Consider the following 288,358-nt stretch of genomic DNA (forward strand, 5'->3'; position numbering starts at 1 on the left):
GGCTGCTGTGCCACTCACCCTTGTCAAACGTGCAGAGAAACTCCCAGATACTTTCTCTTGCATCAGAGTGCATTAGGTAAGCAGCAGGACACAGCACGGTGGTGCAATTTTTTGTCTTGGCGTGGTGCTAGGCACAAGGTTGTTGACACTTTGTTAAAATGCCTCAATTTCAGACCTTAGCTTCTGCCTCGAGTGCAGATGCTTTGAAGAGATTATGAGAAGAACGAGTACTGATCTTGTTTCACTGTATGGAAAGTATCTCTTTCCAGCTTCAGGCACAGCAGGGTAAAACTGTAAACAGAGCTTCACATTAATTTCCATTTCATTTCAGTGAGCAGGACTTAGTATAATTAAACAAATAGCTCTGTCCTGCTTCTTTTGAAATCAAAAGGACTTTTGTCATTTGTGGAAATTAAAAATAGAAAATTCTTCACTGTGCTTCTGCCTTTTGATGGGCACCCTGATATCAGAGGGGTCATGTCTCTGTGGAACTTAACAAGATGCAGGCAGCTTACACTGGAGGCAAACACACCAACTGTGAGCCGTCATCTGTCAGGCTAATTACAAGCTCGTCAGTTCAGGGGTTCTTCTGAGTTCACTTCTGGGGACCAGTGTGGTCAATGCTCCAAAGCCTAATTTTTACCATTGCCATGCCATACCTCACGACCTATGTTTAACTTCTGAATTACCCCTCCTTTGGGCTGGGAGGCTGGTGACAATTAGATGAGTTGTCCCCAGTTCAGCACTGGCCTGATCTGTTACCCACCCTGCTGTACCCTATTGTTTAATCATACCTCACTCCTCCTAATGAGACTCGTTTATCTTTCTTTCAAGTTTCATACTATTTCCTGCTTTAATGAGATTTATGATGAAAGAAAGAGAAATGCTTCTAATTGATCCTCTTCTGGTGACATTATCTCTTGAAAAAGCAATGACCAGTGGTGGTAAACATCAGTTAGACATGAATTTTCCTTTTTATATGCCACCTTGGAAATTTTAAGAACAGCTGAAGCTCTGCTGCTAAAGGATGAGCAAAACGAGGATGAGAAATAACAAGTACAGGGAGCAAGGCAATAGAAATCTCTCAGATCTCTGACAGCTCGGTGTGATTATAAGGTCTAGTTGGCCGGGCTGGCAAAACCTCTTCATCAAGAGCTGCCCTTCGCAGTTAGCCTACATGCGCACAAGCCTCTGGGCACAGAGTGGTTCGGGCAGTCTGCAGCAGCTTGAGTGCGTGGCCGTGTCAGCCCAAGGAAGACAAAAGTTCCCATTTTCAGCTATTTACTGAAAAGAGCAAGAAAGGAGCAATTACCTGAGCCCTTGGCCCACCCCAGAGCACAGCAGCTGCTTGGCAGACACAAAAACACAGGGAAAAGCCCTGAAGCTGACTGACTGTGGCCTCAATGTCCATGCTTGTGCAGAAGTGACCATTTGGGTCCTTAAATCAAAGCAGGTCCTGCTGCTCTCTTTGCCCAGGTGGAAAATGACGGTGGCTGTCACACACAGAGGTCTGTCTCTTAACAGTTCTCTGTGGGTTCAGGCCCATCAGCAGGCCTCAGCTGCCCCCACAGCCTCCTGACTGGCCAGACCCTGGGCCTGGCTCATCCAGGAAATAAATGAAAATAAATGTCAGATTAAAAAAGCTTAAAAGTCTCTGTAATACATTAGGGATCCTTTTTTGTCAGGTTGGATGAGCACTTGTCAGGAGTTATGCAGATATACCTGGTCTGCTCTAGGGCTCAGGAACTGACTCAATAGCCTCTCAAGGACTTCCCTCCCTCCGTTTTGCTATCTTTCTCTGATGTACTGGCCTCACATTCACCATCAAGATCAGTTGTCTTTCACCACAAATACTGAATTCTTAGGAGTCTTCCAAGGTGTCTGCTGGAGGAGCCCAGATTATGCAGCTCTGTAGTTCAACTAGCTAATATGCATATAAGGATATTGCATCCAAAGGAAGAAGAACCCATAAAAGCCAGAAATGTTGACTGACTAGTTAACATCTTCTAAAAGTTGTAAAACCCTTGACTGAAAGGATAATTACTCATATTTTCAAATTCACCAACCTCAGCTGCTGTGCCAGCAGCATTAACCTATCTCTTGTAATATCTCACAACTCAGAACAAAACAACAACAAAAAACAAACCAACACCAAAAATCCCAAACCTGTGGAAATGATTTCTGGCTGTGCAGTCTCAGCAGACAAAGATTTTTAGCTCTTCTCAAGTAAACCATCTTATGGATTCTGATTCTTCATCACCTTGAAATCCATGAAGGTTATTTATCACCTGAGCGAGGGGATTTCAGAAGGTTACTGAGGGAGCATTTTCTGCTCCCATGTGATTATGGTTTTCGTTCACAGGTTGCACTGTGACAAACAAATATGCCAGGTGCAAGAAAAAGAAAAATGAGGTTGCTCAACTGTTCAGCCATTATTTCATCCCCACAATTGCCTGAAAATCTCATTGACCTATTCTGCCTGATTCATACTTTTTGCATTGTATATGTTAAAGAGAAAAGCACAAAGATACAGCTGTCAACAGCTGTCAACTTCCTTTTGCCTGCTGGCAATGAAAAAGGTGATTAACTGCTTTTGGATGCAGCTAATTTATTGAATTAGGAAACGGCACACCTTTGCCTAAACTTTCAGAAGTACATGGGCTGCGTGGTTATTTGGTTGTACTGTTTAATGAACCCAGATCTTATTGACCGTTCAGCTCACGCTTCTGGAAAATCAAATTTGTTAAATATCACAAACTAGGCATACAGAAATCAAGATGCTTCAGTGACACAGAAGCTTTCTGTATATTCTGAAGATCCATTTAGACCATACTAAGGGAAGCAAACATAATTACCTCAACCGTCTGGAAGAGACTGGAGTTTACCCAGCAGAGAGGAGTTTAATTGTACTGCTGACTTCATTAGGCCCAAGACTTCAACCAGATTCCAGTTTTGTGAAGAATGTATTAAAAACAACATCAACAACACAGTAACAACAAACAAAGAACAGAAAAAAAATCTGCCTAGATTGAGTCAAAAGGGGAATCAACCAGCGAGTCAGTGGTAATAGGTTCCTACCCTGAAATCAGTGTAACATTTCATTTAAAACTAACTTCAGAGTATTTGAGGAGCAGAAGTGGAGGTATTACAGCCTGGTCTCTAAATCCATTCTTATAATAATATAACATTTTGACCCCACTTGCCAGGGAAATGGCACCTGCATGAACTGGTCTTTATCACAAATTCACCACAAAAACATATGGAGAACATGACTCAGTGCTGTTGGTCAGCTGGTGATTTTTGGGTTGTCTGGTTTAAATTATCCTGCATTCAGCAAAGGATATTTGAAATCACTCATCATACTTTTCATTGGAAAGAAAGGTTTGGGGATTGTAGCTCATAGCACAGGAGGAGGGACTGAGGGAACCAGGTTTCTTCAGCCTGGAGAAGAGAAAGCTAAGGCAAGGGACATGATTGCCTCTACATGGGGGATGAAGACTGAACCAGTCTTCTCCAGGGTGCAAAAGCGAAATAAGAGGCAACTGTCAGAAGTCAAATTTCTGAGAGGATCTAGGAAAAATTTCTTTACCAGGAGGGAGGAAAAGCACAGGAAGAGGTTGCCTAGTGAGGTTGCTGGAGATACTCAAAACTTGACTGCACACAGCCCTGAGCAACCTGATCTAGCCCCGAGGCTTGGAGCAGTATGTTGAACTAGGTAAGCTTCAGAAGTCCCTTCAAACAGCCTATGACACTGGAAATTCGATAACCAGGAGATTAATTAGAAGTTGTTCAACATTAGTAGCTCTGAAAACAGCTTCATATGAATGAATTCACATAAATACCATCATACTAATTTTTTAATCTTACCAAGTTGGTATTGTATTACAATGTATTTTGGGGCTCATTAGCTGAAAAAACAATTTGTAATGTAAAGGGAATCTCAGTGAAGTCCCCATCAACGTAGTATGGCAAGACTTGTGTCCATGCAGCTTTATTTTCAGAGATAAATGAGAAATAGCTGGAAGTTGGAGGGGAGACCTCACTTATTAAGGCAGCATCTCCCCATTACCTGAGTTCATTCATGACTTTGTAGCTGCATTTCCAGATGGATTCCTGGGCTCATGGCTCCTATTGCCCTAAGGGCACCAGAGAGTCACAATCTCTTGTTCTACTGACAGATTTTTAAGAGGATTCATCTTCTCTGCCATTCATGATCACATATCCTCTTTTTGACAGCCCCAGTTATTACTTCCACTGGAAAATCCAGGTTAAGAAAGGCTGAGTATATATCAAAATAACGCCAACATCAAGAGGTCAAAAATCATGATATTTCTGAACCAGAAACTCTTGCTACAGCTGAAAAGCTTTTCAGCTTTTCATTGCAAGATTAAGAGCCAGAAGTTTTCTTTTTTTTCCGAGAAAAAGTGTTTCACTTCATAAGATCTCTCTGTCCCAATCTTGTATCCAGAAATGATTTTAAGGCCTATGATTTTAAACTTTAGTTTGTTGTGTAACTGCTTTGGTCAGTAGCTTTATCACCACGTCCATATCCACAGAATCCTAGAATGATTCCCAGCCTGACCTTTCCCTGTCCCAGCTCCATGCCGTTCCCTCGGGTCCTGTTGTTGTCCCCAGCGAGCAGAGCTCAGCGCCTGCCCCTCTGCTCCTCTCATAAGGAAGCTGCAGGCTGCTACGAGTAAATTTTCAAGAATTAGCTGACAATAACTAACATGATTTCAGTGACCTTTATCCAGGGTCCAGTAGTTAGTGGGCTGCAATACCAAGAATTGGTAGGATGAACTATGATAAGAAGCTTCATAAACCTAGAAGTTGTTTTTGTTTATATTAATGCATTGTACCATACTTATATAGTTTTATTATTCACTTGTATTTTTGATATTCTTTCTAAACCCAATTTTGATGGTTTTTACCTACAGAGAATGTTGGGGGCAGAAAAAAAAATATCCATTATTTTACTGTGTTCCAGCACTTGCTGTCTGATGCCGCTTTGCTTTTCTGTCTCTACCTGCTCCTTGTGACATGAAACTCATCATCAGAGACCTCAGAAAATAGCCATACAAACATAGGAAAATCTCCTAATATGGGCAGTTTCTGAGAGATACATGCATGTGTGTGTGCACTAAGGGAATTGCCTTCCAGCGTGCATTCCTCTTCACAGATAACATAGTGACTGACTCTATACATCCCCCTCTAACCGCTGAATCACTCTTGGTTTTCTTCTGTTTGACTAATGTCACAGCCATTTTTCCAACTGATTGATTGTGTAACACCACTGTAAGGCTAACTTGTAGTCTTCAAACTCAGAAAGCTGTGTATTGTTGTGGCCTTTTCAAAGCAAAATTCCTCTTACAAAGTAGGAATTATAATTTAAGAAAATATTTTGCCTATCAGTATTTTGGGGCTGATAACAAGAATAAAATAGAAGAAATACAACAGGCTATAGAATGACCCTCCCAGTCCAACTGTTCTTATTTGAATAATATTTCTCTAATATAAGTGCAGATAAATATGCTAATTGTAATACCCGATGATCTCATTTATATGATACATCACTTCTTAAATACATGGTTGCTCGCCTGTATTGTTTTTACACTTTGCAACAAAGGCCTAGTAGGAATCCACTTGCATTTTTCATAATGTTTCAGGCAAGCTGCTGATGCACACAACCCTCAGTCTTGCTTGACTGATGCAACCAATTGTTTCAGGTTACCCACTCAATGAAATGTCAGCTTCTCTCTTCCTCGACATATTCCTCACTTTGCCGGTAAATAGTTCCAAATTACCACGCTGTGGCAGTGGGAAAGGCATGTGAGATTGAATGAATACCAAATGGATCCATTACACCACTACAAGACATAAAATAGCATGTTAACTTGACAAAGTACTTCCCTAACATAAAACCATGAACTAGCTAACTAGAAACCTTCTGAGCTTAGCAAGCTAAATTAGCAATGTTTTTTGGCTTTTAATGGCTTTTAATTGCTCTAATTGTCTCTGGCCATGACATACAACCCAGGTGCTACGGCAGGAGCTGGCAGTGGCTGTTTTCAGACTGTGTTCCTGGTACACATTTTGAGTGGGGCACAGTGGGTCAGTGTCTGGAGAGGGGCACGGGCCCCTGGTCCTGCGGTCTCCCTGGAGATGCTCAGGTTTCAGCCAGCTATCTGCTGTAAGCTGCTCCATGGTGTTTGATGAAAAAGAGAGGGTATAAAGCTGCATTACAGAACTTTATTCTGCAGTTTTACATGTCTGAGGACTCCTTCTGCCTACACGGATGTCACCCTTTTTTGCCTAGCTAGAGTCCCAACTGTGGGTCCGATACAAGACATGGGCTGCCACATCCTGTGCTCCCTTGGAAAAACGTGTGTGCTTTTTTTCAGAGGTGACTTTCCAAGACTAAAAATAAAATGGTTTAGACTGTTCTGCTTCTTGTGCTTGAAAATAGATAGATGAGCAGCGTAAACTCTTCCAGAACATGAGTGTTCGCAATCCATGCTCCACTCCTGTAGCTTAGCTCTTTTTTCTAATTTCCTAGAGAGCCGTGGTGAATTACTGAGGAACATCACAGCTTCTTACAAGTACTGACTGACAAATGAACCAACACATTATGAGAGCTTTTTCTTTTCAAGTGCATTAAATCATTACAGTGAGCTTTGGCTATCAAGTCAAATACACAAACTGTGCATTCTGGTTCCTTAAAACAGAATAAAGGCAAACACTTGATGCAAGAAAAATTCAATTTCATTTCATTATTGAAGAGTTCGCTAAAAGAAACTTATTTAATATGGCACTAAATACAAAGGCTCTGAGGATAAGCCACAGTCCATAGCATTTGGCTAAATCAGTGAAATTACAAATATCTAATACACAACCCACAGGAAATTACACCCATGAAAACAATGATGGATACCTCAGAGACTCTTTCATTTGTGGAAATGAGCAGGGTCCAGCAGTGTAGGGCCTTCTATCATCTTCTAGATTTGGTTTGGTTTGAGAAATAGTAACTTGTGAACTTTCAACAACTTTATCTGATCCATCCCTTGTAAGTACCAGAAAACAACAGATTTGACATTAGATCATGCCTGGCATTTCAAACACATCCTCATGGAAAAACACAGGCCCTTCAGAAACTGAAAGCTGATCTCACTCCTGGACCGAGAAGCCATCTCTGCATTATAAATTCCAGCCAGGGTACTTGAATCCAGATGGGACACTTACCTCTGAGAAGCAGCAGAAAGCATGAGACGGGCTTAAAGATGGAATATGCTGGTCATCTGGGATAAGCTGATGTTGACATCCAGATTTTCACTGTGCTGACAATCTTTGGTTGCCGATCTGGAATAGATTGGCTCACACCAGAAACTGGGATTAACATAGAAATGCACCTAATTACAGGCTGTGCGTGTGCAAGTGGCTCTCCATTTTCAGCATAATTTCAAATTTGCCATGAGGCGGCTGTACTCAGATCACACCAACAACCTTCGCCAGTACTTTCATCTGTCTATTCATTAGCTAGCAAACAGCAAAAGGAGTACATCAGTGACAAAATAACAGCAGCACTGCACCAGACACTTCTTTTGTGTCTTCTAAATCAAACTTCCCTTGTTTCTCATATTGCGTCAGACTTGGTGGGTATTTGAGAAACCCTTGAACAATTCTTGGTCAGAAATGCCACCACATGCATTTTTTTTTCTTTTTTTCATTTGTTCACTTTCCCCATCCTGCTCTTGCCGTGATCTGTTCTCTACGATCACAGCTCCTGATTACCATCCTTCCAGGAAGACTTAATAGCAGAGCAGATAAATGACTAACTAGCTCTGTGACATGTATTGCTGTGATTATTACAGAGGTTCCCAGTGTGTCTCTGCACATGGCAGTGATGCTCATGGACGGATGCCTCACGTGAAACCTCCCTAAGATCTCTCTCTGCAGCCCTGAGTGAGTCACGTCCTAGCGCAGGGCACCTGCCTATTTTCTTTTCCACCAAGAGGGACCCACAGTAGCCATTCGACTGAGTTGACATGAAAGGGAGGGAACAGAGGCATCTTAAATGGCACCTTGCTTAAGAGGTACCTCTCTGTTGATGATTCTGAGTCCTCTGAATCCGATTTGTAGGCCTGAGGGTACCTAAGTCCTTTCTTTCATAAAAAAAAATTACAAACTCTGTGAAGGAGAGATGCGTATTACTACTTCCTTTTAAAATTTGACTTCAGGGGATGCCGCTTTTCTTTCCCTCCCCTATTTTTTCTCTTCTTTTCGCTCTGGCCTCCAGGCTGGTGCACCTAGCAGGCAGTCAGAAACGTGGGTTTGTTTCCTGTTTCTGTCTGAGAGGCCTCAGCTCACATTTGCTGTGGTTGCCTATTCCAAAACCCATTCGGGGTGTTCCCATCTGGTCTTGTTTTAGTTCCACGTTGCTCTGAAGTGCTGACAGCCTGAGGAAGGAAGGACAGAAGCCTCCGTAGCCCACTGGCTCATGCGCCCAGGGGAGAGGAGGAGTGCCCTGCCTTCTCCTCCCATCTGCAGGGGCCGTGTCTATGTTTTGTCTGAGTAGCTGCCTCATGACAGCTGTGTAATCACAGGGACGGGGACATACGCACATCTTTCAACTCCATCGGAGCCACCTACCTGCTGGCTCACAGTCATTCTTCCCCTCCCATCTTCAGTGAGTCCAAAAGAGCGTGAATGGGTAGTTCAGAGTCATGCTTGGATCCTGTCTCATTGTGTCCGTGTCCCTCTCTCTCTGGCCCGGTGAATCACGGATCATTTCCGCGCAAACCTGGTGAGAAGGGAGTGACAGGCCTTCCCTGTGATTCCCACACACACCCAGCCCTGTTAAGTCCCCAGTCACGCCTACTGCCTGTGGTTTATGCAGGGGGAAAAGGTGGTTCTGGGTCCCTCCAGGCAAAGGAGCTGAACCTGCTCTTCTCCAGCACCCTTGGTGAGGGGCTCCGACCTCTAACCTCCGGATAGCAGAGGTCGCTCCAACAGGAGTGCCCCTGGAAATATTTTACAGGAAACCAGTGATTATTACTGCATTTTGTGCAGGGCTTGAACCGAGTATGCAACTGATTGGCATGCTGACTCGGCAGAGGCTGTCAGCATGATAGCTGGAGGAACACCTCACCTGTGAATCCCAGCAGCGATGAGACATCCTGCCAGTCAGCCACAAGTTCGCCCAGTGAGCCCGGCAATGCCTCGAAGCAGAACTTAGCATCTCCCGAGCTCAAAGTTCAGGAATGCAAACACCACCACTAGACATGTCGAGTACAATATGTATTTTATTGACCTCATTTCCAAGAAAGTTAAAAAACAGACTGAAGAAGAAATGCATAGCATAATTTCCATAATTTGTGAACAACAATCAAGTTATTATGCAGTCTTTCCTTTTGATTTGTACATGATTTTGACAGAACAATGACCAAAATTTTTGACCACATTTTGAAAGATGCCATTGAAAATGTATAAACACAATGTGTCTGAATTATCTTAGTCATATCAGTGAACACAGTTCAGAGGCTTCTCCTAAAAATGCTGATTTATGTTCTGTGATTCCAGCCTCTTGGCTATTATTGGAGCTTGTAATAATCATAATTTTTGCCTTGAGATTTGAGAAGGAGTTAAGTCCCATGGAAAATAGAATGTGTCTGAATAATTTATCGTAAGGAAATATAGACTTAGTTTTCAAATATGTAGAGGACTTTCTACACACAGCACTCTGGAAATGTTGTATTAAATACATTTTTTATCCATAGAAAGTAAATATATATCTGTAATTAGTCCAAAGATTTAATTTTGCAGCAATGAGAGTACTTAGATGAAAGAGTCTGCATTCATATGAAATTGTATTTTTTCTATATACTCAGAACATTGAGAAGTGACCCCTTTATAAAGCACTTAATCTTTCTACGTAATATACATAGTGTTTTGAAGTTTTTATGTCCTTTTCGCTCATGCCATACCTCATTTTGTATTATGCTCGGTTTCTCCATTCTTTGAATTTTTTATCACATTATGGGAAGGATGTTCTTTCTACAAAACTTACAGTGCATGATGTTTAAGCATGAATCCTCCTGCTTCAAGACTTTCCACAAAGTATTGTCATTGAGAAGAATCTGTCTTCATTGATGGGAAGACATCTCAATACTGCTGGTGACACTCCACTTACTATAAGGGAAATATTATTCCTTGTTGAGATGAAAGATTCCTTGTGTCTCTTACATCAATCTGAAGCATTGTGACATTTCCTATCGCTACAGCGCAAAGATGTTCCTTGTGGGAAATGCACAGAATATACTAATGAGCATGTTCATACATCAGAGAAACTGTTTTTCCCCCCTGTAAAATGACAAAATTATTCTTGATGCAATATTACTAGGCCACAGGAGAGAGAAAGTGTAATTGCCTGTAAATAATAGGTCAGAATGACCAAGCATGACATTTTTAAAGTTCAAATCCTCTCATCCTTAGTTATCATACATTGCATTAAGGCTATTTACAAACAGTATTTGTCAAGCTACTGTGTACCAAAGTGACTTATTTGGCAGTAAATCCAATAACAAGTAAAACAGAGCTTGCTGAGGTTTGCTTTCAATTTCCTCTTCTAACTTCTGTGCCATTTTAAACAAATGACATACCGGTGAGGTGAAGAGGACAGAGTAAAGCGCCAGAGATCACCTGAAGGTCAGCATACAGCAGGTCTCTTCATATTAAATTTGCCAGCGCTGTGCTGGCTTTCTATCCAACAAAGCGATGTTCTGCATAACAGAAAGGCAAAGAGTGAAACAGCAAAAGAGATTTAAAAACCAGGAAACTGCTTTTCAAGGTTCCAAAAAGCCTGCTCATTACAACATCAGATAATTGACTATTAGACAGAGAAAACCGCTGGCTTTCAAAGCAGACATCAAGGAGCATTGCTTGTGCTCTGAAGTGGAAGATACAACTCACAAAATCCTCAAAAACCTGATCCTCAGTTTACATACATATAAAACACCTCTCTCTATCCACGTATTTTATGGCAGGTTGTAAGAAACAGATAGTGTCTCTCCTTATTTCCATTACAAAGCTCTGCTGAGAGACTAATAACAGTCTGTTCCAGCTGAAGTGAGTAAAACCAGTTCTTCAAAAGAACAAAAAAGAGAAAGGAAAGAAAAGACTACCTATCTACTGAATTCTGATTCACACACCGGGTGATGCACTTCCCTTTTCCCACCGAATGCTGCTCTGGGGTAATCACTCCCTTTTCAGAAGGACTGTTTGACCAATTCTTTCACAAAGCTGCCTGCTCCCCTCGAAGGCTGCGCTCAAACAACTCAAGCATTGATTCAGCCAGAAGCCCTTTCACACAGTTTGAGCCAAAACTACTCCAAGGAAGGCCTAAATCATGCTAGATGAGAGTTCAGACAGTGCTTTTAATGGGGTCAAAATTTCCCTTCCCAACTGGCAATAAAGCAGCCAGTCTAGGAGAATTTCCTTTTCCAGGAGGACTTCCTGGAAGTATGAAATTGCCTTGTGGCTGGTTGAACACATGTTGGCAGTCATAAAACACCTGGCTACAGTACATTCAATCTTGTTTTATAGTGACTTCCCAAGCTTTCTGTTTCTTTCTTTTTCCCTCTCTCCCTCCCTCTCTCTCTCTCTCTCTCTCAATGTGTGGCTTTATTTATTTACTTATTTTTGCAAGAATTCATGTATCAGTTAAGTCCTAGGTTTCAGATAATCAGAAAGCATGAGTCGTTTATGGCAGTCAAGAACTTAAAAGCCTTCCAAGAAGGACATTATCAAATGCTCAGGAACTACCACAATGAGTAAGAAAAAAGAATGCTTTGACCTTTTCAGGATGGAGAAGTATTCTTGACTTTCAAGAATTCCCTCAAGTGGATGTTTCAACATCTTGGCCATTTGAGATTGCTAAGCATAAGCAAAGTTGGTATAGAAATTACGACTGGATTAGTTGAGAAATCTCTAATTAGAAATAATATGTCAACAGTCTCAAATATGTACGGAAACGTGTGGGAAGTCGTCACATAAAATGGATCAGATGGAAAAGTGGCAAGTGGGAATGAGAAAAAGACATTGAGAACAAATGGATGAAATTGCTTCATAGGAATGTCTTTTTGTAAAGGCATACTGAATCTTCATTGATCTTTGCGCCTTTTTGGCATCCTCAGACATCTTTTCCCAAGAGGATGACACACATTTTCCAATGCCAACTCACTCTTCTTCTGTGCTTCAGACTGTCTGTACGTCACCTGCAGTTTCACTTTTGAAAAGCTGAAAGGACTGCTACTCTCTTGTCACTCTTCCACTATCCCCTTCCCACCTATGTTGTCTCTAAAGCACGTCCTGCGTCCTCTCTCCCAAATGTGGTTTTAACAAAGCAGCATAAGGAAGTAGTTCATTGCTATGTTTACTTTCCTTCATTGAGATGTAGGTTTCTGACAGCAACATTGGGCTTGTTTTGGGAGTCATCCACTAGTAAAACTTGATCAAACCTGTTGCATCCTGAAGCAATTGAACAAAATAAGAGTTATGGCTGCTGTAATTTAATCGCAAGCAAAAACATGTAGGTGAGGTATAATTATCAAGGGTACTGCCATCTGATAACGTTTACTGCAAACAGAAAACTAAAAAACTCAAAGCAGAAGCAAATGAGCGGAAGATTTTTTTTTTTTTGAATAACTGGCTACTGACTTCTCCCTAGAGTTGCATGTAAGTCTCATCTTCTATCCTGAACATTTTTCTTCACTGGATGTTGGGCGTTGAATTTCTGTATTCTCCTTCAACACTGGAAGTACTTGAGACCCAACAGATAACATATCTGGAAAGGATGAACACAAGGGCTGGTTCATCAGGTATACACCAAAGTTTGTCTGAAAAAAAAAAAAAAACACAACAAAATATTCATTGAGATGCGACTCATGGTAAAGTAATCAGATCTATGGAGGATCTCACAACCCAGATATGCTTAGAAAAACAATTTTGCTTTAAGAATAAGGATGTATGTGTGATCTCAATGTAATTAAGAATATTTTCACTAATTAACTATAATAGACTGGTAAACAAGAGCTAACCCCATGCTATTTAAGAAGAATACCTTAAGTAAGTGGATAAATAACGCAGTATTTCATCATGAGTTCCATAGTATCATATATGTAATTTACACTCGCTCACAGTCTTGTCATTTAATGACTCTTCTGGCTTCTTGACAAATACAGTTAATACATTTTCACACATAAAGGCTAGGCAGCACCAGAATGCATGTATGTTCCAACAGCGAGGAAAAGTCTTGGGTCTTCTACCATGAATTGTTTGCTTTCTTAACAGAACTTTGTTCTGTCTAGCCTTGGTGAATTTCCCTTCATATGTTTTTATTAATATTTTAGTATATTTTACAGAAAATATTCAGAAAGTTTGTTTGATTACGATTAACGCTTGTTATCTGTCATTAGCTGTGAAGCCACACTAGGTAAATATTACAAATATTTAGACGTGTCCTTGTATTACTGGATAATAAAGAAACAAAAAGGAGGATAACCACTTCACCTACTATGTAAATGCTCACAGGCACTGAAAATCTGGTCTGAGTGTCTGCACTCCTATGTATGGTATTAATTTTAAGGACATTAGACTTTACAGTTACAGCTATGAACAGCTGGGTGTGATGTGGAAATGTCACATTAAAGACTGGTGTGCTTCTCTGGTTTTATTTTCCACCTGTGGAGAACATAGAAATGTGCATCAAGAAACAGATTTGCAACCTTAGGATAATATTTTCCAAGCAATTAGAAAACAGCTAAAAAAAATACATAAGAAAGAAAGAAACAAATACTGAAGATTAAATTAATTAATTAATTAATTAATTAAATGTTAAATTGATAATTGTAGACTTCAGAATGTCTTTGCTCTTCAAACCGAAGGACTTGGAAAGCCAACATTAATTTTCTTGTCAATTTTTTACAGGTTTCAATAAAAAGTATTTGATTTTGGTAGGCTACAAATGAACAGTCATTCAAAAGTGTAATATAAATAAATAAGCAAATGTAATTCATTTGGTATGTCTGAACAAACACATTTTTTAAATAAAACTCTGCGCTCCTTCTCCATTTCCTGATGACATTTTTTGCCATTGTTCAGATCAATGATCCTGAAACGGAGAGAATTACATTTACAGCAGGTTTAGAAAAATATACTAAAGGAATTGCAATAAATTAAAAATAACCAAATGTGTTGGTTGAATTTAAGGGAGCATGTTTGATAGATTTAAAATGCAGGATGTTTACTCAAATTCCTGCACTATATAATTACATAAAAATACAGTAACGAGGTAACATGAAACAGCTTTTAGTCTTCAAAGAATTAGTGAGATTTAAGGCTGAGACCTACTCTCAAGCAACTGTGATGCTGTAAAGCAGAGATCTATCCAACCATTGCCCCAGTGTGGCTCCGAATTGGGGTCTTTCTGCTTCATTTGTAATCCTACACATTACAAAGAAAAATAGCTCCCAAGTACATCTTTTTGGTTATTTCTGTTATTTCTTCATCTCACAGGCATTCCACCTAAATGGACCTGATCAGGCTTATCCTACTTATGATACTTTTTGGGTACCAGTGACCACAATGGTGCCAACACCAGTGGATGTAGTAGGGTAGATCCTTCTGGTGAGTGTTTGAGTATGAAATGCAGAGCAGTGACCACAGTGCAGCAGGATCCCAATCCGCTAGCACAGTGACTGTGTTGGGTAAACCGTAATGGCAAAATGGTAAGTCAGTAACTGCTTCATTTAAAATATTAGAGTACATAATATTAATACCCTGTTCTTGTTTTTCTCTTATTTGTTGACAAGCTGTGGTTTCTCCACTGGCATAAATAATGTCTTTTTCAGCCTTGAACTTAATATCCTGCATTTAATTCCTGCACCCTAATGTAAAAATGACAGTTGCCATAATTTGTTTAAAAAAATCAGGCAATCATAAAACAAGTATTATAAAATGAATATTAGTCCACGCCACCCTGTACTTCACATAGGAAGGCATTTTATAACTCATCTGTGTGAGTCAACTAATTTGATACGTGAGAATTTTTAACATATATTCACTGTATTGACAACTTGACTTACTTTAAAAAGACTAATATAAATCTAGGCAGATTGTTCAGTGTGGGTAACTTAATTTACCTTATTTCTATTGCTTTGAATCATCCAGCCACATTTTTTTTTCTTAAAGCACTTTAAACACTCCATGATTATTTCAGAAAAGGCGTGTGTGAGTATATCTTATTTGCAGGAGTTCTTAAATACTATTTTAATGCATTGTTATTCCTCTACTCTGACTGGGCATCTAGGTCTCAATATTTTTTTGAGTTCTGAGCCTGGATGATGCCTGAGGAGTTTTCAAGGTGATATTATACTGATGGTATACATATTTCAGTATTAATGCCTGCTTGGATGAGTGTTTTCCTGTAAAATCACTTTCATTGCTGACATCTTGCTCTTCTGAATGACCAGAATTTTGCTTGTGATTACCAGAAATGAATTTAGTATCTTTTAAGTAAATTTCCTTGCTTTTCTAGTAATTACAAATATTGACTCAACAAAAATACTACCAAACAACCACAAAAGCTGTGCATCCTGTCATTCTATCTCTGTTTCAAAAGAAATAGAAAATGTGGCAAATTGTCCCTTCTCACATTTCAGTGTTGAAAAATGAGGCTTTCAGACACAGAGATTACAGCCTGCAGAGTCATTACAATGAACTGCATAATCTCTTTCTGCTGTTGCTACCCTTTCCAAACTTCAAGGGCATTTTATTTGGCATATAAACTCTCCAGAGCACACCCAGAACAGAGCAAAGGGCTGGATTGTGACACAGGTGGCAGTAGGGACTCTTCATATAACTCTCAAACTTCATGTAAAGCTTCTTGATCAGTAAAACTACAATGTTGACTGCTGGGATAAACGGATAAAATGTACTCTTGCCAAGTGGGAATCACACGATAGTCATCACACTCACTGAAACGAGGAGCTATAAAATGCTGTCATCCTTGCATGTTGTTTCAAATACTTTTACTGGATCAACAACAATATGCACTTCTTGGATATTTACTGACAGAAATATCCTGGGTACCCTATCTCCTTTTGTTAGACAGAAATGGGAGGTGCTACATCTGACAAAGGCTGAGATGAGCGGCCTTTAAGATACTGCTCCTAAACAGTTGGTTAATTCAAACTAGCACTTGGTAGGGAAAGTGCCCTGCTAGAATGTGTAACAAGCACACAAAGAATACTGCACGCTAACACTGAGCGTTGGATAGAGGAGCTCTGGATTTTGCCCCTGGATGTAGCTCTCAGCTGCCTTCTATCAACAGATAAATTCACCTGCTCACTTTATTCATATAACATAACCTCCCTCCCATGCAAAGGTTTGGAAGATGAAATTATTAAATCTGAATTATTTTTATTATTATTTTTTTAATGCAAGGATGTTTTATTAGCTCTGATTGCACCAAAACTTTTCAGTAAAGCCTTACAAAATAAATCAGTTAAGCGCTCTATTAACTACTTGAAGGGAGATTGTGGGGAGCTGGGGGTCGGCCTCTTCTCACAGGTAACTAGTGATAGAACTAGAGGGAATGGCCTCAAGTTGTGCCAGGGGAGGTTCAGGTTGGAAATGAGGAGACATTTCTTCTCAGAGAGAGAGCAGTCAGGCATTGGGATGGGTTGCCCAGGGAGGTGGTGGAGTCACCGTCCCTGGGGGTGTTCAAGGAAAGGTTGGACGTGGTGCTTAGGGACATGGTTTAGTGGGTGACATTGGTGGCAGGGGGATGGTTGGACCAGGAGATCTTGGGGGTCTTTTCCAACCTTAATGATTCTGTGATTCTATGAAAATAGAACAGTGGAAGCACTTGCTTTTGATATGTTAGTTTTTCACATTGGAAAGAAAGAAAAGTTTTAACTTGATGTCAAAAAACCACCAAACATTTTTTGTTGAAAATGACTGGACAGCAATGTGTTTTATTAAGAACTGATTTTCCTTTGCTCTCTACCTTAAATAAATGCATTTCCCACTTCAGCCACGAACAAGAAAAGAGAACCATATTATTTCAGGGGTCTATTAATTATACCAGTCAGTGTTTGCAAGTGTTCCAGATCTTTGAATGAAAAGCAGTGCACAGTGCAAAGCCCTGCATTACTATGAAAATGATGATAATGATGCATCAGATAAGAGAAGTCATTTGCTATCCCTGCTAACGTTTCAGTAAGCAGTCCAAAGGCGTGGCGTCTAATTCCACAGGAAAGGGAGCTCTCCCAGGCACAATGAGAGACATAAAAGAGGATCAACAGCCCACAGGAAAAAAACCCCACAACCTTTTTAGTGTAGAAGGGCATGTGCAAACACAATGGATTTCCCTTGATGTACCGCTACCCATACATTCCATACATACAGGCCGCTGGGGCAGGCTGCTAATGCAATTCCCCTTGCTACCTTGACAGCAAGTCCCAGCTCATAGCACTGCTGCAAATCCACCGCAGGGCTTCCGCTATTGTTAGCGTTAAACTGCATCTGCAAAGCCCAGAAGATGGGCAAGAATTCAATGTTATCTCCTTTCTGTCCATGTGCCTTTTGCATCAGGTGGTGACGCATGTGGAACAGCATGTGGCTATTTTTATGCTATTTGCTTAATGTAGTTATCTAGTCTTTCGTAGTCTCCTGCAGTAACACAGAGAGCTCTGTCACAGAAGGAGAGCTCATTTTTTCCTTTTCAGTCAAAAATTACAGAAGGAATTCTTAATGAGTATTTTTTCAGAACTTGTGGCAGTAGAACTGAAGTTCGCTTTGTAGAGGTGTTTGCATTTTATTTCAAACAACGTGAAAAAAGGTTTCATAAGAAGTAGCTGGCTGGGCTTCATCACCCTTCCGTACATTTATAGGGAAACATGCAAATTGCTTGTGTGGCTAATAACAGTAGCTGGTTCTGACTTTCAGTAGTAATCCATGTATTCAAAGCCTCAGTCTTTCAGCTTGGTGCACCGGGATCTCAGAGGAATGGAGAAAAATATGATTTCAGAAATAAATATTGAACCACCTCTTACAAGCCTTACTTTATTTAGGTCATTATTGAAGTTCATTGGCAGTGCTTTAGTTAGGGCTACCGGCTTGACAGAGTACAATATATTTTTCTGGGTTGGTATTCTTGGAAAAAAAACAAAACAAAATGTTAAATACTGACATGTGGCATGCAGGATTTGCTGGCCATTCACATGTGCGGTGTCTTTAACGTTTTGCAAATTGAGCAACAACAATGGCCTTTCAAAAATATCAGTTCCCCTTGTACTGAGAAATTAGCTTAAATCATATTTGCTGCATTTGTTGTACTTCAAATTGTGTTACTGACATCTGGGAACAAACACAGCTAGATTCCTTCACTGAATCTGTATTTGATAAAAATAATAAAGTGCTGTCTATTATATGACTCCTCAACAGAAAAGCACATGCTACAGACGTGAGTCACCAAAGGATTAGCTCTGCAATTTAGCACAGCCACATGAACTCAGTGTAGTGTTGCTTCCCCCTCCTCGCTATGAAAGGTTTGGATGAGTGTCCTCTGCCAGGTCTGTTGAGCACAAGGAAGATGCCAAAGTCCTCAGGTGCTACTCACTGATAAGCAGCTGGTGACCCTCACCCCACAGATGACTTGCAGGAGGGATGGGCTGAGAGGTCTTCACAGACCAACTCAGGCAAGCTATCAGTTCAAATTATCTCCTTTGGCTGTCAAGCTTACCAGAAGACTTGGCCTTAGGCAGAGCAGGGCATGCTCACAAGCCTCCTTCTGCCAGCAACGCTGAGAGTAATCTTTGGCTGAAGGCTGGGAAAAATAAAAAAAGCTGAAGGCCCTGTTCTTTGCAGCATGAGTATCTTTGCACAGCTGAGGGAGGCAGAGCACTCCCCTGCTGTGAACAGAAACACTGTGCTCTGCAGCGCCTTGCCTTGCCCTGCTCCTTTTATCTGACGCCAGGCTCCCAAGAGGCGGGATGGCTCTCTCTGCCTTAATTCTGTAGGAATGAGTCACGTGGTCCTAGGAGTGTTCGCATCAAGAAAGCCTTTGCATTGCCAGGGTTAATCAAAACCAAAGAGAAGCTCATTTTAATTTTGCTGTGAGAAGTGTGCAGGAGATGCTTTGCCTCTCCTGAGAAGCTGTGTCCCAGGGAAGGTGTTCTTGCCACCTGAGAAGGTCCCCAAATACAGATTGCTGTCCCTCTGCAGAGGCTTTAAGTCATAATCCAGCAAAATACATGAGGATTGTGGGTAGAGAGAGCCCTCCATGCCCCACGTGGAAACAGGGCAGCACCCCTACCCAGAATATGCTCGGCTGTGCCCCAGATGTCCCAGCCGTGGCTCACCATTACCTGGAGAAGGCTCTTGTCCTCAGGCTACCCGCCATGGCCAGGAGCTCCTCTCACAACCCCACACGTACTGCAGCAATCTGGATGCCAGAGCCTGCTGTGCAACCCCAAGTCATCTCAGGTCAGCAGGAAGCCGTGCCTGGGCAGCCAGCCCCTGCCTGCTCGCCTCCTCCCTGCACCAGGCAGCTGGCTCCGAGATGGAGCCAGCCGGCGGGGCTATTCCCCCAGGATAACACTCATTGGAAATGGAGCTCTTTGTTTGCTTAATGAGTCACTGAGACAAATTGATTTTTTTTTTTTTTTTTTTAAACAAAGAGGGCATTATTTGTAACTTGGTTGTGCATTGTTTGGGTGAACAATTTGCAACCTGTTTGTTATTGCTCTGCCTCCGTGCCGTGCCCAGTCTCTGGTGTTTGGCTGTTATTGGCGAGGCTTCTGAGCCCAGAGTGGCCGACGAACTTTTACAAGAGAAGCTTAACAGTAAAGAGTGAATTCAGAGTAAGGATTTTCAGCTAAATAAATACTTCTGAGGAGATTTGTGAAGCTTTTGGGATGCCAATCTGTCTAGCCATCGTCTGAGTACTCTCAGTTCCAAGAAGTAATGCAACCTGAGCAAGCAGAAAGACTCGAAGCAACGCCTGTGTTTCAAACCTATTCCCCAGTCACTTTCCTAATCAATTACTCTCAGCTTTGTCTATATTCATGTCTGCTCTGCATTTCCTGCTAAGTAGTTTCTCTCAGCAACAGTAAGGTTGAGTCTTAGGAGCTAACTGGATCATCACAAACACTTTGTGATTTTTCTGCACATTTCTCTTCTTGAATGACATCAACACATTGGCTCATGTTTGTCAAGACCAAAATAAACACATTGTAAAGTGGTACATGCTGAACAATAGCTAGAACAGTTAAAAAATAACTCATAGTAATAGTCAATTTCTGAATTAAAAATGTGTTGAACACTTTATGGAAATAAAAGATATCATATCTGGGTTGTAAGTGCATCCTCTTTTGACTGAAAAAACAAATAGTAATGATTAGCATAAGAACGTAATTGTAAATATTCTCTCAGCAGGTATTTCTCTATGCATGCAATGCACTACATCTTTCTGTACAGCTATTTTTGAGTAACTTACTGACCTTTCTACCTCTTGCAGCAGACAGAGACTGTAGAACTTCTTTGTTTCGTTCCCCAGACTGTTGATCAATGCAGATTATTTGACACCTGCTACACGGACCCACAACCTGAAATTTCAGTTAAAGAAGGTCACTGCTATATGTCAAAACAGTACAACATGGAACAGTACAAGCTTCTGACTAGCATAATATCATAAAAAATACGTTTTCTACATACTTTTCTTATGTTCTTTAATGCTTTCATTGTGTACAAGATCAGTCCTGTTCACCTAATGTAGGTACATTTTCCAAGGGTCCACTTGGAAAGGTATCACTGCATTTTTAGTTCTTTTTTTTTTTTTTTTAAAGAAAACTTTCCCAGAGACAGAATATGAGAAATACCAAGCATTTACATATTTATATTTCCTGATTGCTTCACTTTGTCTGTGGGCTGGCAGGGCTACTCGCTCAAAGGAGAACTGAAGATAAAATTAAGCCAAGGCCTCAGGATTTAACCAAAGCAGGACTCTCTTGGAGCTAAACTAACAGGTTTTGGGTAACATTTTTTTCTGTGCAATTTCTGTGGGATACAGTATCCCAAATTCTTTCTTACAGGCATGGCACTTGTAGATAATCAGAATGCAAAATGTGAATTTCCACAAGTCTATGTAGGTAGAAGGAATAATGAGATCCTCTAGTTTAACATCATATATAATATAAAGCATGGTTCCTAAAGATAATTCTTGTTTGAAATAAGGTGTGTTTTTAGGAAAAAAAAAAACAGCTATGAATTTTTTCTTACCTTTTAAAGCATTAAAATGAAGAAGGCAAATTCCAGTTTTGCTTGCTATGGCATCCTCACCTTTAGCAAAGCTCTACATTTTACAAAATAACTCTTCTTTAAAATGTCTCAGTATAAACTTTCTACTGTTGTAAAATTTGTCATAATTTCAAATAGGTCAATTAATTAAACCTTACACTGCAAATATTTCTATATGCTGTTCTGAAGAGCTATTTTATTTCTTTGAGATACATCTAGAACTGTTTGTACAACTCTTCAGTGTAACCATCAAAACTGTATATTTGGCTCAGCTTTTTCAGAAGACGATTTTCCACTGCTTTAATATTTTATTAAAAGAAAAACAAGACAAAAGAAGGAAGTATTTTCGCCTACTTTTCTTTGTTCAACAGCATCTTCTATTGTTTTTCTGGCATCAAGCACCACTAACATAATTTCTACTGTTACTACATCAGTATCTGGATAGCAGAGACTGGAAAAGAGAATGCGAATTGCATAAGCCTTTCTATTTTTGGCTTGCATTCCTAAGGTATTTCAATGCCAGAAACAGGAAAGCAGTTTTATCCTGAATATACTGTTGTTTTACAGTATATTCCACAACTGGATCCTGAGCTGAGTTCCTTACTGCAAATCTGCACTTCAAGAAACTATACTTCAAGGTTTTGTCTTCTATATTCCTTGTCTCCTCCCTGCAGAATTTTTCCTCATTTTTTTAAACTCCTATTACAGCTTGCTGTTCAAAATATGCTGAAGAAGAGAGAAGATAGGTCATATTTTCTACCTTTACTGAAAATACAGCATTTCCATTTCTTAGGATATGCTGACCAGAAACAATTAGGAGCGATTTCTATCATGGCTTCTAGATCTGACATCATTAACACTTCTCTTATTCACACCTTTCACTATCATCCACAAGCAAACAATGAATAAACCCCTTTCACATCCTGGGCAATGCATTTACAAATACACATTTCATAGCTAAGGACCAGACCAATCCAATACAGCACGTAATGCATATATTCATCTTTCCCTTTGGTTTCATGTGTTGCTTCATGGAACTTTTTTTGAAGTTCTTCTAAAAAGAATTTCTTTGCCAACAAAGTCTGACTTGATAGCATTTTCCTTACAGTACAAAGCACATTATGTTGTTAGATATGACATGAAGAATAATGTATGAAACAGCCCTACCTAAGGCTAGACTAAGAAACATGTCTTGAATGAAGATTAGAATGCATACACCAGAGAGCAATAGACAGTGATCATTCACTGGTATTCATGTCCAGGCTTTTGGCAATCATTTTCTTAATGTGCAGCAATCTGAGACTGCGTTTGGACTATCATACTTAAAAGCTGCTCATATTCTCTTGTTACAAGCTGGTTCAATATTTGCCGCAAACTCAGCCTCAAAACAGTGATTATTTTTCACCTCAGTTGGATGGAGGTGGGAAATGTTATGAATTATGAAATAAAAAAAGGGGTGGAGAAATATGTCAAAACCTCTCAATTACATTGCAGCATGTTTGTCACAGGTCACATCATGTTTTTTTTTTTTACACACTTCATAAATTGCATCTGCACATACTGTGCCACCCATATTCCAGTCAAAGCCTTACAAAAATTCTCTGTCTCCAAGTTTAAAATGCTTTGCGCTAGAGGACAACATCCTGTAGGAGTAGGATAAGGGAGATAAGTTCATACCTGGAATCGCAGAGCACCTATTGAAATCTCAGCCCACTCTTCTTCTTCAAAGGACTCTGGTGCACTGATGACAATATTGGCACGGAAACGCTGGATTAATTCCTCTATTTCCAATGGGTCTTCCAATCTGTACCACAGAGTTCACAACAGAAAAGAAAGAATAGGCTTTATTAGCGAGTTCTGCACTAGTTTTTTGTGCTGTAAGAAGCTAGCGGCTAATAGGATTCATCAAACAGATGAATCTCCATAATAACTTGGACCAATTTTTATTACAAAGGCTATAAAAAAGGCACACAGTATTTGACTAGAATTTGTAATGATCTAGGTGGCTTCTTCAGGGTTGTAACCAGGAAAGCATGCGGAGTGGCAATTATAAATAATGCATATGAGAAAATTTCCTCATTAGTTATATGTAAGGATAATGGTAGCAAATAAAAAGATCATTTGACTAAGCTGGTTTAAATTTGACTGGTTAAATGCTTCTAAAAAGAAAGCAAAATACAAGCATATTCTGCATATGCTGCAGTAGCAAAAGGGACAAAAATTACAGATGCTGAAGGTGAAAAAGGCCAGTAAGGCATCTTATGAGAAATGTATTCCTTATATTATTATTTGCCTTTAGGTTGCAACAGATTGCACCAAATGACAGGTGTTTTGAAAAAAATTAATCTCTGTGTGGAGATATCTCCACCTCTTTACAAGCATTTGAACTGCCAGGGTGTAGATTTGTGTCAGTGCTGAGAACATACATGAGGGAGAGAGAACAGCAGACTGCATACAAATATCAGAAAGCTGGCTGCACCTTTGAATTGTTGTCTTCACTGTCCTCCTAAAGGAGAATCCTACCAGTACCATAAAAAAGGACAGCCCTAAAATCTGTAACGGAGGTTCTCTGAAGTGAGGAAGAACAATTCATTTTGCATTAGCTATGATGGACGTGAACAACTTCCAAAGCTCCATCAGCTGTAGTTGGACAACTTTTGGATAAGACACCCTCCAGCAGAGACAAAAACCTGGGTTAAGTAGTGAAAAGAGGTTTCTGTTTTGGAAAAAAAAAATATATTAATAAAGTAAGGGCAAAAAGTTTAAAATGTGTTTTAATTAAAATATGGAAAAACATGTAAAATCAAAGCACAGGGAAAACTGTTCACATCAAACAGCCTTGGCAGAATAGGTCTGTTAGGTGAAAAAAGGGCTTGATTTTATTTAAAATAGTCTGGAAGATCTTCTTTAGCAGACAAATGTGCATAAGGATAAATCAACTTTCAGTCAAACCACACAACCCTGGCTCCGACAAGCTTTCGCTGTTCACAAGGATTCAGGAGCCTGGGGGTAGAAAGTGGGGTGGGAAGCTGAAGGGCTCCAACTTTTCCCTAGAGATCCCACAAGCATGTCTCAATCCACGGCTGAGGCAGAGCTTATCATGATCGGAGCAGACAGGAGCCAAAGGAAAGTGTAGACTATGCTGATGCTGAAAGTGACAGGGAAAAAAATAGCAGTTACTCATGAACAAATTCAGTTCCACTGTTTTGCTTCCTTCCTTTGCTGTGGACTGTGTGGAGGGAGACCTGGCTGAAAGGAGTGTGGGCGCTGTGCAGAGGGAGCTTTGAATAAATTTTGTGACATGCGAGCATTGGCTACCCAAGCTGGTATTAATGGGGGCATCAAAAGCCCCAATAACCTCAGAGCTGGGCTCACAATGCCCTGAACCAGCTCCTAAAAAACACTTCTAGTTTCTACTTTCAGCCCGTGCTGCTGCTCATCCGAGACTGCAATGCCCACACTCCTACTCTCCCTCTACCTGCTCAGGCTCACCTCCAAAGTACCTCAGCTCTCCCACACCTATCCCCAACCCTCAGAACTGCTTTTAACTACTTGGCAGCATTTATCGGAGTAAATTCGCATTATTTCCTCTCCCTCAAAACATCAATCAATTGGATAGAGGCACCTTCATCCTGCAAATCTCAACAAGGATCTGTTGTGAAAATCAATGTCATTTGCCAAAGCTAGCTTGAGTACTTAGGATTTTCCACAGCAGTGGGCCCTGCAATGCAGAAAGCATTCCATATATTTAACAGGCAAACCTGAAAATGATTATTTTCACCTTCAGGGGAGTATTTGTATTGAGAACATTTGGGCATGAGGCCAGGCCACGGGGATTTTCAAGGGGGTGGCATATAACGGCAACAGCAGAGATGATTGTCTCATTATACATGTAGTTCTCCATCCGTATGTTACATTCTAATTTTTAATTAAATTGCTGTTACTGTTTTAGATCACCTCTCAAGACCCAAATGTAAAGGGGAAGATTAATTTTACTAACTATAGAAGATGCAAAGAAAGAGAAACTATTAAAACTCAACTGAAGATTGAAAGGGTCATATAAATCTTAGCAGGTTTCCATTAAACAAAACCAAACCCACATGCCAAGAAATTAACTAATACTTTCTAAAAAATACAGCCGTTTAATAAAGACCACTATGTGCAGATTCTTAAATGTTTATTGCATAGTTCAATATTTTGAAAGTTTATAAACGGTGATTCAGTAGCAGTGCAGAACAATGATGCAGTATATAATAAATTAAATATTAGATTAGATATTAGGAAGAAATTCTTTATTCTGGGGGTGGTGACACACTGGCACAGGTTGCCCGGAGTAGCTGTGGGTACCCCATCCCTGGAAGTGTTCAAGGCCAGAACGGATGGGGCTTTGGGCAACCTGGTCTGGTGGGAGGTGTCCCTGCCCATGGCAGGGGGGTTGGAACCACATGAACCTTAAGGTCCCTTCCAACCCAAACCATTCTATGCCTCTATGATTGTATGATGCTGAATTAATTTTCTCAGCACTCTGAGAAAGCACTGCATGGCAAGCACTCTTGTGCTGCAGAGTGGGAAGTGAGATGCTTCTCAGGCATAATGGCAGCTCCAGTCACATCTGGAGCTTCCTTTGAGAAAAAAGAAATTACAAACTGGGTTGTACTGGGGGGAACACTGGAAGATGTTAGGTGCAAAAATAGTGTATCATCTGACGTTGTATATTTCAAAGTTCCCTGTCCTCCTTCATCGTCACACATTGCTTCATCTGGTCCCTTCGCTTTTTCTTTGTACTCAAATCCCATGTCTGGTAGGCTTCTCGCTGGATCTCACCATGGAAAATGCCCATTGTGAGTAAGGGATGCCTGCAAGCATTGTTTGGCCAAGGAGATGTAAACCAGACAGTCAAGCCTCAAAAGAAGGCATTAATTATCACTGAGAAAAGGTAGTCAAAAAAGAAAGAGATGGAAAGATTCAAACTTTTGCCAGGCATTTTTCCCAGGATACTGCTGTCACATGCTGAAATTGCCCAACTGCTTCTTCCTAAAGAAAGAAAACCCTCAGGCAATGCAAGTTGATCTGTAGCAGTGCTTAATGCAGTCAGTGGTTTTAAACCCTAAAGCTATATACCTATTTTCCTACAGCTATACATATATATGTATATATGAATAACTCTAAACAGGAGTTTCATTGCAGGGCAACATGTTTGGTGGGTGACCTAAAGGAGAGAAGGTGTTTCCAAGCAGAGGCAGGATAGTTTGGTGAGACAAGAAAAGGGGAGTATGAGCTCAGAAACAAACACATGGGTTGTGGGGCGGCACAGCTATGATGGAGGCCTTGAGGAAGGATTTTCTATGGAATTTAGGCCAGTTCTCAGTTCAAGAAAGAACAACTCTCCATGGTCAGCTTACGAAAATTTAGTTAATATTGGGTTCCTTATCTTTGAACTCTGGGACAACTCAAATGTTTCATTTGTTGCCTGTATCTCCCACTTTGGTACAAGTAATGCAGAACTAATTAATTAATTAAATATAGTCCTGCAAATAGTTAATATTTCTGTTGTGAATGTTTGCTCTAACCTGAACCCTTTCCATGGGGAAAAAATATTTCAGTAAGTAGGAAGACCTTAAATTTTCATCTAATAAATTATATCGAGGAAAACTAATTATCTGAGTTCTTCCCACAAATAGAAATTGGTTGATTCCTGACAGTCTCCTACCACCAGATCAATTGACAAGAATTTTGTTTAAGTTCTCATAAAGATGACTGGCAGGTGGGTTATGTTCAGGCATTTAACCCAAGTTTTCAGAAGTAATTCAGGAATGGGTAATTATAGCAGTTTAGTACCTATATATTTGTTGATCATTGAAAAGTAAGTATATCTCATTTTCTAGAAAAAACAATTACATTGGTATCTTCTGGCAAGATGCTGGAATCTAAGATGGCTGAGAGACATTTGAGGACAGAAGGACCTTACCTTGCAGAAATATGTTCTTTCAGCTGCAGAATGCTTGCTACATTTATCAGGAGGTATTGTGCTTCATTCACAAGAGAGAGTGAGATGCTTGTAGCACAGGTCGGACCTAAAAAAAATCAGTCCGACATTATAAAATCATTGTTAAAAATCAGGAAGATTATACTAATAATTTCACCTCATCTTTCCCTTGACCTCTTATTCTTTCTCATTACATTTTTTTTTCATTGGGCTCAGACACTAAGGAAAGACTCCAAGAATCCCCTCAGAACTGTAAATCATAATTATATAATGCATTCAGAAAGCAAGATAGAGCTGAGATTTTAACAGTTTTGTAAAATAACTTACAAAAGCAATAACTATGGATTTTCAATGTTAATTTGATTGCTTTTATAATGAAATTTAGTATAAAAATAAATTCTTTGTTTATAGATTTTTCATGACCATTTTTCAAAATGATCATTAAATTTCCAGACAAAATCATTGTAGTTATGATAAAAAAAAAAAAGAAGAAAAAAGAAAAAAAAAGACTGAGGTATTTGTACATTTTCACCAAACATAAAAAAGCACATAAGCACAGTTTGGGTATAAATGAACCCTTAGAAACCTGCTAGGTCAATATTGTGTGACTCTTTCACTCTTTATCAGGGTAATTTTAAACTCATTGTGACTCCATGTTTACTAATTGAGGAACCACAATTTTTTTAAGAATGACAACAAACCTTTTGTATTTTTATGTTGCACACTGTTTTTCCTGTCTGGACTTTGTCTTATCAAGCGGCATGGACGACCAAGAAACATAGAGAACCAGCCAGCAGTTTTTTCTCCACAGTCATACGTTTTTACCCTATCATGAGAAAGAAAGGACTTAACAAAATTTGATTGCCAAAACATTGATTTGCAAAACTGAAGACAAATTACAAAGATGTTTCTTCTGTTTCTTTCCATATAAAAAATACTGAATCTGTATTGTCTGATGAGTGATAAAACAGACGTGAAGTTCTGCATAATTTTATTTCCCAATTTCCTCAACTTTACTCTGTTGGTCTTGAAGTTAATATTCATGAGATCTAATTTAGTATTATACAATTATTGTGGAATAAAGGATTATGTAGCTTTAGTGCTCAGGCACTGACTCTGAAGTACAGTAACTGGTAGTTTGTATTACAACATTACAATGCAGTATTATGAAAAAGTTACTTTCCAGTCTGTGCTTTTTACTAAGACAAAGAGGATTAATCTCAGTTGAATTTAAGATTGTCCCACTGTGCCACACCATATATAATTTTTAATGATCCCATCAGGTACAATGATGTTCATTCCCTAATCTAACTCATGTTAATACAGACGCTCCACATTAAAACAAGTCTCCACTAGTAAAGCCCAAGCAGCAGTTTTTCTCTACGTAAAGATGGTTCCCATTACTAGTAACTTGTCTATTGAGTTATGCAAGGCTGGCAATAGATTTGCCATCTTTATCTGTATCTAAGCTCTACTAGAAGGATTTTCATCGTTCTCTCATTTCAGGAAGGACATAGATCAGACCTATTTGCCATTAGCATCCTCAGCACAGATGAAACTTAACTTCAATATACTAAAACCTGGGCTTCTCATTTTAGTTAGTTGTCTGGTTCCCCTCAATGAAAATGGAAAAAGATAAGTATTTTTCATCTATATTAGACCTCAGGATGGGATGACTCTCACTCTAGGAATGTCTAACTCTCTTCATTGACTACAAAAGGAGATTTGGCTGATATCTAACTTTTAAATGGCATAAACAGGTAAGAGGAATGCAAATTCTCACAATGATCTAGGCAGGATTCTTGTAGAAAGGAAAGCGAGGTCAGTCCTGTGCTCACCTCTGCTCACCTCTGCTGTTCCCACAAAGAAGCTGCTTTGTACGGTGACCCTCTGCTCTTTGATACAAGAAAACAGTTCCTTGTGGTAAAAGATACTAAGCCCTAGGATAGAGAGAGGAAGTGGCCTGGCTTTATGAAATGTTCAATTGAATTTCACAGGTAGAAAGCGAGGAGAAGAGAAATAAAGAGATTTTATAATTCTACATGGATAAGATATATCTTCAGCTGCTGTTCTCACTTGTGAATTTGGTGAAGCTTGGCATCCCTCTTCCCACTTTGAGACTGGACAGATGCCCACCAAGCTGCTTCTAGTCAGTGACGTCCTAGAGCTGAAATGAAACACTGGTACCATGAGATGCAGGCACTGTGGCAAGAAACAGTGGCCAAAACATTAATCTCCACATAAGATTTCATAATTTGAGGTGAGCACTTCTTGTGTCCTTGGTGGTCACTGTGTTAGGGAGAAGGCAGATGATAAGAGGGCATGAATCCTTCATGGTGACAGTACAGGTAAAACAAATTCCCCATATAATTTTTCCCAACCTAACAGAGGTGATAGGGGTACTTCAATTTTCTGCTGAGCCAACTGCCTCTAGCTGCCTGCCAGGGCTTAGTACAGGATAAGTCAGGATGAAAATTTGGACATCTTTTTTATTTGTTTACTCCTTTGAGTCACAGTGGCTGAGTTAGAGACGCACAGCATTCTAAATATTTCATCAAATGCCACTGTGTGTTTCTGTATTGCAGGACTCCTAGGTTTTCAAATTGCCTTCCCTTATTGTCAGACCATTTTCTGAGCAAGGACCATCGTCTCTTCAAGGTCTTTTTCAAAGTTCTTCTCCTGTAGCTCAATGCTATTCATTTTCTGTTTGTGTTTATTTCTGACAAGTATTCCTTTACATCTGTCAATATTACATTTCATTTGGCACACGCCAGACAAGTTATAAAGGAGGTCATAGTCCTCTCCGATTTTACTTGCTGTCCACCTTGAGTTCCCCACTCATCTCACTGTTAATGCCATTTAGCTTTGGTGCCTAACAGCTGGTCCCTCTAGCTAGGTAATTTACAGAACAAGATTAAAGGACAGCTGAAGTCTGAATATTGATCTCAAGGGATGTAATACATACCTTCACCCACAACAGGATCAGTTCACCTTGTTTTTAACTATTCCTTTGTCTTCTTCTACCACTGATGTCATTCCCTTGACCCCTTTGATATTGTGGCCTGTCAAAGAGCAGGCTGTGTCCCTGCCTGTTTCAGCAGAGCACTAACCCTGAGCATTTAGGGCTTTCTACAACTTCAACAACATTAATGCTAGCTTCTACTTTCATCTGCCCAGTGTTAGAAGTTATACTAAAAAGCCTTGTCCCACCAACGTGAGCAGCACCTGCTGATGGACGGCCCCTGCTGAGATGAATACTACCACTGATGAATTACCTCACAAGGGAAATGGGGCCTCGCTAAACTTCTGTGGCTGCTGTCAAGTTAAACTCCCCCTTGTGCCTGCCTGCAGATTTTATGTCATGTACTACCTCAGCATAAATTCAGAGTAACCACTTACACCAACAGAACTGGTGAAATTAGAGGCAGAATTAATACGCGGAGAATACCCTGAGTAGCACTTTCTTTTGAATAAAAGCCTATAAGGTTTTGGGCCCACTGCTCACCTCAGACACTTTGCAGAAGAGACTCTGGACCACAAATCACCTCCTGTCTGTGCTACTGCAAAGCACTGTTTTGTTCCTATTCTCATTTCTTGGCCCCAAATTTGGCAACAAATTATATACACGCGGAGAGAAAGAGAACCTAGGCTATTTCAGAGCAGGGCCTGTAATAGATGGGCTAACCATGGGGAGGCTGAGTCAACACTAAAGGAAGTGGGACAGATGGTTGAAACAAATGACTCTTGGGTGAATTCCACTACCTGAGGAAAATACACTTCTGAGGAGAAGATCCCCTTTATCATCTGAATAGCTAGTAGAAAAGAAGGAGAAGATCATTTCCTCCATGGCTCCATGGGGAAAATGGCCAGGATTTCTGCTGGTTTGTTCATATTACCCTCAGAGGAGCAAATGTAAAGCATTACAAAGAATTGGTTAAACGAATAAATAAATCTGTCTCTTTTAGTTGGACTTACCAAGGGACCTGGTGAAAAGAAATGTAGTAGATAATGCAAATGTACTTTAGGAAGGCACTTGATACACTGCCACTCAGAAAAATTAATGAGACAGGGAAGTACTTAGAAAATATGATGGATAAACACTTAAGTTCACTGATAGGAAATTAATTTATTCATAATGTTATATTTCACTGAAGTGCTATGTCTTTTGATCTAGAGTTAATGTTATTTCACATAGTCACCTGCAATCTTCCCAAGCTTGTTAAAGGGACACTGATCAACATGGGTGGTCAAAACAAATTAAAAAGGGTTGCAAATATAGAAAGCTGTTTATAACTTCAGTGGGTTCTAGCAAATTTGAATCAGTGCAGTGTGAAACAGGCAAAGCTGACAGCATCATTACTATCAAATGAATGAACTGAATTTCTAGAGTCTTGATGAAGCCTCTGGTTGGCATTTGGAAGTAACTGGGAATACCTTTCCCTTTTCGCATCCTTGGAGCAAGTAAAACAAAGATCTCTCTTATTCTAGTTAGTGTCAAGTCATCACAGTCTCTTGTAATGTCCCCTCCCACCCCTCCTTTTTATTTTTATCATTATTTGTTGTTTTTTACCAGACACGCTGCACATGCCAAATTACCTACCTAAATCTTTCTTCTCCTGGCCCCCTGAATCATTGAACATTTATTGCTTTCCACCTTCCCTCTCTTCTTTTTAAAGTAGTTTGCCCCTGAGTGTCTATCTGATCATGTCCTGAGTGACACTGCGGCGATTTTGAGCTCGGATTCCCCTCTGCTCTCACTCACCTGTGTGAACAGACTTTACTCTCGCAGATCACGGCCTCTTTTCCAGTATTTTCTTCTAGTGATACAGATATTGTGTCCATGCCTACATGGTCAGACAGGAAACAAAATTAAAAATCAACATTTATGCAGAATCACAGAATTTTGACTAAAATGCCTATATCTTGCACTTGTTCATAATCACAGCAGCCACCCAAACATTGTGTGACAAAAATTCTCTTCCTTTTTGCTAGAATTATATTCTCTGCCTGCAGGTGGCTCCAAAGGACAATGCAAAGAGGAAAGGCTGCAGATGACCTTGGTAACCAAGCCACACTGAGGAATATACAATTTCAGCTTTGAGTAAATTAATTCTCCGTGTATCTCAGGCAATGGAACTGGCACAGAACTACTGCCTCAATCATGATTTCTGTTAAAAGGATGAGTTTATTGCTGTTGTGCTCCTTCTAGCAAACTGGGAGATGAGATAATTACTGTTGTGTTTTTCTTTTGGAGTGGTGGGATGGACTGAACATAAAGACGGGGGCATGGAAGAGACAAAATTAACACAGACTGTTCAAGAAAAGAAATATGTGTCATAAAATTATAATAATTTAAGTAAAGATAAAATGTATAGAAACCACAAATGAAGGAACTATTTTGTTTTCATGTATCTATCTCTAAGTTTAAACCCGATGCTGAATCCCTGACAACGATCTATTTTATTAGTTTCTTCCATGATTTTCATATCTTGAACAGAATGAGCCAAAGGAATGGAAAGGCTGTTGTGGTTTATTAGAAGGAAAAAGAAAAGCTGGACAGTATTGCTTTCTGTTAATTGAAAGCAATAATCTTAAATTATGAACAAAGTGTGGCTGTATGGCTGCAATGAATCCAACTCTTTCATTATACTGCAACATAAACCAACAAAGAGTCTGATCTCCTCTACTCCAGTTTTATATCAGCACATCTTGATTTCACTCACTACTTCCTGCTTCTTGCTTGTCCTACAAACAAGAACTAAGCTCTACTAGCTCTGCGGTATGGTGAAATCAAATAATTTTTTTCTTCTTGGAAAAGGAATGAAATGTAATGCAGATTTGTGATAGCCCGCCACCAGCTCTGGTCCATGCAAGTTTTCACTACAGAAAGGCTTCCATTCTTTATTTAGCCGGTGATGTTAGTATGCTTCAGAAGCAAAAACAAAGGAAGAAAAGCTGGGTTTATTTAGCAAAAATAAAACATATAAGTAATAAATGCATTGAAGTCGCTTGCAACAACCTGAAAAAGAAGACAATTTTGTCATCTTAAAGACCAGAACAAATGCTCTTATACTTTGAAACATTTAAACATTAGCATCATTCCTTCTGGAAGAGAAAATTTTGAAAGTTTTTGTACTGTGTGTGCCCTTAGCTGTCACTATTTTTTAAAAATAATTTCTAAATAAGGCATAATCACAAAATTTCTTAAAATAGAGTCTTGGGGCTTTAAAAAGCCCCGCTTTTACACACCAGCAAGTGTATCACATTTTTATTGAACAATATACATTTTACAGTGATGTTTAGGTCAGTTAAACATTGTTAATTACAATTTTATTCTATCTTAAGGCAAAAAAATAAAGCAGAATGTTGCCAGTTACTAAAATGTAAGAGCTGGCATTCTCCATGGTCATTTGCTTGATAATAAAATTCACAGATGTGCTCACAGTATTAATATATATATATAAAATTATTCTTGTCTTTATAGCTCCTATTTTCAGTCAATGAGAAAAATTAGAGGTCTGTCATTTCAATAGACTGAAATATAAACTATTCATGTACATTCTTTCATCAGTGTATGCACATAATTCCCATTATTTTTATTGGCAGTAACACATGACCATTTGAAGGCAGAATAAACTCCATAAAGCGTAATTAGTTGCTCAGTTTTGCAAGCATCTTTCTATTCCAATATTTTAAAGGGCCTTCACAACACTTAAAATTTCTCACTCTGCAGTGGCAAACTAAATCACAACTTGCCAGAATAACGCTGAGCGTTAGCTAAAATGTAAAGAGAGAAATTAGTCTTGTACAGAAATATATTCTCATGCACATTCCATTTGGCTTACTTTTGTGTGGGTCAGGAAGTAGCACAGCGCTATCTGTGTCCCCACATATTTGATGGAGCAGGACAACAAGATTTTCCTTGATTCTCATTCAAGCAATACGTCTTTTAGAAATAAAGACTCTTTCTCTAAGCTGCTGGGAGTTTAACTATTAACTACTTCAGAGGAGGCAAGCTGTCAAGATAAAAGTTATTTTTCTGCATGGGAGCTTTATTTAAAATGATACCAGTTTTCTTGAAGTGGGTCCTGTGATAGCCAGGGTTTGGTGTATTCTTCACGTCAAAAAGAATAGGAAATGCCTCCTAACAACTACATAGCCTAAGAAAATAATCGACAAAATCCAGAAATGCAGTTTCTCAAAATTAAAAACTCCTTCCCTCTACCAAAGTAAGGCACAGCCAATGGCAAAACAAACACAGGCCCTTCCTCTTCCTCTGCTGTCACTTATCCCCTTCGTCAGGAGCCAGGTGAATGCCTGGAGCTTCCCAGCTGCCATGCAGGCCAAATAATTTTGCAGGCATGCCAGACCTTACCTAAACCTTTGAGAAGTTTTGGCCTTGTCTAGAGCCCCAGTGTGACTGTCCTTGCTACCCAACAGCAGGACCATGCCGCTAGGTTTGTCAGACGGTGAGTCCATCCATCCAAGGCTGGTTGTTAGACAGGCTGCAGAGATACCCTACACACAGGGGCTAAAGAAAGCACCTGACGTAGTGTCTCAGCACGGGCAGGATTCAGCAAAAAGGTATTAAAGCAGTTACTGTCGCGCTAAATCATACCCACAGATTAATTTTGTTGGACAGAGAGGACAGGGAATATTAAACCACATTGAAATAAAATAGCTATAAACAAGTTTTTCCACTAATGAAAATTTCTAGAGGGAGAGGAACACACTTGCCTGGAGGGGGAGAGAGGACAGATTCATTGTGTTTTAGAAGCAGAACAGAGGAACTCTTTGCCATAATCTAATAGTATTAACAGCAAGATGTTCTTCAGAAGAGTACGTATTTCAGCTAGGGCAAGTTGGCTTTGGGCACTTACCCGAGGAACCTAATCCAGGAGCACAGTTGCCTTAGGCTCTCTCTGTTGGAGAGACATCTCCAGATAGCAAAGCACGCTTTAGATGTAGATCATTGCCACAGTCTGCTCTCACAATGACAAAAGCACAGATGATAGCAGAGAAACTGGTAGAGAAAGCAGAGTAGTTGAAGTCTCCAAGCAGAAAGAAGGCAGGTAACTTGGCTGTAGCTGTCACCTGGTCAGCTGGAAGCAGATGCATTTTCACATTCAGCAGAGCAAGAGGTGCAGTGAAGGTGCAGCTCAAAGTATCTGCCTCCTCTTTTTTTTTTTTTTTTTTTCCACCACCTCCCTCAGCCACTCCTCACCACAAGTGTCCCCATCACCATGCCCTCACCCTGGTCCCCCACCTCAGGCTGGGAAAAGTCAAAACGTGGTTCTGTTTGGTCAGAGAAACAGGACTGAAAGAAAGGAGATGGCAGAGAAATGAGAATTAGAGATCCAAGTGTTTTCCACCTACCAACACCTTCATAACCTTTTGCCTCATTAATGCAATGAAGTATGTAATGAAGATAAGGACAATAACATCTACCCACGGTTACAACCACAGTGGAGTCACATAAGTGGAAAAAAAATATGAGAAACACTGCACAGGGACTGTGCAGGCCGGGGGAGGAGAGGAGGAACTGAAGGAATCAAAGCTCCTCTTGGAAAGATGCATACTGCTACAGCTGGGGAAAGGCAGCTCGGGGTGGTAGCAATCCCCTGGGAGAAAGAAACTCGCAAAGCAATAAAGCTGGAAGAGACCCTGAGGTGCCTGTAGTCAGCAGGCTAAGTGCTACAAATCTGAGGTACTGTTAGCCAGGGAAGGCTCTCTGAGTGGCAGAACAGCCATCCTGGCTCATCAGGGGGCTCCTGCTCCTCACCCTGACCACTGCTGCTCCAGCTACGCACACGGCATTCGGCCTCTCGTGCTCCACCAGCAACACACTACCGACAGGCTGGGGAGACTTGTGAACAGCCAGCAGTGATTAACATGAGACTTTCAAGTAAGGAGTCAACTAATTAAATTAAATGTCACAGCATCACAGACTGGCTGAGGTTGGCAGGGACCTGTGGAGGTCATCTGGTCCACCCCCCTGGTCAAGCAGGGACACCCAGAGCAGGGTGCCCAGGAGCATCTGCGATGCAGTGCCTAGCATGAAATGACTTGAGTGGGCAATATAGCAATGACCCACGTATCTGAAGGGATAAAAGAAAATAATAAAAATTTAATATATACAAACAAGTCATGAGTTTAGACTGCAGGTGAGTGGAAAGAGAACAGAATAAATATTGCAACAACTTTCTACAGATATATCTGCTCAGTATTACCCTGCCCTTTCATGTGTGCCCATCACTGTGCTACCTTATGAGCAGTAACCTCTGGAATAGTCTCTCCAAGCAAATGAAAGCTATTCTCTCACTGCTAAGCTTAAAAATAAATAAATAAATAAATACTACAGGTTGCAAGTACACTACAAGAGTAAAAAATAGCAGAACTACTCTAAAAAGAGGGCCCAGACCACCTTATGCGCTAGGCTTACAGTTATCTGGAGTCATTATACACAGAATAAAACATACCAATAGATCATAGAATCATAGAATCAAGAATTATTAAGGTTGGAAGAGACCTTCAAGATCATCTGGTCCAACCATCACCCTACTACCAATGTCACCCACTAAACCAGGTCCAACCTGTGTTTGTCTAGAGATAATGCATTTGTCTACAGAATGTGATGCTAGTAAGAAAAAAAAAAAACGAAACCCAAAAAACATAATCAAGAGTGGAATGAAAAAATCTAAAGGTCCAGCAGAGCTGAACTTCTGAAAACGTGAAGGATAAATAAAGAAGGTTTGGACAAGACTCCACATTGTGTCTACAAGCAGGAGGCACCGGCAGAAAGGAAGTGAGATGGAGAGGAAGTGAATTTCTAGAAATTATTATTTCTGAAACACTTTGTAATTTACAAGTTGTCAGAGAAGGCTGCATATGCAACCGTACTACAAAAATGTGCAACATGCTCCATATCAAATGATATTGAAATGAATTGACAATACCTTTACAAAAAATAATATAGAGGGAAGAGCAGAAAATAGCAGACTTTGGGATAGTGACCCAGACTGGAATTCCTAGGAATATACAAGATTGTGCTTGGGATTTGAAACATGCAAAAAGTATTCAAAAGACTAGTGGAAATACCCAAATGTACATTTGGCCAACCTGACAGACAAAATAAATCAACTGGTCAGACTTGATATGATGATGAGTATTCAGATAGTTGAAGGGGACGACAACTGTACTGTATAAACAGAAAAGCAGCTGCAGTTACAGAAGCACCCATATGGAGTTCTAATTAGGGGTGAAAAATCTGAATATAACTTCCCTTGTTTTGCTCTAGCTGTGGAAAATGTGAGCACATGTATTATTGACGGTTAAGACATAACAGGGTGAGTAAATGTTAGACCGCAGGGAAGTGATAAATGCCATTCAGCCACATGCAAACTTGGCATTAGTAATGACTTTTGTGGAACACAAACCTATTGCACCGTTTAGTGCTAACAGCACTGTTAGGAAAATAAATAATTCCTACCCCCAAGTAGCAAAGGGCTTTCCATAATGCTTTCCATACGGTTTTCTCTTTTTTTTTTCCTCCCCTCAGCAGAGACTAAAAAGTGTTTTGATGAATCCAAAGCCCAAATATCATGCTTTTTTTCTGCCTCCTAGTGCAAGTATTTAACTGAGCTAAATAAATACAGTTTGGTCCTTATCTTAATTCATATTAATTCCCACTGAAGACTCTACCCCTCTAGTCACACAGCTGCTGGAAGGAGAAGAGTTATAAAATGGGAAGGTCTTTGGCCAGGGTGTTTGATGTTAGACTCCTGTTCCTTCACCTTCACAGAAGTAACAGTCCCTTCAGGCTGACGGACTCCCTTTTATGATGTGGAGGGACAGATTAGTCAGTAAATTCCCACACTTATCAATTCACGGTTCCTTCCTGGAGTATCCACTTTATGACTGCACATATGGAGTCACTATCTACTTTCTGCCTGTCCCAACAATATGCTAGGAAACTACCCAGGGCTATTACAGCCTCAGCTTTTTTTTGCCTACATTTGGTAGCAGAATTTGTCCCTTAAGTCAGTATGCATATACAGCATTCAGTTCTTTGGTCCCTGCATATAGGTGGTCTCTGGGTGTGAGTTTGACACCAGTAACAAAGGGGAAAAAAGAATATTGTTTACCTACCTTCTGCCTGAATGACCATAATCTTTTGCTTCAGATCAATTGAGGGATTTACAAGACACAACCTTGGCTCCTGCTTCTGAGTCAAGCAAACTCCATTCTGATTTACAACCATCCAGTTACGGTCATACAGCAAGCCCTGGTTTCCTACTGGCCATTCTGTAACCTGGAAAAGCAGCAGGAGGGGATGCAAAGGTTTAGAAAATGCTGGCTGCATAATACGTTCATGCTGAGAAGAAAAGAGAGGGAAAACGAACCATTAATGAAATTCCTTGAAATCAGGAAAGCTTGTGGAAGCCACTGTCAGCCGTTATAACAGAAACCTTAATTGCAAGTCAAAGATAAAGATCTCACTGGAAGCAACTGACAGAACAGAATGGAGTTACTATAATTCGTTGCATATTATCATACACTTTGATTTAACAGAGCCATGAGAATACAGCAAACAATCACTGAAACACTCTGAAAGCTGTTTTCAGTTTTATACTCAGCCATTTTTAGGACCACTCCCCTCAACAATTTTCTTTTAATTCACAAAACATGAGGATTGCATGTGAGTTTTATGAATTAGGGCAAAACCAAAGAAAAAGAAAGCAAGGAAAATGTGAAATTCAGAATTCTGAATAAACTTCCACATTTTTCATAAAGCTAAACCCTCTTTATCAATGAATCTATCTGAGAAAACATCCACTGCTGAGGTTTCTGGTTTAGCAAGTACATAACAGTTTTTCCAAATCCCCTTGCAACAAAACACGTGGTCGTCTTTGCTAGCTGTCCTTCCATTGCTTTTATAATGCTCTTTACTTCCAATAGCCTATACAGGCATATTGTCCTTGCCTTCATGGACGTTTTTCTGGTGAAAAGAACAGATGTTACTGACGCTACACAGATGGTAATTTTGAAATCAAAAAAGGGAACAATTTTAGTAATGCCTTTGGGTAATATTAATAACTGCTTTCTCCTTCAGAACATTAAAATATTAATACCATTATTTTAACATAAAGCTGGGCATTTAAACATACTGTTTCAACTCTCATATGCTTTCTAGTCATAGCTGAATACGGAGAAAAGTTCACCACAGGTGAACGTTGTTGAATTCTTCTAGAGAAGCTTAGCAGAGCTCACATGAATTAACTGGCCAAAAGCTTTAGCAAAAGGTGTTGAGAGAAAGGTATGTCAGGCACACCTGATACTCTGAAGAAAGCATGCCTTCAAGCACTGATTGGATTAATTAAAAATCACCATTTTGTTTAGCTCTGTCCAAAACCCCACAGAACCCACAAAATCCCGTTCTTACAATTTTTTCCAGGCTTTGGAAGAGGCCTCAGCAACAGATTGACACCTAGGGCCCAACGAGAGGAAGCTGAGGGCAGGCACTCTGAATGTCCAGAAAGCGGAAACTGAAAGCATTACAGCTGAACTAGTCCCTCTAAATATTTTGGCCACTATCAACTATGTGAGCTATCAACTATATGACATACAGAAAATAATGGAAAAAATAGAGTAGATATGTATTTTATCTACCTACTTGATTTATAATACCTTTTGGCAATTTTTGAAGTGAGCATGGAAAAAAAATGCCAGTCAAAATTGGAATCCTTATGTCTGATACTGTCATCTAAAAACGTGTTGTCCAAGCACCTCAAACCATTGGTACCTAAAGGATGTGAACCTCTGCCCTGTCTTTTAGGAGCATACTCATAGGTCAAAGACTGCAATATCAGCTGAAGTGCAGACTTTTGTCCTTGCTAGAAATTATCCTTCAGAGATGCCAGTGTTGTTTGGTTATCCTGTATAATTAGATTTCAAAATGCATTTTGAACAGCTGGTGATCATCTAAGAGCTGCAAGAATTTCCTGCTAACAAATCTCCTTTCCAAAACAGAAGATCACTAATCAATAATATGTCCTCCCATGGATCCAACAGATCATTACAGGATTTGCAAGACACAACGAACAGAATAAACAAAAAGAGCAGAAAAATACAGAAAGAGCCCAAACACAGTGATTCCTAGCTCCCAATTACAACGTTCAATTGTTTTGCTTCCACTTTAGGACAGCAATTTTATTCAGGAGACAGTTTAGGTGTATGCTCACCCTTCACTGAAGACAAGGGTTTTTATGAACAAAATAAAACTTTCTGTTTAATCAGATATTTGGATAATTCTTACAAGCTCGTAGGCATTATGGGGAAAGCTTAGCTAACAAGGTAACAGATATTTGGAAATAATCAGCACCTTCCATTTAAAATACCTCTGGTATGTCCAAAATACTGGCTAGTAACTCCAAGCTCCACTCTGAGATTCAGCACACAACTATAGATGTTGAGTCCATTTTTCCCCTTCCTCTGGGTGTCTACTGTTGTAAAAAGAATAATACCTAAATGTGCCCAGCATTAAGTTCCTTTCCTCTCATGGATATCCCTAGTACACAGTCTAGCGCCCCACTTTCTCCCCACATTTCAACTTACTGTACTGCATGTTTGCTCCAATAAATAAAGTTGCAACAACCAAATAACTGTGTGCCCTGCCTTGGACAGAGAGTCACAGTTGATCATGAAATAATCAGAGCTGTTTTGCTGCTAATACAGATACTGGAGATAAGTGCAGAAGAAAATAAAAATTTCTATTCTCATTAGCATTTAAGCTCGCGACCTCTGAGGACCCTCTCCCACCAGTGTTTGAAAGAGGCTGAGGAGATTGTTCAAGGATTGCAAGCAACTTAGAGCAGTTCAGTCTGCCTGCTCTGCTTTCATCTGAGACATGAGAAGAGTGATTTGATTCAGCTCCCTTGGATTACGTCTGAGATGTCTGCCCCAGGCCAGCAGATATGACACAGGCTGCAAAGAAGATCCGCATCCTGGTGGACCAGCAGCAGGAGGAAAGGCAGGGCACTCAAACAGCACTAAACATCTACATTCAGGCAATAGTGAAGCAAAGCAGCCAGTAAAGCTTACTGCAAAGTAAAATAAAACAGGGTAGCTTCCATCACAGTGAGCAATAATACTGTATTGCACTGATTCCTTAAAGCTGTCTGACCATCTCCTACTACAGAGACAAGTTAGAAGGGGGAGGACAGACAGAAAGCAGGGACACCATGATTTTACTGACAGATGCTTGCGTACACCTTCTTTCCCAGCAGGACGGGTAGGCTAATCATCCAACGTAAGGTCTTCTCTACCTGTCATCAGCAAGGACCACTGCATAGAGCACAACCAGTACATGCTGTTCTACCTTCTTTAGCAATTTTTCGTCTTGTAATGTAAAAACATCCATTGCAAAACCATGGTTTTGTTTTTTTGGGGGGGGATTTTTCTTTGAAATACTTTGGGCTGCATTTTTCCATAGTTCCCTGTAATGTCATCATGAAGGCTAATACAATTTTCGAACACATTAAAGCAATCACTGAACCGCTTTTAAATTATGCAAGTTTAAAAATGTTAGTGGTCTTACACATAATTTAACTACTGATCACTAAGAATTTGCATTGTATTTTGAATTAAAAGCTAATTTGTCTTCTGTGTTGAGCTGCAATTTTTATCCTCTGAAATCTACTGCAAGAGTAATAAAGTTATTAATGTTTAAAATCCTAACCTCTTTCACTGGGCACAGTGCACTAAGTAATTATGCAAAATTCATTGACATAAGAGATGTTCATGTTTAAAAATGCATGTTTAAAACATGTTTTTATGCTGGAAAAGAAGAAAAATGTGGTCAGGGACACAGGCTACTCCTCTTTTCTGCTTCTCCCCGTTTAATAAAATAATTGTAGGGAAATTAAAGCACATTTAAGATATTCAGCTAGAATATTCTACCCTCTGCTTCCTGAGCCATATGTAGAAAATCTATGTAACATCACTGAACAGACAGTTCCGTGGCCATGACCACTTGGTGAAACATACATGCTGTAGGAGCTAACCAACCTGCAGTAAGCTGAAGACCTTAATGCTTCATCCTCCCAGCTGCCAAAGCACACTCGTCACTCTCATTTTCTCGGGAAGTCAAGTACCTCCTGCACTAAAACACTTGGAATAGACTAGAGAAATCAGAGTTTAGGTAAAGAGGAGATTATGTGACTCTAAAGTGAAGATCAAACAGCTGTGAGCTTGTACTCATGTACTCATCAAGTCTGTCCTCCTGCCACTAATCAAGTCATCTGCCCTGCAGCCACCAAGTCAATGGGTAGACTTCACTGGCAGATGGACGAGGTCCTGCACACACGGTTAGGTGAAATCTTCCACTCCACATTTTATTTTAGGCAAATGCAAGTGATCATGTACTTCCCGATAAAGCTCATTTGCTACACACGCGGAAGGTCTGACTTACCATATGAGCCGGAGGCCTGCACTTGAACTTACAAATCTATGAGATTCTGATCTCAAGAATCCAAGTACAAGATGAGTGAATTTATTGCAGCCTAATACCTAAACCACTTTCAAATTTTCACATCAACTAGCTTACAGCTACCTTCTAACTGATAAAAATGGAGATAAAAGTTTAATAGGGAAAATATTTTTCTTAGCTTTCCAACAGCTACAAAGCATTTAAACGTATTTTATATTAAAACCATGAAACTGAATTTTAATTCTTGGTTTCTAACTGAACACCATGGGAACCACAAGTGACGTGATTATTACTTCAGAAGTTTATGAGTTTACCAAAGTAAGGGGGTAATAGAATATTAAGTGTGAAGTCTGTATGACAAGGATGCCTAAGAGAGTGACAAAGAAATATTCTTCTGTTGGAATCAGTCTTTTCATGATAAAGCCTAGAGATGCCGGGATAATCAACTACATAGTGCTGTGGATGGTGACGCACTCTGCAGTTAGTGGATTTGTGTTCTGGTAGTAGTAGCTTTCTGTTCTACTCTTAGATGCTGAGAAGAGACCAACACACTTCTTGACTGAGAATGAGACTAACTGCCTTTGAGTTTTAGTGCTCATTACAAATGGTGGGCTGTGAGTTGCCATATTTACCTCTTTTATGGGCAAACAATGAGAATGACAGATCTTTCACAGGCTGGTTCTAGACATATGACAGGTCTAGAAGTGCCACTCAAACATCTGGGAACAGAAGTTGAAGAATGCCTGATGGACAGGAAGAAGATCACATAACCAAACACATTTGCATCGAGGATTTACTTCAATATTGAAAATCGTATAATGTTCCAATATTCTTTTGACTGCACTTCCTGGCCTGCTCTCTTTATGCATTGAAAGCCCATTTTTCACCATATCTATTAGGTCAACTTTCATTGTTCTTTCACATGCAGTCATGTATCTTCTATGGACTAAGTGAAAACGCACAAAACATGTTCTTTACTGAATGTTATTTACAGTGAAGTTACAGTCCCTTCCAATATCATACGCTAAAACTAATATATATTTCATTGTCTATTACTCTTTGGTTGTACAGGCTCTGACAGTGCTTAGCTATTGGGTTCTGACATGGTTGATGCTTTGTTATCAGAAAGTATCAAACCAGAATACAGTAGACTCCAAAAATGTTTCTAGGCATGCAAAACTAAATCTCACAATATAGTTGCAATTTTAATGTCCGTATTTTAGTTATTGAAATCATCCACTGTTAACTGTTGCCTTTTCAATCCAATTTACCTTTGATTCACAGAATCATATAATCATAGAATTATGGCTGGAAAAGACCTCTAAGATCATCTAGTCCAACCTTTAACCTAGTATTAAAGTCCAAGACTAAACCATGCTACTAACTTCTATATCTACATGTTTCTTGAAGACCTCCAGGGATGGTGACTCAACCACTTCCCTGGGAGGCCTGTTCCAATGCTGCAAAGCCCTTTCAGTAAAGAAATTTCTCGTAATATCCAACCTTAACCTCCCGTTTATCCAACCCATTCCTTTTGTTTTATCCAACCTATTCCTCCTGTAGTAAATGGAAAGAGACAGAAATATCCAGCAACAACTCATTTTCCTACTGCAGATGCCTATTTTATGATAAGATGAATTAGCAGGTATCCATCTCTCACTTCTTAAAGAATAATATCTACCTTCAGAGCGATAAGGTCAGGTAAGATGAACTCTGCTTTCACCATGGGTCCATTAACTGGGACAAGAAGTATGCATGAAGAATGGGGATTTCCCCCTCCATATAAAACTCCAGTTCTGTCTGCCAGTGAGTGCCAGGTTTATATGCATTTATCAACTAGGGTCGTTTACCCACAGAGCTTGAAGAGAGGAAAACTAGCTTAGTTTGTGGGAAAACATAAGCTGTCTTTCATGCTGAAGTATGTCTTACCTGCTCCTGGGTACAATCACTTCAAAGCCTTCCTAGCACTGAATGTTGTGGTATGTATCTCGTAACATTGGCCTGCATGTTAAAAATAGAATTTAACCCCAAAGGGACCTGAATACTGCTAGAGTATATTTCAGCAGCTTCTGTAGAGAGCTTCTGTGATAAAACTATAATAACTGGAACACTTAAACAGAGGTTAAAACATTCTCACAAGAAAAGTGGGATTACTTTGATTTTCTAAACAGTTTCATTTAGTGGGAGGTTAATAAGGGATGAAAAGTTATTTGTTCAGGTCTCATGTAATGCTCGAGATTGTGCCTCTGAATTAAAAACATTATAAGCAAAACCAAGTTTAAAAATGTAGATGTTTTGTTGACCATGCAATAATACTCTTTGCTTCAACTCCCCAGATACTTTTTGCATTAAGAAAAATAAATAAATAAATCACAACCAAATCAGCTGAGAAACAATATTTTAAATGCAGGTGATTTGTCACTGGATTTGACCCCAATTTTCATTCAGATGTGAGAGAGTGACCTAGACCAGCAAGTTTTCATAGGGAAAGTTATACTGTTATTGACATTCATTAAATCACTTCCCAGTATGGTACTAAGCAGAGTCACATTCTAGGTCATGTGTGGACCATACACCTATTTCATCATGCATTATTAAAAAAAAAAAAAGTCACAGCTAAGGTGACGATATTATTAGCTTGGCAAAAAAGCAATTAAAATCTTCAAAGAGTGAACTTTCAAACAGTGCAGCAACACTTAAATGTCATATTTCTGTTGCAAATGTATTTTTAATGATAACATTTCTTTGTAATGTAAATCAGCCTCCTCTCAATTATAACATGTTAATCAAGTTATTTCTCAATTGCTGCCTACCCATCAATGCCTTCAAGTCCATCACATGTCATTCTGTGAAAGCATACTAATTACTTGATTATATTTTAGTCAAGTTTTGCAAATCCAACTGTTTTATTTTTTTATTTTTTTTTCAAGACTGCATATTATGTGCAGATTTGTCTGTTGGGGGGGGAGGGGAGAGCTGAAGACACATCTCATTCCTGTAACTTCAGTCTAACTGAAAAACTTTCAAAGTGCCTTACCATGTAAGACTTGATCCTAGGAATTGGAGTAAAGGAAAAAATGGTTATCCATATACTATTTCCTAATATCTAATATACATGTTATTCCTGGTTGACATCTTCAACAGGGATAAGCAAAAAAAACAAACAAGGTTGGGATGAATATTTAAGAATATATTAAAACATATACCTCAAATGCAGAGCAGGATTTGATTGGGTAGAGGTAAATGTTGGTGACAGTAATGGGGTTCCCATCTCTTCTATACGTTGGCACCGCAGTCTCAGAAATAGTTGCCCTTATGCTTTCTGACTCAGACTCCGATGGCTGCCAGTCAACAGTCTTCATTGTCACAGATGAATTATTTCCAAGTTCTCTGTCTGAGATGTGTGTTCTTGAAGGCAATTCATCTGCATTCTTAAAGTAAGTGCGATCATCTGGGACAGGCTCTGTCGTCAGCTTTGTAACAGAGGACTGGAAGGGAATCTCAGTGTCTGACTTGGACAACCTGGTGGCTACGATGAATTTCAAAAAAGTCTGTGCATCTTCAAAAGAAGACATGTAGCCAAAGGATATTCTCACAGAACCAGTGGGACGTCCATCAATTAGGTCTATATCATCTCCACAGACATGCCCAGCCTAGTTTGAAATAGGAAGAAAAACAGAGCTCTTATGACGGACCTTCTTACTTTACATAGTTATTCAAGAGTCTGTTAATTCTAACCGAAAAACTGTTTTCAGAAATACACATTTAACCCATGAATATGAAGAAAGAATGGAGAAAAAAATCCCAACTGTCTTATTACCTTCTCAAGCGGGGAAGAAGATTGTTTTGAGATGCTTGCCCCAATCTACCTTAAGGCAAGAGAGACCTTTCAAAAACTTACGTTAAGAATCAGAAAAAGTTTGCACATGCCAGAACAGCCTATTAGCAAGGGCAGTCCCTAGGTATATTCCGGTCTCAACTGCATTAGTTCAGTGAGATTTAAAATCGGATATTACATTCAGATAGGTGAACAAACCACTAGACTTCTTGATATTTGCTGTCAGAACAGTTCCATTTTATACAAACAATGGCTTACTCATGGTTTGTGTTAAACAGTCCAATGGATAGCTGTACGGCTAAGAATTGGTCTGGGACATTTAGCAAAGCAGAGACTTGAATATAGAACTTGAACATCCAAAGTGAATTCCCTCATCACTGTGATATCCAGTAAATCTGTCTTGCTGATCCAGTCAACTTGATGCTTTCAGGACAGACGGAAGTAGCCTTCCCCCTAACATCTCTTCCTTTGAAAAACACAGGTTTCAGCTCATGGTAAAGCTTTGTTGAAAAATTTGTCCCTCAAATACCCTAACAGTGGCCTCCAATACCCTTATATTTGATGTATCTTTCATACAGCACTCCCCAGAAAACTCCCCGGAGTTGGAGCAGAAGCTTCTCCTTCAATTGAGTAGGTCAGTGAGTGCTGCCACTCACCTCTAGCGAGATAAGCCAGAAACTCCCTTTGATCACCTACCTAACATTAGCTCACCAATGGACATGAGATTTAGTTCTAAGTCAGCACCCTTATTCCTTTAAATACAGCAGCTGTTTTTTTTCCCCTCAGAATTTCATTTATTTATGCATTTCTGTTAAATAAAAATGGAAGTGTGAATAGATTATTTACATGAGGGCTTTTTAAAGCAAGAAATGTCACAGTTCAGTGAACACAGGTCCCATTTTTTCCAGGAGAAATAAAAAAAAACTATGTCAAAGCATGCAATGCAGTAGCAAATATTGTAATGCACTGGAACATAGCTTTTATTCGTGACAATAGAGCAGAAGCAACATTTACAAAATTAGGTTGCATCTGTTAATATACATGGAACACTTCCGCCAAGTATTGATTGATTAACTGATGAGAGAGGTTCCTGCTGTGCAAATAAGTAAATGAGTTCCTACCTAACATCCTAAGAAAACTAACCACAATTCTCCAGTGACCCTTGACGATAGAAGGTCCTCCCTCACAAGCACTTTGAACATGGAAATCTTCATCAGGGAAGGAAGAATACAGTCAGCACACTGGCAAACACAAAGTACATATGCAAGTAATATGAAAAAAGATGTCTTCCCCCTGCAAAGTAATGTTGTCAATAACTCATCTAGATCTTTCCAAAGGACTGGCAAGAACGTCTCAAAATAGAAACTGGTTGAATGTACTACTACATCATACCATTTGTGGCAGATGAAATGTCTGTAATTTTGGCTTTTGTGTTTAGCCTATTCTGGTTAAAATGTCGAGCTTTATTAACATGATACAGACCTATATGAGGCCACCCACTCCTTAGCAAAATCTTCCTCACGTGAGAAGATTAGTGTACCTGGCCATTTGGTATTTTGTGCTTTAAGAGAAGGGAAAAGCTTTTTTCCTTTCTCTAATTATCCTGGGGAACCTGCACCCCCTTGAAAATTCAAGCATCACTCACCTGCTCTTAAGCAGACTATTCATGAGTAAACTATGGACACAGAGCTTTACATAGTAAATGAAACCACCATTTTGCCATGGAAGGTATTAAAGAGCTCTCCCCCTTTAAGATCTTGTGCTATCAGTCTTGCATATAAATGTGCTTGCGAAAGTTATCTAAATACCTTTGTGAAATTACAAGGGAGCTATAATATCTATACAGCCATTGTATTTTGTTCTCTTTTGAGGAATACCATTAATAAAGTTTTTAATTGTTCTGTATTCATTTAGTGTAATTTCAAAATCTGACAAATATGCAGATGCGAAGCCTCCCCCACCTCACTGTAATACATCCTGCTACACATCGTTTAATAAAATGATTTATGGAAAATATTAGTCACCTAGAAAGCAGTCTTTACGTTCATGTTCTACCAGTCTAACACACCAATAATCTAAGTAGAAGTCATCTAAATTTACTTCACTGTCAGAGATTCACTGTGTATTCTCATTTATTGTTACTTGTCCAGTTTGTGTATGCCTTTTAAACTGTAATGTCCAAAAGTAATAATTAATAAGTACAATTAAAGATACTTAAGGAACAACATGAGATGAATTGTCTGGGAACTTCTGTTCTGCAGGAAGGCTGGATTTCATGTAATCCCAAATTAGACCAAGAAGCCACAATTTCATATTTTCCAATGAAATAAAAACAACCTACTCTGCTTTGGGTCCATCGAATGATTTTGTTTCAACACCTCATTTCTATGTATTGAATTTAAATTCAATTATTTCTTTACCATGGTAATTAAGTTGAAAAATCAGGGAAAGGAAATTAAACCTACCTTCATTTATGATACACCTACTTTATTCTTTACTATTTAGCTTTTTTGTTGTTGTTGGATATAGGTAGGACCAGATTTTCTTTTCTCCCCTTCAAACCTCCCATCCCCCAGGAAATTCAGAATTGATAGCCAGAAGGTGTCTTCTGGGTCATGGAATCTAGATATTTTCCATGGTCAATATAACACATAATCTCATTCAGAAACTAACCTGCAGGTTCCTTTGGATGTCCTCATCGCTTATACCCAAATGCATCTGGCAGGCTCCTGTGTTACAGAAGCAACCTGTGCGCACATGTATGTTGTGGAGGCTGGCCATCTTTTCCACCTTTCCGATTCACAGACATAAGAGAAGAACAAAAGGCAGACATTAAGTTGTGGTGAAAAACATACAGTATTTTAAAGGTACAAATCAATTGGAGGTAAATTACCTCTCTAAATTATTAACGACTGACTGTAGCTTTCAGCATTCTCATTCACACTGAGGATTTTCCAGCCTTGTTATTTCAGCTGAAAGAAAACAGTAAAGGAAGCAGATAATTATATTGGCGTTGAGAGAGGGCACAGAGTACACACAGTAACACACACACACACGGAGAGTTGTTCAGTTTAGGCCCTGATCCTGTTAATGCCAGCCCATGTGCTTACTTTTAAACTTGTGCTCTTACACCAGTAGTGCTAATTATAGGCTTGTAGTTAAGTGCAATCCAGGGTCTGGACTGAACCGTCACCTACAACCATCACCTACAAGGTGAAGAGAGAGGCCTGGGACATCTCTTCAGCTAGCTGAAGGAAACCTCATCCACTTGTTTTCCTGGTGTTGTGCTTTTCTGTATTATACCATTTCTTTATCATTCACTAAATAATGAATGGGCATAAATACAGTAATTGATGACAAGCTGGCATGAATGAATTTATGTGAACGAACAAAATGGCTGTGCAAAGAATGGAGTCATGCGTCTATACACGTCTCGGAAGGAGATGCAGATATGCGTGCACTGGGAGGGCGGCACTGGCTGGGTGGCCCTGCAGAGAAGAGATGCAGATTGTCACGGTTTCATAGCACAGCTAGGAAACAAGGGAAGCACACCGTGGGGATCCTCTTAGCACAGCTCAGAAACCATGGAAGCACACTGCAGGGATATGAACACTCTTTATGTTGATTTGAAAAAGCAACAACAGATGGTGCTAAGGATAACTGAGCAGGTATAGATACAACCCGTTATTTCTTTCACGATAAATGATGAACAAGCCTGGTCAAGACTGGGAGAAAGGACAGAAGGTCAGAAAGGTAGCACAAAACCTGGTACATCCTATCCCTACTGCAGACTTTCAGAACAACCTCACACATACAGCGGTAATCTCTCTGTGCTTTACCTCCTCTTCTGCAAAATGGGGAACCTGGAGCTCTGAAAATACACACCTTACAATTTGAGAGAACTCAGGTATGCCAGCAACGCTGTCCTCCTCTCAGGGAGCTAAGACTCAGCTACGTGCAGAATAACAGCTCAGTCCAAAGGTCCAGGAACAGAAGTGCTGATCATTTCTAAACCAGTCATTTCCCTAGTTGTGAGACCAAGCTTTTCCTGCCTGAGCTGTTGATGGAAACATTCAACCTAGTGTTAAACTGTTGGCTTTCATTTTTTTAAACATAAATTCTCTTTGTATTGGATACTAGCAAGCACTTTCTGTATCATCCCGATCTCAGCCCACCTTCTGTCTCACATCTTCTGACATCCTCAGACATCTGGTGTCAGCCTTCTGAGTTTGCTTGTGTGAGCTACCAAACACCTTTAATTTCATTATCTCAGCTGCTTGGTTTAGCTCTGCTAAAAGAAGTTCAAAGAGCATTCACTTTTTTTTTTCTTTTCTTTTTTTTTCCTCCCTGTGCTGGACACAAGGTACTCCACACAAAAATGTGCTGTATACAACAGAAGAAATCCCACACTGTTACAGTGCACAAGTTACCAAAGTTCATACTTAAATGTGTCCTGCCCCATTAGTTCAAAATGGTTCACCACTCAAATGGAGATACAACCAAAATAACTATATATCCAGACTTGGAAAGAAGAGAAACGAATCCGACCCAAGATGCCTATTCATGACTAATGCTTTGGAGAATAAACCGTGCTCAAAGCATGTTTCTCACATCAAAGTTATAGTTAAAGGCATCTGTTGAGAAAGATTGTTGTGGTGTCATTAACTTTGTGTTGTCAGAAGACTTCAGTCTGGGAACAGTGACATTTTCTTGACTTCTTTTTTCATTTAGATGAGAAAAGTTGTCATCCTGACATAACACGGTTTGTCATGGTGCTTGTGACTCGTGGGTGGATCTATCGTTCTGTTAATGATGACAAGCAAGGCTAATATCATGACAGATATTTCACTACTGAATTTGTACAGTGTTTGGATTTGTTTACTCAGTATACAAAAAGCTTTAACATATATCTTTTTATTACTATTATTTTTTTAAGAAAGATTGCTGGGCAGCCTTGATTATCCAAGTGTATGCAATGTAATGAAGTTTCCATGACTCAGCTTCAAGGAATTGTTAACAGGATTTTTTTTTTAATCTTTTACATTTCGTCAAATAAATTATTACTGTGCTTTAATGAAGGCCCTGAAATTTCATTCTAGCCTTGCCTAGCGTTAAGAAGTGAAATATGTGACATGACCCAATACCCTTTCTTCAATAACACTTTTAACTGTGATATATATTAATCTGTACAGTAGACAAAGATTATTAATACATAAAAATGCATGAACATTAGGGTAATATAAGGAAATACGGTTCAGAAGAACAAAGATAAATTAGCCATAAGCTTTAGAATTAATCAATTTCCGTTATCACCACTCTGAAGCTTAAAAAAGCATAGTAGGCGCCCTGCCGATCTCAGTGATGTGATGCACACTTTTGCACTGAAAGCAATGAAACCATGTAAAGCATCAGTATATGCAGCACTGCCAATCTATCCATCCCTTGAATGCACGCTTGACTTTCCCTTGGACATATGCTTCTCTGTCTTCTTTAGCTTCACCCTAGAAATATGCTGCTTGGGGAGTTAATTTAATCTCTCTCCACAGTGTTACCACATAGCTAAACAAATAGAACATAAAACATCTGTTGCAGTTATTTCAATGAAGAGAAGCTTATTTAAATAAAGCACATCTTTAAAACTGCCGTAAGGAGCAATAATGGGAATGGAGCTCAGGGTTATGAAATACAGCGTGCCGCTTGCAGCTCTGTCTGGGGCTGACTTTTGGGAGCCAGGAACATGTTCATCAATGAAGGCAGAGAAGCATGAATGGTACTAATGGTAAGTACACAGCTTTGTGTACTCAGATCATCAGCTTTGGTGGTTCCCTGGGTCTGACATTGGGAACCATTGTGCCTTGGACTTTCAGAGCTTAAAGACTACAATTAAAATGCAAAATGCATACGAAGAAATCTTACAGCATTTTTACCTATTTCAGTCAGTGAGGACATGGTAATTAAGCCATCACAACATCTTGGAGTCTCTTCTGTCCCTCAGAGTCCCTTGGTATTCATTACTTTTTCTGAAGCTGTCTACAGCGGGCCAAGCCCTGCAGGCTGCTTCACACCCCAACACCTCTCATGTCAGATCATCCTGACTTCTGACAAGCAAAAGGTGCTTTTCACACTTCCAGGCTTTGGTCTTTGAGTTTAATAAACACACATGAATAAAGTCCATCTAAAAAAATGTTCTAAAGTACTTCTTTTTTTCAGACAGAATTCATTTTTTAAGCACAGTTGCCATCCTCAGCAAGTCAGCCTTTAGTGTTGCCAGATTGACCAAACACCTTGTTTACTTATTTATTTATTTATTTATTTATTTATTTATTTATTTATTTTATAGTGCTCTATTTAATAAATACTATTAGGTTTTATTATTATTATTGTTATTATTTTAAAAATATTGAGGCGGGGATAGTTTTATTTATTTATTTATTTTTAATGCATTGCCCTACAACAGTTTCCTGTTGGATAGCTGGTATTTTAATTCATACTCAGAAGGCAGACAGAAATGAGACTCTCACATGTTCTGATTTCCTGTTCTCTGTCACACTGCTGCACTGGTGACTCTTCTGCCTTTACTAAACGACTGACTTCTGCTATCCATTCACTTCAGGAGCTCTGCAGAGGTCAGCTGCAGGGCATAAGCTTCTCTCTGGCTTCAGATTCCATTGAAATAAGTCTGAGAACAATGATGTTAATGCAGGTAGATCTAGACTAAGTAAAGATTTACAAATAGCACATAGTTTTGCATTATTTCTAACCAACTAAGTCCAAGATTTTCACCAAAAATGATGGATTCTTTAGGAATCCCTGCTGAAGTCATTCCTGTAAGATCAAATTCTGTAGCTGTTATTCAAGCAACTACTTCTTATATGTGCAAGTTATTTTACCGAGTATTGCAAGAATTATTTTTATGAATAAAGGACCTTTTTATAATAGGTCATGAAGTGTCCAGAAGAAAAATAATCTTAAAGTCAGTACTGGCAGGTACTGTCCTTCAGGAATTGGGGCTGGAAATTCCCATTCTACTTTCTACAATGACCAAATTTCAGAGCAGTTTGTCTATCTGACACATTTGCTCATTAGAAGAATTTCACTGCACACCACTGATGGTTGCTTATAAAACGGGCTTCATGACACTATGCTCCACATCCACTGGTAAATTAATTCACTGATTCATGGCATGGAATTGGAAAGAAAGTAAGCTAGCTCTTTCTGTCATCCAGCATTTGACTGTGAAATGTTGTTGCTGATGCAAATGCATACTTAATCTTGTTTAATATAATTTATAAGAAGTAGGTCAGAATTAAAAAAAAAAAAAGAAAGAAATATATATATATATATATCAGCATTTGTTTCCAAATGATTTAGTAGGGGGGAAAAGTATTTTAGCTGAGTTACAGTACCATTAAACTTATTTAATAACATGGTTTACTGCAAGAGAGGCATTTTTTTACTATCTCAAGGAAATAATTTCTACCTGGGCAGGTTTCCACAATGCTGATGAAGCTTATCCTCTGTTGCTTATTGCATCCCTAGTTGTTGACAATAGTTAAAATTAATTGGTGAGTGGATGTAAATCTCTCTTGACTTTACACACATTCATCACTCACTCCAACCAAAAACTGCTTGGCAAATGGCAGTGGCGTATTAGACCGAGAAACTGAAATTTACTGAAATTGCCCAACCTGGTGCCCTGATAGTGGAAATGCTAACTTTCCAGTAACTTTGTTGTCAATGCGATAATTTTATCTGCTGGTTTCAAGGACAGGAAGATGCAAGCAAGGTAATACAGAAGGTGGAGCCAGGCTCTCCTTGTCTTCAGAAATTCAATGATGGACTGTAACTGGACACTGCATGCATTCAAAGGCAGCTGATTTGCTTTTACCAAGATCTAGATAAAAAGGAATGCAGCTGAGGCCATCAAAACTGCAGTCCTCTAGCGGCTACCATGGGGTTTCTTTTCACATTTCTCCCCTGTGTAACGAGGCCTGCAGTTTATAGCCACAGTTTAGCCCTGTGACTACAGAGGAAATACTTAGCCTCCCTCATTCATCTTAGAGTCTGTCACCTGAACAACTATGAGCATCTTTCTTTTATCTCCTTTGCAGTTTCCTTAGCAACATGCAAGGACACTCCAGAGAAAGTGGTGTCAGGCAAAATCTTCAGCCTAGGCTTTCACGGAGCTTTCTAACCTTGACCAGCTCTGATGAGCAGCTTAACAGGACGCAATTTCAAGCATACCACCTCACAAGCGTCTTCATCCCCCGCAATGACATATTACAAAAAGCAACTCGACTACTACTCTGCCATGACTTCCTCAACAAGACAAGCTACATCATCTGTTAACTAGGTTTGCAGTTCCCACACTGAATCTCTCAAGTGTGGCATCTCCTTACAACCAGCCAGTGATCCCCTACCTAGATCAATGAAAATGTCCCCGGTACCGTGATCCCCTTGCTGTAAGAGCTGTCTTTGGGTGCCCAGTGCTACATAACTGTTATCTTATAAACAAACATAAGCAAAGATCCAGATTTTACTGGCATTTCTTGCCAGTTTGAAGTAACACGGTGCCATATATCGACAAGCCAATGTGGTTTACTGCATCCCTGCTGTCTCCCTGCATAGGAAACATCCACAGCACAATTGGAAACTAATTAGAACCAAGGAAATTAGTGGAGGTTCAACACGAATCTTCACAGCAATCTTTTTCTCCTTGTAATCCTGTTTGCATTCTATTGCTCTGGTCCATCCGCTGCCCCTGGCTTCCTGAAATCAATGGCTAAATCCATAATGAAAATCAATAGTGAGCAATCACCCCAGTAATTTTTTAGGTAGCTATTGGGAAGATGGCCAAAAATCCCATTAGGCCTGTTAAGAACACTTTTCTTTCCCTGAGTCATCAGAATTAATATAATGAGTGGATATGCTTCTGAAAGCATTAGTGTAGCTAACTCAGGGTCATCTGACCATCTCTGCACAGACGTTCTTAGCTGGAATTAACAAATGCTGAATTTCCATTTTTTCTGGCCCCCAAGAAAAAAAGTCTGAACCTCTCCAAGCTGCAAACCTGAATGATTCTTTTATATGAAAGTAAAAAGTAACAGTAGGAAAAAACATTAAAAAAAAAAGATTAAATTTTAAAGAACAACGAAGATCTCCTGCTTAATAACTTCCTACAAAGACTCATTTCACATAAATTAAATACAGTAAAAAGCGCCTCTCCTCCTTGCTTAACAGCAACCCACTTTCTCCTGCAGGGATGTGGTATGAACGTCCAGACGTACCAGACACCAGTCACTAGTCAGATCAAACTGACCTGGTGTCACAGCTTTCTGTTCATGTGTAATACTGTAGCTCCTTTTTTTTTTTTTTTCCATTCCCCCCCCCCCCCCCCTCCTCTAATGCCCATGTTCTCATTGCTCTAATTCTGTATCTATATAACAGATGCACAACACAGTGCACCCAGTCCACCAGTGAAACAGAGGGTGCTGCCTAAGACACAAAGCGCAGTATTTCAGGAAATCTACCCTCTTCGGGTATTGCTTGGTTCCTTTTATTGTGTAAAAATAAGTAATGATATGAATATCTATCCATCCAGCTGTGCTTACATACAAATGTGTCTATCTGCCGCGTTACATCTGAGGGTATTAACTTATTTTCTCTCCATTTCTGAGAGGTTAGGAAGTGCTACTGAGATAATTTTATAAGTGGGAAAGACAGGCATTGAATCCCTCAAGGTGGCACAGAAGGACTATAGCAGAAGCAGGGGATATCACCAGCACATTGTCAGGTTCCTGGCTACTGATGCAGGTCCAGTTAATCAGGCTTTTAAAACATCATTTATTTACCTTTAGCAACTGTTACGTGCATTTCCCATCCTCTCACACTACTTTGTCCCATATTAATTCTGTTTGCAGGCCTGTCTAAATGCAGACAGACAGAATAACTTCTACATGCTCATATTGCTGTTTCTTCCCTAAGTCACCTCTCTCCTGTACAACACCATTTCTGACTGCTTGTCCAAATCTTCTCTGCCTCAGACGGCTGGAATCTCCTATTTTTTTGCTTTCCTGCCCAAACTTGTCTCTCTTTCTTTGCCCAATCCTTGTAATAATAAACACTTTGGCTGCTTTGCGGGAAATTTAGGTTCATCACTCGGATATATTTTGTAGTAGTGAATATAGCTAAGTTCCAGAACAAACTGGTTCCTAAGGCTGTGGAAAGGTTCAGATTAGGATGATCCTATCCCAGCACACAGTGATGGTGGTACCCCCTCACAGTCCCTACAGTCCTAATACCTGTTTTGCCCCCTTTACATCTTCTTAAATCACAGGCATGAGTTTGGCTTGGCTGCTAAGTCACTTAAAAGATAATTTGCTGCCACAATATGATTTGGATACAGAAGAATAAATGGGGCTAAAAAGAAAGTAAAAATGCTTAGGTTTCTAGTGTGAGTCTCGTTCTGTTTTTGCCCTCCTCTTATACTCCTAGCATGTGAACAATGGAAGGAAGACGCTACGAGGGTAGAGATGGTGCCATGGTGAGATGCTCTGCGGCTGTTCTTATGTCTAAGTGATCTGGGGCCACGTGTTCGGATGGACGACCCTGATCTGCACTTCAAGATGATAGAAAACAGAGGCAGGACGTAAAAAAAACCAACATGTCCGTCATTGAATCTACCCTGACATTAACTCAAGGAAGGTGGAGATAGAAGAAAGGTGGGTGAGACAGTGGGCTGATGCCATAAAAAGAGCAGTCATCAGATTGTATTATAGATTTGTACTGAAGGGACACACACTGGAAGTTATCCGCTGAGAAGCATTGATAGGGTTTTCTTGAGAAATGGATAAAGAGAGGTAAGTTCAAACTCCAGCCCTCCCCTCAATCTATCTGGGCTGATGAGAGTGAGCCAGGACATGCTAATGCAAGCTCCTAGACAAAGCTGATCATAATCTAGTTGAGCAGGATTCTCAATCCTGAGAGGCAAAACTCATCCATATGCAACAGTACAGAAGAGCCTTCCCTAGGCAAACCAAAGTGTTTACATTCTCTGTCTCTGGCAGCTGATTCCTGTTATAGCAGTTTGTCTATCAAACACAAGTGAGATGGCAGGCAAGAAGGCTGGGACTGCTAATGGACTGATGCTCAATCCCTTCCTGACAGGATTTTTAGGAGGCACGGCAGGCATGTATGGATGCCAAGGAAACTTTTGCAGGTGAGGCAATCATTGCAAAATACATCTGCTTAGCTTCTGGCTTCAGGCAAAGCAGGTAGTGTGAAAAAGAAGAGCTATGATGGTTTGGTCACTTTTTAAGCTCATTACACACAGGAAAAAACAAGAGGAAAACAAATGTCTCAGCAGTGTAGGTAAGAGCCCTCCACGGCACAAAACTCAACAGATGTTTTAGGTGAAATTCCATCTGCCCAGCTCTGCCCTTACCCCTTTCCACTCTTCCAGCTCCCAAACTGACTTTACAGAATGAAATGTGAAAGGCTATTAAAATCAATCTGCAACCACCTACTAAATTTACAAAGAACATTTATCAGATCTCTCCTCCCTATGAGAACACGGAGAAAAACTTAATATTATCATAAAATACCCCTCATGGCAGAGGTGGTGTTTTCTTTCAAACCTGCAAATAAAAGGGAACATACAGCTTCACACTTTGACCTGATTCGTAAGAAATCCACTTTTTCGTGTCCATGATTGTTGTTTCAAATCAATATTGTTCCCTTACAGCTGTTCCATCTCCTTTTTAGCAGTCAAAACAGGCTGGAGCCTCTGCACGCATCATGGAGTAATACGCAAGACTTTGATAAATATGATGGGAAGGATGCAAACTGAAGCTGAGTCATCGCTGTCAAACAGTGTTTCAAAGGCTGGAAGGACTTGGGGATGTGTAAGCACATGACATTTGTATATGCTGAAGATTGCAAATATTCACTATTAATAAATGAGCCAATGGTGATTCGCTGCACGAAGAGTCTCAGTATTAGCTCAGCGCTGAATATATACATGACCCCATTTTCATGACATCATAAAATCCCTTTAATGTCTAGGGCTAATTGCTTCTTATTCTGGAAGCTTTACAAGGAAAGAGAAGATTGGCAGCTTGCTGATTTAATGTCAGCTCTGTTGCTTCCATCCTGCACCACTGACTTAAGGGAGGTCCTTTGTCTCTACCTCTATATTTTATCACCTTTCCAAAGCACCAGCTTGTCACCTATCCACACTTCATTAACAGCAAAAACTACAATGCAGGAGAATTATCCATTCATAAGTTGGTGAGTATACATGATGAAGCTGTTTGGTAAAAAGGCCATCTTCATGTCCTCAACTTGACATGTATTCATTATAGTTTAACCCCTGTTGATAACTGGCCCTTTTTGGTGCTGCAGTGCAAATGAACACATAACGTAAAACAACAGACGTGCTACTTCAGAGGATGGGCAGCCCGCATTAAAAGAATGCAGATATCTTCCCACCTCATTTCAAGAATAAATTACTACAAATACTAGTCTACAGAGACAGATGTTTATTGGAGGAAATCATTTTAATGGGAAATATTTGGTGCAGATCAAAGAAGGAAATTTAATGTAGTTTCAGTGTCAAAAGACAAGAGGCTTATAGAGATTTCAGAACTTTAGTAGTTTTATCCCTAGATAAGGAAATGTTTCTTCATGAAAAATTTGAAGAAAAAAAAAAGCACAGAGCTTTTGAGTGTTTGAAGCCTCCCAGTCCCTCTTCTTCAATTGTTTCAATTACCATTTAGAGGAAAAAACTAAACCAGTAATGAAACTGTCCATTAAACCAATGATACATATAGTATTCAAAGCAAGTTCTTTCAGATATAATACTCTAAAACAGTGATAGCCTTTTGACAGCCTTCAGTGATAGCAATCACAAAGAGCCATTTGAAAGAAAAACTACTAACAATTCAACCTCCCTAATTATTTCACTCCCACCTTACCCCTTCTTAACATCTAGGTGTTCTGTGTCATATATATTGGGACAGGAGGCTGTCAAAAACAATGCCATCACTGAGATTGCAATCACGGTGTAGTCTCATTTGTGTGTCTCACTTTAATGAAATGGTTTCATTTGATCTTGAGTGATGCAATGAAGATTTTATTCAAGGATGAATCTGAGACTGCGCTTATTTCCTATTGGTGCTGTTGTTCCCATGTATGTAATTCAAGCATGCTTGTGTTCAGTGGCACAGTCATGTTAACTGGGGTCAGCTATACTCTGATAACAGTGAGAAATGGATTTCAATAATAGTAGTAAGTAAGAACAGCTTTCCTCCCAAATGCTACACAAATGAAGGACATGATTTTTTCCCTGCTTTCGTTTTTAGTGGCACTGCGAAATGTCATGTATTTCACTGCATGCCTTTCACATCCTAAATATCTTGGACTTAGCTCAGACTTCTGAGCATCATGCAAATTATGTAAATCTTGAGGCTTAAACGTAAGCTCTGTATCCCCTGAAGACACTGTCTACTGCTAAGGCATTTCTTGCCAATCTCAAACATTCAGAATGGAATGGAATGGAATGGAACAGTCCAGTTGGAAGGGGCCTACAAAGGTCATCGAGTCCAACCGCCTGACCACTTCAGGGCTCACCAGCAGTTAAAGCACATCCATGAGGGCATTGTCCAAACGCCTCTTGAGACCTGCCAGGCCTGGGGCATCAGCTGCCTCGCTAGGAGCCCGTGCCAGTGTTTCACCACCTCCTGGTGGGGACATTTCCCTGATGCTCGGTCTGACCGTCCCCCCTCACAGGACAGGCCTTCCAGACCTTTCACTGGCTGTCTTGCCCTCCTCTGGCCACTTTCAAGCACCTTAACGTCCTTGTTATGTCGTGGAGCCCAGAACTGCACACAGGACTCCAGGTGAGGTTGTGCCAACACTAAATGTATCGGGAAAATAAACTGCTCCAAAGCTCAGCATAGTATTTTCTCTGGTATCAGTTAGTCAGCTTGTCCTTTTCAGGCTACCAGACGCTGATGTCCAGCCACACTGTGACTGTGCTCTCTACAATGAGGCACATAACAATTGCCTGTCAGGAAGACAAACAGAATTGGTTGGATGCCTGGTTATAGTAATTAATTATAGATGAGATATCATCCATAAAAGAATAGGACATTCTGTCTTTTCTCTTTTCATATACGAGCTGAAATACAATCGGAGTCATTAGTTGGTATCCACTAGTAGGTATGTAAAATAGAAATGTCATCCAATTTTCCCTTCATTAAAAATTCCCCAAAATGTTTTCTGAAACTGTGTTCTCCTAACTCCACTAGATGACATTATGACACTTGGACTGACCAGTGAATCCATGTGAATATGCAGATCATGGACATGATCAAACTAGGGTACACCATTTCATTTCTATACACTTAATAGAAGTATTAGATTAAGCTTCGATTTGAATAAGCCTATCTAATTTTAGACATGCATACAAGTAGTGCCTCAGATATGAATGAAGATGAGATTACACTGTCAGTATGATGAAGCTTGCTCTCTATTGTATGAGTTTTCTTTGTCATCACAGAGAGGGAGCAAATATTTTTCTCCTCCATAACTGCTGTAAAAAGTCTGTAAAATAATTTAATTCCATAAAGAAGCCAACTATATATATCACACATTGTACAGCTTTGGAACTAATACTGATGTTGCTTGTTAATTTCTAAAAGTTGTTAAATTGCACATTATTTTAATTAAACAAAGTAATCTAGCAGGCACTGCAGATGTGACTGGTATGTATTTGAAAACTTTACAGTTCCTCATTCAATATACTCGTGCCAGAAATGATGACAATGCGGTGAATAGAGCAATCCAGATGATACAGATCAATAAAGAAGCTTTTTATGAGCAGCCACTGCAGCAAACAGGCACAATGGAGGCATAAGACTATAAAATCATTTTTTCTTTGAGGGTACAGTTGAGTTTAAAAAAGTGAAACAGGCAGGGGCCATTTTTACTGAAAAATGGTGAAAATTAGAAGTGCAAATAAAGACTGGTTTTAACCAAGGAACAGAAGCAAAACCAGGGTGTTTGCAGAGTGTTTTACTAACTCAGTGGTGTTAACATCACTGCTTTTTCCTAAACATTGTAACGCATATTCAAGACTGTATAAATGACTAATTGACTCCTAAAACGTGGACTTCTTGGAAACAAAACTTGACGAATCTTTGAGATTGGTAACATAGCCCAGTGATTTTTAAAAGAGGTATAGGAAGAAGAGCTTCTCTATACATTTGCCCTTCTCACGTTCATCAGTGTGGCAAGTACCTTAAAAATTTACACAACTCCATATTGGCAGGCTGCCAAGTAACTGTTTCACCTCTGTCCTTCCTTGTGTATAAATTCATCTTCCTGTGTGTTCTCGTAGACGTTTCTCTGTGTTTCCCTCCAAAAGCAATGCACCTATGCAACTAGCTGGCAGAGCAAGGCAGTTGCTGAGATAGCTGCTGCCAGTTATTGACAGCTTTGAAAAATCAAGGTCATGAACTTGACCTGTGGACTTATTCAATAGGCAGCCAATAAACAGAATAATTAAGCTGAACCACAGCACTGTGTCTTTTCTGGCTTCTGTTGTTGAGCAAGTGAGCTACGTTACCCTATGTTACCCACTGCCTGCATTTCCTGAAATGCACAGTCATGTATGATTATGGCCGGCTTCTCACTGATAAACAGGATGCTGAAAGGCGGAAAAGATTCAGAAAATTTAATGTTGCCAATACTCAGAACATCTGATACTCAGATACTCAGAAAGAGTGAAGATAATTCAGATACTCAGAAATCGATAAAGACTAGAGACAGCTACTGTGAAATACAGAATTTATGGAATTTTTGAGCTTGAATCTCACTTATAGTCCTTACACTGAACATTCAAATTTTAAATAAAAATACCCTAGTGGTAATTTGTTGCTTGCTCAGGAATATTATAAGAATGTAATTCTTAGAACCAAAGGGAGAAGTGAAATCCTCTTTCATGGGTGACTGCAATACTTTGGGATCTGATTTCATCTGTACATCAAAGCTCCCAAGGCAATCTCTTATATCACCTTTTCTAGATCTGCCCTTCATTCCCAATTTTGAGTACTCTGAAGAAGGAAGTCAACAAGAAACCAAACTACCTTGTCTGTTTACATCCTGTTAAAACAGCCCACTTTCAAACTTTGTATGCGTAGAATATTAAATCTGTAAGAGATTGTCTTTGGTTATCAAGAACTTTGCATTATGCTAGCATTATTTATTGGATTCTCTCTCTACAACTTTAAAAACAGTTTGTTAATATTGTGCAGAACAATGAAGAATGAAAACCAAAACCTCAGAAGGGACTATGACAGAGAAAATACTTCCTTTAGGATAAAGAACGCATTGTAGATATGCTTAAGATACAAGCAGAACACTCAATTAAGGCAAAAGAAAAACATACCTGTGAAAAGCCGATCACCTCTCCATTTTCATCGAGCACATTGAAATTAATGATTGGACCCTGGACATCAGGATTGCTGAAATCTGTGTCACTGTAAATACGTACTACAGGTGCCCCATTGGCATATTTTAAGGTAGACAGCACATTATAGGTATAATGAGCTAATGCAAAGGTGTGTTGTTTTATTTTCTCCATTCCACCTACAAAAGAAAAGTGCACATACATATCAGATACCTTATTTTTATGGAAAAGTAAAAAGAGGTAGATTTTTCAGAATGGTATAGTTGGGAGCTAAGAAGCACAAAATTGGTAGGTTTTGGTTCCTTTAAGTGAAGATACAGTTTCCAAATATTTCTTTCCTCATACAGAAACTTCAGAAGTACTGTTACACCAAGTATTTACCTGCAATTAATCTACTGGAGAATCTAAAGTTACACTGAAATGGATTCATGTGCATTGATAGTTCCAGTCTATACATAACACTAAGATGTTCTGGCACAATTCGAAAAACAGGTTTTGCTCCAGATTTGGCTCTGCAGATCATAGGAATGAGGCATCAATCCTAGCACACCACAGAGAACAAACTGCTATGTCTAAAATAAAATAAAAATACTAAAATTCTAAATAAAATGATAAAATACTGAAATACAGGTCTCAGTCTACAAGGAATTAACTTGAATATTGAAGAAATATTCCTCTAAGCCTGTTTTTTTTTTTTTTTTTTTTTTTCCCCCCAGGAGAAAAAGAATGAGGATGTTGTGAACACCTCATAGACTGCATCCATGCAATTTATTTGCTTGAGAGAAGTTCTGCAGAGAAGTTTTTACAGACCTTGGCCTGGAAAAAAGCATAAAGAGGGGATATGTTGTTGTTCTTTGCTTTTTTTTTCTTGCTACACTGAGCAGTTTGGAAAAGAGGACTGCACAGATTTCCTGGCAGATGGAGACCTCTGCTACATCTCTGCTTTCTGAGAGAAGGTTGTGTTTCTGTTAGATGCCCCTATCGAAACGGTTTCTCATTCTCGTGCTCAGAGGATATACCATAGGATGATGAACTATGCTCATGTATGGCCTCCGGGATATTTCAGTTCTCTGCAGGAAGCTAAAACATAAGCCAATGAAGCAGGTTGCGATATTCACTAGAATAAGCCACTGAAAGGAGACCAGCTACTGGGTATGATACTAAATACCATATAAAACAAGGAATAAGAGCATGATTTAACAGACAGCAGTTTGTCCATGGAACAAGAAAAGTACAAGTAAAGTAAAAACTGAAACCCAATGAATTTGCATCTTTATGGAAGATAAGTAGATTAGGACAATATATTTTAAGAAACAAAATATTTTAAGCAACACAAGGAGATGCGTGGAAAGCTAACATGTTTAAACACAATCAAATCTCCACTGAAGACAGTTGAAGTTTTGGCTGAAAACCCAAAGTGGTTTCCATTGCTCATACTATATATTGCAGTATGATAGCCCTACATCTTGTGAAAAAAAAAAAAAAAATTCTTCAAAAGCCTTGTGAGGCAGAATAGTGTTTTTCTTCCTCAGCTTTAGACCCAAAGTATTTTCTGTAATGGTATCACATTTGAGGTATGTGAACATTTCTGAAACTTAAAAAGATGCTTGACATCTTCTTTTACTTTCTTTTTTAAACTGCATATCTATGAATCTCACACAAACGTATGTGCTTACAATTGTTATATCAGAATACCATTTTTGTATCTGAATTTCTGGAAACTTCTACAGGCTGATATAATTCCTCTTCCTTGGACAGAAATCTGGTCGTTGACTTTTATACATTTACTTGTAAAAGTCATTTATAGATGTATAAAAAGGAAAGAAAAAAAAAAGATATCTTTCTGCTGACATATAGAAGAATTACAGAAACTTCTGTTATTTCACTCTTCTTGAAGCTTCTATATTGTGTGCTATCTCCTTTAGATAAGTAAGGAGAACAGACAGTGAAAGCATACAAACAGATTAGATACAAGGTGGAAGGATATATTTTTGTTGCTAAAGAATAATAAAGAGGAATAAGGTATTTAATGAGATTCTAACATATGAAGCACTTTCAAGGAATGTTGCCAGAAGCTAATCAGTACAATTTCTAGATGTTAGCCACAGTAAACTTGGCAGGCATCTCTAGAACACTTTGGTCCAAAAGACAGTTTGTATTTTCAGAGTCTTTGAGAAGATTGCCTAGTAAGAGATGTTCTAGTCATTGTTTGGTAGAAGTTAAGAGTATTGAAATTTAAAAAATGACTATTTCTCAGCAATTGCCAGAAAGTAGCTGTCTTAAGAGAAGTGACTGCCTTGTCAGCTTCTGTGATGTCTGTAATCTCCTGATTCAGAGCTTTTCCAAATTGGCAGGAATCTTTTAATGGAAGATTAAACTACTGTCGTCGTGTCATGTTGAAGAAATCTCTTATTCAGAAATTTCAGTCTCTCATTCACAGCAATCATCCTGCTATCATTTCTATATTGTTTTCAGCCATTCTCTTTTAAAGTTGCTTAATCACATTTCCTTGTTCATTAGTGAGAGGCTGATGAGCCTCTTCATTATTTATTCTGACAAATCCAAATGCAATACCCTGCAGTTGCTTTGCTGCCCCATGATTGGAGAGAGGAAGCAGTGTTGCCAGGGTCCCATATTTTTAAGCAGCAGAATAGGTTGTGATTAGGTCTGATGTCAAAAACCCTGTGAAACAAATGCCAGCAATATGAAGTTTGTTCTGGCAGAAAAAAAAAAAAAAGGGTGTATTCGGAAAATAGTTGTGATTTATTTTTATTTTGCTAAACAAAATGATCTGTACCGTCTCCTGCATAAATCCTGTGTGCTTACCTCATCTCCCTCTACCCACTAGGGAAAAGAATAAAGAGGAGAGAAAATAAAAAATATCAGAACAAATCTTTGGCCTCTAACATGATCTAAGGACTTGCATTATTGCATATAGTCTCACATTTGGGGTGACAGAAGTTAAACTCATTGCTTGACTGAGCCTGTCTGAGGTAAACGAGAAGATAATATTATGGTTGACTTGACATCGATTAGCACACTGCATTCCTGCATTTTGTCTCCTGTCTATACAGAAACCTGTCCTTATACCCAATGCTCTAGCTCTTGGAGAATACTTGGAGAATCTTCCCTAACTGCCTGTTTTGGGGCTAAAAGCAGAAGCACACCTTAAGCCTTTCGGAAGACTTACATCTTGGAAAATCCATCAGAACTTCAACTTGAGAAGGTGCTGGGAAGGACTCAAGTGCCCTGACTCCCTGTCACTTTATGGATGCTACCCTTTAACGCTGCATTGTTTCATTAGGATGAAGTGCATCTAGTTGCTCCTAAAAATAACTTTAAGTGAGGAACAATTAATGTGCTTGTTATTTTGGATCAGAACGAATCTGATGTAGCCTAAAGGACACCAGATGAAGTCTATCTAATATTACTTACTGTATTTATGTGTTTAGTGACACGTCCAGCATCATGGATGCTCACAGTGCACAATTTGCACTTATTAATGGCTTCTTCCTACTGTATAACTGTCAGGGCTTCCCTGCATAAATAGAAACTCCTTCATTTCTATGGATTAATATGCCTCTTATTACTTTGTCCCTGTGTGTATGTTCTGAATTTATATCAAGCCAGACACAATTGTATCATTAATTCTTCTCCTAGTTCACACATCAGTTTACACACCATTTGTTGCCACAATGAACACCATATACTTTTGCAGCGGCAAATTATTGAGCAGAAGAGATTGAAAAAGAAAGCTTTCACTTTTGCGTGCAAATCTCCTTGCCAAAGTACTGTACTTAACCTACAAAGATGTTGTTAAACGTCATATTACTGATGCACACTTGCACACTACAGCATCCTGAGAGGTTAGCGCCATCTCAGCCCTAGGGTCCCATCTTGCACTTCAGTTTAGGTACTGTTACAGAAACTGATACTGCTCCAGTATGGAAAATTCAGAGCACCAGTGACCCTCTTCTGCATGATGGTGCACATTTTTGCACACTGTGGGATACTTCTCATGTTAGCTAGTCACAAGTACTAGTGTAGCAGGTGTTAGTTATTTGTGGAGAGCACATAATAGTTGCTGGTGCTCATCGTGCTTTTTTCATAGACTGTACTTCTTCATATGGATTTACTCCCTGGGATCCTGATCAGAAATACACCTATACTAATGTGTCTTCATTACCACCTTGGTGGACTTTTCACCAGAGCTTGCTGCCTATGAAAGCTTTTGGCCCTTTTTAGAAGGCAAATAAAAATGTTCCCTTTCTTCTAATTACAATCAGAGAACAGATATAATATATATTTCTTTTGGAGTTGCATGACTTTAGAGGCGCTGCCCAAGGATCTGTTGCTATTATATTCTGAAGCCAGGTCAGTTCATTCAAATCAGTAAAGCCCTATTTCTTGGAAATGGCCAAGTGTGGCAACTGCTGAGGATCTACTTGGTCAAAACTCAGCAAGACAGGAGACAAGAACCTATTAAATTGCTTTTCCTCACTTTTTTTTTTTTTTTTTTAACCTGAACAAACCCAAAAGGAGAAGTCCCCAGGTCTCATTCATGTAGCTGATATCTGTGTGATACCCCGAATTCAGTAGTGGCATGTCAGTAGACCTGCTAGCCACAACTCAGAGCTCAAGGTGAGGCCTAACACCCCAAAAAGGATTAATTCTAGCTTATAGTGAAAGTATTTGAAGCCCCAGGAAAGAAATCCAAAGAATATTATATTTCATTCAGAAACAAGAACATGTGCAGAGCAGTAAAAGTTCTGTTCCCTGTTCAGTGCAACAAACTATTATACCTAAATAAATTCCCAGTATTCACAGCAGGGAAACAGTTACCATTTTATTTCCAAGCAAATATGGCACAAAACATGGAAGTCGATAGGAATTCCTGCTTGCTTCCTCTATTGAGCTGTTTTCCTGTCACCCTTACACACTGTAAGCTCCCATCCATCCAGCAGTGATGAGCAGCAAGTTTGCAAAGCAACGAAATCGACTGAGAGAGAATGTTGTTCCCTAAATTTTTGGGTATGCATACATGAGCAACCTATTACTGGATAACCCACAGATAAATTTACAATGTCAGCCTTTTCATAGTAGTTGCATGTGTGCATACTCCTTTTACAGAGACTGTGGGACAGTTTAATTCTCAGGAAGAGACGAGCGAGTTACCACTCATTTACAAGTGGGTAAGAACAGTGCATTCAAGCTGTGCAAGATGCATGATCGGCACCAAGGTACTCTAAACCCACTGCCTGGTTTCTGCTGATAAATTCTTGTATTTGTATGGCCTCTGTCTTATTATCTGTTTATTATCTTCAAAATAGAGTAAGATTTTATTTTTCCAGTGGAAATTTATCTATGTCATTTTATCCAATCAGAGAAATATGAGATACAGATGTCCACTAAGTATTCAGTGTAGAATGCTTTTGAGTTAGTATAGCCCTTGTTTTGCATTATGTAAGTGGCAAACATGTAATGGCATACATTACAAAATGGCAATCTCCTCTCTGAAACAACCAGAATTTCAGTAGCTCCAATGTTCAAATGTTAGCTCTTCCTGAAAGACCAGTAGACAGACAGGCATATGTCAACATCTGTAAAAGATTTTGAATACAGAGATTAAGATAAAGCAGAGACTGAAATTGAGCCTCTAGAATGAAAGCTCTGGTGCTTAAGAGTTTTCAAGCTGCACTCAGGAACCTCTGTGATCTGCATCCAAATACATTTCTCTCTTATTATGAGAAATTAAATACTGGAGATAAAGAAGAAGGGAGCCATAAATCACATATACTGTTATTTTTCTAACTTACTGGGAAAAAAAAAAACAGTTGAAGCTTAAGTGAACAAATTCTCTGTTATTCCAGTACATCCAAACTCACATATATCTTTGGATAAGAAAGAGATCAGCGTGATTCATTATTCTTCAGCATAACCTAACAGATAGCAATGAGGCAGAGAAATGATGAGCTGAAATCTCATCAAACCAACGAGCAGGGAGTGAAACAAAGATGTAGCCACCTCCTAATAAATCCCAAACAAGACAGATCACCATGTGGGACCCATGAGTCAGTGTGCTAATGAAGCCATGGACCCTGCAAATCCTGTCAAGCATTTGGACTACTTCCTCCCCTTCCTCCAAGAAGCGTACATCAAGATTCATTTCTGAGCCTTTTTTTTGGTGTTCTTTTATGTGTAGCACTGAATGTCTCTGCCTGAAGTCTGTCACCTATTTAGCGTTATTCTCCCAGAGAACATTGCTTGAGGATGAACTTGGGAATGGTAGTTTCATATATCTCCTTTGCAAATTTGAGTGCTTTGGCTTAAAACCGTATTAAACAATATATTCTAACCACTGCTGTTTTTCAGCAATCCCATTTCAAACAGAACACTGCAAACTGGAAAATTAAATACCCGTATGATGAACCAACCCCCTACACTCAAAGTGCAACCCTGAAATGTGATAAATACAGCACTATAAGAGTAAATAATAACCAAATATCAAGAAACTTAAGAAACCTTGATCACTTGTTTTTTAGTAGAGCTTCTACATCCGTTAATAAAACTATTAATTATACACATTCCTGATTTTTTTTTTCTGAACTATGAGAACAGCTGTCCTAGGTCAGGCCAAATCTAGCTACCACCTGTCTCTCAGAGTGAGGAGTAGCAGATGCCTAGGGAAAAGATATATGAACAACAACAACAACAAATGTAACTTCTAAGCAGACACTATTGATGGATTAAATAAACAGAATATAAACACAAAAATACATGACAATGAGCTTACAGATGGGCTAACAGCAACTAAAAATTACTTTTGTAAACATACTAAGGACATAAAAGCCCCTGATGGAACTTAAAAATTAAAATGGATACATTGACATTTCCTTGGAGTCAACAGAAATGAGCTCTTCTAATTTAACACCATTTCAATATTGGTCATAACAGTTAGCAAATTTAGTTCATTAAAACTCAACATAAAACACTATAACTGGCGTATCAGCAAATTCATAAAACCATCCATCATTCACCCTCACAGAAAATGTATAAGGCCTGGACAGATTGCAAAACCCTTATTCACACTGACTCACAGGAACAGTCCAATCAACTTGATCTATAAAATATGTGTAATAAAAATTGATTTCAGGAGTGCAAAGTGGGGTGGATCATGACCACTTCTGCAACTGAGGTGACTGCACTGTGAGCAAGAAGGGAAAAATCTGTGTCCCCAGATGTAGCTGGCAGGTCAAAAGGAGGCAATTCTCCCCCTCTACTCCACCCCTTGTGACTGAGACCCTACCTGGAGCATTGTACTCAGCTCTGGGGCCCTCAGCACAAGAAGGACATGGGCCTGTTGGAGCAATTCCAGAGGAGGGCCATGAGGATGGTCAGAGGGCTGGAGCACCTCTGCTGTGGAGACAGGCTGAGGGAGTTGGGGTTGTTCAGCCTGGAGAAGAGAGCCTTACACAGGTACAGACTTTATCGGGGAGTGTAGTAACAGGACAAGGGGTAGTGGCATAAACTGAAAATGGGTAGGTTTACATTAGATATAAGAAAGAAATTCTTCACTCAGAGGGTGGTGAGGCACTGGCACAGGCTGCCAGAGAAGCTGTGGATGCCCCATCCCTGGAGGTGCTCAAGGCCAGGCTGGATGGGGCTTTGGGCAACCTGGTCTGGTGGGAGGTGTCCCTGCCCATGGCAGGGGGTTGGAACTGGATGATCTTTAAGGTCCCTTCCAACCCACACTATTCTATGATTCTATGATCTTGTTTCCATAAAAACCCTTTATTTTACCATGCAGATATTATAGCAGGGTTTTTTCTCTTTTCCTGAAATTATAATGTAACAAAAAGATCACAGAAAAATTAAATTTTAGCTATGAAACTATTGTCTTTCTTGCAAAATCAGTGTCCAAGCTGAAATTTTAGATGGACTCTTGTAACTCAGTCACATACTTACAGTGCATCCAAAATGGAGAGCCATATTACACTTTCAACACTACTAAATCCATGGAGAATTCAATGAGTAATAAGGGGACCTTTCACTCTCTCAACACTAATTCTTTGCATAATAGCTTAAATCCTTTTATTCTCCTCCTTCTCCCACACCATCTCAATAGTTTAAGACTGTAGGACGCAACTGCTTAATCCTCTATTCAGAATGTTATTCTGAAACCAAACATGAAACACATTTTCGGTGTTTATCTTAATGAACAGAAGGCTCTTTGATGCCCCATCTCCCACTTCTTTCAAGCAGCTAATTCATGCTCTGTTTTTATATGGTAAGGGAAGCTAGAAGTCTTTGTTCCAAATAAAATGAGCAGAACATTCTGAAAGAAGCAGCTCCTCATTTTCAAGCATATTCATCATAATGAGGAATATTTTTCCTTTTTAAAAAAATTTCTTCGTAGTAGTATGGGAGAGGAGATGTACATGCCAGCTGGGTGGCTTGCTTTTAGTCTGTTTTAATTACAGGTACAATTCAATTTGAGTTAACTGCTTGTTAGACTGCAAACTAATAATTCAAATCTGCTCCAGGTAAGAGACATTTGATTTACTGTTCGCTTTTGTTATGAGATTACTTTTTTGAGTGTGTGCGCGTGTGTGTGGCGGGGGGGGTGTGTCCATTTTATTCCCCCCTTCTGTGAGCCTAAGCTATACTCTCAGCAGATGAAATCATTTCAGGGTAACTTTTCAAACCAAAAAGCCAGCAACATAAAAGATGAGAGGACTGGGGAGGCTTTCTTAAAAAGGCAGAGTGTTTAGCACACCTCATGGAAGCCACATTCAAACTAGATCTCCAGCGTGCTGGATGACATGAGCCCACAGAGGTTTTGGCGAGAACGACAGAACCATCCCTGAAAGCACTGATTTATGTGATACTTGTGCTTTACCTCTAAAGGCTTTATATCCCAAGGTTTTTCTCAGTCCAATAGAACAACATGTGCATGTGATCGTCATCTTAAGGACGAAGTGCAAAAGAAGCTTGTACTATAAAAGCACATAAATACTGCTGGTAGCCGTTGAATGTAGCATACAGGCCTGTTTTCTGTTGTATTATAAAAGTGGCTCTGTCCTTTGCTTAATGGAGCCTGCTACACAAAATTCCTTGAAGTCAGCAGAAGCAAGCTTTACTACTGCTTCTCGCCGGATGTTTTCAACACTAAACATCTGGACTGCTAATATAAGGCAAGGCTACAGTCTTGGGGATTTAGAAAACATAAGATGGGGCAGTGAGTTGTATGTTTTAAGGCCAATAAGACTAATTCTGCACTGACTTCACATGAAATAGTATCTACTTATTTACTTGAGTCAGCCACAACTTTCTATTCACTTGAACGTGGTAGGAGGAAGAGTTTTCTCATCTTGTGCTCAGCCAGAAGCTATGGTACCATCAGGTCCGCAGCTAAATGCAATTGTTCCCTCAGATAACTGTTCTAGAAGACCCAGTCACCAGCACTGCTTGAAGGTGTCATGAATTTCTAATGGCCCAGCAGTTTTGTTTTTTGATTTTTTTTTTCTCCTGAGGGGAGCTGCAGACCAACGGAGACAAACAGCTTGCATCAAAATTAAGCTGAATATAAAGAAATGACAAAATGTATTTTCATAGGAGGAAATATCTTGCTCTGTGTCAAAACAACTCTTTACAATAGTCCAGAAACCCAGCCAGCTTCTGTCTTTTTCTTCCTAAGATGGCAGATCCCAATCAAAAGCCTTGCTGGGATACAAATCAGTTCTGTTTCAAAGCGCACCATGCCTGCATTAGGTGAAGAAGTATGGGTCATCATGTGCTCAAACTATCCTACTGGTTTGACTCTTACCTTCCTACAGGTTTTACATTAGTGATCCTTTTAACATCACATTTCTGGAATCTCTTTGTGGGTGAAACACTTTGATGCCCAAGGCAGCATATTGATTTCCATTCCACATTTTTCCCTGTCTGATAACATTGGTTGGACATCTTCCCTCTTTTGCTGTGGCAATCTCCAGTGCGGGGCTGTGGCTGCCAGTGTAGGAAGGAGTGCAGATGCTATATGTCTGCTCTTGTGCAGATTTGCATCCCACACTTAGGCTCCTCAGAGCTCACCCATGACAGTAATACAGGAAATACCACAAGTTTATTTAATTAAAGCAAGAAATTATACACAGAAAAAGAAAAGTTCCCAGTCAATAAATTCTAAGGTATGATTTTCACTAGTGATGAAGTAAGGAAAAAATATATTCTTTTTTTTCCATTTTGTATCTGTAACCGTCAGAAATATTTAAAGTCGGCAAAATAACCTCTAGCCTTTATTATTAATATATCAGGCTTTTCCTTAATGAAATTTTGGATTTTTTCTTGTTAATTATTTTCTGATGCTTTGCCTTCTATTTGGCATTTTCAGACTAGGTCTCTGCTGTGTAATGTTATTACAATAATAACTACCATGGAGGAAACAGACAATGTCATTCATGAAATAGAGGCCATACAACAGCTACAACAAATTCTAAAAACTGCTTTGACATTCTCATGATTAGATGCCTTAATCATCAGGAAGCACATAGTCAATATTGAAAAGCTCCGAGGATTCTTGGGCCTCATCCTAAACTGAATCATATCAAGACCTGCCTGAAGCTTTTTGAACAGGCAAATGCTGTTTTAATAAATATCTGGATTAACATCACGAGCTAAGCAGTTCAAGAAACTCTGAATTCTTTAATTTTTTACTGCCACTTCTGTCGACTCACCCCCAGGTCACAGCACTAATTCCTCTTCACATCACTCGCTGTTCTTGTGGGGACCAGAGGGTGAGCTGGTGGTACAATTTTGTTTATGTGGCCATTTTTTTTTGCCAGGCTCGTTCAGATCTCTTGAAGTTTATTGGCAAGGTTTGTGAGATAGTGAGATGTGTGAACACGCATAATATTTCACAGATCGTGAAAGGAAAAACTGAGAAAAAATGGTTACTTTGCCATAACTTTGCACACTCAACAGATTTGAGCAATGATGTTACAGTCCCAACCTCACTTCTCAAGGGTTTGTTCAAGAAAAGTGAGATGCCAGTACTTCTTAGAGCACAGCCACTGCTGTGGGACACTCAGCAATAACCTCTGTGAGCCTGCACCTCTGCTTTTATAAGGAGAATGTCCTACAGCGTTAGCTAGCATCAATTAACTTTTGACAGGTTGTCATCACATTGCTCATTCCTATGAGCTTCTGAAATCCACTGCACCTAAAATGCTGTGTGCTCTCCAAGTGGGTTGATAAATAATAACACAGTGTGCTAGAAAAAGAGTGGACAATGTAATTCTGTAAGAACAGGGTAGGTATTTTAATCAATTGCAAGTTTAGTGTGCAGATGCTACAAAGAAGATGAAGAGAAACCTGAGGCAGAAAATATGAATATTATAAAGTAATTTATTTTAGTTTTTGCTTCTGTCCAAAGACTGTGAATAGTGTTCTTCATAAAGAATTAGCCACTCTTGGTATTACATCAGCTGTGATAAACTGTAACACCATAAATCACTCAGAATCCGTGCTTCAGACTCAGCTCAGAAGAGCTGAAGTATTTCTAGACATGAGTAATTCTTATGTGTACCACTTGCTGTCTCGTTGTAAATCAAGATCTGCAGCCAACTGGGGAACTGCCTCTAAAGGCAGAATTACTGCAGACAGGGTTAAAAGAAAACACTGAGCCAAGGCAGGCATCAGTGAAGGACAAAAACTCTGAGGGGAGCGCTGACAAGGAGGAGAAGGCAGGCCGTAGGCCCTCAGGAAAGCCTGGCCTTCTGGCACAGTGACTCCTTACACCTCAGCTCGGCAGGAGCCAGGGAAAAAGTGTGGGCTGCTGCTGGTATGTCAAGTGGGGGCCTTCCCCGGTATGGTGTGAACACATTAGAAATGGCTTAAATACAGGCATTTCCTCCATTGTTTCCATTCAGGATATTTTTAACAATAGCAAGGCTATAGAAAGGAGGGTCCAGATCGAGGCATCATTCAAGAACTTCCCTTTCCAGTGAGGAAGAGAAGACAAGATGGCAGCCATTCCCGTCCCACCAAGCAGGGGTGAAGCTACCGCCCCGATGAGGGGCATGGGGGTCACAGACTCACTTCTCTCTTCCCTTGAGAGGCTTCAAACTTTAGTTTGTCACCAGATATAACAATAAGACAACACATTTCACTTCCCTGGTTTCCTTGGAGCTCTCAAGTTTTGGAATGTTTTTTGGTACGTCCTGACACTATATTACTATATGGTACGATGGGATACTGCTAGTCAGGCTGTTCTATGAAATCCACTCAGGCTGGTCAACAATATTTAAGATGTTACAGATCACCCTCAGGGATACTGAAGGGAAAACTTGGAAATACAGGTCCTATTACATTTTCTGTCTGTTTAGTGTTTTCTGCTACACAGTTCTTTCTTTTTTGATGCATCGTATTTGCCAAAGACATCTAGAATGCAGAAAAAGGTCCCTTTTATTTTTTGATAAATGCAAATATGCAGAGTATAGACTGGGCTCTACTACAGAACAAATGAATTTAAGGAAATAAACACAGATAATCCTTGCTACTTTCTTTTTCATTCTTGCCCCACCAATGAAAAGTGCAGTCCTACTACTATAAATGAAAAGTATGGCCATGAAAAGAGCTTCATATTTAAAGCATTATGAAATGATGATCTTTAGAAATGAACCATAAATGTATATGGCTACTATGCCTAACAGACACCGAGTGTTATTACTGTCAGCAAAGAAGGTTGACACAGGCTTAGCTGCATGACCTTTTGCTGCACAGAGATGCTGCACAACATGAGATGCAAATTTCATAACATAAAGCAAAGAATCTTTTTTATTACCTCGGCTTTTATGCAAAAGCAAATTTATTGAATTACAAAAACTTACTGTTAAGATACGTTTTTAAAATTTTCATTTACCCAACAGTCTAATACCAAAAGATCCAAATTAATAATATCACTGGATATTTACAATTAGCCAAGACACTTCCTGAGGCAGTCTGAAATATTAACAACAGGTACTGTTAGTCAGAGCATATACTGGATACCGACACTCAGTTCTCCTAGTTTATACAGCTATGGAGTCTTTAGCACATTTCAGTACCTTATAGCCATTCACAGAATGTGAACATGACAGTTCTCATGGTATTATTTATCACTTAGAAAGAAGCAATTGACTCGTACCCTTAAAAAAAATGTGATTAGCCTCCTATGTCTATAAAACTTCCTAAAATAAAAAATAACCAAGTAATTTCAAAATATCTGCAACCAATAAATGTTCATCTAATACTTCTTTTTTTCTATCTTGAAGGATGCTTAGATCAGTACATGAGACAAATTGAATATTTTCCATCACTCGTGAGACTCCATCTTAGATAACCTTGCCCGGGCTTAGCCTCTTAACCAAGCAGTCGAGAGCCCTGTTTCGCAGTTTAAATGACTCAGTCATTTTAAAGATTATTATTTAGCCTATTTCATTTATTAGGTGGCTTTATGAAATAGTTATTCTCTTTTGAATTGAACTAACCTAGAGGGACTATTTCAGGCTGTTCATGCTTCTAATATTTTTAGAATCAATCTTTCTGGTCTGACAAGACCTCTGGTGGTCTTAACTCTATACAAGATGATCCTACAGGAACCGTATCACCCTACTGTGGTAGTTCTTTAAAAATCTAAGACACTTAATTCAAACCAGCAGCTAGCTTCAGACCAATTAGGACTGCAGTGATTAATCAAACTGTTCAAACATTTGACTGCAAACCCAAGAGGAAAAATTTGATAATTATTAAGTGTGAATTTAAATGCATAGGAATGCATTTAAACACTGCAGGTATCAGATATTCATGTGAGTGCATTTCGTGCAGAACTAGCATATTCATTTACCTCCTTGAAACTCGTCTACCTTCTTGCATATCGCAAGATATAAGGGAAAAGCAATATGCAAAGGATTTGTCCTGCTTCATTTTATGAACAAAGTAACAGTACAACAATATTGTGTGGGTTCCAACTCACAAAATCTTTTACTGGAACTCAGTGCAATTTTCCAAGGACCTCTGCAATCATTTTTAAGAGTTCAAGAACATCTTCCATGTTTACTGTGATGGTTTGAATTTACTGAGCAGTTTTCAACACAGGAATTTTACTAAATCATTGAGACAAAAAGGAAACTGCTAGCCCATCAACCTCGGCGTGTCATTCTATTTTAGGGTGTCCTGAAGTGGCACCATGCTCTCAGATGAAGCATTTATCAGATAAAGTTAGACCGGATGGTGACATTGCATCTCTTCATGTTTTCTATTCATTATATTTGCCACTATGACACCCACTGGAGAGCTTTCTCTAATAAGAAGGCATCAATACAACAATAAAGAGAGATCAGGGAGATGCAGGATAAGCTGGTATTTCTGGCCATGCCAGGCAGTCAACTTGAGCTCCCTAGGAGTGACAGAAGAGTACCGATAGCTACATAACAAGTCCGGCACATTGCTGCAAGTTCAATGGTCTAGAACTGTTCTGGCAGTTCTTTTGCACTGGTCACCAATTTTGCTTTTTCTTGTTTTCTCACCTACTTTTAAGACCATGCTCTCTTGACAGTGTATGAGGAGGCTTAGCACATGGCGTAGCTCTCTCTCTGTATTCTTTCTAACCATACTGTGTTCTACCGTTATTATTATTTTTAATTCTTCCTAACTACTCTAACATCACAACCTTCACATGTCGTGAAAAGTTATAGAAAACCTAGCTTTTGCCCTTGAGAGACTCTCTAGCAGCCCAGAGAGTTCTGCTGTCTCACATGCCATCTCAAGACATATGTTTCACAGGAATAAGACACCCCTCATAAAACTTGAGAATAAATAGATAGATAAATAAATGTTGGCTCAAGCCCTTCTTTCCTTCTCAGTCTCTAAACTTTCAAGAGATGATTAATATACTCATGTTATGATTTTTGTAGGATAGTGGAAATGGCAAAGTTGGAACACTTTGTCTGTCTTAAACACAGAACAGTAAAGGTAAAAGGAAGGTATTACAATTTAAATGGTCAGAAACATTACAACTTTATGGTCCTGCCCAGACTTGGCTCATCCATTAGGTCAAATCAATCAATCAATAAATCCAAAAAAAAAAAAAGTTTACTTTTTGAGGCCTTGACAATGCAGGTCTTGTCATATATACTTGTTACGGTCCTTTTTCCCTTTCTTTACCACAATGATGTTGTCAAGTTCAGTATGTGATTTACTGCAAACCCCTAGATCCTTCTCTATCAAAGCAGATAACAAGATGTGTTGGAAGCAAGACAGCATGTTGATTATTTCTGACTAAAAGTTGAATCTTGAAAGCTTGCTTTGTTCAACAGCCAGACAGCAATCACAGTCTTCATTTTCTTCTGCAACCAACCAAACTTTGACCCAACTCATACCTGCATTTGCTTGTAACATATGATGAGTTCCAACATCATAGATTGTTTCCCACATCTTAGCCAGCTCTTCCTCTTCCCTCATATCCACTACTCTTTATGGATAATACGGAAATTGAATATATATGATTTGTTTATAATTTTATCCAAAGACATTCTGTAAGACAGAAGCTAAACACATTACTATATTTCTCTGCTACTTTTGCTTTTTGACTTCACCAAGTTTCCTCCACAGATTTTTTCCCTTGATCTATGCATACAGAAGAGACAAATGTGTGTGTCAAGGGCATCAGGCAGCTTAACATCAGCTGCTTGTAAGTCAGGTTCATCAGTAATGTATTCAGAGCTTATTAAAGCTGACAGGATCCTCCGCAGCTGTAAAGCTCTCCTGCAGTAATCAGCAAGAACATCTTTCAATACTCTACATGTTGCTGAGACGAGGACCCACCTTTTCAAAATGTTCTGAAATTCTGCCATCCTAACTGAATGTGCCCCATCTGATTTATTTTATTTTTCATTTTATTTTGCAGAGGCAACAGTGAGTATTTGACCCAAAGACAGAGGCCAGATCTGCCAGTTTCACACAGCTGCGTGTTGAGCGGACATTTATTTAAAACTCTTCCTGTCAGAACAGAATGATCTATTAGTACCACAAAATGGCATGATGCCCAGAGACAGACTTTGAGAATTTCTGCTTTCATGAACAGGAAGACATTTTCAAGACTGATTTATGAAAAAGAGAGCAAAATATACCATACAAACCTCTTACCACAGCCATAAAAATATATTGCTTTTAAACACCTATGATTCCCTTCAATTAGTGGATTGGTATTGCTACTCTCAATTTATAAATTTCAATTTATAAAACTCTCAGACTCTTTCTTCTACTCTTAGTTTACCCCCTTTCTTATTCTCATGCTCCCTCTCTTATTAGCCTCCAGCTTTTAAAGATTATTAAAGATAATCAGGAATGTTCTCTTGCAGTTACACAGAATTGTATTTTAAGTAATGTACTAGCTTTATCCCTTAGAGCTAAATTGTAGATATATGGAAATTGGAACAATCGAAAGGCATGCCTGTTTTTGTATAAGCAATGAAATAAAATATGCTACAATTATAAAATACGTCATTAATTAGTCTCAGACAGTGATTTATCCCTTATTGTTATATAGAATTATCTCTTTTGGTTAATACAGTTGGAAGATGGCATTCAGCTTAGCAATAAACTACGACTGATATTTTCCAAATACCGTATCAGGAAGATAGTTGGAGTATCCAGATCTCCCAGCTAATAAAACCTCAAAGAAATGTTTGTTTCAAAGACACTGAAATATTTCATTTCCATGCAGTCAAGCCTTTTCTGAATACTGAAATGCAGGATGTTTTAAGCTGTGCATATAAAACACAATAAAATAAATACTAAGTAGCATGTCTAGATGGCCTGATAGAATAATGTTTAAACTTTTTCCTATAAAATGTTATATCAAAATAAACAGATTTCAGTAAGACAGATGTACACTGACAGAACCCTCCAGTGAAAATTACTACCAGCTCTAGTTTCTTCCTCCCTCCCAGTCCATTTGCTTATTCCAAAGATTGAGTAAATCAAAGGGAGGAAATTTATTTTTATTATTCCTATTATATTTAGAAACCTTTACTTTTAGGAAAAAAGGACTAGAATGTGAGACTTAGACATCTGGAATAGCATTTCCACTGTTTTTGTTTAATTTTCTATTTTAAGGAGATGACCAGACCATTTAAAATTACTTCTTTTCCAGATATAGCTCAAATTTGGCTTCATTTTATGATATTTGTCTGTCTTCCTCTCACTCAAAAAATGACTCTTGAGTTTATTAAGAGATCTACTCTTGTCTCCATGTCTAAGATAAATTAACTAACTCTTAGAAAATGAAAAGCAGCAGCCTTAAAGGAAAACTAGAGACGAGAGGTGATCTGATGGCTGGTCCATATACACACACTCCCATGCAAAAACTCAGTAGTCGTGATCAATACAACACCATCTGTTCAAAACACTAATGAAATTCTTAAGGAAGGCCTAATGAGCAAAAAAATTAAAAAACAATATTCTTTGTGAGCTTTAGTAAAGAGAAAGTCATGTAAAAAATTCACTTTCTGGTGTCAAGATTAAGAGGGGAGCTGCCACAGTCTGGAGAGGTTTACATTGCATCCTTTAGCTTTTCTGCCGTACAAATTTTTTGTGTTGAGGAAGGACTTTTTGTCCTTTTGCCAAGCCTCCCTTCCTACCTCTCAAGCATTTTAATGTTTTTCCCAATTGATTCTGTTCTCTTACTGTTCTTGTCCAGACCTTTTATGCACCAGCAGTGGTGAAACTACTGCTGCTGCTAATGCAGACTATGTGATAAATATCCACAGATCACCTCTCTCTGAACCTCACAAGCAGTTTTTGCACAAACACAGACAAAAACAGAGTTGCAGATTTTGCAAAAACAACTCTGCTCATGTAACTGCCAATATATTTATTCTTCTAGTGGGGTCAGGAACCCTGAAGAGGTCCCTCATAGGACTCTTGGTCAACATCTGAAACAGAGGTGTGTCAGCAAAATGCATACATATTTTTTCTGGCTAAACTTTCAAAAGTTTGAAAGGATGGAAAAAACAGTATTATTTACCTTATGTATTCCAAATACAACTCGATTCTAAAATAAAAAATCTAGAACTGGCTTTCAAGAAGACAGATGTTAAAAATAACAAACATAGGGGTTCAAAAATCACATTTTTCAAGTTAGTTTCTAAAATCACAAGAACAAGAAACGTATTGTTGTTAATATAATGAAATAAATTATCATTTATAACCACAAGAGCCTATGAGTTTGACGTTTAAGAAAGATACCACACAACATGAGACTATGAGAACAGTGGAAGAGTCAGGAATGCCAAGCATCAATCTGTACTTTACCTTAACTGGTTTGCCCCATATTTTTCAAAATGGCAGTTACTAACAATAATAAGCATTAGTCTTTTTAAAAGCAAAACCAGTCCATATCCATCTCATTTAAAGTGGCATCAATCTATGAGAAATCCATCAGTAAAATTTAACCTTCCCCTATTTTCTGCTGCACTTATAATAATTTCTTAATACACATACAACTACTCTAAATTCACTCCAAATGCAGGCCATTAATTTTCTAACTTATTTATCGAGTTTTGGTTGTATTCATTTATTAGTTTTCCCTTATCTACATTTCCAAATTATACATAGGTTTTATTTTTTCTTCACTGCTATAGCTATGTATTTTCACAATGCAGAAATTTTCAAGTGGCAAAGTGATACATAGGCTACTTGGGAAGTTTCTTTTTGGATGCTTATCTTGTGGGGGAATACACAGGAAAGGTAAATAATATTCCAAATCTGGAGTAATTTCAGGTTTTAGTTTATATATGATCACAATGCTTCTGGGAGTGGATGGAAAACAACAGTGGACAATTCATTAAAAAAAGGTGGGGGGGGTGTAATCAGGAAATGTAAGTTCCAGTGTGGTTGTACAAGAAATTAGATAAATACAAATGTAAAGCAGAATTCATAAATTTTAGTCCTCAGGGCTTGCTGTAAAATCTTGTCTTCTGCTTTCTGAATATCGACAGCTCATGTTTTCAAGCTTTTCTTTAAAACAATGAACTAGAAAGCCAAACTTTCAAAAAATATATGATATTCTTAATCAGTCACGTGAGGATAAAATAAAGCTTTAAGGAAAATGTTATCACAAGTGAAAAAATCGGAATTGCTAAGATCACTAAACCTGCAATGATTTTGAAAGCACTCTTAAACCGTTGGTCCATTAACTCAAATGTATAAATACATTTATTACAATTTCCCAGCTTATGCTGTATTAGTTCCATGGAGTAATCTGAAGCAAAGTAGCACAGAAGTACTCCCATTAAACATACAGACACAACCGTTGTTTCAGAATACCCTCTTTTGCATGGGCTGAGTGCAAACGAAAGGGTGAAGGGATAGCCTGAAAGGATGGGTTGGTTTCCTAGACTTACACAGATGCTCTACAGATACACTGAAACAGCCACAGCACACAGACACTATTCAGGTAAGTTGCGCATCAAAAGCAAACTTTCTTTAGCTGCAAAACAGTTGTTCTTTGCTTCCTAAGACATAAATGCATATCTGAATAAACAACAAAAAAAACCACCCAAGACCAAAACGCACAAGCAGTGACTTCCAGCCTGCCACTGGATATCAACTCTTCCAACAAAGGAAGTTCGGGTGCCCCCGAGAGCAATGTATGCCCTCCTGGGATGAGCTCCTGGGAGCTGACCCAGCAGAGCTCACCCAGCTGTCCCAGCACCATATATTGCATGATACATAACACCAACAATTTTTATTTTTATTTTTAGAAATGTGACACTGAAGTCATAAAAAGTCGTATTTCTCTTAATGTATAAAGCATTTTGTTTTACGAAATATTTCCTGATTTCTACTCTAAACAATATGGCTTTCAAGTCAAGACTACTTGAGCCAAATCTCCTCTTCACCTCACTAAAACAATTGTGGTGAATCAGATCACAGTGACACTTTACATCTTCCTACCCAGGCATGTAAATCCCACTGACCGCCGTAGGAATTGGATGGGCCATACTCAGCTTCTTCAGCTCAAGTATGACTACAGCCGCACTGTGTATCTTGGACAAGCATGAAAATCTCAAGGAGAACAAGGCTTCTTTTGCACGGCCTCTAATTTCCATGACTCACAGGTAAATCAGCTTCCCTATGCTTTTCTTCAAAGAGTGCAAGCTCTGTAGCTTCCCATTTCCTGCATGCTCATTTGTTTGGCTGCGCATCTGTTAAACTGTTTCTAAAACCAAAGGCATCCGATGCCTAAAACTAGTACTCTTCATGATGAATAAATATAAAAATGGAGGTCAAAAAAACAAACAATTTTTTATAACATGCTCGAAATACATGTGGGAAAAGTCCTTCGTCAAATCAGTTAGCAGTAGCTGTGTTTCTGACAGGCTGCTGTACTCTGCTGCAGAAACTCATCTTGCTCGGCTTCTGTCATCAGAAACCAGAAGAATGTGATGGGGACCAGTAAAAAGGGTCTGTCCTGCACTGCTTTTTGGAAAGCCACTTGATCTGTATCAGATGGGATGCACTCTGCGCTCTAAAACTAGTTTGCAGTGCGAGTTCCTATTCAAGATGGCATCTCTCACACCCTGACAAACACCGAACTTCAGAGCTTTAGGTGGACCATGGGTTAGAAACTTTTTTTTCCTAGTTAAAAAAAGATGTTCAGAATAAATAGTATTATAAAAAGAGAGAAGAGCTGAAGATGTATCCAGTGTCCCACAGACTATACCCGAAGGAATGCTCTTCTTTTGCTGTCTTGCAAACAAACAGAAGCAATGCTGAAAAGGGAAATTAAACATTTATGATGAAAAGATGAATGAGTTTTCAAAAAATTATACTAAAGCTGTGCCATTTGCCAGGGTTTTGAAGGAATCCTGAGCGCATAAGTGCTTGGTAGCTTTGAATATCTTGTTACATAGGCTTCCCTCCCATATTGGTGGGGTAGCTTATATTTTGCAGCTAACTTTCTTCAGACAGTTTTGTCAATCCTGGACTTTGTTCTTCTTCTTAGAAAAGTTTAATTCAAACACTGTTGCAGGTGGTTGTCACTTAAGAATAAAAACAAGAAACAGAAAACACAAATTACACAAAAAGATCAGCTCTAGATTGTATTCTTACCACGAATATTTTGACAATATTTTGTACTGTTTCCATAACAGAACAGGCAATTTAGCCCAATTAACTGAGTGGTCACAACATAAAAAACTGGATCCAAGTAAAAAAAAGTTTGTGGGTACCTAAGCTGAGATAAAGTGCAATTTTAAATTTCAGAGGATATTTTTATTATCTCTAAGCAGGTGACAGCTTCTGCCAGGTATAAGTACTATCTTTCTTCCTCCACTCCAGTCTTCAGTCTTCTTTAACTTCCCTAAGCTTTGAAATGAAGACGTTCTTAATACCACAGAAAGAGGCTTTGCATATGAAACGAATGATTAAACTCACATGAGATGCATCCATTTTGAAGATGAGGGATTTCATGAAAGAAAGATACACTGTGCTCTTTTCCTTCTTGTCACTTTCATATTAAAACAAACGCTGTATCAGTATTGGAAACTGTTTGGCCAAGGTCACTCAATAGTTCAGCACTCGCAAGCTGGCAGCCCATCACAGGCAGAAATGGCACGTATAATCAGTATTGATGCTGGCAGTCTCCGCCCTTGCTAATGCTACTTGCTCCGTCAGTCAGTCCCTGGCTTGTCACAGGCAGACCTAATTATTCTTTGAGCAGCGCCTCAGATCTGCATTTGAAGGGAGCTGTTTGAAGCTAGACCACAACTAAGCACCAAATGGTGTCATGCCTATTACAGAATATGCAAGTCAACAGCCACGGTTTAATTAGGCTTAAATCCTCCCATCCACAGGAGTGCCAAGCGATGTGCTGGGGATCTCTGAAGAAAAATACCTCAACTCCTCCCACGTGTGAAATGGCTGAAAGGCTGCCTTCTCCATGCCATGGCAGCCCCCAAACAGGGCTCCCTCTTGGATGATGCTGATCCCATCCTTGGAGTATGAGTGAATTATTCAGCTTCTGCTCCTACAGTGAAGGAGAACTACACAAGCTCAGGATGTCCCAGCTGTAGAAGATCCCTGTGCTCTGCAAACATGAAAAACATTCCCCTTTCCTTTTTTTTTTTTTTTTAATTATTCCTTTTCCATATCTGTAGTTGTAACTGAAACCCCTTAAAATTGACACTATTGAAATGGGATTTATAAACATGAAACTAAGTATTTGAGTTTTCAGTCGAGTATGAGGCTGGTTCCCATATTCTTTCTTGCCCATATATTTCATAACTTTCAACCACAAATGTTTTAGTTTTGAAAAAGAACTCCGGTTAAAAGAGACTCAAACTTTACACTGACTATAATTTTAACCTGAACTATCGAAATACATACCAATTAATACATTCCAAAACAGGAGAAGAAAACAAGTCTTTTACAAGCTGCAATGCTCTGAAGAAGTTGTGCCCAGACTTTCAGTAACAATTATAACATTCCATATTTTCAAAGGAAAAATCTCCTGTTACTAGAAAATTCTAGAGATACGGTGCTTTAATACTGTTTTTAAAATCACTGAATGTTCTTCTAGTTAATGTGTACAATATCGAATATGCCAAATTGATACAGCTGGAATACTACACACATTTGCTATAGAGAGAACAAAGTTTGCACCGCTGGGGTTGTTTGTGATGCAGGAACTGTAGTCTGGTCAAAAAGCCCATACAGGAACACCTGCTCTGTGATACTGGTAGAAAACACAAAGCTTTCAACTACTAACATCTTATAGTTATTCTGCTCAAAAGCTTGACAATTCGTAATTAGCATTGATTTAAAACTCTCCTTCTGGCAAGGATCAATACGTAAAACATATCTCTGTAAGTATTGTTTGCTGAGGAAATCGCTGAAAAACAGTAACAAAGATGAAAGTTCACTTGCTTTGTAAAGATGTGTTTGGCAACTTTTAGCAAGGGACTTCTTTTAAAAGACTGCGTGTACTCATAAAAGAAGTATAGAGGGCATATTAATGCAGATACCTTCATGCTTTGCAATTATATCCATTTCATCAAATATGAAAGATTACTTAGTCTGAGCAAAACTCACTGTCTCCAGACTGCTCATTTTTTACCTTTATTATGATCTATATAATGAATTTTTAGTTTGATGTATAAAAAGTTGTATTTTCCAGAAAAAAAAAAAGGTTTAATAAGTGTGCTCCGAAATGAAGGTATCCTGCTCAAAGACTTGCTGCATCTACACCTCCCCCTTAAATAGCTTGAAAGTACAAACTTCATTAAGACCTCAGACCTAGAGGTAATTGTCATTAACAGTTATATTCCTGTAAGAGACTCTTCACAGAAAAGTCTGATAAAATCAAATCCATTGGGCTGCCTAGCAATTACTGTGAAAGCCCAGACTGTTTAACAGAGATTTTTTTTTCTTTTTAGAGGCTGGGGGATTTTCTTGCTTTTCATATGGGGTTCTATATCCAGCTTATAATTCTCTTCTAACTGCTAGCACATAGTTAAAAACATAACTGAAAATCTTTTATTTTCTATTAAATCCTTGATAGCTGTTTCAGGAAGGGCTAAACCTTAAATATTTAAGATTAGTTTCAATCACCATTTTTTACTGTGCCTATAAAAAGCTTATAGACACCGTTTTCTTCCCTTGCTGCCATTCACATACGTGAAGGACAGACTGATTCTTCCCTCAAATGTTGTACTGACCTCATGAACAACAGAAATAACACACTTCCTGATTTCGTGCTCAGGACAATAAATGAGAATTTTTTGCAGTCATTTAAAATAATCCAGAACCTGATACATAGCCTACACACTTGAATGGCCATTCTCCACCAACTGCTGATAACCCTGTCTGGCTTTTCAGAAATGCTTCAAATGATAGTATTTGAGTTAGAATTAGGTATTAAGAAATGGAATGGGTACAAAATAATGAAATACATCTACTGTTGAGGGACAAATACAGGTACATAGTTCAAGCTGGTCAGGTCTTCCAGACTGATTAGAGGTCTATCAGAAGTAAATTTGGTTTTACTCTGAAAAGAAAATTTCATTTTCAGGTCAAACAAAATGTTTCAAGGATGATCTTCTCCTAGCTTAAGAACGGTCCACCACAGTGAGCTGGAAACCAAGCACAGGCAGCAGGATACTTGCATGGCTGAAGAAGTAGCTCCTGAATAAACCAAAATGTAAAAAGGGGAAAGGTGGAAACATGGCCAGGTGACCCAGGAAGAATACAAAGCCATGGTCTAAGCATGCACAGATGCATGCACAGGGAAAGCCAAAGCCCACTTGAAGTTGAATTTGGTGAGAGACATAATGGGCAGCAAGAAGGGCTTCTACAAGCAGATGCCCTGATGAGAAAGGACCCAGGATAGACCAAGGTTCAATGCATTCTTTGCCTCAGTCTCTACAGTTGACCCTTGCCTTGAGGAATCCCAAGCCCTGATACTTCAGGTAAATACTGTATCAAGGAAGACTTACCCTTGGTGGAATAAGATCAAGGTAGGGATCCTTAAAATAAACTTTCCATAAATGAGTCCATAGACTCTGATGGGATGCACCCACAAGCACCGAGGGAGCTGTTTGATGTCAGTGCAAGGCCACGTTTGAAAATCTTCAAAAGATCACGGTGACGGGGGGATGTTCCCAAGGACTGGAAGAAAGCAAACATTCCTATCTTCAAGAATGGCAAGAAGGAGCACTCAGGGAAATACAGGCTGCTTGGCCTTGCCTCAGTCCCTTGAAAGGTGATAGAGCAATTGATTCAGGAAACTATTCCTAGACATATGAAGGAGAAGAAGGTGATCTGGAGGAGTCAGTAGGGATTTACAAAGGAATAATCATGCTTTAACAGTCTCTAGCTTTCTTCAATGAGATGATCAATTTGATGAATGTGGGCAGACTAGTAGGCCGTTTACCTCAACTTCAGTAAGGTTTTCAACTCTGTCTCCCATAACAATCTCACAGACAAGCCAATGAAGTATGGGCTAGATAAGTGGACAGTGAGGTGGACTGAAAACTGGCTAAACCTGCCAGTCTTAGGGGCTGTGATCAACGACACCAAGTCCAGCTGGAACTTGTTGCATACTCCAGGTGTTGCTGAGTCCTGTGCTAACAGCTTCATTAGCAACCTGGACAATGGGACACCATGTGCACTGGACAATTTTGCAGCTGATACAACATATGGTTGTGCTGCCATCTAGAGGGACCTCGACAAGGTGGAGAACTGGACAGAGGAACTCCATGAAGATCAGCAACGAGAAACGCAGTCCTGAACCTGGGTAGGACTAACCCCAGGCACCAGTACAGCTCAGTGTCTGTCTAACTGCAAAACAGCTTTGTAGAAAAAGATCTGGAGGTCCTGAAGGACACCATGTTGAACATGAGCTAGAAATGCGACCTAATGGCAAAGGTGGTCAGTGGTATCCAGGGCTGTGTTACACCAATGGAGGTGATCCTTATTTGCTATTCAGGGCTGGTGAATGCTGTGTCAAATTTTGGGCTCCCCAGTGTGAGAGACATGGTAAATCTATTGAAGGGCCATAAAGGTGATTAAGGGACTGGATTACCTCTGATAGGAGGCTAGGCTGTGAGAACTAGGATTGTTTAGCCTGGAGAAGTGATGGCTCTGGTGATCTTCTCACTGGGTGTAAATACCTGCTGGGAGAGTTTAACGAAGGCGGAGCTGGGCTCTTCTCAGTGGTGCCCACTGTGAGGGTGGTTGAACACTGGAACAGATTGCTCAGAGAAGTTGTGGAGTCTCCATCCATGGAGATATTAAAAAAATGTGACTCACAACAGCCCTGGACAACATGCTGTAACTGACTCTGCCTGAGTAGGGAGGTTGTATTAGACAATCTCCAGAGATGCCTTCCAACCTCAATTATTCTATGATTCTATGATTTCCTTTGACCAAAATGAGGATTGCAATTCATCTGTCTCCAATTTTCAATTCTTCATTTTCCTTAGAAAAACTTGAGACAAATCTCTAAAGCAAATGTTGTCGTTACACAAATAAATCAAAATGTTTTGGAGTATTATTTCCAGGTTTTGTTGCTGTAAGGGTATTTTTTCTCCCACATGAAACTACTAGTGAAAGAGTTTTAGCCAAAAGAAAAAATCCATCTCTAACACACTCCTTCAGAGCAGCTAGAAATGTCTGGAGGGATTGTCAGAAAGACCTCTGCCTCTACCTGAACTGGGAGGTTCTTTGTCATCATCCCACTGAGCAACACGTTTAGTCCCCGTGTGGGTTTAGAAAAAAATGTTACAGACTCATTCATCAATGCAAGCAAAAGGAAAGAAAAACAAAAAGCCTCCTTATTTATACTGCTAGCCCTTATTTATACTGCTGGTTTAGTTTTTTAATGATATATCCGTTGTTCTTTCATATGGTCATGGTGACTAACAGCTTTAATAACATGTGAGCAACCAGACTTGATTAGAACACCATTGTATTATAAAATTCAGCCTCTTTTAAGAGAAAACAGCATTTCTACACAGCTGATCAGGAACCAGAATTCCTGTTATATATGAAATTCCAACATATTAAAAAGACATTCTGATCTGAATTGCAAATATAAAACAATGACATTCCTGTGAAGTTAAAATTAAAAAACCCCACACAGTTCCTGTACATAAACATGCATCTTCTCAATAACTTATAAACAAGCTTTAAGGAAGTAGTTCCTGGGGTCACTGAAGAGGTTGCACTCACCAGCCTAATAAATTGTCTTTCCAACCGTAAGGACTTTCTTAGTGACGAAACTCAAAAAAAAAAAAAAAAAAAATCACCATGCTGCTTTGTTCTGATTCTTGTAAACTTCTAAAGTTATTAAAATACCACATCTCACTAATTACATTTCTTGCTTTGCACACCTTGGACCATTATTGCTGAGTTAAAGGGAAAAAAAAAAGGCTTTTCAGCAGGAAAATGCTTGCAGCTCAGTTAAAGCAATGAAAACAAACAAAAAAGACTCATAAAGATTCTTCCTTTATAGAAGAAATGTATACAGACTATACAGAATAACATACCTATTTCCCATCTCATAAAGATCCATGGATAGCTAGACATAAGCTATGCTAGCTATAAGTTGTAATAAGCTCTGTACAGCTTCAAAATTATTATACAGATATCTTCAGACATCCTAATACCATTTTTACCTCTCCTCTTTTACTTTTGTGTGCTCTAAGCTCAGTACTAAGCACAGGTCATCCAGACTTGGGATTCACCAGCAACTGTTCACATAAGCCAACCTGAGGTTTGATAATTTAATTATCTAATTATTTATCTGATTATTAATTATCTAATAATATAATTAATTAATTATAATTAATAATTGATATATTCATTTGCTAAAATAAATATTACAATATTCAAAGTACTGCAAGACCTTGGAATTGAGAAGGCTTGATAAAGATAATAACAGTGCATAAAACTGTCCCATTGTTTTGGAACAGGGTGTTATAATTGCCCTGCAGCATAACACTGTGGTATGGCAAATCCAATGATTTCTCCTAGTTAAGTCACACTGAGATACTAAAAATTAAAATGACCAAAAAAAGCAGCAGTAAATACAGCCACAACAAATTATCCATAAAGGTAGTCTCTGGGGTCCTGGCAAGGGGGATTTGAATCTCAGCACTTCTCACTGCTCAGAAGTGATGCCAACTGACATGACTTCCATCACATACTGCAAGTTGAGCCTGGTATTCCCCTCAGCACCCGCTGCTTGGGCATGTCCTCCAAGGTCCTTACAAAATGCACGTTTCATTCCACACCACCAGCTGATGCACACAGAAAACTGATGAAACCCACTAAGCAATCCCCTGATGACAGACTGCTGATGCACACCTCCACAAAATCTTCCCAGTAAAGAACCACAGGCATAAACATCAATACGTATCTCACAATTGATGCTTACTCCTATTCTTTTTCCCCTTCAGCAGCAGAAATACATAGGACCTAAAGAATTATCAAAACCTTCCAGTTCATACAATATATGCTGCTCCTTTCTAACCTCTCACAAACACAGTTCTAACCCAGGTATTTCAGATTATATCCATTACACGTTAAGGACGCTGACCTCCAGCAGCTCCTTTGGGCTCAAGACCAGCAGCATCTTACAGAGCACTTCTGACAGGTCAGTAGTGTTGGGAAAGTTGAGATAATGAGTTAAGAGCAGCACTTTTGCCAGACATAGGGGCATACCAGCCTTCCCTACTCTGTTGTTTTTGTTGTTCTTATAGAAGTATGTTGTGTTACACTGTCTTTGGGGTTGAAGGAAAGTATCAATGAAGTCGCCCATCTTCCCATTTTTTCCCCTTGTCATCCCAGGCTTCAGTTCCTCAGAGCTCAGGAGAAGTCTGTAAAAATCACTCCTGATTCTCTCCTGACACAAATATAAGCCACAAGCAACGGAAAGGTAGTCAGTGATGTTAGCAGGGAAGAATAGAAAGCTGTCCCTGAGTGTCTCCTCCACCCCATGCTGTAAAGCAGATATGAATGTTTTCCTTAAATCTCAAGGCATTAACACTGCTTCACAGCTATTCTGCCAGTTTCATTAATTGCACTTCTATTCCAATCATTTCATAAGCAGACTGTACTTATAATCTGGCTATTTATCCTAATGTTTGATGTTTCTGACTCATATAAATACATTACGTTTGAATGCAGAAAAGTACTTTGCATGACAAATTTGAGATTTCTGCCGGAAACATTTGACTGAAATTTATTTTTGCTATCCATAGGGAATAAGCCTCAACATTATTTGATTGTTATTCACATTTTGGTAATCGCATTATGAACCTCTACTAAGAAATGAAATGGCAACGTGCCTTTTTTCCTCTAAAAGCAAACGTCTTCCTCCCAAAAGCACAGACCTTGAAAAAGCATTATAAAATTAAAAAGCCAACAAAAATAAAATGATGGATCTGTGCTTGAATATTCATTAAAACATGACATTGCTTAGTCACTGCTCGCCATTTAGATGATATATTGTGCTTAGGCAAGCTTAATGCAACAAGGGGAATTCAGTCTTGTTTTTATGGGATGGGGTTAGATTTTAATGGACAGATTCCTAACAGTGCTCAGCCATCCTAATTGCATTTATATTGCTAGGCCATAAACCACTTTGCATCAGTTGACAATCTGACTTTATGTGGTAAGTAAGATCACAGAGAAATAGCAACTGATTTCATTTCTGGGCTTTATTCAGATCTATCTTGATAGTCTTCATTCTGTCCAGCAGCTGCTCTACCTACAATCCTTTATACTAAACAGCACATGCCCGAGTTGTCTACTGGAGTTATTTGCCCTTGGCATTGCTTGCCCTTTGTTTAAATGTTGTTATACTCATCTCTCCCAGAGACTTCCTCTAGCATTTCCCATCTTGGCAGAAAATTTACCACAGTTTATCTCTTCTTGTAGAGCTATCATCAAACACCACAAGCACAAGAGAAGATGACATAAAAATAAGTTTGGGCTACTAAAACCCAAGGGTTAAGTTCAACTTGTTTCGCCTCACAGATCTAGGGATCTTTTAATTGTGTCCCTCTCTGCCTTTAGACTTTATGAGCACCACATCACAGCAGGTTTCTCTCCAGAATTTGCTGAAAAAAACACAAAACTAAAACTAAACAAAGAATGCTGCCTCTACTCTTACCCTTTTTAACGTCAGTTTTTTAAATCCAAACACCTGATCTATTTCCTACCCTCTGACCATTTGGCAGTAGCTGAGTATCTCCTTTGCTTTGTTACACTGGCCCCAAACTCCCACTGATTGCGTTTCCACCAAATAACTAGAAGGACACCTTCCTTTTTTGTACTTGGGAAAGATATGAACGCAGAGCCATGGTCAAAATGGACACCCATAGGAACAGACAGACTCGTGCACCAAGCACAGCAGCTCCACTGAACCAGGTGTGCCTCCATTCAGAGTGTGGGGAGGAGAGGTTGTTGAACCTCACAACACTATGGGCACCTTCCCCAGCCCCGGTCCAAGACCTCAGGCTCAGCCCCATCATAAGAAAGCAGGACAGAGGCTTCTCCCTAGCTCTTTCCATTTGCAACTCAAGGAGCCAGCCACGTACTCTTCTCACAACCCTTTATGCTATATGTTCACTTACAGCATGGCTTGAAATCTTTTGTGTTGGAGAGTGAAGCAATCACAAATAATTAGGAGACCTGTCAAAACCAAGACTTTGAAAAATCATGTTAGATTTTAGCTTGTTGTAGTGTAAAAATATTATGTGCAGTTCGCAACTGTTTTATCTATATATATAAAAATGTTACTTTATAAAATGTCTGTATGTGCTGAAAAAGTCATGGTTTGCTCTAGAAAATTCATTAAGTTGGGTCAAATCCTGCTGAACTTAACAAAGATACTTGCCCTAGTCACAGCAAAGCCAGTTCAGCCTTTTGCATGATCACTGTATGATGGATGCACAGAGCGATGTAGTTTGCTTAGCTGATGCTTCTTGAAAGGGGTAAAAATTCCTTCTAGATTTGTTATCACTGTAATGTCCACTAGTCAAGTAGTGTGCGTTAGTGCTAAAGATAGATAAGTGGCTTAATAATTTAATAAGTGTGATTAATAGAAACATGCCACCCCATTTAACTGGATAATAATTATCTTTGCATTACGTTTCTCACAATTAAACTAGCACAATCCAAACATCCACATGAATTACACACATCAAGAAAAAGATATTCTGGAGTTTGAACTTCATTTGTTTTCCTTAATAATTGGATGTACCCAGCAGTCTGACTGCCCAGATCAACAGTGCATATTGGCTAGCTCAAGGCCCCCTCATTGATCCTTCGCATGCATGGCAAATTAGCCAGTAGGATAGCAGCTTGCAGCCCCTTAATCCTTTTAATGGTTTTGTTCTTATTGAATCAAGTGGCATAGGAACAATTGGATTGTCCTCACAGTTTCTTTTCCTATTTTTTTCTCCCTCCTTTTCTTGAACACTGCTTTAATTCCCCTTCCTTGTGGTGACTTGCTTCTAAGAATAGCAATGGCCTGGTGGAACAGCAGGAAGAGGAAGCACCACGGGAACACTTTATACACAGCAAACACTGCAAAAAGAAACATGGGAAAACACACATTTTGTGATGTTTTGCCAAACACGGTTCTAAATGGATGCAAGCATCCATTGATCTTTCTTTCTTTATTTATTTATTTTTGGATAAGCAAAGACACGTCCCTAAAGTATGCAATCCATTTTCAGTCTCTGTTCCTGTAAGCACTCTTTTGTTCCTCTGAACACTCATTCTGCCCATCTCTGAGCACCCTCCAAATCTGTGGACTTACTTGTGCGATGAGGTGATCAGGAATGAATTTCAGATTATAAGAAACAACTGGTTCATACGGTGGCACTTGAGTATTTTCCACATTATTCTCCAAGCCAATGCAGCTTCTATTCTCTACCTGTATCATTTTAATGTAAAATTATGGAAGATTTTTATGTCTCAAATACCTTTGGGCCTGACTGACGTTTTTTTAAATGATATTGATATTCAAACCTCTCTAGCAGCTTCTGTCAGGCTGTGCAGCGCACTGGCACAAGAGGCTATAATCCAGAGGTTTCAAACTCTTTCACTGTCACCCATAACCCTAGTAAGGACTGGAATCGGAACATTCAGCCAAAGCATTTTGTGATTTTTATTTATGGAGGCAGAGGTAAGTGTAACTTAGGTTAGTAAGCTGGGCTGCCAACTCTCAGAGCACAGAAGTAGGTACACTTACTACTCAGCCTCTAGGCATCAACTCTGGCCAAGATTTGGAGTGGATGTCTGGAAACAGAAATCACTTAATCACTTAATCAGCCAAGATGAATTAGCAGATCTCGTGAACCACAGCTTAAGCAAACTCCAGCCAGTTTTCATGTCTCTTTCAAAGACCATCTTATTTATCTCAAAATAAAAAAATAAGAAAGCCTCAAACCAAATCAATAAAAATGGCTGAGAACAAAGAAATTACAACAACAAAAAATCTAATGATACTTTTCCTAAAAGAAATCAGGTGCCTGGAACCATTCTGAAAAGGCAGTGGTCTGTTGCTTTTGGTTGCCGTTTGCCAGTTACATGGAGAAAGTATTTCAGAGAGATTGCATCATGATGGTGAATAGAATGGCAACCCTCCCACATTTACTCACACAACAATACTTTTGTTATTCTTTAAGAACACAACTTATTCACGCTTGGGCCCAGACTCTCTGCTAGTTGGGAGCTGGGTTTTATTGTTTAACGCCTACTCACAAGAAGGAAAATAAACTATTGTTGTGATTATGGGATCTATATTGAAAAAAGAAACCGTTCAAAACAAACATCCTCCTCTGTCCCAAAACATGCTTAAACATAACCTATCCTGTTGTCTATTCACTCTTCTAGATCAGTTCGCTCCAATTCATCTTTACATAGTATAGAAAGAAAATCATACCACTCTATAGGGTTGCCAAAATTTATGAAAATGTGTTTATATAAAGAGTAAGTCCAATAATTCTGACCCTAAGCCTTGCCCTTTAATTTCTGTAATCAAGTTATTTTATGGTATGAACTTCTAGCAATGTCCAAGGAGTGAAACTAGCTAGATTGTTTTAGGTCATTATTTTGAAGGCACATCTAAAACCCACCAATAAATGGCAGCTTTGCAAACAGCATCCACAAGATCTTGGCCAAATGTTTAGGGGGCAGATGGTGTCAACTACCATACCTCTACTATTCATAGAATCACAGAACATCCTGAGTTGGAAGGGACCCACAAGGATCATTGAGTCCAACTCCTGGGTCTGCACAGGACCACCCAAAAATCAGACCATATGCCTGAGAACACTGTCCAAACACTTCTTGAACTCCGATAGCTTGGTGCTGTGACCACTGCCCTGGGGAGCCTGTCCCAGTGCCTGACCACCCTCTCAGAAAGGAACATCAACACACACTGACAGTTTATAACAGGTAAAGACTCCCCATAGGATCGTGAACATTTGCTGCTTTGTGCAGTGCAATCATTACTTAGGTCGTTAGAAAAGGGGTGTAGAATGATGCCATACGAGAAATGTGGCATTTTCCCTGACTTGGAGTATCATGCCTTAAACATGGAACTGCGGCGGTAGACTCTCAGAAGCCTAGCTTTTTATTCCTTAAGGGTTTTTCCAGTGTGGTTATGCCATCAAAATCTTTCTAGTATCAAGAGGTTTAAACCAGCTCTTTTGACTATAGCTCCGTCTAGTTTGCTTAGTGAAATAGCTACATATAACTGAACAGACTTCATGCCAGCGTCACTCTGTTGTATAAAACGACTGGCCTCTGACTGACATACATAGTTAAGCTGAGAAAATGTCTTGGATATCTTATCCCCTAAATCCTTGTGATTTTTGTGATTAATGGTAAAATTAATTGAAAATAAAAATCTGCTGATTCAGTCCATATTTTTCAAGAGACTACTGAATTTGTCTCATGGACTTGATAATCCAAGTTTTTATTTTATCTATGCACCCTCAGTTTATAAAACTTAATGTAGCTTTTATTCAAATACTATCTTAGAGCAGTATTCTCCCTGCTCAGCACCATGTTGTTTTTTTTGTTGATACTTGTCAGAATATCATTGACATTAACGTAATACTTACAAAATACTGATTTTTATAGCTGCCTTAAAATCTTATGAAGCATTCAGTAGGAAGGTAGCCAAAGTTCACGCTGATTTGAAAGTTTTGTTTTAAAGGAGAAACTAGGATAAAATTTTAGTGTCCTGGAGTTTCAATTAATAATACGAATAGAATATCAGAAGTAGCATTTCTTCATCAAAACAATAATAAATCTGAAATATTAGCATAAACCTGAGACAACACAGTCAAGCTAAAAGATCATAAGCAACAAGCAAGATTAACCAACCCATGTCAAAGCTTTGTATTACATTAGTATAGTAGAGCACAATTTGTAAGATGCTTTAACAAAATACTTGCAAGCTCTTTAAAGTAAAAAAGTAACAAGAAAAAAGAAAAGAGAATAGAGAGGAGGAGAGGGGGGGAAAGTTATAAAAAATATTCTTCCCACTGTCATAGAAATGCAACATTTGAGATTAAAGAAATATACAAGTGGAGATCCTTTGCCCAGTGAAGTCTTCTTTTCATGGAAATAACGATGTGAATAAAAGTGGGTGAGTAGGGGATGTGATATTGGTAAACAGATGTGTGGGTCTTAATTTTACAGTTTGGCTGAGTTGTACACATAGACCTGAAAGTGTAACAGACCTGAAATGACCATTACAAATGCATGTAAACTTAGAGTAAAATAAAATGAATACGTTTAGGGACAGAGCACACAAACTGAGCAAGAATATGTTCAGTGAACGTTTACTTCAGAGAACAGTGACATTTTACTTGAATAAAGCTGGTCTGAAAAATTTCACTGCTGTAGCAGGCCTGCTTATAAGAAAGATTCATCTCTTTTAAAACAATTCAACTGTTGCCTGAAAAACAATCATTAGAAGACAGGTACTTTAAAAATATATTTCACTGGTAGAAACTGTGAGAAAATATGCCCACTTCAAACAGATGGATGAGCTGCCAAGATGAGTCTTGAATCCATAGGTGACCCAAGCCTGCAACAATTTATTTTTAAAATATTGTATGCCCTTTGGTTGGGGAGGGTGTAATCATCTGTGATGTTTTAGTGTTATTTCCCACCTCCACAAAGCTCCCACGGCACAAGGAGGGGTGTCTCCTGGGAGGGTGCCGAGGTTTAGGAAGAGGCTGGGACATTTGGCCTACACCTGGGGGTCCTGCAGATGTTGGAGCCCAAGGCAGGCTTGGTGCCTTCCCCAGCATGAGGCATTTGCTCTTTCCACCACCTCTAAGTGTTTAAACCTCAACTAGCAGGTAACTTTTAACCCGGATCCACAACAGCTCCGCTGAGAGCCATTAAAAACTCAAAAGTGACAGCTGAGGCAGATGTTTGTCAAAAAAATAAACTGCAAGCATGGAGCAAGCATCAGGCATGAAACCAGACACTGTAGGCTGTATAGCTCCTCTGATTATATCCCACAGTTTATTTCTTTTCACTCTATATTGATTGTATCAAAAATCAGTGGAGACTAGCTAGGGTTTTTATGTAATTTGCAATTAGTCCTGTTTGTCTATAATGGATCATACATTCCTTTATTCTCTTCTTCTCTGTTATACACAACTGCCCTAAAAGTAGTGGAGTAGTACTATATGAAGTAACCTTAGTGAGGCAATAGGAAGAAATTTGCCTTATTGATTTTGTATCATACTAGTTAATGCTTCTTCTCAAATAACAGATTTAATGTCTAAAAGTTGCGAAGTACTCATTTGAATATCAGAACATCTCCCTTAAGAGGTTTAAGAAATTGCCTCATAGGACATGAAGAAGAGAATGCTAGTTAAAATTTTGCCAGTAGATGTCTCTGCTAAACTCACTGAAGGGAACACACTAAAATTATAAACTAAGCTACAACAAAATGCAAGTGGCAGTTTGTGCCTTTAAACTGAAGAGTAGGGGTAAGAGCAACTAGGTCACTAGCAATTCTGAAGACTATTCTGTCATAGTCACAATAAAAGTGGGTTTTACTCAAAACTCAGTGACACCCAAGTTAATTAAATATTAATTTTGTCTTCTGTTATTATCTCACTGACTAAGAAGAATTCATGAAAGGCTAAACTTATGTATTAATATTCTTGACAGAAGTTAAGAATGTAGAGTCTTGAGGGGAAAATATTTTTATCATTTAAATTCCAGCTTTTGCAAAAACTAATAGTCCATTTTTCCTTCCAGCAGAGAATTTACTTAATGTTTTCTCTCAAAGAAAAAAATTGGTATATGGGAGAATAAATTTTAGTTTTAGGCTGAAATAGAGCAGTACATGGTAGAATAATTATGCCCCTGATGGATAACATTCAGAGATTCTTACATTTTCTTTACATCTATATGTTGTTTGGCAATGGTCTTATTTGGAAAAGCACAGCTTCTAAGCAAAGAAACTAATATTAGTTTCTCATAATTGGCACTTGTCGTTAACATACAGCATGATTTTCTGATTAATAATGAAGAAAAGATCTCAAAAGGCATAGATCAGCTGGAAAAGCATCTGCTTAAAATACACACACGTAATTAGGAGAGGACGTCAAACAGACTTGATTACATATTTCATGGGTATATGTCAAAGAGTGTAAAGCGGTTGACTTAACCCCAGGGTGACTTCAAGAGGATTTTCTCTATCTAGTGTTTGTGATTAGCACCATATAATCTGGATCTGCTGAACAAGTAGAGTTTTACACAATATGCAAATTTCCTTTCACTTTAATTTAGCCCCTTTGGATTTAGCATAAAATCTCTGTGTTGCATGATGGGCTGAAAAAGCTGGATCCAGTTAGCTAGGAAATTAGAAATGTAGTAAACGAAATAAAGTAATCCTTGCCACGGTAACCAACGTGCATTGGAATGGGACCCTGACATCTGCAGAGGGATGGCTGAAGTGCACACCCCAGGACCAGACAGACCTTCTTGCGAATGCCAAAACATTGATCCCTTCTTCTGTCACACAGTGCTCTAGTACTTCATATAATTAAATTTATTTCACTGCCCTATCAAGATTCATTTTCTAGGTGTATATTGGTAAGAAATCTGTTCACGTATCTGTCAAGTAAATTAGTATCCACAAGGTAACATTTTATTTCCTTGTTAGCATATCAAGACATGGCGAAATTAATTAGCAATATATTATATTGTTTAAGATTTAATGGAATTAATTCAAGTCTAATTTTATTTTCCATTTCTGTTTCAGCTCTGGTTTTCAGCTAGTACTATAGAGGGTACTTGACTATTTCTTGTACAGGCTTAAGAATACAGCTGCAAAATTTTTTGGTTATTTTTTTCCCCATTTAAAAATGGCATTCCAGGAATAACCAAGACCTTGACCCACCAATCAATTTAGGCAGCAAAAAATCTTTGGAAGTTCTACACCCAAGGCTAACTATAAAAACCCTCACCTCTGAAAAATGTGGTTCCACAGCCTTTATAGGTTCTCTATTTCTTAGCAAAGATAATGGCAACTTTGTAGTGAAACTGACAATTCCGTCATCTCCTAACTACATCTGACACAGAAAATGATCTTCTAGGGAGGAAGATATTAAAGACAGAAAGCGTTTTTCCAAGATTTCCTTTAGCCATGCATCGGCAGTGCTGGGTCAGTATATGAGCCAGCAGATCAGAGTTTCATTACTCTTGACTGCTGTTAATATTCCTACAACCTTTATTGAAGAGTAGGGTCTTATACCCATTCTCCCTTGATGTAGGCTACAATAATTTCTCCCACTTTGTTTATTGAAAGTGACAGATTTCACAACACTACCTCAGGCAGAACTTGGAATAGACTATCTACAGAAAGAAAAAAGAAGTCATCCATTATTTCAGACTTGCCTTCCAAATACATGATGTGTGCTTGGCGGTGTTTTCAGATAGTTGCACAAGACTATCTCACCTACTTGCTCATTTTGTAATACTGAGTCTGTAATTGTTTTAATTCTATCTACACCCATTAGCAAATATGTGCTCCGCTGAGCATGACTTTCCTAATAAATTAACAACAGTCCCAACAACAGCTTCTTTTGATGCAAAAGAACCAATTGAGCTTTCTTCCTAATCTGCTTTAACTAGTAAGTTGGAAATGAAAATGATCACAGACTTCTGAAGTCAGCTGTACATATTCTTTTTTCTAACCTGACTGATTCGATGATTTTTTTTTAAATAACAGGGACATTCTCTCCCTGGAGATAGATTTTTTTTTTTTTTTTTTTTTTGCCTTTGCAAAATAGTTTGTCTGCTGTCAGAATGTAAGCCTTTCCCTCAAAGAGAAAGCAATATCTACCTGAATAAGCTTGGATTTGAAGCATGAAATATATGTTGCAAATCAGAAATCACTTTGAGTAACAGACGGATGAGGGTTTCACAAATAAGAAAACTTATGTGAAGACTTCACACTCCTCAGGATTTTTCCAACATATTCCCTGTTCTGCTTTATCAGTTGATTTCAGCCAATAGAAACGGAGAGTCTGTTATGCCGAACACTAACCACAAATCCTAAGGACAGGCTAAAAAAAACCAAAATACTCAGGAACACTACTTCCACCTCAATTAATCTGACAGTTCAGATTTCTAGTCCCACATGACCATTAAGCAGGAAGGTTCTTTAAAAGTCAAAAAATTTCTTATGCCATGCTAAGCTAATCATCTAAGCTCCCTTAATAGACAATGAGAAGAACTGGCATTGCTGGCTATAACTCACTTCATCCCAAATATTCAAAATACGTCAGAGAAATCAAGGTGGTGAAGTACTGTCTCTTTCCATGGATTGCAATGGAAATCTAGATAGTCAGATCAGACATTGCTTCTGAGAACAACATAAGGTAAATCCCACACAGAGTCCAAATCCAGATCTAGAAACTCTTTCAGGAAGCAATTCTTCACCAAGTGGGTAAATGAGCGCTGACTGGCATATGTTGCCCATAGAGGCTGGGGAGTCTCCTGCTCGGACATGGTCCCAGGCAACCTGCTCTGGGTATCCCTGCTTGAGTAGAGGGTTGGACAAGGTGGCCTCCAGAAGTCCCCTATCAACCTCAACCATTCTGTGAGTCTGTGAACACAGTTACCTAACTCACTGCTCCCCTGAATATTAGTATGTACATGATTCAATAAAAGTCAAGTAAACTTTGTGAGTGAGAAAAGGAGCTCAAGCCTCAGAAGTCCTCATCCTCACCCTATCCATTGTAATTAGCCTTCTTTTCATGGCCCCATTGACTTCATAAGAGTGTACACACAAATGAGGTCTGTCTCACTTCCATGCTTGACAAGATCATGGAGCAGATCCTCCTGAAAACTATGCTAAGGCCTATGGAAAATAAGGAGGTGACTGATGACAGCCAACATGGCTTCATTATGGGTAGATCGTGCCTGAAAAATCTGGTGGCCTTCTACAATGGGGTTACAGCTTTGGTGGATGGGGAAGAGCAACTGACATCACCTACCTGGACTTGTGCAAAGCATTTGACACTGTCTTGAATGATATCCTTGACTCTAAATTGGGGAATGTGAATTTGATGGATGGACCAGCTGGTAGGTAAGGAACTGGCGGGATGGTCGCACTCAAAGAGTTGCAGTCAATGCCTCAGTGTCCAAGTGGAGATCAGCAATGAGTGCTGTACCTCAGAGGTTGGTATTGGGACTGGGGCTGTTAGAACGAGTCCAGAGGAGGGCCATGAGAATGATTAAGGGGATGGAGCACCTCTCCTAGGAAGGGAGGCTGAGGGAGTTGGGGTTGTTCAGCCTGGAGAAGAGAAGGCTCTGGGGAGACCTTACAGCAGCCTTCCAGTACTTAAAAGGAGCATACGAGAAAGTTTGAGAGGCACTCTTTATCTGAGAGTATAGTGATAGGACAAAGGGATTGAATGGTTTTAAACTAAAAGAGGGTTGATTTAGATTAACTATAAGAAGAAATTCTTCACTCAGAGGGTGGTGAGGCACTGGCACAGGTTGCCCAGAGAAGCTGTGGATGCCCCATCCCTGGAAATAGGGAAGGCCAGGCTGGATGGGGCTTTGGTCTAGTGGAAGTATACCTACCCGCGGCAGGGGGATTGGAATTAGATGATCTTTAAGGTCCCTTCTAATCCAAACCATTCTGTGATTCTATGATTATACTGTAGAGGTTCTGATACATCAATAGGTCACAGAATCACAGAATCGTCTAGGTTGGAAGAGACCTCCACGATCACCTAGCCCAACCTCTGACCTAACACTAACAAGTCCTCCACTAGACCATATCACTAAGTTCAACATCTAAATGTCTCTTAAAGACCTCCAGGGATGGTGACTCAACCTCAACTCAGGTCAGGGCTTAGTTTCACAGAAGCCATCTGATGCAAAGCAGGTAAGTCACCTCTCCTGTATTAACCCATGTACATACACTAAGGTACTCAGAACTGCAAGAACATCAGAATTCAGTTAGTGTTCACATTGGTAAAACCTTGTTCAAAAGATAATCTGAATAGGAATGAGGCTCCACAGTTTAAGTCAAGGATAAACAGCATTCACATACAATGTGATCAAAAAATATACTGATTGATTAGTAATTTGCTCTACTATGGTAAAATAAATAAATAAATAAAAAGTAACTTCTTTGATTAGAAACACAATGGTTTATTTTGAACTACATAAATAGAGTTGGTATAGAGATAGATTAATCACTACAATTTATTAAATGTCCTCCCATCTTGCTTTCCTGGTTGTTCACTACTATATACTTCTCTTGATTTCAGTGATAGGGAGAGAAGAGGCCTGGGATTTTATCATTCTTGTTAAATCACCAACCACTACCTTGAAGAAACTGAACTAGCACATGGAGAAACTTTACTTTTATCAGCTCATTAACAACTCTGATTTATAGCTACCGCAGCTCAAGGAAGGCCTCCAAATTCTTATGTTAACAATCAGGGCTGGAAAAAAAATGATTAGCAGAGAGAGAAAGCAGACAAGAATGCACAACTAATGACAACACTCCTGTCTTAAAGCCTGTATCTGGGAATGACAAGTGCAAGAGCGCACTTTATCACTCCTCAGGATTCAGAGCAACAGTTCTTCTAAATCACTGGTTCTTTGTAAGACAGTGGCATTTCTGCTGGTTTTAGTAAAGACAGCAACCCATAACACAGTATCACTGAGGGTACTAACAAGTTCAGCAGCTGCCATATTCCTCATGACAATGCTGTTCTTTCTATTTCTTCCCCATGTGCTTTTATTTTATTTTTAAACCAACAGTTAGATGAAGGTGTATAAATCATACCAAAAACCAAAGGGCATACTGCTATCTTACTTAAAGCAGTTTTACACCAGGGTGCTTCCAGTAACTACAAAAGTAAATCCTGATCTGCAGTATGGAAGTGCAACTAGTAGGACACCCAATACATGTATGTAATTTCTTCGTCATCCAGGGATTAAACTATGCACGTAAAGATGGATGGAGGAGGGAAGGCAGACATGGGTCATACTAACTGGTATACACGAGACTCTCTGGTGTTAATAGTGTATGGTTAAACATTACTTGGTGAGAAAACTGAGATCAGTGAATCCAGCATCCTTTTATACGGTAACACATGAAGCTCCCTCAAAGCAAAAATGCCTCAAGTTTCTTACACTCATTAATATCTGGGGAGCTGCAATGCACATAGCCCTGCCAAAGGAGAAGTTCTCAGTAACTGCAGACTTCAAGAGCTCAGTTGTCACTGCACGAGCGAAAAGCCCGTCAGCAATGCTTCCTGCCAGCACTGGCCTTGGCAAGCCAGTGCCACAGCACCTGCGCTGATCCCCCAGGTATTAGTTGCTTTGGCTTCCTCCTTCCAGATGTCTCCCAAGCACGAGAAGACTCTGCTACAAATCCCTCCCCTGCAATAATACTGCTTGCCACCAAATGCCTTCAACACAGAAGTCTTACTAGCTGCTTTGTTTGAACATAGAACAATTACCTCTTGCCAAGTGTATATCTTCTGTCAGCTGTGCAGCACTTTTTCTTCATCAGCTCAGCTTATAACAAAGACATTTTTCTTCTTATTTTAGTTCCTAAGAAGTGTATTTTTCTCTTCAGCTGTATTATGCAAAAACACCCAAGACATTTCTGTACTGTACTACCTCTCCCTGTGTTATCTCTACAAGTCTGAGGAAAGGCTGACATTTTTAGTCCTTGCCTAGCCCTCTTCACAGATTAGGCAGCTTGCAAATACAATCCACATCAATATTAGTAAATGTGCATTAGAACAAAACCAAAAACATAAAAGCAGTTTTCATTTCTAGAAATAAACCTTATATACAGATTAAACCCTCCAAAAGCAGCCTTGGCAGGATTTTTTCCTGCTAACTCACTTTTTCATAGCTTCTGAAATCAAGCCCTAGCTGTTCTGCTCTGCTTTCAAGGGTATAAATTATGTGTAGTTTGCATTAGTCAAGTCACAAAAGAAAACTAAGAAACCTAGACTGACATAACATGCTAGCAGCAAGAGCTGGTAGCAGTACATAAATAACTTTCTTTCTAGTTTGTTCTCTAAACCAAGTTCATGCAGGGATAGAAAATAGAAAACAGAAACAGTCACCTCACTAACCATGAAAGGAAAGGAGAGATTTTTGTCTTTTGACGTACCTAGTAGTGTCATTATCTGGGAATCAGAATACCTTTTGGCTTTAAGCATTTATTTTTTTTTTTTTTTTTTTTTACAATCCTTTCATATTTATAAGTCTTACTTTTCTTTCTGAAGCCAGATTTTAAAATGTCCTCTCTTTAGTGTACCCGTATTTTCATATTTAGAGTGTGGATAGAACATCTTCTCCCCAGTGTCAACTTGTTGAACATTTTTTTTTTCTCATGAAAAAAGACATCAACAAACCCTATTGATCTTCCAAGTGCAGTTACAGAAGGTGTTAATTGTGAGCAGTGAAGTGAGGAGACTTGTACAAATTGCTCAGGTTTCTTTTACATTACAGTTCCTTGTGGCAAATGGTTGGCAGAGGGAAAGTAAAAATTTCCATCAGTGATTCATCCTCTCTCAAACCAAGGGGAGGGTTTCCTCAAAAGTGAAGAATTTTATATATTTTGGCCAAAATGGAGCATCCACTTCCAACACGCCTATCACATGCCAGAAGACACGTATTAATGCCATCTTTAATCTTAAAATAAAAGAAAAAAACCCAATCCATTAAAAATATGAATGAAAGCAGCACCAAGGATGAAAGCAGTAAAAAATCACAGGTATTACACCAACTGTCCAAGTGAAAAGCCAAGATGATGGCAGGAAGCAGTCACAAATCTCTACACAGATGAAATTCCAGTGATCCTTGCCAATCTGATCAAGGAAAGAAAAATATTTTCTGACCCTGAACTGGATAATTTGTGAAACCATAAGTATTTAAACATGACACACATGAGAGTCTGTACAGTACCATCATCAGGAGGCTGTCCAATATCCCACCACTAGCTGCAACCAGTCCTTGATATATGAGACGATGGCAAAAACTAAAACATGGCAGAAAACAACTCAGAAGCCCCAACTTTCAAAGGCCAAGGTAAAAATAAAAATTAGCCTTACCATTTAGCATCCTGCACTGTATTTTTTTTTCAGCTGTTATGTGGTATAATTGACTCTACGAAAGCCAGCACAACCTTTACTTTCCAACAACCAATCAACAACCAAATGGCTTTAAAAAGGACTTTAAATTCATCATGCTTAGGAGACTTAGTCTGCATTTCACTATTCCTTCCAATACATATTACATTTTACTGTGAAAAGGATTAATGTTTCCTGACTGAATAGACATCATAATTAAAGTAGCACTTCCAAAATAATTGCCAATGATGTACATTAGCTTCATTTGTAAAACTGATAAATATTTACTAATAAGAGTGCATAGCAGCTAAGGTCAAGTTTAAAGATCCTAATATACAAGATGTCTGAAAATGCCTTAAATACTCACACACATCATGATATAACTTTGGCACGAACTATGCCTTCTTGATAAATGGAAGTTGAGACAGGTCAAGGACTTAGTTGGGATGATATCAGACTTGGAAACAGACCTCTACTTATCTCAGCACAGCCTAATGATGAAACCTTCCATTAGTGATCTCCCTCTCTATCTTCAATAATTACACCGGTCAATCCAACTACCTTACATCCCAAGAGAACTTCAGCAGTGCTTTCATTACACAGAAGAGAACGCTTAATAACAAAATCACTTTGTTTATCTTGCTTGTTTCTGCTCCACGCTATTTCCAACCCAGAATGAGAAGCACTTTTTGTAGTGGGTGAATGCAACCAGGAGCTACAAGAAAGCATCATTCAGAAGTGATTCCCATCTGACAGTGCATTTTGCCACTGGAAACTCTGACAGTTGAAGTGGAAGAAATATACATAAAGTGGATAAGAACAAATCTGCAATCCTGGATTGCAGAGCATTCCTACAGCATGTGATAGCTTTATTGCATACATGCAAACGCCAATAATCTATGTTCAAAAGGAACAGAGTTCCTTCAACAGAAATTAAGGAACCTGCAAAGCTTCAATACTCTCAATGATGTCCAGGAGGCACGGTGAGGGGAAAATGGCAATACCAAATCACTAAATCACTATAACAAATCACTAAATCCCTTGCTGCATTGGTTGTGCCCATCTGTGCACAGATATATTCAATGCCTACAGATAATGAAGAGCTAAACATTTGGAAAGGTAAACAAACCGTTCTGGACAGCACCTACCGCTTCGTAGGCTGTGGTTTGTGATGGAAAAATCCAAATGTGACCACAGCTGTACAACTTTGTCCTACCACCTTTTAAAGGTAGTTACTTGATTTCTCTTCTGTATGAACAAATTTTAATTAAAAAAACATACCACGTGGAAATGTATGTACACACACCCATAATCACGTTTTAGTATGAAGGGAGACAATGAACATTCCTACTTATGTGGAGCAAGTTTTAATTCATCTGGGGTTACATATAATGGTATAGGACTAACCTGACTTTGGGAAAAATTCAGGGATCAACTGGTGTCTAAAATCCTTTGCAGAATTAAATTTCTTCTTTCACCATAGATTCCTGTAACTTTCACTGGTCTCTTATAGATGTTAAGAGGCAGTGCTGTCACTTCTGCTTTTCAGTGTGGCACTCCAGAGTTTGTCTAGAGACCACCAAAGTACCTAAGCTACACCAGCAGTGATGAAGTTTCTAAATCCAAAGATGTCACAAACATTGTTTATTTAGTTTCTCAATTTTCTCCTCAGAGTAGGTTTCTTCTCACTCAGTCCTTCAGCCTATATATATATATATTTAATCTCACCTCCCTTTGCCTTTCTTCTATTAAGCAGTGTGACAAGTTAATTTTTCCAAGGAAAATAGAAATATTCCTATTTTTTATTTTTATTTTAAATGAAAGGATTATTAGTCTGAAAACTTGTAACAACCTCCATGTTTTTGACCTAGCTATTTTTAGCTTTAAGAAACCTTGCTTTCTAGCAAAAACATAAGCTGTTGCAATAAGCAATATCAGGAAAAACAGAGGTTATTATACCTGTTAGAATACAATAATTAGAATATAGTAAGAAAAAAAAAACAAAAACCCAACACTAAAAAATCTCTGTGAAGCTAATTTAATATAGATGTTGTTATGCCTCAGAAAACTGAAATCATTGCTTTGGAAGACTTACGAAACTTTTTACCACATCCACAGAAATGTTCCAGCATCCAGAAGACAGCAGTCCATAGCTACTCTCAAAGTGACAGAGCGCCATAAAAAGCTTTGTAATGATTTCATTCAGGCAAACTGCTAAAGAATATGGTGCTGATATAGTTGAGTGCATTTTTTATTAATGAACAAATACAACAGTTCACCTTGTTCCCTTCAGCATAGTATAAATGCATCTGCTTTGCTATTTGAACCAGTTAAACCTGGGTATTGATGAGTGTTGGAGCAAATAAAATTTTATATACTTCAGATACTGGAGACAGAAAGTTATTATTAAAGCCAGACTTAAAAAATATATATATCTTAAAACAAATAAACAAACAAAACCAAAACTCAACAAGCAATAAATGAATCAAGCTTAGAATTAAAGCCAACTGACTCACCCTCATAACATTTTTGTGGATAAACCCTTTGACAGACAGGTCTCCAAGTCACTTCAGCTACCCTAGATCTTCATCACTGCTATCCGTGAGAAGGCAAATTAAAAGCAATAGTAAAGACTGAAAGGTCTCAACAGACTCTGTTCTCGCATGTATTCTACCCTTTTATCAACTGCTTCACACTTTGTTCAGGGTCAAATATCCCCCTCTGCCTAGTACCAGGAGATTTTTTCAGTAGTTTAGCTGAAATGGGTACCAAGAGGAGGCTGAGATGGATGAGGAATGCAATGGAAGAGATACTCCCATTACATCAGGCATGCCAGGCGATGCTCCTACACATTAAACCAAAGCAATTAGCCCCCTTTACAAAGGAATGTGTTTGCTTAAGATTGTACATTCTTCTGAACCATTTTGTAGTGCAAGAAGGTATGTATAGTAAAAGCTTATTTTGGATCCCTGGTTTCCATGCAGAGCCCCATAAAGCAAACCATCCTTTTTTGTTGGGGCTCAGTCAGACTCCCATTAAAGTCAATGAAAACTCTTCTATTGACTTCCACATGAGCAAGTATATACGAGAATATCCTTCACAAAAATCTCTGTGAGGAAGAAGAAACTAGAAACCTTCAGATAACTCCTGACAAGAAACCTCCACAGACACAAGTAGAAATTATGCAAGCCTGAAAAGCTCATGGTCAGTGTCTCTCTCGACTCAGATCATGATGCACTTTATGCCTTAATATATGAAATTGAAGGGTGCACTGGAGAAGGGAGGTCCAGAAATTTCACATTAACTGTGCATGCACCTGACTATGAGACATATTCCAGGAGCATATTTTGTTAACTTTGCGCACACCACATGTGGAAGCACGCCACAGTGCCAGGCTCCTGCACAGCCAGTGCTGCATGCTTCTCTGGCTAGGTGCAATCTCCTGCACCTTTCAGGAGAATCACTGACCTACAGCAGCAATCACAGACAGGCTGTGTGTTTGGGGTGCAGAGCCAGACAAGCAGAAGGGTATCCTGGAGTCAACACGGCACGATGAGTGTCACCCCTCACATACAGCATCTGGTTTGAAGACTATGATCCAGCTCAAAGTTGTATCTGGGACTGCAGTGTTAGCTCCCTGGTAAGGACTTCAAAGATACTCAAACAGGGGGAGCTCAGGAAAGAGTTTCAAAGTCAAAAGGCTCCCTAGCAAGCCAGCAAGCCTGCTCTTCCCTTTCCTTGGGAAGATAAAGTCATGGCAGTAAATGTACCATGGAAATGATGGTTACCAGGGAAATCCACTGCAAAGGGACCTTTGCCAGGTTTACGCTGGCTTCCCAAACTTAGTATGACTGGGGAACGTCAATTCCATAAACCACAGGATAGACGAAGATGGCAGGATATGAGCTTGTTTAGAAATCTCAAGTGTAGTTATACATAGCCACAGGCTCTGATTGTTCAGGGCCAAGTCCAGCCAAATTCTGAATATACCCAAGGATGGAGATTTGGCAGACTTCTCTGGGCACTTGTTCCAGTGTTTGACTACCCTCATCCTGAAAAAGAATACTTCTTTATATCCAGTCAGAACTTCCCCTGCAGCAAGCTGTGACTTGTCTCTTTGCCTTTCACCTTGCACCTCAGGGAACAGGAACTGTACTACAATTTCACAGCCATGTGCTTCTCTGAGGGAGAAACCGGAGAATTTCATTAAGATTTACAGTGGTAAGTTATCTCATATCAAAAACAGAATGAGGAAAAAAAAAACAACAACAAACACATAATGCTGCTTTCCACTACAGTGTTTCAAAGTACAGACATAAATTAACTGCTGTGAGAAATCATAGTTTGGAAATTTTGCTGCATGAAGATAACTACCCGCACAGTGGAACTGGATTTCCTATCTAACAAAAAAGCTTTTGGCTGCACTTTAAACTCTCTTTCTTGGTTTCTCTCTAAATCTGTATTACCAAATAGCTTTTCTGCACCAGGTCAAGTTGCCTGGTCCTCATGCACAGCAGGAACTCTTACTGCTTCAAGTATGAATAGGATGTAGCTCAGCTACTTTCTACTATTATTTTCCTATTGCACCTTTCTGAGTGTGAGGCAGACTAGAAGTGCTTGATGTACTCAAGCCTTACATGTGTGTTAGGTTAAAACAGGCTGGATACTTCATTTTTTCCAAAGGAGGTTGGAATAATATGATGTGTAAGGCCTTAATAAAGCAGATACCCTGAAGAATCTGTTCTTCACATTGATGAATATGGTCTGTAAATACAGAAAGGAAAACTAAGCTACAGCCATAGGAAATATGACCAGATTTGTGCCCCAAGTATAAATCTAGAACTTCAGTCTTCATTATTAAAGTCATGTTAACTGACCTGTGAGTTTTTCCAGAACATCAAATCCATGTTTCAGAGCAATGATATCAAGAAAAGAGACTGTGCCGTCTTCAAACCTGAAGAATGGAACAAAGCATCACAGTAAACAAATCACGCAGCTTCGGTACAGACTTTAAATCTATTTTGAGAGGCACTATTTTATGTCCATTGAATCTAACGTGCAGACTATGAACTCTTCCCTTCATGATTCCTCTTCCAGTCTTGTAATGTCCTGTGAAGTCAAAATATATTCTTTAAAGCTAGAGGTTCATATGAGCAATTGTTTGTACACAAAAGTTATTTTTTCCCCTTTTGGGCTACTTATGGATTTTGGATTTTTGGTGTAACAGGTAACAGTTGTGTCTTGTGCCCTAATCACAGAATCATCTAGGTTGGAAGAGACCTCCAAGATCACCTAGCCCAACCTCTGACCTAACACTAACAAGTCCTCCACTAAACCATATCACCAAGCTCTACATCTAAACGTCTCTTAAAGACCTCCAGGGATGGTGACTCAACCACTTCCCTGGGCAGCCCATTTCTAATAACCCTTTTGGAAAAGAAGTTTTTCCTAATATCCAACCTAAACCTCCCTTGGCGCAACTTTGGCTCATTCCCTACCCCCTACCCCCTCCCAAAAAAAGAAGCACTCACATAACCCCTGAGAATCGGCAAGAGCTGTTTATTGCCAGGACATCTTGCAGGCAAGCCTGCGAGATGTCTGTGGTGTTTGGTGGCTCCACGCTAATGCTTGCGATGGAGCCTGAGCAACGAGTAGGGGGCTCGCTGGGCGCTCCTGCGATGCTGTTGGTGCTCTCGGATGGCAGAGCACAAAGACATGCCACGGTAGTCCCAGGTCTTTTCTGGCCGAGGTGGATCCACTTCCATCTGTTCTTCCACATCTGGTGGATCCAGCTCCACGGGCTCCACAGTGTTGGGCAGAAGGCTAAGCCAGTCCTTGCCCAGGACTGCCCACATGGGATGCCTTCCGTTCGGAACGTTCTCAGGCCAGGGTGCCGAACCAGGGGGCCGTCCAGTTCTGTGCCTAGGTCCCATGGCACCGTCGGCTTGATTTTCATGCATGGGTCCAATTCTGCCATCTGGTTTACGGTCATGGCTGGGTCCCACACTGTGTCCCGGACTATGGGCACGCCTCTGCTCCCTGTGGCTGCCTGCCTGATGTTCCTGCCTTCGCCCCACATCACCGTTACTCCCATGGCAAGGCCCAGGCCCCCTGTCGCTGGGTGTTTCAGGGGCTGGCCCGTTCCCCGTGTCGTTGCTGTGCCAATGATACCGCCTATATCTGTCTGTGGGCTGGGCGCCAGAGGTCCCTTGGGCACTGGTGTCTCTTGTGCCGCCGGCGCCATCCCTCCGCCCATGACACCTCTCCTTCTGGTCAGGTGCACTCCTTCTTGGTGCTTCACCGGACTGCATCACAGTCCTCGCACACCAAGGAGGCCTGCCGCTCGCCTTGCTCTTCTAGTCTCCTTCCTGCCGCACAAGCTGGCAGTCAGAGTGCCTAGATGCTCAGCGAATGGTGGGCCAGCTGCAGGGGGCCTGTTTTATAGGGCCCGAGTCAGTGGTGGCCGCTGTGACCTCAGCAAGCCTCTGTAACGGACCGGCCCACGCGTGCCCAAAGGCGGCTGTGTTGGGAGCTGCCTGGAAGATGCCTTCACGTGGACAAGGAGGAGGGTTGGGGGGGCTGAGGGCCCCTTTTCTGGGGCTGGCCCCCCCAAGGCCATTTGGCTTGCCAGAGAGAAAGGCTGCCCCTTGGCCACAGGGACTGCCCTGTATCTCCCATCCTGTGCCCTGGGTTTATTTTTAACGCTGTTTTTTAAAGTAATTTCATTCTATTCTTTACGGAAAAAAACAGAAGCAAAGTGCATCTTCAGCCCTAATTTCCATGTGTGCTTTGTGCTCTAAGTGAAAAATTTCTTCGTCACGTCACATCTAAACTAAATCTCCCCTCCATTTGTTCAAAGCCATTATTCCTGGTTCCATGGCTACACTCCCTGGTAGAGTCCCTCTCCAGCTTCCTTCTAGGCTACTTTTATGGGTAAGGCTAGGTGGCAAAAATGAAGGACCTAGCAAATTGCAGCCTTATTTGTTCTCCTTCCAATGTTGGAAGTTGTCAGGAATAGGCGAGGAAACATGTGGAGACTTTGTGTTTGCTCCACTTCAAGTGATTACATCTAGTACAGTTAAGTTAGAAGGCAAGAAGAGACCTTCTTTCCTGGAGCAAAGAGGATGATCACTAATAAATCTCCCTCCAAACTCTCCTACTGGAAATTAAAAATAACTGACCTATAACAAGAGTGTTACAGAAGGATAGGGAAAAATGTGCATCCACTACCAACAGGGTAAACACCAAATGGAGACAAAAATGCTGGATTTGATGAACAACTGCAGCCATTCCCACAGATCAGGGAAGATACAGCTTTGAGATGGGGATGTATTCAAGAATTAGCGCCCAAGAGAATTTCAAGGGGGCAGAAGGGAAGGGACATTATATTAGGCATTAAAGTATATTTTCTTTAGACTCTGTATATGTATTTTTTAGACTCCACGTGCACCACAGTCCACATGCAATTTTAAGAAGCGACCATTCATCTTGCTTTACAACAAAGTCAAAACTATACAGAATTAACTACTGCGTAAGGCTGAAACAGATCACAGTTGGTCTCTAAGAAGTAGGTAGCTACCTCCAATGCTTTAACGGCTAATGCTGGAAATTAACCCACCAGCAACAACCCCAAATCTCATGGTTCAAGTTTAAAATTAGACTCTGACCATGAGGATGAGACATTTCCAGGGATTTGGTGTTCCTTGAACCTGCCTTAGAAGGGGCTGATGATGTCCACATTGAAAAATTTCTGGACAATGTGGAGCACAACAGAGGCATTCTTGGGCAAAAACGTTTAACATGCACGCATAGTATACAAGAAAAATAGGGTATTTTTTTCTAGATGTATATTTTTTTCTTAATGCATGTAGAAAGCTTTTGGTGCTGTAATTAAACATTTATTGTAAAAAGACTCAAGGGTTAGAAATATCTGACTACAAATACTTTTTAAAAATAAAATAGATCTCAACAGAATAGCATAATAGCTCTCACTTCTACAGTGATTTTTCTTACTCATCTTCTATTTCATTTGTCTATAGTTATTGACTAATTGAAACAACACAAGTTACGCTGACAGGAGAGTCAGCTGAAGAACATATAACGCTCCCAAAAATAGTTGGTAAAGTTCCATATAAGTGTAATGCATGAGTATTGTATAGGTCAGGTTGGTGGTTGGACTCAACTGATCTTGAAGGTCTTTTCCAACCTTAATCATTCTGTGATTCTATATAGTAATATGTTTAGTTGTGACTAAATTCAGATAGAAGCACTAAATAATTACAAGTAAAATTATAAGAGAGAAGTGGTGGACTGCTATAGGGAAGAATAGTCCAAAAGAGATCATTCATGTGCACATATTCCAACACAACATAGGTCAAAGAATCCTTAAGAATTTTTGAATCTTGTCTAGTAATAATTTATAGCAAAGTCTTTTGCTCCTGAACCTCAGGAGCAATTGTTTTCAGTGATGAAATTTAAAATGGCCAGTTGCCATTTCAAGGAGATCTAACACCAGGAGCACTTTCATATTATGTGAAATGGCAACACAGATCTGTGGATCAATGTCTGATGGAAGCAGTATTTCCACAAATACAGAAAAAATGGTGGGAGGAGGAGGGAGAAGAGAGAAGGCAGCAGCTATCAATAGTTTTGAAACTGAATGGGGAAAAATGCTAAAAATTTGCATAGGCTGCAGGAAATGTCACAGTGGTCCTGCACAGTTGCCAAGGAGAGATTACAGAAAGGATCCTTAAGGAGGAGCTGACCTGCCCTGCTCAGATATTGGCAATGCCTAGGAAAGCAAATAAAGCACTGGGATTTGAAGACCAGAGCAGAGACACTGGCACCAAGCCCATCGAGCAGAGTTCATAACCCTCAATAGAAATAAAAAGGTATTTGAAAGGGCTACAAAGGTGGCAGCAGAAATCTTCAAGGGCCTCTATATATTAATAGGAGAAGAGAAAACTGGATTTCTCTTTATTAGGTATGGTTATTAAGTAAGGAGACAACTGCAGTATATCCATCATGAAGCAACAGAGAATATGTGAACCATGATACTGTTTTAAAATCTTAAAGATTTTCACTGAAGTAGTCCAGAGCTTAGGAACCCCTTTCTGTCCAGAAAAAAAAAAATAAAGCAAATACAATTGTGACTTTTCTGGTCAAACATTACACACCAGAACAGTACAATCACTGTGGCATTCTGCTTTCTTTTGTCAGGCCTGCGTTACTTATTCTTTCTGAATTGAAAAAAAATTGACCACCGGCAGCAACATTACAAGAACCAGAAGCCATAAAATAATTAAAAATAATGATAAAAATATTTGCCCAAATAAAGATACAGGCAAGTCTCTTTTTACAATTCAAATATGGACTACTTTGCAACATTCCTCTCTTGTATTTATATGTTCATATGGCCCACTTTATTTCTATATTACCAGCTTTCCACTTCTGATAAAGAAAGCACTAATATTCTGTTATTCCTACAATGTGCATATTTGCACTACTGCCATTGCACTTCACTCTCCATATTCTCCAGATTTACTGAGCACCCTACGTGCAATTTCACGTAAAGCTGTCATTTCCCCCTTATTTCCAGTTATAGGATTGATAATTTTGCTTTATCCCCTAAGAAATTCCCATGAATCATCTACAAATTCTGGTATTCATCAAATGAAACCTTAAGTAATACAGCAATTTTACTTAGTACCAAAGCAAACCATGATGACATAAAGGGCAGCTATTTCCCTCTTAGAACATGGAGAGCTCTCTCCCAGAATATTTAACTGTATTTAGGACTGAGAGTAAACATATTCCTTTCCACTGCAAAACACTGACTTCAATGGCTACTTTTCTGTTTGATGTAATTGATGCTTCAAATAAATTGTTCTCCTACTCAGTGGCAACTCCAATGTTAGAATAATCTGTTTAGGATGAAGTTCATTTGAATGGAAGTCCAACAACCATTTCCTAAAGTAATAAAGTCTCTGCAGCTGATGATGTATAAAGGATACTTACAAGAATAATAGTGCAGAGTACCAACCTAAGAAAAAGCAAGCTTACCCCTCTCCTAGCTGGTTCTTATTACAATTAATCCCACTTAATCACAGCTGGGATGAGCTCAATTGCTTAGCTAATTGTGTTTGTGAAAACCTGATAACATTTCACACCAACCTGCTATCTGGCAAACTCATTAAACAGCTCATGGCATAACAAAAACACAGAGCAGTCTGCCTAAATCTATCAAGGAGTTATGAAGTTGATGAGTTGCTCTTTTTTCTTTTTTTTTTTTTTTTTAGCAAGTCACACACAAGACCTCTACTATTAGAAGCGCTAATTCTTCCTTTGAGTCATGACAGAAAACTCCTGCTTACAGAGAGAGGTTGCACTGTTACGATCTTCCTAGGGATGGAGAGAGCTAGTTTTTCTTTGAATACTGTCAGTTAGCTGTTGTGACACTTCTCTGCTAGGCTTCTGCATACAAATGCTATTTTCTAGAGCTGCTAACCTGCTCTTCAGGGCAATTGAATTAGGGAATAAAACTGTGACTTCCTGGGCAGTTTGAACTCATTGTCTTAGCCAGGTCACCTTTATGTGGAACTATGATGACAAGAATCATGCCCTGGACAGATGTGATTGGAAATAAAGTGCTTAAGGCTTACACAAACAATTCCTGCTTAGAGAGGAGTAAAAATGGATGAAAGACCTGGAGTTGGACAGCACTGACTTAAGTAAGGAGTCCGAAAGGGCCCTTGAGACCAATCAGCCAATGCTCAGGTTGTGAAATACGTTGCATAACACTAGTTATTGAGTACATGGACAAAGCACAGTTTTTAGGCGTTTTGGGTGGGAGCGACAGCCTCTGTATTCTGGGAAGGCTGACTTGCCTAGCAGGCAGATGAGCCATTCAGCTGTTTCTTTCCCCAATTCATTTACCCAGAGTAAACCCAGACACAGAACTACTGCACATGTACAATTTCTCTGTCCAAAACATAGCCCACAGCTTTGAAACTTTAATAAAAATTCTTCCACAAGGTCAAAAATAATCCAGCTCATTCGAGAGCACTGCTGAGTCAATACAAAGCACAATGAACGAGCGCAGAGGGAATGTCACTGTCAGCCAGACTGCACTCTCCCTTACACCAGGGTAACGACTGCATTAGGTCAAATGAGCAAGAGTCATCCCTTAGTGTCTAAGGCAGGTAAAAGTGAAGCCAAATCCACAAAAAAAGCATATTTCTTGAATAAGCTGATTTTCTTTTCTTTCCTTTCTTTCCTTTTTTTTTTTTTTTTTTTTTAAACACTCCTCAAGAGTGGAGCTGTCCTTTGAAGTGAGATGTTACACAAGTTCCTTTCATCTTTTCAATTCATTTATTTTCATCTAATTAAAAAGTACAACAATACAGAGAGGTTCTTGGCACGCATTTAAAAGTAGTTCATTCAGAACCTATTTTTCACCTCTGAGAGATATTTCATACCACCTCCACATGAAACAACTGTCTTGGTAAATTTCATTTTTACACTTTGTAGAAATACACCTGTTTATTCTAAATTGACATTTGCTGGAATTACAATAGCACCAAGGGTGTACAGTGTCAAGTTTATGGCTGTAGGAACAGGCTCTTTTCAGTCATATTAGGTTTTTAAGTTTGTAATTGCCATCTCTGATATTAGCAGGGGAACAGGTCTTAATTAGTCTCACTGCTTTCTGACATCAAAAACTAACATTTCCAAAGGAGCTATATTTGTTTGCTTTTCTTTAACTTAAAATATATCTTTACTGGTGTATTGGCTTTATGTGGCATGGGTTTGGTAGTGGGGGGCTGTAGGGGTGGCCTCTGTGAGCAGAGCCCAGCAGCTGCCCCATGTCAGATCAGAGCCAGCTCCAGACGGCTCCAAAGGGGACCTGCTGCTGGCCAGAGCTGAGCCAGGGAGCAAGGCTGGGTGGGACTCTGGGAGAGCAGAGTTAAGAAAGGGAAAAAATAAAACAACTGCTGTGCAGCTCAGTGCAGAAGGAGGACAGGAGGTGCTCCAGGCACACAGCAGCAGTTCCCCTGCGGCCTGTGCAGAGGCCCCTGGCGGAGCAGGCTGTCCCCCTGCAGCCCATGGGTCCCACACGGAGCAGATCTCCACGCTGCAGCCCGTGGAGGAGCCCACGTGGAGCAGGTGGATGTGGCCTGGAGGAGGCTGCGGCCCATGGAGAGCCCCCGCAGGAGCAGGCCCCGGGCCGGAGCTGCAGCCCGTGGAGAGGAGCCCACGCAGGAGCAGGGGGTCTGGGGGGAGCTGCCGCCCGTGGGGGACCCGTGCTGGAGCAGTTTGCTCCTGGGGGATGGATGGAGCCCGTGGTAAGGACCCATATCTGGAGCAGTCCTTGAAGAGCTGCTGCCTGTGGGAAGCCCATGCCGGATCAGTTTGGGAAGGACGGCATCCCGTGGGAGGGACCCCAGGTGGAGCAGGGGCAGGGAGTGACCGTGAAGGAGCAGCGGAGAGGAAGCATCAGGATCTGACCGCAGCCCCCATTCCCCCCCTGTTCCTCTGCGCTGCTTGGGGAGAGGAGGTAGAAGAGGGTGCATGGGGGGAAGGTGTTTGTAGTTTGAGTTTCTCACTGCTCTAGCTTGTTAGTAATAGGTAATAAATTAATCTCCCTATGCTGAGTCTGTTTTGTCCATGATGACAATTGTTGAATGATCTCCCTGTCCTTATCTCAATACCTGATCCCTTTCCATCATATTTTCTCCCCCTCTTCCTTTGGGGAGGCAGAGTGAGAGAGAAGCTATGATGGAGGTCATCTGCCCGGCAGGGTAAAACCACAACTGCTCTGTTAAACCTTTATGGCTCTGTTCGGCTCTTTAGCACAGCTATCAGTCCACACTGAAACAAACTTCTCAGGTACCTTTCCAGGGTGCTTGTAGCTCTCCAGAGGGTGCACTCCCCTTTCCCTGGCTATGTCTCTCTGCAGATGATGCTATTTTACTATTTGCAATTTGCCAGTTAGTCACCTTCTTAACTGGATGAAACCTTGGTCATGCTAGCACCAACAGCTGAGTTTATGACAGCATCCCACAAGGCAAAGCATCTTGCTGTGGCCTTTCTGATCTTCTAGTAAAATCTGTGGAACAGGATCTGATCCCCAGACCACTAACCTCTGGTACACACTCCCTTTGGAGCGAGTGTCTTTGTTTTACATGGTGCATCCCACTGAGGCAAGTACATAAAATTAGGAGATAGCCTGCTGTAATGGGCATGTATGCTATCATTAAACTATGCTATTGCAATAAGCCAACTCTGCATAACTGCCTACACAGGAGTGTGCTCCAGTAAGCCAAGAATTTAAATGTAAGGAGGGCAGCAATAAATTACAGACTTGTTAATACAACACCTACTCTCACCACTTCACCAACTCATTTTTACCTCTGTTAGAGGCACGTTACATGTTCATGGGTGATGATTGTTTCTCACACAGCAAAAGGAGAATGCTTACCCAGTGCCCGAACAACCACCATTTGTGGAGTTGGAAACAGAACGAATAAATCAATACATTTTTATTTCTCAAATATCTCCGTGCATCTTTCCCTTATGTACATTTTCTAAATGGCAACTCTGCTCATTACCTGTATCTAGAAGAATCTTCCCTTTTTGCACATAAAGATTAGCAATCCTTGAGTCTGATACTCAAATCAGTCTGAAAGACACACTCTGATTTTACAGGTTATCAGCTCCTCAGGGCTCTGGCTTTGAGTAAAAATAACACCTCTGAGAACTATGCAACACAATTACATTCAGCAGTATGCAAATTTTTAATAAAATTAGATTTCTCTGACAAATACTATTTTTACAATTAATAGTTTACAGAATATTTTTAAAAAGAAATTTGAACAAATACTGCACCCATAGGCATTTAAATCATGCAACCACTAATAAGCTATATCTCAGGGACAACATACTTCCCCAACCAAGCCCTTCATGGACTCTGTAAAGTAATAGAACTTTTTTTAACATAAAACTACTACCCCCTCCCCCCCAAAGAAAGATCCATCAATCACAAAAACTCCTGTACTGCATTTATTGCTAGCCAAAGGTTCCCCTCCATCTTCAAAGTACAGGGCAATGTGTTTTCTTTGCTTTAATTGGGGGAGAAGATGCAAAATAGTCTTTTTTTTTTTTTTGTATATTCCATTGTGCAAAGGGACATTCCCCTACAGTATATAAAACACTGTAGAAGGGGATATTTCCTTAATGTATATTGAACATAAATGTCTTTGGGAACATGAGATCTACTGGTTAAACACTGGCCTCAAAGAATACTATGTTCAACTATTAGCTAGCTGGCTTGTGATTTACTCATTCATCTTAAATCATAACTTAATGTCAACGAGAACTCCGTTAAGATGCAATTTAGTGTAACCAAGTATACTGCAAATGATTTCTGTATCTGAGTATTTAACATTTGATATGCATTTATTCTCCCATGATTAAATATCAATAATCCAAATGTTCATACCTTTGCTTCCCATGGGAAGGTAATATTCAGATATAACCCCAAGTAACAGTTAAAGTGAGCAATTTGCAAAGTGTATTTGCATAAACTGTTCACTGATAAATTATGAGTAATGAATCATTAATAAAAATTCAAAGCCCTGTCTTTGATTTTCTCCCTAGAAGGAAAGAAAGGATGAAAGACATTCTAGAGATAAATTTTTCATAGGCAATAACCTGACCAGCTGTAATAATTTGTCCGTATCCAGTATAAACAGATTTGTTTATTTCCTCATGAAGATTGAGATGCAATCTTTCATTCTTAAGGTGCATTTGGTGATAAAGAATAACTTCGTAGAGACAAATCAATTCAAAATTAGGCGGACAAAAAAGGCTCCACTCGAACACAAGTTTATTCTGGAGAATCCACACGTAACAATACAGCCGTCTAATCATGTGTGACAGTGAGACAGACTCAGATCAATGACCTTGGATAATGTTAGTAGTAACTTATCCTTAGATAACAGAGAAAAGTCCCTATAACTGCTTTCCAACATGTGGGCTCATTTCTACAGAAAGGTCTGTACCTCAGAGCAGGGGTTACCGCAATGCACAAGCCTTATTTCCACCACAGACAAAAGTGAATCCGAGCACTTTATTTCTTCAGTTGTGGGGTGAAAAGAATTCTCATATCATCCAGAAAGCCTCTTTTTCTAGCAACAGAAGTGCTTTCAGGACCTAATTTTCAGAGGCAACGTAAACCCAACAAGCAGAATCCATTGGGAACTGTGAATGCCCAGACTTCTGAAAGCAAGTTCTTCACTATTAAACTCACCATGTTAAACCAGCCCCATTTTAAAGTCACCATTTGGGACAGATTTGCTCTTCCTTCATGGCAACCTGAAATCTAACTTAAAAAACTTGAAATGGTGGTATCATAATGCGTTCATGATACTATTGTCATAAAAAACAGAATAGGTTTAGGAATAGAATAGAACAGAAGGAGCAAGGCTTCTTAACAAAAATGAATATTTTGGCTCTATGTCAGGAAGTTAAAAAAAAAAAAAAGAAAAAAGAAAGAAAAAGAGAGACTTTTCATCTTCCCCTAGCTCTGCCCGTTCTACGACTTCTCCATCTTAATAGAAATAGAGAAAATTGAGGAGACAAATATGAGGGATACTTCAGCTAATAAGGCATTCCCAAGGCGTACATTCAACTTTTTTAGGCATAGGAGGTACAGCCGATTGAGACTTTCATAAGGAAGAAACAAACCCTTCCTATTCTACTCTCATGCTTGACAAAATAATTATTGGTAGCTACACCAAGCCAGGGGCATCCTGCAATCAAATGCCCTACTGAAAAAACCTGCAAAGCCTACTTTGGGATCTCAGAACTACTATAAGATGCCGACCTCTGCTCACGTTTTGTTCACTTTTCAGCATCGTGACAAGGCTTGCTAAGACTTCACACAACCCCTCATTCAACAGATGAGGACAGGGAAGTAGAAACAGCAAGAGACTTTGCCAAGGAACTACTCTGACCTCTGTTTTGAGAGGTCTGCAGCTAGTGAAGAAAGCCGAGAACCACTTCTACGAAAGTGGCTCTCCTTTTCAAAGAGGAGGAGAAGTGATGGAGACGCCAGAAAGATTGTGTGCTGATGCTATAAACCAAGGTAGCTGCTCTAGCCTTCACAGCTGTTCTAGACCAGCACTGATTATGTCAGTTAACTGGAAGAAGTTTTGGAGGGCTTCCAGTCATCAGAGCCCAGAGGAAAGGATCACCTCAACAAACAATTCCTTCAAGAACCCAGGAAGATTAAGGCATTTTATCTGGCATTGCTGATGCTCAAATTAGAGAGCACTAAGAGATGACTCCTATCACTGGCTTTGACAGAAAACAGTAGGAAGTCAGGTAGATAAGGAGATGGCAAGGTAAAGAAACAGCAGAGGGTTACAAGTATGTGTGTTAATAAAAAAAAAAAAAAAGTATGTGTTTAATATCATCCCAGCAATCATCCAGATAGAAAAAGAGACAGAGAGTGGAAAAAGCAGAGATGTTTATGAAATAACACAGGGTGCATGGACTACAAAATGGAGGGATTAGAGCCTCTGTAGGATGCTTGACTTAAGTATATGGTAGAAAAATAATCAGAAAATGTGCTAAAGACATTTAGCACATTTACTTCTAAAACACAGACATTTAATTTTAAAACACAGAAATAAGGGAGAGTTGGTGAAGACAATAGAACTGGTCTAAACTGAAATGTCTTTGGTGAGATGTTCAAAACAAGCAGGACTAACTGCTGAGATCCTCTAAAAGGCTATGTAGCTACATGGGAGAAAAGGTTTTGGATAATATCAGATACTTTTCTCTCATTGAAATAAGTACTGTCTTAACTGCCTACACATAATTGAGAAAACACAAGATGACAAAAATTGCTGAGTTCAATCTTTAACATCAGAGGCAACAAAAAACAAAACTGGCTACAAATAAAATAATTATCTGAAAATTGGCTTTTGTGAGTAGTTGTACAATGTGTGATGGAAGACACTGACTGATGGAAACCCTGGTCTGAAGGATTATAAATTAGTGTGGCATAGATAGTTAAACAATCCTAAATGAGGTTTTCAATTTGAAAGAAGCAAATTGAGACATTCATGAAATTACTTGGTCAGGAAAACTGGATTGAAGACATCAGGGTCTTAGACATAGAGGAGACCTAGTTACTTGAAGTTGAGGTTCAAAAATGCATGGAATTTACATCTCAAAAATTGGAAAAAGAGAGAAAACATTTAGTGAAAGTCTTCAGAAACATCCTGCACTTAAAAAAAAAAAAAAAAGTCTTAAGGAGATTTTAGCACTCTTATAAAAGCTGACATGAAATCAGAAAAAGAACTGCTAAGCAAAGGAAGCTACTTTTGGAAAGACAGAAAGCAGAAGGATAAAGTGAGAATTCCCAAGAGCCAAGCAGCGTTAGACCTTGACAAAGAAAATTACATCAAACAGCAAAATATTTAAATAAAAGGAAAATATAAATAACTTGTTACACATATAATGTATGACATATAATAAAATAAATAATATAAATACAAAGAAAGGGAGAATTATTATTATTAAAGAGCTAAGAGATGGGAGGGGAAAAAGGACCTGAAAACTGAATGAATATTTGGCTACAGTTTTTAACAAGGACTCTGATGAAAAACATAGGTCAGGACAGGGTGACTCATGGCTGAAAGTGTGTAGAAAGTGTGAAAATTGAAGTTATTGCAACTGATGTGGAAACTAACCTCAGAGGTTTTAATGTACATGAACAGAGGGAGACAGAAAAATGATGCCCCAAAATAGTAAGAGATTGGCATGAAAAAATCCCAAGTCCAGCAACACAGACCAGATGCAGACAAACAAATTTGTCAAATCTGGAATCAAAAACAATAAATAATACTTCTCTTGAAGAAAGGGCAACAGGAGTGATCCAGGCAATGACGCATCTGCTAGCGTGCCCTCAGTGTTATGTACGTGTTGAAAACAAGTTCTGAAGGAAACGACAATTAAATGAGTAAATAAAAGCAGGTTCCAATGCACCGTGGATTGTGTCCATGGAAAACACAGTGCAGAGAGGCTGCCCTTTTCAGAGCACACTGGTTTTCTATGCAAAGGAAATGCAGAAGAACTAATCTATCTGGATTTCAGTAATACAGTACCTCTAGTTCCATATAAGAAGCTATTACAGAATACGGATTATTAGAAGAGTGCTACAGTAGGCTAAGAAATTGTGCTGAAAGGGGAACTATTAAGCTAGGAAATGGTTACCTCTTTAGTTTCAAGGACTTGGTTTGGGACAAGTGTCTCTTTTTGTAGTCTTAGTAATGAACCCAGAATAAAAGGTAGGATTGTGAACATAAGACAGGCTCATGAAGTAAAATCTGGAGATTGTCAATGCAGAAGAGGGGGCTGTATACTGGACACAGTAAGAAACAGACCTTTTTGAAAACCCTAAAAATAGAAACAAGATGAAATATCCGATGCTCTATAATGTACATTAAGTAGAATACCATGTGTAAACCATTATGCAATTCAGGATCATTGACATTAACTTCTGCCATGTACTGGAGGAGCATCATCTGGAACAACAGACCTAATAATTGATCAGATCAGCTATCGGCCAGCATGACAGTCAAGAAAACACTCCGGGATTTACAGATAGAAAAATACTAGCACCATTACTGAAGCTTTGATATGACTTTCTGTGGCATACTTTGTATGATTTTCAGAAAAAAGGACATCCCGTCTTATAAAAAGTGTTCAGTTCATTTAGTATGGAATCTCAAAGCTAAGCAGAATTGCTCTTGGTATGTCAAAAATAAAACAGGTTAGTAATAACCAAGGAGGAAAAAGAGCTATTTAAGCTAGAGGATAAAATGCAAATGACCAGACTGACCACAGCACAATACAGACTGCAAAAGCCTAATACTGCAAATTAAAAATTTTGTGTCCAAAATGAGATTATAAAACAGTCTCCCAACAGGAGTAGCCCGAAGCAAACAAAAACAACATGCCCTCCTGCCCCTGTGCCAAAGGTCTCTCCCTGATGTTGCATACAGGCTCAGTACACAGAAGGGATCACACAGTCTGGGCGTCTTTGTCAGCAAACAGGTTGGTTACATGACTCAAAAGGTTCTTGCCCCTCCTAAGAATCCAATAAATGGCAATACCGAAATAGCAACTCCTCTCACTTTACTAAAGTGCACACGAAATTACATAAATACAGAAGCTTGTAACTTTGGGAACATCTGAAAACCTTGGAGTCATTCCTCTTGATGGTATTCCTCTGTCCAAGTCTGTTCCAGTTGACTGCTGATTAAGGTGGCAGTGTCTCGTGCAACATTGCTTGTACAGAGCCCTTGGCTACTGAGACATGAGCAGAAAACATTCACTTACTAACAGATTTTTTTTTTCCTAGAAATTTGGATGTATGTTCTACCAGCCTGATGGTATGATTTATTGACTAGTTCCATATGCTTCTAGTAATGAGGCGAGGGTGGTGAGGAACAAAAGATAATTTTATTTAGATTAATCGTCCTGGAAGTAAAAGGTGATCTCGACAGCTGTATGATTTTATGAAATGATGTTAACAATAAAAATGAAAACACCCACCTCCATGATTTTTTTTTTCATGTAAAAGTGCAAAAATTCTTTCTGCCTCAATCATATCAGACAGAAAAGAATTGTCAAGAAAGAAAATTGCACAGTGACATTGTAATGCAAAATAGTCATTTGAAAAACTCAACATGTACCAATAGAGTATGTCATCTATTCTCTCTTGTCAATAAAAGCACTTTCATAATTCAACTCTCAGTGATTCTGTAATCCTCCAATACATCTCCTGGTTGGAAATATTTTGAGGTTTTGTATATGCTATGGAGAGCTTAACAGCAAGTCCAAGACAAAATGGCATCACGAAAGTTCCACAGAATTGTTGAAGTATGGCAAAGAAGTATGTTGTCTATAAAAAGCCCACTAGAGCAGTTTCTCTTGGTTTATTTACCAGCCTAAGACTAACCAGGGCTGAAATGAAAACAGTTGCTCTTCCACTACTTGGTTGTTTCAGGTATAGGCATAAGGACATGCAGCCAGGTGACTGCAGTCTGTAAAATGATAGGATCTCTGATATGATGTGAGAAGAAATGTCCCATAAAAGACCAACCTGAGTTTATTCCAAATATAAGTGTCTCTAGACTTGCTAATCACTGGAGAGAACTAAATATGGCAGAGAGGACGTAACTCTGCATGCAGGGAATTCATGACATACAGAGGACAGTATAATCACACTTAGTACTATACAAGTAATGAAGTACTTTGCAAAAACAGTCTTAGAATGATGGCAAAGTAGAAAAAAAAAAAAGTAAAAAATTCCTATCCATTGAGTAGTGTTAGGTCAGAGGTTGGACTCGGTGATCTTGGAGGTCTCTTCCAACCTAGATGATTCTGTGATTCTGTTGACGTAGGCTCTGACTGGGCCGAAAGGGCACCAGGGTGTCCTATTGTCATGCGATGGTAAATCAGCACACAGCACAGCCAGCCCACACCAGCTGCCTGGCGCTCCAATTTCCCCATATGAAAGGAAAATAGTTTGCACTGTCAAAATGGGAACTCCTTCACAGTATAAAGTGTCCCAGTAGAAAACAAGTATGAATTTGGAAAGAAAAGGCACATGGAGTTGCCATTCACAAACATGGTATACAGGCTATAGGGAAATACAGGAAGCATATAAGATGTCTGTATGAAGTATAAAGTCTAAAACACCAGCTATCCGGTATTTTGGTAAACAGAGGAATCTATGATTTTAAATTTAATTCAATAATAGTCTTCTATGTCAGAGAGCAGAAATCTGTGATTTCATACAAAAGCCCAGCACGCCACCTTGAAATGATACAACCAGTAGGTCATTGCAAAATTTTTTCTTCAAAACAATTATTCACAGAATTAATTCCAAATGTATTTCAGATACTTAAATCTCTTAGCATATGTAGAAAACCCTGTATAAAAGCTAATAAGACATGTCAGGCCATTCAGTATTTTGATATATCAGCCATGCTTTTGGAAGACTTCTTTCCTCCACCCTCCCTTCCCCATATATGTAAATGTTTGCCTTACTGGATATAATTACTGAAAAAAATCCAGTTGAGATTAGATTTCAGTTATAATTAATGATGAATGTGTCAGAGTATTATGATGTTGTTTATCACACTGCTTGCAATGTAATTTAGTGCAATAATACTAAGACTTGCTATGTGACAGTTATTTAGCGTCTAAGTCTTCTTAAGATGCTCTGCAGAGTATCCTGAATGCTAACTATGGGAAGATTATTTTATACAAAAGCTGCTTCAGGCAAAATGTAGTGACAAGTTGCTAGAGCCCAGCAAAAGCTCTTAAATCTTATGTCATCTACAAGCTGAAATATAATAATTAAATGATCTAGACATATTGTAAAGCTAATGAGAAATCCAAAGGATAAAATTAAAAACTTATATTAATAGGACAGCTTAACCATCTGGGGGGGGGGGGGGGGGGGGGGAAAGGGTCTTTGTTCTTTCTGTTATAATTTCTGAACAGATATTTTCCTTTTAAAAGTGTACATATACACAAAAGATGGAAAACTAAGATCTTGGGGAAAAAAAAAGAAAGTATTAACTTTGGATGCTATAGACTGCTCGGGGTATTTTAAGGTAAGTCTTCGTTGTCCTGTTTTGTTGTTTTTCTCTTTGTACTCTCCAAATTCATTTTCCTTCACCTCAGACCTAGCTCTAAGAGATTTCCCCCTCTCATGGGGTCCGTTGAGCATTTGTGTGTATGCCTGTGAGCCCCGTAGCGGGACGTGGGCTGCATTCTGCCATGGACGTGCAGGTTTGCCCTAACGAGCCCTGTTCCAGCCTGGCCCAGCGCTTCCGGTCAACTCAGGTTTGAGTGGAAAGCCGTGGTTTTCCACGTGTTGCTTATGCCAACTAAACAAAAATAACTGATTGCTGCACGTCTTTATCAGGAAATTTGCAGGCACAGAAGGAAACATCAAAGAATAAGTTCATTATTTTTGTAGTTAGGTTAGAATTAAGATGTTTTAATGCTAGGTATAGTCAAGATGCAAGGTTGAGTTCAGGTGAACTTGTACAAGCAGAGAAAATCAATTCATTTCAGGATGCTGTCTTCAAGCTGTGACATGCTGAAAATTCATATTTAAAGTCAAAACTGCACAACAGTATTATTTTGCTTTAAGTTCTCACTATGCAGTTGTATTCTGTGCACATATCACATGGCATTTACAGTTCACTAATGTGTTGTAATTCCATCCTCCAAAACTCAAATACGCTTTAGGAACTCAATTCTGTCCTCTGATTATAGATCACAGTTCTCCACAAGTTCTTCTGAAAACAAACCAAATACTTTAAGTGTTTAGAGCTCAACGGAGACACAAACCACACGTAATCTTCCAGAGAGTTCTGCCATTCTTGTAGAAACAATTCTTAAACATCATTACTTTAGTACAAGCCTATAAAAATATATCTTACTAACCTACCTGCAATTCGTTTTGAGTTATACCTTTTAAAAATAATTGATCACCTGTGTTTTCATAACAAGCACATTCTCTGCTTTCTAGGGTTCTTCCTTAGCCAAGCAAAATAGCTCTTTCAAGGGTATTTTGTGTCTAACATTGCATATTTTTTTGAGAAAGAATATAACATTCCGCCTAATGCAGTTTTGCATTTACTAAAATTTTTAAAGCTACATTTGTTATTGGAATTCAGTCCTGCAGATAACATGTTTAACAGAACTTGACTAATGTTTTTGTTCAATTAGCTATCATATCATCAATTGAAATTCTGGTGCTCAAACTCACTGAAACCATTTCAAAGGCTCCTTTGAGAAAAACAGAACACATTAGTGAGGTAAGTGGAAGATTTTCAAGAGGTACATCATCCGATATTGGCACATCCATCATCACAAAAAGCCTGGAAAATTTTACACTGTGCAAAAAGAATCAGCATTTTTTACCACTTTATGTCACCATAATAACAAATGCAAATGAGTGAATGGACGGAAGACAATATTGATTATCCACTGTGATAGATATTGATAAGCCACAGGGATGCTGGCAAAACTTGACCCTCAAGAAGCACTTGGGCCCAGGCATGGAGAGTGAAGATACTTTAGAGTGAGCCCCTTTAGTACAGCTCTTACTGACCTTCTTGCAATGCCCACATTAGGAGAATAAATACTGCTCTGCTGTTCAGTGAAGGTGAACTGGAGCTGAAAAGAAAAGCGCTGGGGTTCCCATTCTGAAATATTACAGGTTTTGTTTCCAGGTGCTGGGAATAGCACTACTCTTCTGCCAAATAATGGCAATGTTGGCTTTCAAAATTTAACACCGGCTGGGGAAATAAAATCCACAGCCACTTTCAGAAATTGTGTTAAGCAGCAAAGACACTTATCCTACATTCAAAAAAATACAAAGTTTATAGAACTTGAAGAGGAAAGATGATCCAGATCTCTCAAATCCTAGGTGTTTCCTTTAGTCATAGGCTATTACACGTTTGTGGAGTCAAAGTACACTGGCAGACTGTGTACTAAACAAAGAACTGCAAATAATCAATATTGCATACATCTAATACACAAAGCCGAACAGATAGATTGTCTAACAGCAGGATTTTATCTGGAATAGGACAAGAATTCCCTAAAGCAAGTAGAGAAAGAGAAAATATTTAGTCTCAGAGTCTCTGAAAAGCACAATTAACATGACTTTTTAACACGTGAGGATTGCTTTAAAGAACCAAGGGACTATTTGAAGCCAACATAAAGAAGATACAGAATAAAATCTGTTAAAAAAAGCAATATCACCGTCTAGACTGTACTGTACCTAGCCTCTATTGGTCAGCAAAACTGTGCAATGTTTGAGAGGTATGTGACCAGATAACATGCTCTTGTTAGCATCAGTTGAGCTCTTCATGAGTAGCAGCGATGGAGCACCACAGAAACCTTCTTAATTTGTCAGATGCAAAATAAACAGCCCTTTCTTTACTATATCACTTGTTCTCCTTTTCTCATTATAAAGAGTCGATGAATCCTTCTGAAGTAAGACAGCACAGATGCAGTTCTTGAGAATACCAAGTATTCTCATGAATGAGAATGAATGAAATGTATCTACATTTATCCTTGCTGTAAGCAAACTAGCATATTCTAGCTGGTGTAACTCTTGGGATGTTTTGATACATACTGATTAGCTGATGGCTAATATTTATGCTAAATAAGGGCCAAGTTTTTGCATCGATCCCTCCTGGAGACACTGGATCTGGACACAGCACTGTGGAAGACTTTGTGCATACCTGGAAAAGCATCTGCTGTCTTTAGCCAATTCCTGGGTCAGAAAAAAAAATCTAGCAGCCATATATTTCTCTTATTGTGTAAGGACAAATTAACTATGCTTGCCTCGGCATAGGTAATTTATAGTTAATGAAGTAGCACTGTTAGGAACAAACAGTCTCTCTAGCCCAACAGAACATAAACTTCACACTGGGTAAAACGTCTTCATCTGGGAAGCTGGTTTTGAAGTCGAACAAGCTAAACTGCATTATTTTCTGGTGTGAAAACATGCTGATATAATTGTCTTTATTTAAGCAAAAAATGTCATAAAGGACAGAAAAATCCATGTTTACTTCCAACATAGTGAGCTAAAATCTCGTTCTTCAATAACGAACACATTGTGGCAAGAGGAGGTTAGAGATAAACTAAATTGAATATAGCGTAATTATATATAATTGTAATTGGACTGGTAATTATTTTTCTTAATTTGAGCCTTTATCAAATGGCTGAGGAAATATTTATAATGTAATTGTTATGCACACTGGCACAATCGTAATTCACACTGCAAATACACGGCATTCTCTAAAGCTTTTCTTAAGAGTCAAGTATAATCAGGGGATTGTAAAACAAAACCAAAAAAAACAATGGAGAGAAAACAGAAAAATGAGTCAACATTTCACTGGGATAATCTTACAAAGAAGATCATAAAATCGTAATTTAAAGAAAGGCCCCCAAAACTGTCACTAGTATTTAGTCTGAATGTCAACATTTTCTACCAATGCAGGGTTTCTGCAAACAGGATTATTATTGATGCATCTCATATATGCCAAGAAGGTCTTATTCTCTTAGGATGCTGCTATAAGGCAAGGCTAAAAGGGAAAAGACAAACTTTGAACTTTTCAGTCATAAAGAAATTCTCATTTTAAATGGTAATCAAATTGCCAGGGTGAAAAGGATTCAAGGTTTTATCACTTCATTGACTGTATTTTCCCTGCAATCAGGGAATTAATTGAAATAAAAACACTACAATACAATGCTGGAAATAGTACAAGGTAACAGTGTCTTCTTGGATTGGACCAGAGACTCAAAGAAGACCCAGCAGGGACCTAAGCCTCCAAACCAATTTGTGTCTGTCTAGGTAGGTACATTATTAAACAAATAGAGAAAACACAACAGACACAACGCCTCACTGAATTTTAGTTGCCTGAGGTCGCAGAATCAAGTTCAGCTTTGAGTGCAAGATGCTATCTAAAAATCAATCATTAATCTAGACACTGTTCACTTACACTGGGTATACAAAAATAAAAAAAAAAATCATTTTTAAAATGATACTGCTGACTGTACGTCCTTTTTCCTATTTGCTTTTAGGATTACAGTTCATTCAAAGGTACATTATACATATATATACGTACATATACACATATATATACACATTATATATATGTACATCTTACTTTCCTCCTGCTCAGTTTAGCTTAATGTCACACAACGATTGTCAGGAGTCTCTTTATTTTTTCCTTTTTTTTTTTTCCTGCAAACTGAAACAGATGCCAAAGATATTTTCCCCTATGGAAATCAGACAAATGGTACTGTCATTGCTTTCTTTTTTTCCTGGAGATTTGTAATGCATATAGTAATTATTTCACCATGGGATGTCAAATCACTGTGGTATATGAAGCCACAAAGTCTCTGTTGTAATTGATAAGTATATGTTCCAGTGCAAATGAAGTTATACTATGCTTTGTTTTAAATTGAAGAACTGAATTTCATCGCTACCATAAGGCTATTCCCTAGAAAATACACTTTGTTAGAATTCTGTTTTCAGCTTAAGGAGAAGTGGACAAGAAGCAGAAGGCAGTGTCTGGCTGTTTATTTATTTTCAGGGGAGAACCAGCCAAAGCTGCCTGATTTAATGGTGTCTAAACCTTGTAATGCAAGTTCTATAAAGAGAGGTAGATTTCCCAGCTGTAGCAGTCAGACCAGTAAATTAGGTTACTGCAGCTGATGAGCCTTGCCTCACCTGTATTTTCAGCCTGTCGTGACTACAACAGCTCCACCGTCTTCTGAGTCCCAGGGGAAAGAGTTTGGCCAAACACCTGGGGTTACAGCGCCAGGCACAACCTGGACCATAGGAGCAGGCTTAAAACTGTCACTCCTCAGGCTTGTAAAAAGAAAGCAGGTGGGTTCAGTGTCTGTGTTTTGGCCTCCTTCCTAAATGATAACTTTGAATTAGAGATCTTGTCATGTATTTAGGTTTTCAATGGAAACTGAACTGGCATGAGAAGAGTGTAAATAATATTCTCCTATTAACACTCTGAAAAAGCAGTGTGTGACTGGTAATTTATCAATGTGAAACGAAGTGATCAATCAGCTATTACTACAGAAAGAGGTAAGGTTCACATTATTTATTCTAAGGACAGTACTGCTCAAAGACTTTTTGAATTACAAGTAGCCCTAAAACAGCCATGCCAGTACAAGTTTACTGGGTTGATATGCTGATGCTTTCTGTACCATCGAGTCCTTCCAGTGCTTTCTAAACTTAGTCTGTAACTGGAATCAATACGCACCTCAGTACAGTCCAAAAAAGAGGTGAAGAGGCGGAGCAGCTTCTACTTTTATTTTCTGTAGAGTGAAGTCTGCAGAGACGCTGACACAGCGGTGGTGGCTCATTCACACAGAATCAAAAAATCGGTCTATCACCAAGCATGGGGTCCAATGTCCCTGTTACTTCGGTTCTTAACTACAGACTGCTATTTTAAGAAGGTGCCAAGGAAGAAAGACAGATTAAGGGAAAAAATACTCATCATGCAACATGTTGCATCCATACTTGTGGTTTATTGTTTGGTCAGTAATTCCACGAAAAAGCTCACTAGTGACCTACACTTGTTCCTGGTTGTGTGTATATGGTTTTCCTTTTTGTACACATCATCTGCACCTTAGAAATGCATTGACAGTATCATTTGTGGACATAAATACAGTGAGAGAATACTACTCTTCCTCCTCCCCCTTCAGGACACCCACACAAAGCAAATTTGACAGACTTGTCAAGTGTTTTCACACCTTTTCAACATGTCACTACAGATTAAAAAGTATCCGAATGAACCCCACACGGTATTTAACTTATGTCTGGGCATTCCTTGTTAAGTTCCTTGCATACCTGAGAAAAAAAAGTTTCAGAAATCTTAAATTAATGGATTATTAATCTTTAATTGGAGAAAGCAGCAGAGATAAGAAAAGTTTACTTAAAGAAGATGTTCTGCTGAGAATTCTTACGATCATATAAATTTTTAACATTCCTGAAGCCATTTAAATAGCTGAAGGTAGATCTCGTTGGCTGTTAAAACTGCTTCATTAACTACAAAATGATCTCTTCCCCCCTTCAGCTCATAATTTAAATAAACCAGACTAGGATAAGAAATCTTCCTTTATCTTTGACTCACAGTTCTGATTGCCAAGCATTTGTGTTCATCAGGCAGGAAGGGAGATTAAGTGTGAACTTAATCAGTACTCCCTGCATGACAGAAGCATGTGTTAATTTACATTTTCCTGCACATGGAGATCTGAAATAAAACCCATATTTGCTATATTTTAAACGCAGTTATAGTATAAAGTTGATTTGTTGAATAGCCTGAATTCCTGGAAACTTCATATAGTTAATCTTAAGAAGCAGAACATCCACTCAGGTGTGTACACTATCACACCCAGGATTTGGTGGCATTGTTAATAGCATGCATGTATTAGAGAAACGTTTAGAGAACACGAAATTAATATATCTTATATTTAAATTCCTATACGTATTTCATATAAATGTAAACTGCGGATGTGCTCATACCATGGACACTAGCTTCAGATACTTTATTCTGTGATAGAAGGATTTACAGTAAATATTTAGGATGTCTGCTACAAATTGGCACACTAACCATTTAGAAGACCATTCTCTTTTAATAAGAGCTGCATAGCACACAGTTTGATTCACATTTTGTACAGCAGCTGAACACATACAAACGTCTTCTTTGGTGGAGTTCAAGTTTTACATCAGTTCCATTAATAATGTTTCCCTGTGCTCTGTTGTGAACTTACATAAGCAACACAGTTTAAAGAATACAAACAAGAAAATCATGAAGGTGCTAAACCTTCTTGGTAATACAATCATGTTATTAAGATAAAATTGGCATCATTATATTCTATTACTTAACACGTTTTGCAGGCCGAGTCCTTTATAAAGGTCTGGCTGAAAGTTAGCCACATCACATTTAATCCTCACTAAGATTTAAAACTGCACCTTGCATCTGTGTGTGCAAAGCTCATTGTAAAGCTCAGTAACAGAGAGCGGGAAGAGTTACTGCTGCAAGGAGTTGTTACATCTAGAATTTATATTTCCAGGCCGTCAAAGCTTGCAGGCAGGAATATTTCCTTAGTTATCTGTCTACTGGTAAATCAGCCATGATTCCTTGCTTATGTGCCTCCTTATATACATTCACATACATCAAAACCCTAATTCTTCAGAAAGTGTCAGCCAAAGGGCATGTTCCTGCTTCTTTTTGTTGATCTAATTTAATCATCACATTCATTAAATGCCAGGAGCGTAATTCTTATGAACAATGAGGGGGGCAGTTTTCCTGCTCATCCTCAATTCTGTAGCAATCTGTCTAGGAAAATCAACTAGAAATGTCTAGATAGAGAATCGATGAGAATTCATGTATTTTTAAATCGCTTTAAATGATTAAAAGGAATTAAATTTGGCATATGGAATGTAATCAGAGGTCTCCTGTTGAGTCCAACAGGAGATGAATTGGGCCATGAGGCCCCTACACAGCAGTTTTGTCACTCTCATCCCATTGTGCTCATGCTATTCTCATTTATTGCATCACATTTCTGACAAGCCTGCAAATGCTCTTCCTAAGATTTTAGCACAACAGAGTACAACCTCTCCAGGGCTAAACGTGTTGTGCCAGCAAAGGGCCGTAATAAAGCAGGCAGAAAAACTCAGAAATTTGAAATCTTGAAAGCTATGGTAATACAGGAATGAGAAAATGCTTTTACCTTGCAAACACTGCAGCAGCTTTAGTATGAAAGTATTAGTAAATATAGAAAATTTTGATGCTAACTGTAAAAATTTGACTATATATTAAACTTATCCAAAATACAACTTGTATTTAAATTAAAGGACAGTTAGGAAGTTTCAACCAGATAATCCATTTTGACTAAAAGATGTCTGCTTTTTACATTAGGAAATCACCTAAAGTGATGCTTTCCCATGAAATATTTGCATTTCAGTGAAACAGCAGTCAAACTTTCAACCAATGGCTTTAATAACACTTCTCGGAAGGAGCAAGATGTCAAACTTGAGAGAGGTTCTCGTACGTTCAGATAATAATTTTAAAAGGAACTAAAACATGCCACTATTTGTGGTGTACTTAATACCTTCAGAAAGACAGCCATGTGTTTTCAGCATGTAATCTAGAAAGTAAAACAGCATCCAAAAATCTGATGTCTAGCTAAGGAGATTAAGGGTAGGAATCACTGTCAAACAACACTCCTACTCTGTTATCCAATTTGGTTCTGCAGAATGAGATTTTCCACACATGGAGAACAAACTAAGATGAATATATAAGAAAATAACTGTGAGCAAATGGCTGATCTCAGATGACAAAGAGTATTTTCAAAAGGCAGATTTTTTATGTGACATCTACAAACCTCCAGGAACATCCAGGCCATTCAGAAAACCCTTTATACCCAATGCAAAGCAAGATGCTTTTCAGGATGTCCACCTAATCCAACAATACTGAAACAAATTCAGAAATAATGGAGAATGGATAAATATGAGGGGATTGTTTTGAACCCAAATTTGCAATATCCAAGACAGACAGACAGAACCACAAATAAATTATTTTTTCTTTTGTTGACAAATATATAATACATATGCTGTATATACAATGTACAGCATCCTTACCATCTTACACAAACCAAGTTCTAATTCAGACTGCTGCTGGACCCAAAATGCTAATGTCTTACTGAGTTACTGGTGCTTTCTAAATTATGCTGGCATTCAAATCAGTATGAAATCTATTTCTTCAGGAGAAAGAGCAGTCTTGTGTAAACATCAGATGTGTAAAACCTTATTTTGAAAGATTTCTGTCACCCAGGAATATGATTTGAACTTAACCAGAACCGAGTAGTCAAGATGACACTATAAAAAGGTTACCAAACCATTATCAGTAAAAGATGATTAGACACAACTTAGTGTCCACGTATTGGTATTCCACAGTGAAGGATTATATTTTTATATGCATATACACGCCTTGTTGAATTTAAGAAAAGCTCATCTAAGGTTTATTTTACCTTTTAATTTCTGTTTCTCAAGACAAACACAGAAAATCTAATGCTAACGGTGACTCTGGATCTATATTTTGAGACACTATCTCAGCTAACACATTACAACAAAATATAGGAAAAATTTAGCTATACAACAAACAAGACATAAACATAATCTGACATGAACAATATCCTGCTTTAATACTGATGAGGACTTAAAAGCAGCTGCACTCATTTGTATAATGACAGCAGAAGAGCTAAAAAAAAAGAAAAAAAAAAAAGCTTCCACAGTATGGGTTAACTGGGTTGCTGTTCCCAGTAATTTATTGTTTTGTTCAAAAAGACAGACCATGCTAAATCTGTCACTGACAAAAACAGAGTGCCATTTTTCCTCATGTAAACTAGCCTTATATTAGTGAATACATTGAGACCTATCAAGACACTTCTAATTTAGGCCGAAGTGAGTGATAAGGACAGTTAGATTCGTACTAACCACTTCCTAGCAGTGGATGTTATGAAGAAAATCTGTGCAATTTATATTGCTGAACTTACAAACTGTTGGCATCAGCAGCAATCCAAAAAGAAAAAAAAAGCCATTTCAGACTACTACCTGGAGACATAACTGCAAAATGTCTGCCATAAAGGATGAAGTAGGAGATACAATCCACTCAGTGTAAGTACTTTCCCAGCTGTAACTCTAAAACTTTTTATCATAAAATTCACCAAAAATAAAGCTATTACAATCATCTGACACAGCTATTAAGCCATAGCAGATGCTATTTGATAATATAAATGCCTAGATGTGGAAAAAGTAGATTATAATAATGCTAGAGAATCCCTCTGAATTTTTTAATTGAACACGAACAGACTGAAATGTGACAGCCAAGTGTTTAATCAAATTTGAGTATTTCCTGTGTCAGTAAATGTTTAGACGTGAAAGTCAAGAAAAACTCTAAAACCTTTTTTTCCTCAAGAGCATCAATATTTTCCTTTTTCTTATGAATTAGATCTATTTGAGAATCCTGTAGATGTTTCTTTCACGGGTTCCCAAGAGCACAACTTCCAGATGTACTCTTGCATACATTTGACTAGTAAGAAGATGAAAAAAAAAAACCCCACATGCTTGCTTATGCAATCTTCAAATACTAACCTGAATGAGCTCATCTAAACATTTCAGCTGCTCTGGCTTTATATAGCTCTTTTCCTGCACTAGGAAGTCAGTGACTACTAAACTTTATAAAAAGGTAGCTCTCTGTAGCTTAATTATAAATAAAATATAAAATAATATGGATACCACATAAGAAGTCACATAATCTGAGTCATTAAATTTAAGACTGTTTTCTGAGTCTTCTGCTATTAACAGGCAATCCTTTATGGGCATTTCAGCTCACTCTCTTGTATTCCAACTCTATTTAGACTGCAAAGATATATATCCTCTTAAATGACAAGACTTGTCTCTGATGCTACTGACAAGACTAAGTTTGATCTTCAAGAACAACTTTCAAAAAAGAGTTTAGAAGCACAATTCAGGATGGAAGGAAGACACTGAACTGAAAAAAAAAAGGCAGTGAAGGTGAGAATCTCTTGAAACTTTATATATATGGTCTTCACATGTATATATGAACATATGTCTCAGTCTTAAAACTTCATATATATGGTTTTCACCACGTATATATGAACATATGTTTCAGTCTCCTTCAGTGGAAAATTTATGATTGGTTCATGGATCTTGAGGAGTCCATGCACAACATACTGAAAACCACTGATTTTTAGCACCTACTTCCAGAAAAGAGCAAATGAAAGGAAGCAAGAATGGTTAACATCAACTCGTGACACTACAGTGCATTTGTAGGTTACAGTGGAAGAGAAGCTTCTTCATTTTTGATCAGGCATTTCCTAATATAAGCTTAGTATCAGTTTCTATTAGAGGAAAATGCTTATTCACTGTATAATGATTGTTTGCATTGAGGACAAAACCTTAGAAGAAACAACCTAGCCCTATCCCATTTTGGAAGAATTCGATTTGGATTGCATTCGGCCAACAATTTTAATTATCAGCCACTTCACCTCCCTTTGCCTCCTTCCCACCAAAAGAAAACAACCAAAACCCACACAGGTTGTAGAGAGATAAGATGAGCTATAAAGGGAGTATTTTGAGTTTTGTTTCCAGAAAGATAAACACACAAATACAAGCCCTGCAATTAGCATAAACCTATTTGACAAACCACAAGCTGAAGTCTGTGTCACTATTCAGAGGAGTTTCTGGTCTAGAGATGGACTTAAACACAAATTGTTGAAGCTGAGATGGTTTGAAGTGCAGGAGTTTATGCTGAGGGAAAATCAGCACCAGTTCTTGCCGGGCTCCTTTCCATCGTTCCAGGTGTGCAGCCACAAGACCCTCAAGGGCCTTGGGTCCCTGGGGAGGTGCCCAGGGCCTGACACGGTCCCAGCTTCCTTGCCATACCTGGCAAGCAAGGGATCCATAAGGGATCCAGCTTTATCAGGACATGAGGAACTAGGCTTCATCTTCATAGCTGTGAGCAGGAAAGCTTGCCAGCCCCAGCTCCATGCTGGACTCCTGGCTGTCTCTGTGGTGGGGAGCACAGGGGGCCCGAGCAGCATGGCAGCCGTACACACTAATATACTTCAGGTCAGACTTATTTACTTCCCAAAACAGAAAGGCCATATTTCCAGAACTCCCCTGCTCAGTGCTATGGATTCATGAGGAAAAGCCCTTTACTAGGCGGGTCCATAGCCCTGCCCGAGGGAGAACCCTGCCATGGGCCCTGGGCCTCCAGGAGCAGATGCCCCTCCCCAGCTGCCACCCTCCCTCACCACACCAAGGCTTGGGGTGGCCACCTGTGCAGACACATAGTTTCAAACATTCCTCCTTTTTTGGCATCTCCATTCTACTTTATTTTTTTTTTTTACTTTTATAACAGCTCCTGCCTTTCTTCCCGCTCATAACACCTTTTTTTTTTTTTTTTTTAATGAAATGGAAAAAACTAAACCTCTTGTCACGGCCCCATTCCCTACACTCACGACTTCCTTACCACTTTTACTCTGCTTTCACCATTTAGTCTGAAAGATTTCTGAAGTGGGGCACACTCCTTTGGGTTTGAGAACATATCCAGCATGGTGGCATCTGAGACTTGGTACTGGAAACTTCAGATATTTTGAGCATGGAAATAAACAGTAGGAATTTGCAAACTAACATAAACCTAAACATACTCTAGCGAGTTATGGCTCAATTTATATTAACTACACTGGGATGTAGGAAGGGACAGACAAAAAATTTTAGTCAATAGCTGAAAAGTGGAGCATTGAGGAGAGGGCTGGAGGCTGGCAAATGCTGTCAGCAAAGAATTACAGGTATTTTAAAAGGCCACTCTTTCCTGAAACCTTCAGGTATTCTACTTTGAAATTGTTAATCAGGAAAAGAAAGGGGGAGAGAGGGGAGGAAGGAGGATGTGAGGAGGATTCATCCTTTCTGGAGAGGAGTAGCTGCATGTCCCACACGGGGCCAGGCGCGCAGCCAGGGGGTGCTCCCACCTGAGCTCGGTGCTTTTAGCCCATCTCAGGCTGCACTCTGCAAACTGAGATTCAAATGACTCCAAAGGAACGAAAAAAATCTCAGTAACCAACTCGGAACAATATCAGCATCATTGTAAAAACACTTAAAACATACACACAGATGCCAGAGGATTTGGAGCATGTAAAAACTAGGTTAAAATAACATTAAATATCTAAATTGACCCCCTGACACTAGTTACAGCTCTTCAGTAAATCTGCCTTAACTTGTGCTTTTGTCTCTAAGACTTCAGGAGTCAAACAAAGAGCATTATACTAATTACACGCTATACCGTGGAGTATTTACAGCAATTCCTGCTCCCGAGAACTGCCTGAGGTAGCAAAAGCTTTAATTCCGCCATTTTGAAGTAAATCAATGCCTTAACATTATCTGAACGGGACTTGCACGTTGTAAATATCATCTGGGTCAAAAAGCCAGTCTCACCCTTTTACATGCTAATATCAAGTACACAGTACAAATGGTAACGGAAAAAAAAAAGTGATTCTTATGCTGAACAAGTTAACACTGTTTTTCCTCATAAATCAAACAGGTTAATCAATCACACACGTAAAATCTGCAAAGCACAAGAAAAACACCACACAATAAATTTATCACCAGAAAATGCTACACAATCCCAATATCTGGTTCTACAAATTTATAAAGCTTCTCAAAGACTTAGGGCAAAGGTTCGATTCTAAATTTGAGTCTAAGAAATCCCTGGGGTGAAACCGTATCACGACAACTTGCTCACTGCAGTGATTGCAAATCCTAGCTCAGGCAGGATTTGTGCTGTATTTGATCAAAGTACAGTCTAAATTTCTTTGCATTTATGTTTTTTATCATTATTTTTTTGCTGAACATTGCTAAAAAGCATGCAAGATCTACCATACCCCCACCCAAAAGCAACATCTCCCACTCATACATCCCCTACTGCAGATTGCAGCCTAGCACAAAGACACTACAGTGTGACTAAACTTAGTATCTTCCTGAGAGGCCATGTAAATTGCCTGGCATGGACATCTCTGGCACTGTGGCTACAATACATTGAGGACCTGAGCCGGTTTGAATAAAAGTAGCTTGGGCATCTGTAACTGCACACTGCAATAATCACAAACCTTTAGACATTAGACACAGAATATCCTGAGTTGGAAGGGACCCACATGGATCATCGAGTCCAACGCCGATGCCTGTCTTTTCTGCTTGTTCCTAGTACTTACAGCTCTGAGCCCTATACACGATCCACTTCAGAATGGGATTTCCCAGCTGTGCACCAGGAAACACTGAGGATGAAAACACAACTCAAGTCTTATTTCTCCCCAGGACTTAGTGAAGAGCTTACTCAGGAAAGCACCACCTTCTGTGGCTCTGGACTCTGTAAAATACGGTCACTTCAAAAGCAGAGTGGCAAGTGATTCATTTTCTTCCAAAATCTCCACTGGAAGAGCCTGGTGGTTACAACCGACTGTACTCCAGGAGTTGTCTGTCTGAGCCTCTGCAGGAAGCAAAGAGGCATTGAACTTGGGTTTTTGGAAGACCTTAACCACCAATCTTCTCCATCTGTGTAGCTAAAAAGAAATGTGTCACCAGGTGCTCAGCCAAAAGTTCAAGAATAAAGGCCGTCTTGAAAACTGACAGGGGTTTTTAAGGCAAGAGGTTGAAAATATAAATAAAGACATCTGAAGAGTGTACAATTGAAAGGAGGTGGGGCTGACTGATGGTGGGCCAGAAAGTCACTGACAGTTGCGTTTTCTCTCCAAAGTGTTACCTACATTGCTGCTTCTCTCTTTGGGTGGCTGGTTCCTAATCCAAGTTCACAAACATTTTTACATGTTTGGTTGAACTCTACAAGCATTTATCAAAGGCACTACTTGCAGTTTATGCTGGATTCATCAATCTAAGGTGCATACCATGGTGAATGAAGAACAAAAGTGATCCCCAAAGGATTACTTTTGTCTCACCAATTTATAATTTTCAATTTATTCTGGTTGTGTTGAGATTTTGGGCAATGAAGCAAACTTCATTACTGAAAAAAAAAAAAATCACCTAGAGTATTAGACCTCAAAATGGCATATGAATGCCTCCTCTATGGTGGGATTTAGAAACAGAAACTTGCAATAAAACTAAACTTCAACCAGAAAGACCAACTTTTCACCAAGGGACTCTAGAGCTGTTCCACAACCACCATCCAGCCCCAGGGCATTGTCTCTAATTGTTCACAAACAAAAACCAACCGCATCAAGAAAAAAAGAAACCTTTGCTGCTGCTCTGGTTAAGTACACTGCAGCATAGACTACGAAAGTGTGGGTGGTGCTCTGTGGCTGTCAAATCATCCAAACAACAGAGACAAGAACCACTCGAACTGGTCAGGGACAAAGTCACGCCATCTGGATTTTCAAAGATGTTGAAAATGCATTTGGGAATGAAAAACACACAACAGCTAACATGCTGGTTGACTACGGTGCAGATATCCAATTTACAGACAAAACAACAGTGTCTTTTCACTTAGTCATAAATTCCAGAATGATCTGATTTCTGAATAGCACTCCCAGATACAAAAGAAAAATAGGGCAGATGATGAATATTTTATCACTGAATTCTTGCTATATATAATCATATTATTTTATTATCTCATGCTGCGCAGAAAAAAACATGGGAAATGAGGCTAGATTTGTGAATGATAATAATAATTTGTCAAGCTGTTTGATACAAGGATGAAAATACAATAAACATGATTTTAAAAGTTGAGATAGGAAGACTGGTTACTGCCATGAAATGGGAAAATATGGAAGTGATTTAAGGGCATTGAAGGAATCTAAGAAAGTCTGTGACAGAATAATTTATTTAGCAAAACCAACAAAACAAAGTACCAATAACACCAGCAAAAGCTGTATCCATTAAGACAAAAGATAACAATTTTGACAGTTCTGGGAAGGAAAAAAGGCCATAAATAAGGTAACAGTAGCTTTGGCCATGGTGGCCTGGTATTTCATCTGAAGTGTAGTAGTTCTGTTCTTAATTCCTTTATCTCTCTGTATTTAATATTAAGAACATACTTTAAAAACATAACAAAGCAAAAACTCATAACCTCTGAATGGAAAAAAAAAAAAGTGAAATGAAATAGCCTGGAGAACACTGATTGAGATTTTCAGTGCTGTTGTTTTTAATGTTTTCAGGGAAGGGTTTTCCTCATTCCTGACCTATCTTTGAAAACTTCAGGCCTTTGTAGGCAGGACTTTAACTCTCCATAGTTCACAAGGGACTATAGACAGAATCAATAATGCTCTTAACATGAACCTTTTTTTTCAAATAAAAAGCAAAGCAGTAGATGAGGACAAAAGTAAATATTTATCAATGTATGAGTCAAACTGAGTGACACTTCGGAGTCTAATAGGAACAAGCATCACATATCTGGGTCCAGGTGTCAGATTTGATTATTTCAGTTAGGTTCTCTCATACCAAGATTAGGCACTCTGCACCCAGCCTGAGAAATCAAATTGGATGAATTACCTTGTTTATAACCCCGTAGTAGAAAAAGGTTAAAGCAGGCCTTTCTTCTGATCCAGTAACAAAAGAGCCCTTGAAAACAGTGGGCCTTGAAAACAGTGGGCGCCGCAAATACCCGAAAGACTTGTAATTAGTCAACCTCTGAAAACTCTTGAAAAAGATAACAGAGACGGAGCTCCCTGAAGGTTCCTACATACCTTTCCCCCTCTAATTAAAAAAAAAAAAAAGTATAAAAGTATAAAAGTATAAAGTATAAAAGTATAAAAAAAAACAACTATAAAAAAAGCATAAAAGAGGGTGCTGAATAGGGTGGTAAACAGGGCTTGGCAGGCATGGGCCAGGCCCCAGCAGTGATTCATGTCTCCCTGGAACTGCAAAGGTGATGGCATTTTTTATGTTTTAATATTTTTATTTTTTTCCAGGATTTTGCACTTATCCAGGGGCGAAGTTCCAAAATATTGGAGGTGCCCACTGTCCCAGGTACTTGCCCATATCCTCCGTCACACCCTGCTACTCATAACTATCCTGCCTTGGGGCAGATATATGGGTAGTTTTCTTAAATAGTTGTTTAACTATGAATGAAACCTGAAACACATTCAGGAAGTATAGCAACAGGAAAACGCAGGTTTGAACATCCAAAGGATATTCAAAATTCTCCAGGGCTATTGTGGCAAGCGTGAAAGAGGAACATGAAGGAGAAAGGAAAGGTGAAGGAGAAGGGGACAGTATCGCCCCCTTATCACCCCTATAGATTGGCTCCCTGAGGACAAAAGGTAGACAGTGTAGTTATTAATGGAAAGATGGTTCCTGAAGTACGGAGATGACAGTAATGCGGAATACAAACACCGCATTAGTCTCACGACTGGTCATTCTATCGTATCATAGGCCAGCATTGCACAGTACAGGAAAATGATAACTGTTAACCAGCCCACAGAAGCGATCAACAGCATGACAGGGAACATGGACAGCAACTAAGGATTCTATCACACCACTCTGAAAACACACACAACAGCGCCTAAAGAAAATAAATCAACATTGTGACCAGCAATATTAAACTAACGTAATGCTTTTAACAAACTTGGCCAGAACTTTCATTAAAACAACTCTTTGTGCCCAGTCTTGGGAAACAAAAAGCAGTGTTGGGGTAGAACTGGGCAGGCAGCTACGCACTGAGTAGCTGTTCACTCAGTCCATTGCCACCCAGCTCCAACACTGGGATGGGAGAGAGTAAAAAAAGTAAAATTTGGTGGGTTGAGATAAAGACAGTTTGATAGGACAGAAAAGGAAGGGAGAATAATATTAACAATGAAAAAAAAAAAAAAAAAAACAAAGCAAGCAATGCCCAATGCAATGGTTCACCTCCTGCTGACCGATGCCCAGCCAGACCCCAAGCAGCGGCCCCACCTCCCTGGCCAACTCCCCCCATAGTTATTGCTCAGCACAATGCCGTATGGTCTGGAATATCCCCTTGGCCAGTCTGGGTCACCTGTGCGGGGTCTGTCCCCTCCCAGCTCCTGCTGCACCCCCAGCCTCCTCGCTGGCAGGGCAGCACGAGAAGCTGAAAAGCCCTTGGCTCTGGGTATGCGCTGCCCTGCCACAACTAAACCATCGGGGTGGGATCAGCAATATTGTCACCCCAAATCCAAAACACAGCACTGCACCAGCCACTGTGAAGAAAATTACCTCTATCCCAGCCAAAACCAGGACAAGCTGCCACTCCTTTATGAGGGCTGGGGGATGGCACAGCAGGGCTCAAACAACCAGAAGGGGAGACGAGCCCGCACGCAGTCCCCAAAGTGCCAAACAGGAGAGGAGAGCACTTTATCAGGTGGTGGTGGTGGTGGTGGTGGTGTTCTTGTTTCCTTGTTTATTGCCCCATCTTGGGAAGAGCTCCTCATGAAGCATCTCAAAGGGACCTCAACGCTGAACCTCAGCACTCCCTTCCTGGCAGACCTGAAGCCTTTCGCTTCTCCAGAGGAACTGCTGCCCCTCTCACTTCTTTGCTCAGTCTGCTGCTATGCTTTGGGCACTGCTACAGGGGCTCTGGCTGCATCTTCAAGCACCCACTGTTTGGGCTTCTCATCCCCAGACTGAGAGACCTCCCAGCATCCCCCCTCCCCAAGCCCATGGTGGTCCTCTGAGGGACTCCTCCTGTGACACCAGTACAGCAGCCAGGTCCCCTCCTCCCCTCTCCCTTAGGGCTCCATGAAGAAGAGATGCCACTTCTTCAAGTGGCACGGGGGATGGGAAACAAGAGCTCACACAAGCCTCAACAGTTATCAAAAGAACTATTTATTAACACAATGTCTTACAGGCAAGCCTGCAAGACATCCAGTCTGGTGGTTCTGCCCAAGTTAATGGTGGGCACGGAGGCTACGCCGCACATAGGAAGCTGTCCAGGCACTCCTGCATTGCTCTTGCTGGGCTCTGACGGTGGACACCAAAGACATTCCAGGGTAGCTCCATGCTTGTTCTCTCAGCGGTGGATCCACCTCCATGGGTTCTTCCGCATCTCGTGGTGGATCTACCTCCATGGGCTCCTCCCCGGTGGCTGGCAGATGGACATGCCTGTGTCCCTGGTTGTTGGCAGGATGATTGGCGGGCCGTGGTCCCACAGCATTCTTTGTCCAAAAGACATGCCAGGGCCTTGCGTTGGTCGCTGCTGGCTTCAGAGCCGCGCTCTGCGTTCCACTGGTCACACGGACGCTGGGCATCGCCGTCTTGCCAGAATAGCCATTCATCGGCCCGGTCTGCTTTATTTGATTCTGGGGCCTCGCACTGCTCCCTGCTGGCTTCACAGCCGCGCTCTGCGTTCCACTGGTCACATGAACGCTGGCCATCGCTCTTGTGAGAGAGCTGATCTTCCTCCTCCTATTCCGTTTTTTCTTCTTATGACGCAGCCTGCTCCTTGGGCCTGAGAACAACACCAGTCTCCTCATTGCCTCACTCAGTGATGGGCAGCCACCCCCCTTCCTGCTCTGGCTCCTCTTGCTTCCGAGCATCCTTGGAGCTTGAAAGCCTCGAAGCCTCGCAAGTGGTGGGCCGGCTGCGAGGCTCCTGTATTTATAGGGTCCAGAAGGAAAGGTGCGGTGGTGGTGGCTGCTGTGACATAAGCAGGCCGCTGTGATGGCCATTGTGATGCTGGCCCACACCTGTAGCCAAACGTGGCCGTGTTGCCATGGGAAGGAGCTTCAGCCTGAGGGCGTCCCCCCTCCGGGCCCTAAGGACCTTGGGGGCCTCCAACAGTCGCCCTCTGTTGCGCTGGCCCAGAGGAGGGGAAAGTTGCAAGAGAAGTTGAAAGGCAAAGAATTGTGCCCTGCTGAGAGACACGTTGGTACTACGCTAATCAGGAACTCCAGAAGCAGGCACTGGTTCAGAAGGCTTCGTGGTGGAAGCGGGCAGGCAGCTAAACCCCACAGAGCTGTTCACTCACTGCACTGCCCTCCACCCCCCGCAGTGGGATAGGGGAGAGAATTGGGAAAAAAAGAAGATAAAAACTCAAGGGTTGAGATAAAGACAGTTTAATAGGACAGAAAGGGAAGGGAGAATAATAAAATTCATAATTTAAAAAAAAAAAGTACAAAGCAAGTGATGCCCAATGCCATTGTTCACCTCTTGCTGACCGACGCCCAGCCAGACCCCAAGCAGCGGCCCCACCCCACCTCCCTGGCCAACTCCCCCCATATTTATTGCTCAGCACGATGCCGTATGGTCTGGAATATCCCCTTGGCCAGTCTGGGTCACCTGTCCGGGCTCTGTCCCCTCCCAGCTTCTGCTGCACCCCCAGCCTCCTCGCTGGCAGGGCAGCACGAGAAGCTGAAAAGCCCTTGGCTCCGGGTATGCGCTGCTCTGCCACAACTAAACCATCGGGGTGGGATCAGCAATATTGTCACCCCAAATCCAAAACACAGCACTGCACCAGCCAATGTGAAGAAAATTACCTCTATCCCAGCAAAACCTAGGACAAGCTGCCACTTCTTCATGAGGGTTGGGGGATGGCACAGCAGGACTCCCACAATCAGAAGGGGAGACGAGCCCGCACGCAGTCCCCAAAGTGCCAAATAGGAGAGGAGAGCATTTTATCAGGTGGTGGTGGTGGTGGTGTTCTTGTTTCCTTGTTTATTGCCCCATCTTGGGAAGAGCTCCTCATGAAGCATCTCAAAGGGACCTCAACGCTGAACCTCAGCACTCCCTTCCTGGCAGACCTGAAGCCTTTTGCTTCTCCAGACGAACTGCTGCCCCTCTCACTTCTTTGCTCAGTCTGCTGCTGTGCTCTGGGCACTGCCACAGAGGCTCTGGCTGCATCTTCAAGCACCCTCTCTTTAGCCTTCTCATCCCCAGACTGAGACACCTCCCAGCACCTGCTGGTTATTTAGATGTTCTTATTTGGATGGCGTAATTTAGAACTTCTTCGCGGTGAGGGTCACAGTGTACTGGAACAGGGTGCCTAAGGAGCTTGTGGAGTCTCCTTCTCTGGAGACATTCGAGGCACATCTGGACACCTACCTGGGCAGCCTGCTCTAAGGAACCTGCTTTGGCAGGGGGGTTGGACCCGATGATCTTTTGCGGTGCCTTCCAACCCCTTCAATTCTGTGATTCTGTGATTCTGTAATGCAGCCAGCCAGTGCATTTACCAGTCCAGAACTAAAACCCCTAAAGCAGCACTTAAAGCGTACAACTAGGAGAGCTGCACACACATGAAGCACCTTTAGGCATTATTACATATACGCTGAAAGGACACGTTTACATCATGGGACATGCAGGACTTGTGCTGCTGAATACACATCCATAAACAAATGCTAGGCGTGACTGGCTGTGTTTATCATTTTCCCTTTACACCTCCAGCCACTTCCAAGGACTATCATTCAATACTAAATGTTGATCTCATGTCTTCACTTTGTGCAGATGTATTGGATTTGGACAGGAAGGAAGCCCCTTCACTGCATTTATGTAAGCTGGTGGTGGCATGAGAGAGAGCGGGAGAGAGATCAAGTATCACTGAGAGGTATTTCAGTATATTAAGGGACTGGGGAAGTTTATCTATCGCCTTGTATTTCCTTATGTATTTACGTTTGACCTCCATTAGGTGTCCTCTATCTTCTGTGGGAGAGCTTCACAGCTTCTCCAGAATCTCAGTCCTGAAATAAGAGTGCAACAGATGTATGTCCTTGGTAATTCATCTTACTGTGTGTGATGCTTTGATATAGCTTTTCCTGAGAGTAAAGCATGCCACCTTGCCAGTGAAATATACTGCCCTTTCTTTCCGCTTTCACCGTGGATCATTATAGAGACTGCCCTTACTTTCCATTTTCATTAGGGGTCACTGAAGAGAGTGATCAACCTTGGCCTGGCTGCTCCAGATGCATGGCTTCAAAACCAAATCAGGGTTCTATTGAGGTACCATACTTACAAATTAAATAACGAGTGGAATAACCATTATGTCACCGGATGAACCCTTACATTTTTACTGGTTGTGACAAACTAGACAGGGGAAAGAAGTTGGTTATTTCAGATAACATCTTTCAGATATGAAAAAGAATACTATGAAGAAAAACGTATGTGAAACACCTATTCAACTGCATAAAGCAGCACAGGTATCAGCCGAGTGCGTGCACCGGCACTAAGACATTTGTCTAAAGCCAACAGTATCAACAAAAAGACACCCTGTTTTTTTAAACAAAGACTTACCTTTCTGCCATGGATTTCTTTGGGAAGTAAAAATCCGCTCCTGCGAGGTACGCAGCTGCAGTTCCACCTCCAAAATAGGTTTTCCTCAAGAGGGGGGCAATCCGGTTGTTTACCAATAATGCTCCTAAACCAGTAGGAAATCCAAAGATTTTATAGAATGAGATAGGGATAAAGTCAGCTTGGTGAACTCCCAAGTCTAATGGAGAACTGCTCACATACGAAGCTGCATCCAGAAGAACAAACCACTTCCCTGGTATTTTGACGGGGTAGAGTTTTCCAGATTTTATGTCCTGTATCCATGAAAGGGGATATTTGGTACCAGAAAAATTGCTCTGAGCCGGATAAGAGAAAAGATGAGGTGTCGTGCAGTTTTGTTCTTCAGCTGGTAACCAGTTTTTCTCAGATAACAATTCCTTTACTTTTACAGGAACAGATAATACATTCATTGAGGCAGCTAGGCCCCTCATACCCACCACTGACGTGTGGCTGTCAGTTAGGTAACAAAATCGACTACTGGGTTGCTTTGTGCCTTCAGGTATCCACGGGAATGCTTCTGCTACCAGTTTAAGTGCAGCTGTGCATCCAGATGTGAAAATGACAGTGTAATCTTCAGAAGTAGTGCAAAAATGTTGCAATATTCTGAAAAAGAAAAGAAAATAAAAGATCCTATTATTTTCAGAAATTTCTAGTTTATTACCACGTGTCCCATCTCTGAAAGTGTTCAAGGCCATGCTGGATGGGGCCCTGGGCAACCTGATCCAGTGGGTGGCATCCCTGCCCATGGCAGGAGTTGGAACTAAATGATCTTGAAGGTTCCCTCCAACCCAAGCTGTTCTATGATTCTGACATATTCTCTATTTCCTCAGTTTAAATTCTTCTACTCTGACACCTAATTTAAACAGAAGTACACAGGTTTTGCCAGATAAACTTCAACAAGTGAAACCAGAATAATTCTGCCCACAGGAGACTTTTTCCAAAGCTGCAGTGAATGTGGCTGAGTTTTTAAGGACAGGAGCCAATCCTGCTTGGCTGTGAACAGAGTGGCCAGTCCAGTCCCTCAATGGGATTGGAATTAAGCCTGCATATGATTAAAATGTACACCGACCTTGAAATAGACCAGATTTATCTGCACAGGATTAGTTTTTGGGTTTTCATTTGTTTGGTTGTTGTTTAGTTTACAAATTATCTGGAGCAGACAGAGTATCTTTCATTCATTCAAAAAAGAAAAAAAAAAAAGATTCTGCTCACATACAGGGCATCCCAATTAAGGATCACAGGATTCAATAGGGAAATCTTAGCATACAGCTTTGCTCCTTGCTTATAATATTACTAACAGAAACAGAAGACAGCAAGAAGCAACAGATTTATACACATAAGGCTGTAAACTCTGTTGTCTGCAGAGAGAGCCTAAACGAGAAGCAACGTAATGTCTTCCAATGAGTCAGACTAAGGAAACTTAACCGAGCCAGTTTCCTGAGGCACGTCTACACTATACACTTGCTGATGCCTAAACTATCTTTTGTGACCCACCAGCTGTTGGTACCCAGGCTATCTTGCACATCTCTTACAGTCTTACAGTGCACAAGACAGACTTGCTTCAGGTCTTTGCAGAGGCTGAGGAACAGCATTACTTCAGTCACTTTCCTTATAAAACAACCTGATGAACTTTTTCAGAATGAACTTTTATAAAAATTCTATTAACGAGAAATGTAACAACCATTTAGGAAGATTGGGTAGATTAAGCAGAACAAACAAAACTGAACCAGAGCATACATGTTGCTGCTCAGAGGTGCTGTCTGGCTTTCAAGAAAGGTAAGATGTTATAGGGTTTCTCAGTGCATCTCTCCTGCTGCAGAGCATTTCTGTGAACAACGTAAGGTATCAGTGCTCTCCAAGCAGCTGGCTCTCTGACCTGTGCAATTCCAAGGTACAGCCCAGCATTTCGGTAATCTATAAACCCTGGCCCTCAATGTGTATCATTAAAAGTTTGCATGTTTTATGTAGCAGGAGATTCCCTTACTAGGACAGGCATTTAAATGTTGCATTTAAATGCAAGTTGTTCAAAAAGTTACGTGGCAAAATCAAGCTAAAATTTCCTGAGCCACGGAACAGCAGAGAGAAATGCCTCAAAGTTTTATGTGTCCTGTCTGAAGGATGAATGCTACAGGCAAAGAATGATAAAGCTGGATGTGTGCTGCAGTCAAAACTCTGACAAGGGGAAAGAAACAATTGCAATGACTTTGATGATTAGGACTAAAAACTGGTCTGCAAAGGTACATTGAAATAATATTGACAATACATCTGTCTGCTGAAGGAAAGTCATGTACTGGGAAGCACAAGATGCAACAGATGGCTTCATAATCCCAGTGGGATATAAGTTTCTTCAGAATTTCAGTTTTTGAAATCTGATGCAATTGTTGGGAAGTTTGTGCTTCCTGGAGATGAAGAAAGAACTTCAGATGTTACAAAGGACATCAGCAGGTCATGGATTTAAGCTTGACATGTTGTCAGAAACCCATCTGAAAGAAGTTATAGAGATCTTTCTGAAGTAGACCTGCCAGGTGATAACTGCAGCAAGCATTCACAGCTCCGGACTTCATTTTTAAAGACCACTTTCAGAGAAACCAGACTTCCTCCTTACACCTTAGAAACCACATTAGGGATGAAGACAGGAATAATCACAGCAGTTTAGTGCAGGGAACTGAGCTGCCAGCCTGCTCCATTCATCACCGTGCCCTACCCTCCCTGGTTGCTGAATCTACGCTCCCCATCTCCTGCAGTGAGCTGTGCAGCCTTTCCCACCGCTGCCTACAGCAGAGCTGACTGCAGGAACCTGAAACACTTAACCCAGAGAGCAGCCTCTGCTGCAGTTAGCCTAGCTGCAGGGTTACCACTTATACCAATGCCCTGAATTTCCTTTATTCTTCTTTCCCTTCATTCACAAAGAAATGCTGGGCAGCAGGGCAAGCAAGAGTCCTAACTTACTTTTCAGGCAGGACAACATTAGACTGTGTGGTTATTTAATTTATTTTTTTTCCTAGGGAAAAAAAAAAAAAAGGAATTGGAAAGATAGATTTGTTAGAAGGCCAGGTCTTCGTGGTTATGGACATGTTTACGTGTATTATTTGATGTGGCTTGTTTTTTATTTTTTTTAAACACTGCAGTCATTGGAAAGGTCTTGGAATCATTGCACTGATAAAAACACAAATTGCAAAAAGGCTGTACAATTTCCAGAAAAAAGTCAACAAAAAAATATTGAATTTTCTATGTTTTTTTACCTCTGTGACACTAAGACTAATTACATATTCATATATATGTGCACATAGAGAATACCTTTTGAGTTAAAAAAGCTGGGTTACAGGAGCAACCTCTTGATATGTAGTTTCCTTTCATAACAACAAGCTGACAAAAGCAGCAATAAAAAGCACACTGAAGACTCTTATCGAGTCTGTTCCTCTTTTACTTTCTATGCTTTCTTTGCTCTCTTCCTCCGTCAGCCCCTTTGTGCCACACAGGCTGAGTGGGAGGTGAGACAGAGCCAGGCAAAATGCCAATTTTACTATGGAATAATAACCTCCAGATCTCCACAGGAATTGTACTGACTTGCCGCAACACTTAATTTGACCAAAAGGCACTGGAAAATGACAATAGCTGGGATGCAGGTATTGTGGATCAGGATTTAATAACAGGATGCTGTTGCCTAACCATGAAAATCAAAGCCAGCGAGTACTTTTGTTAAACATTTTCACAACTTCACAAAACAGTAAATAAATAAATAGATAAATAAATACATAAATTTTCTTCTCACAACTAATGACAGCTCTAAGTCATAAAGAAGAGAAAAAGCTCATGCACATTAGTAGTATTTTAACTATATTTAGTTTTTAATCATTCAAATTTAGAAACAGCTGAACAGTACAGAAATAAAATCCACAACATAATATTGATATATTTATCTATTCAGTTCATTACCTGAAACTGACTTTCACATGAAAATGATCAAGCTTTAGGGTGAAATTTTCAAAAGTGCCCAAAAGAATTAGAGACATTTTTTGGTAAAGCATTTAAGTTCCTAAAGCTGGAGGAAAAAACAAGTTACATTTCTAAATGTCTTCAATAGGAAATAGGTTCTTTTGTGAATCTCATTAGGTACCTATTTGCATTTTGGGTCACAGAACTGCTATGACTCTAGTACTTGTGAAAGAGGTAGAATTTTCAAAATCAGACATAGATTTTTGGTTAAAGTTTTTCTAACATCAAAAAAAAAGGAAAATAAATAAAGCAGAAATGACAGAGCCAAAAAAATTTTCTCCTCCAGAATGACTTCTGATGTGCGGAGAAGATGAGCTACGAGCACCTCAGGATGAGGTTTATAAAACAAATCCCACAAACTCCTGAACTAGAGCAGCATTGCTATAATAAAATCTGAGTACTTAGGGACAGAAAGCTGCAATACCTCTGAACGACTTCTGCAGACCCCAGCACTACATCCTCACTTTTGACATTAATATTGGGAAGCACTGGCTATTACACACAGAATTCCTAATGCTCTGTGTCTTCATGTAAGACGTACCCCATTACAGGGAAATGCAGTTCACCTTTATTACACTCCTGGAAGATTTATAGCCATATATAAGGTAGTTGTTGGCAGCAGGACTAAAGACTTGCAGTAGAAAACTGATAGTTTGATCTACTATAGCTCACAGCTGCGAGCAGTAGTAGTACTTTATATTATTACAAATTTCCACTTTTGAAAGAACTCTTTGGAAGAAAGGACTAAGAGGATAATTGTTTCATTAAGCATACTGATACAGCTGTGCCATCATGGGGAAAACTGCAGAAAGGCTGAGAAACCTCACTCAGTACCTCGCTTCCAGGCTGGCAAGGGAGGGAAGAAGCAACATGCTCCCATCTTCGCTGTGCATCAAAGGCAAACCCTGCTACTTGCCTTGTCCTGCCGTGATCTGCCCCTCTTCTCCTCCCCCTCCTCTCACCTCTCCAAGAGGACACAGATCAAGCACAAGGTAGTCAATAAAGCAAGAAGCGTATCAGCAGCGTGCCCTTGTCACTATGGAGGTTAACAGTATTCTTGGCAGCGCTGGGCAAAGTAACAGGTCAGCAGGTCAGGAGAGGTGATCCTTCCACTCTGCTCAGCACTGGTGAGGCCACAACTGGAATGATGGGTGCAGTTTTGGACCCCCATTACAAGAGAGATGTGGAGCTACTGGTCCAACGTAGGGCCACCAAGATGATCAAAAGACTGGAGCACCTCTACTATGGAGGGAGGCTGAGAGAGCTGGGACTGTACAGACTGGAGAAGAGGAGGCTCCGGGGGGATCTGATCAATGTCTGTATCTGAAAGGAGGCTGTCCAGAAGACAGAGCCAGGCTTTTTTCAGTGGTGCCTAGTGCCAGGAGAAGGGGCAATGGGCACAAACTGGAGCACAAGAGGTTCCCTCTGAACACCAGGCAGCACTTCTGTGCTGTGCGGGTGATGGAGCACCGGCACAGGTTGCCCAGAAAGGTTGTGGAGTCTCCCACCTTGGAGATCTCCAAAAGCCACCTGGACATGGTCCTGGGCAACCTTCTCTAGGTGTCCCTGCTGGAGCAGGGGCTTGGACCAGGTGGCCTCCAGAGGGCCCTGCCAACTTCAACCAATCTGTGAGTCTGTGAAGCCAGCCCAGGGGGAGGCCACAGAAAACGCATTCGCTCCCCACTTGCCAGTACACATTTGTATTCTGAGACCTCTCTCTTAGCTGTTGTTTAATCCTTTTAAAAAGCTAGCATAAGAGTTTTGTATCTTCACGAACACTGCTGAGCCAAAATGCCTTACTGTTCTGAAGTCAACAATGGCAAGGAAAGTCAATTAATTTTCAACCAAGCTTGCTGTCTCATTCCGTACACTTAATATGCACCTAATTAATAATGGGCTTTGTATTTAAAGTTATATATAATCAAGTCAGATATTCTGAGGGAATAGTCTTATTATCTAACTTATCAAATACAACATCCTGAATTAAGAGCTTAATTAGAATTGGACACTCCAAATTGCCACTGGCAGCTCTGCTGAGGGCACAGGCTACTGATTCATTCAGCTACCTTAGGTACACAGAGTCACCGAAGGCTGGATGAAAGGGTTATCCTCCAAAGCTGTCACCTGGCTGTAGTTACCTCAGGTTAAAAAAAATAATAAAACAAAAAATCATGTTTCTTCTCACAAATAGTTCTGTGGCTGTCAGCAGCAGAGCAGTAGCAGTGCTACCACAAAGATACAGATGTCCATACTATACTACTTCCATTATAGCCTCCCCAAACTCTGTTGAATTACCTGTTTTTTTCCATGCTTCTAGACTTTAAATACTTCAAAAATATGCTTTATGCCAGTTCCTCCACTCTCTTCAAATTTACCATTTTGCAAACACCTATAAAAAGCTGAGCAACTTATCTTGCCATGTTTGTGTTTTTCCATGTTAGCTATTTAACAGTTGAAGTTTAAATAGCACTTTATAAAGGCTCCTTTTCAGCTTGCATTTATATATTAAAAATATTTCTTATTATAAAATGTTTCACTGTCACATTTCCGAGGAGTCCAAATCCAGTTTGGGCTTGTACGGAGAGATGCTTAGCTTAAGCCTCAGAAATTTTACCACACTGCCTTCTGTTCTACAGAGCCTCTGAAAAGATGTAATGTACTGTTGTCTAAGGCAAAGATTTTGTGTGAATGGCAATTGAAAAAAATTAAAAAAGACTTCTGAGACAAAATATCTTACTTTGACTTACAACTATTTTTATTTTAAAATATCTGAGATGGAAATGCTTTTCATAACTGCCTTTTTGCCTTTATAATCCCTTCTACACAGATATATGTGTGAGAAGTATAGCCAGTGGCTGCATCTACATTTCTAAGTAAGAGCATTTTAACCTTCCTCATTTATTAATGAAGGGTCAGCTCCAGCTATCAAAGCAGTCAGCTGAGAAATTCTCATCAACTTCAGTGAGGGATTAGTAATGGATCCTAAGGTCTTACAGACTGCTGTGGTAGTTACAGACACTAGGAGCTGGTACACGACAGCCTGCTTTGAGGCTTAACTTGATGTCTAGCAATAGTTTTTCTGTACATGTTCTTTCTATGTATATGAAGAAAAAAAGGAACAGAAAATGTGGGTACTCTCATTTATTGCAATGCAAAAGGATACCATAAATAAGCACATGCCACCTAATGCACATCCCAAATTTTCCTTAGCTCATCTCACTGACAGAAGTAAGAAGTGACAGGATAGCTTAACAAGTTACAGCCGTATCCATAAGGGGAATGTTCTGGTTTACCAAATTAAAAAGACAAGCCCTCTGGGTAGGAAATGTCTTATTTTTAAAGACAAGGTCTGTTCAATATGTCACAGCACTGTATTATATTCTCATTGTCAATTCCCAATCCAAACACAAAAGCAAACCGAAATCTACGAGAAGCTGAAAGAATCAAATGTATTTAAGCAGGAAAAAAATCTACTAGGTCTGTCTTCCTCTAGCAAAGCATTCATTGAATGAAAAAACGCCCTTGTAAAGGTTGGTTCTTGCCCTCCCAATCCACCCTCCTTAGAGGACTGTTTTCAACAGGAATCTATGCCACAACAGCATATATTCAACTATGAAGCTAATCCAGCAGAAGTCCACCAAATTCAAGGATTTGACCATGGATTAATACCTGCATAAGGAAGAGCACTGGGATAAATTATCCTTTATAGTTCTCTCTCAAAGTTTATTCGGTTGCCTTTTCTGTTTCAGCTTCTTTTCCTATACTGACAATGCACAAATGTAAGCCTTTCAGAACATGTGCCAGCTGTGAAACAGGCACATTGCTCTATTTATCCTCACCGGTCACATCCACATAAACTTGTTTTCTGACCACTTTACTCAAAAGGAACTCATTGTGATCCCAGCTTCTTACCATTTCTGCTTGCACCAGAGTGATTAGGATCTCACCCATTTACACTTCTGCTGCTTACGGCACCACTGAATTAGCTCCCTGAACTTATGAAATAATTCATTAGTGGGAAGGTACCTGATAAGCCTCATTCGTCATAGGCAGGTGGTGAAAAATCCCTCCCTTTCCATTTGAAAGCATTACGTTATTTAGGCATTTGCGCTCAGCCACCTGAACTGAAGCATTATAATCCGTTACATTTATTCTCCGAGGCACTGACTGATTCACTGGAGACACGCTGTGGAAATGCCCGTTTGCTTACAAAGGGTCATAGTCGGCCTTCACCAAATAAATCCTCTCTCAGCTCTGCAAAGTTGGCAGCACAGCTGAGTGCCTGGAGTTTGCCTAGCGCTACATCTTCAGAGGAACAGTTGCTCTTTAAAGGCTACAAAATGACTTCCTGCAGGAAAAAAAAATGCTTTGATGAACAAAATCCATGAGAAGCACCCATCCGGACTAAAAGGCGTTGACCCTCATTACAAAGTGCACATCCAGAAGGCATTCAGTGTCATAGTGGGCATACTGACAGCAAATTCAGATTTAGGATGGTATTATGGCACTGCACATAGCCAGAGGAGCAAAATAGTAGGAAGGAATCATGAAAACCATAAAATACGACACTGCAGGCTAACTGCTGGTACAGTTTGTTCTAACACACAAATATTACTCCTCTCCCTGGCAGAAGCCTGTAACTCCTTTAATTTTCTAGACGTGGCAGAAACCCCTGGGTAACTGTTTGCGTTGAAATTGAATAGTTATTATTCCATGGTAGAGAGAGAAGATCAATAGCTACATGATTTTAAAGCCACTTTGTGGATATTTTTTGTGAGTAAAATAAGCCAGATGAGTTTACTCCAGTGCTTGGAACAACTGCCAAAGATTTGTGAAAACACTAGTGTATCGCAATATTTTCATTAATTAGGACAGAAATGACTTTGTCATTCTTTGTCAGAAATGACTTAGGCTTTTCAAACGAAAATTCATCACCTGCTATTCAAGTCAACCAGGCAGGAAATCAAAAAAGCAACCAATATTTTAGGTAACCAGTTAAGGAGAGCTAGTCATGAGCAGCAGACAGCCCATGAACAAACCATTCCAAACTATATCTCCATAAACTAATTGCCAAATAGAAAACTACTAATGAATCTCAATCAGTTTTTCAGTCATTCATGTGTTAAAATTCAAATGATTTTTGCCACAAATCTTAAGAGTCACCACGAGGAAGCAAATTTAAAGCCAAACACTGGAAGACGATGCACTAGTGTACTGCCTCAGTAGATAACATAGGACAACTTCAACTTGAGATGTTCTCATCACAGTATTTTCTTCATAACATCTACTAATAAACTAAGGTCAGTGTCTTCTGTTTCCAAACTAGCACAGACCGTAAAATTTTAATTTAGGCATCCCCTGAGCATAAACAAAGAATGCATCGAGATTGACTTCAATGACGAATATGAAAGACAGCACAGTATTAGCCAGAGGTATCATCTCCACTAGTATTATGTGCCTGACTAAAAATCTTATTCACAGGTCACAGGAACAAAGGAAAGGGTGCGCATGTGTAAACACATATCACCTTTCTTAAGACATCTGCACTGCGGACACCTGACCACACCACCCTTTAGATTTGCTCAAAAGTCACTGGCACTAGTCCAGTTCTTTCCATTGCTTACTAAAAGCATCTACATGCTTTATATAAAAGCACCTATATACTCCATACAGCTACACCTATCCAGCTTAACCTCACCTTCAGTGTCTGGAGCACAATCATTCCTCCTTCCAATCTTAGGAAGTCCTGATCTTTAAACTTTCTGCATATTCTGAGCTCCTGCAGACAGATTCCCCAGAGTCGCAGTTATCTAGTTAATTCTGCTAATGCCAGCAACCATCACTACCATGAGGCTTGCCTACCTGCCCTAGGGTATTTGCTGGTAAAAGGCTGCAAGTTCCTTCACTTTGTTTCCTGATTCAGAGAAAGCAGAGCACGAAAGCTGGCTATTTTCCAGCATAAACTTGCAAAGGCTGTTCGAAGTAAAAAGATAAAAAAAAAACACAAACACACACACGTAGGTGTTCTGATGGTTCCAGACACTCAAGTCTTTACAGTGCTCAACGTTCCAACTAACCTCAGACAATAACTAAATATTCTTTAAGGCATTAAAAAAAACAACATTGAAAGGTAGACCTTTTTAGACTTTTTTTTTTTTTTTTTTAAGATAACATACCATTGCTTCCAATGTTTTTTAATGTTATTCTTTAACTTTTCTTTACTGATGGAATTTGTTTCTAGATCAGCACTGGCCTTTAAACTGTATACCTCTGTGACCCTTCCAGCTATTTTATTGTTTGTTTGTTTGACTGTTTCATTGGTTTGGTTTAAGTTTGTTTTTTTTTTTTTGGTTTGTTTGTTTGTTTTTAGAAAGCTACGGCATTTTTATTTTTATTTTTTCTGAACCAGTATATTATGCACTCCAGCCACTGTGACCCAAGTTAATCTCTTTTCGCTACTGGTGCCACAGGATGGAAGCGTGGCAACCAGTAACTGTCTACAAGGCATTTACGAAAAGAATTTGCCGTGAAAACCTGCAAGTTGACTTGTTTGCATATTTTCCCTGGCATTTTCAGTTTTAAAGTGCAAGCAGCTAAGCATAGCTTCAAAAGCATATCCCAGCATTTCTCATTTGATTTCTCACCAAAGTAGGATGTGCCACTTGACACACATCTTCTCAATGTTCAGATCCATTGTATGGTTCCTACCTCAATTCCTGCTCCGAAACAAAGCCTTGATACTAATCTCGAAAAATATTAACCACAAATAATGATAGCTATATCAGTGATCTCACATGTATATTTTTGGCTCTTTAATATCAGCCTGTTCCTATGCAGAAACTGCAAAATACAAGGTGAAAAGAGAAGGCCAAAGGCAAAATGCTCTTGTATCGAAAGAAGTCAGCTACACAAAATGGGCCGACAGCAGTGATGAAGTATTCTCGCTCCAAATGTCCAGAAGTTCAGAAAATTACCATTTCCAGTATAACCTTTTAGATCCACCTTTTTGACACATTTCCACAGTATGACTGATGGGCTGGTTACAAAAATCTTTACTCCCATAACCAGAGCTTTCTCAGTCAAGGAGGAAAAAAAAAAAAAAAGGGAAAAAGAAGGGATAATTTCTTGCAACTCATAAAATACCTGTGCAGAGAGATCACATTTATTTGGGAACCATTTAGGCTGAGAACTTCAGAGGTACTGAGGTGCTTAAGCAGGAACGAGCTGGTTTTGTGAATCTGGGCCTCGGTTACTATGGTGACAGGGACCATGGCAAACACTCGTACATAAATAGGCCTTACTTCATCAAGGGTTGCTTTTCGAGTGCCGAGCTTTTGTCTGGAAATGGTTTTAGATGAAGATGTTAATCTGAAAGCATCTCAGTCTGCTTTCAAAATACAGGGGGCTTATGTAAATCTGTTCACATGTTTCCACAGACTTCTCCTTCACATGGCTTAGGTATCGCAGGCAAATACGACAGGTCTGCAGCATCAGTCTGTGCTTCCCCTCGCACGGGTGACAAGCCACAGGTCTGGAGGACTGCTGGCCACTGCAGCCGGTTTATTTGCCATCTGCTTCTCAAGTGGTGTGATGGCCCACCTCAGCAGTGTAACTCTGCTTTTCCTTTCTAAGAAGAACACTGAAGCATTCTACAGAGAAAAAAAAATTAAACAGCTCCTATTACTTTGAAGGGGAGATAAAATAATATAAAGGGCAGAGCCAGTGATCCTTGGCACAAGGGTTCTTGAAACCTGCAGGACCCTCACACTTTGGTAAAACAGAGGACTACCCCATCACTTGCTAGCTTGAAATACCGTGAATGCCAGAGAAACCATCCTGGTGACCACAACTACAGAAACACTCAGGAGTGAAAGGCTTTTCTGGTTGTTCGTCGCTGAGCCGATCTACGGCTTCAAAGCCTCGGCGTGCTCACTCTCTGCACACTGTTCGCACTGAGCCACATTCGCATTTTGGCTGAAACAGCCCCAAGATTTCCCAGAAATTGTGAATGGGTGTTCGCTCACATGGGAAACATCATTTCTGCCTGTCAAGTTGCACTTCATTCACTTTAAATCCTCACAACTGTGCTTCCCCTGCTCCTGGCAGTTGAGGGAGAAACTGCTCTGCACATGATGGATGCAATGAGGCATAAATGGCTGTTGAGGGATATTCTTGGCTTGCCTTAAAACAGAACCCGGCTGCAATCCCTGGCAAACTCGTTAGGAGACGAGGAACAACAGCATTTTAAGGAGCTCACAAGTGGCACTTTTAGAATCGTAAAACGAAAACAGCTGAGGGGAAAACTTAAAACACGTTAGCACCAGGAAACCTCTGTATAAATGCCACTGCTTTACAAAATGAACAGAAAACATCAAACTTAAGAACAAGACACTGTGTATGCGAGAGGGAGCTGAGAGAAATATTCTGTAACCTGCTGCAATCTGTCCTGTGCTGTCTGAGGAACATTGTTCAAATCAAAATGGGCACGGAAATCATCAACTGAGTAACTAATGCCATTTTAAATATTTAAATATTCCATTGGTTAATTCTGATATCAATTAAAACTATTAATTAGAAAAGTTCACCCCATAGGATGTATGTTAATTAACCTTTCCTTTCTGCATTTTGTGCTGCCTGGCAGCAGCAAACGTCATGAAATCAAAAGTAACTAAAAAGTATACTAACGACCATAATTGCCTATAATCCTTCCACACTGCATCCTCATCCTATAGAGCTGCTAGGCAGAAAACCTGAGCCAGAAAATGCAGAAACTGCTTTGTATCTCTCTTTTCCTCATTATCTGCCTCCTGGGAGTTAGAGACCTGACCCAAGAGGTCAGGAAATCCAGATGTCAGATGGTCAGCCCAGATGTGGGAACAGACAATGACGTTCTATATATTCTGGGAAACATTCTGAATACCAAATTCATCATTGGTGTGAACCACTGCAACTTATGAACCTGTTTTTGACTTCTTACTCTGCACAGTGAAGTCCCATGAAAACTCAGGTCAGAGGGAGATTCTCAGGATGAGCAGAGGGCTAATCGCATAGGCAGTGTATTGTCATGCACAGGATGACAGACCCTGCTCAGCTGAAACAGAATACTTAACTTGTGGGATGAGACCCACAGGTAATGCCTTCAAAACAGCAATAATATTGACTTCTTAAATTCAAGGATTTTTATAAAACAAAAGAATAGGATGGAGAAGCCTCATCATGTTTGACTTCTTTGAAGGGCTATTGGGCATGGGATGATCAAGAACATTTGCAAAATTCTTCTTTTTGATACAAAAAAAAGAAGTAATGTCACAGCTGACACCTGAAATCTGTGCACAAACTCTGCTCATGCACAGACTAAAATCTTTCTCCTAGTTTCAAGATTTCTTAAATCTGTTGTTGAAGGAAGGGGGTAACTATTCTTCTTGTTACTACTACTAAATTTGCACACTGCAGCAGAATCAATAATTGTGACAACACTGATGCAATTCCTATCAGCCTATGCACGTGTAGGGGCACAAGCGTTGTTACATCCTCACAGTTGCACAAAGCTCTACCCTTGATTAACTTTCAAGAAAAAATACGGTCTAAAATTTATTGCTGCTGGGATCTCAAAGTCTGGAAAGTGTATTCAAGCTAAATCGAAAGCCTGGGTACTTTCATGTATTACCTTGTACAGTGATGAAACCCTTTTGGGAAAAATGTAATTGAGTGAATAAATCTTACGCTAAACACGGATTTAACCTATAACCCTCTTGCATTAGTGAATCTAAGCATTCTACAAATTCATCAAAATAGGTAAGTTTTATTAACAGCTGAAAAAATACATTCCACAAAAACTAGGCATTACAACAACCTCCTTTGTTTTACTCTGCACCATCACATTCCAATAGGCTGTTGTGAAAGTCATCTCTTGTCACACAGAAACCAGACAGGATGTGAGCAGTAAGACCTGCCCAGAGATTGAGAGATCTACCAAAGCTGTCCTCCAGAGTCCTGGGCTTGATCCCGCTGGACTTATTCACAGCAAAATCAGGTCTGAATTACAGCCGTGAAGCAGGAGAACAGAATTCCAAGATGTTTACTGTACAAAGGTTTCTCAGATAAAATCTACTGCCTTCTCTGCTCTGTGTACTTTTAAACTCTACCTATTATGATTTCAGCACTCTTTCTGAAGATCTGTCACATCTCTGATGCTTTGATATTAGCTTTGGTAACATCTAATATCACAAGGAACAGAATGAAAAGCGCAGAATAGATTTGATGAATATTTATTCAGAGTTCTAAATACATTCATGATCTGTATGTCTGTGCCCTTTGCACACTGCTTTCTGCAAACATTCCAGCAAATGTGCTGTGAGTTTGAGTGATTACAGAATGTTCTCGGAAAGTAAACACAGAACTTGCAATTGTACACTTGAAATCTGATTCTAAGGGTTATACTCTAAAAGCCAAAGGCAGGAGCTTAATATTCACCCTATGTCACATCAAAGGGCTCAAGCGCTGAATTGCAAAATCTGTGCAACAAGAATGTCAGAAGAAATTATTTGGTGAATAACACGCTACACTGGAGAACAGTCAAATTTTTGTGGGCAATTTCCAGAGTAAAATGTAAGAAAATTCCTATCACAATAATTATGTTCTCTGCCCAGCTCATTAGGAATTTATCCAGAAATGGACACCGAAAGGCAGGGATTTCAGCAACTTTCCTGCAAAAGCCATATTTAAAAGACAATTCAATCCCAGTGGGATGTGTGAAAGTCCACCATACTGAAGTATGTATTTTTAGCTATTACAATTTCAGATTTCATTAACTGTTTGTTCAATGTGACAGGGCAGCAGGAGATGAGTGCTCCGGTGTCTCATTTTGTACTTTTTTATCATCTGTCTGGACCATCTGGCTGCAGCACAGCACCGCATGCCCCTAAAACAAAGATGGATGCACGAATTGTTAAGAGATGCTATCAAGGGATGTCTCCTGTGAGTATTAGCAGAAGGAGACAGAAGCAGTAAGTGGCCCACAATAAAAAGCAGAAGTGCTCTTTCCTAATCTACTTTGCTTGTGATTTAATGACAATTAAATGTAGAAGATATTTCAAGTTGTTGCTCTTTATTGACATTATAGACCTACTGGGCTTTTCCTCATTATGCATGATTAAAAAAAAAAAAAGTTTTTGAAAAGGGCAAGAACTGCATACAATTTTTTAAACTTACAGTTTCATTCTTAGATCACACCAGCCTTTGTAACTCTGCCCTTTCCTTGCATAATAATAGTTTTACAGAAACATAAAAATTAAGGTATTGTGACAATCTTTTGCACCAAGTCTTTGAGAAAGCAAATACCTTTATTATCCCAAAATATTAGGCATAAACCTCGCTCTGTTGTGGTTGGTCTGCCATCAGGCAGACTTCAACTCAAAATGTGCAGATGTCTCCCACTAAGTCGGTGATCCTCGCGCTACATCTAGAATCACAGAATCACTAAGGCTGGAAAATCCCTCCAAGACCATCTGCTCCAACCGTCACCCTACTGACAATGTCACCCACTAAACCATGTCACTAAGCACCACGTCCAACCTTTCCTTGAACACCCCCAGGGACGGTGATCCACCACCTCCCTGGGCAACCCGTTCAATGCCTGACTGCTCTCTCTGAGAAGAAATGTCTCCTAATTTCCAACCTGAACTTCCCCTGGTGCAACTTGAGTCCATTCCCTCTAGTCCTATCACTAGTTACCTGTGAGAAGAGGCTGACCCCCAGCTCATTTAACACTGCACTGACAGTGACAAGCCTGGGTGGCTCAGGGTGGCCTTGGCCACTTCCCATCTGGGTTACTTAATGCCTGCTGCTCCCTGGAGAGCCACTACCAGGCTCAGCAGCAAGGGGGGAGAACTGGGAATCGGCACTCAGGGATTCACCCTCGTATCTTACAGTATTACTTAGCCCACTGTCCTTACAGAAAAACACAGCATATTCTGGTTAGGTTCCTGCAGCTGGAAGCAGGGCCACCCCTGCTTTGTGCCCGCCGGTTTCTCTGTTCTCAGTGTCTAGCAATACAAACGTTAATCTCTTCATTCCTGCTAGCCAAAATCAAAAAGGTTACATCAGCTCCCTCCCAGCAGACACTGACAGCAGCGGGATTTCACCAGCGGACACCCTGTTTCCAGGGTGCTCACCACGTCACAGGGGTGTTTCTGCACACTACCATGAGCCGGGCAACATCTGTACACTTCCAAGAGCTCCCTCTAAAACATTGTCTCCCGCTGAAGCCACCACCAGCAGTTTTAGTGTACTCCATGTACCCTCTGGTTAGGGGTCCGCTTATACCAAAGCATCACACTGCTTATAGCAATGCCGCCACAAGAGCTTCACAAAAGAACATGGAAGATACCTAGCTCAGTTGATATTCCTTGTTAAGATACCACTTCAAACGTAGGCAGATGTACTCTTGCTAATATCCCACCCTTGTAGCACATAAAGAACTTCAAGCAGCTCTCTGAATGCCTCTCGGAAGGCAGCGCACCTGAAATGGTTGATTATAAAGCAAATTCTGCTGCAGTGTATCAGGTTTTCATCTGACAGATGTTAGGCAGGTTCCCCAATTCTCTGCATACAGCTACTGATTGATTTGTTTCTTTCCTTGAGACAGAAATGTTTCTGCTTCCTCTGCTGCTCTCTCCCCCTCCTCCCTCCCATTTGGCAGCTATTACAGAAAACTCCTGCAGCAACAGCCATCACTTCAAATGCTGTCTGCTTTTCACTGGAAGCAGCAGATGTACCCAGAGCACTTCGCTAAAGTTAGCAAGGGAGTGTTGACATGAGGTATCTGCACCACAGGATCGCTGCAGATTTATTGGGTGCTTAAGCCTCAGTTCAGGAGAGTATTTAAGCTTGTCTTCAAGTCTCGATGCTTAAGAATCCTCGTTGTTTTCAATTTGTCTAAAATTACACACGTATCTGAATAACTTCTTGAACTGAGACCTTAGACGAAAAGGTCCTGGCACGCATCACTCATTCTTCCTCAACCCCTACAGATTATTCAAATCTCTTAAATGGCACAACAATTTTCTAAGTAATCCAATACTGCTATATCCACTTCTGAGCCAAACTGATTATTTTTGTTTGACCACAGGTCAAGCAGCAAAAAGAAAGTGGACTATTACTCCTCTTAATGCCAGCAGACTGGCAGTTGGGGAAGAGCTATTGAGCAGAATTGTAACGTTTTTGGCACAGCCTTTTTGTTCCTTTCTTTGCATGAACATCCTGTTGTGGAGGTCTCTAAGAAACACTTACAGGTAGAGAGATTCTGGCGAGGGCAACCTGCTGTGCTTATAATATTCCTCCCATTTGCAGCATAGATTTCATCTAAGATCTCAGTGCCTACACATTTCTTTTAACATAACTTCCAAGGTTAATCTTTATCAAAATAATGCCACAACTTCTAATAATCATGCCAAAAATACAAGTTTTTAGAAAATTATGAATAGTTTCCATTGCCTTTATGCTTCAATCTAACATACAACTGCAAGGCTAATAGACAAATAAGGCTAATAGAGCTTAAAAAACCACCACTGCTAAAAAGCTTAAAAGCGCCTCCGAAAATCTCACTTCCTCTCACCACAAACTGGTGGAGCAGACACACAGGTCATAGCTGCTGTTTAATTATTCGCATTCTTGTAACACACAAGAGGCTCTGCTCACCCACAGGATCCTACCGTGAGAGATGCTGTCTGCACACAGGATAAACTAAATTCCCCGAAGAACTTAGGGATAGCTTTGATCTCCTCCCGATTCCCAGGAAACCCTGCATATCCTGCAGAATCAACAAGGTTTATAGCAAAGCCTTGAAAAACACTTTACTACAAGGCAGACTGCACAAACCAAAATCAAAAGAAATCTTGTTTTGCTTAGATATGTTTCTGTGTGCATGCACACTGAGAAAAATAATTTCAGCTACGCATATAAATAAAGAGAAAATTACTCCTGAATACTTGTAAAGCTTTACAAGATCTGAAAGGCTATGCAGAAGAACAGATATCAGCAACTGGAGCTTCTTCTGTGTCCTCCCTAAACAAAGCTCATTGACCAACAATTTAAGAGAAAGAACCAACTTACAGTCCTGTGGTATCTGCTGTATCCAGTACCTAAAACTTCATATGGATATATGAAAATCATTGCCAGCTTCATTATCCTTATTGTTCTCATGAGGATTAATCTCACTGTTACTCTTATGTACCCCTCAGCAACATTACAATGGAAGAAAAAATACACTTCTGCTACAACGATGCACTCCTTTATGACCAACAGTGGTATCATTATTTCACTCCGAATGAGAAACTAAAAATAGGTTTACTTTTAAGTCATGATATCTAGATGCTAAAAATGATTTTTAGATATTTTTCACAATAACTCAGTCAGCATTTTTAGCTAATATACTGAATAATGACTGAACAATTGGAGAATTCGACAACTTCATTTTTTTGTTTGTTTGTTTGTTTTTCTCCACATGGTCTCTCTTCTCCCCTTTTGCAGAATATTTTCTAACTGATGCTCAGAAAACTGGTCAGAAAACCTCAAGCATTACAATGCACTTGCACATATTCCACTGCTCCTGTATATCCACTGTTTTGTACAGCATCATGATCCGTTGCATTCTGATTCTCTGATATTCTTAGAAAGCTACAACCTGAATGGCTTACACAGGCTAAACCCTTCACCTCTTCTCTGCACAGGTGGTAACATTTAGGCATTTACACTATTAAGCTTGATACACCAGATCCTGCAAATTGACACTCTTGTCAGTAATCCCACTAAATTATGTGCCAAATAAAGAGTGCTAATGTAAGAAAAACTTGGCAAGCGTTGCATTTATTTTTATCAAGTTTTGTCCCAAACAATTTATCAGCATTATTTCACTTCAACCATTTCTTTCCACTAAATCTTTTGAAAAAAATAATAATTAAAATCCCCACTAATTACAGTCTTGCTAAGCTTAAGCTCCAGTCATTTTACGTGACTTTCTATAATGACTCTTCCTATCTATCCACGGAGGCTAAGTTTCCAAGATAACAGATCTTCCTTAAAATGCTATCCTCTGCCTTTGGCATGCTTCCCTCGCCCCGTTCGCAGCTATTCCAAATTCTACTGCAAGGAGCAGTTTCCTCCTTCAGCACTTTGACCATCTTGTTCCGCCCAGGTGGCCGTCCCTGGTCTACACTGAACCCCAAGAGTATTTGGCTCTCAAGGCTCACTGTGGTCTTGTTACCGAACATCCACTGACAAGGTTTTGAGTTTGATTCCACTCCGCAAACCTCACCACTTTCGTATGTGTTTTCAAATGGTCCCATTTCTACTCTAGAAGAAGCTGGCAGCGAATACTCAATTAAAGGAATATCCACTTACGGCTATTTTGATTACAACACCACCTTGCTGTGTTCCGACCCCGCCACTCCCCAAAATAAATGTCCTTTCAGCAAGTGGGGTGCTGACACTGTTACTTCTTATGTTGATCTGTCTTGTCTACTGGGTCTACTACGCTCCCTTAAACATCAGTGTCCACCTGCAGTCACTGGTCTTGTACCTCGGTAATAAACTTCTCAGGAAAGAGACTACCTACCTCAAATGCTACCTAAAGCACTGTCTGCATGAGGCATTTTAGACACAACCAGAACACAAACGAAAAATGAAATATGGTAACTTGTACCTTAAATGTCTGAATGCAATATAGTATGCACATAAAACAGGAAGACTTGGTATGCCTGATTTGGTAGCACCTCTAAAATTCAGGCTCAAGCAACATACCTACAGCACTTGCTCATGCTGATAACAGCTTAATTCATTTAACTAGTTCGTTTTAAATCGATAATGTTTTATGTTTTAAACCCATTTCAAATGATATTTTCTTGCAGTGATTCACCCATGAAATCACGTAGAGGATGTGTGAAAACGCAGATCTCCTCTCTTCAAGTACCAGATAAGGCCTGCTTCTGTCAGCAGTAGAATCTAAAATGTTTCACAATCAGCATGATGCTAAAGAAGTACGTATTTGTACCCACAGAAGAAAATAAAAGCTTTCTACGTGAAAGCTACCCAGAGACCCATAATATTTTTTAAACCATGAAACTTTGCTACATCATCTGCTCCTTGCTCTCAGTGTCAGAAACCAAGAGAGAGTATACTAATGGGCACAGCCAGAAACTATTAAGATAAATTATTATAAAAGAATGCAACATTAATAAAACAGGAGTAACTGACCAAAATCACATATGCACACAAAAAAGGAAAATGTTCAGTAAAGAAGCTTTATTTTGAGATTGCAGCTTAGTGGTTTCAAGTGGTGTATTATTTTCTTTGGGAGTAACATACTATATTGCTAAAATAAGACACCCACAGGGAAAAAGCTTACTAATGATAAATTATTGTAATATAAATGCAACCAGAGTAAACAAATATAGAATACCCCATTAAAAGATGCATATTTTTCTGATAAGACAAAAATGCCGTCAGAAGAAACATTCTGCAGTACACAAAAACCCATCTCTCCCCAAAAGTCTCTGAAACTTTTTGCTATTATTTCTAGATTCCAAATGTAATTAAAGTACAACCACTTTAAGTGCAGTCTAGGCTGGGTTAATCAATAATGTATCAAAACCATGCTCTACATAGCAGGTCACTGTCACTAGGGATTGGCAGGTACCACGGCTGGGAAAAAGCAAGCACAGAACATTTACAGTTACCAAATACACAGTGTACAAAACTCCACAGCCTTTACACATCCCAGAGCCAGCCAAATCTCACAGAAAAACAAGTGAGCACTTGGCTTTGAGCAAGGATGAGATCATTCTGCCCAAACTAAGTCGCTCACCGGCTCCTACCAGCAGGGGCTTGGTTAGCTCCACAGAGATTTAGCAGTCAAGTAAGGTTCCCTTTCAGTTCAAGATCTAAATCCACAAAAGGGAATGGGAGCGGTGTCCTGGGGTGGATTAACAGAAGCAGAGCCAATAGATCGAGGGAGAGATCCCCCCCTGGGAAGCCATCGTTGGAGCACACCAGCAGCACTGCAGTTTTGGGCGCCCAGCACAAGCAGGACGATGATGAAACGCAGCCAGTTCAGCAGAGGGCCAGCAAGGTGGAGCAGGTGCCCCACAGGGAGAGGCTTAGGGCCTGGAAAGGAGAAAGCTCTGGAGGGATCTGTCGGCAGCCTTTCACTGCCTCTGAGGAGGTCACCAAGAAGGCAGAGCCAGGCTCTTCACAGCCATGTGGCAGGAATACGTGGGCAACAGATCCAGGGAGCTGGATACAGCCTTGAGTAGCCTGGTCTTATAGCTTGCTACGAGACGGAGGTTGCAACAGAGGCCTCCTGAGATCCCTTCCAACCTGAACCAAGCTGGGTTCTTACGACTCTAATAAAATTCAGCTTAAAATTTCATTACTTATCTCCTCCTCCTCAGTACCAACCCCATGATTTTCACCACGTACCAAACACTTTCCCCCTACAATCTCCAGTTACGGTTCTCTATATTTAAGGCACAAGGGATAGGTGATACTTTTTACTGTTTTCTTTTGCACTTTACAAGAACAAGAGTGAAGAAGGGCAAAAATACCTCCCAAAGCAGACACTGTTTTCCTCTTTGCAAGTGTGAAAACTGGTTGGATACGTGCCATATAACCAGAAAAATAAAAATAGGTAAATCTTAAATAATTAGCAAACTGAAGTCTGGCTACTAATTCCAACTGGACGTGCCACTCTCTTTTTCAAAGCTCATTGACAGTGCACCCACGTGAGACAATTCAAGTATTTAGGAAAAGGATAGTCGTATTCTTTACATCCACTCATATTTATGCCTGTTAGATGATATGAAGACAGCACAATAACACAGACCAAAAGAACAGATGTTTCTACTTACAGTTAATACTAGCACAGTGAACAATAAATTGTGGTCACGCAGGGTGTACGTATTTGCAGACAAAGAGCTGGACTGACTTAGAAAAGCTTGACGTGCTTGGCACCATGAGTGCGGACAAACCACTTGTCTAAAAATATTTAGGTCATCAGAACAGAGAACAAGTCAGAAATTTAAAAAAAAAAAAAACAAAAAAAAGAACAAAAATAAAACCACCCCCATGAAAACACCCCCATGCTGTATTTCTGTGAGTAATTCAAAATTAAAGCTTAGTTTTAAATGTGGGCTTGTGCCCCACTGATGCGGAGGCTTGAGGTTTTAACTGACACTTATGTGCTATCCCAGGCAGCAAGAGGTGAAAGGAATTATTTTCTGGATTGGAGGCCTGACTGTTTACCAGAAGGGAAGTTTAATCAGGCTAACAGCAACTCATTAAGATCTGTCCATATCTGCGTGGGTCTTTCTGGCGTCTACCATCAGGGTTACAAACAAGTGATACAGGAGAGAGAGAACACAGCAAAAAGGACAGTGGATCCAGTCTTTCAATGGTGCCTTCAAAAACAAAGCATTTAAAATCATAATTCACTTTCTGTCTACCTCCTCCCTTTCTGCTGGCTTCGGCTCTGTCTGTCAAGTACAAAATCCAGGGAAAAGGGTTTGGAGTAAAGTCTTTGGTGGCCTGAGGTTTGTGTGCGAGTGTATCTTTCTCTGTCAGTTAGTCGTTCAGAGGTAATCACACTTTTGATCTAATAAAACAATGAAGAAAATCTGGCACCAACTTGCATTTTGTATGACCACTATTTAATGTATCTTTTTCCCAGTTCCCCAGATATCACTGTACCACCCTGTAGTACAAGTATGAGATTTATTCTTGTAAAGATTTGGACCCAGACAAAAAAAAAAATGGTAACTTTCTATGTGCAAAACGAGGACTTCTGGTAGTGAATGAATTTTGAAGTACAGACAACTACAGATTTATAGAAGCCGGAACAGCTTGTCACTTTGTGCAGTTTGTGGACAGACTGAAAGTTCCCAACCTAATCAGTCTCCAATAAACAATTTTTACTGTTTAAAATCGTTTTTCAAGGAAAATAATGGATGTTTTTACTATGCTTTGTACAGCTTTTTCATGAAACATCTTATCAGTAGGCACGATTGACTGAATTGGCTTGTTGCTGCTCAAACAAAACTGAGAATGCTCTTGACTGATTTTAACTCCATTCAAAAAATTTCCTGGCTAATTATACTTTTGAAAATGTAGAAAACTCACATGCAGCTTTCTAAAGACATTAAGTTGCAGCTTTATTGCACTGACAGCTTATCAATTAGGAAAATGCTTCAGACAATAAAAATAGCAAAAAGAAAATCTCTATTATTCTCTGTATCCTTGTGAAGCAGAGAGCAAAAAAAAAAATTGTATGTAGAGTAGGGTAAAACACATGAGATTTCTCCAGCAGCTTTGGGAGCTACACTTGCAGGAATATAGGATCTCACAGAAATGTTCAGCACAGAGAAACAACTTATTCTTTTGCAACTTTGGCTGTGTAGCAGATATCAGAGGTGTGTGCTTATTTTAAAAGGTGCTGTAACCAAAACGTGGTGTTAATAACATGCTGAAAGTTAAAAACTAGGAAGCTCTATTCTACTGTCTTCTGTCGTAAGCTACCTACAATCAGCACCTCTACTTACCCATGTTTAACTAATTGGTAGTCCTATTCAGAAATGTCAGCAAGAAATATGATTACTTGAAAAGAAGCACATTTGTGTAACATTAAATCAACAGCTAATTAATGTAGCAAATAACCACTGCATTTTCATTATAATCATGTAATTATTCTAAGCGTATTGGTTACAGCAACAGTCAATTTTATTACACAGATATATCTCTGTTTTGATTGTGTTGTTAAAGCATAACTATGTGGCTGGTTGTTTCACGTATTAGAATATTCAACAGCCTAATATCGTGTTTTTCCACCTGCTCAGGTTATGATATTCATTTGGTCGGGCTTTAAGATGTACTCCTGGAATTATCATGAGCCTTAGCCAATAAAGGAAGAGAAGACATGCTGATGGAAGACAGAGTAATGTGGTACCGCAGCGTGCTCATACATAATACAGACAGCCATTTATTTCCCCCAAGTAATAATGAAAAGGTTCATAAAGAAGCTAAGCTTTGCTGTTGTGGCTGCAGAGCTAATTTTAGCATGTGTATGCATCCAAAAGGGTCCTGCAAAACTTCCACAGCACCCAAACAGGCTGAACCATTAATCAGAGTCTTAGAAAGGCCTACTTGATCCTCTATGGCTGATCCTCTGCAAGAGAACAAGCTATGGACCTGCCTACTCATGGCACAGACCCTTTGTGCTGCCTGGTAAACCCATTTGACCTAGCCAAAACAGCAGGACTACCTAAAGTCATGTGAAAAACATCCCCACTCTTCCGAGTTGCTCAGAACTGGGCATCTACCACCCCTTACCCGCTCCCCATCCAGTGGCCACCATTCCTCTGCTACTCACCAGGGGTAGCACCCACAGCACCAAATGGCACCCACACTTCTGAGCAAGGAAGAACATGCAAATCGCTTTTTCAGCCTGCCCAGTCTGCCAGAGCAATGCAGCCACAGGCGGAAATGTTCCTACTGAGAACAAATGTACCTTTCACATCACAGCGCTGCTCTGTTTCTTTGGTACTATCTGGAACTCTAGCCCTAGGAGCATCAGTGAGCATAAGGTGATCAGGCATTAAACAGCTTAAAAGAGCCCTCTCTAAGACAAGGTCTTAAAAAACCGGAGTAAACTGTAATTAAATCTGTCATTACAAATCAACCATTTGATCAGGACATGTTTTCTACTCCAGGTCTGTTTATCAAGTGCTCCCGATTTTGCTTTTTGCAAGTAATTACTCAATGCTTTATGTGAACCATTTTCTGTCAAAGTAAAACTTCTCTTTACCATTTTATGAACTCTTTGACTGTTCATTACTCATGGTATTAAGTTCAGTCACCTGAGCCACCACAGTAAGACTCCTGCATCTAAACTCCTAAAGAAAAAAGAAGAATCAGCTATCTAAGCAAAAAATAACAGGGCCTGTGACCTTGCCCATGGACACATTGACTTGTTTATATGTGGTGACTACCATTTGCGCAAAAAGAAGAACACAGACCATCTCCTCTTCCAGTAAGTACGTAGCCAATAAAAATGAGGAGAAAATACAAGTAGGTAGGTTAATTTCTGAGGGAGCATTGGCAGGGCTCTCGAGATTTCCTTGCTTCTTGCTAGAGAGCCTAATGGCCTAGATGCCATGGTGAGGTCTGAGCCTCCAAAAACATTTCTGCTGTCTGTTAACAAAGAACCGAGGGCAAGAACAAGGAGGCAAAATAAGGATGGAAACACTATACAATGTTCATCAACACCATTTCAGTGGTGCTGCATTTCTCTCTGGCCGACAGGAATTTCCAGGCTATTCTAAAATAATTCTCCCCGATACTGCCCCCACACTCTTCATGGTTCTGGGGGAAGGAAATTTTATGGGCAAACGGGAACAGTCGCTTCAACTTGTAACAATCACTAAAAAGACAGCAGAAACAATGAGACGGAAAAGCAAAAAAGAGAAACAAAAAAGAATGGTTATTGCTTGCTGTGATTGTGATTAAATGACACGTCACCACACACTGGATTGAGTAGATCCATGATACTCAGTACAGAGAGGCCAGTATCTGTACAAATTCATTTTCGTTTGACATGAGACATGATAGTTCAGTGGGACTGAATTGTCAGCTCCCTAGCATTATTATGGATCACACCTAGCAGGTAAGCTGTTGCAATGAAAGAAGCTCACTTCAAAATCCACTGTCAGGTGCCATGTGGCTGCAATATCTACCAAAGACTCTGGAGATGCAAATGCCAAGGCTCTTTGAAAGCAACTCATTTATTTAACTAAAAATGGTATCAGTGAACACCAAAAGGTATTAATAAAACCCCAAAATACCACATCTGGCCCAAGAGTTCCTGAGCCAAAGGAACTCCTATATCTTATTATATCTTATATTATATAATATTATATCTTATACTGCTATAAGATTATCTTATATATTATATTGCTATAAGATTATCATTCCTATTACTATAAATAAATTATCTCTACTAAGTTGCTCCCAGCTCTAAAGAAACACTCTGAAACCTGAATATATAAATATAAATATAAATATAAATATAAATATAAATATAAATATAAATATAAATATAAATATAAATATAAATATAAATATAAATATAAATATAAATATAAATATAAATATAAATATAAATATAAATATAAATATAAATATAAATATAATGTTGGGAGTGATACCATTTAACATCTTCATCAACAATCTGGACAACCTTGACAGCTGAGGAAACAGGCTGATAAACCTCAGAAAGTTCAAAGATTAGTAAGTACTGCACCTGAAATGGACTATCACGGTGTATCAGTATAGACAAGACTGACTGACTAGGCAGTAGCTCTGCAGAGAGGGACCTCGTCCTTGTAGAAAAGTTGAATATGAACAAGCAGTGCACTTGTGTGGATATGAAGGCCCACCACACACTAGGCTGTTTTAAATAGTACCATGGATAGCAAGTCAAGTGATTATTCCAATCACTCAGCACTCAAAAGGTGTCTGGAAGATTGACCATGTGGGGACCAGAGAAGCTGTGGATGCCCCATCCCTGGAGGTGCTCAAGGCCAGGTTGGATGGGGCTTTGGGCAGCCTGGTCTGGTGGGAGGTGCCCCTGCTCATGGCAGGGGGTCGGAATGAGATGGTATTTAAGGTCCCTTCCAACCCAAACCATTCTGTGACTCTATGCTCCTCAGTGTAAACTGCAAACTGGAGTGTATTCAGCACTGGGCCACTAAAATGGCCAGGAGGTTGAAGCACATGCCCTATGAAGACAGGCTGAGGGATGGTGTTTGTTCAGCCTGGAGAAGAGAAGGTTTTGGGACCCTCATTGCTGTCTTCAGTTACCAAAGTGAGCGGAGTTATGGATAGGACAGAGGCAGACTCTTATCAGACCTACACAGTGGAAGGATAAGAGGCAACAATTACAGCTTCATCAAGGGAAAGTCTGATCAAACATAAAGAAGAAAGTCTACATGAAGAAAGTCAGTCACTGGAAGAGGTTGCCCCAAAAGGCTGTGGAATCTCCACCCTTGGAGATGATCAGGACTCGACTGGACACAGCCCAGCACAACCTGGTCTGGTTTTGAAGCTAGCCCTGCACTGAGACCCAACGGACTCCAGAGGTCCCTTCCAACCTGAATTATTGTACAACTCTATTCTGAAAGTGAAACTATGCAAAATCATTATGAAATGCTGCCAGGAGACAGGACATTCCTCCCACGCTTCTGGGAGGCAGAGGAAAAAGGACAGAACTGTGATCAGATATTGGGATCCCCACAACATTTTGAAAATGATGGAAAGTTTAAAAAAATGAGAGAAACAAGCTACAAACCACAGGGGCTACAACAACAGAGTTTCTGCCACCTAACACATTCTGACTGGAAGACAGTAAGAGGACTCGAGCAAAATGCACGGAGGAGGCTTATAGAAAACCAGTTACTCCTGTGCGGAGGGCTTTAAAAGTCAGTGGGGTCAGTTTAAAATTGATCCATTGTCATTTTATAGGCAGCGAGTGACAAAAATGCTGGGTGGATGCAATGTGATCCCAGCTGTTGAGGCCCGTGAGCAGCAGGAGGCCGCATCCTGCAATCGCTGGAAGCAGCAGGCAGCCTCTTGCTGGAAGCCTTACGAAGAGAAAATTGCCACTGCCGATCCTCATGCTGCTGCTGGAGTTGATGGGAATTTTTACTGCAGGAGCACAGCCTACATTAGAACAGCATAAAGAAACGTGTTTTAACTTCAGAAGCATATGGCTCCCAGCGGCTTCTAACCAAAGCAGCTCTGTGTCAAAGGGCAAATTTGGCTCCCAGCTTACTGTTGCATTACCTAGCTGCTGCTATAGAAATGAGGAAAGGAAAAAAGGAAAAGACATGTACTCATGGATATATGCCTGACTCAGTGGTGACCTTTTGTTCTAATAAATTGCTGATTTTTCAAATATTGGAAACAATGTATTTATCACATGGAATCTGACTGATGTGTCGGCAATGTCCTTTTGAAAAACATCTGTGCCAGCCAAATGTCAAAGTCTGTTACTTCACGTTGAATGGATTTATGCAATTATCCTATACGTCAGTGCATAGCCTGACCTTAGGCAGGAACTGAATTAAGTGCAAGGGAAGCCTGTGCAAGGGAAACCTAAGAACAAGCACGTAACTAGTCAAGTACCAAAAGTACATTACATTTGTAACCAGCTGGCACTACACAAATATGTAGATAAATCTCTAATGATGTTCTACCAATAATCCTACTTCAGCGAGTACTCTGAAAAGTAAAGCACTCCAATTCAATTCTTGCTTGCAGCAACAGAAAGGAGAAAACTATTAATGTTAGCCAATTCAATGCTCACTTTGAAGGAGGTTCAACTAAATGCATAGTGTTAGCACTGGAGCTTCCCTTGATATCTCTAGTCTTGTGATTAATAGAAGCATTTCCTCTCTTCCTACATGGAAATTTGAAATTAACTGTTTTCTTCTTTCCTGTTTCAATAGCAAAGAAGGTGACAGTTCTTGTCACACATCTTTAGACACGCTGTTCCCACACTGGGAGTAGGAGGAAAAGGAAAACGAAGGGAAATTTTGCTGTTCATTAGATTTTTTCCCCCTCTAGTGTCCGTTCCATCACAAGTCTTAAGGGAAAACATCTGTTACCTAACCAAGAGTTCTCCTTCCTTCTTTTGATTCTGCTTCCCCCTGGAATATCCTTCATTCTGCTGCACTGGTATTTTAAAAGTCCTTTATTATCTCTCTCCTTTTGGTATGTTCAGGCTTCTTTTTCACTTTAAATCCAAAGAAACATGAAATAAGGAGCAGTGAAATGTCTTCTTAGGGATAACAGATACAATCTTTCTCTACTTGGCTGAAGGATTTCTATTGACTACTAAAGTTCATACAAGGTATGCATGTACATGCAATGTATGCAAGTCCTTATTTGCAAAAAGAGTTAATTCATCCATTTACATAGGCAAGTATTTAATACATAGATGTTTTGCTCTGTTTATGACCCAACCTTAAACTGTCCCCCATCAATAACCAAGAAAGTTGAAATAAGGGACCAAAATATAAGACCGTATTCTTTACATCCAAAAATACAAGGAAGACATGTATGTGAACAGAACCTGGAACAGAAGATCTTAAAATCCTAACCCCCAACAATGATTTTCATTTTTATGATGGATTTTAACCTACAGCTATATGAAGTCCTTTCAAATTATTAAAAGTAGAGCTTTCCAACCAAAAATATTAATAGATTGTTATATTTTGCCACCAGCATTGATAGTTATCCTGGCCAAATCTAAAGGCTCAGTCATTTTGCTTCAAAGCTGTAAGGCTTTTATATTGTGTAATCAATTTGACTTGCTTGTAGATAATTAAAGTGCTAGCAAGTGACAAAAACTAGACAAGATGCATTGACTTCAATTGGATAAAAACTCAGAAATGTGCTCTGGAAGTGATCAATATGTAAAAGCCTCTCAGAACACCACCAATATCTTGTAGCTTGTAAATTATAGTAAATGTTAAGATAAGGTCAAGGAGGATATGTATATAAATCATTTCCTCTTTGCAAAAAGGTTGTACTCCTATAAACAGGTGCAAGACAACGTCTATTAAACCAGTAAGAGCAGTGGAACTGACTTCTGTCTTGAACTAGATCCGAATTTCACTAAAGTCCATGGTACTGACAAAAGAAGGCTTTTATTAACCCCAAATTAACAAGAACTCTAAATCCCTAATTAGATCATTGTGAAAAGTGAGGAAAATGTCCTTCAGGTGTGGAAAAACAATTGCTTTTAACCGAAAATGTTGCCTGTAACTTCAAACTCCTATCTCCAGCTCAGTGAAAATAGAGCACTTTTCAACATCTAATACTCTAATTACTGGCAATTAGGTTTCAGTGTTCCATGAAGATGGAGATGTATCTGTTGCTTGCACTAACAGATTACTGCATTAACTGTAAATAAACAACTGTACAGACAAATAAAATGTAATCTTGTGATACAGGCAAGCCACAAAGTTAGCGCCTCAAATCTCAAAGATATTTTCATCTTCGCTTTGTTACTTAGACAATGAATTACATGTACAATGGCTGTGAGCGAACATGAATTTCAAAATCACTATTCCCAAATAGTGGCAGTTGGACTCGATGATCTTTGGAGGTCCCTTCCAACTGAACTATATGTTTCTAAATATAGCAGAAATAAAAATTCTTTTGAAAAGATGGAAGACCTGTGTCATCCTGAGCAGACGTGCCTACATACAGTCTGAAAGATGTTTTTCACTCCAGCTGAAATAATGGGAGTCAGCCTCAGGTGTCAAGAGATGTTAATTATAGTTCCTGATGCAACAGCAAAAGAAGAATTGTGATTTTCACAACATGTAATACAAATGCCACATGAGGTGGAAACTACAAAACCTATCTCATGTAAGGAGACCTGATTAGAAAACAGAAAGATGTTCATGAATATGGATCCTCTTCATTTGCAATGATGACAACTTTTCACCTCTCTTATCTTTCTGCTCAAAACCAGTGAAAGTCAAAATGGACTGAAATTCAAATATGACTTATGCCCTCTTTCCTAGCCAATGTCCTCTTTGTATATTGACTTATTTCATTAAGGTACTCACAGAGAGACAGTTTCAACAGTTTGTTACAGATAAAACGTGAGAAAATCTTATTGCTCATAGCTGGCTAAAAGAAAAAAATATTTCCTAATAATGCACTGTGATCTGTCATCTTTTATGCAAAGGAAAGAGCTGTGGTGTTCTTGGGGTCTTAAATAATGGTTTGAAGGTGTCATTTTTCTACTCGTTTATTTCTTCTCTATTAAAAAGCAAGCCAGGTCAAACTGCAAGTCTCAGAGGTACATCATGTGAGAGAAGAGAAAGTTGTGAAGATCTCCAAGGCATTAAAAAATACAACTTGTCAGTAGGCACAGAATGCCACAGGGCATTCAGTGGTCACCATTTTTTTTTCCTTCTTCCTCTGTCAACAGCCATCTGCAGACAGCCTTACTAAATCGAGAAGCTTTCCCCAACTTTCAGAATACATTAATCCTTCAGCAACAGACACAGAGTATCTCTCCCAGTGAAAAAAAGATTACTTATTGGTGACCATGTGAGAATACCATTAAATAGTTTCAGAGGATTGACTTTCATATCGTGGAATGCTTCTACATACAGTCCTTATCAACACTGAAAGAAAGAACTGAGAAAAAAGAATGATTATGAAATATGGATTCTTTTGCCAAGGGGAAAAAAAACACTAATGGCTTAAGTAGACCTCAACCTTTCCAGCAAACTTACAAATAAGCTTTGTACATTCCACTGCTTCATCTGGCAAATATTTGTACTGGTTTGGGTTAAGGCACTCTAGCTTTAACTGAGTATTATCTTGCTCTATATGCATTTTTACTGATTTCAGTGGGAACTATTAGTGAAAGCAAACATTATATAATGTGTATGGGTCTCTAAGGTGCCCCTATATCTTAGAAAATACTTATTTTAAATGTACATGTTCTGTGGGAGTACCTTCATTACTGTTTATAAAAGTTTTAGCATATTCAAGTCCAGATCACAGTACCTTTGCATCTCAGAGACCGTCTCATATTTTGTAAACTCAGCTTCCTTTGCTGCTATTTAACCGTCTACATTGAAAGCAAACAAATAAAAATTTGGGCTGTACTTTTTACCTGCATCCTTTCTTTCTGGCTTATACACATGACAGTTTTCCTCAACTGGCTGAGCAATCCCTTTTGATTAAAATCCCTCTGTTTGTATGTGCTTGCAGCAAAAGTGCAGCATATGTCAGTTATTTTCATGCATCTCAAATCTTTTGGAGTCAATCACTCCAAATTATAGATCTTTATTCTGTAGAAGGAAAATCTGCTCTTCATCTTTGGGCACAGAACCTTTAAAACAAATAAAGACATGAAAATGCTGTTCAGTGCTAAGTCAAATGCCTATCAGAAGTCTACTATGTCAAGAGCTATTTATACCAATTAAACTCAGAAAATGATCTCAGGCAAACAAGATCTGTTTTCTGTGAAATTGTGTTGATTTGCATTAACAAAGTTGCTAACCTTTCATACTTTTCTGATTGTATCTTTCATGTATCTCTCAGTACAGATGCCAAGCTAACTGGTATAAACTTACTTGAGCTTCACAGGAGAATGAACACTTTTGAACTGTATAAAGCCTGGGCATTTTAAATGACACATTTCAAGTCTGCCACCAAGCTACATAAATGTCAGAATGGTAGTGTACACAGTTTCCTCTTCAATAAGTTATTAGGTTCACTTTTTCTTTTTGTCTATCCAAGCCATCTGTGTGTTGGAGAAATTATTTCCAAATGTGTGTAATTTAAAACCCATCATTTTTCACAATGTGTGCAATCAGACTTAAATTATTTAGAAATTATCAATGCAAGCTGCCTCACTTAACCCTTTGAGGTAGAAGAACATGTAAGAAGAAAAAAACAAATCCAGGCAAGGGACTATCACTGATTGAAATCAAGGTACAAGAGATCATGGTGACAAAACCCTGACCTCACCTCATTGCCAAGACCACAATGCCCAGGTCAGAGAGACAACGTAAAACAGCTTGCAAACAAGCCATTGTTACTTGTGGTGTGGTTGTCAATTATTAACTTCTACTGCTAGTCACAACCCTAGGTTTACATAGAAAACTCCCAACTACATACCCCTTCCCTCTTACACAAGGGTAAAAAAAAAAAAAAAAACACAAAGTCAAAAAAAAAAAAAAAGGCCTTCCTAAATTGTTTTTTTTTTCCTCTTAGCAATAACAACAACAACAAAATATATAACACATTTCAGCAGCACAAGTAACAAGCCTGATCTTCCCAGTCAGCACCATTGTAAAATGGCAAATTTCTTAAAGACAATTAATTTATACATTTAGGAGAGTGGGATCAGTGGGATCAACTCCCCCCCCCCCCCCCCCCTTTCTTTTTCTGAGGCCTGGAAAGGGTGCAAAACTTCACAGATGGGGAAAAGAAATGCTTCATTTCATCACCACTCATCTTTACCCACTACAAGCAAGTATTTCAGAAGGCCTACCATGAAGGCAAAAGCACTACTGACTGTGAACCTGTCCTCTCCCCTCCCAAGATTTCAGAAGAGCAACAGAAACATCAATATAAACAGAGCTCAATCCTCAGCTGTATGCCTGACATTTTACAATGATTTAGCAGACTCTCAAATGACTTTGCAATTCTGAATACTGACACCTTAGGCCTTGTTAACTGCACTTGTTCACAGACCTTACAGGATTTTAGCAACATCTATTTCACAGCAAACCATCAAAAGGAGTATGTGCTACTTGTATAAGCCTGAGATATTTTTTCTAAAAAAAATGTCATCCTGTAATCCTGTCTTGGAACTGTCCAAAGATCAAAGATACACTCAATCTATAACATTGAATGTAACAGTTTGAATGCACATATTTCTAAAATTAAATCCTGATTTTTTCTAAAAAATTTGTTCCAATATATCATTTTCCATTCAAAAACTATTATGATAATAACAAGTATCCTCTTGCTAAGCTGCAGAACACCTGTGTAACTCAATCTGATATTATCTCCACATTTTACGTGGGGAGAAAGATTGCAAGAAGCTACGACAGTCACTATCACACAATTCAGCATATTAGCAAGAATCCCAATTCCTGCAAACTCCGAATCTATGATAAACTCACTAACTTCTAATATTATGAATGTTTTAACCTTGCCAATCAATGTGTCACAGCAGATTTGTAATACCTGGAGTGTTATAATGTTACTTACACATGTCTACAAACTGCAGACTTTTAAGATATATTATTAATAACAATAATAATCAGTGGGGTATCTTATGATACATTTAGGGGACAACTTAACACCAATGTCTTGAAAAGGTCTGAAGAAACAGAGCACTCAAAGGTTTTAGCTAGCAAACTATAAAAAGCAAGGTTGCTTCAGTATGGAGACCTCACTTAAGAATATAACAAGATAGTGTTTTAATAGTACATCACAACAGTTATCCAGCTATTGAGAATTTAACCTAACAGAATTTAATTTCAGAAACTGGCTGAAGTGCACGCTTTCTGAATTAGAACATGCTGTATTTCATTTGTGCTGCTGTGTTGAGTATATCACACATAGAGGGTTGCATTTCTGCTTTGCGACTTAACTTCAGACTTACCCTAACCTGTACTTGGAATAGTCTCGCTTGTGGTACCTTGAATATTCGTGATTGTGGATCCTCATCAGTACTCCTGGGCTGCACTGGATCACCATCGGTACTCCTGGACTGCACTCTTCCATTACCACACTCTTCAACCAGGAGAACACCTCACACTGGCCTGTGCTACAAAGACCACAACCTACACATTCCCCTCCCTCTCCAGTACCTATTATTCACATTCCTGCTTTACATTTTAAGATACACGTAGTAATGATGCATCTAGCACATCAGTAGCTGTCTTGTGGCTGAGTTTAACTCTGGGATGCACAAGGGAGGCTCAATCTCATATGCACAAACCTGCCTGGTGCTAAGGCGCAACGCCAGAGGAAGGAGGAACTCCTTGCAACATTTCCTGCTCTACTTTTCACCTCTGCAGCTGGGGCTCCTTCACGCTCACTTGCCTAATATTTTGCTTTAATAAGTTTTCTTAGTGAGAAATATATTCCCTTTATAAATCTTCGTAGACCTATCAGAAAATAAACTATACTCTTCACTTTTTAAATAGAGCCAAGCACAAAGAAGAAAATTATTCATTACTTACAACAATTTCTTTGCTTCTGACAAGACAACTGTCTTCTGCTAATGAAAGATTCAGCTGAAGCTCTCCTTGTTTGACTGCCAGGCTGAGACATAGCCCTAAAAGTGATGTTGGGAGCTCTAGTACAGGTGAATTTATCTTTCCTCTTCCTCATACCAGCTTGCTCTAGCCTTGCAGTGAGGAAAACATTTGTGAAAGTCATGAGTGAGCCAGCAGACCACTTGGCATAGCTTTCAACACTACAGTTCAGCTGCCACTGTTGAGAGCTAGAGCAAAAGTTTTACCATTTCACGGCTTTTACAGCTATGGATAACTGCAAAACAGCCCTTAGCCTCATCTTAAAACACCATTAAGAAAATGGCTGGCATATTCTCTCAAGAGAAGAATTCATTTTAATGTATCCTAAACTCTCTACAGCTATACTGAACTGTGCATAAAGATGGCTCTGTATCTGCCTTATTCTAGTCTGATTACAGAAAACAAGTTTTTACTACCATGCGCCCATGTAGTTTTATTTCTCCAATGTATTGAAGTCATTCAAAAAAAACTGTAAATTGAAAGTAAGCTAAAGAACAGGCTGTGAAACACACAGGTATGCTGCTATCATCACTTGATCTCCCCTAAAGGGGCTACAGCACAGACAAGAACAATGCACTAACCTCTGCAAATAAGAGCTCTTCTCATTTTCATTTTATTCAGAAGAGATATGGATCCTAACACCATATTTTCCTACCTAGCTACTTAAAACATCAGCTCTGCACTGAGAATTACATCGTCTCTTACTAATCAGCTATGTCACAACCTCTGCAAAAGTAAGCTTTAAGTAAGTTTGTGAAGTGGAACAAAATTCTAGTTCTGCACGTTCCTTGTCATGCCGGCTTTTTGTGAATAAAATAGTTTGTATTTATTTATTCAAGGTTGAAATCCAAATTAAATAACATGCCAGTTTTATAATTTGCAAAGGCCAGAGTACTTGTTATATATTGTCTCCAGTCACACATACCACAGTTGTTTATACTGACCTGAAGATCATGGGAAACTTACTGCCTCACAGATGGAAGAAAGAAATACAGTGACAAAACCCAGCACTGCTTTATCCCTCTCCTCCCCCATGAAAAAACAGCGACCCCAAAACCTACCATCTTCTTACAGTTCTCACTGACGGCAGTGAGTCAGCCAGCTTTGATCCCCGACCAAAGGGTGCCCCAGCTGTGCTGGGATGACTGCTTCTGACAAACCCAGGCGGGACTCGCACCAAAGACTCCATGACATTTTCCTGCTTTTCTATGGTGCAGATTGCTTTATGTAAGTCACTGCTCCACTCAGGTCTCTACACTGTGGTAATATGATTACTTCTTCTACTTTCAGAATCATAGCAGTAGTAACAGCTATCAATATCGATCTTGTTTAATCATTTCTGGAAAAAAAAAAAAAACACCTTTCTTACTACTATCCTTCTCCCTACCATCCTGCTTTTGCACTAAAACTATATGTAATTAATAAGTTACCAGATTCTGGATCAGGCATTTAATGAAATGTACAGTCTCTGCAATAAATACAAATAATTACAATTATCATAAGTGAACCCAGTGAATCGTCTTTCTTGATTCTGGGACTGGATCTGCTTCATCTAACTTCAGCATCCAAACCTATGCTAGTCACCACCAAAAAGGGATTTATCCTACCTACTTCAGATGCTAATCTCAACTTGAGATATTTAAAATTAGCAAACAGAACTGACTGACTAGGACACAAATAGTGCCAAAATGATGTGACCAGTTTAATTAACAGGTTTTTAGTACTTTATGCCCAAGTATGTTGGATTGTCACACAAAAAGTATTAATTCCTGACATCAGTATTTGACAAAAATGAATTCCATTTCCACAGACACACCAGCATTTAATTGTATCATCAACTGAATTTCATTTTTGAATGTTCTGATGAGGAAAAAAAATCCTTTACATTAATGCCTTTCGCATTTCAGGTAGGTGATGGTAGATAAGCACACACTTGCACACTGGGTCCTCACAAAGGCACACACAAAAACATCAGCAAGTAATGGGTAGGTTTGCTGCAGGCTCTGTGTGCAAAAGAGGTAGGGAAGTTCACAAAAGGCTTATTTCCATCTAGCCATAGCACTGTGAAAGGTCAAAGTCTGTCTGGAGAGACAGCGGGGAATGCTTCGACTTTCATGAATGAAAAATTACGATCTTCTGGTTCAACCTTTAAGGTGACAAAAACGGTCAAAGTCAAATCATTTCCATTGATCCAAACAATGTTTCTTTTCTGTTGTAAAATCTTTCAAGATTTAGAGGGAGAAGTAAAATCTGGGCCAGAGAAGTAAAATCTGGGTTTAGTTACCTCAAGGCCTAAAAGGATGGGGAACCCAAGCTTTACTTGCTTAGCAATTCTTTCCCTCTCAGGAATACATGGCCTAAAGCACTGTAGCATTTCACAGATATAGATATATTTAAGCATTTTATTTAATCAGCACAACTATTTCGTAATAAAATGACTTAAAATTACCATTGTTTAGAAGTAGCAACAGTACAATAGCATAGTTCCAGTTGGAAAGGACCTACAAAGATCATCGAGTCCAACAAACAGACTACTTCAGGGCTGACTCAAAGTTAAAACACTGAGTTAAGAGTGTTACTCAAACGCCTCTTAAACACGGACAGGCATGGGGTATCCACCACCTCTCTAGGAAACCTCTTCCAGTGTCTAACTACCTTCTTAGTAAAGAAGTTTTTCCTAAGGTCTAGTTTGGACCTCCCCTAACACAGCTTTCAGCGATTGCCACGTGTTTTGTCACAAGATACCAGGGAGAAAAGATGAGCACCTCCCTCTCCCCTTCCCTTCCTCAGCCCAATGCTCCAGCATATCTAGATCCATCTGCAAGGCCTCCTGTCCTGCAAGAGAGTCAACAGTACCTTGCACTTTAGTATCATTAGCAAATTTTACTAAGGATGCATCCCACTCCTGCATCTACCTCATTGATAAAAACACTGAACAGAACTGGTCCCAACACTGAGCCCTGGGGAACATCGCTATAGCGACCCACTACCAGCCAGATGGAGCCTCATTCACTACAACCCCTTGTAGTGAACAGCTGGATAATTTGTCCAGGAGGATACTGTGCCAGACTGCATCAAAGGCCTTACTAACACTCAGAAAAAAACAACATCCATTGTCCTCCCTTCATCCACTTCTATGGTATCATAGAAGGAGATCAAATGGGCGGGCTGGGCCTGATGACTGCTTTATCCTTTAAGTGTCTTTCAGTAGCTCCCAGGATAATCTCCTAATTTTTCCAGGTACTGAAGTTAAACTGTCTGCAATTTTCAGGTTCTTCTCTCCTGCCCTTCTTGCAAATTGGGATAATGTTGGCTATCAATATAAGTATCAAATATATAACTACACTGTATGAGTTCCCTGGTAATTTCTATACATATCTCTATATAAACATATATTTACAGACTTATGCAGGCGTATCTAAACAGGAGAGAAAGACACAACCCACAAGCCTTTAGGAAGTGCCAAAACTACCAGATTTCCGCTGCTACTGCCACCCAAGTGATGGTGTGAACAGGTACAATCAGCAGCTCTGAAAGTACTGACAGGCTACAGGACTGGGATGAGAAGGATGCTAAATGCCCAGGAACTACAACAAACAAGGAATAAGGAAGACCTTGTCTCTTCTTTGTCCACAGGAAGGTTTCTCCATCTATCAAAAATAGATATTAAAATTCAACAAAAATAGGAAAGAAGAAGTAGTGCAGATACTGTTGTATACTGAATGTGTTGTTGATTAAAGAGAATTACTTTTGTGCATATATTCATGCTGCACAAGACAAAACACTGCCTGGAGATTCAGCTACTGAGGGGGACTTGGGAGATCTGTGGATCTACTTCATACGTTAATTTCTTGAGGGATCTTGAGCACATCATTTTACTTTCTTGTACCACAGTTGCCCATCTGCAAACTACAAGGCAAAAAAACACAGCATTCCCCCTCTTCTGTCACTGTCTACCTTAAAATATTGAGTGTTAAGGGAATGCTCATGTACTTGAGTCAAGGACAGTCTGTCCTACAACATACGTGCGTTTAATGTTGAGAACAGCAAGGCAGAGATTTTGGCAATGCTGATTTTAGAACATTTTTTGTCACTGAAATACAAGCCCCAACAATGCCAAAACTGTATGTGAGATTCAGTGATGAATTAGCAACAGCTCTGGGAGAACCTACAGGATTCCTCCAATCCCCTGTCCTTGAAACTCTGTAAGCAGAAGAAAGAGGCACATCCTTGCTTTTGATTGAATTGTCTTCTCGTTACGCTGCAAAATCCACTTTGAAAACTGAGGATTCTCCACTCCCTCATCTCCATGACCCTCAGTGGCTCCCACAAAACCTTCTGAAAAGAACTGATTGACTTTAGCACACTTCAGATAGTAACAAGCTTCCAGGTATAATTAACCAGACACTCTAGCAATGTTCCACAAGGCTAAATATTTATTCCCTGTCTCCCTCATTTTTCAAATAAACTCAAATATTGTACAAGAACAAGGAAGTGGAAATATTTTCAGATCATGCATATAGTGCACATTCATTTGTCATGTGGTATTGCTTTCTTTCTTAATTATGGTAATAATAAGTCATTTTCACTTAAATAGGAATAATAGTTATTATAATTTATAAAATCTCTTATGGCTCCAGATCTGCAAAAAGAAACCCCTTGTTGGTTCACAGAGCTTATGAAAGATAGGGAGACCAGAGAAAATGTATCTAAGTATACATTTAGTACATGCCCCTATACTACGGGAAACAATCCGTTGCATGACATCTACATAGATCTCAGTGCCAAAGCTACATGAAACAGTCCCCCTGCCCCTTACAACATGTCTAAACTACAGCAGGTACATAAACAAATAAATAATGACAACTCAGCACGCAAGTTTTCCAAAGGAATTGGAGGCCACTTACAGCAGTACAGACTCTGTAGCTTTGTGCGTACAGAACAAACTACAAAAACTGAAGGAACTTTTCTCATAAAGAATGTGGGTCCTTCATGAATTAAATACAAAGGCTTGCAGCTATTATCAAATAATGTAAGCAGATCAATTGCTACAATCCAATCATTTGTGCTCAAAGCTGTAAAACATTTGTATTGTGCAATCAATTTAAGATGCTTATGTATAGAAAATTAAATTCAGAATCAGTGACAAAAGGAAGACAAGTTTATATCGATTCTTAATGGATAAAAACCCAGGCACCATATCAATTTACGTATCCACTATTAAAACACCTTTATATATTAGGTATATTCAGAGGCTTCAATATTTTACAACAGTGCACATCTTCCTGTGCTTGGCAACAAACCAATTCTAGGGACTTAGGCAGAGAGCAGACTAAGCCTGATACTGCAACAGATGCAAGGTGGAAGGTCTTCCAGGCAGCATTCTGGGCCTTTGCAGTTACCAGAGCAAAAAAAAAAAAAAAAAGACTTCACAGGTCATTGTTCCAGGTTTTCAGGAATAGAAATGTTGACTGGCAGAGGGTTTTGGCAGAACGCTTTCTTGAACCCACAAGTTCTTGTGATTTTGTTTTTCGTGTTTGACATAGGATAAAATCAAATTCTTTAAGACAGGCAAAATGAATAAACAGAACAGCTGAACCCCCATCAAAAAAAAAGAAACTACATAGTTTATTATGCAAGAGACTGACTTTTATGTCCCTTATCAGACCAGGAAGCTCATGTATGTCCAATATGATACAATCTAGGTAAGAGAGACAGATAGAAAAAATGTGCATCTATCTTCCTCCCTGAATTTGCAGTTGTTTCCCATATAACTAACATCCACTGGATCAAAGCAGTATTTTAGGGATCAATTCTCTTGACTAAAGGTTAGTGGCATCCTTGGGGAAAAAAGAAAGGTTCAAGCCCTGGGCCCAAATCAGGCAGAAAAGTCAGTATAGGAAAATATTTTGGGGACCTCTGCTAGACATACACACATAGGATCTGCATTATATTTTTCTGCTTCACACATCTGCTTCCCTCTGATTATCTAACCTCAACTCTGTTGTTGGTGCAACCTCCCTGTGATGCTCAGACAAGTGAATTGTCACAGTAAAAACTCACAGAGGATTATAAAGCCAAAACCCAGAGATAATTTTAGCTTCTTTAGCAATGACGAAGGAGTAACTTTACACTACCACACAACATCTGGTAGCATCTCTACCCTAAACTCCTCCTGCGGATGCTGTCAAATTTCAAATCAATGTGACTGATGGGAAGAGGTCTCAGAGACCCTAAACTGTAAACTGGTACAGTGAAAAACTTGCTGGCTTGATCAGCTGCAGCTGAAAGAGACCCAAGTACCTCTGGTGGGGGGAAAAGTGGGCAGGCTGCTGCTATGAAGCATGCCCTCTGTGGCAGCCAAGCCATGCATACACGGGCACCAGGCAGGATATCAAAACGCCCATTCCAGCCTTCTAGGATGCCTACTAGTCTTCACTAATGCTGTCAATCCAGAAGCTTTGAAAAACAAAAAGAGAGATATTGCAGAACTCCCAGTAGTATCACGGAGGTTAATAATATTTACAGCTACCATGCCAGGTTCCCTCCTGGGAGCAGAAGTCCCAGCCATGGGTTTTAGCACCCACAACCACAGGTTTTAATTTCACAGTCAGCGCAAGGAGTTTCCCTCTTGCTGAACAAGGCAGAGGCCAAATCTCTTCACACAGACAGAAGATACGGGCCCAGGTACAGGACCAGAGGCCCACAGAGATGTAGGAATCTTAAATACCGTCATGTGGTTTAGGTTTGTTTTGTTATTATTTGGTTACCAGTTTATTCAACACAGAATATTTTTAAAAGCTTGCTGCCATTATGAAATTCCGATGTCCACAGCATCCCTTTCAAATATTCGCAAAGCAGGCACTTGACTAGAAGTAAGGGCTGTTGCTTTTCTAGCAGCTATTCAGAATCAGCAGGGCTGATTTCAAGGTCTATTTTACGTAGGCAATAACAGGACATCAGCGAGGTCACACAGTTGTTTTTAAGTATGTCTCCAAGCACTGCAGCTGCCAGTGAAATCACTGAAAAGGAGCTTAAGGGTAAGAATATCCAGGTAAAACCAATCCAGCGTACAAAATGACAAAGTAACACTTTGAATATGAAACACATGGGAAAAAAATTGAAGATCACAGAAAGCAATGAAGAATCTCCATCACATTTCTTTCTCCTTAAAGTATAACTCTTCCCTGGACAAATAAGAGATCAGCCTTATCCTATGCAAGAAAGCTCAAGGAGATAAAAGAATATCAAAAAGTCTTAAAATCTAGAGCTCAGCAGCAAAAAACTGCAAAAACAACTGAGAAACTTCTCAAACAGAATTTTGTAGAAAAATTCTTAAAGAGGGGGCTAAGGGAGTGAAGAAAAATATAAAATAAAATCATGGCAGCTGCATAGCAGCATAAGAGGACTCTGGGGTTTCAAGATTATTCTAGGGCCTCTCATCTCAGTCTGCTCCAAAGAATTAGACAAACTGGGTATGCAAAGATCAGTTTTCTTCTTCGGTAGCACACCACCCCCAGATTCAATCTTACTACGTTTGTTTGTTTGTTTCCTTCACACTACCAGCCTTCTGCCCACATCACAGGGACTATACAGGTGTAACAGCGTACAAAAACATGGTTCTGTATTCAACACTGCTCTGCGTTGGGCTGTTCTTTCCTGTAGCCATTTGCACCTGCCCACAGCAACAGAAGGAAAACATAATGATCCCTTCGTGTTTTTATTACATCAGCAGATAAACCTGTGAGCAAATACCTAGAGCAGAGCAGTTAAGGAAAAGGGAAGAAACATGGAAAACATGATCAAATTTACTAGAAGCCTGTTTCCAATTCATTCATCTTTTCAGCCTGGAACAAACTGCTGCAGAAACCTAGAACACAGTACACAGACCCATTATTTAATTTTGTATCTTATTGATGAAAAAAAAAAAAAGTTCTCCTCCTTATCTGACTTGCATCTTTCTCTGTCCTTAGTTTTATTGCAGATAACTCAGCTACTTGCTTTAGTGGTCACTTTTATGAGAAGCCCTGGCTTACTCTACCCACTGCAGGTAGCTTATGTAATTTATGTTTTTAATTTTTCTGCAAAGCACCTAGTACAATGGTAAGAGGTTCCATTTAAAATTACTTACATAAATAAGCAAATAAGTACCATTAGCATCTAACAGATTGTGCTTATCAATCTATAAACACTTCAGGTTCAGAAAATTCAGTAGCAGTGTGGCTAGCAAGGCACCAAAGGAATACGTATTCATTTTCTAATAGGTCTAATGGACCCTAAAACGTTGCATAACACCATAATAATCTTCTAACAATTTCCTAGGAAGAATTTAAGACTCTCATTTTCTTCTTTACATTAAATCAATAGCTTTTCCTGGGTGACAGGGTTGTGCTAGACCAAATGCATGAAAGTCATATACAGCCAAATGCCATCTACCAGTACTCTCCCTGACACCACTAAGAATGTTCTAAAAGTTGTTCTCTATCAAGCGATACCCAGGATCCCGGGCTTCCCAGCCCCAGATCCACAACTCAGCGCCAGCCCAATCTGAGCAGCCACCTCAGCTCAGAGCACATAGAGACGGGCACGTTCCTCTTGCCATCTTACATACCCACCTACGGAGCCAGGACACCAGCCTTGCAGGGACCTCACATGCCACACAGCACAGGCACAAACTGAGGTGAGTCTGGCTGCAGTGGTTTTGGCCATCACCATTTTCCTGCCCTGTCACATGCTAAAAACTGTCTTTGCCACAGCTGGCACAGCACGTATGTGCATCTCCACTATATCAGTGCCAAATGCAGCATCTGACCTTAAAACAACTGTCCTCAGCAGTTCCAGCACGCTGACTCTGGTATCAAGGCTGAATCTCCTGGAGAGGAATAGGAGAAGGCTGCTGGAGAGAATAACAGCACATGGCCAAAGCTGGTAGAGATGACTGATACCACAACTCACCTTGCAGCTCCTTTAAAAGCTGTCTTCAAATGCTTCGCTACATCAGAATGCATGAAATTTAAATCTGCTGACTTCTGTTCACCAAATAGTATTTTCCTGGGCTTTCTTTACCTTCTGGGTAGCCCCAGTCTGAATTTCTCACCAGGGCAATTTCTTTCACTGTGGTTGTAAAAACAAGCTTAGCAACGTTTATATTTTACTGTGATTGAACCATCCCAAAGAGCTGTCATTCACAAATTTTAAATGACTTACAATGTGCTTTGCACCTCAGTAATTATATTCTAAGTTATCAAGTTCACACATGCTCTCTTTTTCTAGCCACCCACGTGTGCTTGAGAGAAATTACTTCTGAATATGCTTAATTTTAAAGTCTTCATTTTACACATTGTGTGTAATCAAACTTTTTATTAAACATTGCCAAGCAATCTGTCTCATTTAAAAAAAGCTGCTAGAAGAGGTAAAGGTCCATTAAGCTGTTAATTGCACGCTATAACTCTGATTTCTTGAGAAGTTACGTTGCATATAGTTTCCTCAAATATTTAATTCTGTATTTACCTAATTCTGCTGTCATAGCTACTATGTTGGTCAGGAATACAGCCATGCCAGCAGCAGCAAAATTCTCCCATGTAGAAACAGAGAACAAAAATGAGTATTTCATTTCAATTTATTTTGTTTCAGTTTGATATGGGGAATTTCACTGTACAGGTACAAAATGCAATTCTGCTAATGTAGAAATACAAGTACACCCTAAAGGCAGAGTGCTTCTGCTACAGTAATGGCTTAAGTGGTTTGTGAAGTCAAATTCATTGCAAGTAAACCTCAATTGGTCTTAAAAATGAAAGTCATTTGAGTGACATTGAAAATGTTATATGCCCCTGTTTTTAAATTACTTATAATGAAGGTCAAAAAAAAATACTTTAGGCTGTAAAAATACATTTGAGGTGACTCCAAAACATATAAGCTACATACAAACATTTTCAGGACGATTGCCACCTCTCACCTAAGACTCTGAAATAGTTTTGCAGGCTTCTGTATGCAAAAACCACCATCAAATCATTTGAATTTGAGTACACCAAACTCAAGAAACATCAATGCTTAATGCGTTTTACGTATTAGCTGGTTAACCAGACCTTACTTCAAACCACATACCTTTGTAAAATAAAATTAATAATCATCTTTTAGTTTGTAGTAACTTGAATCATATGACAATGAAGTTAGAGAGCGGGAAAGGATGAAGCACATGCTAATTTCTCCCAAAATGCACATAATTTCTCCCAAAAGATATGCAAGTACAGTATGACATCACTGTTGACAGGTTTTTTGTTTGTTTTCCTATTCAGTCAGTTGTCATATAAAATCGTAGAACCATTAAGGTTGGAAAAGACCTCCAAGATCATCTGGTCCAACCCTCCCACCAATGTCATCCACTAAACCATGTCCCTAAGCACCAAGTCCAACCTTTAAGGTCTTTCCACAACACTGAAAATAAAGTAATTAGTGCTGGTATGTGCAAATTTGTTATGTATAGTAGAAGTCTCTTCATCAGGAGAATCTTTGCTCTAAGCCTTATGCTCTGACCATAGGAGCATCTTTAGCCATCTGGCTTTTCGGCCTCTTACCAAAGTCATGTGGTATAAAAGCAGCTGGTCCCCTTCCAAGCAAGGAATTTTTGGTCAATCCCTTCCCATTTTGGAAGACCTGTGACAGCTCTGAAGGGCCAGGCACGCCCTCCTCATGTACAGCAACATGCTGTCCTCTGCTTTTTACAGAGGACAACCACAACCAAGAACCTCTCAGCAGAAACACCAGAATCGACAGGCTTTAGTCCTTTTGTTAATACTTGTAGTTACAGCTCTGACTGCCATGGTTACAAACAAGAAGGTTATCTTAGCTCTTTTTCACACAACAGGAGAAAACACCAGAAGAAATCAAAAGGGCCCCAGATTTACAAAAGAAAACACCGTGAGTATTTTGTTAAGTACAAACAGCCTTGAAACAGATCAGCACTATCTTTAAAATTACAATAGCTGTTCAGGGCCTGAGACTTCAGATTAAGAGAATTAAATTTCCAAAACTCAGTGGAGTGTGTGCTTATTTAATTAAAAGCAGGCAGAATTTCATTTGCACTTCATTGTTACGAATACCACCTATAATATCACATTTTGGCACTGCAGCTTAACTCCAATTTATACTAAAAGCATACTTCATCAAGCTCATTTTGAAGTTCATTACAAACGTTAAACGACGGTACTATTTGCTATAGCAATCCCATCCCATTTAGATGTTTAAACAGGCAAACATGGTCAGATAAACCCAAATGGTTTACATTTTTTCAGATGAAGTCTTTTGTATTTGATCTGCTATTGTGAGCTGAATTACATATCCTTGATTTTATATTTTAACAAGTGTGGCCCAAGGTGCTGAAAAACTACAGAACTTTCTGGCTTGTAGTTGTGCCTCTAAAATATATCAGGTTATTTTAATCTCCTGTCAGAAATGAATCGGTTATTATACTTGTTACTAGAATATAAAATACAGAGCAAGAAAAGGGTCTTTAGCAATGGATTTCTCACTGATTAGAGAGAAAATTTACCCTTACGCACTGCCCTCTGACTATGCATACAGCCCAGAATGTGGTCAGTGAGACTGGTACATGTTAAACCTTTCTCTTACCCAAGGGAGAAAGGGGGAGACCTAAAGAGAAGCAACAGCATCCCACCTACCAAGACATCCATTCAAGGCAGCTAGAAAGTGCTACTAGAAAATCAGGAGCAAAGCCTTCCTGCCTCCTCTGATCAACTATGTCAGCTCTGGACAGTAATACTGAAATAATCCCCTTGTAGCACGGGAGAAACACCACCACGTAGAGTTAGTAGGTCTCAGTATTAGTTGAGACTCAGTTGACTCCCTTCATATGCCATCTCAGCCATAACAATTCAGGGGTCTGCACAGTTTCTTACTCCAGCATGAAAGGATGGTAATAACCAAAGAGCTAAAAAGGCAGGCTGAAATAATTATTGTAAATGTGCTTATGAGATTGCAGACAAAAACTAAGTGATCAGAACCATCCATAGATATATTTTGCAAGGGTGGAAACAAATCCTATGCTATTAAAAAGTTTTATTATAGTATTAAACTGTGTATATGATACTAATGGAGTTTACCTTAAGCATTTTGGCATACATAAAAATCATATATATATATATATATGAGGCCCACTCTTCAGCTCTTGGAAGGCCAGACAGATAGGTCCCATAAAGCTTATACAGGGAACTTTGGAATTTGGCATGTCAGTGTGGAACTGCAGGACTTCCAGCACTGCACCGCTAGCAGAGTAGCTTCTACTCAATAGAATATTTTGGATTCAAGTTTTGACTTTCTACCAGAAGAAAGATCTGTGTGAAATGTAACAAACCTTCAGCTATTATAAATTTAAGGCACAATTGTAAGTATCTTCAGACAAGTTCTTCCTGTCAGGCAGATCTCATTTTCTTCCCCTTGCAGAGAACTTGCCATGGAAAGTGGGTGAACGTGAAGTTCTGCAGCAGCTATGAAGTGTGAACGAATCAATCAGCAGAGAGCCAGCACTCTCAAACATATCTGAATGAGGCACCACACACAAGATTATGGGACCAGGGTGGAACCAATTGGGCAATGACATTTTTCTTAGTAGGGCAAAACTAGCTAGGATTCTGCCTCACACCTACTACAGAGTGCTTCCCTTGTTAGCACAAAAGCCTCAGAATAATAGTCCAAAGGTCACTTTTAACATTACTCATCATCTTAGGCCTTGTGGTGGTGGTGGTGCTTTTTTTTTTTCTTGCTTTTTTTTTTTTAACATCCCACAAGACAACATTGTTTTCATACATGGCATATTCTCAAGTCAGAAAAATCTGGTCTGTGAATTTTGACAGATTTTCCAAATATGTGATTCGTATCTCTAAAACCTCTTTTATTGCATGACAGGTATTGTGCAAAAAGCGTAGTGAAAAACTAAACACCTTTAAAAAGGTAAAGACAGACAAATGAAAAGAGGATGGCTAAGAAAAGCCTGGGTGCTGAAAAGCTCTTTTGAACAGTATTGACTCTGAACACTGTATTCATTACAAGCCTGCGGAGTCTTCATAAAATCCCAAACATGCACGTATTACCCCTCTAAACAGTCTCACTATCCAAAAGCTTGCAGTAAATTCTCAAGTATTAGCAACATGCTATTGAGCTGGCACTCAATAATACTAATGATGCAATTTTCTTCTGCCTTGACACTTAGCTAATATACTAGTAAAATCCAGTAAATTAGACCTGGAATCACTAGAGGTTATTCACTTTAACAGAAAGGAGACAGTCTTGTTTAAACTCTTGCTTCATTTATCTTGCATATTCCTGTATCTTAATATGGTTCATGCTGCTTCTTACAGGCACCCTTTATTTTCAAGGACATTATCTTCACTTACAACCTTCATATCAGAAACAAAGTTTAAAATAGGTGAGAAACTTAAATAGATGAAACAGGCAGACAAATAAAAGCAAGAATAAATACAGTTAGAAGGAACTCATTAATATTGTCAATGCATATTACAAAGGTCTATGTGAATTTTAGGCACTCATTTCTGCATGTTTTCAAACTACCAATGAAAGCTAGTGCATTTAACTTCAAAGGGCTAGATGCTCAAAGTGACCGCATTAATTGAATAATTTTCTCTCCTTCGAGTCAATTGGGTCTCCTGTGCAATACCTATCAGTACAAAATCTCACAGTCTTCTTTCATTTTTGCTCCATTCATATCAGTATCAACCAATTTATGGATCACATTGTCGCTTTCAACCTAGCATGAAATTTCAGAAGAAAAACAAACAGGAAATATCAACTTCCAACAAATGTATCGAATTCGAGAAGAATCCCTACAAAGATGTGCTTCCTTTCATCCTGAAAATTCATTGTGCCTGCAGGTTTCCTCTATTCATTTGAAACACCTGGGCTATTTCCTTGTTTTTACAATAATTTTGTCTTCTAGCACCCAGAATATTTCATCCCCATTTAAATAATTTGTTATTCTGTCCCAGTTACCACACCTTTGGTTGCTGTACTGCAGGACTTATTTCAACGACTCCATTCTATTTTAGCTATGCGCTTCTGAAAGATGAAGGCAACCCAGAACAAGCTCAGAGACAGGGTCAATGGGGCTGGGGTCAAAAATGAGGAACACACTTCGGAAGAAGAGTCTAGAAGAGCTGAACTTCTTCAACCTATGAAAGCAAGAAAAATGGGCAAAGTCTCGCTCTACATAAACACGTTAGAAGGTATTAATGGAAGAAAAGACCACAAAAGGTAACAGAAACAAAAGATCACTGGCTTCTCCTGAGCCAGTGGAAGAAGGAATTTTTCCAGCTCTCCCATTTGGGACAATTCTTCAACAGTAGATGAAAAGTACGCTGTAATAGCTGGAGATTAGACTCAAAATGCCTGAAGGTCATGTACATTTCCATACGATTGAACTGTACCAGCTGGGATGTGCATTTGACCTGGTTTTCCTAAAGCCTGGCACCCTAAAAACCTTACTGGGTCCTCACAGTCTTGTTTCATACCTGCTTGGGCTAAGGAGGCCAGCTTGCACATTATTACCCTTTGCCTGTCACTGTTCCCTTGCACTCGTATTCTGCTTATCTTGTTTCTTCTGCTCAATACAGATGCTGCAATAGATGCACTGGCACTGCTTCCTCTCATATTTAACACGTTGCTCTGTTTGGAAGCTGAGCAGCTGCCCTGCCTTCTGAACAGAAAGGTTCAAATTTGCACCAGGGCAGCAATGCCCTCGGAAATAAGCTGTACATACGTACTGAAGGCAGCTAGCTAGCATCTGCCTGTGCCCAAACGGGTTCTCAGTGCCGAGCAGAGGAAAAAAGGCAAGGCAACAATTGCTAACAGACAAAGGATATTAACTGAGAATTTCAGCAAGACAGCAGGTTGCAAAGGGCAGCAAAACAGAAAAAGCAGCATTAGAACTACAGCCTCTAGCATGGGTGCTGTAAATAACCTGCTCATTAGAGAAAGAGAGAGCTAACGGCATGCGATTGTCTGGCAAAGCAAATGTATTTCCTATGTCTGTAAGAGGACTGGACAAGCTACAGACAGCCTGGAACAATGCATAAAAGCTAATGGCATTATTAGAGATGAGAAGAAGGCTGCAGTTACATCTGATGTAACAGGGACAGAAGATAATTCTCAGTCTGTATAACAACTGAGAGAAGAAAAATGTAATGAAATCACCAAAACACTGCAGAGTCACCTGCCCCCAAAGCTACCACTACTTGCAGATCATATCTGCTGCTGGAGAAAAAATGATAACATAATTTCCTGAATATATCACTAACTAAATTCAGAACATCAGAAGTGTGCAAATTGTTCAGGAATATATACGCATATATGAAAAATATAAATAATACACCATGAACTATCTAGACTCTGCAGGACAAAAAATATAATCAACACTGGTAACTATTGACTTGGGTGAACTTTATACTGAAACTATCTCAGTGGAGTTTAAAGTGCTGAAAAGTCAAGACAGGATCATGATGAGCCACAAACACAGTACCAAAAAGCTGAGGAAACAGAACAGTAAGTAGAGTCAGAATTCACAAGGTTTTGGATGGGGAAAAAACCTCACCATGCAAATGCTAATTGTTTTCTGAGGACTTGAGTCCGCTGGCTGAAACTGCAGCAGGTGTAAGGACAAGGGCAAAAAGCACTGCCGTTCAACAGAACTGATACCAGGAATTTCAGATTCATTGAGGCACAGATGCCACCAGGGGAACCCTTGGGAATGCCTTAGCATCTCTTCAACAGCTTAATTATATCAACAGATGAAGTATTTAGATTGCTTTACGAGTGAAATGAAAAAGATTCAAAACAGAGCTCAATACTAGGTTTGCTAACTTCACAGAAAAATCTTTAGAGACTACATAAAAAGGTGCAGTAATAAATTACCTCTGTGCTTCTAAAAAGCATAGATGGATTAGTCTTTCCCAGGGTGATGATGTTAAAGGTAACATAAGATATACACGGCATATGTTAAACTCTTCTGTTACACAGTCATAAGTTGTGCACTTCTTGGTAGCATATCACTGAATAAATTTCAGATGGAGGAGCAAAACAGAAAGCGTCTGCAATCTTCAAAAAAGTAGACATGAGAAAAAAATACCAGCTGAATTTTGGACAACATACATAATTCAAGATGGCATTCAAGATTCCTCAACTTGACCTGAAGCAAACGGAGCACCTCTTGAATGCTGTATAACTTATGAGGAGAAACAGAAGTCCACTGAAGTCAAAACAAAAATCTCTAGCACGAGAAGTGCACACATGGGATGGAAGAAATTACTTTTGTTCTAAGTATGAGGTCTTCCAAAAGCTTTGTTTAAAACAGAAATGGTCATGTTGGCCGGTAACGAAGTTGTCAGATTCCTCAGGAGCTGGCAAAGAGGCATTACAACTGCTAGGGTTCACAACAGCTTGACAGGACTATGCTACTACTCACTATAAACAGCTAAGGAACCAGTGTTACCAAAAGAGTCACAGAAAGGTGTCTCACTGTACTGCTTCTCAGGATGCAATTGCAAATCCAGAACGGGGACAAATACTATATTTCTTCTACAAGTATTTTGCAGTCTAAGGAGGAAAAAAGCCTCCACACGAACTCTGAAAAGAGACAAGAAGATAAAAAATGGAAAAATGGAATTTGCAATGAGGAAATTTCACTATTTTTAACAATGTGTGTTATTCCAATCAGAGTATCTCATTCAACAGCCCCGGTTCCCTCTAGCAGGCTCCCCAGCAGTCACAGAAGCCATCAGGTCCCTGCCAAACAAGCAGACTGAATACACAGCTAGGCTTTGCACATTTATAGAACATGAATAAACACGGTGGACTGAGTCCAAGTAAGCCTGTGCCATTCCCTACACTCTGAATGTTGTTTAGAAAGCAATGGCACAGGAAGATCTCTTCTAAACCTATTCTCCATTGCGTCTTCATCACAGCCACACTATAAAAGCAAATTCCCGAGGGTTTTATTTTCTTTTTTTTCTAAGTAGGGGAGAAAAATAATGAAAGGTCACATCCGTCCTTTTTCAAACATCTCTGCAAAACACCCACTATCCACCCATACAAATTAAACTCAGGATTACCCAGGGTTAGCTAATAAATTGTGTGTTCATACACTAGCAATCTTGACCTCCACATTTTAATTCATTTTACTGAAATATTTTTCTTCTTTCATGAAAGCATTTCAGATTTGGTACTCTTTGCAATAAGGATTACTCAAAGAACATCACCACGAATGCACAAATTTTATTTACTGCAATCTCTTCCTACAAAAAACAGAGGTATAAAGGTGACTACCAGAAGAGTAATAGAGAATATTAACAAGTTCCTTTCTAAAGCTTCAGCCGATCAAGTTAACAGATAAGGAACTTATAAAAATAGAGATGAAAAGTCCAGAAGCAAAGTTACAAAGTAAAGCAGACTAATTTCACTGTTCTTTAAACTCGTTCCAAAATAACAGTACCTGATACCCTTTTACTACTTTGTATAGGATATTACAAAGAGTAGATCCACTAAAAGTAATGGATCGACTCCTAGAAGATCCTGTTTATAAAGGTCAGTCCTTGTCTTTATGTTTTTATTTTATATTTACTATCTATTCCAATACCTTTTTTTCTTTAGTACCACAAAGAAAAAAATAGATTGCATGAAAGGATAGGTGTTGCCAAGCAGAAAACAAGACAGCACCTCTGCTGAAGCCCTTGATCAGCTGTCACTCACTGCGTAACAGAGCACGGAGTCAGGTACTGGTCCTGCTACCACTCGGTATGGGCACGCTGGGATCATTTCATTGCATGACCATGTAAAATTGTTACGTGAATCATCAGGAAAATGATCACCTCGCTTGCCTATTATCCCACTCTTCCACAAAAAGCTTTTCATTATTCATAATTATCTTCGAATGGCACATCCATTTGGATGACTCCACATGGAGTCATCTTCATGAGCAGCCTTTCCTTCTGACTCCGCCGTCTGTGTTACTTCAGGCTTGCCCCGGAAGCTGAACTGCTGGACCAGGAAAAGCAGCCTTTGAACATGGCATTATGAAACAAGCATGCAAAAGGGCTGAACCATCCTTGTTTTGAAACAAGGTTTTCAAGTGGATAGGTATCATTAAGGAGGACAGCATGCAGGGCTCAGATGTCACTCCTTTCTGCCTCTCCAGCTGGTAACCTTTAGGAACGACAAATCAATACTAAGCAGATACCGTATCTACTATTTCTTACTGTGTACCAAAGGTCAAGCAATTTTCATGTATGTATCAGTTCCAACATTCCTGTTTTCAGACACAGAACTGATTAAACCTGGGAATAAAGAAGGAATTCTTATCTTGCATATAGCACTGTTTCAGAACATGTGATGATTAAAAAAAAAAAAAGAGAGACTTGGAACTTATTTCAGAGGCAAGTTATGATGCTCACAGAAGGAATGCAACGCTTTACTTCGCTATCGTGAAATGATCTCTAAAAATAAGCTGCAGATGAAATTATAAACAGCATTTATAAGACTGCTTCCTTAGCAAAATTCTGAACCACCTGTATGTTTTACCACAGAAGCAATATTTTTGAAAAATACTAAGCCCTTTACATTCATTTCATGCATGCCTGTTGCACCTTTTTCATCCGTATGTGCAGGCCACAGAGATTTTTCTCCTCTTACAGTTTCCTTAGATGGCATATTTTGAGAGAGGCCTTTATTGAAAGACATGTTTTGGTTCTATATTTAAACTTGATCCCATTTAGCTCAATGCCAAATCCTTTTAGCATCAGTGAGAAAATTCCGTAGTACACATATTGCCATAGCCTAGGAGATGCCTGGTGCTTAAACTTATTTGAAATTTCTTGACTTTTTTTTTTTTTTTTTAGCATTTGAATTCCCAAAGTATGCTCAAGTTTAACATTTCATAGTAACTGAAGTTCAAGGACAAACATCAAAACTCTACAAAATTCAGCAACATTTTGTTCAAATGGAAAAGGTACCTTGCAGTATATTTTAAACACACCACAAATTTAACACTAAAACATCAGTCTGGCTCTGGTACGAAGACACCAGTGCAAATGTAAGACCTAGAAGGACAATGTTTTTAAAATATTCAGAAAGCTAGTATTTTAAAATGCTTGCATATGAGAAAAAGGTTATTTAATACCCACTCTAATGAATTTCTGAGTTGTATTATCTCTGCAGCATCATAAGGAATTATTGCCACTCACGTCCTTTAGCTGTATGGAACAGAGCAATGGCACATCCAAACATCCGTAAGCAAAGTCATAAAAAGGGTCTATAATCTTTTCATGCGGACATTTAATACATTTAGAGAAGGTTTATTACAGTTCTTGCTTCCTCTTCTTGGCATCAATCACATTTAATATAAAGATACATACAACGTTAAAAATCTCTCCACAGTTCATTTCAAACAAAGACAAGCAGTGTTTTTATGAATAAAATAGGTTTTTTTGCTCTTATTTGTACTTGAGTTGGTCAAGAGGTAAACCACTTTGATTATTTTAATTTTGTAAATCATAGAAAACATCCATTGACTCCAACATTTAATTATTTATGCTATTTTCATGCAAATCTATGTTCTTAGAGTGGTTGCTGCCTGTCAAACAAATATCAAGGCAAAACCAAGTAACAGGTCTGTATTGTGGAACAGCGTACACGGCCAGATTAGGAAAGTCTATTCTGATGTTGCCATCACCAATATTGACAAATACAAATCAGAAACTATGTTTTCTGTTTATTTTGAATGTTTGTTATGTGGCTTGGACTAGATGATCAACCCAAACCATTCTATGATTCTATTATTCTGTTTTTAATTAACTGCATTGTGTCATCTGATCAGAAAATCATATGAAAATAATAATAATAAAAAAATAGCATAGTGCCATGGGGTCAATCCCTGAAAAGAAGTTATACGCCTGGCTGCAGCCATGCTCCACAAGCAGAATTATAAGCAAGCAAGTCTTTTAAAAATTTCTGAAATTAACCACTACACTATTGTTTCACCAAATAAATCTATTCTATGTGTTGTGGTACAGGACAGAGCTGCCTGTCTCCCTGTCTTGTCATATTGCTTATTCTGATTAGCTGCAACACCATGAAAGTATAGATTTTTAATATACTTTTATTGTCTTTTAGATAGCTGACTTACTGACAGAAGTTTTGGGGCATTTTATTCCCCAATTTTTACAACTATGTTTTTTTGATGATTATGCTTTTAACATTTTTATTGGGGAATAATGGCAGAACTTCTATAGGACTGGCTGACAAATCCTATTATTGAATTTGTTCAATTCTGCATCCAAATGAACTGAAAATGTTCATTTGCATGCAGAGGGCTATTTATTTATTTATTTATTTTCAGGAGAAAAAAATAAACAATGCAAACACCGGTATGCTTCTTGGAATTTCCCATGCTGCTCCTCTAAAAGTCTCATGTATTTTTTTAAACCAGGATCCAAAATAAAACAAACTGAAGATGTCAACTCTCTTAAAAAAAAATCTGTATCTGTTACGCAGTGGAAGTCTCTTTCCTTGCTCACAAACAGTGAAGAACATAGAGTATTATAGAAACAGCTACAAAGAACACTTTCTACTGTACCTTCATAAGAAGAATGATTAAATGGCAACACTGAAGTATCACTTAGAGTAAATTAAGACCAGAATTCTGACACTGCATGGGAGCACACAGGCATGCTCAGCAGACTGCAGGGCTGTAGGTATTGCTGTACGTGGTTCTAAGCGTCTGCTTTTGAAAACAGCCATTCCTCATAGATTCTTTCGTTTCACTTAGCCATATGTTAACAGGTTGTCATCCTGCCCAGCATAAGACAGGGTTGTGGAAAAGGCAAAAATAAATACTTTCTCCAGAAAGTTCAGGGGAAAAAAAAAAAAGAGAGAAAAAAACCACAACAAGAAAAAAGGAAACAGGTTATACACAGCACCATTTTGCAGCTAGAAATCTTGTTTTTTCACACCCTTATAAAAGTGCAGTCAGAGAAAAGGCAGCAAAAAGATGTAAAGTAGATTTTCTTCATTATAACTCTCAACACTACACTGCTATAGTTCCACTGCTATTGACCTAAATTCTGCAATGTGTTTTGGTGAAAAGTTTGCTTTTAAAATGATAATAAAGAGGAATCTATGACATTTCCCACCTTGGGTAAAGAGTGCCATTAAAAGCATGGCCAATCAACGGTGGTCAAAACTTGCATATTCTTCAATAACGACATATTTTACAAAATATCAACAGGTACCTAAAAAAACACGCTAAAACAAATAACTAAGTACCCGAGCCATATACACCTTGTGTAAACTAATGGCAAAAATTGCACTTTCAGCCCACTGAACTCTTGGGGGGAACCCTTATTTAGGGATTCAGTTCCCTTTCTTGCCCTTACCTGGAAGCCCTGATGCGATGTTTACTTTTTATTTTTCTTTTTGCTCTTAAAAATTACATTAAAGCAACTTTTAAAGGTATTTTATTACTCCAACAGAAGTACCTGCTGTAAAACAATGTACACATTCCCATAAGCTTTTTATAAATTCCTGCAAGCCATTATACCTTATTTAATGTCATCTGAATTTTAACTGTGTTCTTGCACTCTGTTCTACCTTACTAACTTACCATACCATCATAATAATACTCACTTTTGAAATTCAAAATTCTAAATCTCTATTAAAACCGCAGACTTATGTTACAGCACTAAGTTAACTCCAGGAATTTAAGAACTGGGGTATCTGGGAGAAAAAGAACTCACTTCTCTGATTCTGTGCAATATTTGACTGCCCAAGTACCTTCTGCTTTAAAAGCAGAGCGTTTTCTGTAGATGTGACAGACAACCCTCAGAAAACGGCATCATATCTAAGTCATCAAAACAGCACAGGCCTAATCAAAATGAAAAATATCAAGTGCATCATACAACATCTGAAAGAAAGATTATTCTACCTGTATCGGACATGCTCGATTGTGTCGTATGTCAGCTTGCTGCTGATATTCTGACTATGAGGGTTGCCTAGGAGACAACAGAGATATAGAAGTTAATCATTAATCACAGTTTTGGTATTAATTTTTTGCTTTTATCAAAGTATTACACCAAGCCAGCCTGAAAAGATGACAAAGATTTAATGTATACTTCACAGCAATGCCCTGAAGCTCCTTAGAATAGTTAGTCAAGAGAAAGGACATATAACAGAAGCAAGCAATTATGACAGACCTTGAAACTTCAGCTGTATCTGTTACTGGTACTTAGGCAGTTCCCTTTAAAAATACAACTGCATATGCACAAATGTTCCACCATAGAAACACAGATAGAACGCTCATTAATATATATATTCATGCACTAACTAAGAAGCGATTTAGAAGACAGCAGAGACAACAGACATTCATGACACCAGGATTATCCCTTTTTTTTTAATGTCTGAAATTCAAATAGCTCATGAAAACATAAATTTCACTGCAAAATTAGTAGCCATCTTAGTACAGCTCAGCACAGACATGCATTAACAGTTAAGACAGTACCTAAGAAGGGCCTGAATTTATCTCCATGAGCAAAAGAGTACAGCAATATACACAGATGCACAACACTTTCCTACTAGTAAATGCTTAAAGAACATGTCTAAACATTTTTGAAAGAGAACAAGAAAAAAAAAATACTATATTAATACAGTTTTGCAGTAAGCTACAATATTATCTACTCTCTTAAATTTCAAAATCATCCTCTTGAAAGTTATTGACTGAAGGTGTTAAAAAGAATAATAAATTTAGAGCTCAGACCAAAGATCTAATACTTAGACTGTACATGTCTGATGTTGCATTTCTCTAATTTCCAATTCAAATATTCTCAATTTAGAAGTGAGAATTCTCTTTTACTTACATTCCTTTCCCTCATTCACACATGCAACAGCTAAACTGCAGTTCTTCAGGCGTGTGGATTATCACCAAGAAAATAATAAAAAAAAAAAGCTGGGAGCCAAACTCCCCCTTCATTCACACCTGTGTCTGTTAAATGAACTCTTTTTATACAACAGTTATTGCTCTCAGAGTAGCAGATATAAGTGAATAAACAGACTTGACCATATTAGGGATCTCATTATCATTTTAGACGAAAGCAGCATAAAACATACAATTTGTTCTTGCATAGTGTTACAGGTACTGTGCAAATCTACTCCAAAGTGGCAGCACTGCTATTTCCATTCATGACCACTCAATTGATTCACAACTTTATTTTTTATCTGCCACAGATGGTACTTCTAATTATAAGGGTTGAGCCCAACGTTGTTTCAAATAACTAAGATCAGGGTGCATACATTTCACTTTACAACGGCCATAGTGACAGAACATTAATTTTAATATCACTGACATGCATTTGAATAGGAGATTTTGAATGTAATCTAATCAATGTATCTTGTTATAACAGCAAAAAACCTTACCCCTATCAAGAACAACATTTATTTTGTAGCGGAACTTAAATCCACGCTCTGGATCCTGGCCTTGTCAGCATTCAGGAAATGAGACGGGAAAATGATATATACGAAGGCGTATGACACGAAGACTAGCCAGAACTCCCCAGTGGCTTATCACTCAGGTGATAAGCACAACTGTGCTGGTGCTTTAGTGAACACAGTTTTCTTTTGAAGCTGTGGTACCTAGCTCCCAAGTGAGGAATCACTTTGCTCTATGGATCAGGGAGCACAAGGAAGACACAAAACTGGCAAGAAGGACACATAGCCCACAAATATTAGCACACAGTAAGAAATTTTGATGATTTCACTGGGACTACAAACAGCATATGCAGGTAATACTGTACAGTATTTTTTTCTGGATAAGCACGAATCATTCTTCTAATGTAAAACGTACCTCACAATAACAGTATTTCCTCAACACAGGGTGCTGCTGCCTTTGTATAAAAGCACAAGCAGTGTGTGCTTCTCAGGATGATGCAATCTAGTCTAGCAGGAGGTGTCCCTGCCCATAGCAGGGGGGTTGGAAATAGATGATCTTTAAGGTCCCTTCCAATCCAAACCATTCTGTGATTCTATGATAATAATGTCATAAAGAGATGGAAAGGCTCTTTCTCCAGTATCTTCTGCCAACCTCTGGCAATCTGTAGGCTAGCTCACAAAGCACAAAAAGGGCAGCAGCTACCTTTCAGTGACAGCCTTATGATTAGGCCCCTTTGTCCAGCAATGGAAGATTCACAAGGTGTGGTGGTTTTACTCGGGTGGGCAGCTGAGCTCCACCACAACCGCTCTCTCACTCCCCCTCCTAAAAGAGGAACGGGGAGAAAATACAATGAAAAGGGCTCAAGGGTTGAGATAAGGACAAGGAGATCGCACAGTAATTATCGTGACGGGCAAAACAGGCTCAGCATAGGGAGATAGTAAGATTTATTGTCTAATAATAACAAGCTAGAGAAGCGAGAAACAAAGGAAAGAAACCAAAAGCACCTTCCCCCACATCCCCCCTCTTCCACCTCCTCCCCCCGAGCGGCGCAGGGGAACAGGGGAATGGGGGCTGTGGTCAGTCTATAGCGCTTCTTCTCTGCCACTCCTTCTCGGTCACTCTCGTCCCCTGTGCTGTGGGGTCCCTCCCAGGGGATGCAGTCCTTGCTGAACTGATCCTGCGTGGGCTGCCCACAGGCAGCAGCTCTTCAAGGACTGCTCCAGATATGGGTCCATACCACAGGGTCCATCCCTCAGGAGCAAACTGCTCCAACCTGGATCCCCCACGGGCAGCAGCTCCTGCCAGGTCACCTGCTCCTGCGTGGTCTCTTCTCCACAGGCTACAGGTCTGGCCCGGAATCTGCTCCGGCAGGGGTCTTCCACAGGCCACAGTCTCCATCGGTGCAGGTCCACCTGCTCCACCGTGGTCTCCTCCACAGGCTGCAGCATGGAACCCTGCTCCACCATGGTACTCCATGGGCTGCAGGGGGACAGCCTGCTTCACCATGGTCCTCACCACAGGCCGCAGGGGACTTCTGCTCCAGCGCCTGGAGCACCTCTCTCCCTCCTTCTTCACTGACCTTGGCGCCTGCAAGGCTGTTCCTCACTCCTCTCACTCTCCCAGCAGCTGTGTGTGGCGCGTTTTTTTTTTCCCTGTCTTAAATATGCTCTCACAGAGGCACAAAACAACATCACTTACTGGCTCAGCTCTGGTCAGCAGTGGGGCCCTTACCAACGATGGGGCAGCTGCTAGATCCTTCTCAAAGGAGCCACTCCTATGGCCCCCTGCTACCAAAACCTTGCCACGTAAACCCACTACACAAGGCCAAGGAAGAAAGAAAACACGAGACAGTGAAAGCACCCCTGCAGCTCCTTGCAATGATTCACCTAGAAGGGGGGAGGGTCTGGATTCTGGTCCATGCATAAGAAGTTGTTCTTGTACTTTGAGATGAAAAAATGACCAAACCAACAGTGCTCAAGCTACTTTGTATTTACTTATCCCCTAAGCCCTGGGCAGAGTAAACCCTTCCTTTGATTTTTCCTTTTCACCAACACCATGAATTTTGATTCCTTCCACATGACCTACAGGATGTGTTTCTTCCTGTGGTTACCGTTTTATCCTGGGAGGGCAAATCAGGTTTGAACATCTCAAGCAGAAGAAGGAACTGAACCATTATGTCCCACTCTGTACAGGTGCTCAGAGCTCTCTCTCTTCTATTTTACATAGGCTCTGAGATCACTGAAGCTAAAACTTACATGAATCTAGTTCTAAGTGACTTTCCAAGCTTATCAAGGGTGTACCCACGATGGCAGGCTTGGGCAGAACACACGAGAACACAGACTAGGCATACTAGGCATCAGAGCTGGCATGGGTTCATCAGCACTATGACAGGCAGAGGAGTTCGTATTTGTCTGCACCCCACCACACAGACATGCCTTTGGCCACTAAAAACAAAGCTGGGGATGAAACAAAGAGATTGTGACTCCTTTGTAAAGTCACTGGTCCTCCAACCACACTACAACACTGTTAAAAACACAGAAGACCTCTTCCAACAACAAAACAGGACCAGTTTTGATCTATTTATATGGAATCTTAGGAAAAATAATGGAGCACTGCTTCGTACTTACCATAAACATTGTTTCTGAGGTCATCAGTAAAAGCTTTAAGTAGACTATCTGGGAAAAGTGTTGCACCCGCATGGTCAAGGTAAGTTATCCCTAAAATAAAAATAAAATTATTAGATTCAATTTTTTGTAATATTTAATTCCAATTTCTCATACAGAAGTGAAGTACACCATACAAATGTCCCCAGTGAAGCACACCATACAAAAAGTTGATTGCCCTAAAGTTCTTAGGGTATGACATTTCCCTGTCTGACTTAGAGGTCTGCATGGATATTGAAAAATGCTTCTCAAAAACGTTCTAATAATCAAGCAATATTCACAGTGAGGCATCTTCCACTCACCAGCAGAGAAAAAAAAAAGGGTACTAAAGAAGCCCAACATCTTGATTGCACCTTTTTAATTTTTAACTAAAAGCAAAATATTTTAAGAGGTCCTCTCTTCAATGATTAGACATTAGATTACACACTTTGAAGAGAAAAATGTTTTTGTTCTGTCTGTACAAGACTGCACAAACTAGTGTCTTGAACCACAGCACCATGTCACTCCTAGGCACTACATATTATGAAAACTATTACCACAATAATAATAATTACTATCATTAATAGCAACAACAATAGTGTTGCCTCCTCACTGACATGAAACAACTATCTCAAGAACTGACGAGGCAAAAATCATGCTTGAAGCCCAAACACAGGACTAGTTTAAGTTTAAATGCATTTAAATATTCTTGCCACTCTGCTTCACTTAACATTCAATTCATTTTTAAGTCTCCTTTTATATTATTACGCTATTGCAAAACTTTTAAATAAAAGCTTATTGGAAATGAAGGTTTTTTCATGTTTGGCCATTTTAGATTTCTTAATCTTTAGCAATTATTCTTCCATTTCTCCCGTGTGTCGCATGCCCTTTATTAGTTTTTTCATTTCACTTACCTTAAGTATTTCAACCTATTTCAAATTTTAATAATGATGAATATGATTAAGATTAGAATTTAATAAGTATTTTAAAGGCCTTCCCTCTCCACGGGGATTTAAAACTGAGTTAAGCTTTAAACAAGAAGCCTTGACACTTGGAAATATATATAATTATATATTATGTTGCTGTAGCAGTGATTCAGTGGGTAAAGATGTGAGACTGCTAATGATAAAACCAATCTGGACACCCACTCCTTCTCCTATTTTCTGAAAGAGAAAAGTCCTTCCCTGCCTTATGATTCCCCCATTTATACTGTCCAGTATAAAGCAGATTTTTTAATGAGTTGAAGTTAATCAAGGAAAAGTGTTTTGAGGTGCTTTGAGGGAAGGAGGGTGGAAAAAACCTGGACTGATTTATTAAATATACAGACTTTCTGGCTTTTTACTTTTTTTTTTCTTTTAATCCTAGAAAGTTTCTCTCAAGCAGTATGAAGAAGTACATACAAGCATACAGGTCAAAACAAAGATTTGTAAGTCCTGTGGTGAAACCTGGCTGTCCCACAGTCAGTCTACGTGTCAAATGCCAGCACGCAAACTTCACTTCAATGAAGTGCCTACACAGTCATGCCAAACTGTCCTTACTATAGCAGAAATACCCTTAAGTCTACACACAACTGTTTTTATGAATATGTTATGTACACTATAAAAAAGAAACACTGATATAGAAAATTGGCAGAGAAGATATTTTCATGCCATTTCTAATAAAAAAGACATTCATTATAAAAATTCCTCTGATAATTTCTGGCATGAAATATCCTTTCTGTCCGTTTAAAAACAATTCACAGTTTCATTCAGGAGCCATGGCAATCCCCCAGCCCCAGAGACAGAGGTGCTTCAGACTGAGACAGGCACGTGGTGCCACTCCAGGAGACGGGCCAGGGATGCCCAGAGGGCATCTGGTGGCCCAGGAGGACCAGCATCACCTTTGCTGTGACAGTGGACCAGCTTTACCTTCACCAGTCCATACAATTGCCATGATGGGGCCACCTGAGAGGCTCATTATCCACCTGACTCCTGAATGTGCCGTGGGAGCTTGGGGGCAAACTTCTCTGGCTCTGATGTGGAGTTGAAGTGATTGCAAGTATATGCAATTTGGTTTATTAATTGTTATGGGCCACACAAGCTCATCCATGCAAAGCTTCTCTGGACGCAGATGCCACCTTACAGTTTTTGGATCCTTCCAGTCATAAGGAACTTGACAGTATCAAAGAGGTAACTTAGCTATATACAATGTGGAAAAAAAAAAAAAAAAAAAAGTAACCTGCTAAGGCTGATCACATCAAACCCACCCCTTTGGCAGGAGAAGCAATGCTTTCCAGGCAGGCTAATGGGAGACAATGTGAGCAAAAGGGGTCTCTAAATAAAGTCCCCCTACATAAATTTTCAAATTTGATTTTTATGTATCTAATTAGGAAGGACAATATACTGATTTTATTAAACGCAAATAATTTTGAAATCGCTTGCACATTTTTAAAATCCCACCCCTGCGTACATTACACTGAAAAAATGGGAGGATATTTGGTTGAGGAAGGAAAAACTACTAATTCTTAAACTTTTATTTTATCTTTAATGCTGTTGTTTAATTGAAAACAGAGAACAGCATTTAATACTCTCTCTCAACTGCTGAAAAAAAAAGAAAAAGGTGCTCCCATAAATTGAGACTGCACTGAAACAAATATCTTTATTGCTATTGCATTTTTATGCTGTAGTTTTTCCCTTCCTGTCTTATTTCAATAAAACTGTGGTTTTAGAGGAAAGAAAACACGAGTTGTGGCACTTGCAAAACACCTGCAAACAAAAGAACATTAATAATTTTCATTGTGTGTGTTTTTTTTTTCCCCTAGTTTAATAACATTTGCTATTTTAACTTTATTGAACACACATTAACGAAAGAGATTTGTCAGTACATACAGAGTAATCTAGCTCCCTCTGTTTCACTGTGGTATTTGGTATATAGCCTGTCAGCACCGTGAAATTACGCTGTTTATGGCAAGTAACAAGAGAAAGAAAACATAATATGATCAACCAAAAGAAAATTAAAATATAATACCTATTAGGACCTGTTTTCTTTACTTGGGGAAAATGTAAAATTAACTTTGAGTTTAATTTACATACTATTATGTTTGGAATGTGTAAGCGACTTCATTGATTGAATAACGCACCAACTATTTGATAAAACCACATTTCAGAAGTAGGGTTTTTTATAGGACTACTGAAAACCATTTAATGTACCGGCATTAGCTATGTAAAGTTATTCAGCAAGAGTATTCATTCATAAGCTATAATATTCACATACTAATACTGCAAATTATTTCTACATATTTCTCAAATGTGGACCAGTCTTTCCTGCTCAAAAAAAAAAAAAAAACAAACAACACAACAACAACAAAGCACCAAAACCACAAAATAAACAGATCCCTTTTTTCCTTTTGTGTTAGAATTCATGTCTTGATAAAAACATCCACCAGCTCTGCGTACCTGTCTTAACTCTCTGCAAAACTTCAGGCATGAACATGCACATGTTGCCTCGGAAATGCTGGGGGACCATTCAGTTTAACTGAATACTCCTATTTGTATGTAAAAAATAATACTACTTTGGAACATTTTAGAATTAAGAGTTTAACATCAAGTGAGAACACGGGACTAAACATATGGTCTGACCTCCAGCAAAGAAACTAAAGCGAAAGGAAGTGCAATGATTAATCTTTCAGAGCCAAAATACTTGCCACCAGAAAAGCATCTCTGCCTGGCTTTGAAGAACCTAAAAGACATCATTTGAGAGTAGAACTAGCCGGTTACCTCTTTATTAAATCTTCTAGGAGTTATGCAGTGGAGTGTAGGGCTATGGCCCTGCGGATGCTGCAGAGGTGAAGGCGAGTAGCGGCCTGCCAGAGCAGGGAGATCAGGCCTTCTCCTTCTCTCTGCCCCACCACCACACCAGGCCCGGTCATCCAGCTGACAGCTGGCTAAATGAGGTCTCTTTCGGTGTCCTGAACATTAATTATGCTCTTTTATCCCCTGACGTTCTTCTTGGTGCTACACATTTCTGAGCCGTGACAGCACATCACTTGCAAAAATAACCAGTTGACCAAATTGCCCTGTTTCCACCTCCTCAACTTTTCACAATGCAGTCACAGAATCATAGGATCATTCAGGTCGGAAGAGACCTCCAAGATCATCAGGTCCAACGATCACCCTACTACCAATGTCACCCACTAAACCATGTCACTAAGCACCAGGTCCAACCTTTCCTTAAACAACCCCAGGGACGGTGACTCCACCACAGAATCATAGAATTTGGCAACCCGTCCCAATGCCTGACTGCTCTTTCTGAGAAGAAATGTCTCCTCATTTCCAACCTGAACCTCCCCTGGCACAACTTGAGGCCACTCCCTCTAGTCCTATCACTAGTTACCTGTGAGAAGAGGCCGACCCCCAGCTCCCCACACCTTCCTTTCAGGTAGCTGTAGAGAGCAATGAGGTCTCCCCTGAGCCTCCTCTTCTCCAGACTAAACAATCCCAGTTCCCTTAGCTGCTCCTCACAGGACTTGTGTCCCAGGCCCTTCACCAGCTTCGTAGCCCTTCTCTGGATATGTTCCAGGCCCTCGATGTCCTTGTAGTGAGGGGCCCAAAACTGAACACAGTACTACTGCAGTCCCCACAACCAACATGGCCATGCAGTGGCTTCCCAGGTAATTCCCAGTACCTTGTCAGTGCAGGTTCACTGTGCCCCAGCCCATTACAGCCTGCCAGTCATGCCGCCAGAAGTTTCCTAATGAAGAATGAAATGTGTATTTACAAGGCAGGAACTGTGCGGAATCATGAAGTTCGAATGGCGGATATAATTACAAGTCAGTGGGATTATATACACAAAACTACTTGGAAATAGATACAGCCAGTGCCCTGGGGAGACAGTATATACCTTAAGTACAGCGACATTAACAACAAACAGTATGAAATCGATTATATGAAAACAAGCTGAAGGCAAAATAAAGCTTTATCTGTCAAAAGATGAATATGAGAGACTTTCATACACCAACACACACAGAAAAAAAATAAAATAAAATGAGAAAACTGGAATAACCAAGGACTAAGAAGTGACAAAATAGAGAGGAGAGGGCTCTACAGGGGTTATAGGCGAATGGGCCACCCTCTGGATCCAGTGAGCTGCTAGGAGGTAGTTAAGTATCACATCAGCTACCTCAGGTTATTCCCACCATCTAAGCCAGGTGCCCTTTTATAAGCTGCTCCCTCTTTCCAATGACTGCATAAGAACTTGCCCTCCCTACCAGAGTTGCTCCTAAATTAGATGCCAAAAGCAGCTTTTGACTAGGTTGTGCACCTAACCTTGACGAAAGCACCTGAAATTTCACGATGACACAGTGAATGACACGCCCACATACTGTATAAAAATCCTAGCTCTGCAAAAAAACACATCAATGAAGTACATTAAAAAGTAAAGGAAAGAAAATCCTACTAACATGGCTCGAGATTGGCTTCTGCTAGATATTTTCTGTTCTGAACATTCAGTGAATATTGTAAACTATTTGCTACCCATGCCTTTAGTTCCTATTTGGCATCGATTTAGACAAAAGCTATCAAAACCACGTTACGCTTTGTGAATACCAGCATGCCTCTCACCTAAACTCTGCTGCCCTGCTCAACAAGGTGGTGTTTTGTTTCCCTTGCTTAGGGCCAGGAGCTCTTCGTAAGACCACAAAAGCCTGGTGTTTGGCAGACAAGAGCATTGATGTGAAAGCCTGAACAGTTACCATCAGGTTCGAGGTGACCCTGCTCCTCAGCACCAGTCCACCAGCAACCTGCATGAGGGTGTCCGTGTTTTACTGGCTGCTAACTGACTTGTGTGGGAAAGCGGTGCTTAGCTGATGTATTTTGGGGGTTGATCTGACAGGCTGATTACAAAACATGCAATTATGTTTATACGTCGTAAATTCCACTAGTTTTCTCTACTTCCTGTTGGCTTGCATTATTTGTTCTCATTGCACTATTAGCTTCAGCAAATCATTCAGAATATTAAATCGGCTTGCAGTCACATACCATCTTTGCTGTACTCCTCAGCAGGGGCCACAGAGACCCCCGGAAAAGCTCTTTAGGTGGCCAAAGTACTGAAAATTGAGAACTGATTACTGAAATGTAAGCACTGGCTGTACTCCATGTACACAAGTAGTTTAGAGTACCCCTATGTGCAGCTCACAGCCTGCTGGTACTGAGGTCCATGTGAGTGCAAGGATTTCACATTTATTAAGAAGTCACATCCAACCCTACAAAATGCATCTTTCACAGCTGCAGAAAAAAATTACATGCCATCAAATTTCATCATTTACCAGCTCCTGTGCTAAATGAGACCACAGCAAATGGATCAACGAGCACCCACCTCCATCCATGGGGCCCACCTGTAATACACAGCTTCATCCGATGTTCACTTTCTGCCCACGAGGGCCGATTAAATATTGATCGCAGCCAGTGCTGTTATTTCCGCAGGCACCTTTAACAGGTTATGTTTCAGATTCTGGTTGAAGCCTTACTCATGGGCATGAATCAAGAGGTACCTCAGCTACATGCGAATAACATACTGCAGCCCACCATCTCATCATCTTTGGATGAAATATAAATCACAAGTGGTTCATATTTATGCAAGTCTTCAAATGACTGCAGCTTACCCAAACCGAAACTCGTTTTCACACCTCCCTAGTGAAGATACTACCATCTTTCAGTCTCTCTTTCTTCCCCCTCTGTCTCTGATGCAATAGATCAAATGATAGAAGACTTGAAAGAGAACACGGTTCCTGTTCTTTTACTACTGGAAAATGCTTTTGTTGGTGTTGCTGAAATTTTCACAGAAACATTCCTTTTTGCGTAGGAAACAGGCATTAAGAATTTCAACTGGAGATGAAAACATAATGGTGGAAAGCAATGTTTAAGGAATCTTAACAATAATCAGTTATAATAATGGTCATGAGTTAAACATTCTTGTTTCAATCTCCTGCACTACTTTTTCTTCCCATTATTCCCATAAAACAGCCACAAGGCTTGCAACAACATATCAGGATAATGTTTGAAACTGACTTTTCTAGTCAGTTCTGTTTCTTGCTCTGTGACCGGTACTAATTGGATTCGTACAAAATCTAGGACAAATTAGTGACTCTAAATATTCCCAGTAAAATACAACAAATGAAATGTTCACTGAAAAATAGAAGGCTTTTTAAATGGTTTTACTGGCTTCCAAGAAACATTAGAAGATAAACCAAGTTCAAAATAACAGGAAAAACAAACAAACAAAAGAAGCAGTAACCTTTTACTTCTCCTTTTTTCCTTAAAACTCATTTCTTTACACAGAAATACTGAGATCACTACGAGGTGCTGGGAGCTATATGCTTGGGTTGAACATACAACCATGGCAAATTATCAAACACCCACATAAGAACTGGTAAGTGCAACAAACAGTGAATGACAAGCAGCAAAAACCAGCTTATTGGTGATCATGACTGTTCAGGCCCTGCCTGACTTCCAGCAGCCATCTCTTCTTGGTGACAAGAAGACTTTCAATGCACTCTTTAGCAAACGCAACAGTTCTTCCCTCTGCTGGCTTTTTCCAGCAAAGATGAGAGGCTGCTGCAAGCCTCTAATAAAGTCATCCTGTAGTAGAAGTTCTTCAAAAGAGGCTCTCCACAATTACAGCCACTGATGTATTTATACAATCCAGCAAATAGTTTGTTGCCAGGAGCAGATAGTGAAGATCAATTTCAGGGATATAAGCATAAGAGAAACATACATTACCCTTAAGCACAAATTAGGACTATCCTTCAGAGAAGAAAAAAAAAAAAGTAAACCTAAATAACCATGTCACCAAGAGGAACTGTATATAAATTCAAAGCCTATGAAATGAAGAAAGTGAGGACCATCGGCCAGAACGCTGCTCTCATAACAGGGGAAATCTGAAAAGGTTCTTCTCCTGGCCCCCAGTGGATAGTCCTTTGCTACAACAGGTAACTGCACTCATCAACCAAGCTAATGCCTTCTGAAAAACACGTAGGTTATTAGTCTACCTCGCTAAAATCAGACTGGCGCATCAGAATCTCATCCTTCTAGTAGGAAACTGCATCTGAATTCCTAAATTATGGTTTTTCAGTCAGTGTATTTTCATAACTCCCATGTCAACCTCCTTTTGCTTTAATACCTATTATTACCCAGTCTGCTTCATCGGGTATTTTTCCCTTGACAAGCCAGTAGCACATCTCCACCTGACCTGGCTACAAAAGCCAGCTTCCTTTACTTGTAATGCACAATAAACCTGACCACCCACTCCAGTCCTAGTGGCACCTCTTCCAGTCAGAAGCCCCTTCTTCGGGGGCACTAGGGTATGGAGAGCATGAGGTCGGGGAGCAGAGCACACATCCCAGAAAAAGATCTCCAAATTTCAGAAAGTCAAAGGCATCTTCCCTAACTTTACTGGAAAAACCTCTCCTCTGACTAGTACACCCAATGTCTCTTGGCTTAGGCTCCTAATTGTTTTTCAGTTTGCCTTCTGTAGTGGAAAAACATCACGTACAGAAGTTTCAGTGCTGCTTCTGAGTAGCTCCTTAAGATTAATACGATGCATAGTGGGAATTTCATTTTAATAGGACATAGAAATACTGGTGTTTTATTAGGGAAATACAAAGCAACTATGAGAAAATATGCATAAGCTTTTCTATTGCATGCATGGGGTTAAACTAAACATTTTTCCATCATAAAATCTTTTGGCACTTATTCCCCGGAGGGCAAGTCAGTTTTACTTTCACTTTATAATAATTTGATCCGAGCTGCTATTTCAAGTAAAACTTCTTTGCTTATTCAACTACACAGAGACCAATCTAAATGATAAGATTACGCTCAATTACTTTACCGAAGTTCATAGGCTGCATTAGATAGACTTCAATAATACAGCTCATTAAATACATTTTTTTTCTTTTATTACTTTTTTTTTTGAAGAAAAATATTTTGTAAATTTTTTCTTGGCTGACTAATTTTCTAATACCTCCAAAAATAATGTAATGCTTCAGTACAAAAAGCATCACCTAACTGGAAGATACCATTTTTCCCATGAAAAAAAATAAAGTTCTAACAGACATAAATAGGCTTCTGTCAATAATTTAATAGGAATGCAATTACATATTGGCATAAATGTTAATACATTCTGATATTTGGCCTAAATTAGTTTCTACAGCTTATTTTCCGTTAATTAGGTGCGCTCCCAAGCATAGATTCAAAGTCTTCAACAATCACTTCCAGGAATGTGCTAAGAATGAAAAAGTACATTCATCAAAAAACAACGTGTTAGTAAAACACAGCTTTTAATAATACTGAAATAGTATGACAATGGTACAGATTTATTAACTGCTTCTGACAAAAGTAATGAAACAACAGCTTCCTAATGACTAGCCCTGCACACAGCAATATCTAAGAGAAAAAGAGAAAATCTACTTAACACAGATCTTAACACAGGACTGCTTTTACTAAGAACAGCATGCAGCTTCTATATACTCCTATATATCTTTTTTTTTTTTTAACTTAGTGAAGTCCAGTGTATTATAGTTAACAAAAAGAAAACTAAAAATCACTGCTGACACAAGCACGTACTTCTGGCCCTCTTTTTAAGTGACTTTTCATGTGACGCACAGCATTGGGAGGTTTGGCCATTTCTTTCAATCTAACTTTGGACAACACAAATGCTCTGCTGGTTGCTGTCATACAGTTTTTCAGAAGGAGTCTGTAGCTTTTCCAGTGGCATTACCTTTCATTGGATGCAGACATGATCATGTCTTGCACTGCCAGTATCCTGAAGAGCAAAAGGTATGAGTAAAAATAAGCTTTCTCAAAAGCAAGGGCAGTTTAACATGCAGGGGCTGTCAGGAATGGCCTGAATGTAAAACTACCATTATTTTTTCCCTCAAACCACACCACCTGATGCTTGCAATTTGTTGGCAGTATCAGATTCGTTAGTGTTCTCTGCAGTTCTCTGGCTGCAACAGGACAAAAATACCTTTTCCAAAGGCCAGTGACTGAAAAGGAATCCAAGTGAAGTCTGCTTGAGTTTCCAGTTGTATTACAATGAATAACCAAAGCAGAACTTTGCCTTCAGGTCACAGAGATCTTACCTCTATGGAACAGAGGAGATTCCTTTCAAATGTGAGAATATGCAACAGGGTCTAATTCAGAGCCTCTGAATTATTTACGAGGCTCTGCTGGACCCTGTATGAGTTAAACCATTAACAAATACGCTATAATCAGCACTTCCTAAACATACCACACTGATTACCTTCTTGGTTGAGGGCCAAGTTAAAGAGCTGGGCTATGATCTGCACAGAAGCTTAAACGACCTTTGAAACAAAAGAGAGCTTGCTTTTTTGAGTAAAACGTGCCGGGCTGCTTATATTGCTGCCTCCCTTTACAGCACCTACAGGACTTCTGCAGTCTCTGGGGTATGCACGCACTCTCTAGATGTCCAGGTATCAATTCGAGAAGTTCAATCTTTTTAATAACACATCAACAAAAGGAGTAGGACATGCACAACATAGAGCTACAGTCTCAAATGACATAAATCAGCACACAACAGTCAGTTACATCACACAAAAAATTGCTCCAGAAGGGTATGCAAGACGCCAGGTGACTGGGTGCCTCCTCCAAGCAAATATATGCACGAGTATGTGCATATCGTATTGAGAAGGGTACATGACTACACGTACATAAGTAACACCTTATAATGGTAATTACTGTTTTCATGTTCCTTCTTGCAGCAGAACACGAGGAAAAGCGCAGGTGACTCTGGAGACCATCTTCCCTTACAGCTCTTTTCCACCTTGTCTTCTCCACTGTTCCTCTAACTGTACTTTCTGATATTTTTCGCCAAGTAATAACCTAAAAGTCACTACATGTGCTTTCAGTCTCACATGCTTTCGTGTAAGTTAAGAGCGACCATGTTGAAACTAATACAGTAACCCCAGTTACTTTCCCTCATTAACCTAAATATTGCAATTGTTTGCTCATGTGACAGACTGCACTGACAGACAAAACTCTTTCAAGGCACTAAGTCTCGTTCGTTCCATGTACCACTTAGCTTCCATAAACTACCACGTTATCAAAAAATCAAAATACTATTCAGTATCATGGCACAGTGCACCAAGACTGGAATTGCTTTAAACAGAAATCTCTTTTCCTGTTTCATTTTCAAAACAAATAAAAGGATGACTTTTTTTTTTTTAATAGTCAATGGTATACTTTTGTATCTTTCAGAAAATAAAGACAATAAATACCTTCTAGTAGAAATAATACAATGCATTCTTACCACATTTTCTAAATAAGCCTTTGAAAGATTTAAGGAAGAAATGAAGAATGGAGATTTGTCCTTACAGCATCTCCAAAGGAAAAGGCTTCTATTTCATTTTCTTGTTTTTCCATCAAAATTAGTATCTACAGAACAGCATCAACACTCAATGGAAACAATACCACCTCTTGCTAACACACCAACCTTTTTTGGGGGGGCGGGGGCGACGACGACAAGGTTTTTGTCTGTTGAAGAAAGAAAAGATACTCCACCTTAAGTCCCATCCCCCAAACAGGGTGGGGGACAGACCAAGATAAACAAAGATAACTAAAATAATCTGAAGTGCCTCCTTAACCCTTGTTACCAGTGGATATCTTTGCAGGTCAGTGGAAACACTTGTAATTTGAATAAATTTGCATTCAATAGAGAATTTCAATGCATGGGACTTGAGTTCTAATGCTGGTTAGCTCAGTGCCAGCCCATTCAGTTAACTACTCTTTTCCTTTGCAATTTCACTTTGCTTATAGGGGTGCTCTGTGTTTAAATAAAGGTAGGATCTGGGGTACCTGTGAAGTTAATCCAATTTACACTAATACTCACAAATATCTGAGTATCATGAACCCAATAATAGACTAACACTACTGACATAATATACAGTTTTTCATATTTGGTAACGACCTTTGCCCTGTAAAAATGAATTTTGCAGTTGCTCCTCTCGTTTTACAGACCCAACATTAAAGCAGTTACAACTTCACCCCAATTTGATATATATACACCTAAAGAATATTTTGCTGCACTTCACTAAATCATGTATCTGCTGTAATTCCTCTCAATTAAAAGGCTTCTTCCAATACTAATGACATTAAAAATGAAAGAGAATTATAATTTCACCATCAATTATTCAAAGCACTAAATACAAATGGCCTCATTAACGCTATACTAGCTTGGAAAGTGAAAAAAAAAAGATTATACATGAAAAAACAAACACTCCCTGGTTTCCCTGATCTCTGAACTCTGAGCTTAAAATCACAACTCTGCTGAAACATCAGCTATTGTGTTTTGCCTCGAGGCAGCTAAGAACATATTATGCCTTTAAAAATCAAGGCCTTCACCTATAAAATGTATAGTCTTGCTGTACTTGAATAAATCACAAAATCAGACCCAGCGTGCCTACTGTGTCTCTCAGTCAGTTTATGACACAATAAATACTATCTAGAAAATACTACCCAGATAAAAACACACAGAGCATACTCAGCCTTCAGAACTGGCTGTAGGATTGGATCTGAGTAGCGATTTCACAGCTGGAGCATCCATAGCTCTCAGAAGTACGCGGGGGCTGGAGTTGCAGACAATTCCCAGTCCACTCTTCAGAGACCACCTCTACTGGTGCAGAGCAAAGCAGAGACAGCTAACCACTCCTATGCTTTACATGGGCAAAAACAAATCAGATGGCAGATAAAGAGTTATGCAAGCAACTAATTCTGTAGCATGAAGTGAGGATGGAGAGGAATTTTAAGTGAGGTGAACGTTATTCATGACAATGAATGATCAAATTAATAACAAACAGTATTATCGTAAATGGAAAAGTAACAGTCATTTGCTAATACCTCAGAGCTATTTTCTGTGCTGTTAATTTTCAAATACTTCCTCATGCTCGCTAGTCTAAAAACTATAACTAGAAGTAACATGACAGAATACTATTGAGTTTCTGTAATGAGCTCTTATAATATCCTGAAAACGTCTATTTTTTGTGGAATTTGTGCTTTCGGGCGTAACATTACCATATTTCCCCACAGCAAGTACATTTAAGGCAACTGTATGTTTGGTTCTTAGCACTTGCATTTCAAAGCTACTTATTTGTCATTAAGGTGAAATTCATTTGTAGTTCCTGTTTATATTTGGCAAAACTACAAGAACATTTTTCACCAGAAGGATCACACAGGAGAAGTGCATCACCTAAACATATCAAAACCACCTCCTAAAATGCTTAGTAAAGGTTCCCAGTGGAGCACAGAAAGGTACAGCATTAAGCGTAAACTTTTCTCTATATCCATCCCATAATCAACCTATTAACAGTACATACTCTGAAAAGTTCAGGGATGAAGCTACAGCAGATTGCATCGCCCATCAGGAAGGACATCGTGCCAAGATTCCCCTGCACCTGAAGGAGAGGCACACTCTGTGGCCACTGTCCCATCCTCCTTGGCAGAGAAGACACCTCTTCATCTTCACGTGTTTTGAACACTCGATGTTCTGAATATTTGGTTGAATTATTTCTGCTCATGAAGGGTAAAATTCAGCTGAGGTCTGACGTTACGAAGCAACGTTGTCTTGCTGGCACGTGGCACACCCTTGTTCCTCCAAAACCAGAAGCAGCTCTCTGCAAAGCCCGGCAAAGACCTCCATATTCCAGAATATATTCCCACCACTGTTGGACACCGTGTTCCTCTTTGTCGGTGGCACCACAGGAGAAAAGCTTTGCTTCACCTGCCCCTACAAGCTTGATACCTCCTGGGAGAAGGCTGCAGCTCCAACTACTCTCTTTGGGGGCAAGAAGGGTATCCTTAGCAGTGGCTGAGGAATTAACAACAGAATTTAACACTTCTCGTAAGTCAGCTCCAAGCCTATTCCCTGCACTTTTGCAGGGAAGCAAGAATCTGCCCCAAATGTATCACAGACATGCACACAATGCCACTTCCTCCAGGGAACCTCACAAGGATAATATATACAGTGACATTAAGCTACATTGTGAAATTTCCCTGGAAATATTCCTTGTAAAGGAATCATCATATAAAAAGCAGAAACTCAAAATTTCCTGATACTGTCTTTAGAGAACTTCAAGTGCCATCAATGGTGTCAAATTACCCTGATTTATGGATAGTCACCCTTGAAGTACTGGCTCTTTCCAATATAAAAGCACATATTTCCACAGATATACCTCCCTGTATCCCTCACAGCCAGTTCTCTGAAAAAAAGGAAAACTGGATTTCATTCCTTTAGTAATTTTAACCACAGACATGTAATAACAACAAAGAAAACAAAATCAAGTGCCATTAAGACCCTGCAATCTTTCCTCTTACGAAGCCACAGTCACTCATATTATTCAATTCTATGTTTGTTGCTGTTGCTTATCAAAGAAATAGTTTTTTTAACCAGCACTGTGCAAAAGCAACACAATGACTTCAAAGTCCCTGGAGAACAATTCAAGAATCACCTCCTATATGGAATGACAACCTTCCCCGAAAGTTATGCTTCTCAGTAAAAAAATTATGGCAAAACACACCACGAGGAAAGAAGAATGTCCTTTCCCTGCTCTGGATCCTGGGGGCGGACTGGAACTCAAACCTGCGCAGAGTGGACAGGCCGTGCACCTCCGCCGTCAGACTGACGTGCTGAACTGCCAGCTGCGATTCAGCTCCACCACAGCCAGAATAAAACACAACAGGAAAAAAAAAAAGTGACAGAGAGAAGGCAAAAGAAAGCATGTCTTGATCATCTCAAGCAAAAGATTAAAAAGGTTTTTTTGGTTTGATAATGTAAACCAAAGAATTAGCCTCTAACACATAGCATTAATAGCAGTATAATGGGCAGAGAGCACGAGCAAACATGTTTTGCTAATACTTGTAATTTGTCTGCTTGCATGAGTTCTGAGCTTGCCCACTGCAGGGACACAAATTCAAGAGGGAAGCAATGTCATCTACTGCACCTGACTGATTTTCAACCGCTCCAATCGTTTGGAACGATCACACTGCATCTAAGCATTGTCCTCCATAAAAAAATGGGTTCAATAATAAGGACCTCCTTCGACACACTTTGAAATGAGCTGCTGCTGAAAGCTCCTGAAGGGCTAGGGGTTTGTATTGTTTTATTCCCCGTGCTTGCATCTGTTTACAAGCAATATCACAAGGTTTTGTTTTCCTCTGAATACCCTGTATCATCTTCCAAATTACTTTAATGTTGTGACATTTAGTTATATCGGCATAATGCTTTTACTGTTGACAAACGTACACTATAGCGGTGTGCTGAGGTATCAATCAAGAAACGAGAGCCTCTGCTTAATGCATTCATTCTTACACTCTGAATTCAAACAAATGTTTATTCTTAGTCAGTATTGTTCTTGGCACATACAACAGACAAAAGAAGAGTTTAATACAGCTTAATTTGAGGATTTTTATTTTTTTGGAAGTCAACAGAACAGGGCTGCTTTTTATGTATCTGCTTGTTTTTTGTTCTGGAGGAAGTGAGGTGCAGCCTCTGGGGATCCTGTTGGTTTTTCCCAGCTCCATGCATCTATGTATATTAGAGAGATCACACTCCAGAAAATAGACAGTACTGGAAGACTTGCAATAAAAATGAGGAGATGGTGATACTGAATAGTAAGAAACACTTCCTAAACATTTAGAAGATGCCATGCACCTGAGACAAACTTAGCAGGAAATAAGCAAGTTTTACCTGTGTAAGATACTAATTTCTGCTGAAGTCCAAACTTGCTCTTCATCAAGTCAGTAAGAAAAGCACAGCAAACTTGACCAAAGAAAGGCTAAGTCACTAGTGAGGCCTTCTCATGACTGTTGGTTGTTTTCCTTTTTTTCCTTATTCCTTCTGCTCAGACTAATATGCTTGAATTTATATATACACCCATTTATTTATATATATGTTTATATTTATATATGTGGCCATTGTAATGATTGTTTAGTGGAGAGACACCTTGCCCTAAGAGGATCTGCTTGAGCACAGGGTTGGACCAGATAACCTGAGAGGTTCCTGCCAACCTCAGCCATTCTGTGATGCTGTGATTATAAGCAATTTTACATTTAACACTGAAATACAAAAACCAGAAGTGGATCATTGTGAATTACCTGCCATGGGACTGGTTCGGAAGACAATCACATTTCTACCACCAGAACAGAAGGAAGCAGAAGCAGCGGTGGCTGATAGTAGATGCTGGATGTACCCATACAGTATCGAGTGTTAAGGTTTGACGATCTGATCCGACACTTTTGGAAACATGACAGCTGCCATGAGATTATTTGCTGCTATGTTCCCCCCACTTCAAAGGCACTGAAGTTTATCCAGAAAGCATTGCAGTGTAATCCTCGTGACACTTCACAAGCACACCCATTCTTTTCTGTACTTGTAGAAATGGAAGAAAAACTGATTAAAGTTCTGATGGTACCAGCTACTTAATCTCTCAGGAGTTGTCACGCTCAGTGATGCAAAGCCAGGAGTATCGACAAAGTGCTTCCAGACCAGCGTTACACACTGTGAACTCTCCAACAGTCCATGTGTTTAAAGGAACAGAGGTTTTCATAACTCTTTTTTAACGGGTAGCTTTAGCTCCCATGAGCTAAAAAGCCGGCTATACCATTCATTAGAGCTAATCGGAATAAAAACGCCCCAGTGAAAGCTGGTATTTTTAAATCTGACAATTCTGAAGGGGAGTGACGGGGGGAGTTTATCCCAGATCTTAGGAGGAAAAAAACATCTGGAAAGAAAACTCAGTAGAAAAAAGTATTGGCATAACCCACCAGGCTTTATACTTTTTCATAGCTCCTGAAGTACTCAATCTCATATTACTGCAGACTTTTAATGATAACCAGTAGGGCTGGCTTGAGTTATAAGGGAGAGAGCATTTCACTGGACTAGAGCCACCCTTTGGGAAAGCTGATATTGAAAACCTGGGGTTGTTTTCGTTTCCTTTTATTTTTTCCCCCATAGAGTCTATATCCCAAGGAGGCTTCCCACCATGCCACAGGAATGCTTTGTTGTCTTCTATCCCCAGATCTCTTCCAGGGTGCAGCTGGGTCCGTGGAGGTGCACACGAGCAGCCCATCCTGGCTCCACAGCTCTGCGACGCTTCCACTGCTCTGCAGATGAGCTTCCCTGAGCCTGAGCATAAGGTAGCTCCTAACAAAATTGCCATTACTTCCCTCCTTACTGCTAGAAGTCTGGCTCCTTTCCAGGCAGTAGTTCATCACCTAGATTAGATCACTCTAAATTCTATTTTTCTTATGAAAAACCCTAGGCCTCTAAAGGAATAGAAGACAGAAGGTTTAAAACCAAACTTGACAATAAGCTAAGGAAGTTACTATTGAAATAGCTCTTTGTGGCATGAAAAGGAATATTAAAGAAGCTTACTTTCTGTCCTTAGACATCTGTCTCCTTTCCTCTCACCCATGCTCACCTTCTTCCTTTGGCTCAGTGTTTTACAGAGAGGCTTTAAAGAATGCAGCTGAAGTGGGAATCAGCGCTCACGATCAGTCATTCTCAAGGAAAATGTACCATAGCATCAAACAATGTTAGGAACAGAAAGAACAGAAAAGGGTGCTTCCTAAGGAACGTGTTCCCTTTATGTTGCAGTTACAGTGGTTTGTTCATAGGAGAACCATTTCCACGCACAGTAATCCCTTCAACACTGTAGAGCCATCAGAGAGGTGTGAGCACATCAAGAGCTTTTCATTCTAATCAATGAAAGGCTAAATCTCTGCTTAATTCCAAAGCCAAAGCCTTTGCTCCAGGTTTACTCTGCAGAAGAAAAATTATTTGCTGAGCATTTGAAAAGTTACTCTGCTATTTTCAAAACGACTCTGAAGGACCAAGGACAGATACAGCTTCTTTTGCCATGACTTTTTAGTCAAATTAATCCTTAGAGTGTTTCACCTGAGCATGAACTTGGAGTAGTTTCACCGAAATCACCAATTTATTTTCCTGAAAAATGATTGATTTACAGCTACTGTTTCACTGAGACTCACATCCAAGAGAACTTGCATGAAAAATTATAAATAAGATTCTCTCAAAGACCCCAGCTTTGCCAGTTAGGATGACTTTTGGAGGTATTTAATACACACAGCAAATAATTTTCCCATTACAACTGTCATAATTTTTCTCTTCTACATTTCTGCTGTTCGTGAGTTAGGAGAAACACTGAGGCAGTTCACTGATCAAACATTAACTAGACAATCCTTAAAACAGAGGGCTTAATTTTACTACCAGAAAAAGCTGGCATGGGCATACATCTCAGTCAAATCACAAACAATTGGGAGCAACAGACTGGAGAAGAGTTCGTGAGGCCCCATGCACACGGACTGCGTTGACCCAGGACGCGAGGCAAGTCACCTGTGGAGCAGTGCAGCCACAATGCTCTTTTGGTTTCCTTATTTTATCTTCAAAGCACGCCTCTGCGGCCATCCCTTAGAGGGTGTTTTTGCATCTTTAAGGTCTCATGCAGAGAATTTTATGCTCACAAAACACATCTTATGTAGTTTTTAATTTCTTACATAACGTGAGTTTCCCAATTCGCTTCTAATGAATTTAAATGGTGTGTGGTTTTCTTGGCCTGCAGCAGTAATAAATTATAGCCCTTTTAGAAGGACAGCCAGTCATCGTGCATTTGTATCATCGGGCTGTCTCTGCAGCATTGTACCTGTCACTAAGCATCTATGACAAGGTGGTACGAAGAGGACTAGCACCATATTGCTGCACGTCACGACCACCCTCATGCCACGATACGTTACTTCCACAACTTGCACGTGCTTAAGGGAAAGCATTTAAAAGCTGCTATTTGTTAATCAAATGTCTGATTTGTCTGGGAACACAAACCCTATGATCATGTAACAAGAGTGCAATGATCTATGTACAGTTTTGTCTGAGCATCCACTCATCCAACTGTAGGTAACAGCACGTTTATGGGAGGGAGGGGAAAACGTGTCTGTGGCTGCAAAGGCTCCTTTTTGTCATGCAGTCTTTAATTTTGCTCTGTTCAGTCCATTGAGCAAGTTGTTTTTGCTAGTTAGCCACTTTTATTTATCTGCTTTTACCCAGTCTCATCAGAAGGCAGCATGCATTATCAAAGCCCGTTGTCCATCACAGCTGAGATCAGACAGGGTATTAAGCAAAGTCTCCCACTCCACTCATTGAGCTTACGTGCTCCAGGATTGATTAAATCTGGAAGTAAAGCCAATGAGCATTTTCGTAGCATGTGATGGATCAAAGCTGACAACAGGACTCAAAAATGTTGCTCACCGCTGCAGAGCAGCTGCGTAACACCTTGTTTTGTGACAACTCTAAAATTTACCTTAAAAGAAATTATAGGCAGGTATACAAATTAGCATAGATCATCAGGACATTTTACTCAATGGTAATAGAAAATCCTTTTTTTTTTTTTTTTTTTTTTTTTTTTAGATAGGAAGGCAACATTTCTACACACAACTGATCCCATCAGCTCCAAATCACTGAGTTATGGCAACTTCAATGCACTGTGTGGCATGGACATAGGAAAGTGGAAAATCCTGGGCCTCAATTTCTTACTTTGGAAGGAATTACAGGACAAACTTTGTGATGATGGTACAACTTTACTTGACCTGTTAAGAAGTTTGAAAATGGGTACAAACAGTGATATTTGATGTGTAATTGTGCATTAATGAAATGAATTCACACGTTAGTTTAATTAATGAATACTTGTTCAAATGAGCTTCCTGTCATCTTTCCAAATTTTAAATTAGAACATTATTCTACACAATGCCAGAAGAAGTTTAGTTGTGTAACTGTCCTTCCCCAGTTAACCATGTCACTAGAAGATCACACCCTTACATCTCTCTCTCCTTAAAGAGGACCACAACTGACAAAAATGCTGTCCAGTCATGTTCCTCACTTCCTTTTTTAAAACAATTTTAAGTCCTGTTGCTCCAGGGACTAACCTGAATGAGCGCAGAAAGCACATCTTTTTACTTCTCTTCTAAAAGGCGTATTCCCCTGGCTACTACAAGAGAGGAGAAGTGAGTCAGAAAAATCTTGAAAGCAAGGGAGGGAAACAAAACAGCATCGGGAGAAGATTTCTCTCCCAGACCTGCCTTCCAATTTTACATCTGTATTTCACAGACCAGAAACGAAAAAGGCAACTTAACACTTTCCTGCATGCCTGTCTTACAACATCTGCCTGCCCAGGGTCATATCACTTCCACATGGCCGGAGGAAGGTGAAGGGGCAAAGAGAACCACTGCACAGGACCTACCTGAGCTGCCAAGAACACTTCCAGGAGTGTAACGACTTGCCTCATTAGCAATGAAACTAATGAAGTCTGACTTTTCACTGCTTTGCGCCCTGTCTTTATGCCTCCCTGCTCTACCATATGCCCACTTCTCCATGACTCTGACATCCCTTTCCCGCATCTTCAGCTCTTGAGCCCACCTTTTCCATAACACCTCACAAGCCACATCTCCTTCTCCTAACAAATGTGACAGGAACCAGCCTGTGACTGCATCCAACTTGTTTGTGTACAGATCACTATGCAGACAGGGAAATACTACCAGCACTACTAACTTAAGAAGAGAAAAAAATATATATACCAACCCCAAGCTGACATATTTATAAGAAGAAGCTTAAAAATGGGACTGGAAAAAAAATCTAAGTTCAGTAAGATATTGAAAAACAAACAAAAACACCTTAAAAACATTCTAGTGTCAGCTAAAGGAGAGCATCTGCACTGAATATTCTTGTGCCTTGGGCCAAGACAGCCTATTAGAAAAACCTGAGACATTTGAGAGCTCAGCATCCTACTTCCTAAATATCATCTCCACGTCAAGCAACCGCTAGCCTTCTGCTCTGCAAATATATTGTGTTGTCTAGCCATTTATCAACTCTCGTATCGGTGCTCTTTGCTATGCAGCACTCCTTGCAGTATGGTCTTCCTGAGCTCAGTGACAGTCTTTTCACATCCACGTGAAGCCTCTGCAGCACCTCTCTGATACAAAGTATGCAATGAATCAAGGCGACCAACAAAAACTGACCGCTCACCTCTCCATTTGTCTTTTTGTCCTTAGACTGGGAGTACCCTTGAATTCTGGAGAGCAGCTTGGATACGAGGACTGATGCAATAACACATAATGGAAATTTCAAGACCTGCACATGCCAGGTTCTGCTCTCACAGATGAAATTCTGGTACAAATACAGGGAGACCAGGAGCAGACAGTATCTGTCTGAAAATTTACGAACACTCTTTGATTAATGATCCTTAATTTCATATATATATATATATATATATATATTTGAGAAAGAACAATACAACAACAACAAAAAACAACACATAAACCATAGTATAGAAATATATAGAAATATGCTGGGAAGAAATCAATACACATCACATATATAGCAACATCCTAACAGAGGAGAAGGACAAACAGGAGAGGACACAAAGGCAATGGAATGCAGAATGCAGCACTGATGGGGGATTTTGTAGGAACAAGACTGTGCTGCATTTCCATTTTTTCAGTAGGAGATATGAAAGTATCACGTGCTTTACTAAATAAAACATCTGCTTATTTTAATACTTCCATACTCTTAATATGTCTTGTACAGACATTAATTTTAGAGATAACGTATCTTTTAATTAGAAATGCAAGTTTTATAAATTGATGTCTGATACACTGCAGCATCCATGCACTTCCATTAAGCATCTTTCCAAATCAATTTTTTTACTCTCTACATGTAAATTTATATATCTAATGTCCATATAAATTTATTTCCTGTTGTAAAGAATCTAGCCCCAACTGGTCAACTATGCATTTCTAAAACTCACCTTCAAGGTGAACCATTCCAAGTTCATGTCAACTGCACCAGGTTTCTAGGGTGTGGTACTTGGCTGTTTCCTCAAGATTTCTGTGCTCCAGAGAGGGCTTTGAGTTTTAAGTGCATTGTGCTATGTGGCATAGGCAATTATGGACCCAGTGTAATGGTGCAGTGAATGTCTTTATGGGTATTAAACCACCAAATCTGAAGTTAAAACTGAATTATAACTGTTATTCTAATACAATTCAAGACAGAAAAGGCATTACCTGAATCTTTGTGGGAATTTTTCCCCTCTCTTAAGTAACTAAAGATCTATTCAATACTGAAACAGTAGAGTGACAGTATCATTGATACCCTTCACTAAGAGCTGCATCCATCACAAAGCACAAAAGCTCACCCAAGACCGGGTGATCAATTGCAAGATCAGTTGTGCACGAAGCAGACCACTGACAGCCTTTCGGACCCTGATATGCAAGATTAGGAATTCCTCGACAGCACCTCCTGCATATAGCCAGAGAAAAGGAAAACTTCTGAAACTGACCCACAGTTGGTGTTACAACTAACTCCACTTTACGTTCCCCATATGGCTCTTCTTTTATATCAGTTCTTTATAACAGCGTATTTAGATAACTACCGCCAGCTTGAAATCAACAGAGAGCATTAGGATCTTACTTGACCAGCTAAATTGTTTTTTTACAAGGCAGTTGTCACGTAGCAGTGCAGTTACACTACCTATATTGCAGCTTGTATTTACAATGCCTTCTCCACCCACTAAATCCATCTTCCCTCAATGTCTTTGACTGTTTCGAACTGTCCACCAGCAGCCTCCTTCAATAAATAATTTCTCTTGCTTTCTTTTCCCTGCAAATAAAAAAATGTGTTTCACAAAACCAAATTACCCTGTGACACTGGGGCTAGAGGGGTATCCAGTTGAGGACAGCGGCAGGAGAACAGCCCAGGGATCTCACAGCCACCAGCCTTGCACAAGGTGGGATGAGGAGCTCCCAGTTTTTCAGTAATAGGTCTCACAGGTTGCTTCCACTCTTCCTAACTAGCTAGATCCAAACTTCCGTGAAGATACATTTTTAACGTCTTGACAGTCACCCTAGATGCCTAAAATACACGTAGTGTCATTTTCTGAATCCTAAACTTTTCCAAATACTAAATTTACAGAGAACCTGCCAAAAAGATCAAAATAATATGTTCTGTAAAGAACTGTTATTTTCCCCCACACACACAAAAAGCATATGGCTAATATAAATTGTAAGACAGCCCAACAGGATATAAAGGCTATGCTAGTATGCATTTGGGATGACTGCTGTACCTCACTCATGGTTTACGACTTATACAGAATGTAACAACTTCAAACTCACTCTGCTAAAATTTTGGATCCTGTGTCTTCACATTTTACCACTGCTTGGGCTGAAGCTGTCCATGTGCAATCTAGCCAAAGCCAAGGACCCTCGGTATCTGCACTCAAATTACACAGCCTGAGGGGAACCACCTTTTTCTCCTTCTTGCTCTGGACCAGAGCACTGCAACAGAAGCAGTCCTTGGCCCCTCCACAGCCTGCACCTGCTCAGCACCACCAGCAGCACCTTGGAGTGGCATCCTGTACTCCCAGGAATGGGAAAAGTCAGTCAGATGCAAGAAGGAACCAACGCGCATCCTCTGCTGCCCTGTCCTTTGCACGGGGAGTCTCCTCTTGATCGTGGGGATAGCGCCAGGCAAAAACGTCCACCGGAGAAAGGCTCCAAGCCATAAGGCAAACAAGTACAATGCCACACGCCTTGCTTATAGTTCAGCACAGACCTTGGGAAACAGTGAGTCAGAATAAACTTACTCCTTATATCAACCTAGTTTTTGAAACGACATGATGAGACTTGAATATTGCTAACTTGTGCGCAAAGAGGCTAATAATGAAAGTTTTTTGCTGAACACACACACTTAGTCTTCAACCAGCAAATAACAGATAGGAAAAAAACCAGATTCATTCACAGGTAGAAATTGCTGGTAATCAGCAAACGAGCAGAAAGTAACAAACACGAGTGGAAGACAGCTGCCAGATCTGGTCTTTTCTTTCAAAAAAATGTCAGGCTACAAAACTTTTTTTCTAAGAATTACATATATAAAACAGGCACAAACTGAAAGCTGAGACCCAAAGCTGGTAGAATTACTGGTTTGACAAGGCAACCACATTTCCGTACCAGTGGAGAAACGGAGGTCACGCCTACACTGGCAATCAAACCAGGAGCTGAGCACAGCTCGGCAGGCTCACGGTTCGCTCATCCTCACACGTTTCATAAAACGCAAGCAGCAGCCAGCTATCGACAGAATTACTCCGAGCTGACACGCCAGAATGCGTCTCCTACTTCTCAAATTTAGCCAAACCTGCAGATTATCCCAAATGTGACAAAATAAATATGCTTTTCTACTCTCAGAGGACAGCGCTGACCTTTACTAACAGATTCACTGAGAACTAACTGAAATGCACGGAGAAAACCTGCTAAGCCTATTAGCTGCTTACAGGAAAAGTATCGGTGCAAATAATTACCAGTAGTATCAGTAAAAAAGTATTATTTTTGTGTAAGGGCAAGTACCCAGCTACTTCTTAACTGAACAACAGATAAGCCCTCCCAGGGGAGACCAGTTCATGAAACATCATTTGAGTTTCAAGGAAACAAAGGCCAGTTTTGTCATTCAAAGCTTAGTTTGCCCTTTGTTCTTAAACAGGCAAGCTACACTGTTACTGTTAGTTGGACATAATCACACACAGACTGCTAAGGTAAAACATGAAATTAGTAGGGCATTACGTTTTTACATTTGACATTTAACGTGGCGGTGCATTTGACATTAAATGTGACAGTGTATTTTAGCTCAAATAAAGGCTACCTTCAGAGAGTCAGCAGCCCTTAAAGAGTACGTGATCACTAATATACCCTGGCTTTCGTTTGGGGCGTGTGCGTGCGTAATCCATTGCTTATTGCTCTTGGAAAGCTCCCGCTGAAATGGACACGGTTACCTTCGAGAAGAATACTGGCACCTAACCAAAACTGGGAAGGTATCTTGGGACCAAATGCTGCATCACAAACCACGTCTGCTTTTTCTTTTTTAAAAACATGATACAAACCAAAGCCGGTATTTTCTTTGCTAAGATAAAAATCACAGAAGCATATTCATTCCCATTACTTAACAACAGAACCTATAAGCTGCTGCTGATTCCTTTAGCCATTTCTAAAGCATAATTTACAATCCTACATTGCAGATAAGGGTATGCTGTTCACAAGATTAAAGTCAAGGTCACGTACTGCACATACACTGCTGCTTGTGAAACACAGATCAGTTTCACAGACTCCACATATATTTTTAGAAGGGGCTGCTCAAGCCCTCGGCTAACAGCCCTTGAATTACAAACGTGAAGATAAACCTTGGCTTAAAAGGTAAAATTTACGGCTTCTGTATCAAAACAGACATAGCCCTGCTGATTCAAGGAAGTATGGCTGATCCTTTCATCCCCTCACAGAACCTGAAAGGGAAATCCCCAACGCATTCAGAAAGAGCCTTCTGATGGAGACAAGAGTGAAACTCCTATGGACTTTGGTAAGATCACAAGCAGAACATCTTTGAAAAAAAAAAAAAAATCCTGCCTTTATAGTATGTCCAGCAGCTGGCCCTACACATAAATATTGTACCATCTTCTCAACAGACACTTGTGCAACTACTCATACTAGAGCTACACCAGAAGCATTACCACCACAGAGCCAAAACTTTATGACGCAGAAAAGGCTTCTGCCTTCCCCAGAGAGCACAAGATGTCCTTAGCAAACATCACCAAGTATCAGTGATCAGGAGGAAGTGAATACACAGACATGCACTAATTTTCATTACCACGGTCTGCATGTAATGGGTTGACACTTTCAACACGGACCCCTAGGTTTAATTCATGGATATCTAGACAGGGAACCAAAAAACTCAACATATAAAAAGTGAACAGCAAAATTGGGATTTTTACACGTCTTTAATGATGGAAAGATCTTTGAGGTATGTCCCAAATGAACAGGCAGAGCAAGACACTACTGTTAGCTACCTAGAGTTTGTTCTCTTTTACCCAGAGGACCTGGTTAAGAACACTCCTTACCAGAAGGGATTAAATGGCAACACCTCTGTGCAGTACTGAGGCACAACACCTTGAACAGCTACAGGTTCCTTTGAGAATCAGCATTTGTACAGTCAGGACGTACCCATAAAGCTGACCTGAGGCCATCAGAGATTCAAAACTTCTGCCTCATCTCCTTTATGTTCTGGCAGGTCACTGAAAATGCTTATGTAGCTAAATACCTGAAAGCCCCACTAATTTCCTGTATGTCACTTAGAGGAGGCCCCTTTACTCACTTTTACTGCTGTAACCTGTACATGAGCCACCTTCCCTTTGCGTTATTTCAGCAAGGCAACAGAGACCTACAGCTTCAAAAGCCATCTGTAACATCCACATCAATGAAGACCTTCAGCAGCGGGGATACAGCTATATGGCTAAACAAAAAGGGGCCAAGAAACAAGTACAAGCAGCATGCTTATCATCCACACTGCTCCACTGTCACCCAGCTCCTGGACTAGTCCAAATAGTCAACTTTGAGCCAGACAGACACATTAAGGCGGGGAAACTTAACCTTACACAGTATTGCCATTACCTAAAGACACAAGTTCTTGACTAGAGGAGAGATGCCCCTGTTGTTAACATGAGGATCCCAGGCAGGACAACACATATATATACACAGCGATCAGTTTACGACACCAATCTTCCTCATAGACGTGAGGAGCTCTCAGGATGAATGGAAGACTATTTATGAATTGAATAAAGCATCAAAATTCTCAAATCAAAATTAAAAAAATAATAAAAACCTAAAATAAACACTGAACTTCTAGGAAGGGTAGAAGGAATTTGCAATCTAGGTTCCTTTACCATAGACTATCCTCTGTTTTCAGTTAGCTAAATTATGACAGATTCTAATTTATACCTTGCGTGTGTTGTTGCTGTTGTTTTCTTGAAATATTCTCAAATACTTATTAGCCATGTCTTAGTTTAGTAAACTGCATGACTGAAGTGTAACTTAGTAGCTTACATTAGCCATAACATTTTGAAATGGAGGTAAATATGCTCCTAACACGCTGCCTTTGCAGTGACCTCTTACTTGGGAACCCAGACAGACCCACCAGATGCCATTCACTAGTAGATACGCTTGATTTCAAAACTTGGGAGACTCACGAGAAAAGAGGCTGATCTTCAAGGGTTTTGTAAAGCTATCTGTTTAAATGGCTAAACAACGGCTTTGGTTATAAAACACTAATTTTTCAGAATCTTGGCCTGAATTTACCACCAGCCGTTTCTTGTTATCCAGCCTTCAGTGACGCAACTACCATTGCTAAATATTAGATTTTGAAATCAGCTTACATGCTTGTGGCTAACAGGAGAGAAAAACTCTTCAAACTGCTGTTTGACATTAAGTTTTTTCCACATTCCCCTAGAGAGAAAAAGTCAAATTTATTTTTTTCCTCAGAAATACTTGTGTGTGAGAAAGCCAGCTTAGATTCTACTACAAAAACTCCAAGAAATGAGAAAAAGGGGTGATAACGTGAAACTTAACATAAAGACGGGTCAAAGCAACAGGTGTAGGGCATCTGAAGTGATGTTATTTATTCTCTATTTAGTTGCTGGGTTTTGGTTTGTTGTTGTTGGGTTTTTTTTGCTAAGTATTTTGAAGTACTAATATCATGGGCATCAATACCTGAGTTGTTTATTTTGGTATACTCATTACGGTCGGACTTGAAGCAATAGGTGCATATTTAAGTAACACGTGCAGTACATAAACACGCCGAATGGCATGTGTGAGCAGGAGAGCTGCATAACCCGCAGAAGCAATTTACAAACACCCGCTTAACTACACACCTATACCACACAAGGGCTGTTTTACCACTTTAATCTCCATTCTCTCTTTTCTTTACCCCGCACGGCTAAACCTCTCTCCCCACCCCACCGCTGTCCCTGCAGCCCCCCCGCCCAGCCCCTCACGGTGCCCGGGGCCACCCCGCCGAGCCCGGGCGGCGCCCGGGGCCCCTGCCCGCCCCGCGGTACCTCGGAGCCGGGGGAACTCGCGCTCCCGGAGCCTGCCGAGGTCGCCGCCGCCGTAGCCGGCGGGGTGGCTGCCCAGGGAGGCCCGGCAGAACAGCGGCTCCCCGGCCATGCCGCGGGTCCGGGGCGGGGAAGGAAGTAGCGAGGCGGGTACGACGCGGCCGGAGACACGGACCAAGCTGCCCGGCGGGCAGGCGCTCCGCCCGGCCTGGCCCGGCCCGGCCCGGCCGGCCTCGCCACCCTGCCTCGCTCCTCCCGCCTCACGCCCCCGTGGGGCAGCGCCCGGCACCGCCACCGGGGCCCCGGCACCCCCATAAGGCTGCCGGGTGTCGCCGGGACTCTCAGTGCCGGGCCTGCTTCCGGGAGGTGCTCGCCCAGAGCCTCGGGTGCCTGCTCCCTGCCCTGTGACCACCAGGGGCAAAGTAGAGACTGGCCACAGTGGTCTTTCCTGGAGCACAAGGGCACTGGGGTAGGGTAGAATCATAGAATCATTCAGGTTGGAAAAGAACTCCAGGATCACCTGGTCCAACCATCACCCTACTACCAATGCCACCCACTAAAACATGTCCCTAAGCACCACGTCCAACCTTTCCTTGAACACCCCCAGGGACGGTGACGCCACCACCTCCCTGGGCAACCCATCCCAATGCCTGACTGCTCTTTCTGAGAAGCAATGCCTCCTAATTTCCAACCTGAACCTCCCCTGGCGCAACTTGAGGCCATTCCCTCTAGTCCAATCACTAGTATATCTGTGAAAAGAGGCTGACCCCCAGCTCCCCACACCTTCCTTTCAGGTAGTTGCAGAGAGCAATAAGGTCCCCTCTGAGCCTCCTCTTCCCGAGACTAAACAACCCCAGTTCCCTCAGCCGCTCCCCATAAGACTTGTGTCCCAGGCCCTGCACCAGCTTCGTAGCCCTTCTCTGGGCACATACTTGGTACTCAGTGCCCCTCTTCCTAAATCCTCACCTTTTGCAGAATACTGCTTAACATAGGGATAGCCATGGAAATAGCTCTTCCCTCAAGTCCACCTCCACTTTTCCTCATTTCACCCAGATGATACATCTTTGGTTGCTGCTAATAGATGGTGGAAATCGCTTTCGCCCACCTCCAGTTTGATGTGTCATACTCCTCCATCACGCTTAACCAGCACAACTAGCCACAGGTGCTCTCTGGTCAGCGTGCAGGACCATGTCTGGTCAGAGGCCCGAAGGAGTGCCATGGGCAGGCAGGCACGTATAGAGAGATAATCGAGAACATAAACAACTTTGCTTTGTAGGATAAGCTACAACCACACACACACAAAAATATCAGAGCCAAAGGAAGTTTTTTTTTTTTATTTTTTCTCAAAAAGTTTTTCCTGACATAATATCATTTGACAACAGATTTTTTCTATTTGCAACTCTGCAATATACCCTTCAATATTTAGAGTTAAATGACCCCCCAGTCCAATCCTAAAAATAAAACATTTTACAATAAATCTGCATCAGACTTCCAGTAAGACAGACACTTCATTTGAAATGCTGTTAATTGGTCATCAGTGAGGTAGGAAACTGATGAGAACAAAGTTCAGCCCAAATAGAACTGTATTAACTTAGTATTTTATAAAAAATACTGTATAAAAGTGGTGTAGAAAATTAAAAAAAAAAAAAAGCCTGACATGAAATACTGTGCTAATATGTTCCCTACTTTATATATTAGGAGAATTTGCCCAGTTTAAGAAAACAATCCTGGCTCCAAGGCACTGAGGAATATTTCTATAACGCTGTAAGAATATGTTTATCCCTGACTGTGTCTTCATGACTGGCAGGTGTATAGCCCTGTTTCCAGATGTAGTCCCCTTCTACAGGACTCGCCTTGATACTGTGATGTTCACACCATCACCAGTACTGTAACTCTCTACATTTTGTTTCCAAACCTTGTATTTTTTTGAATGCCAAAGCCAGAAGAAAAACAAGAACATTGTCATATTATTTACAAAGTCCTCTGTTTCACTTTGGTGCAATATATCAATGTAAAACAAACGTGTCCATTTACAATAATATATCCCACAACATACATATTATGGAACATTTATACATGAACATTTTATATATGTGAACATTTTAAATGTCCCAAGTATGTGTAACACACATACTTTTGCTCCAAGGCCCAAATGTTATCCAGTCTAAAATTTCAAAGAGTCACTACAATTTAATGTGGAAAAAACCAGTACCTCACCCTTTTTTGGCCTTCAGAATAGTCGAATTTTTAGCTTCAGTTTCCATGAAATGAGGGGTCTGCAGAGAAACAAGAAGTTTCTTTCTTCCATCCATAACTAATTACTGTACTAACTTGCCAGTTTAATCACATGAGGAAAGTTTCACAAGAATCAGTGTCTGGATAGGAGAGAGGAACCTTTGCTATTTCCCCCACTGAAAGAAAAGCTGTCACATTTCAATCCTCAGCTCACCACACGCTTTGTCTGGCAGGTGCAGGCAACAGGCATACATGAGGCTTTGGCACAGCCACGAGGCATGCTGATCCCTGCCAGGCAGGACTGCACGAGTGTATGAGAGTGGGAGCTGGAATACAAGGGCACGAATCCATATGAAGCCAGGTTTTAGTTGTCCTGCTGTTCGCAGAATTTAAAAATACATTCAGGACAATAATCAAGACCTTTTGTCATTTCTTTTGATGGGGCCAAAAGCAGGAGGGAAAGATGAGGAGGAAGAAGGAAGTACAAGAATCCAAATGTAAATTCTTTACCGTAATTAACAATTTAGTTTAAAAGATTGAGTATATTCAGAAAATAGTAGGAGCTTACACAAACCTGAAAATGATCTTTGGGCAAAGGGGTCTGTTTTCTGTTTTGCACAAGGAAAATGGGGTTTAACTGCTAGTAAAAACCTGCCAATTGTTTTCTGATGCTACCTCAGGAACAGCTTCACATTGTTTGTACATCCAGAGAACTTCTGCCAGCATATTCACCTGAGAGCTTGCATAGACACCAGCTGGGACCTAGTCTGAACCTCTCAAACAAAGATGTACTTAGTTATATTATAACTTAATCATAAACTTTACCTAACAGAAGCTGTTACTCAAATCACGTGAAGACGGCAGCTTCAGCGCAATCTTCAGCACAGTGGTATCATGCAGAAATTTAGCACTCTCAGAGCTAACAAAAGACCGCATCTGGAAACTTGAAGCCCAAACCAATTTCCTTTCGCACAGGAGAAGACAACTTGGGTCTTCCTTCTCTAACAGTTCTGAGAGATACAATTAGAAGATATAGCACATATCCAAAATATTTAATTTTTGGTCTAGCTGATGATTTCCCAAAACCTAGTTACCAAATGAGCTATATATTAGTCATTTCCTTCCAAGTGAATAAAACACCTCTGTTGAAAAAGAACAGTTTGTATCCTGACATAATTTTTTTTTAAATAGAACCCTGCACCAAATACTACCCTTTTTTATTTTCATAATTTATGTATTGCAATTTACAAGAGTCAATGTCATCCATATGACTTTTTTTTCTGAAAGTATGTATAGAAAATACATGCCATGACTTTTTCCTAGTATTTCTAGCTTGCTGTTATCAATTTCCATAGCAATTTATTTTTATTGACTGCTTTGTATAGTTCCGTCATCATTTTCATATATTATGTCAAAGACTTCTATTCAATTCCTTATTGAATCAAAACTAGTTTTCCCCACCAAAACTGTCCTTTTTCTTGACGACAGAATGAAGCTTTCTGATCTTAACAGTAAATTCATTTGAATGATCTAACTTCCATTCACATTTTTGTGTAAATATGTTGCCTTACAATCTTTGTTTTTCTTCTCAGTTTCGGAAGATTGTCCCTTTGGAAGCAACACAGACATAGAGGGAGTACTAATTGGGAATGCTCTCTGCATGTTGCTTCGTTGAATGTAGTCTGGTGATGATCTCTGCTGCCAGGGGAGCTACCAGTTTCCAATACAAAGCTAACAAAACCTTGCCCTGTACACTCAATACAATCTTGAACCACCATAAAGGCCACCATAAATCTTCTAAGTGACACTCTATGTCAGTATAGAAGCTTGTGTTTGAAAATTAGCACAACTTGTAAAAACTAACAAGGTCTTACTGCTGGCTTCATTTCTGAGGTAGACACAGAATGGAATTTCCACATGAAACTGTGCTTTTTTTTTTTTAAACGACCCATTGCATATCCATAGTTATAGGGCAGCTGTTCCTCTTTGGTTGCCAAGTGAAGCCAGGGGATCAGTCCATAAGCATATTAATTAATTTATATACATTGGTGGGTAGATATATTGCCTAGAGAGTCATGCTCACAAACCTATAAAATGATGAATGCTGTTATCAAGTGGAACACTGTGCACACATACTGGGCCCACAAAGTACAACCATGCGCATACACACTTTTGCAGGTTATTTCCTTAATGAAGGCTCAGAAGCAGAAACACAGCAACTTAAGTTGCTCATTCCAAGTTTTAACAGAGTGAAATAATGCCTCCAGGTAAGCTAGTTAGTAGGTTTCTTGATTCATAAATTTAATGTGCAATACTGCCATTCCTTGGGAGATATTACAAAGAAAAGGGTTTCTTTACTCCCTTCAGTGCACTTTGACAATACTTTTTTTCCCCCTCTCTAGCAGTTATTTAAAAGCGCTTTAAAAAGCAAGCAGCAATAGCCTCCACACAAACACTTTGCAAACAACTCAAACTCAGAAAACTATATGCTCTTGTATAAAGGGTTTGCACCGTCCTCTTGCAGCTCTGTAGAAAAGCAAGGGGACTGCAGTATTGGTTCCTAAGGTTCAATGCAAATAATAAACCATCATCATAGTGCAACTACACGATGGGAGGGTATAGAGAAGATCGAATGTGCTCAGTAGAAAAGACAAAAGACAATGGACACAAGCCAGAACAAGGGAAATTCTGACTAGATGGAAGTAAAAGAAAATTTCCGTGAGAGTGGCCGAACACTGGAGTACATTGTTCAGAGAGGCTGGAGAGTCTCCATCCTTAGAGAGACTTAGAGTCTGCCAGTACACAGCCCTGAGCAACCTGCTCCAAGTGAATGTGCCTTGGAGCAGGAGGTTGGACAGGAGACCTCCAGGGTCCCTTCCAACCTCTGTACTTCTGTAATAATTAATTCCAATGATCAGCGAAATATTTCTAAATAATTAATGTTTGACTGTTAGCACCAGCTCTCAGATAGCTTGGCAAGCAACAAAAGGTTGTCCCGGGGCAGAAGCATGGATTACACAACCTTTCTCTGTCTCCCCCAGCACATTCTGTGCCTGTATTTCTAATAGATCTTACTTGTATACAAGCCAACTGCACAGCACTGAATGCACACAGGATCTGTACCTGGTTGCAAATATGCAGAACAGATAATCCTGGTAAAAGAGAAAAAGAGCCACCTGTTTGGTTTACTAAACCAAACAATGGGTTTTGGCACTACCTGAATCATTTATCAAGCAGGGTCAGAATAGCTGAGGTGGAAAGGGACCCTTGGAGGTCCCCTAGTCCCACTCCCCTCCCCAGTCCACTTATCTGTGCTTACTCACCAGTTCTGAACCCTGTCACACCTTGCTTGCTTTATCATTGTGAGAGCAGTATCCCAAGGCACATCTTACAGTCTTCCCCCTTCAACAAAGCTAATTGACAAGGGTAGTACAAAATATGGAGAATAAAGCTGTAGAAAGCCATGAGCTTGGGCTTTATCTCTGGCGCTGGTCTACTGTATGAACAGGAGAGGTTATCCACAGCCTTTCTGGACATGATAAGTGATTACATTAAATGCTGAAGCAGCTTGGAATTACGTAACAAGGAGCATCATTAAGATCCAACATAATGCAGTATATACGAATGCTGCAGGAAAGGTCCTGGGACAGAGAGGTCTTGCTCTCAGGAAGAATTTCTGCCAGCAGAAAGCCAGATCCTGCTCTGCTCCTCTGACACTGAAAGCATTAGTGGAAATTAATGCTACAGCCATTAAATGACTGTACAGAGCTCAGCACAGGCACAGCCTTGCATTTGTGGCTCTATTTTAAGAAAAGCATTACAAGCTTATTGCAGCCCAAATCACACTTGCTGCACATTTAGGTGTGACATAAGCCTTTTCATTTGTTCATTATATACAAAATGAATTTTCACCCTGCTGTATTCCTTTTCGTATCTTGTCATAGAACAGTAAAATAAGGAGTATTTATCTCATAATGGAGACATCCTGATGTGTGTACACACTTCTCCAGTCTGTGATTAGTTAACCGACTGATCTGAAAAATGTGTATCAGAAACTCTAATACAATTCCTTACTGACTGTAAACAGTTACTTGTTGACTATAAGGAAAACTCAATTTTATCTAACCCACCACATAGATACAATTAGTTACAAGTAACCCATTTTTTATATGTCCCTTTCAGCCTACCAGATATAAAAAGCTGCTAAAGCATGTATGTCGAAAGTTGAGATTCCAACTTCGAGTTTATCTCCGTGCTATAGTACTTTTTCTTTTTTTTAAAAAAATAAAAAGTAATTAAAATTTCACACAAGAAAAAAAGTTATTTTTTCACTGACATCTGATATTGTCTTCTGCACATGGATTGTTGTCATTAGTAACAAAAATTGACATATTTCTCCTCAGAATTAGGACCGATTATTGTGAAATGTTTAGACTGTTGGTCTCTGGCAATCTTGCCCTAAAAAAAAAAAAAAAGAAAAGAATCTTTACAGTCCTTTATGTAGACAACCCCTCAGCAATCATACTCCTATCGTAGTAGAAGCAAGCAGGAAAATACAGTTTGGTGGCAGAAGTGGAAGGAGGCTGTAAATTCAAACCACAGAAGATGTTTCAGCACTCAGAGGACCTACTCTTGCTCTGAAGTAAGTTGGTAGGATCTGCTGACATGGGCTTTGGCACCCTTGGACTGGGGCTTTGCCCCTGAATAACTGATTAGCAGAAGAACCACCGAGAGACACAGCTGTGCCTGCTTGCTGGCTCTCTGCATGTCCCCCAACACTGCATGAGCTGTGACTGATGGCACCTCGTTTGCTGAGGAGGAACATATAAGGAAGGGAACAGGAGAGATGCAGGAGAGACCTCTCAAACCACGGCAGGGTATGGTGGCAAAGATGCAGTCTTGGCAGAGTTGTAGCCCTACATACCTCTGCATCCTCAAACTGCTTATGATCGACCATCGTCCCTTATAAATAAATACATAAATAAATAAATAAATAGATAGATAGATAAATAAATAAATAAAAATAATAATCACAGCTATCATCAGATTGGCAAGGAAACTCTCAACTGCACAACTGCTGTGTTCTGCCCCATTTCCACTCTCCTTTTCAGGCCTGTTTTTTAGGTTATAACCTCTGGGACAGAAGGTTATTACCCTTACTGAATGCATTTGTTCAGTATTCAACATGATCAGCCCCCACCCCAAGGCAAACCCTGGCCCCCACTTCAACTGGGATGGGTAGCATGTGGTGAGCATCCAATGGATTTAGGCCATAAGCACTGAGACTTGATGGAAGTATTTAATTCCTGCAAGTGTTGCTATAAAACTTTACGTTCAAAGGGTTTAACAGTTATTAAAATATGATTTATTGCAACTGTATGACAAAGCTTTGAGTTGGTAATTTGAATCCAGAAGTTCAAAGGCAGACTTGATCACATAAGCCTTCTCTTTCAAGAGGCTGACTGTGTCGTAAACATTACATGCACGAGTTTGGCAAAGAGGAGCCAGGCCATCTCTCATTAAGTCATTGCACACTGACGGCCTTGTGGCCAAAGCAGATTTAAGGGGGAAAGCATTTGTTTGCACCCCTTGTCACCCTAAGAGTCAGGCAAGGGTGCTGGATGGGGATGTGGGGTAAATTGTTTACTGAAGTAAACACAAAACCAAAAGTTCCCTTTCCTGGAGGGACCAAACCCAACACATATGAAGAGTGTCACAGCTGTAAAGACACCAGAACTGAATCTGGTTTGTGATTCAGGTTTTACCGCTTGTCCTCACCCTCATCACCTGTCCAGACGGGGCAGTTTTATCACAAGACACCTGTTACAAATCACTACTACACAGAGAAGTAAACATGAGTGATAATGCAGGGCTGGGTTTAAATTATAGGTTTCCTATCACAGCACATCCACCATGACTAGAATTTGTCAATGCGTTCAGCATACTAATGCTTCTTACTTTTAATATAATGTGTCCAGAAAGTATAAACAGTTTCGATCTCTGACAGAGCTACAAGTGTCATGAAAATATTTCACACTGAATTATTAATGTGGATTGGAGAGTCGTCATAATCTCGCTGGCTGAGGTTTAGCAATGCTGACTTTAAATGGCAAACAGATTTCTACAGCTACAAAATCCAAAATGTTTTATATACCCAAATGCAGAAGTGCGGAGAAGATTTCTGTACTGCATAATAGATGCAACACATCCATGCATGTGTTATTTCTGACCATGGAGCTTACAATTTATACCTGTTACTACAAACTACCAAAACCCATTCCCAGCAGTTAAGTTTTAACACACTGGCAGCTTGTCAAGAAGTAATTCCCTGTTTCTTTGAAATAGCTTTGCAGACTTAACTATGCGCCTAAATATGCAATGATGTTTCTCATCCCACTTCCCATTCTTAAAAGTTTTCCATTATCATTTGATTGTTCAGCTTGAAAAATTCAGAATCTTTTGTGCATACTAAAAAAACAATGTGAAACAATTATATTAAGAGCTGCTGCTACCAGCTGAGCTTCATTATTTTCAATATTTTGCCCTGAATTATTCTTCATTAGTTTTTAAACTACTCACAATGTCTGTTAAAAGATATATTTGACATCTCCCTTCAAACACAAAGTTAAAGTATATCTGATGCTGCCAATCAATTTTGCCACTTCTGTCAGCACACTGAGGTATTGTGAATAGTGATTTTCATGAGAAATTTTCTCAATCCAAAGTCTTCCACAGAACCACTCATTTCCAAACACAAGAGCTTTCACTTTGAAGACACCTTTATCTTCAATCTGTGAACTGCAAATGGGTGGTGAGGAAAACCACGATCACCTTAGCTAATTTAAAATAATCCTGTTCTTACTGAGTTTTGACATTCTTTTCTGTTCTTGCAGAGAGATTCCAAGCTGTAGCAGACAGTTCACTAAAGTAAAAACGCTTACTCTGCCTACCCAGAGAATTGGACATAAGATCTACCTGTTAATTTTTATTTTTTTCTTGAAAATGTTGGAAATGCATTGTAAAAAGATATTAACTCCAGCTTGGGACTAGAAGCTTTAATGAAATGATTATTGCTGCTCTTTTTAATTTGGGCCTTTTCCAAAGCGATTTCTACTAGGCTGCTGTGCAATTTCAAAAATAAAAATAAACATTAACTCGTTTTCTTCTATGCAGTCTCAGCTACTTCCATACTGAATTCTGAACAGCACTGCAGACATCACTAGCAGCTTTAGAAATTTTGTTTATGAGTCTTAATTCACGTATACATATGCCTACATATTCACGTATAACATATGCCTTTAGCAATCATCAGTAAGCTGGATATGATTCACTGATCAGGGACCAGTATGCCACACGCCTAGAAACAACCCATTAGGTAGAACTGGGAGAAAGAGAACACAGAATATTGGTAATCACCTGCAATTCTCCAGCACAATAAATCCCACCAGAGAAGGCAGAGAGGAGCCTGGGCTTAGCAAAGTAATTGTAAGAACAGAAAAGGTAAGGTCCTAGGTTCCAAACATTCGAACATCCTTATTTCCCACGGATTTCAAATTTAACCTTTGAGTACCTCTGAAAATACAAAGTTCCATGACTTTAGAAAAGCATAAGAGGGCTTCAAGTTTCCAAATATATGGTAAGTCTTAGGCATATTTCCATTTAATCAGAGAATCCTCAGAAGTATTTTAGAGGAGGCTTGAGAAAACCTCTTGGTTTCCCTGCTGCTTTGAGCAGAAGAGGTGTTTGAAAGCCCGTGAAGAAGGGCAGTTGTATAAATGCCTGTCTCCATGCAGATTTTCCATCGGGTGTGACATTTAACCTCAGCTGACTAGATAGATCAGCACATTGCCTTATTAAATTGCTTAAGAGGAGCGGTGGTCTGACTCACTGGAGAAGCTTCAGACAACTCATTTACTGCTGGCACAAAGGCTTGGCTCCCATAGACATTTCAACATGAGGCAGTGCAGCATCTCACAGGCTTCTGCCACTTAGATGCAGCGTCATCTCCAGATATCCCATGGGCTATTTCCAGTAACCCCTGGGTACAATTAAGGAAAGAGCCACAGAAATCAGCTTGCCAGGAAGCAATCTGAGCTAATAGGAACAAATCGCAGACAAATTTGGGGAGATTAAGCCTATAGGCAACTAAATTCTGTTCAGATCATCTGCTCTCATCATGTCTGCTTGGAAAGAAGCTGGTTACTCCAGATGATGTTGTGCACTGATGCACTGGCAAGTGATAAACACAGAAAATTAGTCCTTGTATGGTTGTAGCATAGTGTCCAAATCTCTAATTCAACAAAGGGATTTCAAATCATATTGCACAGGTCTGCTATAAACACCAAGCTCACTGGTCTTCTGCAGCAGAGGTTCTTTTAGTGCATATAGCCTGGTGATCAATTGTATAATACAGAAAAATACTTAATCTCACTGGGCTGTGTTAAACCTGGTGAATCTAACTCCAGAGTGCTGTGTCCAGAATGCCCTTCCCAAGCTATACTCGCTATCGAATGCATCTTAAAGTCTGTACATTACCTGTTTTTGGATAGAAAAGGACTAAGATTTACACCAAGAGCTGAGTCCCAAGATCACTGTCATCAATGAGGTTCATCAGAAGCACCTTCTTGGACTCCATCTAAAGACATCAGAGTTTTATTCAAATCTGGTTTTTGTAATAGTCAAGAGCTATATTGCCTACCCAAAGAGGGCAACAGTCACCTCACGTTGAATCTAAGAAGAAAATACCTAGTAGAAATGAGATTAAATTACTGCACAATAAAACTTGTGCCAATTTACAGGTTAGGGTTTCGAATCAGATGCACTGCAGCAACACTGCAAGTATTCTCACATTTCAAGCCCTACCCTTTAAAAGTTTTCATTTAAATCTTTTATGCTTCACTTTATAAAAAATTAAAAGAAAGAGAGTTTTCCTGCAATTAAGAAGTACTCTGCGTACTTTTAGAAGGGGCTGCATTTTTAAGATGTTGGCAGGCAGCGGTCAGTAATTGGAGTTGACACTTGGCAAAGCGAACATGCACACCTGACCCTGCCAGGATGTCTCTCATCTTGCCTCCCTGCACATGGAGGCATCCTCCTACAGCATCGGAGTGGCAGGCGGCAGCTCTCAGTCAGCTATTCAGCTTGCTGAAATATCCGGGTAGAGCACTGGAAACAGCCAGCCGTTATTTATAGCACAAAACAAAGGATCAGGGGATTTGTGGAAAGGAAATGAAAGAGGAGCAATTTCTGGCTTCCTTCAAAGTTGTAGCAAATATTAATAGCATAAGGAAGTATGAGAATTTTGCATGAAAGCGAAGGAAAGGCCAGGGAGAAACACAAAGAAAGTTCCCTTTTAAACAACAAAGAGACATCTACCTGCCAACTGTCATGTAAGTGGAAAAGAGTTAATGTCAGACCTTGACAGGCAAGCCTGAGAAATCTGTACCACTGATATTGCTCAGATTTTTATTTTTTATTTTGTCTTTACAAGGTCCTTTTAGACAGCAGCAAATGAAGAAAGAGAAGGAAAGGGAAGCTTTGTAAGTAAGGCAATGGGGGGAAATCAAGTCAATCTCATCAAGGCTATGACATAAATATAATGAATATAAATGAAAGCCTCTTACCCACAGCAACAAGAAGTTACTTCTGGGATTTGTCTCAATGACATACCTGAGAGTAAGCGCAGTTTTTCCATAGCTAGCCAAAACTGTTGACAGAGAAATCTCTCTGTTGGCAATCTAAGTGTGCTTACTGCACGGGTCTGGCAGCAATGCTCACAGCCTTGTGCTGACAGCAAGAAAAGCCCACCACTTCTAAGGATCAGAGATGCTTGAATTTGTAATGAGAAGTTACTGTCACTTTGGAAAAATGTTGTGATATAGCTTCACATCAAATTTTTCAATAGCCAAGTCATCCAAAGTCACTCTACGTACATCATGTGAGTTCTACGTACATCATGTGAGTTCTTCAGTTAGAAGGCTACAGTCAGGCACTGACAGAAAATATAATCTACCTCACTTGAGATGCAACCAAGGCCTTTTGCGTTCTTCTGTACTCTGAGAATGCTTGATAGCAGCAACTGTGGGGTAGTTAATGTTAATAAACGCATTGGTGCATCCCTCTGCACCTAATCAGATCTAACGCCATGAAAATCCTGTAAATTATGACAAGCTACATCTTTGTTCATTAAAACTGTGTATAAATAAAGAAAACTGTCACTAGTCCACGTTCCATTTTTTTTTCATTGTTAATAAAAAGAGACATCAGCTTGCAGAAAAAGAGACAGCACCATGCCAACATTTGCAAAGCTGTATTGGCAAAGAAAAACATGTATTTGCAATAATACATTCTGTACATTTTTGACTCAGGGTACATATCCAAGACTGAAGAAAAGAATGTACGAAGTCATTTCATTTATTCATGAAATATGTATGATCAGAGGCTCAATTCTAATTAGGTCATACAATTACAATATGTCTCTTTGAATTAAGACCTTGCCTTTGATAACAATGAACAAGCTTCCAAGTATGTAGCACAACAGAAAATACAAAAGAAGCTGCGGATTTTTTAACCATTTCTTTTTAAGAAAGGCAGTTGCTTCCAAACTGCTGTGAGTGGCATTGGCATGTACCATATATGCATGTTTAGGTTATAAAGAGAATCACACTCTTTCCTGACCTGCAGTAGGATCACCGGCTTTGTATGCAGGAGTTAAGGAAGGGTCAAGCCTTGATAGCTACAGCCCTCAGACAATTTGGTTCCTCTTCTCTCGTGCTACTCAGTGACCATACAAGAGCCTCTTGCCTTGCAAGACAACAAAGATCAAGAATACAGAACTAATGTATGAGGGCTTAGAGGAATAAAAAAACCAAAGTGGTTATGGAAGGTGAAAATAATTTCTTGGCACTCTCAGCAAACTGTTACGCAAGCTAAAAGAGAAACATCAAAAGGGCTGTTGCATAAAAGTTTGAAAACATATGGGGTTCTGGGGAAAAAAAATAATAAATCAATGTCAGGCCCAGCCCCACTTCCACCAAGTCAGTGGTAAAGTTCACGTTCAAGAGGACATGCTGCTTATTGCATGAGAGGTATGTATACTTTTGTGACTCTTCATCATAAAATATGGAAGGCTTAACAGATATATGCTTTGTTCTATTTATTTATTTATTTTGCAAACTTCCATATATTGTATGAAAGGGAAAAAAAATAACCTTACACAGAGAGACAAGTAAAAGCCTATGCAATATACAGTCTAGGCTTATCAGAGAATTTGAAATTCCTACATGTCAGTTTACTCATTAGTAAGCTCAGGTAGGACAGTGTGACAAAGTACAAACGTGAGGTCCTTACTGTTACAAAAGACAACAAGAAAATGTTTTAAAAAAAAGTGTTTGAAGGGTCAGAGACAGCTTTATGGTAGCAACAGATGAAGTCGGCCTCTTTTCTCTTCACATAGTTTCTTCCTTTTCAGTGGAGAAAAAGACATAGTTGCACTTATCTCAGGGATACGGAAGGAAATTTCTTTCATGTGGTAAGAACTTGAAAAGTAAAATGCTTGAAATGTGTATTTCTGCAGACAAAACTCAAAATATATATATATATATATATATATTTTAAGTAAAAATCTCCAAGCCTATCACTCCATGCTGTGCAAACCCTGCCAGGCCTAGTGTTGTCAAAAATAAATAAATAAATAAATAAATAGCAACAACAAAGTCACAGACCTTCCTTGACATCCACAAATTCTGTATAATAAAGCAATTAATAATAATAATACTTTGGCTCATATAGTGCTTCTCAGCTGAAGTTATCAAAATACTTCACAAAGCTTAACATTCTGAAGGGATTAAAAACATCAGTACTCCATGACATAAGCCAGGCTTAATACGAGGCAAAAAGAGCAGCAGTAGGAAATTTCAAATTATTATTTCAAAATCGGTTGTTTTAGTGTTCTTTCAGCTTTCTCTGAAGCATGATCTCTGATCTCTAAAGACCAGAAACAGTTCTGATCAAGTAAGTTAATGATTTTTGTTCTTACTCCTTAGTTTTAGAAAGAAAAACAGGAGGTGTGGCTGAGACATGATTGTATACAACAATTGAGTTGATCAGATACAATGATTTAGATATCACAAACACTGATCTGCAACATGGATTTCTCCTTTCTCTGTCCTGCGCTTTGATGAATAGATCACACTCGTGCTCCTTACAGCCTAATGGTGTTCAGCAGTTTCACAGCTACGGTGTATAAGATTGTATCCGAGGCTATTTTAGCATAGAAAGAAATGAAGCATTAGTACATATATACCTCAGTTTCAAAGATCCATATCGCTCTCTTTCATGATAATTTTTCTTAACATAACTAGTGATGCTTTTCTGTATTGCTGTGCACTAAACCAGGTTCCATTCTTAAAAAAAAAACAACATAAAACAAAAAGAACTGGGTTTCATATTTCACATGATATTATTTCTGATTCAGAAATAAATTCTTCCTTTTTTCTTCATTACCAGTGTTCATTGCTGCATTGAAAAAAAAAAAAGTTAGATTAAGAGGGCTTGTCACCTTCCATTGAGAATTAAATCCATTCAAGTAACAAAAGAGACCTAGTTGTCACAGTATTTGTCATGTCTGTCATGCTGCATCCTTACACGATAATGAAAACCAACAGTCTTTGGCTTGCACACATGCAATAATCATCACAGAAAGCTTTGCAAATCCTGATGTGGTTGATGGCAGCAGAAAGGATCAGGAAAGGGCCTGAGCGCTGCAGGGGAGTGCAGAATCGGTCAGAGAATATTCTGAATAGAGCTTTATCCTTGTAACACTTAGCTCTGCCCTAGGTTTCCAAGCTACATATTTCAGCCAGAATAAAGCCACTGATTTCGGAAATGTTGCAGAAAATTTGAGCATTGTGGCCAAATTGCTTTCTTAGATCCACTGTCCCTAGAGGCACAGACAGGAGTCTCCAATAACATCAGTACGCTTCTACTGTTACCTATAACTAATATCATAAATACCATATTGTTAATTCAGTACAAGTGACTCCAATCTCCATTCTTAGTTTAACAGCAAAGCTACATATGAAAAAGATATGTGGCAAAACCATACACACTTGTCGTAATACTTATTATTGAGTGAGCTAGTTGATTCAGATTTTAAAATGAGTTGGTGGAGCAACACTTTTTAGCATAAAGTTTTACTTTTTTTTTTTTTTCCCTTCTCACCTCTCCTCTTTCTTAAAGCACTACTCCAGCTGCACTGAGCTGATCTTGTTCCTGATGTGCAGCTCGCCCCTGACCTGTGGGCCATTGACCTTCCTTCAGCTTGTGTGCAGTAACTTGCAAAAGATTTTCCATTCCTTTAATTTACTAGGATGAAAAATGGACCAGGACAACAACACTGAAGTCACTTTCATTGAGCTATCACATAAAGCAGAAGGCTTAATCCTTACTCAGCAAGGGCCCACGGCCTGAAGCAGAAAGCGAAAATCAGGTCTGGAACACTAGAATTCAAAACCTGAAAAGCTTCAAAGATATTTGTTTCATTCTACACTAAACATTTATAAGATTGACAAAATGAGAGTTCCACAGCAAGCTGCCTTGTACTAGGAAAATTAATCAATAATACTAGAATACAGAGAAATACAGGCAAGTGACAAAGTCCATGCCTGTAGTACAACTCCTGTGTCATGCAGCTAAGCCAAGCTGTCACGCTTGAGAACTTTGACCTCTGAAACACATCCCCTCATGCCTGGAGCTGAAAGACCTGGTGATAGAAAGCACTAATTGCTCAGCCTCCACAAGCAACCCCTATTCGGCAAAAGGCTGCTCTACGGAGTGATGTGTACGTAACCTGGAGGAGGGCTTTTGCTTTTTTGGATACTTTCTCATGCACAGCCTGAAGATGTCATTACTGGTTCCCCTGAACTCATCTGTGCTGAATCGCAGAAAATGGTTCAACGTTTCTGCATTTCTGTCTGACATTAATTGGGGTTAATTGATGATAATGGTAAGGGTAATTAGTTTTAACAGGCACTAAGTCCCATACCCCAAGCCTCTTATGACTGCAATAGAACAGCAGTCAAAATGTGGCATGAAAAATAATATGGGAATATCCATTTTTTTTGCAGATGTAGGGTGTTGGGGATTACATATGCACGTGTATGCCCTTGCATATGTCTGTGTGTGTATCTAACTGCTTTAGAAACACTGAAATCTTATCCAATGTGCATTTTTTTAAATTTTTATTTATATATTTATTTATTTATTGTTATTAATGTTGGCTGAAATGCAGCAGGCTGAGGTTTGCCAAGAAACACTCCAGCATCAGGCTGGAAAGTTGCACCATTTTGCCCAGGAAGAAATAATTCCTTGAGCTATCATTTAAAAATACTTGTAGCTGTGAGTTCCCAGTTTTCAAAACTTCACTACATTTTGTATTTTTTTTTTCAAGCTGTGTGAAACATCCATTTGGGAACAGTAAGATGAAAAGCAGAAGTTACAGTTCATCTGTCTGGTGCAATGGCCTGAAACCTTAGGCAGGAGCTGTCACACTAGGCTTTGAGATGACAACATGCGAAGACTGAAGTGCCTGTTTCTTCTCTGTGTTATACTGTGGCTTCCTACATCCCTCTTATCTCCTCTCCCATCAAAGTTTCTCTCATTGTAAGCCTGGCACCCCTTGTGTTGGTATGTTTGGGGTCTGTATCCTTAGAAGTGCATTAAAGTGACACACAACATCTGTGCCAACCAGCCATCACCCATGTTTCTGAGGAGTAGCTGAGACTAACCTACACAATGTGTGCCAGGACCTAGGTTTCCACATGTCATTAAAATTGTTTTATTGAAATGTCAGAAAAAGTCACCAAAGATCAATGTTAGCCCAGTTCTACCTGCAAGCACAGTAAAACACAGACTGGTGAAACAACAGGTTCTGTGAAATTCAGTACATCATGAGGAAAACCACATATCTTGTTTGGTCTGTAGGAACAGCGTAAGTCTATGTGGGGCAGAGCAATCATCTCACACTTAATGCAATTCACATTTATAAATTCAATTTGTCCTAGAAAGCCTGGTTAAGTATTTGACACTGAGACAGAAATATAGAATAAAATAGAATAGTCCGGTTGGAAGGGGCCTACAAAGGTCATCGAGTCCAACTGCCTGACCACTTCAGGGGTCACCAGCAGTTAAAGCACATCCATGAGGGCATTGTCCAAACACCTACAACACTGCCAGGCCTGGGGCATCAACTGCCTCGCTAGGAGCCCGTGCCAGTGTTTCACCACCTCCTGGTGGGGACATTTCCCTGATGCCCGGTCTGACCGTCCCCTGGCCCAGCTTTGTGCCGTTCCCTGTGCCCTGCCATCTGTGACCAGGAGCAGGGACCGGCACTGCCCTCTGCACGTCCCCTCCTCAGGATGCTGCAGAGAGCCATGGGACTGCCTCTCAGCCTCCTCTTCTCCAGACGAGACAACCCGGGTGCCCTCAGCCCCCCTCACAGGACAGGCCTTCCAGGCCTTTCACCGGCTGTCTTGCCCTCCTCTGGGCGCTTCCAAGCGCCTCTATGTCCTTGTTATGTATGCACAAAACACTCCAGGTGAGGCTGCACCAACATTAAATACAGCGGGAGAGTATTTACTCTCTTTTGACCTGCTGGCTGTGCTGTGTTTAATGCACCCCAAAATGCCGTTTGCCCTCTGGCTGCCAGGGCATGCTGCTGGCTCACGCTGAGCCTGCTGTCACCAGCACCCCCAGGTCCCTTTCTGATGAGCTGCTGAGAGACATATTTAAGAAGACAGGAGATCGTTTTCTGAGGATGAAGGGAAGATGACCCTTCCCAGAACTACATAGCAAAAGTAACTGTTGTGACTTCAGTGGTTAGGGTAACGGAAGAAGGCTGGGATGTGATCACCGTGTGACAAGGAAAGTTGCATGGCATAAAAGCCTGATCCTAAGTTTTCCTAAAGTCCTTAAGACAGATATTAAAATAGTAATGCAGGCAGCAAGCGCTTGTAATCCCACTGAGTTCAATTACTTCAGAATGTGCTCAGCACTTCTGAACACTAAGCTATTTATTTACTTGTCTATATATACATATAGACATACATTTCAGTGCCTTGTTTTAGACAAGCAAACTTGATAACACAGGGTTTAATCTTTCTGTCTCACCTAAAATGCTATTAAAACTTCTTTAAAAGGAATGTCCTTCCTTCACTTCTGTTTTCATGGCAATACTGTGGGTTTCAGACACCAGTAGCATGACAACCCAGAGAAGACATTTTACAATTTCCTTATCATCTGCTTGGGGGTGGAGCATGAAAGCAAGATGGCTACTCCACTCACACTAGCGTTACAGAGCCAACGTGAGCAAAAAGTGTTTATAATTACAGTTTAGACTTAAGACTGAGAAATGAGGTGACTAGTAGCAAGGACATGATTTCAGTGTCCCATCCCTCAACAGCTTTCGGAGCATTTCTTCCAAATCATTTCAAAATAGTCTGATCACTCCACAAAATTAAGTCATACCTCTCCCCTACTTAACAGGAAAGCACAATCATTCAACCCAAAGATTTTTAAGCGTTTTATGAATGCTGGCACTATAAACTATAAATATCCTGTAAGAAGAATTGGGCATTGCTACTGTACAATATGTTCAAAGTCACCAGGGAACTTTTTGGCAGGCCTCAGTGTTTTGCAAGTTGTATAGGTTTAACTAATATACTAAGTTAATAGGTCGTAAGACCAAAAATTACTGGCTGTGATCCCATAGCCAGACTGCAATTCAGGCCAGAGGAATCACTTGCATTAATTCCTTTTCTGACTAGAGAACACGTGCATATACACACAAACACACACACACAATAAGGGATAAAATCACACAATCTTAATATCAAAACTTCCAGTTACAGGCAGTCTACAACAACCTTTAGGAATTTTTTCCACTTCTCAATTATCTCATGGTTAAAAGCTAAAGAACACATCAGCATAATAAAATATAATCAACCATTATGGCTATTTTCCAAAATGCATGCAGTTATATTAGGATCCTAATTTAACAGATGAAATGTCTATGTTTGAAGAAGTCTCCTGATCTCCAACACATCATTTTGTAATGAAAACAACCCAAACACAAAGCACTGTTGAATACTGATGAGATACTATTCAGGTAAACTCTCCATATAGCTTAGTGTCACTTAAATGCTGTAGTCAAGACCTCTAGTCCTATTGCTTATGAAAACTAGATTGAGCAATCAGAATCCTTAGGAAATTTTACCTTTGATGCTGCCTCTATTATCATCCCATCTAGCACAGCATTCATCTTTCAACTTTAGACACTGTTTCATAACAAATATTTTCCAGACGTTTTGTGTATGGAAGACAGTAAAAAAAATAGCCCCTTCATTAATATTTATGATTCCAGGAAAAGTGAGAGAGAAAAGGTTTCCAAATTAAGTCCAATGTCTCCTTAAGCCAGGCATCAGGAACATTAGCACAAATGTTAATATGAATGCTGTGATATGAACCCTTGTCAGTAAAGGACTGTCATGAGCCTCCAAGACCTTGTTTGAAGACAATGTTCCCTTAACACATCTCTGGGAACATAAAATGTTGCGGCATATTTAAAACCTTGCTTGAAAAACTGTTGGTTTTTTTTTGTTGTTGTTGTTGGTTTTTTTCCTCCTTTCTATAGAAATAAAGTCTTTACTTGTGCTAATTATTTCTGGTCTCAAATATGGGGAAATACAGCCCTGCAGCCAGCCATCTCAGTGTTTTTCTGAGCCTTCAGGAACTGGAGGATTTAATTTTAAGCTTCTAACACTGTCTGGAAGCATGAGCCCACAGTGACAAGCTCTCTAGCAGAACAGATCTACAGCAGTTCAGTTCCTTGGATTTCCATTTTAAGGGCCAACTTTACATTAAAACAAAGTAACTTCAAAAAAGAAAAAAAAGCCACTAGGCCAAAGAGACTTACTTTGTTTCAGGCCTATGAGTGTCCTTAAAAAGGAATTTTCAATGCATTTTTACTAAATGCCTGATCTTAGAAAGCTTTGCTGCAGGAGCCTAATATTTCCTTACTCTATTTTGAATCATTTGTGAGGGTAAAGCAGGATAACTAAGACAGGGTGGGTGGAGAAAGGCAAAGAGCTCCAAAGATGATAAGAGATCAAGTTCTCTGATTTTGAGGGGACAAACAGAGCACAGAGAAGGATGTAAAGAAACTAAAGACATTTATAGTGCACTATTTAATCTGTTAGCTGATTAAACAATTTCCAGGGAAATAGCTTTCTCATAAAAGATGCCAAGTCAATGAAGTTTAGATGTGTCAGGTAATAATATTATAAAATGCTGACAAAATGTTATCACAGCATCTTGATGCAGTTGGAATGGCATGTTTTTACCAGACACAAAGGTCAAATGCACATTTGCTCACAAGACATTTTCACTATGGACTGCATTGTTTATATTTCTCATCTTGATCTGTAAAGAAATGAAATTTTGATAAGTCCTGACACTTACTATGGAATGGATATCCTATTCTTTGACTAGCTCCATTTACTGTATCACCATAAATGTATTGCAGACTTCTTTGGCTTGCAAATAATCTTTCCTTGCTCCTTTCAGTTCTTCATAATCCTGCTGGGTTCTTCTTCAAGAATACTCATTAGTCATAAATGTTTTTCACCGAATCAGATCCTCAGGTATTCCTGCATAGTGGCAAGGTCTCCAGTTGTGCTTTCTGTGACAGTTATCCAACCTGTTGCATTTGATATGTTTCCATGAATAGTTCTTAACAAACAATTCTGTTGATAAAGTACAAGGGAAAAAATCAAAGCGTCTCTCAGCAGTGATACCTCTGCAGGGCAAACAGGAATAAAGCACAATAAAAGTGTATTTGTGTCACTTAAATTAGCAGATGGAAATCTGCAAGTGCACTGCAAGAGATAGCGTGAGAAAAGCCACCACTTTGATACAGGTTTCAGAAAAACACTGTACTTTAGGAGAAATAACTCTCTCCCACTAGAAATGTTTTTCAAGATCTAAATGACTGTATTTAGGCTCATAAAAGTTATTCTTATATTAATAGACTTTTTTTTTTTAAGGACAGATAGAAGTACAGAAAAAGCTGGAAACATGCAGATACATGATTTCTCTGAACAATGTTTGTGTTAATATTGAATACTGCAAAACCACAAGTATTTCTTACAAATGGTAGTTCAGCTACCATTTTTCGAAAAACACAGTCAAGAAGTTGAAACATTTAGGGCTATTAGCTTTGAGACTTTTGCGTGTTACTGTCAAGAATGACATTAAACGTGGCATTGGCATCCTATTTGACATAAAAATTTGAACTCTGACACAACAACATAAGAATGAAAGGAAGAACCAGTCCAGTTCAACATTTTGTCAGAAGTGGAACAAAAGATAATCTCAGTTTCTTACCCCTGAAACATCTTTTACTTGCTAAATTTCCCTATACCCTTCCTGTTCATGTTGTTTAAAGACAGTAAGAAATGCTTCATTTTATTGTCAGCTTCACCCCTGCAATCCTGGAAAACATCTGGACAGGTGTCTGAAAGCAAGAACACTAAAGAAGCCTAACTAGAGTAATTTTAATCAATATTATTTCAGATATAGACTATATTAACATGGGATTTAAACAAAGGGAAAATAGTGAAACTAAATGATAATCACCTGCATTCAGAACTACAGCAGTTAATCTTCAAATTTGAATGTTGTGTGATTTAGATTTCATGCCATTGGCATATCACTATTGTGCTACAAACAAAGGCAAAACAGACAGTATTTTAACTCTCTCTGATATCAACCATAGATTGTAAATTGTCTGGACCACAGCAATCTCAAAGGAGAAAAATCAATTTGTTACTCAGCTGATGGTTAAGAAGCAGAGTACACCACAGGTAAGTGGTAGGGCCCATTTTGCTCAGTATCTTCATCAGCAGATCTGACAGTGACAGATACACCCAGACAGGTACTAGAATGACCTTGAAAAACTTGGAGACTGAGCCACCAAGAGACTCGTGAAGAAAAAGCACGAGGTTTTGCACTGGGTGTGCAGTGAGCCCACGTGTTGGCACAATTGGAAGACAGTTGTCTGAAGATTGACCCCGCTAAAAAGGGCCTGGGGATTGCAGTGGACACTAGATTATGCACGAGCCAGCTCTGCGCTGTCATTGTCCATAGAAAAGACCAGTATTGGGCTACATTAGGTGAAGTACAGCCAGCAGATCAAAGTTATGCTTATTGCTGGTGAGACTGCAGTTGGACGATTGCGTCTTGTTTTAGGTCCTTTCAGTTCAAGAACAATACAGAGAAGCTGGAGAGGGTCCAGCAGGTTGCTCTCAGGAAGGCTGGGTCCTAGAACACTCGTGAAGAGCAGCTAAGGCATCTGGGCTTAGTCTGATGAAGAGAAGACTAAAGGGGTAATCTGACAGCAGCCTACAGCTGCATGGAAGGGAGTTATAGGAAAAGGGAACCAAACTCATCTTCGCAACACCAGATGATATAAAACAAGAGGAGATAGCTAAACCCTGCAGTTTAAAGGTTCAGACCAGTCACTAGCAAAATTACTTCACTAGGAGAGTAGCACAACACTACAATAAGTTATTTCTGGAGATGATGGTAATTTTTTGAGGGTTTTCTGACTTGTCTATATGAAACCACAGCTAACATTTCCTGCAGTGTTGGGGTCATGCTTTGGGCAGTCGAAGTAGACAGCTTTGGGAGGGGTTGAACATCCTCAAGAGGTCCCTTACAATCAACACATCTGGAAATGCATTATCAGTTGCTGGTGGTCTGTATGTGTCTCTCATCAAAGACACAGAGCTGGCTTAACCCAGATCTCCTCTTTTCCAGTTGAAAGAAATCATAAAAGTCATCATAAAAGACAACTGTTCTTTCATCTCTCAAGACTGATCTCATTTTTCCAGCACTGCTACCAACCTGTTTTGGAAACATGTGAGGCAGCAGTACTGGAGCTACAGAGTACCTCAAAGCAAGCCCTGAAAAGCACCCAGTCAGCAAAACAACTGTGCATCTATTTCTACCACCTTCATTAATAAGCTCTAGATTTAGTGAATTCTTGCTGATTTTAACAGGACTGTTTGTCATATATCTAGGGTAATAGGGAGGCCTTAATATAGATGGCCTCTATTCCTACTTTAACTATGAGTACACGATGTCTTTTTTTACATATATAGCATTTAATTGTCATAATGAAGACTGCTTTAGAAACACTTATGTTAGAATAGAATTTGATAACATCTTCATTTTTGTGCAGCTTAAATTTTCACATCACCCTGGGGGATTCTTATCGGTCATGAAAAATGTTCTGGAGAAAAACTTTGGTAGTTAAATATCTCAGACTTCTCAAGTGTGCTTTTAGGTGACAAGTTTCCATACTAAGAAAATAGAGGGGGATTAACGCGTGTTAAAGAGACATTTTCACTTCAAAATATTTTCTAATTTGCATTCTTGAAGTTTCTCTTTATTTCTGATGGGACTGACATCAAAAGAAAGCATTTTCAAGCATAGATGTTTCAATTGATCCATCCTGAAATATTCTAGGTGGGTGAAAATTTAAGGCGCTGACTTTTTTTTTTTTTTTTTTTTTTACCAATATGGTACAAGGACATCTTTCTATTTGGAAGTTTTCCTCAACCAAGGAAATCATATTTCTTCCATTCTACTTTAAAATTTCAAGCTAAAGCTATGCAATGCATTATCAAGAAGGCAACTATAAATTTATACACAACAATATAATTTGTAATTATTAGAAATAAATATAATGGTTTTACCATAACTAAATTATTTTTTTTTCTATCACCATTTATATTCTATAGGTTCTTTTCGTATATATCTGATTAGGAGCTGGAATATGCAGAATAAACAATGACAATACTCTTTTTCTTCCTGTTTTGAGAGCTGAACTCACTCCTTCAAGGTTAGAGATACTGACAGCCTTCTGTCATATAACTACTATGCATGGTGCAAAGTAGCCTGTCACCTGCCTTGTACAAATTTTTACTATAAACTATTTTTCTATTTATTTTTTTATTTTTACTATTTTTTCTCAAAAACAGAAGGAAAAATCAGTCATGATACTTAGCTGAGAAATACTTCTCTCTGATTAAGTAACTTAAATTCAAAATAAGCAGCAGTTGACCTTCATTTTGCGAAGAATTTAGGGGGACAAATACAGATTATTGTCATTAAAAATTTTTAAACATGAGACTCAGCCAGTACAGATCATTAATTATTTCAATCAATTGTTGAAAGATTGTATTCTGTATTCTGTTATTTCCTACACATTTCCTACAAATCACACAATTAGCAAAATAGCATGATTGAACAACCCCATGCTTTGTCACTAAGGGTATCATGAAAAGCGGAACTGGGACCTCCAAGTCTGTTGATACAGTGATTTGCCTTTTTTTTTTTTTTTTTCATTCTACTCACTCACATGAAAGTGGAATTAGATTTTCCCATAACTACATCTAAACAACTGCCTGCCCCATTTTCAGGGCATAAAACAAAGTCAAGGAAACATCCACAAAGTGTCGCTTTGCCCCCCAGAACACCCCTTAGCCTGCTACAGCACGCATCAAGTGGAGCCACAGTGTCTGCTGATGTGCAGTGTCTGCTCTGGGTGGGGGACTTCAGAGCCTAGCAGGGAGCTTATGCTGTTGCCATGCCAAAGCGGAGGGGAACATTTGATCCACTGTTATTTCAGTTCTGCAACTACCTTCTACTAAGCCTGGTATGTGTATGATAAAGTTATTTTAATCTGTTGTTTATTCCTTTGTTTCTTGTTTTATTTTTAGCTATATAAAAGAAAAGTGTTTGAAGTAACAAAGAGCAGCTGCTATGGTATTACTTACTTGTTAGTACAATATTTCAAATGCCTGTTGTATTCCTTTATCTACAATTACAATACCTTGTGCATCTTCAGTCACTGCAGCACCAACATATAATTATAACTAGTTCAATCAATATTATGGATTTAAAAAATAAGTGTTTTCTTCTGTTCCTCATCTTGTAATAAGAGTAATGTTCATTTCATATATGTGAACACGCTCTTGGTGTCTTTGGGGTTCTTCTCCCTCCTTTCAATTTTGCAGCAACTCCTGCCCCCAATCTTGCCAGTTGTGACAGTTTATGAGTCACTGATTTAGGAATAAGGATGAAAACCAACGTTTTAAAAAGGAAAAGTATAGGTGCATGCTAATAGGAAATGAAACACCTGACTTCACTGATACTTAATGCCACAAGCAGAGCATGAGGGCAGTCCATTTCAGCCTCCGCACCATTCTTTTCATTACTCTCCAGCTGATCAGAGTTCAAATCCTATGTAACAAACATACCTCATGGATCTGCAATGAATTTGGCCTGTCCTGAATTGAGAAGCTAAGTGAGGGGGATTTCTATATTTCTGCATAATTCTTAATTCCTTACTTACCATTCCCACATCTTCTGTTTTCTTTGTTCCTACTAGCCAACCCTTTCTTTCTCTTTTCTGAAACCGCTGCTATATCACAAGGATTTCCTCATTCTCCATAGCGCAAAAGGGCACAGAACTGACAGGAACATACCTCTGTTTATGTAGGACAACAAGACAGATTGTTTAGAAACAGTCATGAACCTGATGTCATGATCAACACAAATTTTAAAGGGTGCCAAGAAAGCCATTACAGAAAAGTCCATGAGCCTTGAATTTGAAGGTATTGAAGGATTTGAAGAAGTTAAAGCCTTATAAAAACGTCCTGAAGTACAGAAACCATGCAGAGTGCTTGTTAGAGTTTTGTTCATGGATCATCCCCGCTGTGATTCAGAATCCAGCAGAAAACAACTTACTGATGGTGATGTTGAAGATGAGAATTGAGTGCCATCCATTTGCATTGGCAACAGTATTTAAGAGATGCCAGGACCATCCATTAGCAAAGATGCACCTCACCTTATCTATCACGGGATCATTCCAGTTTCATTCAAGGTGGGAAAATACCTAAAACTCATTAGAAAAAATAACAATAAACTGAGTTGTATAAAAACAGTATATTATAGTGCAGCTGGGAGCAACACAAGCAGGCTTCTTGATACAGAGGACTCAGCCCCTGATACTGTGGGTTCAGATGGCTTGAGGAGTGCAGGCTTCAGGCAGCAAAGAATAAAACATACAGCTGTTCTTTGCTTATTAATCCATCCCACTTCTGTCAGAAGGTGTATCTTGCCCCTAAGCATATTTGCAACTTCTCCCTGTGGACATAACACCACGCCTTCACACCTCATAAAGAAACCCGTGGTGCTCCTTTCCTGTCACACCCACAACTTCCCTGGTTCACATTGCTTCCCTTGGAAGAGCCTTAAGCCAGACAGTTAAAGGGCTGACCAGTTCCTGAGACAGTTCCTCCCAGTTTTTTAAATGAGACTGTGCATGCTATATCCAGTTAACGTGAAAGCAGAAGTTTGGTAATCCCTACTTAGAAGAGGCAGGCAAAATGTTCTACTATCTCCCAAGCAGAAAACAAAGTAATTCAGCAGGCAATGAAGATGTCCAGTCTCCTACCTATCTGGTTCCCAGGGTGAGAATCTCAACTGTCTGAAGAGGCAAAAACAACAGAAGTGGTCCTGGCACTAGTGCCACTCCCCTGTAGCACGGCATATATACATGTATACAGCTACAGCTGAGAGGAGTTGATGCTCCAGTCTTTCCTTTACCAGAGACAGCAGCCAAGCTCTGCCTGGCCACCTGTTCTCAGAAGCTTGTGGATACCACATCTTCGAGACAACCACCCTCCAATAAGTTTGACTGAAATAAAGCTGCTAAGCTCAAATTTTCTTTCTTTCTGCGGCTAGACAGACAGAATTAGATGAGTTGGGTGACAAAAGGAAAAGTCTCCACTATTGCTGAAGTTTATCATCACGCAGCCCTTGAATACACAGTTGCCAAGCAGACAAAACAGCAATACCCCTTGACTAGCTTGCTTGTTTGGGGCCTGAGGTAGCACACCACCATCCGAGCCTGCCTCTGGTGATAACAGCACCTTGCTTTTTCCCTCCCCACTCCAACATTCAAATGCAGCGCACTGCTGTGGTATCTCAAACACTACGTTTGAATGCCACCGACACAGACATCTCAGGGTGTACTTAAGTACCATGTGCATGAATTTGAGGCAATCTACAATCTGTTGTACAAGAGATGCAAAATCCAGACTGTATTTGTGTCTTCCAAATAAAGTAAAACGGAAAGTTCAAACTCCTCTCCAACAACTTGCCCTTCCTCCTCCATAACTTCTCTAGGGTTTCATCTCCTCTTGGTTGGTACCTCAAAAACGTACAGCTTCTCTCCTCCCTCGCTCTGCTTTTATCACTGACTATAACAAGATTTGGGCAAGAAAGAAAAACCTGGGTGAGTACAACTAGTTAGATTAGGTTCTGGGCTGGAGCAAGCTAGCATAGCTCTGTGAGCTCTGACAAGGCTACGTTCATTTGCGTCATCTGCAGATCCATCTGCAGACTTCAGAGAGTGAAAAAGCTTTTCTCAATTACACAAAAATAAGACTAAGGCCATGGCCAGCAGAACGAATCTCCCTTCCGCCCTAAAAAGGGTGAAAGATTCCTATCATTTCCACACTAAATTCACACCTTAAGCTAGCAATTGTGAAGTGAGATTCTTTGAGATTCTGCTTTGATACCTGTTATTCTCTTGCTGACTCATATCCAGCACATCATAGTTAAGGGAAGTCAGGAAAGGGAGGTGAAGTCAAGGAGGAAGCAGCACAGGAGAAGAGATGGGAGTTGTGCACTGAAGACTGGATTCTGTAAAGAGTGATTTAGTCCAGTCTGGCTGCAGATCAAGGGAAATCTGGCTTTGTTAAAAGTATTGAAGCAACCTTTTTTTTTTTTTTTTTTGGCAGTGATATAAAAGCTTCTGTGTTCATACAAATGCTTCTTGGGTACCAACATTCACTAGCATGGTACTTATTTCTTCATTGTCATTATCATGTGTTCTCATAAACCCAGAATGGTACCATAAAAGAGGGATTTTAATGCTGATGGAAACACAGTTGGATGTCAAGATTATGCAGCCAAGTTCGTATATACATTGATTACACTTTGTCATTGAACAGAAGGCAGCTACTTTTGAAACACTGAAACAAATAGGGACATCCTTCTGTAGCTTGAAAATCTGAGATATTGCCCTTAACTTATGCGTAATTCAGAGCTCTTCACATAAATGGAAATTTTGCATAGGCGACTGAGTAGATAAAATATTTAGGGGAGGGAATATAAAGAAGCCTGACTAAGAGAGACAAAATTAATTTGGAAACAAGGATAAGTATGATAAAAATGGATATAGGCAGATGGAACAGACTGAAATGTCTTTCTAGGGAAAGGTTAATATTGTTAAGATGAACATCCGAAGCTACTGTATATTTTTAGCTCCTTAGTAGTATATGCATTGTGTGGTTTCCAGTAAGGTGGTGCTGTTGGTTTACTCTCGATGCTAGGTTGCTCTGAAAGAGCTTACAAGATAGAGCATTACCTAAAGTGTGCGCAGTTTTAAAAAATGAATAAGGATTGCTTCATTTGTATCAGAATGATTCCCCACTGTTTGCAATCCAGAGAGTACAGCACTGTAATGGTGTAAAAACTATAGGTAAAATAACCAGAAAATTGAGTAAAAGCAAAATAAGTTTTTTTTCCCTCATATTCTCTTCACTGATTAAGGCATATAACTATGAAAAATTCTTAGTAAGCATAAAAGATGGCCAATAGCACCAAAGTAAGGATGTAACAAGTAGCTGATTTTTCCTCTGGGAAAGTTTTAGTAACACAGGTAATTTCTCAATTTTATATACAGCTACTTCATGAATTGTCTATAACCGTGTAAAATCTGTCAAAAAGACAGTGCAAGAGTTCTAACTGTTTGGGAGATGAGACTCCTGCCTGAAAACTTGGGGGCAACAGATCTTCACGAAAACCTAAGGAACAGGCTGACTCCTGACAACAGTCGTGGTCTTTCAAAAGTACCAAATTCCATGACCAGTCCCATCACACTTGGTGTTTCTCCATTGGGTCTTTTAGCAAGTTACCCAGATCTTGCACCTGGCCCTGTGGGACACAAGTAATGTAGGCAGAGCCCTTGGTAGGACCTTCTCAGCAGAGTTTGTCTATATTCTGTGCAAGCACAAGTCTTCCTTCTTTTCCTTATGTTTCATGGTGAAATAGGTAGACAACTTACTCCTTCGACTCAGGAAGCCGAAAAAAATAGTGGCGGAAATTTGACAAGCTGATAGTCCTTGGGCTCCCAATATGGCCTTTCTCAAATCAGGCTTTTTGGATCCTGCTCAGAAATTCCACAAAACTTTGGCTTTTCCTAATGTGATTCCAGTGTCAGGGTTTGAGATCAACAAAGCCACTCTGAACAGGTATTAAGAAGTGCCTGAAGGTAAATATAGCATTAAATGCTTTCCTGGATGGGGAAGGTGAATAGAAGAGGAAGCATGGAAACACAAAGGCTTCTCTGATGAAGTGAAAACAACAAAAAAAAGTAATCTGATTTTGATCTCTAATTCCAGAATCCATGGATTTACACAGTTGTAATGTGGAAAATTATTCCCAATTCACAGCTGTGCATAATCTTAAAACAGATTTCTAATGAGGCATACAAAACATGGGCCCAGTTAACCCCTCTACTACCTTATTTTGACAACTGAATCAACCTACTGACACCAAGAGACTAAGGAGAGCAAACACCCCAATTAAGCTCTTGGATGTTGACTTTGCTGTCGATCATCATTTGTGGTTTTCTTAGAGAGAAAAAACTAGCAGAATTTGAGACTGTCCAACTCCTCTATGTCTGAAGGGGTTCAAAGGAGGAAGTTCTTTTTGGGTCTATTTTCAGTCTCAGTTCTGCTTTGCTCAGAATGTGAGAGCAAGTTTTTGAACATGAGAATAAAGGTTTTTCCTCTATGCTTGCAATGCTGTCCCTATCCTTCCGAACCTTCTGCACTTCCCAAATCAAAGAAATAGCTTGCTATCACTCATCTACTTGTATTTTAAGATAGGGTTATAGATTGTAGTCCAGTTTTATATAATACTAGTTTTTCCTTCCTTGGCAATGCATTTTTTTATTATTATTATTTTTATTTTATTTTTCCCTCTCTCTTCAGTAAGTCCAGAGCTGAGTGAACCAGACAGCAAATATCATTTTGATCAACTGAATGGGTTACTGCCTCTCTGGAGAAATAGTTATTGTAAGCACCTATCAAAAGATCACAGTTCATTAAGTATGTGTATAATATACTGAAGAGGATTATATAAACACACACCAATAGGAAGGAACTTCTGCCTTCTCGGGGAAATGCTTACACAGACCACAGATAACAGCTTCTGCTTGCAGTAAAATTGTGTCTAAAACTGGCAGCAATATATCAATCGAAACATAAGCAAACTCACCTGCTGCACAGAGTGAGAGGTGTATGAAGTCTATATTACACAAATCACGACAGGATAAAGCAGAGTTTACTTGCCTATGCTGTCCCTTGCTGCAGGGCTAACCACCTTTCTCTCACCCTGCGGGGTGGAACAACAGAAAATAAGCAGCAGCAACTACAGACTCGTGCCAGCTGTCCTGTCAGTCAGAGCTCTGCAGGAGATAATCCTGGCACCTGAGATTTCAGTGAGACACTTAGAATGAATCTGCTGACCGTGCACTTGCACCCAAATTAAAGAAAAGGCAGACAGACCTCATATTCACAAAGCCACTGTACAAAGGCATTCAGATCTTTCCAGTGCTCTTAATTTCCTGCTGAAGTAAAGCAGTAATTTTGTTTGAAGGCAAAGGAAAACACAAGGTGTGTTTTATCTCAGATATCACTGGGTTAAATATGATAAAATTAATTACGTGGCCACCTGAATGCAATACATAAATCATGAGATAGCTTGGTTGACTTGTGATTGGTAAGATATTATAAATATGCTTATTTATTTGTATTTGTGTCACTAAGAAATGTGCATGCCTTTGGGAGAAAAAAATCCTACTTGGGTTTAGTTGCTCTTATTTATACTAATATATGCAGATTTAAACAGTTTATTTGGAGTTTAAAGATAAATTGCACGAGGTTCTCCAAATGGTGGAAATAACTTACTTTGCCTGTCCTGCAGCATTGCTGTTTGTTTATCATTTCAAAGTTCACAAGGTAATTGCCTCATTATCTGTTCATCTAATTTCACAGAGAAATGACAATCCCTAGCTGCTGAGGTCATGGCCCATCAAAAATTATACTGTCTCTAATTTTATATCTGATCTCTGGTAGATCTTAATTTGCTTATCTCAGTTCTCATATATCGACTAAATTGCTGAATTCTATTAAAATCTCCACCAGCTGCCCAAGATTTAAGACTGAACTACTGAATTGAGACTTATTGAATTATTAAAACATTATTGCCAATGTGAGCCAGTAAAATAATAATTAAAATATACGAGATTAATATGCCTTTTAGTTTCCTGTATGTCATTTGAATTGAATCTGAATGTGGCTCTGTACACACATACTATAAAATATCCTATCACCTCAGTTAGCATGAAAAAGGCATATCTTTATAGATTATTTTTCCATGAGTATGGTTACATTGACCGTAACTGCAAGAACTTTGAGAAATAAAGGTAATATTAAAACGGTTGCGCAAATTTTATTTGGTGGATATTGTCGTATTTTTCAAGTTGTATTTTCCTATATAATACTTCAAATTGAACCCTCTGAAATGTTATTCTGCTGTATTTACTTAAGATCACTTTCCCTAAAGAGAGACACTTTAACTTCCCACTCTAAATCTTCAAGTCCTTTACACATGTTCCCTACACAAAGGAAATGGCAGATATTCTGGTGATGGTCATTCTTGAATTCAAGTTTTCTATATTTTGGCATTGCTACCATGTGTTTCCGCTGCCAGAGGTTTAAAGGAGTTTACACAAGCAGACAAAAGCTGCGTCCAGTAAATCCATTGAGCAATCATTGCTTGCTCTTGTCTGTCACTGGGAAATTTGGCCTCTTAACATACCCTTTCATCCTCCTTCCATGTTCCCAGCCTCACTGAGTGAGGCTCTAGACTTCTTGGAGATCCCACTTGAATAGATATCTCCCCCAAAGTATTATCTTACTCTAATACTGTATCATATAGTGAAGTGCCATGCTTTTCTACTTCTCTTTCCACAAACCTCTTGTTTCTGACCACAATCACATCTCTGCAACCATTGGGATTGCAGGTGAAAAAAATTAAGTATCAACATAAGTGAGAGACAGTGATAGTTGTTGCATCCTCTTCACTCCACACAAGCCACTAAATTTGGAGACAAATGTATTGCAACTACATTTGTGGCCCCAGTGCCACTTGCCCAGATCCTCTGCTTCACCACTGTCATAGCAAAACTGATCTAAAACACGTGTCTGTAAAAGGTCATTTTCTTTCTGAAGAACAGGTTCCCAAGATGACGTGCAACCTTATCATTGTTTACTAGAACACAAAGATAGTCTCTAAATAAAAGATGTAATAGAGACAACCCATCTTCTAGATATGCCCAGAAAGTCTGATTCTTCACTGAAGGGAAGTTTTAACTTATCATCCCTATTTTCCTCACATGGTAAAAATACGCTTAACATCAAAGAATTTTATAGCATTCATCAACAGACAAACAAAGACAGAAGATGCTTACTGGTGCCTCATCCAGAACTCATGAATGTTCTCAAGAGCATCTGACAGCTGTTACAAGCAACAAATAACAATGCAAAAAATAGCAGCAGAATGGACCAAGCCTATTTATTCAGAATTGTATTGATGAACCTATGTTTCCTTCATCCAGCATTTGTTGTCCTGCAAGGGTCTTCCTCCCCACTGCTACAAAATTTTTGACATATCTTCTTTCCTCTCACTGTGGCCTCAGACAATTACAAACACAGTATTAAGCCTAGCACAACACAGTAATTCAGAAACCACTTTTATGTTACTTGAACAATGTGGTGCAGGTCTTCCCAGCAACGTGAATATTCTGTACTGAGGTGATCAGTCTGTCTGGCTGCTACCTCAGCAACCTGTGAGTAACTACTGAAGTGGTCTGCTATTGACATCAAGTATCCTGCCTAACAGGCTGATGAAAATACATTTGATTGTACTGGGAACTTGAAGAAACAAGAATGCCACCCCAGTGGCTGTTGTCTCCTCTTCATTTCACCTTTGTCTTCTATTTCATAACATTTAGTTGTCCTTCTACTGTCACAGTTTAATAGACTGTGAGAAGAGAGAGACTGCATATTGTTACGGGGATTTTTGTTTGCTCTTTCTCCAAATTTTTTCTTCATATGACAAAACAGGTTTTTCTGCACTGAAATTTTGTTTTGGAAACCCATACTGATTTAGATATAAGGTCCACATAGCTTAGCACTTAACTCCAGCCATATGTTAACAGATCATGCCCAAGGACGATCCACAAAGAGACATGTAGTGGCACTGGCCCAGAATACTCTCCTAACCTCTGGTGCTACCTGCTTCAGGGATTTCCTGAAGCAAAGAAAGAGCCCTTCATATTTAATAACCACAACAAATGCCTCTTCCAGTAACATGGCCAATTCCCTTTTTAAATTCTGGAAAGCTTAAGGGTCCATAATATCTTATAGCAAGGCTTTCCACAGCTTTAACTTGTGCTGTGCCAACAGGTAATCCTCTGAATTTTGCCCCTGATAGTTTTATTTGATGCCCTGTAGTTCCTATATAAGGAAATCTTTTATTCTTGTAAAAACAAATGTTAGCTGACTTATGTAATAATAGCTGATCTCAGAGCATGTTGTCGTGGGATCATAGTTTCCTCTTTTCTCAAAGGGAAATAACAAAAGAAATTTTAAAATAGACTGGGTGGAGGTGACAGCAAGGCTTGAGCAGCAGTCCTGCCCGGTGCTCTAGCGCAAGGATGGAAACCACTGCCTTTCAGTGCTAGTTGTGCCTAGATCCAGAGTCTCCATAACCACACCTCCCTCCTCAAAGCATACTATTTGCAAACCTCATTAAAACAACAACATTCATTTACCTGCCTGGGAAGAGGCCAGGCTGTCTAGAGGCTCTCAGGATGACTTCAGAAAGCACTGCAGAGGCGTGGTGTGCTCCTTGGGGAGGAGACAAGCAGAGACACTGGGGCACACTCTTATTTGGGCATGGATTCCATCTGTCAAAACCTTTGCGAGGCAAAGCTGATGAAGACCAGAGCTTGCACTGCCATTGTGGGTTAAAGCATCAGCTATGAAATAGTCCAGATCCTGCAAAGACTTTGCTCAGACTGTTCAACTGAGTAAGCTAATCTGTTCACAAGGCTCTCATCTATCAAAGCCTGAACACGCGTGATATCTTCAGGGCTAGGTCAGCAAGTCCCACTGTTTGGAGACTGCCAGACACATTCTCTGACAATGCAAAGTAGCAACAAAGGTTATTCAGCCTCAGAGCTGACTGGATAATTCCCAAGTGCAATTTTTTTCAAAACCTGCAAAAAGCCATTGTTTAAAATGAAACATCTCATAAAAACATAGCACTGGTTGCACGTTCAGGGTCCTGTCAATGGCCAGAGCAATAGAATGTTTCAAATAAAACCTACCCCAGAAGAGCCAGTAAACTTTAGGCCATGTGACAGAGCCCTAGTTTGCCTCAATTTTGAACTGGGGAGGAGATCTGAGCCAACATTTCCTTAGTAACAAGCGCACTGCCTGCTCTGTGAATGAAGCTCAATTGCTGCCCATTGCTTTTCAGGAGATGCTGAGAAGATTTGGCTCAAAGGACAGCAAGTGGGCCAAGACTAAGAAAATCAAGTAATAACTGGCACATGCATAAACTTATTCAGACTTAAGTACTTTTCTTATTCTTGAAAAAAGCACTTTTCCATGTAGTTTTTAGCCAGTTAATTGTAAGCCATTAAAAGAAAATACTGCTAAACAAACATGAGTCATGCCAGTCAATGTAGTATATTAAATAAAACAGTCTGCACTGTTTGCATATTGTGAAATTTTGCTGAAAAAGCATCAAGAGGCGGAGATTCTACTGAGCATCATTATATCCCCTTGATGATACGTCTCCTATTTAATTTCTCTACAATCCTAATGCTGGAAATGTTATTGCTCTGATTAGGCCTGTTTACATGTTAGCCATTTTCTGCAGATCCAAAGAGGAACATGTTTTGGAAATCTATGATTAAAGCTATTTGCTTTAACTTAGATGTTGGTACTACTTCTGATATAGTGCCTGCCATAATTCTAAGGTATTCCCTGCAGAGATAAATCTGGAGGAAATGAGTATTTTATCCACAGAGATTGCCATGTAAAATTACAAATGCATAAAAATCAATCTTTGTAGCTTAAGCTATATGAACAGTGCAGCATCCTAATTCTATACAGTTGCATAGAATTTGTTTTATGTAGATTGCACTTCATCTTGTTAACTATCAACATATAAACAACATCATTAGTATTCTGAAAGATTGTCTTAATAAAACAAGAGTATAATATTGTGTTGCTTTATCTGTGCTTAGAAATCACTATCATTTTAATTTTACGTGGGAGTGCAACTATGGCTGCCATATGACTACACTTGGACCTGATTCTGCTGCTGCCTCGCCCTTGAAAACAGTCCCACCAGCCTGGCTGTGGATCTCAAGGAAAGGATCTTGCACTCAAATATCACTTTGTTCAGAAGGAAAGAATAATAAAGTTTTGTACCATTGTGTCTGAAGTTAAAAGATACTTTAGTGCCCAGGCAAGTGCTCCTGGTCTTTGGAGCAGGTGGAACCAGACAAATCAATTGCATAAAGTCAGCAGCTCTGCTAAGCCAGTTCACATAAGCAGCATCCATCCCACTAACTGGAAGCTGGAAAATCCTGCATCATGTCTGCACACGGCTAGCTGGTTTGCACCAAGTTTCGTGCATTTATCAATTTAAATAAATCTCTGAAGTCTAATAAATCTAGGTTTATCACATTTATAAAGCTACAGATCTCCCAATTTGTACTCTAATTATGTTTTGTTATTGTTATTATCAGCTTATTCTTGCTATGAATGTTTTTGTATCACTTGAAATTGATGCTAATACTCCCTGACATACAGCCTGACATATATTAAGAATGCAGAAAATGAAATGACAGAACTAATTAAAAATCCATCTGTTCAGTTAATTTAGAGGTGTGCCAAACAGTTCAAATGAGACTTGGTCAGCAGCAAATCACATCCACCTGTACCATTTGTTTAGCAGTTACTGTCCTGAGTAATGTTATTTTGTTAGAAACACTGCTACTATTCAATTCAGAGACTGCAAGCTGAGTGGTGGGGGCATGGAAAACACAGCTATTATGATTGAACAGAAATACTACACGTAAAAATGTAGCATGAACCCACTAAATGAAAAAAAGACATACAACAAAATGCTGTATATCATGTTGACTCACTCCATTAATTGTAATGGCTGTGCCTCCAAGACACAGAACAATCACATCAGTATTGCCTACAGAGATACTGCAGCTCTCTATCCAGGAAAAATTTCCACCTTAATGTCAATGGTCTATGCTTTTCCCTCCTGTAAGCCCATCAAAGTTAATAGAGTTGTACCAAGAACACATTTGGTTCTATCTGATTATGGCACACTGAACATGTTATCTTACAGCCTGGCTGCTGTGTTATTGCTTTACATGCAAAAAACATAATAATTCAAAAAGCATTCATCTGGCAAGCCACATTTTTTTTTTTCCTTTTTTTTTTTTCTTTTTAAAAGAATGAAAAATAAGCATGTTTCAGTCTGGTGAACAGCAGCCTGTCACGTGGCAGTGCTATATTATCACAGATTAGGTTTGTTTCTTCTATACCAAAGAAACCTCGCAAGAATAAAAAAAGCATCTATATGTAAAATAAGATACTTAGCATTTTCTTCCTGCTAGTTCTTTAGTCAAGCTCCCTCCAGCATGTCCCACTTGTATTTGTACTCCAAAACTCCAGAGAGGTCAGTGCATGCACACTCCTATGCAGAGAGGGACTCCTTTAGCCTGTCACGTTGACTTTTGAGAACTGCAACTGATGGACAGCTTTAAAGAGTTTAAAGCAGGCAGCTTCAATGGGAGGCAAAGTAGACAGTGGCCATCTGCTTTAGCATGAAACAAAACAGCCATTAAGGAACAACAAAGCAGCAGTTTCACTGACGTGAATCAAGTATTTTTCACCAGCAAAAACTTTTGCCATTTCCTGTGCTCAGCATGGTCTCATGTCAGTATTTTTATTATTTTCCCCAACTTCTATTTGTTTTTCTTTTAAAACACAGTGTTCTGGTATGCCTGGGATCTAACAGGTCATTGAGCAAGTCAAAGGCACTGCAAGCTGCAGTAGAACCAGAGGGAGGCAGTCCACCAGAACCGAGACCTCAGGGCACCAGTTTCCCCGGGGCAACTTGCATACTACTTCCCTAAAAATGGACACCGGGGAGAACCTTCACAGATGCACATCTTTTGCCATGTTTTATAACACTGCTACAATCAAGTGCACTACATCAGACAGACAGTGAGGAGGAGGGAGGCAGAGCTGGCTGAGGGCCACAGTGTCACTGTGGGCAGCCAACCCAGAAGGCCTGAAGAGAAGGATGCACAACGCTTTTACTCACAAAAAAAGATCTGGGGACCTTCAAAAAATGTGATTTAGCAACAGCAGTGAAGGCACTAAAAGAAAAGTAAGCAAGAGAGATTAGCATAATAGGCTGGACAAGCTAAAGTAGATGAAGAGAGATGGGAGGCAGGAACCTAATGATGTCCCAGCCAAGGAACGAGAGTTAGCATTAACACACCTTCTGTCAGTCCTTCAGCTCATTCCCAGATCACAGAGAGAAGTGTATGTCCCTAGCTATATTAAGTCTGCAGAAGTACAATGTCCTATTTTTTAAAAGGTTTGTATTAGAGAAGTGTTGCTTACAGAATTATTCTCTGAGCAAGAAAGCAATATGCCAGAAACCCTATTTCCTTAATTCACTGGTCTACTGGTTATTGTATGCTCAGCTGATGTCTGGGATAGCAGGAAGCTGGCTATGCACAGAGATGTAAAAGATAGGTTAGTGAGAAGTGTTGTATTGATCCCAGCATGCGCAATCTGATCAGCACTTCAGTTATCTTTTATCGTCAACTGAAATAATCATTTATCATCCTCTTCAGTGAGAGCAACTCACTGAGTTGTGCAAAGGTTGCATAACTGATTTGTATCTTACTGCAATAAATTTTAATTCCAGCAACAACTTGGTGGGGGGAGCCTCACTATTATCAACTCACAAAGGACAGATTGCTAAAATTCCAAGTTCCAGAAAACTCAATGACCTGACAGTCATCTGAAAAATAGCATCTCAGCTTGCCCTCTCTGTGCAGTATGGCTTTTTGTGTTAAAAGGGACAGATCTACTAGATGCTGCTAACTTTGGGACCATTTCCTCAGAGGGTCCTATGGGAATCTCATCTAGAGTTACACCTATGTCTTGGTGTTTCTGAATCAAACCATAATTCCTGCTAGATAGTCAAGGATCCATAGGATTTCCATGGTATAGGAAGTAAGGCTGGGTAAGGCTGGATAAACTTTTTCTGTGATTTCTATGCACAATTTTTGGGACAGAGCTGACCCCAGACGTTTTTTACACATCCTCACCAAGAACCAGCTAGGAGACCACATGGCTAGGCTGTGCAAGACTTCATTTTAAAGCTGGGCCTTCACCCTAAGCCCTGACATTCAGAGGAAAGGGCTCTCACCTCTAGGAACCAGGCAGAACACTCTGAGTTTGCACCCAGTCTCCAGTGTGGAAGATTTCCCTGTTTATATCAAATGATTAATGAGCATGGAGGGAGGAAAAAAAAAATCAGATGGATTCTGTTCTGGCCAGCTGGGTAGGTCCAGACTCTACATGTCTGATGCAATGAGAATTTTGCTCATACTGGAAGAACTTCAGAAGGAGAGACCAAGTCCCTGATCTTGTTGGGGTGTTGTGCCCAGATAATTGGGGAATAAGCAGAGCAGACAGTTGTCCTAGGTTCAGATCCTGCTTGGAAATCAACAAGAAGGGCAGCAAGAGAGTTTGATCTCCTGCCTTGCAGATGAACATTCCAACCCAGAGGCCTTTTTCCTCCTCCCAGGGCTTTGTGCAAGGCTCACTCCAGCAGCCACGTATCTGACTCAGACCTTGCAGGTGACACCAGCGTAGCACTGCCTGGCTTGGGGATCCTGCTATGAATTTAACTGCTGAACCATTTGCAGGCAGAAGGACTGATTGATTATGCCTATCAGCAGATATGCAGAAATTAGGTGCTTCAGGGCTTAGGTTGACTCCAGGTTCAAGGCACAGGAAGGATGCAGAAAAATAATTTTATGTTTTAGGCATTAAACTAACTGGTAGAGGTGAAAGAGTAAGGTGAAAACTCATTTTGTAGGAAATAGAATAGTACAGCTCAGTCAAGATTTAGGTAATGATTACTGAACTTTATTGAAATGTATTCAGTTGCATTTCTGTGGGACCATCTTCCCAAAAAAATCTCCTCTGCTAAAAATTATAATCAATAAGCAATATACATGCTACTTCCCAACAATAACAGCACATTTGTCATTTCTCATCAGTTATAGGAAAGACTTGCAAAATGACAGAGCTGTACTGTGTATGTTCTCTGGTGGAAATTAGCATGCCATTATGATTTGTGTTGATGGTCGGTTTATTTCCCAGGCAAACGTTAGCCGTTTTTTGAAAATGCGGCATAAATTAACTCCCATTAAAACAATAATATGCATGATGAGTTGTTTTTTTTTTTTTTCCAGATAACTTTCTTGATAACTTTTGTTCTGCTGTATTTGAAATACCTGTTGATAAAGTTGTGAAGCTGAAGGGCTGTACTCATAGCAGGTTGTTTCCAGACTCCTTGACTTCACAGCACTGTACAGGGAGTCGATGCCTGATGGAACTTGTATTGAAATGAGACTTCATTCACTGAGCCAGCACTACCAGCAGAAGTCAAACATTTAGGTCTATCCTAAAGCATTCTCTGAGAATGTTTCCTGTAATCACAATTAGGTCAAGCCTATCCACACCCATTGCCTCATCTGATCTCTCGTACCATTTGCAAGAGTTCTCAGGTTTACATACCAAGACCACCAAACTCTGACAAACCCATTTAGAGAAGTCCCAGGAATAAGGAGGCTGTAGCCATCATTATTTTAGCCCAGACAGTCATGACAGACTTATAAAGTGGTTGTAAATGCCTGAAACGTTCTGAAAAGGACAAAGCCATACCACTCTGTAGAGCTGAGTGTAAGCAGGATATAGTTCTGCCAGTCAGGAACAGAGCTTGGGGTTTATTTAGCATATTATTCCAAGTAAATTGTTTCAGTATTTTTGAAATACCCTGGAAAAGTTATTTCTCCTAAATTGCTAGAAAGTTTCTTCTGTGCAGGCATACAATATGCATATCTTTATCCTTTACACATTGTTGATAGTGCTTCAAATTTCTACACTCCACAGTGGACTAAAATCCAAGTTATTCATTTTGTCTCTCAATATATTTATATTGCACAGTCTTAAAAAATCTTGATGTTACCGTTATTAAATGTTAGATCCAATTTAACATTTACTCTGAAACATTTATAGCAGCAAATAGGTTTTTTCTCTTCATTTATGCAACATTTTGCCTAATGAGCTAAAACTTACTGATTCATTTTATTCTACCGAATGAAGATATTCATATGCAAAATTCATCTTGTTAAAAGGGTACGCCTGGTAACCAAGATTCACTGAGCCAAAAACTAAAGGCTATGTGCATAGCAGTGTAATTTAGAATTCATTAAACGGATATATGGCCAAAGCAGGTTACCTATCTCAAAGATGGCAAAGAGTGGTGAGGCAAGAAAAAAGGAGACAGAGTGCTGCATATTTTATCTTATACCTTCTTATATTTTCTTTTCTAGAACCTACACTCCTGACTATAGCACACAGTTTATATTGAATTATAACCACACAAGCTGTCATTTCCTGTTTTAAAATTATCTACAATACTAGCGTCCACTTACTGAAAAGCATGATGAAAAATTAAAAAGGACAGAGAGGTACAAAACAAACAGTGAAGGCCCAGAGGAAATGCTTTTTTAGTAGAAAACTCCATCAATTTATACTACCAGAAAAGAAACATGAGCCATGGCTTCACAACACAATCTTATCACCCTTGCAGGAGAAAAAGTCTGAGGAGGAGGCTCTTAATCAGATAAGAAAGGGCCAATATCTGGAAGCTGATGTTCAACAAATTAGCATTTGAAATAAATAAGATGTGCCTTGAAAACTGATCAACTATTAGAACAAATTTCAAGGAGAAGAGACTTCACTCTCACTTGATATCATCACCAAGCAGAGTTGTTGCTCAGAGGGATGCCTGGAGGCACCCCACAGCACCCACCCTCCTGGGCTGTTTTGAGAAACCTGGTCTAGTGGAAGGTGTCCCTGTCCATGACAGGTGGTCGAATTAGATGTTCTTTATGGTCCCTTCCAAACTAAACCAGTGATTCTAAGTGTCCTAACCCTAGTGTGGAGAAGTCAGCCTTAAAAACAACAGTATCCTGATTATAATACAGACTCACTAAACATGCAGAGAATGAACAAGCCAGTTCCTTAGGACTCATCTGCTAAGGCTTTCCTTCTGACTGAATTTCTGCCTACTTCTTTCTGCTCTGTAGACTAGTTAAGAGGTATAACAGCATATTTCCAGGCAGATCCAGACTGTAAGCACATTATTTTTATTATTATTATTTTAAGATAATGGAAAATTAGGAGTTTAAGAACACTGTGCCAGATCCGTAACAGGTGGAAGTTTGCTCTAATTGCTGATGCGGGGAGATAAGATTTAGACAAATTGAAATCTAAAGTGAGGGTGTACTCAGTTCACTAGTGTGAAAAATACAGTTCTTGTACCATGCTAATGAGACTTAAATTCAACTTTGTCTTTGCTACAGTTTGCTTCTTTGCAAAGAACAAGAACATACCTTACTAAATATGGCCAGGTGAAACTTCTGTTATTCTGCGGAGTTTGGGTTGCAGGAGTTGTCATGGCAGAATGGGAAGAACTAGCAAAACTTAGTTCTCTTTTCCAGCTTAAACTTGTGTTAAAGTCTGGACAAAACATGCAAAACAAAAATGTTGGCCCTAGCTATGACCTAAGGCAGTTTCCTGTGGTTTTAAGGAAAGATCTGAATATAAACCAATAGCATTAATTTTTCTAAGAAACATAGTATGAAGCTTAAAAAGTTTGTGGGCTGGATCCTCAGATGGTGTTTGCATAATGTATTCTGGGATCCTCTGTAAACTGACAGCAGGGAAGCATACCATATTACTCTTCACTCCCATTTTAGTAGTATTTAAGCTTACATTCATTTTACAGTATTTAAAATATATATCCCCTGATGTTCATTGTTAAATATTCCGCCCAATTGAGCATTCCTTAAATGGTAATTGATCATTTTTAACAGTGCTGTATTTAGTTCAGAGAAATTAGAAATATCAAATTAAAAATATCAAACTGATTTATACACTTGAATTCTTCCCCATATTCGAGCCCTATTACAGGGACAGATTGGATTGCCTTCCTTTCTCTTTCATTACCATGAAAATAAGCATTTCATTTTTGCCTTACTGGAAATTTTTGCTAAGTAGCAGCACTTCAACCAGGGGTTACCAAACTTGAGACTCAAGTACTTCTGCCTATCCTCTGAACATCCTATTGAACACAATGCTGCCTCATCACCCAAATTAAAAAAAAAAATTATGTTCTGTCTGGTTCCATGTACCATATTACCATGGCCTGTTGGCTCTGTTAGGGAGCCAACATGATAAATAAGATCAGTTGTGCTAACATTCTTGACACCCTTCAGGTATTTGTTCCTAGAAGAGACAGAAAGCAGGTTTTCCCATACAGTGGGGTTTTCCATATAAATAATGCATTCTCATTCTGGTCATTTGTGCTCTTTTCCTTGTCCTTCTCAATACTTATTTCCTTTTTTTTTTTTTTTTTCAGTAAAGAGTCAGACAGCAATGATTTCCTACCAGAAAGGTTGCCCATAAAAAATTCCTGAGGTACTCTTCAGGTACCTCCCCCACTCTTTTTTCCTTCTTGTGATTTTGATGTACTTAAAATTAGTGTGATTTTTTTAATTTTTATTTTTTGGCTTTGAAGAGATGTGTTTTTCTACTTTACTAATTACTACATGATATATGAGGCAGAAAGCCTTGCAAGAGGTAGCACAGCATGCAAGTGCAGATGAATAATAATTAGGCTCACATGTTTTAGAAATTAAAATTTTTATTAGAAGGCTGTTATTTGAAAGTTTTAGTGCTGTAAGTGCAGTTAATGTAAGTGGGCTTTTTTTTTTTTCAATCCAATCAACCCAGTCCTGCTTATAATGTAGAGGCCTCAACTAACTCTCAGTGAATTCAAAGACTTCCACTGACTTCAAAGGGACTTGACTCAAACCCTAGAAAAAGGATTTGTAAAAGTGATTAGTGTCAGGGCTTTGTTTTAGAAGTAAATTGTAACTAACCACAAAAAATGGTTTTATAATAAAGATTTAATATGCATCTGGGAATAAGAATTTCTCCTTCATTTATTATAAGACACCCAACACTGAGGGAGAAAGTCTTACTACTTTTTTTTTTAAAAAAAACAAACTCCATTATTGTTAAGTTTGTACCGTTTCTCAGAGACAGAACAGCATTTTTTGCTACCAAAATGTACACCTCTAGGGCCATACTGGGAAAGAAGTCCTGGAAAGATGACGAACCAGTTTATGTAACCAGTCTTCCCCAGCAGGGCATAGGACAACATACTCACCCAGCCTTAAAAAATGATAGTAAATTGTTGCTGTCTCCTGAAATCTCTATAACAAATTCTCTCTTTTCGTGCAGCCCAGTGTTTCCATAAATCATGAAACTATGTAGTGTGGCAAAATGTTGACTGGACCAACCAGGCGCACTGGGGGGTTCTTGGTCTGGCTGCACTGATCCAAGTTGCCCTCCTGGCTTTAAGCTTCTCGTTTTCTGAATGAGTTAATTCCTCTAATTGGAGTTGCATATTCCTCAGTTACAAACAGCATCCTCACCACACCCACTGCAGGCATTGCATCTCTTACCTCCCCATTCTCCAGCAGGCTTAGGCAGATCCAGCTCAAGCCTCGTTGTTAACTTGATCTTGAGCTGGGCGATCACCAACCGCATGAAGTTCAATAAGAGCAAGTGCCGGGTCCTGCACCTGGGACGGGGAAACCCTGGCTGCACGTACAGACTGGGCGATGAGACGCTAGAGAGCAGCCTAGAAGAGAGGGATCTGGGGGTCGTGGTTGACAGCAAGTTGAATATGAGCCAGCAGTGTGCCCTGGCGGCCAGGAGGGCCAACCGTGTCCTGGGGTGCATCAAGCACGGCATCGCTAGTAGGTCAAGGGAGGTGATTGTCCCGCTCTACTCTGCGCTGGTGCGGCCTCACCTCGAGTACTGTGTGCAGTTCTGGGCACCACAGTATAAAAAGGACATGAAACTGTTGGAGAGTGTCCAGAGGAGGGCTACAAAGATGGTGAAAGGCCTGGAGGGGAAGACGTACGAGGAACGGCTGAGGTCACTGGGCCTGTTCAGCCTGGAGAAGAGGAGGCTGAGGGGAGACCTCATCACAGTCTACAACTTCCTCGTAAGGGGGTGTCGAGAGGCAGGAGACCTTTTCTCCATTAACACCAGTGACAGGACCCGCGGGAACGGGGTTAAGCTGAGGCAGGGGAAATTTAGGCTCGACATCAGGAGGGGGTTCTTCACAGAGAGGGTGGTTGCACACTGGAACAGGCTCCCCAGGGAAGTGGTCACTGCACCGAGCCTGTCTGAATTTAAGAAGAGATTGGACTGTGCACTTAGTCACATGGTCTGAACTTTTGGGTAGACCTGTGCGGTATCAAGAGTTGGACTTGATGATCCTTAAGGGTCCCTTCCAACTCAGGATATTCTATGATTCTATGATTCTATGATTCTTATCCTTCACCCAGAGCCATAACCACAAGCAAACGTACAAGTCTCCATAAAGATTGCAAAGTCCACCAACAGCGAACAGATTGCAGGACTGGGGACTCCAGTATTAATCTTTGCTTTAAAGCCAGGCACACATTAAGGAAAATCTCTGACAGTGTCTTAACTAAAATACTTTGAGAAATAGGGAAGATTTTAAAAAATGTTTTAAAGAACATAACTGAGCAACCAAGACAACATCCACAATTATAGGAAGTTCACAAGTCATGATTTACGGTTATAATCAGTGCAAATTCAGGTTATCAGTACGGACATAGACATTTGGTAGCCCAAAGAGGGAATTCCTTCAAGTCTTGCATACCAGCCGAAACCAACCTTTAACTATGGAGGTCAGACACTGGCAGCAGTGTAATGGGTACACCACAGGGTTCATGCAGAGCTCTTTGCAGGCTGCAATGAAGCCTGGGTTGTGACACGTGGTGTTACCAGCATCCACTCTAGCTTGGAACTAGTATGGGCACACAGCACCTTTAACAGGTATACAGGTAGAGCAAGTGGCAATGTATGAAAAAACACCATTTTAACAGTGCTTTATTTGTCAGGTGAGCATTTTGAAGTATTTATGGCAGGTCCTGATGGGGTTTAAGTGAAAAAAATCCAGAAGAAAAAGAAAAACAAAGAAATGGTACAAGTGACAGATACATGCCTAAGCTGCTGTGTTCAAGTCCATATTCAAGCCTCATGAAATTCTGGCAGTGTGTCAGACAGATTTTGCAATGGTCCAGAAGTGACAGTGTGGGGAACCAACCAGAGACCTGCAGTTGTAGCATAAGGGGAGCAGTACGCCTGGTAGCACCAAGCAGTGGGCAGGGTACAACTACTGCGCTGGACCCTGAGATTTCTGCTGATCCCACAACATTAAATACACTTTTGCTGTAAAATCAGATTGGCATAACAGTTCTCAAATGCATTTCTTCCTAATAAGATCTCCAGAAACAGCATGATGCTGACAAGTATGCTGACGTACAAGAGCTTTCTACCCAGCACTCCTTCGAGAGAGATGTTTAACTCTGTTGGAAATCAAGGGCTTCTCCATATCTGTTTGCAGTAGGTTAACTATTGATTTTAAATGCTTAAAGTTTAACAGAGCTTTAGTAAATTTCATATTGACCTATAAATTTAATCATTATTGGTTTTATGGCTTCTGTTAAAACATACACTGACCAGGTGTCCCAGTCAATACCTATATACTATTTTCAATTAACCCACTTCAGGGAAAAAAGTCTATGGTACATATCACTGGATATTTATTTTGCTGGTCCATGTCTTGACTGTTTATGCAACTGACCAAATCAATTTTTAAAACAATGTAACACAGATGCAAGCATATCATTGAAATTCAGGAGGAGTCTTCCAGTATTAACTGCTTAAGGTTGCACTCAACATACAAAGCAATGCAAACACCAATAATCTGTATTACTTCGTTCCCAGTTTCATTTTCTCAAAAGATTATGGCATACGCATTTGTTTGCACTGCATTGTGGATCCTTCATAAAAAGAGTTCTGAGCTTACCAAGAGGAATTAAAAAAATATTGTTATGCATTGCAGCAGCTCTGCCAATAAGAGGAAAGGGAAGACTTGCTTACCGTATAAAACATCAGCATGGCATGAGGGAAAGGAATCTTAATTTAAAAAGCAGATTCAGTTGTTTATTTATTTAAAAATACCACATTTCTCTGCTGTTTTACATGGAAATTATTCTCCCTTATTATAGAGTTGGGAAAAAACATCCTTTTCTCTCATTCAGGTCCACACTAGTATTGCCAAAGGTATTTCTTATGGTTCATTTCAGCCAATGGAAGTGTGGCCTGCCAGTTCCACATCAAGCTTATCACCACTGGTACAAATCATTCCTGTCCATCACAGCTGCAATAAACCTCAGTCATCCCCTGAAATCTACGGAGAATGCTTTAATCATTTTACCGACTTCTGCTGGTATTCTGGCATTGCAGAAATATTAAGAAAGGAAAAGTTCCACAACTAGGTCAGCTGCATTGTTGGCATAATAGATCAGTTTGTTTAAAGCTTGGTTTTATTCTGCTTTGCATTTTGGAAAATAATAATGGTACATACTTCAAGCTTCAGTATTTAAAAAGCAATTGGTTCCTATTTTTCTCAGTTCCTTTTGCCACGTCATACATGTTTTGAGTCGCATGATGCAAAGCCCTGTAGGTTGCTTCATAATTGAATAATGTGTCATGTATTCAGAAGAGTTACTTGGAAAATTGCATAGTGAATAATATCCAAGATAACCCTAATATAGGTTTAAAAATAGCTAGCTTTAGGGGGGTTATTGTATTCACAAATACAGTGGGTTATGCATTTAATTTAGTTTATGCCTTCTATGTTTGCCAACATAATTTATCTGTTGAAGTTTGGGGAATGACATTTTTAACTACATGGGTAAAACAAATCCAATTTTGTATCTACAATGCATTCTACAAGTGAAAAAGGTGATGATTTTGTTTATAAGCCTAGAAGCAAATATTACGCTACTTAAAAGATGGTTAGAAAGCATTTGTGGAAGTTACATGGAAAAGTTTTTATTGCCAACATAAGAAAATCTATCATGGAATTCCCATTTCTTCGCTAAGTCAAGGAAAGAAGGAAATATGGAAACAAAGATCCACAGAGTAGACAGTAAGTCCCATAAAAAGCTCATTTAGCAAAGAAAAATAATCTCTTCCTCCCTCTTTTTCTTTTAAGAGATCATTTACTAGGATTTTGATGACAAAAACAAGCATTTTCCAGTAAATCATTTTTGCTTAATTTTCATAGTAAGAAAACATGTAAAAAAAAAAGACCTCTCCACTAGTTAAAACTATGATTAGGTAGATATCAGTGTGATTAGGCATTACATTTCTCTTTTTATTAATCTATGGTTTACATACATTTTATGTTACCTGTTCTGCAAGCTGACCCTTTTGCCTTTTGTTTTGCATTCTTTTATACTCATTGTCGAGAGCTAAAGACAACTAAATGACAAAACTGTAGTTCCCCCATATTTTTTTTTTTGTGAGTAGAAGTTGACCACAGAGGAGAAATCAGAAAGCCAAGATATTAAACCAACAGATCCACCAAGTCATCCAAAGCTCAGTCATTTATTTTTAAATCACTTTCATCCTGAACTAAAACCACAGAAATATTTCTTCAATGCTTGTATTACTTTGAAGAGTTCAGAATAGGTGCAGGTTTGTCTGCAGCTCAAACTGCCCTCACAATGTCCCAAAACCACAGAAACTGCTTATGTGAAAAAGGATTACAGTAGTCCATGGAAGGTAGAGGAAGCAATAAGGTACTACTGCATTAACTCCTGTTAATGTAGAAATGTAGAACACCTGTTATTACTGCAGCACAACCTACTGGTTTCATGATAATGTTTTTTCCAGTTTGATTTTCACAAATTTGCAATCAAAACATTTTGTTAAGCTTATGATGATAAACTTTAAATATTTCTAATTAAATTAACAAGTTGGAAATAAAAGAACTAAGGACAGTCTTCTGGTTACCAGAGAAAAACAAATCATGATAGAGTTGGCTAATACGGGAAAAAAAATGACCAACTTCCTTACTTGATAGGACTCTACTCTGATGAAAAGCTGATTATATCTGAATTTAGAAGATCTGTTTTGGAGCTAAATGTGAAGGATGTGAACTGGTTGTTGTGGTAACAGACTTGAGTGTTACGAACTTAGCAGACTACTTATGCTTTTCTCAAAGACAAAGATTTGAAAGCTCATGATACTTGTGATTTTTGCTAAACAAAACAACTACATTAGTAGAATCTCTTTTCACCTTCTCCTATGGTGGGATGAGTAACTTGAATATGCATCAACAGATGAGTATTCCCTGATTTATTTTTTTAAACCAATATGGCAATAAGCTCATGCCCCTCTTTCTACCCTCTTCCACCTGTTCTGATCCCATCATAAAAGTTATCACATACTGTTTTATTTAATGGTTTGACTGATTCCAGGAATCAAAACTGTTTGCTCAGAACTGAGACAAGCTCAAGCATATTTTCTCCTGCAGTCTAAGTTGTAAAGGATGTTAAAGACAGACAAATGGAAGATCAGGCATATAAATTAGGTGATCTTTGGCCTATTTCAGAAAGCAGGGACACAATCCATCATAGAGAAACTCTCCAGACTATTTACT

At 39.7% G+C, this 288,358-nt stretch overlaps 1 protein-coding gene across 11 annotated transcripts; it reads right to left on the bottom strand.

Moving 5' to 3' along the window:
• Positions 1-9,281: 9,281 nt before the first annotated feature.
• Positions 9,282-239,315, bottom strand: MOCOS (molybdenum cofactor sulfurase). 11 transcript variants are annotated; one of them, XM_066992628.1, is made up of 17 exons: positions 238,820-238,946; positions 230,823-230,884; positions 225,410-227,254; positions 210,832-210,921; positions 206,708-206,774; positions 149,762-150,400; positions 111,234-111,310; positions 63,116-63,315; positions 49,339-49,455; positions 46,034-46,480; positions 38,489-38,651; positions 32,103-32,184; positions 28,042-28,166; positions 27,323-27,428; positions 23,032-23,158; positions 20,559-20,663; positions 9,282-12,890 (listed from the first exon to the last, which is right to left on the bottom strand). In XM_066992628.1, exons 3-17 carry the CDS (start codon positions 225,609-225,611, stop codon positions 12,744-12,746), a joined length of 2,694 nt encoding a protein of 897 aa, XP_066848729.1. In that variant the 5' UTR covers positions 225,612-227,254; positions 230,823-230,884; positions 238,820-238,946; the 3' UTR covers positions 9,282-12,743. The 11 variants fall into 11 exon arrangements, with proteins under 11 accessions (XP_066848729.1, XP_066848726.1, XP_066848728.1 ...); XM_066992625.1 differs by lacking the exons at positions 225,410-227,254; positions 230,823-230,884 and adding an exon at positions 17,462-17,580 and having other exon boundaries at positions 238,820-239,315; XM_066992627.1 differs by having other exon boundaries at positions 225,410-230,884.
• Positions 239,316-288,358: the final 49,043 nt, after the last annotated feature.

This window comes from Anser cygnoides, chromosome 2 (genome assembly GCF_040182565.1).
Source record: "Anser cygnoides isolate HZ-2024a breed goose chromosome 2, Taihu_goose_T2T_genome, whole genome shotgun sequence".
Taxonomy (NCBI): domain Eukaryota; kingdom Metazoa; phylum Chordata; class Aves; order Anseriformes; family Anatidae; genus Anser; species Anser cygnoides.

Bases quoted from the DNA above. Each gene is read 5' to 3' on its own strand.
- MOCOS (XM_048046067.2), bottom strand. From the start codon at position 239,300: ATGATTCTACCCTACCCCAGTGCCCTTGTGCTCCAGGAAAGACCACTG. The intron at 210,922-238,819 runs GTACCGCGGGGC...TTTTTATTTTAG, and splicing joins CGAGTTCCCCCGGCTCCGAG to GGATAACTTACCTTGACCAT. The intron at 38,652-46,033 runs GTATATGTTTTA...CTGCTTTTCCAG, and splicing joins AATCCTGCTCTGCATTTGAG to GTTACAGAATGGCCAGTAGG.